Source organism: Peromyscus eremicus, chromosome 16_21 (genome assembly GCF_949786415.1).
Source record: "Peromyscus eremicus chromosome 16_21, PerEre_H2_v1, whole genome shotgun sequence".
Taxonomy (NCBI): Eukaryota; Metazoa; Chordata; class Mammalia; order Rodentia; family Cricetidae; genus Peromyscus; species Peromyscus eremicus.
In genome coordinates this window covers 67,635,824-67,905,499 of record NC_081432.1, presented here as the reverse complement: position 1 = coordinate 67,905,499, position 269,676 = coordinate 67,635,824, and the positions used below count along the sequence as shown (strand labels likewise).

The 269,676-nt window shown below is 40.8% G+C and overlaps 1 protein-coding gene across 1 annotated transcript; it reads left to right on the top strand.

Annotated features, from left to right (window-relative positions):
- Positions 1-45,959: 45,959 nt before the first annotated feature.
- LOC131926169 (glutathione S-transferase Mu 4-like) lies at positions 45,960-266,184 on the top strand. The gene is made up of 7 exons (XM_059281446.1): positions 45,960-46,044; positions 46,849-46,892; positions 47,166-47,278; positions 47,418-47,511; positions 264,388-264,483; positions 264,562-264,672; positions 266,101-266,184. The coding sequence occupies exons 1-7, from the start codon at positions 45,960-45,962 to the stop codon at positions 266,182-266,184; spliced, it is 627 nt and encodes a 208-aa protein (XP_059137429.1).
- The last annotated feature ends 3,492 nt before the right edge of the window (positions 266,185-269,676 follow it).

Here is a 269,676-nt window from a genome sequence, read left to right as displayed (position 1 = left end):
GATACATAAGTTTGGAATCAGCTTTCCTGTTATAATTTGTTGGGAATTTTCAGTGGATTGTATTGAATTTTATGCTCCAAATTAAACATAGCCAACATCTTTTTGTTGTTGTTGTGGAAAATACATCATTTTAATGGTGGTGTTTGCAGAAGTACAAAAGGGTAAAAGCTATTGCTCTACATAATGATTTGTTTAGCAAACTACAGTAAATGTGTGAAACTGAAACTGGTTTGAAATAATGTATAAAAAGAGGAGTGCAGAATAATTTAGTGACAGAGTACATTATTATATTTACATAAAAGATATCCCACTAAGTATGATTTAATTGAGAAAACAAAAAGAAGGAAAATAAAACATGCTCCAGAAAATAATGAATCTGAATTTGATGTGGGATTGTTCAGTAGCATACAAAATAATCTCTGATAAGCAGTATGTTGGGATTTTCCACATATATCAATTAAAATTACTTAAAATCATGTTATTTAATGTATGTATTCTTATGCATTTGGACATATTATCTACATCCAAGCAACCTCATTACTACAAACAAAACAGTAAACTCTATTCTCCAGACATTCTTTTTCTATCCATGTGCCCACGTGTGTCTATAGTATACAGTGTTCTCATAAAATGACAGAATTGCTGTGGATCCCAGCACTCTTCTCAGTATATTTTCCATACAACTGTAATTAGATTTAAGAAGTATCAGAATTCTCATGCTCATGGCAGTTATATTCATGGTGGCCTAAAGATGAAAATAACCTAAATGTTTACTTGTTAAGGACAAGTTTGGTACCTCAGGAGGACATTGTGCTAAATGAATGAAGACAATAACAATGGTTAAAAAGTATACATTTATAAAGGACTCTCATAGTCAGTGGTGTATCCGTCATGAAACAGCATATAGTTACAACTTAGGCCATGTCAACAGACCCAGATCATTTTCTTGTGTTATCTTTTATTAGTTTGGATTATGGAATTACAGAGGTTACTGCTCATCTAATTCCAAAAGCATACTCTTGCTTTTCTTTAAGGAAACTCAGGTTTGAATAACTATTTAAATAATGTAAATTTATTTTATTATATTAATTATTTATTAATATAATTAAATAAATTGCTCTTTCTAGCAATAGAAAATAAAGGGCAGAAAGAACACAGAATCTGGTGAAAGCAATTACCTTCAAAGGGTTTTTCTTTTTTTTTGCCCCCTCCCCTCAAAGTGTTTTTCTAATGTTCATTTAGTTCATGGAGAAAAACAATTAAACATCAAGCTTTTTGTAGCAAGAGTTGTTATAGAGATGAGATGCAAATGTGCTATTATAATATACTGTAAAAATGCAGAAAATTACTTTATTTGAATGATGTAAGAGCTTCCTCCATACTACATGAAAAAGTAAAAAAAAAAATGCAGGCTTACTTGTTTTGTCTTTATTTAAACAATGACAATAAATCATAGTTTAACAAAAATGTAACAGCCTTAGACATGTGACTCATCTCTTTCTTTTCTTTTTATCAAACAACCCACCTTAGATTTTAACTTTCACTTTTGCTTTAGAGAATGTGTTTAAACATTTAACATTTTAATATATCAGTTTGTATATATTTAATGTATTATATAATTAATGCAGCAATACTTTATAACATCACATATGTATTTGCATGATTTAAATAGTTATTCAGACATGAGTTTCCTTAAAGAAAAGCAAGAGTATGCTTTTGGAATTAGATGAGCAGTAACCTCTGTAATTCCATAATCCAAACTAATAAAAGATAACACAAGAAAATGATCTGGGTCTGTTTCCTGCATGATCTATCTTTCATATTTCTGAGAACAAATCTTTTGATTTCACAGATCTAGACAGGATGCAAGAATGAGCTTGAAATAAACTCCTGTATGATATTCATCCTCTATACATGCAGAATGAGTATATGTCTTTCCCTGTCTTCACTACTCCACTTCTCTTTTTTCATTATTGCTTCCCTTCTTTGCATTTTCATTTAGGAAAATTTTAATTATATTTTAATTGAAAATAGATTCTTCTAGAGAATTCTCAAGAGAAGAATCTCAAATGGCCAAAAGTCATTTAAGGAAGTGTTCATCATCCTTAGCCATGAGGGAAATGCAAATCAAAATGACTCTGAGATATCATCTCATACCAGTCAGAATGGCTAAGATCAAAAACACTGATGACAGTTTATGTTGAAGAGGATGTAGAGAAAGGAGAACACTCCTCCACTGCTGGTGGGAGTGCAGTCTTCTACAGCCACACTGGAAATCATTATGGAGGTGTGGGAGCCCGTTCTCGAGTTCCTCGTGGCTTTACCCAGCAGGTCCGCATAGAGGATGATTAGACCACAGGCCTAAGTGCAGGTGTCTGGGATGGTCTGCACTTGGCTGTGCTGGGGGAGGAGGTCTTTTGCTCCACCCCTTGGCGTCTCTATAAAAACCCTGGGGCAGAGACAGTCGGGGCCCATTGGAATAGGTTCCAGGCCCTCTCGAGGCTATCCTTTATTTTCTATCTGTTTATCTCCGTGAGATTCTCTGCAATAAATCCTTCTATCTAATATTCCCTGCTGCTCACACTCAAGAAAACTCTGGGGAACTGTGGGGGTGGTTGGGTAAACGCCCCACAGAATGGTGCCCGAACAGGGACTAAAGAAAAAAGAAAAAAAAAGGGACTAAAGAAAAAAAGGGGGGAATAAAAAAAGGGGGGACTAAAGACAAATGAACAGGGACTAAAGACAAAGTAATAGGGACTAAAGATAAAGGAAAATAATAGTTTTATTACAGAGTTTTTGGCGAAAGTGCTGAGTTCAGCCCTGCCAGTGGATAAGGCATGCCGGTGTTATGGAAAATATATATATTTTTATATATAGAGAGGCAGGGGTTTTATCCTCGAGAGAAAAGGAAAGTGGACTGGAAGGATGTCCGATGCTGCAGCGAAATTCTCTTCTGTCAAAATTTTCTATCTTCTATCCCTTTCTCAATTTCTATCTGTGAAAAATAAGTTTAAGGTATAGCATAGTAATATAGTTTAGGAAAAACTTAGAAGTGTAAGATTGTGTAGGAAAAAATAAGTAAGGCAACTAGACAGAAAAACTTCAATTTTCTAACTTTGGGGGCTATAAATGCCAACTGGGGAAAAAAATCTTTTTTTGGGTTTTTCGGGTAGTAAAAAAGCTCCTCTCTGAGCTTATGGGGAAGAAAGTTTCCTATGGAAGCTTTTGTCCTGGGACAGCTGAAATGCTAAGTCCAAGCAGCAGGAGAAAGTGTTTTCTCCCTGAGGCAAAAATGGGGGTGTAAAAAGCCAAAAAGTTTAAAGTTGGGAAGTTTTGGGAAAAGTTGGTCTTTCTCTTGAGGGAAAAAAACTTTCTCTTAAACTAAAAGCTTTTCTTGGAAAATTTTGGGGAAAAATATCTCTAAAAAGCCTTAATCTTTCTCAAAAGCTCTTAAACTTAAAAACTAAAGCCTTTAACTTTCTCAAAAGGGCAAAAATTAGAATCACCTGAAGATTTTAGTATGGGGACCACCTGTGATTAGCTCAAAGGGAAAACAACAAACCTGTTAAGACAGCAAAACCTCTCTAAGTTCTTTCAAGCTTTAAAAATCCTCCCTGCACTGCAGGAGGCAGGGACAAGTTCCTAAAAACCTCTTCTAAGCTCTGTCTCTTCAAGCTAGTAAAAGACAGCGGGTCAGAGTACCCTGAGGGAAACGCTTGGGAGAGTGTGGGTAAAGAGCTACAGAGAGCCCAAAAGGGCAGGAAATTTTACCTGAGAAAAGCAAAAGAAGCCAAGCTTTTCAGTTACAGTGGAGCTGAGGCATCAAGGGTTTTGAGTGTTTCAGAATGAAAAGGTGCTCCTAATCGTCCTAATGCAAAGATCCCCTGAAGCATGCAAACTGTTAGCATTGTATCCTCACTTCTGAGCAAAAACCCAGAGGCGACTGGCCAGCGTCTCTGAGTTGGAGTGCATTTCGAGGATACTAGGGTTCTGGCAGTTGTAAACTTCCTGGAGCACAGAGCTGAGGCAGGAAGGTGCAGGACCCAGGGAAAAACTGCTAATGAACAAACAAAGCCAAAACCAGTGGGAACAGCACAGTTGTGCGCTTTCCTACAAGTCCCAGGTTGATAGGTCCACAGCTGCAAAAAGAAATCTGAGAAAAAGCTTTCCTATCAGAGTAAGGACCTTCCTGGGAAAACAGTAAAGCTGAACTGTGTCTGAAGCAGTTGTGCTGCTGAGTCAGAATGCTGTCTGGGGAAAGAGCCCAGCCAGGGCAGAACAGAACTATCCAGGAGTAAAGCTTTCTTTTCTATCGGAGAAAGCACCTCTTTGAGAAAAGCTTTGTTTCAACTGACTCCCATGAGATGAGGGAGTGTAGCCCTGAGGGGTGATTGCCTCTGGCATAAGTTCTGTCCTTGAGCCCCCAGACAAACACAACCCACTGGGGGACTGGGCCAGGTGAAGGCCTGATGAGGCAAAAAAACCTGTCCTAATGGGAGTTTAGAAATGGCAAAAACCTCCCTTGTTAGATTTTCAGTCTGTACGCAAACCACACAGACCGGGAAAACAGGCAAAAAGCCCTACCTTCAGTAGCAGGGAAAGCCTCCACTGTAGTGTCGGAGGAAACTGTTTCTGGGTAGAGGGGATAAACTGAGACCAAACTGGGAACTGTCTGGGAGAAAGACTCTGAAGAAACAGAAAAGGGACATAATCCTCTCCAGAAAAATATGACCTGAAAAAGCTGCTAAAATTTCAGGCAGATTCGGGGGGAGAAAAAAAGCCCCTACCTCCAAAAGCAGCTAGCAGAGGTACAGAGCCGCAGACAGATACCTGAAGCGCTGCATCTGGGGAGGAAGGAACAAGCAAAATGAGAATAAAATCAGTGGGAGAAAAATCTCTTCTGAAGGAGCTATGGAAAAGCTGTTGTAAATGATCTTGTTTTTCACTGACTGGCTAAGGCAAACACAAGCCCCAAGGAAAGTTGCTATCAGAAATTGTCCACCTCAATGCGTGCTAACGAGGCAGGTGCAGTTCTGATTTGGGGGCCAGAGTCAAATGAAGGAGAGACACCTGTTGAAGCCAGCTAAGGAGAGACCAGAACCCTCCCAATGTCCCATAATTGAAAATGTAAAATGCTGTTTAAATCTCCCGTTGCAAAAGCCAAGAACTTTGTTCAAACCTCCCGGGCAAGAATTTGTAAGCAAGTCTGGTAAAAGAACTTAGAAGTTGACTCTCAGACCCAAAAAGAACTATGGGAAATGACTGATATAAGGGACTGATATTACTATGGACTGATATAAGGGAAATGCATTCTGGGAAAGGTAGTTTTTCCACTAAAGATGGCGACGTTGCCCTAAAATACTTTTGTCAGCTCTAAAATACGTTCATGGTAAACTTAAAATACAGCTTTTAAAAGAATAAGGAGGAAAATCATCTAAGAGTTTAAGTGTCAGTTCCAATTAAAAATTGAAAGGATACGGAACTAGGTCCTTCGCGGTTTGGGGCTCCTTTGGCAAAATGCTTTATTTACCCTAATAGCTGTGCAAAGTTTTTACGGTATTTGGATGACAGAAAGCTACCTATAAGAGCAAACAAGCCACTTTAAAATCCTTAAAACAAGGGAAAGCAGTTTATACACTGAACGTTGTCTTAGATTCAGTAGAACAAACCAAAAGTACTGCTGTAATAGAAACGTTTGTCTGAATTGAAGCACTTAGGGGAGCTATTATGAATTTGGGTGAATGGACAGCCTCTAGTTTAAAAACAGTTTACCGCTGACAGTGCATCTCTGCCAGTTCGGAACTGCTGAGAGAACTGGCAACTTTGGAGTGTGGCGTCATTCCAGGAAGGTTACAGTCCCCTAGCAACAACTATCACAATTCTATAACAACACTCACTAAATCCCAGTGCTTTATAACAAAGCTGACTATAAACTCTAAAATTTAGAAATGATGTACGTAATTCCTGTCTAGTTAAGAGAATCTTTCTAATAGAGATAGTGATAATAATTAAGAGTAAGAAATAGAAAAAGGTGAAAATAAGATATGTGAGTTTGTAAAAATTCTCTTCTTAGATCTGTGTTAAGAAATCTTTAGATGTTTGCTAAGTTAAATATATGCTAATGGTAGCCCTGTATAAGTTTGTAAAATAGATCTATAGAGTTCCTTCAAGAATATAAGCTTGCAAGAAGTACCTAAGGTAGTCTTAAGACATGTAGTAATAAGCTTGTAAGAAGTAAAGATGCTAGTTGTAAATGTAAGTTTAAATAAGAATAAGATGGAATGAATAAGTAATAAGAAATATATTTGCTAAAGTAGTTCAATAGTTTCCTTAAGGAGTATAAATAAATAGATGTTAATGTGTTATATGTGAGTTTGTAAAAACACGTAAATGTTAAAAGTGAGTCTAAATGCAAAAAATGTTATATGTGAGTTTGTAAAGTGTAAATGTTAAGTGTGAGTCTATTCTTAATGTATATGGTTGAAAGAACCTGAGACATGGAAGGAAGTGTCCTAGTAGACTGCAAAGTAGTCAGTCTGAGCAGTTTTCAAAAGCTCCAGAAGCCGCTAAAAAGCTAAGAATGGCGGACGCAAGAACCAGCACAAGGCATCCGCAGCTGAGATCCGTGGAAAATCAACATAACACAGAAAAACCTGAGCTAACATCAAAAAACGGTGTGGTTTAGAATACTACTGTACCTAAAAAGGTCGGTCTGTGAACAAAAGTTGTAGAGACACTTGTTTGAACTAAAATTGTTAACTGCAAAAAGTTTTGGTTGAAAAACGTCTCTTCACATTTGGAAGTGAAAGCCTGATACCAGAATTTATTTCTTGTTTGAACTTTTTGAACTTAAAATGAGATAAAACTACAAAAAGATTTTGGTTATGGATTTCTTCATATTTGGAAGGCTCGTACCAGAATTTATCATGTGAATTTTGGGACTTAAGAAATGAAATGAACAATAGAGATTTCATGCAATGGGACAATTTTGAGTTTACTTATAGTAATGACCTAGGAACTGTTTTCTGGAATTGGGTAAAAAATGGAACTATTTAAATGAAGAAATTTATTTCTACCTAGAATCAAGATACAGTTTTGTGTATGCATATATGCTTTATTAACTGGTGATTCATGAGTTGTTTTGTGGAACTGTTTATGTAAAAATGGAATTACTTATGGAACTGGTTTTGTGTTACAAATGGAACTGTTTAAACAGAAGTTTGGGTTTTATAACTAGGCCTGAGATTTTGCTTAAAAAATTATAAAAGGAAGAGTTAATATTCCTTAGTCTAATTTCAAAAGTTGTTTGAGTGGATTAATGTCATGTTTTGTTAGTAAGAAATGCAAATGGGGTATATTAAGAGACTACTTCTAAAGTGTAAAGAGTTTTATTAAGAAACTGCTTTTGGATGTTTTGCTAAAAGTTTTCAAAGTGTTCATGGTTAGATTGAAAATATTGCTTTTCAATATGGGTTTGTAGGAATTGTATAACTTTGGGTTCCTCTAACTAGGTTTGAGATTTTGTTTAAAAAATTATAAAGAAAAGGAGGAGTTATGAGATTGAATTATGTTTGCAGAAATTTATTTACCCTATTGATATTAATGCACCCTGGTTTTGTGGAGTTAAGGAAATATTTAAGTTTGATGTGAATACATTGAAGTTTTTCCTATGTTCTGTTAGCAAGAAAATTCAATGATTGAGTTAAAGTTGTAAGACAGAGAAAATTAACTATATTTAGCACCATATATGCTAATTCAAATGGTTCTGTTATGAGTTTGCTTTGAGTTGTAAGATTGAGAGAATTGTGACTATGTATAGCAATATTTATGTTAACCTGTTAATGGTAATGATGAAGCTAAGGGATTCTTTAAGTTTGTAGTTGCCTTAAGAGTTTTTGGCTTAGAAAGGGCTTGAGGCAGCTAAGACTGCTGTAGTCACCTTGGACCTAATTCAAAAGAGAAATGCCATCTATATCATCCTCTACTCCCATACTGGGAGGTGTAACAGCTATGGAGATTGCTGTAAGCCATTAATAGTTATTTTTTTATATATATTAAGAAAGGGGGACCTGTGGGAGCCCGTTCTCGAGTTCCTCGTGGCTTTACCCAGCAGGTCCGCATAGAGGATGATTAGACCACAGGCCTAAGTGCAGGTGTCTGGGATGGTCTGCACTTGGCTGTGCTGGGGGAGGAGGTCTTTTGCTCCACCCCTTGGCGTCTCTATAAAAACCTTGGGGCAGAGACAGTCGGGGCCCATTGGAATAGGTTCCAGGCCCTCTCGAGGCTATCCTTTATTTTCTGTCTGTTTATCTCCGCGAGATTCTCCGCAATAAATCCTTCTATCTAGTATTTCCTGCTGCTCACACTCAAGAAAACTCTGGGGAACTGTGGGGGTGGTTGGGTAAATGCCCCACATGGAGGTATCTCAGAAAACTGGGAATCAACCTACCTTAAGACCCAGAAATACCACTCTTGAGCATATACTCAAAAGATGCTCAACCACGCCACAAGCACCTTTGCTCAACTATGTTCATAGCAGTACTATTCATAATAGCCAGAACCTGGAAACAACCTAGATGCCTCTCAACTGAAGAATGGATAAAAAAAAAATGTGATACATTTACACAATGGAGTATTACAAAGTGGTAAAAAGCAATGCCATCATGAAATTTGTAGGCAAATGGATAGAACTAGAAAAAAATCATTCTGAATGAGGTAACCCAGACCCAGAAAGACAAACACAAACCTACATCTAGTGACTGATGGAAGCTGATGCAGAGACCCACAGTCAAGCACTTGGCCAAGCTCCTGGAGTCATTGAAGAGAGGGGGAAAGGATTATAGAAGCAAGAGGAATCAAGATTATGATGGGAAAAGCCACAGAGACCAAGCTAGTGGGAGCCCATGGTCACTGGACTGGCAGCTGGAGAGCCTGCATGGGACTGCACTAGGCCCTCTGAATGATGGTGACAGTTATGCAGTTTAATGTGTTTGTGTGTCCCCTAGCAATGGAACCAGGACTCATCCTGAGTGCATGAACTAGCATTTTTAGAGCCCATTCCCTATGGTGCCATGCCTACTCAGCCTTGATGCAGCAGGGAGGGGCTTGGGCCTGCCCCAACTTGGTAAGCCAGTCTGTGTTGAATACCTAAGGGAGGCCTTACCCATTATGAAGAGTGGGTGGGGGTGGGATAAAGAGAGGTGGGGAAGAGTGGGAGGAGAGGGAGAGGGAACAGTGAGCAGTATGTAAAAGGAAAAAAATTTCAAATAAGTAAACCTTAAAAAAATAAAGAGAATAGATTCTTCTTTTATACAATACATACTAATCAGAGTGTCCCCTCCCTCCACTCCTAGGCCCCATCCACCTCCCCGCTTCCTCAGATCCACTTCCCCTCCTTTGTTTCCTCTTCAGAAAAGAGCAGGCCTCCAAAAAAGAATAGCCAAACAAGACCAAACTAGACACACACAAAAAAAAAAAAAGAAAAAAAAAAGGCAAAACCCTCATACTGAATCTGGACAAGGTAACCCAATAGAAGGAAAAGAGTCTCAAGAGTAAGCAAAAGAATCAGAAGTATACCTGCTACTACTGTTAGGATTTCCACAAAACAAAAACAGCCATAATATATATGCAGAGGACCTGGTGCAGACCCATGCAGACCCCATGTTTGCCATTTAAGTTTCTGTGAGGTTCATGGCCACCCGGGCAGTGTAAGGCATGGGTTCCCTCTCATGGTTAAACCAAACATTGGTTGGGCACTCCCATATGTTCTGTGTCACCATGCTCTAGCACATCTTGCAAGCAGAACAGAGTGTATGTGGAGGGTTTTGTGGCTGGATTGGTGTCCAGGTTTCTTTTTCTGTAGCCTGTAGTATACCTCCTTGTGACAAGGAGACTAGAAAATAAGTGTGAACGCTCCAAGACTTTGCCCATGCTACCTCTCTGCGTTCATTGAACTGTGTGAAAGCTGTCCTGAGAAATGGGGCCCTGCTGTCAGTTTTCAGAGAACAACCGTCTGTCCTAGCATCAGTGTGAGTAATTTAGGGATCTCCAGAGGACCTTCTTGGAAAACAACTCCACTGAATATAATCCAGTCCCACCACTTCAAGACACACCTGTCTACAAAAGATGGCCAATTCAGACTCTATCCTCCACTACTAGGAGTCCTCACTAGGGTCACCCTCACAGATTCAAGGAAGTTGCCAGTGCACTAGGTTTCCACATTAACCTCCAAATGCCTCCTAATTCAGGTGTTTCTCCCTGCACTCTTTCCCTCCAGACCCATACCTGATGCCTCCTGCTCCTGTCCTTCACTTACCCCAATCCCACCCACAGAATCTATTCTACTTACTGTTTCCAGAACCCATGCTTCACCCCTACAGCTATCTTCTTCACGCAACTGTTCTGGGTCTATGGGTTGTAGCTTGATTGCCATTTACCTAATAGCTAATATCCACTTATCAATGAATACATATGGGATTTGTCTTTCCAGTTCTGGATTAGGCTACCTCAGCATGAATTTGTTCTAGTTTCATTCATTTGCCTATAAATTTCATGATGTCCTTTTTAAACAGCTAACTAATACTACATTGTGTAAATGTACCACATTTTCTTTATCCATTTGTCAGTTAAGGGTCATCTTGCTTGTTGTTGTTTTTTTTCAACTTCTGGCTATTATTTAAAAAAGCCACAATGAACACAGTTGAGCAAGAGTTCCTATGGTAAAGTTGAACATCTTATGAAGATATGCCCAAAAATGGTATAGCTAGGTCTTGAGGTAGACTGAGTCCCAATTTTCTGAGGAACCACCATATTGATTTCCAAAGTGGTTGTACAAGTTTGCACTCCCACCAACAATGGAGTGTCCTCCCTGCTCCACATCCTCAGCAGCATGCACTGTCATTTGTGTTATTAATGTTAGCTATTCTGACAGGTCTAAGATGGAATCTCAGAGTTGTTTTGATTTACATTGCCCTGATGACTAAGGATGCTGAACATTTCTTTAAGTGTTTCTCAGCCATTTGAGATTCTTCTGCTGAGAATCTCTATTTAGATCTGTACTCCATTTTTAACTGGATTATTTGGGGTTTTTTTTTTTTAACTAGTTTCTTGAATTCATTATATATTTTGTATATAAGGCCTCTATTGGATATGAGGTTGGTAAAATATTTTCCCACTCCTTAGGCTACCATTTTGTCCTACTAATGATGTCCTTTGACTTACAGAAGATTTTCTGTTTCATGAAGTCACATTTATTAATTGTTGATCTTAGTGCCTGCACTATTGGTATTCTGTTCAGAAAGTTGTCTCCTGTGTCAGTGCACTCAAGGTTGTTTCCCATTTTCTCTTCTATCATTTTCATTGTGTCTGGTTTTATGTTGATGTCTTTTGTTCACTTTGACTTGAGTTTGTTGCACAGTCATAAATATGTATCTATTTGCATTCTTCTACCTACAGATAACCAATTTGACCAGCACTATTTGTTAAAGATGATTTCTTTTTTACTTTATGATTTCTTGCTTCTTTATCAAAAATTAGATTTCCATAGCTGTGTGGATTTATTTCTGTGTCTTCTATTTGATTCTCTTGATCAATGTGTGTATTTTATGCTGATACCATGTAGTTTTTATTACTATAGCTTTGCAGTACAGCTTGAAATCAGAGATGGTCATACTTCTGAAAGTTCTTTTATTGTCCTGGATTGTTTTAGTTATCCTGGGTTTTTTGTTTTTCCATATGAAACTGTCTATTGTCCTTTCAAGGTCTATAGAGCATTGTGTTGGAATTTTGATAGGGATTTTGTTAAATCTGTAGATTACTTTTGATAAGGTGGCTGTTTATATTATGTTATTCTATAGATCCATGAGCATGGGAGATCTTTGCATCTTCTAATATCTTTAATTTCTTTCTTCAAACACTTGAAGTTTTTGTCACACAAGTCTTTCATTTGCTTTTTTCAAGTTACTCCAACATATTTTATATTATATGAGGCTATTGTGAAAAATGTTTTGCTCTGATTTCTTCCTCACTCCATAGTTGGGTTACTGATTTTTTTTAAAGTTAATTTTGTGGGGGTATCTTTGTGGATTTCTGTGGGCCTCTCTAGCACTTTGCTTCTTCCTATTCTCATGTGGTCTTCATTTACCATGGTCTCCTATTCCTTGTTCTCCCTCTCTGTTCTTGATCCAGCTGGGATCTCCCACTCCCCCAAGCTCTCTTTCCCTCGACCCTTGCCCTTCATTACCCCCATGCATGTCCAGGCTGTTCATGTAGATCTCATCCATTTCTCCATCATTGGGAGATCCCCGTGAACTGCTGGCAATGGTTGAGAGACAGCCTGAACTGACCTACTCTGGTGATGAGATGGCCAAATACCCTAATTGTCATGCTAGAAACCCCATCCAATGACTGAGGGATCTGGATGCAGAGACCCATGGCTAGGCCCCAGGTGGAGCTTCAGGAGTCCAATTAGTGAGAAAGAGGAGGGTTCATATGAGCGAGAATTGTTGAGACCAAGGTTGGATAAAGCACGGGGACAAATAGCCAAATGAATGAAAACACATGAACTATGAACCAATGGCTGAGGGGCCCCCAACTGGATCAGGCCCTCTGAATGGGTGAGAAAGTTAATTGGCTTGATCTGTTTGGGAGGCATCCAGGCAATGGGACTGGGTTCTGTGCTCATTACATGAGTTGGCTGTTTGAAACCTGGGGCTTATGCAGAATCGCTTGGCTCGGCCTGGGAGGAGGGGACTGGACCTGCCTGGACTGAATCTACCAGATTGATCTCAGTCCTCGAGGGAGGCTTTCCCCTTGAGGAGGTGGGCATAGGAGGTGAGCTAGGGGGAAGGGGAGGGGCGCGGGAGGGGAGAGAACAAGGGAATCCGTGGCTGATATGTAGAACTGAATTGTATTGTAAAATAAAAGAAAAGAAAAGGGAAGGGAAAAACGAAATAAATAAAGTTAATTTTGTATGTAGCCACTTTGCTGAAAGTGTTTATCAGCTTTGGGAGTTTGGAGGTGGAATTTTTCAAATCATTTATGAATACTAGCATATCATTTTCAAATAATGGTATTTTGACTTTTTCCTTTTCTAATTGTATCCCCTTGATTTCCTTTATTTGTCTTGTTACTTTCACTAGACCTTTAAATACATATTGAATAGATATGGAGGGAGTGGACAATCTTTTCTTGTTCCTGACTTTAGTAGCATTGGTTTGAGCTTCTCTCCATTTAATTTAATGTTGAGTATAGGCTTTCTATAAATTGCCTTTATTATGTTTAGTATATCCCCTGTATCACTAATCTTTCTAATTATGGATGTTGAAGTTTGTCAAAGGCTTTTTGGCATCTAATGAGATTGTCATGTTTGGGGTTTTTTTTCTTTCAGTTTATTTATATGGTGAATTACATTTACTAACATTTATATGATAAACCATCCCTGCATCTCTGGGATGAAATCTACTTGATCATGGTGGATGATTTTTTTGATGTGTTCTTAGATTCTGTTTGCAATTATTTTATTTAGTTTTTTTATATCTATGTTCATAAGGGAAATTGGTCTGTAATTCTCTTTCTTTATTGAGTCTTTATGTGCTTTGGTATTCAGGGTAACTGTGGCTTCATAAAATGAATTGGTTAATGTTCCTTCTGTTTGTATATTGTAAAATCCTTTGAAGAGTATTAGTGTTAACTCTTCTTTGAAAGTCTAGTCAATATGGGACTGAGGCCTTCATTTTCTTAATTAGCTAAGGGACTACTCTCTCTTTACATGTGGCTTCCCGCATCTTCAAATCTAGAAGTGACACCTTAAGTTCTTGTCCCACTTAAGCTGTTCTAATTTCTGATGCCACCCACAAGAGAAAATTCTTTTATGTATATATAAGATTCACAACACAAACTCTTCAGCCTACAACATAACACAGTTGCAAAGTGTGCTGTTCCATCATATTCTCTTCCAGGAACCAGTATAGAAAACTATGGGGACAACTTTTGGAGTCCTCCTGCCTGCAGCCCTACCCCCAACAGTTTTCACCCTCTGAAAAGCTTCTCTGTCTCTTCCAGCACCCTGGGGTGACACTAGTTCTGTGAAGTATCCCCATGCCATTTCTCCTATGTGTTCTGTCCTCCCTCCTTCCTCAAGAAAGTCCCCAAGATGGTCCACAGCCATGACACATAGCTGAACATACTGCAGGACAATACCATTCTCAATCTCTATATCATGTCCCCTCCCTGAACTGTGCTCTCTAAACCTCAGAGACTGCAGACAATTGCTCTTCTTACTTTTCAAGGTGATGCCACATCTATCTCCCACAACTCAGGATGAGACATCTCCTATGCCCTGTAGCATAGAGAGTATGGATGCCAATGAGAAATGGAAGCTATTGCTGTGAGTACAGGGAGAGCACTAATTTCTGCAGGAAGCATAAAGATACCTGCACAGTTCCACACCAGCTTTGCTAGACCTTGGAGATCTTGGGAGCATGGTTTGTTTTCAAGGAAATAACCAGGAGAATGGAACCTGTAAGGGGAGAGGACAGGAACAGAGCAAGTAACACACATGTGTAGTGCAGGATAGGTATTCCCAAGCTGTCAGATGGTGAGTGACTTTCAAGGAATTATACAGCCCTAGCTACTGACATGCCTCGGGAACCCTGTGAACCCTGAGATAGAGACAATGGGTGCATACTAAGGATGAGTCATCATGTAAATTGTGGCCAGAGAGCAGGTAATATTAGTCACACTCTCTTCTGTGGCTTCTTAGTTTGTGGTCATTTTATTATCCAAGGTTCCCTGTTCTGTAACTGTAGACAGCAAGATGTGGTTTTGTGTGCTCTTCCTATTCACACAAATACTCTGAGCAAATTCAATTGAATGGAAAGCTGCACCCAGAAATGTTTCCTGGTGTAGAAAACTTGTCAGCAAACAGTCTTGTAAGTCATAAGATGGTTCTTCCAAGATGACACCCCAAAATTAAAAAGTTTTGAGGACAAAAAAATGTCAAATTTTGAGTTGGAACCTTCTGGTCCTGGGCTTTTTTTTCTGGCAGACTTGTAATGACTTCTCTTTCACTAGTGGTTATAAGTCTATTTAAATTTTTTATCTGATTTTGATTTACCTATGGAGAAAATTATCCATTTCTTTTAGAATTTCCAGTTCAGTGGAGTATAGGTTTTGAAAGTATATCCTTATCATTCTCTGGTTTTCTTCATTATCTCTTATTATGTACCCCTTTTCTTATTTTTATTAATTTAGATATTCTCCATGTCTTTTAGTTAGTTTGGATAAGGATTTGTCTATTTTCTTGATTTTTTTCTCAAAGAACCAACTCTTTCTTTCATTGCTTCTTTGTGTTATTCTCTTTCTTTCTGTTTTATTGTTTTAAGTCCTCAATTTGATAATTTCTTTCTGTCTACTCATCTTAGGTGTGCTTACTACTTCTTTTTGTTCTAGACCTTTCAGGTGTGCTGTTAAGTTGCTAGTATGAGATCGCTCCAATTTTTCGTGTGTGCATTTTGTACTTATACTTTCTTCTTAGCATCATGGTCATTCTTCATTGTGTTCCATAAGTTTGAGTATGTTGTGTATTCATTTACACTGACTTCTAGAATGTCTTCAATTTTTTTCTTATTTTTGTTTTGACCCATTTTTCATTCAGTAGAGAGTTGTTCAGTTTCCATGGGTTTGTATGCTTTTTTGTTGTTTCTGTTATTTTTGATACCCAGCTTTAATCCAGAGTAGTCTGATAGGATATAGAGGATTTCAATTTTCTTGTATCTATTGAGACTTGCATTGTTTCCAAGCATTTGCTCAATTTTGGAGAAAATTTCATGAGGTGCTGAGAAGAAGGTATAGTCTATTGTGTTTGGATGGAATGTTCTGTAAATATCAGTTAGGTTCATTTGGTTTATAACATCAGTTAGCTCCAGCATTCCCCCCACACACACACCTTTTTTTGAGGTCCTGTCCATTGGTAAGAGTGAGATATTGACATCTGTCACTATCTGTGTATGAGGGTCAATATATGATTTAAGTTGCAGAAGTGGTTTGTTTGTTTGTTTGTTTGTTTTACAAAGGTGGGTGACCTTATGTTTGGGGAATAGATGTTAATGATTAAAATGTTATCTTGGTGGATTTTTCCTTTGATGAATATGCAGTGTTCTTCCCTATCTCTTTAAACTAATTTTGTTGGAAGTCTATTTGGTTAGATATTAAAATGCTGCACCAGCTTCCTTCTTGGGTCCATGTGCTTGGAATATCTTTTTCCAGCCTTGGGGTAATGTCTATCCCTGATATTCAGGTATTTTCTTGTATGAAGGAGGATGGATTCTGCTTTTGTATCCATTCTGTTGATCTGTGTCTTTTTATTTGGGAATCGAAGACATTGATATTGAGAGATATCAATGAACAATGACTGTTAATTCCTGTTATTTTGTTGTTGCTGCTGCTAATGGTGATGGTGGTGTGTGTATATGAGTGTGTGTGTGTGCTTCCCTTTTTTTTGTTTTTCTGATAATTATTTATTTCCTGTATTTTCATGTGTGTAGTTAACTTCCTTGGGTTGGAGTTTTCCTCCTAGCCCTTTCTGTAGTGCTGAATTTGTGGATGGATAAGGTTTAAATTTGACTTTAACATAGATATCTCATTTTTTCCATTTATGTTGATAGAAAGTTTTGCTGGCTAGTAATCTGGGCTGGCATCTGTGGTTTCTTAGAGTCTGCAGCACCTGTGTCCAAGCCCTTCGGGCTTTTAGAGCCTCCATTGAGAATTCAGGTGTAATTCTAATAGGTCTGCCTTTATATGTTACTTGGTCTTTTTCCTTGTAGCCTTTAATATTCGTTCTTGATTTTGTATCTTTAGTGTTTTGGTTATTATGTAGTGAGAGGACTTTCATTTCTGGTCCAATCTATTTAGTGTTTTGTATGCTTCTTGTACTTTGATAGGCTTCTGCTTCAGGTTAGGAAAATTTTCTTCTCTGATTTTTTGAAAATATTTCCTATGCCTTTGAACTGGTATTCTTCTCCTTCTTCTATTTCTATTATTCCTAGGTTTGGTCTTTGCATAATGCCCCAGATTTCCTGGATGTTTTGTGTCAGAAAATTTCAGATTTAATATTTTATTGACCAGTGTATCCATTATTTCTATTGTATTTTTGATGCCTGAAATTCTCTCTTCTATCTCTTGTGTTTTATTCGTGAAGCTTGCCTCTATAGTTCCTGTTTATAGTCCTGAAATTTTTCATTTCCAGGATTCCCCCAGTGTGGTTTTTTTTTTTCATTGTTTCTGTTTCCATTTTCAGCTCTTGAACAGTTTTATTTATTTATTTCAACTATTTGTGGTTTTCTGGTAGGGAGGGGACTTTATTTAAGTGATTTATTGGGTTCTTCCAATTGTTTATTTGTTTTCCTAGATTTCATTAAGGAATATCTTCAGTTCCTCTTTAAGAACCTCTATCATCTTCATATAGTTAGTTTTAAAGTCTTTTTCTTATGCTTCATCTATGTCAGAACATTCAGGACCTGCAGTGCTAAGATGGCTGGGCTCTGGTGGTGACTTATTGCCCTGGCTGTTATTATGTTCCTGTACTGGCATCTAGGAATCTGCATTTGGGACGATTATAGGTCTAGGTGCTGATTTCTTCATTTGTATTGGTTGGGTGGGAGTAGTGGCAGGCATGTGACTTCAGGGGACAAGATCTGAGAATAACATGAACAAATTCTCCTTATGGCAAGGCTCTAGAGACCCTGACCAACTTTGGCAAAGCCTATGGACTGTTCGCTGCATAATTCTGGGCATGACCCCAGGAGTATATGTGCCACCTACTCTGCTTGCTTTCGCTATACAAGCCATATTGCTGGCTGCCTCTAGTTTCACTTTCTCTGAGCTACAGATAAAATAGCTATCACAAACAGATCAAGCCAATCAACTGTCTAACCTGGGGCCTATGCAGGGTTGCTTGGCTCGGCCTGGGAGGAGGGGACTGGACCTGCCTGGATAGAGTCTACCAGGTTGATCTCAGTCTGAGGGGGGAGGCTTTGCCCTGGAGGAGGTGGGAATGGAGGGTGGGCTGGGGGGAAGGTGAGGGGGGAAAGAGGGGGGAGAACAAGGGAATCCGTGGCTGATATGTAGAACTGGATTGTATTGCAAAATTATAAACACACACAAAAAATAGCTATCACAAAAGGAAATCTTCCCCCGATGACTCTCCTCTGGGTGAGCCAGAGGGAATGTTGTTAAAAATATACAGTGGATCTGCTTCAGCCCCTAAAGCCTTTGATGTTCCTTTGACTGAGAATTCAGGCTTCTTAAGAACAGGATGTTGCCTCTCCAATGTACCTTGTGACTAATCTGAAAGAGTCACAGTAGTTCATGGCAATATTACAAATTTGCATAACTGTTCCAGAGAGAATGATTTTAACCATAAAAGTCTGGGAGAAATGCAGATAAGATGATACCAGGAGTTAATGGGAACAGTCTAGGAACAAGGAATGAAGCAGAACCATAGAAACCCACAAAGCCCTCACTTCTAATAGCTGTGCCAATACTGTAGGAAGTTGAGAGAACAGATGTAGCCAGAAGTTTTCTATGTCCTGCAGAAAGACCATCCCACAGCAAAAGGAGACATGAGAACAAGAGATAAGCAGCGCCAAATATTAAGAGTAAGCTTTTAAGTTATGTTGCTTACAGGATGATAGGAAAAAACCTGGTATACCCACATAGGAGGTAGAATAGTACAGAATGAAAAATGAGTTGATCCAGCTTTGGCTGGTGAGATGATTGTGAGAACTTAGACCTTACCAGAAGTAAATGTGAACTGCTAAAGGCAAAACTGTCTTTCACTTTGCCTGATGCTGTAACCACAAATGCTGCCAACTGGGCACATTATTCTACCTGGAGGTGTGCCTAATTAGAAAACTTCCTTTGTCACTTGTATCACTGCTTATATTTCTAACATTAGAGCTATGAATCAAGTAGGTAATGGTTACCAGTGACAAAGTTGGGGGACAGAAGGGAAATGGAGTAAAGGAAAAGCTTACAATTATGTGAGCATTTTTAGAAACTTAAGGAAATAAATTTGATTGTAAAACTGTTCATGAAAGCCATTGAAAAATAAAAACAGCCTAGGCTATTCAGGGCTACTTGTTTGAAGCAGGTAGTCACAGTTTTTTCATTGTGATGACTTCATGAATCAGTCCCAGGTCATTGGACCCATTTTGAGCAAGGCTCCCAGCATCAGAGCTTTGTTTCTGTGTTTCTGTTCTGTTCCTTCTGTGGGAAGGTTCTTCCACTGAGGGTGACAATATCCCTAAGCAAGTTGGACTTTGCTGTGTAAAAGAGCTAGCTGAGCATGACAGTGACAAAGCAAGTGAGAAAGTCAGGAAACCATGTTTCCATGTGGTTTTGTCTTCAGTTATTAGCTTGGGTTTATATCCTAAGCTCCCACAGTGATGGACTATGACTTGGCCGGGGGTGGGGTGGGTTCAAACAAATAAACCTATTCATTACCTGAGTTGCTTTTTTTTTTTTTTGGTGTTTTGGTTTTTCGAGACAGGGTTTCTCTGTGTAGCTTTGCACCTTTCCTAGGACTCACTTGGTAGCCCAGGCTAGCCTCAAACTCACAGAGATCCACCTGGCTCTGCCTCCCTAGTGCTGGGATTAAAGGCGTGTGCCACCACTGCCCGGCCTGAGTTGCTTTTGATTAGAGAATTTAGTCACCAGAACAGAGAAACAAGTTAGAATAAAAAATGGTACCTCAAGACTGATTTTGTTGCTGCAAAGGACCTGGGGATGTTGCCTTTTGGAAGAACATGGATGATATTAGGACTTTAAATGGCAAAAGCCATTGAAAGTTGTACATGGAGCTTAATTGGCTATTCCTGTAGTACCTGGAAGATGGAAGGGTCGATAGTAATGTGTACAAGGTCATAGGATTTCATTGGGAAAATAGTCTCCAAGAAAAATTAAGCTAGAGGTCATTTGTGTGATAATTTGCTCCAAAATCTTTCTTATTCTGCACATGTCCTGCAAAATTGAATGAGGCAGAGTTTAAAAGCAATAGGTCAATTTCTTAGACAAAATATTGATTCTATTGGATGGTTAGTATTGATGAACCAATCATCCAGGTTAATAGTGAAAAAAGTGGGATAAAAGAAAATGCAAAGTCTGTGGTTTGTAGAGGAAAAACATCACTCAGTAGTTTCAGATTCCAGAAAAGTACTGAAACAAAAGCAGGAATTTTCAAGATTATCACCACTAAAGAGAAGGCCCTTGCTCTACAGTGGAAGCCTAGGAAGGTGCCCTATAAGTGTAACACTCCATCATGTTAAGTCTTCAATTAATGGAAGCAGTAGGCAAAGTGATTTCTATTCCCAGGAAGCAACTTCGTACAGATCCTCCTGTAACTGTGGTCCAAGTTCCTCCCAATTTAGAAGCCAATTTTTATACCCACACTGTACTGGTTCAGAAAACAATGAAAAACATGGATTCTTAGTCTGTGGTTTCAGTTCAGTACTGTTTTATTCATCTATGTTTGACAGAATCAGAGCCCTGATGAGGAGAATGGGAGAGTTCACTGCATGAAGTTGTGAGAATTAAGCCTGGGTTGCCTTTTGCAACCACAACATGTTGAGGCACCTAAGCTATGAGATATCTGCCATGGAGAAATGCATATAGAGAGTAGAAGTAACCAAAGAGAGCAATGTATGAAAAGTTGCAAGAATAGAACCATCTAAGCCCTTTGAAACTGAAGTCCCATGTGTCTGAAACAGAGCTACAAGATTTGGTATTTGCTCCGCTGGGTTTCAGTCCTTCCTTGGTCTAATTATTCTTCACTATGTATAGTCTTCAACCATTCATTCACATAAAAAGCTTAATCAGTTCAGTAAGTACAGCAGTAGCAACAAAACAAATTGATTATAATTTAAGATAATTATAAATATAATTCATAAGCAGATAAAAATTATTAAATATGCATAATTAGCATATAATCAATGATACTAAGCAACATGTCATGTTATATAAAGCTTCAAAACCATGCAAACTTGTAGATGAAGAAAAATAATTTTATGAAGTCCTTTCTCAAGGACAAGGAATTGAAGTGACATTAAAATTTGATGGGGCAATTTATTTACAAAAGACTGTGAAATAATTTCTCCTATGTGTAAGACCTTAGTCTTGTGATTTTCCCACTACTTTCTCTGAAGAATGGGGTTGATTTCCCTTTTTCCTGTGTGCTAGGTTTCTATGTGGCATATATATGACAAGGGAATATGATAAAAATCTTAATTGACAAAAGCACAAATGACCACACACAAATAAGTAAAAACTGTGTGGGAGCTTGCTGGTGTGCTATTGTCCACTATATGGAAAATTCCAGTTTATCCCATGAAGGACAAAAGACCTTCAGGAGACAGAACAGGGGTTACAGACATGCCGGTTGTGTAGGCAGAGTCAGAGATGTGTGATTGAGTTCATGGTAAATCATTCAGGTCCTCACAAGGTTAACACAGACTAAAGGGACCTCTTAGTGAATCTACAGACTTTTAAGAAAGAGTAAGTCCAGTAGGTTTGTATGTTACATTTTAGGCAAATTATTGAATGGTAAACAGATAACTAATACCCTCTGTAGTAGAAGTCATTGTGTTATTGACTAAAGGCTATTCCGTCCTCAAACCTCATGCTTTCAATGCCTGTTCCCATAACTGCTTTGGGAGGCTATAAAACCTAACTTCATACTATAAAGTGAACAGCTCTCTTTTCCCATATACTCTGACAGCAGGATGTTCTGCCCAAGTGCACTGGGCCAAGTAACTACGGTATAAGCCCTCTAAAACCATGAACCAAAATATGTTTTTGTTCCTTTTATATTGTTCCACTGATATAATTTTTACATAGGTAAGAAATCTAATAAATAATGCCACAATATCATGGAAGTAAGCAGAGAAAAATATGAAAAATACTCATTTGAATTAATACCAAGGGACAATAAAATTTGACAATTAAGAAAAATCTAAGTTACTCCACCATTCCTAGCAAGTCACTTATACATATTTAAGCTTTTTTTTTTTTTTTTTTTTTTTTTTCGAGACAGGGTTTCTCCATGTAGCTTTGCGCCTTTCCTAGAACTCACTTGGTAGACCAGGCTGGCCTCGAACTCACAGAGATCCGCCTGGCTCTGCCTCCTGAGTGCTGGGATTAAAGGCGTGCGCCACCACCGCCCGGCTCATATTTAAGCTTTTAATGAGATAGAGTGAGACATACTGTAGTCTTAAGTGAGCTGTGACAAGATTGGCAACTTTTGAAAATCAGTTTGGAGGGAGTAGTGACAGACTAAGAGACAAGGAGGAGCAATGTAGCCTAGCTGTGGTGAAGAAGGACTTAGGTAGTGATGTAAACATGTCTAAGGCCAGTGTAGGCTACCTTTACAGTGGTAAAGTCTGAAAACCTGAGTTTGATATCCATGATGAAATAAGAAAACCAAGTCCTACAGGATATCTTTTAACTATATATTCCCTCATAATAAGTAAATTGTAAAAAATAGAACTAATGCCTACAGGTTGTCCTCTGACATATATGTGTAAACTCGTGTGTGTGCGTGTGCATGTGCATGCGTGTGTGCGTGTGTGCGTGTGTGCGTGTGTGTGTGTGTGTGTGTGTGTGTGTGTGTGACGCACACACCTGTAAAAATAACTTAAAACCACACACTAGGATTTTTGAGACCCCCATCTCACAATAAAACAAAGAACAGCAATAAAACATCGTGGCCCCAATCTGGAAACAACCTAGATATTCTTCAGCAGATGTCAGATGAGACAGTCTGGGATGTATCCACTTGCATATCATATAGCAAGGAAAGAATGAAATTACTGATAAACATACTTTGATGAATGACTGGGAGTGGTGCTGGATGGGAAAGTGAGTCCTGAAGGTCACATTGCACCATGCATTCATGATGAGACTTTAAGACAGAGAACACATCTGTGTTGCCAGAAGTGGAAAAGGAAAGGATCTCTGTCACTGCAAAGGGCAAGGAGGGATTTGGATGATAAAAATTTAGTTTTTTCAATTTTTTTAACTAAGTTTTATGTGTGTGGATGATTTGCCTACATGCATGTCTGTGCACCACATACATGCCTGGTGTCTGAGGAGACCAGAGGAAAGTGTGTGTCCACTGATACTTGGAAAGCAGAAGGCACTGAGTGCTGAGAAGCAAACCCAGGTCCTTTGGAAGAGCATCCAGTGCTCTAAATACTGAGCCATCTGTCTCCTATAGTAGAGGCAGGATTAAAGTTCATAGGTATCTGACACTAGCCTTGAAATTTTCATCCTCATTTTTCTATGAGGAATGCTGGGGTGACAGGTGACGACTACCACACCCAGCAAACTTTGTGGTGTGACTGACTGTCAGTGTCAACATCCTGCTTGTGAATTGTGCTTTGCTATTGAAAGACATGAGCAATGAGGTACCTAGGTATCAGGTACACACACACACACACACACACACACACACACACACACACACACACACACGCAAATCTCAATTGCATTTTACAACTTACTGTTAATCTATAATTAAAGCTTAAATTAAAAAGAGAAGGCAGGTGTGGTAGTACACACTTATAGTCTCAGCAACCACAGTAAGATAATGAGTTCAAAGCTGGCCTTAGCACCACAGAGAGACCTTATATCAACCACACCAATAATACCAAAGACCAAAAAACAAAACAAAACAAAAACAAAATACCAGAAGGAAGTTAATTAGAAACTAATTGTTGGTTGTAAAGATTCTAAGCAACATCAGCCTCTTCCTCAGTAATGTGACCTGTCTCAAAATACACTCAGAATTGCCCATTAAAGCTTGACATAGTGACACATGCCTGTAATCCCAGCACTTGGAAGGCAGAGGCATGAGGCTTGCCCATGAGTTTAAAGCCAGCCTGAGCTACATATTGAGACCTTATTGTGTCCTTACCAGCCCTCAAAAGAGAATTGCTTACCTCCCTGCTGCTTGCAGATTGCACACCAGTTGCTTTTAGGTCACATCATCTAGGGTTAGGTTTGACAGCATTTATTTTCCTCTTTATGATGCTGGAGGTCAAACCCAGGGTCTCAAAATTGCAAGACAATCACCCTATCACTTACCTAACCCCAGCCCAACAATCTACATTTGACCTAATATTTCCAGTTAACTTAATCACTAATAATGCACTATTCTAATATTCAGTGATGCTCAAATTGGCCAAGGTGAAAAATCAGTCCCTTTAAAATCGCATTTTGTTTATTTAGTGTTGTGCATATGTGGGTCAGGGAGGCATGCATCACTATGCATGTGGGAGACCAGAACACAACTTGCATGAGTCGGTTCTTTTCTTTTAACTGGGTCCCAGGTATCAAACACAGGTCATTGGTCTTAGAGAAGGCTCCTTTCCCTGCTGAGCCATTGCACTTGCCCAGTCTAGTCCTTTTTGATTAAGCCTACTGCTTTTGACCTCAAGTGATTTACATAGACTTAAATCAGAGTTTCTCTCAACCAGAAACCTAAAGGCTGAGTTGTCAGGTGTAATGAAATGAGTCCAGCTAATGGAATTTGGCTTTTCCTTCTGCTTTTTGCCCTCTGCAGAAGTTAAGTGCTTCCCACACACTCCAAACACACATTAGACTGTACTCTGGTGAAAAGCCCTTCAAGCGCCCTTCAAGTGTGCCCTTCAAGCCTTTTACATACCAAGCTGCTCCTAATGGACATGAACATAAACAGACCTCACACAAGGCCACTGGTGGCTCCAGAAATACTTGTGGTAAATGATTCCTGAATCAAGAAGCCTTTTGTGCCCACATGAAGTTTCACAAATCCTGCTAGCTCTCTGAATGCAGAGCCAGGAGGAAACTAAGGATCCTGACTCCTAAGTCCTGGTCTGCCTGCATCACATGAACAGATGATTAGTCGTGGCGTTCAGCAAGAATCTAGAGAATGAAGTGGTTTGAAACTCCGAAACCTGAAGTACATTGTGGAGGTCCTTGCAGCTCAGGCCTGGGAATAAGATCCTGGATTCTTGTGATAACAGAAAAGAAGCCCCCCCCCCCCCCCGACTCTCCTGTTTGCCTTGAACTCCAGTTATACAATGTCTTTAACTGTTAACTTTTTTTTTCAGAGCAACAACAAAAATGTTTTGTTTCAAAGATTTAACTTTATGTCTATGAGTGTTTTGCCTCACATATGTGTATGTGTTACATGCCCTGTTAACATGGAGGCCAGAGGAAGGCGTCCTCTGGAACTATATTTATTGATGGGTGTAAATCACCATGTGGGTGCTGGAAATTGAAACCAGGTCTTAGAAAGAGCAGTCAGTGTTTTTAAATGCTGAGTCATTGCTCCAGCCTCTGTTTTGTTTTGTTGTTATTCTTTTGTTTTATTTTGAGACAGCCCAGACTGCTTTTGAACTTGTGATATAGCTGATGATGACTTTGAACTCTTGATTTTCCTTTCTTTACCTCCCAAGTGCTGGAATTATAGGAGTGATTTACTGCACCCAAGAAAGTTCACCCTAGCTAGAGATTTAATGTGTTATAAGCAAATCTTCTGGCATATATTAATGTTCCTAAAAAGTTTGAATCCCCCAGTAGTAACACCTCTGTCCATGTAATAATTAGTAACCAGGCCAAATTAGTAAATCCAGGTTTAATCTGAGCAGAGCATTCCTGTGGTCCCAGGGAAAGAGAAGCCATAAAGGGGAACCATGAGGGGATGTTTGAGGCTAGACCTTAGATACCCTCTGGTGATGGGGCCACTGTGTGTCAGGCTTTCTCAGTGGCAGGGTTTAAAGAGAGTGGCTGAGGGTGGGATTTGGAGAGAGTAGCTCCAGGAGATATCCTCCAACAGTTCCATCTTCATTTGGATTCATTTCTTGCTTTACTGACCATGCAACAAATGTCAAGTAATACATCTAGTACCAGACAAAATTACTTCTAGGTCACAAAGGTTGAAAAGTCTTATTGACTTCTAATCTTTACAAATTGGAAAATTAAAATTATATCCAAATGAAGAAAGGCTGGAAAATAAATACTTATGTTACTCTTGTTTTTAAATCAGATTTGTTCATTTTCTCTCTTTTTTTCTTTATCTTTCTTTAATCAATAAAAGTATTTCCCCCCACTCTTTCTAATTGAGGAGTGTCTTTTCCCTGTCTAGTTGAATCCATGGACTGGCTTATATGAAAAGATTTTACTATGTATACTCAATCATAGGATACTAATCCACCCTGGTTCCCTGACTGGGAGAAGGAGCAGCTGTTGCTAAGGCAATTGGGATGGGTCAGGATGCACTGTGCAGGGCCCCCCTCCCTTTCAACCTGTGTTCCTTCTGTAAATCATTCAGCCTCTGTGTGTGCATTTGTGTGTATTCTCCAGAGGGGCCTTTTTAGCACTGCAAATTTGTCCTCCTTTTCTCTTTCTAATACTGCTCTTTAGAACTGGCTTAAGGTTATAGCAACTCCCAGGGCTTTGTCATATCCCCAGTGTCCATGAGAACTCTCTTCCCTGTCATTCATATACACTCCTATTCTGCCTCTCCATGCCACCAAGCTGGTCTGAATTCCAAGTAATAGATGGTCTATGCTTCCCTACAGGAAGAGGAGGGGAGTGGAAATTGAGGGAAACTCCTGCTCTCACCCAGACTCCAGATTAGACACAAACCACACACAAATATCTGTTTTCAGAGCAAAATCCTTTATTAATCAGGGAAGAAAAGTTAAAATGGCTGCTTTCTGATTCTGGCAGAAAAAAACAGCAGCAAATGACCTTGCAGGTGTAATTTTTTAAGAGCAGAAAAAGAGAAATGGAGGTAGAGGAGATAGAGGACAAGGGAGAAAACGAAGGGAACAAGGGAGCGGGGGTAGGGATAATTGTCCTGGAAGATAATGTACTGTCTCTGGGTAGAGAAGAGACAAACATGTCACATAGGCAAATGGCAGTTTATAAAGATAATATGGGAAACCCTGTGTTAGGATGAGGTGTTTAATATTAATTGGACATGTTAATTGGGTGAACCAAAGGGAGCTTCTGATTGCTGGATTTCAATATTTTAATAGATGGACCTTGGTAGTCAGCCTCAGGGGGAAGAAATGGCCAGATAAGGGAATAGGCCTTGGTGGCTAGCTTTAGGAATGTAATTTAACAGTTTTTAGCAAGGCAGAGGGAAAGGGAGAGAAGGGCAAGCCTGCTAGAGCAATGCTCACCATGCTTGAGCTGTCCAGATCCCTTCAGAAATGCCTGAATGAGACAATACAGGGATGGTGGTCAAATTCAAATGCTTTAAAGAACAGGGACAAGGGGCTAGAGACCTACATCAGTGGTTCAGAGCCCTTGCTCTTGCAGAGGTCCTGGGTTGAGATCCCAGCACCCACATGGCAGCTCATAATTGCCTTTAACTCTAGTTCTAGAAAACCTTATGCCCTCTTATGGCCTCTGGAAGCACCAGGTACATATGGGGTACACAGAAATACTTACAGCCCCTCACATACACATATATCTAAAAAAATATACTATTGGGCTAGAAAGTAGTCAAGATTGTCTATTGAATTTGGGTTCTAGCACCCATGTTTAGCAGCACAAGACTATCTGGCACAAGACTGAAACTCCAACTCTTGAAGAAAATATGCCAGTGGCATATGCCCACTCATTGTGTATATGTGCACACACACAATTAAAATCTTTTTTTTTTTTTGAGGCAAGGTCTCACTATGCCACCTTACCTAGCCTGCAATTTGCTATGTAGACTGAGCTGGCCTTGAACTCAAAGTGCTCTACCAGCCCCTGCCTCCTGGGTATTGGAATTAAAGGCATGCACCAGCATACTTCACTGAAATAAAAAAAATTAGTATTGTGTGAATATATGATGCATCTGTATAGAGATGTACAGATATTAGTCCAGGCTCGCTTCAGATTCTCAGAGATCTATCTGCCTCTGCTTCCCTACTGCTGGCATTTAAGTTCTTTCTGGCCTAGCCTCATCTTGGGATGGGCCTGTCCCTGTGGGAAGTTCTCTGCTTTTGGTGAAGCTCCATCAGCAGGCTCCTCTGACAAAACCACACCTTATAGCAATGACATTTCAGGTGTGGAGATCTACTTTTAGGATGATTTTGCAGTTGTTTATTTGGCTGAGGCTGGCCTTGAGCTTGTAATAAAGCTGAGGTTGGGCTTGGGCTCATGGTCCTCCTACTTCTACCTCCTGAGTGCTGGGATCACAAGCATGTGCCACCATGCCTGGTTGATTCTGCTTTGAAAAGTTTTGAAGAAATGATGTATATGTGTGTGCTGTGAGTGCAGGTATTCATGGGGGCCAGAGGAGGGTCATAAATCCTCTGGAGCTGGTGTTGCAGGCACTAAGGAGCTACCTAAAGTGGATACTGCAACTGAACTCAGGGCCTTTGGAAGAACAGCACACTCAACCCCCAAACCATTTCTCTATCTCCCTAAATCTGCTATTAGATGAAAATAGAGAAAGCATGTTGATGATCCTGGGAATTCAAAGATTTCTTAAATGGAACACAAAATATACTGTGAAGAAAAAAACTGTTATTATATTAAGAATTCTGCTCATGAAAAGCAACAGAATGGGATTATGTAAAAGAACTACATCCAGAACAGATTTTCAAAACTCTTATAGATTAATAAGAAAAATATAAAAGTAGACAATTTTATATTATCCCTAAATATAGAAAATAAAGGCTGTGATGGCTAATGCTAGTTGTCAACTTCACTACATGTACAACTAAAACCTAAGCAGCTAGGCACTCCTGTGGGGAACTTTCTTGATTATATTGTTTGGACTGGGAAGATTTACCCTAAATCTGGGCCATAATTTCTGCTTGCAGACCACACAAAGGGACATCGAGAAGGAAGCTTTTCCCTTTGTACCTTCTTGCTGTCCCACTCACTGGTGAGTTCACTGCTCCTGCTGCTGAGGCGTTCCTAATCTTTGGGATTTCAACATAGACTGAAGACCAGCAACCCTCTGGGAATCTCCCAGGACTGTAGTACCGGATGTGACTGCAGAGCCACGCAGTCTTGTGGGTGAATAACTACTGGATTTCTGGCTTTTCCCATAAAAAGACAAGCATTGTTGAACTACTCTGACCACATCTTGTAAGCCACTCTAATAACTCCACTTTTAATATTCATATATCTATGTCTATATTCATTCTATTATCAGCTCTGTTCCTTTAGAGAACACTGACTAATACAGAGGCCTTGGTTAGGAATTTCACAGAAGAGGATATCTAAATGATAAGTAAAGCTGGGAGAGATGTGAAGAGCAAACCTAACTAGACTTATCAATAAAAACCAGGAGTCAAATATTGGGATAATAACCTGAAAGATCAGAGAAGCAAAGGAGAAATCACTAGTAACTTCTTACCTCTATGAATCTTCAGACCAAATGGGGACTGAGATCCTATCTCCACCTGCCTTTCATTCCTGTCTCTACCTCCCTTGTGCTGAGATTAAAGGTGTACACCACCACCACCCAGCTCTGCTTCTCTTTTAGACTGGTTGAATCTCATATAGCCCAGGGTGGCCTTGAACTCCTGATTTTCCTGCTTCCTCTTCCCAAGTGCTGGGATTAAAGGTATGTGCCACCACTGTCTGGCCTCCATGGTTAACTACTGGCTAGCTCTGCTTTCTGATTTCCAGGCAAGCTTTTTTTGTCAAAACACAAACAAAATATCATACAACATTTGCCCCTTTTTGTCTAAACAAAAAGCAAAAGTTTTAACTAACATAGAAAAACTATATACAATAAGTACAATGACTATATACAAATATATACAGGCAATAATTACATTAACAATGTCTAGTCCATTAGCATTTGACAAAATTAGAGAAAATACTCCATTGTCTATCCTACCTTGGTGAGTCCAAAGTGTTGTACCTAATTCACTTTCTATCTTAACTTGCATTTCCAACCCCAAACTGTCTTTTTTATGTCTCTCAACCTTATATACTTTACAACTCTTTTGTTGGTGTTTTTTCTAAATTGGTTAAAAAGGAAAACTATAACTATAAAGTCTTCAAGTCCATCAGAGACCTGAGAAGGATATAATATTACCTGAGTAAACAAGAAGTGTAGAGTAAATCATTTCCAAAAATAAGAAATGAAAGAAACAGCTGCTGCCTGGACAGTCACCCAAGGTTCCTCTGCAAATTTGGGGCATCCATTTTCAGCCTAAAAGCTTAGAATATCTGAAGGACTTATCTGTGAAGCAAAATTTTTGAAGGACTGTTCCACCTTGTCTTGGCAAAGTTCTGCAGTCACTTTCTTTTGTGTCCTGCTTGTCCAATTTGGACAGCATACTGACAAGCAGTCAAGGCAAGGGCACTTTCTCACCCAGTGGCCAACTTTTGCCACAAATAAAGTAAACACCATATGGAGTGTCTTTGATGCCCATCATCTTCTCTGAAGTAGATTGGTGCTGCTAGGAGCAGACATGACTCACTGTCATAAAAAAGAACATTATGTTATTAGAGCATCTTAAAGGTCATTTTTTGTAGATCTTTGAAATGTTGGAAGACCACCTGTCTATCTAAAATATGTTTCTATTTGACCTTGAAAACATACCTAACATGACTATAAGTTTGATTATAATAGGTGACTACTAACCTGCCCTTCCTAAATAGTTTGTAATAACTTTCAAGGATCAGAAATTTACATTACTTTGTTAAATGAGCTGTATAGTTACAATACCTTGAACAAGAGTAGAAATGTATGTACAGTATGTTCTAACCAAAATAACCTCAAATTTGTATCAATATACAAAAATCCATGACCATGTAAAATACATAAAAATACTAGGTGCTTTTTTTGGTTTAAAAGTAGATTCAGTAATCTACATTTTTATCCTATCATTTCTATAACATATATACAGTATAACAAAAATAACCTCAAGTTTGTATCAATATACAAGAATCTAAGTCAATGTAAAATATTTTAAACTAGTAGTTGTTTTTTTGGTCTAAAAGTGGATTCAATAATCTACCGTTTTATTCTATTTCTATATTCTTCTTTTTTCTTTTCAGAACAAGATCCCTGATTCTAATCTCCTTTGTTCAGCTTCTCTCCTGACCATTACCAATAACAACTTTCAACCAACCATCCTAAACAATGAAAAATATCCATAACTCACTAAATGAACAAAAACCATCCAACCCACCTCTTGGGAATGTGCGTGTTGAGTTCTTAAAATTACTTCCTGCTGTCTGGGGGCAACAGTATCTTTAGGTGACCCTGAAAAAAATTGGGATAATTATCAAGTGCTGGGAGAGCTAACTGTATCACTTGTTGTCCAGTGTCTGTGTAATGGGAAAGTGCTGGGCTTGTCTCAAGTCCTGGCTAGAGTAGTCTGTGAGGCTGGATCATCTCAGCTAGCCACCTTGAAATTGTCCTGAGCAGTTTGTAGTCTAAAGCTAATCTTTAGGCAGTGTTTTTCAGCTTAGTGGCATTACCATAGTCCAGGTGGAATCATTATTATGGGGCTCCATCCTCCTTTTGGAGACTTCATAAGTAACTGTTAGGCGTGGTCATGGTTTGCTGAAGAAAACTTAAACATTTTAAATGTTATATGCTGCAGATCTTAAAGAAGTTAAAGAACCATAATTTGTTATATATATATTGAGAGTACAAAAACTAATTCCTAGTTACCTGATAGAGACTCAAACTCAAAATCATGTACAGGAAGCTTAATGAAGCCTTTTGCTAGAATTAGTATGCTATATGACCATTAATATCATGACAAAAAGTTTAAAATATATATATATTAATCTAATAAATTTTGATATAATATTCATACCTTAAGAAACTTTTAAAGAGTCAAAACAAAATCAAAGAATCATGAAATTAGTACCAATAGAGTGGTCCCTTAATTTTGGTTTTTCTTCTGTCCCTTATCAGGTAGTTCTCCTGACATAAGACAGAGATTTTGGATTTTCCTTTTAACAAGCATGCTTGGGTTTAGAGAAAAAGAGAACCATGCTCCAATTCCAAAGCCAGCTTTAATTTTTAACTGAACTGGGACTATGAGAGACCATTTGCATTAATTCTGTAGTTAACAGCAAAAACAAACATTTGGGAAATTTTATGAAATTTTATCCTATTGAGAATATGATATACGAATAGGCCAATTTACTCCTTTTCTTAGGACATTTTCTCTTGGTGATTGATTCTTTTTCTTCAGATATTTCATTTGTACAGTGGTCTTCAGATCCCTAAACTGGATGCCTTCATTCACCTGGGAAGACAAAAACAAAAACCTGACCCAACCCTAACTTAGGGAGATTCCCTTTTGGAAGATTTCATCTGATCAAATGAAAAGCATAAATTAACTTTATAAATTAGTTTAGATTGAATTGTCCATTAATTTCTGTTAATTGATGAAATCTTAATTTTCCTTTTAGAATCAACTCAGAAATTTTTTCCACATGTCATTAATTTTTTACTTAGTTTGTGTGATAAAAATATCCATTGCCCTGCCTGCAGGGCTTCAACGGGTTCTCGACCACCCTAAGGATGGAATGATAGGGACAGGAGATACAAGGAAACACACCAAGTCTGGATTCGGATCAAGGTGCAACTTTATTTTTCTCCAAGAGGGTTTATATAGTTTCTGCAGGGTGGGGGGAGCAAGAAGCTGTCATCTGCATAAGGTGGGGCAAGCTAAGGATGTTTGTATAGGACGTTTACAGGGTGAAAGGGTCAAGGGCTCTGCCTCAATGTCCTGTTGCTAGGCAACCTGACTGTAAGATGATCTAGTTCCCTGTCTTATGGGGGTCTGTATTTTTCCACTAACTAGAGATTCTATCCTTGTCCCTGACATCTCCCCCTTTTTAGTAATAAATCTAAGGGCCAACATAAACCAGGTTCGAATGGTCTAAAAGGAGGACTCTGAAAGAGGCTTTGCATGGAGGATTACAGAGGCCCTATCCCTCTAAAGGTTGTGAAAAAAGGTCCGAGAGGGAATGTCTCTCCAGACTCAAGCACCACAGGCGTCCCCATAGTGCAGGAATCAATGGACCGTGCAGTTTTTTGAGGGAGTGGAAATGGGTAAGCGCAAGGCTGTTACTGCACAACCGCTATGCAACAGGGCATATCATCCAGGCTCTCGGGATTTTGGGGTACCATGGTCCCCAGCCTGTGCAGTCCCAGCTGCACTCCAATCATGCCTTGAGTGAGCCTTTTTCCCACACATAGGTGCAGTCTCCCCCGAGTGAAGGGGTCTGTGTGGGGCATCTCTCATCAGGGGAAATTTCACCCCTGGAGTCCTGCATATCAAAACAATGGTAATGAACCTGGATCTGCCTGGCTGGCAGGTCTGTTATTTGGCTTCGGATGTGAGCCAGGAAAGTGCCCATGGCCCAAAGGCAAGGACCAGGAGCAGGCCTACAACAGGTCCTAGGAGGGAGGGAAAAAGGGTTATTAGCTAAGGGAAGTTGGAAAACCAATTCTAGAACCACCCAAGCTCTTATTCTCCTTTTCTCTCTCTCTCTCTCTCTCTCTCTCTCTCTCTCTCTCTCTCTCTCTCTCTCTCTTTTTTCTAGTCCTTTTCTAACCTTCCATACTGTCCCTGACTATCTTGGTGTGGTCTGTAAAGAAGCAACATTCCTCTTTGAGCCCAGTACAAAGACCACCCTGTTGTAGAAAGAGGAGATCCAGGCCTCTCCTGTTCTGTAAAACTACCTCAGCTAGGGAGGAAAGGGATGACTGGAGGGCTGAAATTCCCTGTTCAAATTGAGCAATATCCTCGTCTATGGACAGTCAAAGCTTAGATTAATGTTGGTTGGACAGGACCAGAGAGGCAATTCCTGTGCCTGTTCCCGTTGCTCCAACCCCCAGAAGAACTGCTAAGGTGATAGCAGTAACAGGCTCCCATCAAGGCAGTCGTCTCAACACGGCTTCTCTTCCTAGAGATCTAGGAATTGATCTGAGGAATAAAAGGTTAGTCTAGGTGGAAGGGACCTAAGTGCCCTGAGTGGCATCTCTGGTACTACCCTGTTTGCTGTGCTACCTGCCAGCCATAGGCTGTGTCAAGCTGGCTCAACATGGCTATGACCACCTGTGACACCAAGGCCAGCAGGTCCGACAAGTCTTTCTGACACCTTGGATGAAAATTCAGCACTGCCCTTGGAAACATGACCCCTGCTGTCAGACTGGATTTGTGACAAGCAGTGTCACAGCCCAGAACATGATTGACTATGGGACTTGTATACTGTGTGAAAGGTCTCAAACACAGTTTGCTGTAAAGTTCCCACTGTCCCCCCACAGGAACTCTGAGCAGAGTGATAACAGAGCTAAAGGGCTGGTGGGGGTTGCTGTGGGTGAGGACAATAGCCTGGAGGGCTTGCTGGAGGGACAGCATCTAAAACAGAAGAAGTTTCCTCAGGAGAGGGGCTATCTCTCCTGGGCAGATCAGGTATATTTACAGCTCTAACCAGGCATTCTGGTAACCATCTGGGAGCAGAGTGTATCTGGTCAAGAATGCAGGCCGAACCTCATCCCCAAATAAGGACCAGGTCGGGGCCCTTCCAACGCCCCATGAGGGGATCTCGCCACATGGCTAGTGGCCAGGTGGCATCTGGAGAAGGGTGCCAGTGCCTGTCAGCAGCAGAATGCCCTGCAGCATCTAAGGTGAGACTAATTAAAGGATTATTAGACTGCCCGATTCCTTTTAAATCGGTGAAGGATGGAACCAGTGGCCAAGCAGACGGCCAGTGAGACTGTGAAATGACTGTGGTGTCTGTCCCTGTATCCAAGATACCCTGAAACTTCTTTCCCTCTATAGTAAGGGTGAGAGTAGGGCGATCCTGAGTAACAGGCTGGACCCAGTAGGTGTCTGAGGAGCCCAATCCAGCTGACCCCCGAGGGGTGTTTGTAATTGAGGGATTATCACAGACAGAGGAGGGTAGAGGAACTAGCTGTGCCAGGCGCGTACCTTGAGGAATCGTGACCATGCCGTTTACAGCAGAGGCCAGAATCTTAATTTCACCTGTGAAATCACTATCTATTATGCCAGGGTAGACCTGGACCCCTCGGAGGGCCGCAGAAGCACGGCCAAGGACAAGCGCACAAACATTAGGAGGTAGGGGCCCTGTCACCCCTGTAGGGATGACCTGAGCCCCTTCAAGGGAGTTTAATACTGTTTCGGCGGCACACAAGTCCAATCCGGCATTGCCTGGAGTTGCTCTCCGGAGGGAGGAGAATGGAACTGGGGCTGGAGAATTTGTTGAGGCTGGGGAGTTAGGGGGTGAGCGGACCTCAAGGCCCCAGGGTGCGCTCTTGGAGGCATTGGGGCCAGGGGCTGGTCCCTTTGGAAGTTTCCCAGCACCCTCGGAGGAAGGGGCTGACCGAGATAATTGACTTTTGACCTGCATTCTGTAGCCCAATGACGGCCCTTGTTGCAGCAAGGGCAGAGAGTGGAAGGCAGGGCCCTCATAGAGGCGGCCTCCTGAGCCGGCTGGGCTAAGGGCGGGAGGCTGTAACCTTTCTGGGGACATTCCCTAGCGAAATGTCCGGGTTGTTTACAGAAGTAACAGGTGCGGGCTCCAGGCTGTTGTGAAGCCCTGAGGGCAGCATCTATAGCTGATCCCATGGCATGGGTGGCGCCAACACCTGAACAGAGTCTCACATATTCAGAGAGGTCCGCTCTGTTTTTATGAGGGTGGAGGACTTCCTGGCAGGCAGGGTTTGCATTTTCAAAGGCCAAGTGTTTAACAAAGGTGCTTTCGTGTTTGTTCGGCCCAAAAAGTCTCTCAGCTGCATCATTTAAGCGAGAGACAAAATCGCTAAAAGGTTCATCAGGGCCCTGACGAATCTTTGCTAATGAGGTGGTAGCCGAGCCCTTTTGGGGAAGGCATTTCCAGGCCTGGACCCCCGCATTTTGAATCTGGGCCAGGAGGCCAGGAGGGAATTTTGCCTGTGCTGCATTTGTATCGTAAGGGGGGTTGCTGAGGAGTTTCTTTAATGTCCAAGTTTTTGAGGATGGCTGTTCAGTATTTTTTTGAGCAACTTCTCGACAATTTTCTGTAAATTCTGTTTTCCAGAAGACAAAGTCACCCCCAGAAAGAGCCGCACGGGCAAGAAAATACCAGTCATTAGGGGTCAACCAATGTTCGCTCTGGTTTTCCACCAAGGCTAATGTAAAAGGAGCTGTAGGACCATACTGAGCACAGGCAGATTTCAGCTTTTCAACTAGGCGGAAATTTAATTTGTGATAAGTCTGTCCTGGCGGGGGGTCCTCTGGTGATGGCTCTTCCTCCTCCTCCCCCTCCTCCCCCTCCTCAGTTTGATCTTCCAAATCCCCTAAGGGGCCGCTCTGGGCGGCTGCCTCGGATGAGTCCCCAGAGGTCTGGCTCCTGGTAACAGGAAATGCCAGGACAGGCTGAGGCTTACTCTTTGATATACTAGATTTTTGAGATGGTTTTAGCGGACCGGGAGACACCATTTCAGGGGCAAGATCTTTAAGTTCTTTGTCAAGAGTTTTCAATTCCCTTAAAAGCTCAACATGTTCCCTGCGAGCCTGGAGGGCCTGTCTCAGTGAGCCGAGATCTGGGACAGGGGGAGCCAACTCATCAAGAATAGGCCCCCAAAAATGGGAAGACGGAGAAATATATGGAGGGAGCATTGCGGAAGGGGGAACTGCCAGAGATTTTTGAGGTGGTATAAAAGGGCCCAAGGACTCCTGTGTTAAGGGGAGTTTTTTTTTTTTTTTTTTTGGTTTTTTGAGACAGGGTTTCTCTGTGTAGCTTTGCGCCTTTCCTGGGACTCACTTGGTAGCTCAGGCTGGCCTCAAACTCACAGAGATCTGCCTGGCTCTGCCTCCCGAGTGCTGGGATTAAAGGTGTGCACCACCACCGCCCGGCAAGGGGAGATTTTTGCAGGGGGGCCAGTCTGGATTATGGTAACGGGCCACCCCTTTCTCTAGGGAAGCCTCCTCGGTGGGATCTAGAGGGGAGTTAGAGGTCAAATTATTAACAGAGGCATGAGGATGGGCAAAAGCGGACTCCTGGGGATTCCTAGGTTTAAAAGTTGTAAGCATCCCCTCTTCCATAGAGCGCAGGTCGTGAACCGAGGGACAGACTGAAGGCGGACCAGAAAGCGCTCGGGGGGTCTTAGGGCAGGTAGAGGGGGAGCAAAAGGCTTCTTTGAAGATTTTTTTCTCCTATATTAATAACCTCTTGTATGTCAGGGGAATATTTATAGACCCTAAGAATGTCATAAATAAGCTTCCAATAAGAAAATGTGGTGACGGGAACCTTCTCTAGTCCAAAAGTCCTGTAGTAATCATCTAAACAGTCCCCGAGACGTGCCCAACTTTTTTCATCTATGGTTCCTTCTTGGGGGAACCAAGGACATGTGTCTATAATATAATCAAAAAAGGCTTTAAGATCTTTTTTCTTTACCCTAGTTCCTCGTATCTTGAGGGCCTCTTTTAGGCCAGAAATAAATAAATCCTGTGACGATGTTGCCTGTCCCATGGCTCGTCACTTTCTTACCTGCGTTGTCTCCGCCCTCCTCCGGGATTGCATCCTGAACCAGGCGATTTCAGGGGGATCCAACAACTTCACCAAGGCCTTGGTCTTCCTCCGGGAGACGACTTTCCGAATCCTCAAGAGGTGGTTTCATCCACGTTGGGTGCCAGTTTGCCCCACCTGCAGGGCTTCAATGGGTTCTCGACCACCCTAAGGATGGAATGATAGGGACAGGAGATACAAGGAAACACACCAAGTCTGGATTCTGATCAAGGTGCAACTTTATTTTTCTCCAAGAGGGTTTATATAGTTTCTGCAGGGTGGGGGGAGCAAGAAGCTGTCATCTGCATAAGGTGGGGCAAGCTAAGGATGTTTGTATAGGACGTTTACAGGGTGAAAGGGTCAAGGGCTCTGCCTCAATGTCCTGTTGCTAGGCAACCTGACTGTAAGATGATCTAGTTCCCTGTCTTATGGGGGTCTGTATTTTTCCAATAACTAGAGATTCTATCCTTGTCCCTGACAATCCATTCTGAGATAATATCTTCCCTCTGCATTAAATGCCTGTAGTGGAATGCATAGAGTGTAAAATAATCAGGATGCAGTCAAGTTCCAGATCCAAATGACCCACATGTGCATCCTGTAATTTCTTTTCCACCAAAGACAATTTTCTCTCAACTTCTGCTGATAATTTTCTGGGACTATTTAAGTCCATTTAACCTTTTAAGGTTTGAAACAAATTACTCAGTTCTTGAGTTGTTACTCCAATAGTAGGTCTAGATTGGCAATGTCTCCCAGCAATTTTTGAAAGTGATTAAGAGTCCTCAATTGATCTCTCCTGATTTGTACCTTTTGGGGTTGAATTTTTGGTAGACCTAATTTATATCCTAAGTAATTAATAGAATCTCCTCTTTGTATTTTTCAGGAGCAATTTGTAATCCTCAGCAATTTTCTTTACTTCTTCAAACATTTTCTCTAAAGTATCTACATTTGAATCTTCTAGTAAGATGTCATCCATATGATGGCAAACTATAGATTGAGGAAACTGTACATGAATCATTTCCAAAGGCTGTTGTGCAAAATATTGGAATAGGGTAGGGCTGTTTAGCATGCCTTGTAGAAGAATCATTGATTGGCATTTCTTTTTCTTAATTTTTTATTAATAAATTTTTTATTCATTTTAAATACCAACCACAGATTGCCCTCTCTTCCCTCCTCCCAACTGCCGCAGCCTCCCCCCCCCAACCCACTGTCATTCCCTCCTCTGAAAAGGTAAAGCCTTCCATGGGGAGCCAGGAGAGCCTGGTACATTCATTTGAGGCAGGTCCAAACCCCTTGGAGGTACCCTGCACCAAGGCTGTGCAAAATATCCCACCATAGGAAGTGGGTTCCACAAAGCCAGCTCATGACCAGAGATGGATCTTGATCCTACTGCCAGGGAGCCCCTTAAGCAGACCAAGATACACAATTGTATTGCTTATGCAGAGGGCCTAGCCCAGTCCCATGGAGGCTCCACAGCTGTTGGTCTAAATCTCATGAGTTCCTACTAGCTTGGTTTGGTTGTCTCTATAGGTTTCCCCATCATGATCTTGATGTTTCTTGCTCATAGAATCCCTCTTCTCTCTCTCTTCAACTGGACTCTTGGAGCTCGGCCTTGTGCTTGGCTGTGGATCTCTACATCTGCTTTCATCAGTTACTGGATGAAGGCTCTACGATGGCTGTTATGGTATCCACTGATATGATTACCGGGGTAAGCCAACTTAGGCACTCTCTCCACAATTGATAGTAGTCTAAGCTGGGGTCATCCTTGTGGATTCCTGATAACTTTCCTAGCACCTAGTTTCTCCCTATCCCCATCATGTCTCCCTCTATCAAGGTATCTCTTTCATTGCTCTCCCACTCTGTCCCTGTTTCAGCTTAACCATCCTGTTCCCTTATGTTCACATCCCCCACCACTACCCTCTATTGCCCCTACACCTCCAGTTTATTTATGGAGATCTCATCTATTTCTCTTTCTCAGGATGATTCATGTGTCCCTCTTAGGGTCCTCCTTGTTAGGTAGCTTCTCTGGAGCTGATTATTTTTTGCTTTATATCTAGTATCTACTTATGAGTGAGTACATATCATGTTTGTCTTTCTGAGTCTGGGTTACCAAACTCAGGATGATATTTTCTAGTTACATGCGTTTCCCTGCTAATTTCATGATGTCATTGTTTTTTACTGCTGAGTAGTACTCTGTTGTATATATGAATCACATTTTCTTTATTCATTCTTCAATTGAGGATCATCTAGGTTGTTTCCAGGTTCTGGCTATCATGAATAATGCTGCTATGAACATAGTTAAGCAAGTGTCCTTGTGGTATGATTGAGCATTCCTTGGGTATATGCCCAAGAGTGGTATCATTGGGTCTTGAGATAGGTTGATTCCCAATTTTTTGAGAAACTACCATATTGATTTCCAAAGTGGCTGTACAAGTGTGCACTGCCACCAACAATGGAGGAATGTTCTCCTTGTTCTACATCCTCTCCAACATAAGCTGTCATCAGTGTTTTTGATCTGCCATTCTGACAGGTATAAGATAGTATGACAATGTCACTTTGATTTGCATTTCCCTGATGACTAAGGATGTTGAGCAATTTCGTAAATGTCTTTCAGCCATTTGAGATTCTTTCATTGTGAATTCTCTGTTCAGCTCAGTAGCCCATGTTTTAATTGGATTGTTTGGTATTTTACTGTCTAGTTTCTTGAGTTCTTTATATATTTTGGAGATCAGCCCTCTGTCAGATGTGAGGTTCGTGAAGATCTTTTTCCATTCTGTAGGCTGTAGTTTTGTCTTATTGACCATGTCTTTTGCCCTACAAAAGCTTCTCAGTTTCAGGAGTTCCCATTTATTAATTGTTTCTCTCAGTGTCTTTGCTACTGGTGTTATATTTAGGAAGTGATCTCTTGTGCCAATGTATTCAAGGCTACTTCCTACTTTCTCTTCTATCAAGTTCAGTGTAACTGGATTTATGTTGAGGTCTTTGATATACTTGGATTTGAGTTTTGTGCATAGTGATAGATATGGTTCTATTTGCAATTTCCTATATGTTGACATCCAGTTATACCAGCACTTTGTTGAAGATGCTTTTTTAGATCCATGGTATAGTTTTGGTTTCTTTGTCAAAAATCAGGTGTTCGTAGGTGTGCGAATTAATTTCAGGGTCTTCAATTTGATTCCATTGGTCCACATGCCAGTTTTTAATGCCAATACCAAGCTGTTTTTATTACTATAGCTCTATAGATCAGGAATGGTGATGCCTTCAGAAGTTGTTTGTTGTACAGAAATTTTTTAGTTATTCCGGGTTTTTTGTTTTTCCATATGAAGTTGAATATTGTTCTTGCCAGGTCTGTGAAGAATTGTGTTAGGGATTTTGATGGGGATTGCGTTGAATCTGTAGATTGCCTTTGGCAAGATTGCCATTTTTACTGTGTTAATCCTTCCTATCCATGAGAATGGGAGATCTTTCCATTTTCTGACATCTTCTTCAATTTCTTTTTTCAGAGACTTGAAGTTCTTGTCATTTAGATCTTTCACTTGCTTAGTTAGAGTTACCCCAAGGGATTTTGTATTATTTGTGACTATTGTAAGGGGTGATATTTCTCTGATTTTTTTCTCAGCCCATTTATCATTTGTGTATAGGAGAGTTGAAGGTGTTTATCAGCTGTAGAAGTTCCCTGATAGATTTTTTGGGGTCACTTATGTGTACTATCATATTGTCTGCAAATAGTGAAAGTTTGACTTTTTCCTTTCCAATTTCTATTTCTTTCATCTCCTTTTGTTGTCTTATTGCTCTAGCTAGAACTTCAAGTCCTATATTGAATAAATATGGAGAGAGTAGACAGCCTTGTCTTGTTCCTATTATTAGTGGAATAACTTTGAGTTTCTCTCCATTTAATTTGATGTTGGTTGTCAGCTTGCTGAAAATTGCCTTCATCATGTTTAGGTATGTTCCTTGTATTCCTGATCTCTCCAAGACATTTATCATGAAAGAGGTGTTGAATTTTGTCAAAGGCTTTTTTAGCATCTAATGAGATGATCATGTGGGTTTTTTTTTCAGTTTGTTTATATGATGGATTACATTGACAGATTTTCATATGTTGAACCATCCTTGCATCCCTGGGATGAAGCCTGTCTGGCAGACCTGCCCATTGGTGAGAGTGGTATGTTGAAATTTCCCACTATTAATGTGTTTGGTTTGATGTGCAATTTAAGCTTTAGTATTGTTTCTCTTACATATGTGCGTGCCCTTGTATTTGGGGCATAAATATACAGAATTGAGACTTCATCTTGGTGGATTTTTCCTGTGATGAATATGTAATGCACTTCCAGGTCTCTTTTGATTGATTTTAGTTTGATGTCTATTTTGTTACATATTGGGATAGCTATACCAGCTTGCTTCTTGAGTCCATTTGATTGGAAAGTCTTTTCCCAGTCTTTTACTCTGAGGTAATATCTGTCTTTGAAGTTGAAGTGTGTTTCTTGCATGCAGCAGAGGATTGGATCCTGTTTTCATATCCATTCCATTACCCTGTGTCTTTTTAAAGGTAAGTTAAGTCTATTGATATTAAGGGATGTTAATGACCAGTGATCGTTAATTCCTGTTATCTCTTGGTGGTAATGCATGTGTATTTTCCTTCTTTGGGATTTGCTGCTGTGGTGTTATTGCCTATGTTCTTGTGGGTGCATCTAACTTCCTTAGGTTGGATTTTTCCTTCTAGTACTTTCTGTAAGGCTAGATTGTGGATAGGTACTGTTTAAATCTGGTTTTGTCTTGTAATATCTTTTTTACTCTGTCTATGATGATTGAAAATTTTGCTGGGTATAGTAGTCTGGGCTGGCATCCCTGGTCTCTTAGTGTCTTCATTCTGTCTGTCCATGACCTTCTGGCTTTCAAAGTCTCCATTGAGATGTCGGGTGTTATTCTGAAGGGTCTGCCTTTATAAATCACTTGGCCTTTTTCTTTTGCTGCTCTTAATATTCTTTCTTTATGCTGTATGTTTAGTGGTTCAATTATTATGTGGCAAGGGACTTTTTCAGGCGGTCTAATCTATTTGGTATTTTGTCAGCTTCTTGTACCTTCATAGATGTTTCTTTCTTTAAGTTGGGAATATTTTCTTCTATGACTTTGTTGAGTATATTTTCTGTGTCTTTGAGTTGATATTCTTCTCCTTCTATCCCTATTATTCTTAGGTTTGGCCTTTTCATGATGTCCCAGATTTCTTGGATGTTTTGTATTATGATTTTTTTGGCTTAAGTGTTTTCTTTGACTGACAAATGTATTTCCTCTATTGTATCCTCCATGCCAAAGATTCTCTCTTCCATTTATTGTATTCTGTTAGTTATACTTGCATTTAAGGTTGTGTTTGTTTACTCAGCTTTTCTATTTCTAGCATTCTCTTGGTTTGTGTCTTCTTCACTGTTTCTATTTCAATTTTCAGGTGTTGAACTGTTTTCTTCACCTGTTTAATTGTTTTTTCTTAGTTTTCTTGGCTTTCTTCAAGGTATTTATTGATTTCTTCCAATTGTCAGTTTGTCTTTTCCTCAATTTCTTTAAGGGAGTTTTTCATTTCCTCTTTGATGGCCTCTATCATCTGTGTAAAGTTTTTTTTAAGGTCACTTTCTTCTGCTTCTTCTATGTTGTGATGTTGCTGTTTTAGAACCTCTAGGTTCTGGTGGTGTCATATTGCTCTGTATGTTGTTGTATGTATTTTTGCACTGGCATCTACCCATCTCTTCCTCCAATAGGTGCAAGAGGTGTCTGTGTCTGAGGGAGCTGCTCTTGGTGCAACCTTTGCTTGCTGTATCTGTGTCTCAGGGGGCTACACTTGGTCCAGTTGGACTTCTTGGTCTAGTTGGAGCTGGCAGGTTCTGTGTCTCAGGGAGCTGCTGAGGTGGCAGGGAGGTGAGTGGGTTTGGGGTAGGGAGTGGATCTTGTAGATTACAAGGTCCAATGAGAGGTTTTGGTGGGGAGGGCTGCCTGCAGCAGTCTTCACTGCTGGCCTGCAACTGGGGCAGCTATGGGTGGGGGTTGTGGGAGTCATGAATTGTGCCCTAGAGCCTAGGTCCTCGAGGCAGGACTCTCTGGGTGGGAGAAGAGTCACTCACCTGTTTGTCCAATTGGAGCTGGTGGATTCTGTGTCTCAGAAAGCCACTGAGGTTGCAGGAGAATGGGTAGGTTTGGGCCAGGGAGTGAGTCTTGTAGTTTGCAGGGTCCATTGGGGGGTGTTGGTGTGGAGGCCTGCCTGCAAGGGTCTTCCCTGCTGGCCTGCAACTAGGGCAGCTATGGGTGGGGGGTGAGGAGGGCATAGGTTATGTCTTAGGGCCTAGGTCCTAGATATAGGACTCTCGGGGTGGGAGAAAAGTCATGATCCAATCACAGCTTGCAGTTCTGTGTCTCAGGGAGCCACTGAGGTCACAGGGGGATGGGTGGGTTTGGGGTAGGGAGTGGGTCTTATAGATTGCCAGGTCCAATGAGGGGTGTTGGTGTGGAGGCCTGCTCTCAGGTGTTTTCCCTGCTGGCCTGCAACTGGGGCAGCGAGGGGCAGGGGCATAGGTTGTACCCCAGGGCCCAGATCCTACAAACCCATTGATATTCCTTAACAGGTTGAGAATTATTATAAGTAGGCTCCATTAAGGCAAATTTTTCTCTACCCTTTTCTTGTAAAGGTATAGTGAAGAAAGTCTCTTAAATCAATAACTATAATAGACCATTGTTTAGGTAATAGAGATGAAGGGGAATTCCAGGCTGTAAAGGGTCCATTGCCTGAATCACGCTATTAATAACCCTCTTAAGTCTATTACTATTCTACACTTTTCCAGATTTCTTTTTAATAACAAATACAGGAGAATTCCAAGGACTGGTTAATTCCTCAATATGTTGAGCATTTAGCTGCTCCTGTATCTACTGTTTTAAGGCCTATAATTTCTCTGTTGTCAAAGGCCATTGTTCCACCCAGACAGGTTTGTCAGTTAACTATTTTAAAGGTAGAGCTGTTGGTACCTTTGAAAGATCAACATCTGTTATGCCCTGTTTTTGTACAGCCTGAATGGTTGGTGACTGTTCTCTATAATATACCTTTTAATATTTTTCCCAGATACACATGTTAGCTTATGGTTTGTTCCTGAGATTGGAGGAATGTTAATCTGGGTATTCCATTGCTGTAAATTTATTGCTGTATTAGCCACATATGGCTTTAATTTTCCTCTCTGTCTTTCTGGCCCTATACATTTGACCCACCTTGCACTTTGTTTTACCTCCCTAGTACTGGGATTAAAGGCATGCACCACCACTGCCCAGCTCTGTTTCTCTTTTAGACTGGCTCAATCTCATGTAACCCAGGGTGGTCTTGAACTCCTGATCTTCCTGCTTTTTCCTCCCAAGTTCTGGGATTAAAGGTGTGAGATACAACCATCCAACTTCTATGGTGGCTAGCTCTGCCCTCTGATCTCTAGACAAGCTTTATTTGTAAGAACACAAACAAAATATCATACAACAGAGATGCTAATCTTCTAATGGTTAATATTACATTTAAAGTTTAGACTTTAATAGTTGCTTGGGAGATCAAAAAGCAAAAAGTCTCTAACATGGAAGCCCCTAGCTTGTATAGGCTGTACTCTATCTAGAAGCCTACTTCCCTCTTTTCCCAGATGTGGAAGACTATTCTTAAATTGATCTTGTAAAATTTGCTGTTCTTGCAAGATAATAGGTCATAAAACTAACTACTATTTCTGCTCTTGTAATCAAATTTGCTTACTCTACTCAATGAGTAGGACAGCTGCAAGGCATGAATGTTAAAATTAGACCATGCCTACTTTCAGACAGAATACATGTATCTTGTGGTTTTTTTTACTTTATAAGCCTTGGGCTGATATGGCTAGGGCTCCATCTTGGGAGTACTTCAGGTGTAGACCTGGCCCTATCAGTCTGGGTGCCAGTAGCTAAATAAAAAGCCTCTTCTTATTAAAATTTATTTATGGCCATGGTGAATCTTTGATCAACCCCAGACCCATACCACAACAACCTTTGTGTTTTAAGTTTTTTGAGGCAAGGTTTAGCTACAGAGCCCTGGCTGTTCTGGAATACAATGTGTAGTGCAGAATGGCTTTGAAATCATAGAGATCTGCTTGCCACTGACTCCCTAATCCTGGTTCTAAAGGTATGTGCCATTGAGCCCAGTGAGATATTCATCTTGATAGGATATCAGGGATATGCAAATAAAGCCTAAGAGAGATACTGCACACCGCTAAAGCAAAGCTTGTTCTGGTGAGAATGCGGAGCAGAATTCTCAGGGGTCTCTACTATGGAAGATGATTTCATAGTGTCTGCTAAAGTAAAACACAAGTACCCTTGATGACCTGCAACTCCCACACCTAGCTCAACACACAGGACAATTGTAGAAGGACGTGATAGTCATGCAAATTAGTACCCTTCTACAACTCACATCTCCAACAATTGTTCCCCATCTGGTAGCACTGATTGGGAGGTGGGATCACATTGGTAGAAGTGACTCACTAGGAGTGGAGCATGGAAAGTTACATACTGGCTATGCATTCTACTGTCCTCTCTCCATCTTGGTCTGTTATGATGTGAGGAGCCTCTGCCACATACTCTTGCTGCCATAAATATCACCATGCCTTACCCATCATGGTGGACTGAAATTGATTGATTGATCTAGATTCATTCTTCCCTCCCCTACCTGTGATCAAGTACATCCAGTGTAGTTTGTTCAAACAGACTTATTTAAGAGAGTGAAAACATGTAGCTTGTTATTTTCCAAGAACTATAGCTCCCAGCATTCCAGGAAGCTATCCTATTTTGGGCAAGTGGGGCTTACAAGTTAACTTTGGTCCATATATTATGAGGAGAAGAGATACACCATGGGGACAGTAATGACATCATTCTGGTCAGATTTCTTCCCTATCCCTGCCCATTGGTGCCTATCAACCTATGTCTGACCCTCTTACACTACAAGGCTCCTCCAGGTGAGCATAGAATATGCCTCTTCCAGAAACTTCCTGAGGGTTGGGCTTGGTCTTTCAAAACAGAATCCTGGAGTTTGTGGGATGGATCCTCTCACTCCTGTTGATATTAGACTACATTCCTCATGAACACTTGCCAAAAACTTTTGTAAGTCTTACAGATGTAGGGGCCACAGTTCCAAGCACTCTTCACCCCTCAAGACTTGCATTGTGAGACTCAGTATGGGAGGCTGCAGATCCCCTGCCTTAGGAAGTTGAGTCCCTGGAGTAGGAGTGTTGGACACTAGGCTGATTTCTTTTTACGTAATCTCATCAACCAAAGCTCCTGATTATGACAGAACCCAGTGGCTGAGTGAGAAATTCAAGGTGGTCCTGAATGGTCCCAATGTAGATAGAGGAAAAGGAGAGGTCTGGGGAAGCCATAATGTCCCCACCTCATCTTCTTGCCTGGCTAAGGGGTTTGGAATCAGTTGTTTTGCTCTCATGCTCTCATTTCTGGTGGTTGCACAGTATTTCTGTGATGGGCTGTGCCCTAGCTCTTCCATTCATTGTGCAATGTGTTCATGGGGTGTCTCCCATGTTAGCAGCAGGGAGTGCCAGGCCACATATCTGTCCTAACCCAGGGAAGTGAGACTGGAGCTTCATATCCTATCTGATTATCCCTGCTTGCCATACTTAATTGATGGGTCAAACAAGTTCATCCAGAGTGATTCCATCCTACCCTACCTTGCCTGTAAGCACAACCTGTGTGGGTGGGGCTGGCTGCAAGGTGGAGCATGAGGAATAACCTCCTTGGATTGGCTGAGGTGAGATGTTGAGGATGAGTCTGCGCTGTACGTACTGCAGGTGAGGAGACAGAAAAGAAGTTTGGTGTGATCATTTTGGAGATAGAAGAAAAGAGAAAGTTAGTGTTGTGGATATTTTGGAGAACCAGGGTATGGATGTCTCCAATCAGCTGGTTAGAGTTGACTACAGCCCAGACTTTGTGAGTCTCATCCAACTCCCACGCTGGGTTGGAGTAGGCAGTGTTTGGGTCAGGAATCAGTTCTTTCAGTTTCACATCTGCACAAATCTTATTCCCATTTGAATTCTTAGCCACTTAGCCTCCTGGATGTGTCCTGTGTTGTCACCAGGTGTCCTCATAACACTAAACTATCAAATGAACACTGATTTTAGCCCAACCTATCTTATGGTACAGTAAAGACTTCCCAGAGTGAACATTAAGTTCTTAGAATAAAGAAGTCATGTTTTCCAAATGTTCTCCACCTATGCCTTCTGCCATACGTCCTCTACCAGGAAGTTCACATGTAAAGTGGTTCCCGCCACACCCCATGAATCAGCTTATTTTCCTATAGGTAGCTCAGGAACAGCCTGAAGGACTTTCTCTCCTCTCCATTTACTCTCAAATACTCCTCAATTGATGAGAAAAACTCAAATATATTTTATTCTTCTGGAACCTATTATGTGGAACTCTCATCTTCTCCAAGTACTTTTAGTTCTCTCTTCTTTGATGCTGACTGTCTTCATTATCTGCCAGGTGCTCAGGACATTCATAGGTCTAGGCTTCAGGAATGATGGTATCCTATTGTGGGTGGTTTCTTATTCTTCTCTGGATTTCCATTGCGTTAGAAGGGTGAAGTGAGCTACCACAGAATCTAATAAGTGCTCATATGTTATATCAAAGCCTGGACAGTGATTTGATCTCTATCTTAGTGGAGATAATGACTACCCCTGGCCATTTAAGGCCATAAATAACACTGATGAACATGGTCACTCTGTCAGGAAACTCATGGTGACAGCTATTTTTGCTTCAGGAGAAACTGAAGGCATAATACTTGGAGCAGCTCCCTGGAATGATGAAGTCCTTCACAGTTCCCAGGGAAGCAGATATGGTTTGTTGGTGAAAAGGTCAAAGGTAAGAAATTGAGAGTTGTTATTCTTTCTAGGGGACAGAATTTCATGCCCCTTCATTCTTGACTTTTTGTAGACTACTTTTGTGGATTTCCTTGCTTATGATATCCTGGACCTGCACTATGTATTTGAACTTCATTTCCTGGATGCATTCCCAAATCTGAAGGATTTTGTTACCCACTTTGACATGATGCCCCTAGTCCTCTTTCTTTTTTACTATCAACTTTTCCTTGATGTGTTTTTGGGCTTAGAGCATGAATTGAGTGCTTGTTTTCTGCCAGAATCTGTGCTGAGCATCTTATAATTAATGATCAAGTTTATCAGTACAGCATTCCTCCAGGGAGGATGGAATTAGTCCCATTGCTCAAATAAGAAAATGTGAAACTACAGAGGGTTAGTCACTTGCTCAAAGTTTCAGCACTAGCAGAGCTGTACTGGGGTCCCTGTTGACTTCCTGCTCCTCAGGGCAACAGTTAGTGGAGGCAGCCTAGGTTAGCAGTAAGTCAAAGGAAGATGTTGTAAAGTACCAGAGTGTAGAAAGTAATTGTACTTGATATGTTGATTGCTTTGCCAAGACTTGTGTGGAGCTTCTGTTGGAGAGTTTTATCTTGAAACATGTGTCATGGGTGTTAGGATTCTGCCCTCGTTCTTCCGGGTTCTGATGGCTTACATCATCAGTGGGCACCAGCAACTGTGTACCTGCCGTGTGGTCACGCCATCCCTGCCTTAAAAAGCCAGACACAGACCCCCATACTCTCCTTTCTGTGTTTCCTCTCTGTTCTCTCTCTCTCTCTCTCTCTCTCTCTCTCTCTCTCTCTCTCTCTCTCCTCCCTTTCTCTCCTGGCCTGGCTTCTTTCTAGTAAAGCTCTTTCTAACTCTGGTAGTCGTGGTCGTGACCCATGACTTTTCTGCCAGTAACTCACGCCGTATACCTATCAATGGGCTTTCTTCCCTCACTTCTTTTCTGTTTTCTTTTGAGTGTCCTCATGTTCTTTCTGTAAGATGGTGTCATATACTTGTTTTTACTTGTATTTTCTGATCTCCGAATGAGGCACATGTCATGACCAGTAGGAAAGAAAATGGTGGTCCTTATTCTCACCTTGAGATTGCACATATAGGATAGCATCAGGTACCAGACTGGGAGATGTATGTGGTACCACTTGGGTGCCAGGAAGCCCAGATTCACAGAGACTGATTATTTGACACCTACACTACTTAGCTGAATAGAAATTTGGACATTAGAGACATTAATCCAATAGCCTTTTCAGTCTGGAAACCATTTTCCTTCAGCATTCCTACCAATTGATGTGCTTTCTTAGCTGATTTTCATCATCTTGTCCAATTTGAGTGCCTTTGGGAAAGAAGAGGCTGTGGAGAGCTGAAGGGTGCAGCTTCAGGTGAAATGTGAAATTGGTCTCTTGGATACAGGCAGTTCTGGACTTCATTGATCCCTTTAGAAATATTCTGAGGACTAAACCTCCTAGTAGAGGACTGACAGCACATGAGTTGGGTCCCTGTATCAAGGCTGGAAACAGGACATGTTAGGGCTTAGTGCTAGGTGCAGAAGTTTGATTTTCTCTCTAGCGAAAGTGAGCTGACTTTTTCTTTCTGGTCTACTTATATCTACAAGCTTTCACCCATGTTTTGCAGAGTCACTGGATGAGATAGGAATTATCTTCCAACATGCCCTTTTGTCCTGCCAGATTCCTACTCAGTGTATAAATGCAGGCAATATGGAGTTTATGTGAGCCAAAGGAACATATCTGTATAAACAGGGAGTGACAAGGCCTCTTGTGGAGGGCAGGAAGTGGTGCCCAGAGAAAGCACAAAATTGGAGAGATGGAGGCCAGGCTCATCACAGAGATGTTCCACTTATTAGCAGCCTAAGAAAAAAGTGAATTAACCTCTCTGGACCTCAGCAAACCCAAGAAGTTTGTTTTTTTTTCCTACATAAAGACCAGCTGCTTCCTCCAAATACCTCTAAATACAGGGTGGCCATGTGGAGCAATATGTTGAGCCTTTAAAAGGTAGGAGGTGGAAATAAAGAAGGCAGCTACAACTGCCACTTCACTAAACCAGCACAATCCCTAAGTACATTTTAAATGTTGGTGCTTATAACCACAGATAAATGTTGATGTCACTCCTCATCAAGAAACTTCTCTTTGCAGTAGATGGAGATCATTGCAGAAAATGATAACCAACTACATGTTGAGTTGTGGAGCCTAGTCCCAACTGCTACCATCTACATCGAAACTCCTAAATCTAAGGCTCAGGGATCACCGCAGAAGATGAGGTGGAAAGATCGTAAGAAGCAGAGGAACAGGGGCTGATTATGAGATTATATCTCCTAGGAATGTCAGAAGCTACCATGATAAAGTCTCACCAACATGACTGCCTAAACAGGAGCTGAACAAGGTCAACACCAGGAGATGCATTAAATTAGGAAATGGAAAAGCTCATGAGGCTTCAAACCTAAACAAAGAACTATAGGCAACTATGGAATGCTGAGAGTAGGAGAAATCATCTTCCCTAGGGAAGAGCACACTAACTGGTTATTCAATAACAAATGGTCAGCCCTGAAAACAAATACATACAGACTGAGAAGTTTGTATCTATGTATTGATAGAGAGAGAGAGACAGAGACAGAGACAGAGACAGAGATAGAGAGAGAGACAGAGAGAATACTTATATGCAACAATTAATAAACAAGAGACTATGGAACTTAAAAGAGAGCAAGGAAGCATGTATGGAAGGGTTTGGAGGGGGAAAGGGAAGGGGGAAGCGATGTAATTATGTTATCTGAAAAAAATAAAAGAAATTATTTTTTTAACTTAAAAAGAAAGATGCTTTCAACATTTCTCCAAGCTTTACCTGTCTTTTGGAAGACAGTGGCATTCTGACCCTCCTATCAAAACATCAAGGGGTCAGAGGCAGGTGTATGTTCAACTCAAGTAGATATTATAGTACTATCAAAGCACAAAAAGATAAGTATTGTTAGTCAAATAAGATTTGGTTCAAAAACTATAGTCAAAAATTGCTGTAAGCCACAGGAAAATGTAATGGAATTCAGCTACTATCACAAAAGCTGCTATTTGGAAAAGTCAAGGACTTCTCCAAAGGTCAAGCCATGGCTTAAGAAGTCTTGGTGATGTTTTAGCTTATATATATATATATATATATATATATATATATATATATATATATATATATATATATATATATATATATAGCTGGTTCCTACAGTGATTTTCTTGTAATGATATGCATGCTTCCAAGAACGCCTAACAGTGTATTTATCTAAAATACCTATCAAGCATCCAAGGCCAAACAAAACAACACCTGTCTCCTAGGTCAGGAGGATAACTTTATTTCGTGTGCAATTAAGGTTGAGATCCTCCTTCCTTACAGCCTTATTAATAGACTCCTAATTTCTTACCTAACTACTTCCAGGAATGTAGACTGAGCACATATATCCCCTTCTTGATATACTAAGTGATCATTAGCTCTCTATTGACCTCCTCCTTTACTATTCCCCTTTTGGGTTGTAAAAGAAAGCCTGGTGGTCACTGCCTGAGGAAATTCTTACCTTCCCTTATGATCCCTTAAGAATTCTTTCTCTGCCAGAGGATTGCTATTGCTTTGGTTTATAACTGGATTCCTGAGAGACTTAGAGAGAACAGAGAGAATAAGAAGATAGAGAGGAGGAGAGAGAAAAGAAAAAAGAGAATGGAAGAACTAGATGGGTAAGAACTGGAGAGGAATGAACTAAGATGGGGAGGAACTAGATTGATGGGCTAAAAGAGAGTACTAGAGGAACAAGATGGAAGATGAGGAAGAGCCAGATGAGGAAAAACAAGATGAGGAAGAACAAGATAAGAAAGGAGGAGATGGGAGAGGAGCTAAGATGGGAAGGAACTAGATGGATGAGAACCTAGATGGGGCAGAACTAATATGAGAGAATTAAGATAGAACTCAGAGGAGACAGCAGATAAATGTAGAAAGAAATCAGGCAAGAAAGGAGCTAGGTGTGAGAGCAGAATAGAAGCTGTGTAGAGAGTGAACTGACACAGAACAGTTCTCTGTGAATGGGCTAAGGAGTTTCATGTACATAGATTCATTTCTTATCCTCAAAGATTAAATTATCAGCTGGTTGTAGATTCTTCCTGGACCCTGGGAGGGGACCATCAAGGGGCTGGACCCCCTTAGTCTCCATTAAGAAATACATCTCCAAAAATGACTGAAGACTTACAGAGCTATTTCCCCAAAGTGGACAACTGAACAGTCACTTAGCTGATGAAACCATGACAAACACCATTAGTTAGTACAACAGTTGGCTAAACCCTGGAGGTCCCAGCATATTCCCACCAGAATAGTTCACATCCAATGAGTGACGTAGTTGGTGAATTTTTGGAATAATTGGAACTTGTGTCAAATTCATTACTCACCAGTCCTTCATCTGTTCTCCAGAAGTGATTTAAAATCACACCTAGAATGAACATCAGGAGATTCCAAGGTTTCTAACAGCTCAATGAGTCCTCTCAATGGCACCAAAATGAGTACTTAAGTCTGCAGGCAGGTGTTTTACTCTCTACAGACTCATTTGGTTTTTTTAAATGCCTACTTCTTGTGCCGATGAGATTGATAGAGTCTTAGTACACTCTGTCTACTCATCTTCATGCTGTTAGGTGTGTGGGTTTCATTGACTTAACCATTTCTAGTCAGCATCATGATCATCTCTTAACACTTTGTTGCCCCTGGCTTTTGCCATTCTATTTGGATAAATCACCAAGTAGATACTTCAAGGTAAAAGGTCAAATTAGTTTAGTGTTGTATAAGGTTTACCTGCTGCTCTTCAGATGGAATAATTTAAGTTTTGGCAGCAAGAGTGAACCACATGCACCTCTTTCTCAACTACATAGGCACCTGACAGCCAGCAAATTCATCTCATACTTTTATCATTTTATAATGCTTTGGAATTGTTTGCCTGGACCTTTTGTAAATTATTTCTCCATCTGAGTAATGAATATCTGAATCTTCCTGAATGAAACTGATTATTCATTTCCTACCTGTTGCTTAGTCATTTCCTGGAGAAAGTTAAAAGATAGACCTGAGACAGTCTAAACCTGTGTCCTTAGGGTTATCATAACTGTGATTCTGTTCTAGGTTACCTATCACATCCTGTAATAGTTAATTTTATGTAGATTCCACATACACCCCAAGATATCACTCCTTATTATGTCTATCATGGTGTTTCCAGAAAAGCTAAATATTTGATTTAGTACAGAAGATGCTGCTCACCACTGGAAGGTGACACCAGTGACCCACTTCAGGCCTGGACAATTCTAACACAGATGGGTGAATTACTCCCTCCATTTTGACCAGCCCATTCCATTTTCTCCTGTCTTGGAACATCCAGGCTATAGTGTCTCTACCCTCAAACTGACTAGAGACTTACAGCACTTCCCTCCACTCATCTGTCCCTTCAACTTGATCAAGTTATAGCACTGACTTATTTAAACTGTAGAGATCATGAAACTTCCCAACTCTACAAGCTTTTATTCCAATTTGAAGCATTAGTTCCTTATACCTAATGCATTGATATCTATTTACTGTGTTTCTGTGGAGAAACTTATTATTATATATAGTAGACAAACACAAAAATTATAATAAGGAAAAATAAGTTTATAAAATTAAAGAAAACACAAAAAATAGTTTCTATTTCATGGAGGCATTTTTCCACATGGAAGTTTAGAGGTAAGACATTTTTCTGTCCAGTAATTCTCTCAGTTTATCATCAGTAGTGTGTGTGTGTGTGTGTGTGTGTGTGTGTGTGTGTGTGTGTGTGTGTGTGGTGTGTACAGGAGTCCACAGGGAATATCATCTATCTGCCTGCACATTTTTCCCAGCTCATTGGTAAGAGAATATCTGAAGGACTTACAAGGGTGGACAGGCATTATAGGAGCTGCTGCTACAGAGATCCCATCATTGCTGTCCTGGGCCCATGGTAGTCATGATGGGCTTATGTATTTAACTCTTGGCCTTACCTATGTGATATGGTTTCTTTTCTTTCTTCTTTTCAAGATTTATTTATTTTTTTATTTTATGTATATGAATTCTTTGCCTGCATGTATTATGTGTACCACATGAGTGCAGAAGCCTTCAGAGGTCAGAAGTGGGCATCAGATTCCCTGGAATGGTAATTGCAACTGGTTATGAACTGCCATCTGGGTTCTGGGAACTGAACTCCTGTCCTCTGCAAGAGCAGAAAGTTGCTCTTAACTGCTGAGCTATCTCTCCATCCACAGATTTCTTGGGAGTTGTAAACAAAATGTTTATTACTTATAAACAGGGAAAAGACTGGCTGACCTAAGAAAGATCCTCCAAGTCTGTAGCTAGAGTTTTCCTGCCTGGCCCACGGTCAGGGCAAATCTCTCTCACCCACCAGTCCCACAGCCACTCAGACCCAACTAATTAAACACAGAGACTTATATTGATTACTAACTGTATGGCCGTGGGAGGCTTCTTGCTAACTGTTCTTACAGCTTAAATTAATCCATTTCTATTAATCTATACCTTGCCACATGGCTCGTGGCTTACCGGCAGTCTGTATGTCAAATGTGTTGCTGATTGGTCAATAAATCACTGATTGGCCAGTGGCCAGGCAGGAAGTATAGGCGGGACTAACAGAGAGGAGAACTGAGAGAACAGGAAGCTGGGTAAGAGACACTGCCAGCTGCCATGATGACAAGCTGCATGTGAAGATGCCGGTAAGCCACGAGCCATGTGGCAAGGTATAGATTAATAAAAATGGATTAATTTAAGCAGTAAGAACAGTTAGCAAGAAGCCTGCCACGGCCATACAGTTTGTAAGCAATATAAGTCTCTGTGTTTACTTGGTTGGGTCTGAGTGGCTGTGGGACTGGCAGGTGAGAGAGATTTGTCCTGACTGTTGGCCAGGCAAGAAAACTCAAGCTACACAAGTCTATCATGGTGAATAAATGAGTTCTCTGGTGTAGCCACCAGCCATTGCAAGAGATGTTGGTTTTCACTATGGCTAAGAGCAGCAAAAATCTATAGGCATGGCCACACATGTTTAGAGGATAATTTGATGGACCCATCATATTGGTCTAATGAAACAATAGCAGTAGCTTTCTCTCTCAGGCCTCTGATTTCACCAACTACATGTTTTCTCCTAGCTTACAGGACAATATATGGGTTCTATTCTGTGGCATGAAACTTAAATGCAATCAGTCAGAAAGTAGTTGGTTATACCCATAACACTCATGCCACTGTTGCTTCAGTGAGCACATCTTGCCTGATATGCTGATAGCATAACACCTGAAGTCCATAGCTGAATAGGACTGTTTTTGATAACTCTACCTCACCAGCCTGCAAAACATCTTAGTTTCTCAGGGTTGTACAGCTTGGTCAGTGGCATCTCTGGTATGCCTCACCATCTTTGACCCAAGTACCACTCATTTTCCTCTGATACCAGATTCCTACATGTATGAGAATTCCTATGTGCCTGGGTTTGAAGACTCAGAGGTAGTGAGTGCCCATAAGGAAGGTGTGGATGGGAGAGATGTGATGATACCTCCCTCTTCAACCCTTCCCTCAAATCCAGACTTTGAAAAACGCCTTGGTGTTGGGGCAGGGAACATACATGGGAGCTCACTAAGAAAGTGGAAAGATGGATTTTCATGGCCAGGTCTCCCAGGTACGCAGGTGTATACAGCAAAAGATACTGGAGGTGGCAGTCTCAATTAGGTGCACCCAAAGTTAAGGACAGGAGGGACAGAAGAAGGAAGAACAGAAGATCCTGACACCAATGTTTTAGAGGGAACATTTGGTGTCCAAATTCTGGATTTATGGGGTCTGAATCCAACAGGAGAAGCTGATCTCCAGAGAAGAAACTTGGGACATGTGCCTCAAATAAATGACAAATTAGGTGAGCTGGGAGAACATTAGAGAGTTGGGAACCAGCCTCAAAAAAAGAGGAATTCTAGAACTTGAGATTCATTATTCCTCTCTGCCGGCCGACTTCGTGCATGGCCTGGACTCCTCACTCTGCCTCTAGTCCAGCTTCTTCAAAAGGTCACCAACCACATGAGTTCACCATTAGAGTGAATTCTATTCATCCACCGAGGCACCTGCTGATGTTTCCTCTGAGCTCCTGCACAGCATGGAGGGCCTGAAAGTGAGGCCAAGGGAGCTCAGGATATGGAGATGGAAATGAAAGTCTTTGCTCAGAGAACCAGGCAACCAATAAATATTTAATTCTCTTCTTTGATTTTTATCTGTTGATCCACTGACAAATTAGCTTGTTAGCCAGTGATTCTAGAGCTCAGAAAGCAAAAAGAGTGCCTCCAGACATCTGCACTTAAGAAGAAAATGACTGAGAAAAGATTCACTTTTCTCTAACCCATAATTTCCTTAGACATGTTGCGTTTCAGAAAAGTAGTGAGGTTAGAAAAAAATAAGTCTATAGATCTCTGAATTGTGTGTTCAATATTAGTTCCTCTTGGAGTAGATAACTGAAGAGATTTCAAGTTCAGGAGTTAAGTTTCTTCAGTGTGCTAGATATTCCTCCTAATTTTTCTAAATTTAGAAAATATTTTGATAATTGTGAAAAGTAAATTATTATCATTCATGTACATGTTTTAACAGTTGCAATTTACTTAGTAATTCTTAAAGTTTCCAATTTCAACAATGATGTCCAAATGACAACAGGAAAAAGTAACAAAGACAAAGTTAGGGGTAGAAGAATGATTTGGATCATAGATGTAGGGATGGAGGTGCTGGGCAGAGTGGGAAGACAGAGTAGTGTTATGTCTTAGTGACCCAGTCAGATTCAACACCACAGCATATATGAGTGGAGCTTCTCAAGAGCTGTTGACTCTAGTTGGCCTACTGATTGGTAAATGAGAAATCTGTCAGTTCCAAACCTCATTGTGTTACCTGACCTTGTATTGCATTGAAATCTAGACAGGCTCAGACTTGGACTTTCCTAATTGCCATCAAGAGAGATTCTTCTGACTGAATGGTATCATTTGGAAAAATTCTCATCCCTGTAATTTATTTAAAAGATTGTTCACTATATTGTAGTCCCACAATTTCTGCCATAGAACTGTACTGCAAAATTGATTTTAGATTGCACATCTTTTATCATACAAGATGTGATGAAGACCAGTTTCTGTCATCTAATAAGCTCTCAGGTAAAGGGAATGAGTTGCAGGGCATATCAGAAAATTCCTAAAACCAAGTAATTCTTAGAGTCTCCTGAAGAACACATTTTAACTTCTTCTGTGTTTCTACTTTATCCTTGTAGAAAATGCTGCAATGACTCATGTTCTGCTCTGGTCGTGCCTTGCTATTATTACAGAATATTAAAATAATATATAATTTCTTTGATGATCATATAAAAAACTAAATGGGAAACTGAGAGAAGGGGTTTATCCATTAAATTAGGAATGAACTTGAATCTCCTCCATGTGGAAAATGGAAGTTATACATTATATACATTCAGTTTCATAGCTTAGAAGATCTTATGAACATGAGCATCATTGGTAAACAGTTTTAATTCCCAGAAACATGGGAAATGTGGCCATTTTCTTTGCCCATTAAAGTCTCTCAGCTGAGAGGAGTTGATGACTATAGAGTGTCCATTGATATCAGAGCAGAGGCTCTTTATGATTGAGTGAGGGAACAGAAAATGGGAAATTTGCTCTACCATCAGGGTGAATCTGAATAGGGTAAAAGCAATCTTTTAAATCCAAAACTATTAAAGGCCAATCTTTGAGAGTATGTAAACCAGGCTGTAATTCTCCCATTGGCCACATGGTGGCAGGGCATTAGCATTTCATAAGTCAGCCAACAATTTCCATTTACCACATTTCTTCTTAATTACAACAGGAGAATTCCAGAGAGGAAAGAAGGGGGGGGCGGTTCTTTGTGCCCGTTCTCCAACTGTTCTGTAACTGATGAAGAGTCTATAATTTCTTTAGGTGTCCAGACAGGCTCACTAGATTTCCATGTCCTAGTCATTTTTCTTTTTGATACCCTATTCTTTTCATTAGCCTTGCACTTATGAAGGATAGGCAGCATTGGAGGTGGGAATATAGATAGCTGTATTAGTTTGTTCTAGAAAGTCTCCTTCCCAAAGATGAATGGAACCTGAGTGACATGAGGCTGTAGGACTGTCATTATGCCAATGGACCTGTGCATTGCAACTTGTAGCACTTTGTTTAATCCTATCAGGGTTAAATTTAACTCCATAACAAGTCATTCAGGGGCTGTTCTCCTATAATAGAGACATCAGCTCCAGAATCACTGAATCCTGTAAAAGTTTTTCCTTTATTTTTAAATCCAATAATGGTTTATCATTTTCCTTCAATGAGGTGCTCAAAGCTATAGGTTGATCTTCACTACCATATACTCCATCATGAAGCATGTTTTTTTTTTCATGAAGGTATTATATTACCACATAAGGCAATAATAATAACTGTGCACTTTTTCTCCTGCTTTAAATTGCCAGTCAGTGGGCACTGAGATCATGATTACAATTTCCCCTGCATAATCTTCATCAATGACTCCTGTATAAGCAATTCATCAATGAATCGTGATTTCCTTCATGGATAAACTACTGCAGCCCAATAACAGTCCAACGGTTCTAGGCAACATAAGTCACGGGATCCTGTATTATTTATAACTTAAAAATAAATTTAAATAACAACATTGTAGAGGGAAAATGATAATACCTTTAGCCCAAGGAATTTAAATAATAGCACTTCCTTGAGTAGTAGCTTGTAACAAAGGAATCGATTGATTACAACCTGAAGCTGGCACAACTATTATTGTTTTTGGAGTTAAACTCTCTAATTTTGTGGGGCCTGAGGGAGGGCCTTCAATACATTTCCCTGTTGTTGGATGGTATTATTATTGTTGCTAGGCAATGTATTGCTGTCCTTATCATATTTAGATCAGGTTACCTAAATTTTCTTTTCTTGCATTTAGGAGATAATCCAGGAGCTCCTTGATTCTGACCATTCATTTGTTGTAAGGGCAATTTATAGTGTTCCTTTAAGAGGCCATGTCTGCCACAATTGAAACACTTTGCCAATATCTGTTTTTGAACAGCACAGGTTTCTGAAACAGCCAATTTTGCTCTATGTTTATAGGTCCCCACATTTCTACATGACTTCTGAAAGTCTATAACATTTCCTGTCTCTCTCTGAATTCTGATGAATCTTTAAAAATCTTCACTGACATTATCAAAAGCCAGCTGTTTTAATAATAACTCTTAAAATTTTTTCCCCATTTCCTTGTTTTTCAATAGCATCTTTGCTCCCTATGAAATCAGCATAAGGCCCAGACAGACCTTGTATAATCTTCATATAACTAAACCCAAAGTCAGATCCTATATCAGTTTTCATCTAGGTGCCCACAGCTATGTTTCCAACATGTGGGAGAACTGCAGGAAGTATAGTATGTAACTGATAATCTGTTGAGACCCATCTACCAGTCCTGTCAGCATTTCATATGAGACATTTCCAGGATTACCCCTCAGTCCTAGTTGTTGAACTTGTTCATGGGTTTCATCAACAAGCCACATTGGTCACTGAAGAAACTGGGAAGGGCTAAGAACCATTTTAACAATTATGTGTAAATAAAATGGCAACCATTGTGCGTTATTGCTCTAACCAAAAAGATATTCATAACAATACAAAGTAGTGGATCCATAGGAAGCACAATTCTTTTAAAAATCTTTCATTATATCTATGTCAGATCTCTGATAAAAATTTTGATTTCATTAAAATTGCAGTGGAAATACCAAGTGCCACTCATGAGGCTAGGGAAGAATTTGTAAACAAATTCCTTTTCCCTGTCAGGGCATAGCTTGTCTAGATTATAAAGTTAACTTTTTCATGGGCTCTTCTAAGTTCTCATCAAGAAGTAGAGAAAATTCAAGATTAGATTGATTAATAAATTTCTCACCCACACTCCAGGATCATCTTCAGGCAATGGAAGATACACATGGATACACATCTAAAGGAGAATCCAGCAAGGGAACAGAGGGAGCCATCACTGGCATCATTGTCAGTGGTGCTGGTTTTACTTTTGATTTTGCCTGCATGGGGAAAATCTCTTTTGACTCTTTTGCCTGTCCCTCTTCTTTGAGACAGGATTTTTCTGCTGGCTGTCCTGGAACTCACCTTGAACTCAGAGACTTGCCTGCCTCTGCCTCCCAAGTGCTGGGATTAAAGGTGTGTGCCACCACACTCAGCTTGTTTTATACTACTTTTAAGGTTTGGTCATTCAGTTTATATTCAAGTAAAAATAAACCATCTTTTTCTCATGATTAACAACCACCTTATATTCCTTATGTACTTTTTTCAAATTTTATGTGCATTGGTGTTTTGCCTGCATGTATGTCTGTGTGAGGGTGTCAGGTCCCCTGGAACTGGAGTTACAGACAGTTATGAACTACCATGTGGGTGTTGGGAATTGAACCTGGGTCCTCTGGAGAGCAGTCAGTGCTCTTAACCACTGAGCCATCTCTCCAGCCCCTCCTTATGTATTTTGATAGCAGTCAGGATTAATGCCCAAGTGACCCAAAATTGAACAAGGATCTTTCCACCTTGTTTATATGCCTTTTCAATATTCTTTCAGACTCTGTCCCATACTTCTTCATCTAAAGGGTCTTCTTCTGGAAACCAGGGATTATAATCATAAACAATTTGCAAGTAATCTAAGCATTGTGGTTTTGATAATTGTGCTCCTCCATCTTTAAAAAGATGACACACAAGTTCAACATGAGGCAGATCCTTCCCTGGCTTCTGCCACATTATTCTCACACATTTCCTTCTGGGAGAGTGCCCACTCTCTTATCTCAGCTTATTTTAGGTCCCTTTTCAGGCATAACTTGTCACCACTCCACAGTCAGTGGGACCTGGGAGGATGGAGCCAATGGAGGCAGACTAAAGTCTGATGTAATAGCCAACTGTATTCAGAGCATCAGACAATTTGTACTCTGAAGGTTAAGAAAGGTCGAATGAGTCAAGTTCATGTGAGTTCAAGCTGTACACAATCACAAAGTAAAGCTGTGCATGGAAAAAATTTGAGCATAAGCCTGCTTAAGATCATTTAGAGTCTTAAATGAAATGTGTATTTAATTTTTAACTTGCTGCCATTAGGTTATTAAGATTGGGTGTTTTACTCACTGGAAAAAGAGGAAATCTTTTCATGTCCTCTTTCATCTCTCAGGCTCAGTAGAGAGTCTCTTCCATGGCAGATGTGTATGTGACTCAAAAGGAATAAATTCTCTTATTGGGAGAAGGTGAGGAAACCTCCCTAACAACCTCAGGAAGAGATGAAATAAAGCAGTGAAAAAAGTTCCCAGGTTATTAGAAACTGCACTTGAGGGAAGGGATAGGAGTTAAGAGAGGAGGACATTGGAGAGAGAGAGAGAGAGAGAGAGAGAGAGAGAGAGAGAGAGAGAGAGAGAGAGTGCAAAACCAGCACAAGGAGGAGGAAGACAGTCAACTTCATCACAAACAGAGACACTTGATAATATATCTTCAAGTTCTAATTTTTCTTCTATTCCCAGTGTTAGTTCCACATTTTCCTGATCATTTTCATTTTTCATTTTCATTGTGTCATTTTTGTCTGTTATTGTTTTTCTTTCTTTCCAAAGCTGAAAAGCTTCACTAGGAATTTCCTCTTATCCCCTGGCATCTTATTCTCTCTCAATTGCTTTTCTTAACTGGGACTAAGTTCTGAAATCCAGAGAAAGGAAAGAAGGCTGAAGTTTGCTAATTTGTTCTCCAGGAATTTCATCAACTGATGGTGTTCTGCTTTAACTCTTTCCTCTAGCAACAAAGTTCACAGAACTTCTGCAAACAAATGCTGCTCCTTCAACCCTGTCTTTCTCATTATTTTTTAATTCAAATTAGTGTCCTGCCTTATTATATTTGTTCATGCACACAAACCCAGGAGTTCTTCACTTTTAACCCTTTTAAACCTTGACTTTCCCTTTTTTATTTTTCTTAAATTTCCATATTTCAGGTCCCTGTTCCAGATGCCGTCTGTAAGTAAGCCAAAGCTTACTTACCAAGCCAGGGTTACCTGATTATAGCCAGTGAGAAATGTCATCTTAACCAGGCATGGGATGTAGGGGACACAGCAAGACTAAGGCTGTGACAAGTTTATTGAAAGCAATAAAACTTTTTATACCCTTATCAGAAACAGAATATAATGGTAATTGTAGGGATAAATGCAGTGGTAGTTGCCAGGATATAATGACATTTGCAAGCTGTAAAGGGTACACAAGATTAATGCCTAAGACCAATTATCTTGTCAAGCTTTTACATGCTACATTGACCTTTAGGGAACACAGATAATCACAAGGCAGCCCGAATGCCTGGGGGAGTACCTCAATTTCTCAGGAACTAAAAGCCACAGTGCCACAGAAGCCACAGACTGAAAAACCTTTGACACAGGCCTCTCAAGGCATCTAGATCAGACCAACTCCACGACTCTATAACTGCCTTTACAGCAAGCATATCAAAATCTGCCTTCACATGGGGACACCACTCAGGTTTTCTAAAAAATATTCAGGGCACTAGCTTGTCATATTGGGATATGCCTTTAATTTCAGTACTTGAGAGACAAAAGCAAGCAGATCTCTGAGTCTGAGGACACCTTAGTCTACAAAGTGAGTTCCAGGATAGACAGAACTACTCAGAGAAATAGTGTGTTAAAATAGAAAAAGAAAAAGAAAGGAAGGAAGAAAAGAGGGATGGAGGGAGGGAAGGGGAAAGGATGGAGGGAGGGAGAGAGGGAAGATAGGAGGGAGGGAGGGAAGGAAGGAGGGAGGGAAAGAAAGGGAGGAAGGGAAGGAAGGAAGGAAGGAAGGAAGGAAGGAAGGAAGGAAAAAAAGCAACAGAAAGACAGACAGACTGACAGACAGACAGGGTAGGCCCTTCAGAACATTTTACTGAATTTCTTGATCACTATATGAAAGCATTAAGAAAGCAGATGGTCCTTGATCAGCAAATAGATCTTAATCCAACAATTGGCTTTTGAAAACAGTAATGCACACTCTAAGAAGGGAAGCAGGGAAGCTAACTGTAGATCTTGACCTCAACCTCCATTCCTCCAAATCACACCCCAAGTCTCATACCAGCTATGCTACAGAACACCTGATGCAGCCTCCCCCTTGTTCCCCATCTCTAGTGGATCCCACTGATCTTCCCCTCCTAAACTCCCTCCCCCAACTCTTGCTCTGTCCCATATCCCAACACCAGCAGGCACTCCCTGGGAACCCACATGCCACTCTGGCCAGGGAAGCAGGTAGGCTAACTGCAGATCTTCACTTCTAACCTTTGCTCCTGCAAATCCAATCCCCTGGTCTCATCTCCAGGTCTGTAGCAGAAAGCCTACTGCAGCCTCCCTTTCCCCATCTGGATCACACAGATCTTCCCCTTCAAACTTCCTTCCCCCCACCCATTGCTTTCTCCCAGGTGCCAACTCCATCAGGCACACCATGGGAACTACAGACTACTCAGACCAGAGAAATAAGTAGGTTAACTGCAGATCTTAATTGCTCCCTCATTCCACAAAGTCCAATCAACCAGTCTCATCCTCAGTTCTACATCAGACCTTCTGCTGTGGCCTCTCCCCTCTCTATGCCTGCATTCTTCTTAGGGGACTAACTAAGCAGATTCTGGTATAACACCCTTTTTAATGCCTCTTGTGAACACCCTCAGCTCTTCACCCCAGCCCATTCCCATTTCTAAGTGTCAGTTACCAATAGCCAGAAACACATTTTACCTGGAGCCCCCTATGGCCACACTCCACAAGGATTTCCTACCAGGCAACAGACAGCCACCATACTCTCCTAAGAACAAGAGAGGAAACAGAAACCAAGGAACAAAACACCCAGCCAACAAAAGGCAAAACCAGATAGAATTACATTCTTCCTGATCGCAGATGCCTACACACCAGCATAAAAACACAACCAACAGCCAAGACAATATGTCTCTGCTAAAGCCCAGCAATATTATCACTGTAGGTCCTGAATGTTCCAACATGGCTGAAGCACAAGAAAAATACCTTAAAACAGCCTTTATAATATGATAGGGGTCCTTAAGGATTAAATAAATAAATCTCTTAGAGAAATCAATGAAAATACAAACAAACTGTGAAAGGAAATTAATAAAACATAGTTCAGTACCTAAAAGTGAAAACAGAATCAATAAAGAAAATTCACACTGAGGAAAATCTGGAAACAAAAAATGTAGGAACTCAAATAGGAACCTCATAGGCAAACCTCACCAACAGAATACAATAGATGAAATAGAGAATGACAAGTGTTGAAGATACAATAGAAGAAATAGATACATCGGTCAAAGAAAAAAAGTCAAATAAAAAAATTTAGGAACAAAACATCCAGGAAATCTAGGACTTTATGAAAAGAACAAATATGAGAATAATAATAAATAATAGAAGAAGAAACTCAGGACAAAGGCACAAATATATTTTCAATAAAATTGTAGAAGAAAATGTACCTAACTTAAAGAAGGAGAAGCCTATCAAAGTATAAGAAGCATGCAGAATAACAGATAGACTGTACCAGAAAAGAAAGTCCTCTCAGTACAAAATAATCAAAATACTAAATATGCAGAACAAAGAAAATATATTAAAAGCTATAAGGGAAAAATGCCAAGTAACAAGGCAGACCTATTAGAATTACACATTAGTTCTCAGCAGAGATTCTAAAAGCAGAAGGGCTTGGGCAGATGTGCTGCAGACTCTAAGAGACCACAGATACAAGCCCAGATTACTAAAGCCAGTAAAACTTTCAATCAACATAGATGGAGAAAATAAAGCATTCCATAATAAAATAAAATTTAAGCAGTGTATGTCTACAAGTCCAACCCTACATAAGGTGCTAGGAGGAAACCTACAACCCAAAGAGGTTAACTACAACTATGAAAGCCAGGGAATAAATAATCCCAGACCAGCAAAGTCAAAAAAAGGGAAGCACACACACAACAACAATAATAAAAACAAAATAACAGGTGTTAGCAATCATAGTTCATTGATAAGTCTCAACATCAATGGTCTCAATTACCAAAGAAAAAGACACAGACTAACAGAATGGATGTGAAAACAGGGAAATAGGAAAAGCCACAAGCTAACCTCACCTCACTGACAACTCAGTCTCCAAGAAGACCTACTTCCTGTATATCCACTCCTATATGCCTTTCTGTTCTGCTATCTCATTTGTTCTCCCTCTCCAGCTGCATCACTTCCTCTTCCTGCCCAGCTCTGTCACTTCCTGTTTGTCTGTACAGAACTCCAAACCTTCATGGTTAACTAGTGTTGAATTTTAAGGCATGTGCCACTATGCCTGGCTCTGTGCCCAGTGTGGCCTTGAACTCACAGAGATCCAGACAGATCCCTACATCCCAAATGATAGGATTAAAGGTGTGTGCTACCATTGCCTGACTTCTATGTTTAATATAGTGGCTGGCTTTTTCCTTTGATCCTCAGGTAAATTTTGTTGGGAGACACAGATAAAATACCACATGTCCCCTTTTTGTCTAATAAAAAATAATAAAAAGCTATAACTATGTAGCATGAATCTTAAAAGGTCTTATTAATAAAACAAACCCAGATCCAGATATTGTGTTGAATGCTGAAAGATCAGAGAACCACAAAAAGCCACATCCAACCTCACCTTGCCAATTCCTCAGCTGATCTTGTTTCCTCAAACTGAAAGCCTCTGAGTCCTCATCTGAATGGATTTCAGATGAACTGCTTCTAAAAGCTAAAAGATTAAAAAGGCTCTAGTTCCTGGTCCTCATGCCTTATATACCTTTCTGCTTCCTGCCATCACTTCCTGGGATTAAAGGCGTGTGTCACCATGCCTGGCTGTTTCCAGTGTGGCTTTGAAATCACAGAGATCCAGATGGATCTTTGCCTCTGGAATGCTAGGATTAAAGGCATGTGCTACCACTGCCTAACCTCTATGTTTAATATAGTGGCTATTCTGTTATCTGACCCCCAGATAAATTTATTGGGGTGCACAATATATCAACCATATAACTAATATGAGAAAAACTATACACAATAAGTACAACTATACACAATGTATACAAGCAATAAATACATCAACAATGTCTAGTCCATTTGCATTTGATAAATTCAGAGAAAATATTCCATCATCTATCCTATTTTGGTAAGTCCTAAATGTACCTATTTCACTTTCTATACTATTTTGTATTTCCAACAGAAAACTATCTTATTTCTTTCAAATTTATACACTTTACACCTCTTAGTGAGTTTCTTTTCTGAAATTGTTAACAAGGAAAACTGTAACTACAACTATCTAATCTTCAACTCCCTCAGAGACCCAGGAAGGAAATAATATTACCTAGTAAAACAGGAAGTGCAAACAAGCAACTTCCAAAAAAATGTGAGTTATGACAGAAACAGCCAGCTGTCAGGACAGTGACCCAAGATTTCCCTGCAACGTTGGGGCATCATCTTCAGCCTACAGGCTTAGTGTTTCTGACAGACTCAATTGTGAAGCAGGATGTATGCAAGGTCTACAGCTGACCCCACATTCGGAGCTAGTATTTGATGTATCAGATAAACTTGAATTCCTCCAGTGTCCTGTCATGATTCAGGATTTTAAATTCTGGAAATTGCTGGTATTTTTGGAATTCAGCTTCTCATTCTTCTTGGCTTGTGGGTGGCTTCATCTCCTTTATTAAATGCCAGTCTACCATTGAGAGGTCAGACTCCATCAGCCTAGTTACTCCTCCAAGAACAATTGTTCTAGCTACTGTTCCACTGCACACCAGAAATCATCGGCCCGCTGCCTGTTCAGCTGCCTTCAAAGGAAGGGGCACTGTACCTTTTCTGAATTGCAAAGCCATTTCAGCAATGGTGCCATATTGTCCTGGTCTCAGAGGATGCCTGTTGCCAAAGCTGCAACCACACTTGTTTTGGCAAGGATTAGCAGTTCTTTTCTTTTATTTTATTTTATTGTCCTGCTTGTCCATTTTGGATAGCATACTGTCAGCAGTCGATTTGAGGACACTTTCTTGCCCAGGGACTAACTTTTGCCACAATGAAAGTTGACTCCATACACAGTTTCTTCAGTGCTCGTACCTTCGCTGAAGTAGATTGGTGCTGCCAGAAGCAGACATGTCTCATAGTCATAAAAAAAAGAAAAAATCTATATTATTAAAACATTTTAAATTCCATATTCTATAGATCTCTGAAGGGTTTGAAAATAACCTGTCTATCTAAAATATATCTCAGCTTGACTTTGAAAACATGCCTAATATGACTACAAGTTCAATTGTAATGACTAACTACTAACTTTCATTTCTTTATATCCTAATAGCTGGTAATAATAACACTCAAGAACTAGCAAATTGCATTACATTGTTAAATGAACTGTATAGGTACAATATCTTGAACAAGATTAGAAATATATGTACAGCATTTTCTAACAAAATCAATATAAAATTTGTATCAATATACATAATTTGTATACAATATACAAAAATCTAATCCAATATAAAATATTTAAAACTAGTAGTTACTTTCTAAAAGTAGATTCAATAATCTAACTTTTTGTCTATATCATATCTATATCTTCTCTTTTTTCTTTTCAGAGTATATTCGATAATCTATCTTTCATTTTATCATTTCTATACCTTTTTTGTCAGAGTAGGTTCAATAATCTCTTATCAATATCCTCTTACTTTTCAAACAAGAACCTTAAATCTAATCACCTTTGTTTAGCCTTTTTCCTGACCATTAACAATACCAACTTGTAACTAACCATCCTAAACAGTGCTAATCATCCAGAACCCATTGAAAGACCAAAACCACTCACCCCACTTCTTGGGAATGTGAGTGCCGTGTTCTTAAAATTGCTTCTTGCTGTTTGGGGTTCCTGAAAAGAAAAAATTTAGTTAACTGTCAAGTCATGGGAGTAATAGTTTTATCATTTGTTGTCCAGTCTCTGTATAATGTAAAAAGTGCAGGGCTTATCTCAAGTCCTTGCTTGAGTGATCTATGAGGCTGGATCAACTCAGCTAGCCATCTCAAAATAGTCCTGAGCAGTTTGTAGTCCAAAGTTGGTCTTTGGGTGATGTTTGTCAGCTTAGTGGTATAATTGTCCATGTGGAATCATCATTGTGGGGGGACATCATATTTTTGGAGACTTCAAATTTGCTGTTAGGCATAGTCATCATTCCCTGCTGAAAACTAATAGAGACTAAAACACAAAAACATGTACAGGCAGCTAGATGAAGCCTTTTTTCTAGAATAAGTTAGTACTCTTTATGACCATTAATATCATGACAAAAGTTTAAAAATATATACATATAAATCTTATAAATTTTGATATAAAATTCATACCTTACAAAAAGTTAAAGAATCAAAATAGAACCAAATAATTATGAGATTAGTGGCAAAAGAAGAGTCCCTTAATTTTGGTTTTCTTCTGTCCCGTATCAGATGGCTCTTCTGACATACAGAGATTTTGCATTTTCTTTTTAACAACATTTTTGGGTTCAGAGAGAGAGCCATTCTCCAACTCCAAAGCCAGCTTTAATTTTTAATTGAACTAGGACTACATAAAGAAAATTTATGTTAAGTATCTGAAGAGCAGAAATAAACATTTAGGAAGACATGAAACTTTATATATGATATACCAATGGGCCAATTTACTATTTTTCTTTGGACTTTTTTCCTGGATGATTTGTCCTTTTTGTTCAGATGTCTCATTTGTCCAGTGTTCTTCAGATTCCTTAGCCTTTATTCTCCTGAAAGACAAAAAAAAAAAAAACCCTTCCCCAAGCCTGACTTTGGGGAGGTTCCTTTTTGGCAAGTTATTTCTGATTAAGTGAAAAGCATTTGTTCGTGGTATAAGTTAATTTTAAATTGGATGGTCATGCTGGTTAATGAATTATCACCTCTTCTAATTAAGAGGTCTCTCTTGTTCAAATTGAACCTTTATCAATTTTGATGGTATCGATAGCTTTTCTTCTCCTGTAGAAACAAAAGCAAAACCTCGTCCCCAACATAACACATATCCTGGTTTCCATTCTGAGGTCAGCACATCCTCAAAGTATACAGGCTGATTTAATTCCATAGATTTTTTTTTATTATCCAATGTCTCCCCACAGGTGTCGTTCCTTTCTCATTAGCACTGAGAAAATTCAAAGTTAATAGATCATTATGTAATCTATTTCTGGGTTTTTTTTGTTAACCCTTTCTGTTTATTTAGCATATACTTTAGAGTTCAATTTAAACTTTCTATGACTGCTTGGCCTGTAGGATTATGTGGTATGCCTGTATATTTATATTGTAATAAGCAAAAAACTGCTTCATTTTACCAGAGACATATGCTTGAGCATTATCAGTTATAATTTGTTCAGGTATATCCATGATGGCCATAACTTCTAGCAAATGTATGATTACAGAATCAGCTTTTTCAGAATTCAGAGCAGTTGCCTATTGAAATTCTGAATAGGTACCAATGGTGTGGTGTACATATTTCAGTTTTCCAAATTCTGCAAAGTGAAACACATCCATCTGCCAGATTTCATTCCTCTGAGTACCCTTTGGATTACATCTTGCTGGTAGTGGAGACTGATTGTAAAAAGAACAAGTAGGACATATCCTTATAATTTCCTTGGCTTCTTGCCAAGTTATAGAAAAATCCATTTTTTAAACCCTCACTATTGACATGATGTTTTTTTGTGAAATTCTGAGGCCTCCAGCACATTTTCTATCAATAGTTTATCAGTCTTATCATTACCTTATGCTAGAGAGCCTGGCAGACTCATAGGGAATTGGATGTGAGTTATATATAAAGATGCTTCCTATTCCTGATTATATCTTGTAACTGAATAAATAACAAAGTTAATTCTGACTCATTAGAGATAAATTCTGCAGTCTCAATATGGTCAATATGTAAGACCACTCTTTCAGCATATTGGGAGTCAGTAACTATGTTGAGAGGTTCAGAAAAATCCATTCATACCAACAGAATAGCATATAATTCTGATTTTTGAACTGAAAAATAAGGACTTTGAACCACTTTACTTAAATTTTCTGATTTGTAACCTGCCTTTCCTTGTTTGTTTGCATCTGTATAAAATGTATGGGCTCTAGATATGTGTGTTTCCCATACAGTTCGAGGCAGAATCCAATCAGCTCTCTTTATAAGTTGAATTCTATTGCTTTTGGTTTTTTGCTGTTAATCTCTCCCAAAAAATTACTGCAAGCTCTTTGTCAAGGTTCACTTTCTGTCCACAATTTGTCAGTTTCATCCTTAGTTAAAGGTACTACAATTTCTGCTGGGTCTATTCTTGATAATTAATGAAGTCTCAATTTTACTTTTAAAATCAAGTCAGAGATCTTTTCCACATCAGTTTTTAATTTTTTACTCTGTTTATTTAGTAAAAAATCCATTCCAATATAATATCTTCCCTATGCATTAAAATTCCTGTAGGAGAATGCTTAGAGGGTAAAATAACCAAAATGCAATCGAGCTTTGGATCCACACAATCCACATGTACTTCCTGTACTTTGATTTCTACCAAGGCCAATTCTCTCTCAGCTTCAGCTGATAATTCTCTTGGACTATTTAAGTCCTTGTCACCTTCTAAGATTTTGAACAAATTACTCAGTTCATCATTTTTTACTCCAACAACAGTTTGTAGATGGGAAATGTCTCCAAATACTCTTTGAAAGTCATTAAGAGTTCATAATAGATCTCTCCTAATTTGCACCTTTGGGAGTCTAATTTTTTGTAGGCCTATTTTATATCCTAAATAATTAATAGAATCTTCTCTTTGTACCTTTTCAGGAGCAACTTGCAATCCCCAACAAGGCAAAATTTACTTCACTTCTTCAAACACTCTAAGGTGTCTGCATTTTGAATCAGCTAGTAAAATATCATCCATGTAATGATAAATTATACATTTAGGAAATTGTTTACATATTACTTCTAATAGCAGTCATACAAAATATTGGCACAGGGTTGGGCAATTTAACAGTCCCTGTGGGAGAACCCTTCATTGGTATCTCTTAACCAGCTGAGAATTATTATAAGTAGGCACTATGAAGGCAAATCTTTCTCTGTCTTTTTCTTGTAAGGGTATTGAGAAGAAACAGTCTTTTAAATCGATAATTATAAGAGGCTGTCCTTTAGGTAACAGAGTAGGCAAAAGAATTCCAGATTGTAGCAAGCTCATTGGCTGAATTATTTTGTTAATTGCTCTTAGGTTTGTTACCATTCTCTATTTAGTAGATTTCTTTTTAATAACAAATACAGGAGAATTCCAAGGGCTGGTTGGTTCTTCAATATGCTGAGCATTTAACTGCTCTTGTGCCAGCTCTTCTAAAGCCTGCAGTTTCTCTGTTGTTAAACACCATTGCTGAACCCATAGATGCTTGTCTGTTAACCATTTTAAAGGTAGAGCTGTTGGTGTTGCTCATAAATGATATGGCTGTGAATAATTGTACTGTGATAAGACATCACTTATGAACATTCTCACAAAAGCAATGTAGACTATGTTCCTGTCCATCTCTCACCTCAAGCTGGAAAGAAACTGAGTTCCTTCTGTGCCTTCTCCAGTGGTCAACCCCACCTAGGTTCAGCTGAAATGAAGCATCAGAGAGAACATGCCAAGGATCAGCAATGTGTCCTTGGAGAGTATCTGATAAAGAGAGTGAGACTGGGCCACTTTCACTCAAACTAGGAGAAAAGGAGCCAAGAGAAACAAAATTGGATCAGGGTGAGGAAGAGCATTGACATAACTCATACTTGAAATATGTTAAGCCAGAGCTAGAGTGGTTGGTGATACTTTTACCCCATGTTTTGAATAATCTCATTCCCTGTGAACATTTTTTTAGGAAACATCTTTCCCCTCACTTCTTCTCTATTATAGAAAAATATGTGAGTAACCCACTAAGAGACTGTGAATCCCTGAGATTATACACTGTGAGAAGTGCATGAATCCAGTCTCTCCAATCAGCCTCTTCAGGCAACTGAGGATAGATCTAGAGGAGCATTGATTTAGCTCTCCTCTTCCCACCCTCCTGACCTGTGGAAATTTACAGAGTTCCAGCATTTTTCCAGTCTGTCCAGTATTGTCCACATTGTTCCTGTGCACACTGTTAATGACTTTATATCTCTCCTGTGGGTACAGAGATCTTGTCCTATGAGCAAAATGAGGGAATTCTCTAAGAGAGTTCCTCACTGCTTATTCTGCTGAACACTATGGATGTCATATCCTAGAGTTATGCTGGGTGAAATGTGAGGATCCCTATTGATCTCTCCAGTGGCAAATGTCAAGGGCAGTACATACTGATAATTTTGGGGCTTGACCTGCACTGAGAGCACAGAGTACATTCAGTAATGCACCTTCCAGTCCCTGTGAAGAAATTAATGTTGGCCACAGACAACAACATAAATGCATGGATGGTATGTAATACATTTGTTCATGAATAAAGGGAGAACTACTTTGATGTGGATTCTTTCTGCCCCTCTATTTCAATACCCTACTTTCCATACCTGTAGGAGAACAGTATTCAAGAAGACAAAACTGACTACTAAAGTTATATGTGCAACAATATAGTCTCACAAAGAAATGCTATTGATTAAATGTTGTCCTTTTTTAAATTGTTGCTGCTTTTTTAAGCCACAGCTGTCTGAATCAGCAACTGCAATTCTACTGCTACCAGCATTGGTTAGGCTGCAAGGGCCTGTAGCCAGAGGCCAGAGGGAATTCTGTTCCCTCTGGCTCCAACTCTTGCAAAGTTATGAAGGGACCTTAACTAAACCTCATTCTCTCTAAAGAACTCAAGATTCAAAGGTTAAGGTGGAATTCTGCTCTTCAGAGAGGCTGAATAGCAAATAGTTCACCTCCTCTCCTTGCTCACATCCTCCAAAAAGCCCTTGTGCTTCTACTCACTCCTCCTTATAAACCCTTTTTCACTAGCTCCTCCCTACCACTTCCTGTCACCTAGTTGAAGACTCAGCCTTCTGACCACAGGTGAATTTTATTTAATCAAACACATCTTTGTATCACTAAACAAATGTTCCAGAGCATAAACAAAAGTAACACACCTTGAAATAATATTCTACAGCCTTTCCCCCTTTTTGTCTAAACAAAAAATGAAAGGTTTTAACTTTAACATAATAAGACTGTACACAATAAGAATAATTATCGGGGGCTGGAGAGATGGCTCAGAGGTTAAGAGCACTGACTGCTCTTCCAGAGGTCCTGAGTTCAATTCCCAGCAACCACATGGTGGCTCACAACCATCTGTAATGAGATCTGGTGCCCTCTTCTGGCTTGCAGGGATACATGCTGTATACATAATAAATAAATAAATCTTAAAAAAATCTTTTTAAAAAAAGAATAATTATCAAGTAAAGATTACATTCACAATGTAATGAATCCCAATTTATTTATGTTTGGCAACTTAAAAGAAAATAATCCATTATCTATCTTATCTTAGTGAATCTAAAGTTTTATACCTAATTTACTCTCTATCATAACTAAGGAAAACTGCAACTATAACTATCTAGTCTTCAACTCCATCAAAGACCCCAGAAGGATATTATTTGAGTAAACAAAAAGTGCATTACAAACAACTTCCAAAACTCTAGCAATGACAGAGACATCTGGCCACCTGGACAGTCACCCAAAGTTCCTTCTGCAACATTGGGGAATCCATCTTCAGCCTACAGGCCCATAATATCTGGCAGACTTCTCAGTGAAGCAGAAAATTTGAAAGACTGTCCTGCCTTGTATTGACAAAGTTCATCAGTTGCTTTTCTCTGTGTCCTGCAGAATATCTGTTGGACTCTTCTGTGAAGCAGGAATTTTGAAGGACTGTCCTGCCTTGTTTTGGCAAAATTCAACAGCCTTTTTCCTGTGTGGCCTGCATGTCCAGTCTGCATAGTACATTGTCAGCAGTCAAAGGCAAAAACAATTTCTTTGCCCAGTGGCTAACCTTGCCACAATGAAAGCAAACTCCATAAGGACTTTCTCCAATGCCCATCATCTTCTCTGAAGTAAATTGGTGCTGCCAGGAGTAGATGTGTCTCACTGTCATGAAAAATCCTATTTAAATGCCATATTCTGTATGTCTTTGAAAGGTTTGAAGACCATCTATCTAAAATATATCTATATGATCTGGAAAGTGTACCTAACATATCTACAAATTTGACTGTTATAAATGACTAACCACTAACCTGTTTCCTGATTATCCTACATAGTTCATAATAACAGCTTTCAAAAACAAGAATTTTACCTTACATTTTTAAATAAACTGCATAGGTACAATACCTTAAACAAGAATAGAAACATATATACAATATGTTGTAACAAAAATAATTTTATTTTTAATTTTTAAATTTTTACCAATATATAAAAATCCTTTAAACAAGAGTAAATATATATATATATACAGTGTAACAAAATTAACTTTAAATTTGTATCAATATTCTGGCTTTTATGGGGTATCAGCACTTTTGTTTCATTGGGGGAAGGTGTGAGGAAAGTACCAAACAGCAGCAGACTTTTAAATTTTAAATAGACAGGTTTGATAGCCTAAGCCCTCCATTTCTTTGACTTCAGCCTCCAAGGAGCCTCACCACTTTGGCACTATGGGTTCACTTTCATCAAGGGAAAAAGAGGCTGAGAGTGGAACCCAAGTGAAAGCTTTGTGGAGACCAGTTGCTCCTCCTGCCATTTTAGCCTCTTGAGCTCAGCTCATGCTCCCTGCAGCCTTCTGGCTTTGTGGTCCAGACCTCTGCCCACAAAGAGGGAGGAGAGACCAGGTTCACTGTCTGTTGGTCAAAGAACAAGCAATTGACTTAAAGTTGACAGCCTAACGTCTCTCCTTCACGCTGACCTTTCTCACCCTAACTCACCAGGTGCAGCCCCTGGGAAGGGCTTCTGAACACCTAGGGAGTCCTGATGCTGGTAAATGCACTTATAACACTCATGGAAACTCTTGAAATTCTCTAAGAATGAGGCAGGAAAGAAGAAGGAGGGGCAAAGAAGACCCTTCAAGAAACCATGGAACAGCTTCTGATGTGTGCTGAGACAAATCAGTTCAAGATTGGAAAATTCAAACCTTGATTCCAAGCAGAGATCTACTCTTCATACCCCTGGGCAATGCTTGCTGGGCACTTCTGGCAGAGCCTTTGGACAGGCACTCCCCTGCTGGCAGTGTGCAGAGGCAAGCTTCCCTTCCCTCCCCATGCTGGGTTTCTGGTGGGAAGAGCAGAATAGAGATCTAAAAACCTATCAGGCTATGTTTGGAGGTGGGTTTAATTTCCTTTGTTCCCCAATCAAAGTATTAGTGACTGAAAAGTGGTGAATCTTACCAATCCAAAAGATCACTTGGCAACCTTCAATGGCCAGTAATGTGGCATGAGGAAGCTTAATGTTATTTTTTTTTAAGAGAGTTGCTGAAAATAAAAGCCTGTAGAATAAAATATGCTAATGAGGAAAAAACGTTGTATCAATATTCTATATTTCCCTAAATGGTTACAAACATCCATAACCTACCAAATAACAAAAAAACTGCCCATACCCCACACACAGCTCTTGGAAATGTGGGCATAGTTTTCTACATATTCCTTCCTGCTGTCTGTGGACGAAGTATTTTTAGAGAAAAATTTTGAGATAATGACCAAGTCCTGAGAAGATCAGCAGTAATCTTTGCTGACAGATATCACCTGTCAAGTTTCAAGAGGTCTCACATGATCAAACCTGATCCATTTTAACCCTGAAAGAATCCACAGTCTCTCATCTCCTGTGGGAAGAAAACTCCAAAGCATTTTTGATTTCCATTTGACAAATATATTTTTTGACTTTTTGAAAGTTAAGGCACTCCTAAAGTATATAGGCTGATTTATTTCAACAGCCCCTCTTTCAATTCCAGGTCTCTTTGCATCTATCCTTTGCTTTTCAACAATCAAAAAATTCAAAATCAACACAATAACATACAGGATGCAGACTCCCTGTGTATCTCCCATCTTACTCTCTCTTTAAAGACTTTATTTTAAAACGATACATTTTTTTCTATGACGATACCCTTTTCCTTTTCTTAAGCCTAAACACATTGTTAAACACACTGTAACCTGTTTAGAGGTTTTCCCATCTGGACCACTTTTACTGTGAATCTTTAGTTCTTTTTGACCATATGAGCAAACTTTTAAACTGCTAACCTGCACCTGGATTCTCTACACATGGCTCTCAGCTGGCTCTGCCCAATTCTCATGTTGGAATGCCAATCCTAAAGCTCATGACCCTGGTCAGAAGTTGGTGACTGAAAACTACATTCAGCCATCCTAGCTATGGAAGCCAGTACCTGTGTTGCTACAGGTGGTTTTTACTTAGCTTGTGGTTTTTATTTAGTGCTGCCAGCTGAACAGCAGCACCTCTTAAAGGAGTCACATCATTTTTGTTTGTTTGTTTCCAGCTTTCTCAGGCCCTATGGAAATATGAGACCCACATTGGGCACCAAATTGTTATTATTTTTGCTCATATGAAGGCCCTGCCACCCAGCTCCCAAATAAATCTCACACAGAGGCTTATCCTTAATTATAAACACCTGGCCTTAGATTGACTTAGTTTCTAGCCTGCTTTCCTTAATTTAAATAATCCCATCTACCTTTTGCCTCTGGGCTCTTCCTGTTCTCTTACTTCTGTAAATCTTACTCTTACTCCTTGGCTTGCAGTGTAGCTGGGTGGCTCACCCCTGGAGTCTTCCTTCTTCTCTGGCTCCTAGCTCCTTTCTTCACTCATCTATCTCTTTTCTTCTTCTCTATATATACTCTATGTCTGCCAGACCCACCTATCCTTTCTCATGCCGTGCTATTGGCTGTTCAGTTCTTCATTAGACCATCAGGTGTTTTAGACAAGCACAGTAACACAGCTTCACAGAGTTAAACAAATGCAACATAAACAAAAGTGACACACCTTAAAATAATATTCTACAACAATTAAAATGCAAAAAAGCAAAGATAAGCAGAATCTCTTGTTTCTTTTAAAATAAAATATCTAAGTATGGTGACACAGGCCTTTAATCTCAGAACTCATGAGGCAGGGGCAGGTGGATCTCCGTGAGTCTGAGTCCAGTCTGGTTTATATAGTGAGTTCCAGCAGATAGAGTTGCACAATGAAACTTAGTTTCAAAACAAAACAATGAAAGTAAATATCTGTACATGAATCATATGCATCATTGACTATAATTACATTGTGATTACATAAATGTAAAATTGTATTTAATTAATTACATTGCCTTATATTTTTATAATTGTCTACATATAAATATCAATCAATCCTTATACTTCAAATTCATTGAACACATTTTAAAATTTCTATTTTATGTATATGGGTGTTTTGCCTGTATGAATGTCTGCACCACCTGAATGCCTGATGCCTGCAGAAGTCAAAAGAGAGTGTCAGATCCCTTGGAACCAAAAACAGATGGTTGTGAGCTGCTATGTGAGTGCTGGAAATCAAACTCAAGGCCAGCCAGTGCTCTTAACCACTGAGCCATCTCTCCATCCTCCATAGAATACATTTTATAAAAATGGGATTTTGTCCTTCTGCAGCACACAATTTCTATATTATAATCACTGGCTGAAATTACCATATGAAGAGATCTTTCTTTAGACACACCATTCTGACTAATTGGTAATCAAAAGGCAGATATTAAATGCAGTGCATCTGAATTGGTGGCAAATACCTTTTGTTTTTACTTTATTTAATTAACACTTTTTTTATTTATTTTACATACCAACCACAGTTTCCCCTCCCTCCTCTTCTTCTACCTCCCATCTACCCCCTCCCCATCCACTCTTTCTCCTCCTCCATTCAGAAAGGGGGAGGCCTCCCATGGGCTTGAACAAAGCACAGCACATCAAGTTGAGGCAGGACAGAGCTCCTCCCCCTGCATCAAGGCTGGGCAAAGTAATCCAGCATGAAGAACGGGTTCCCAAAAGCCAGCTAAGCACCAGGGATAAGTCCTGATCTCACTGCTAGAAGCCTTACAAATAGACCAGGCTACACAACTGTCACATGTACAGGGTCTAGGTCGGTCCCATGCAGACTCCCTAAGTGTTGGCCCAGAGTCAATGAGCTCCTATGAGCTCAAGTCAGCTGTCTCTATGGGTTCCCCTATCATGACCTTGACCTCCCTGGCTCATGCAGGTGGCAAATATCTTTAACTACAGCATTTGGTTGAAATCAGAAGAATCAGGAGCTTAAGGTCATGTTCAACCACTTAGTGGGTTTGAGGCCATGTGGTGACATATGGTGTACCCTAATAAAATTTGCCTCAAGATCAGAGAACAGAACAAACCACTAGATTGAACATAGACACCAGGCAGTGGTGGCACACACCTTTAATCTCAACACTTGAGACCTCATGTGTAGATTCAGATAAAACAAGACTTTAAATGCTTTACAATGTGTGCAAAAATGTATGTAGACTTTGTGTGTATATATATACATACATATATACACACACACACACACACACAGTTATATAAACAAATAGTTTTTTAAAAATAAAGTCTTTAAAAAAACAGTAAAGGTAATATAAAAATAATAAGCCACATAAAGATGGATATCACACAGAAAATCTAGATTGTATTGTCTTTGAGATTTTTAACTTAAAAAAACCATTTGATTGTAAAAGCTGTTAAGTTAAACCAATATGTATTTTTTAAAGATACCTTAACTTCAAAATTTGGATCTAAGGATATGTTGCTTTGGAAAGGAGGCTTTGCTTTGTTTCCACAAAAAACAAGAGGCTATGGATTTGTTCCAGATTAGGATACATCAGGTTTGACCAGCCAAGACCCCCTGAAAGGTCTCCAATGAAACTATGGCCCAGATGATCCAACATCCAAAACAGTTTCAAGACAACTGGCTCAGATGAAACACCCTCATGGACTACTCCATAATCCTAAAATTTTCTTTGTGTCCCCATAAGATACAGCACCCCCCTCCAACAAAAAGTAGTAAGAAAAGCTATGTCCAAATTCCCAAATATACCAAACTGGCTTTAGAGAAGAAATTGGCTCACTCCTTCTCTAAACCCAAACATATTCCTAAAACAAAAGGTTGAGAGATTCTTGTGTCCCGTACCAAAAGACCCCTCTGGTGTGTGACAAAAAAAATATTTTTATTTAAAACAGGTTGATTATAAATACAATCTCTTTCTAAAACAAAATGTAGATTTGATAAGATAAATAGTAACAACTTGTTTAAAATATTTTACATTGCTATAGATTTTAGTTTATTGATACAAGTTTAAACTTAATTTTGTTATACTATATATATATTTCTATTCTTGTTTGAGGTATTATGTTTATGTAATTCATTAAAATTGTAATAGACAATTAAAAAATAGATTAATAATTAGTCATCTATGATAATCATACTCGTAGCCATGTTAGTTAAGTTTTCTAGGTATACGTAGATATAATTCAGTTAGGTAAGTACTCTTCAAACACTTCAAAGACCTACAAAATATGACATTTAAAATGTTTTAAAAATTTAGACTTTCTAGACAGTGAAACATGTCTGCTCCTGGCAGCACCAATTTACTTCAGAGAGGGGGATGGACATCAAAGACACTCTATATGGAGTTTATCTTCACCTTAACAAAAATAGCCATTTGGACAAGAAACTATTCTTGCCTGGACTGCTTGATCAACTGGACATACAGGACCCATAAGAAGGTGACCAGTAAACTTTGCTTGGCAAAATGATCCTTCAGGTTCCTGCTTCACAGAGAAAACTGCCAAACATTCTACAGAACACACAAAAAAATATAACTAAAAGACTCTAGTCTTGTGGGCTAAAGACAGATGCCCCAACTTTACAAAGAAACAGGTGACTGTCCAGGCTGCCAGCTGTCTCTGCCTACCTTACAAGACTCCCAAAAGTTGCTTACATCCTTCTCCCATTTCTCAGGTAATATTATATCCTTTTGAGGTCTTTAATGTAGTTAGAGACTAGATAGTTATAATTTTCTTTAGTTATGATAAAAGATAAGTTAGATATAAAACCTTAAATTCACAAATATAAGATAAATAGGATATCTTCTTTAATTTTGCCAAATACAAATAGACTAGTTATTATAAATAAACTAGATATTCTAACTGTAATTCCAGCTTGATAATTGTTTTGTTATCTGTAATTTTACTATATAAAAGTTAAAACCTTCCTTTTAAAAAAAAAGGAAAAGTACTGTAAGATATTCTGTATGTTAAATGTGTTGCTCTGATAGGTTAATAAATAAAACACTGATTGGCCAGTATAGCCAGACAAAAAGTATAGGTGGGACAAAAACATATTCTAAAAAATAAAAGGCTAAAACAAAAAGACGCTGCCAGCCGCCACCATAAAAAGATGTTAAGATACCGGTAAGCCACAAGCCACATGACAACTTATAAATTAATAAAAATGGGTTAATTTAAAATATAAAAACTAAATAACAAAAAGCCTGCTGTGGCCATACAGTTTGTAAACAATATAAGTCTCTGTGTGTTTACTCTATTGGGTCTGAGCAACTGGGGGACTGGCGGGTGAGAGAGATTTGTCCTGACCGTGGGCCAGGCAGGACGAGGAAAACTCTAGCTACACTCATGCCTTTGCTACCAAGAGTATTTGGGAAGCACACATGCCTTTAATCCCAGCACTAAGAAGGAAGTGATGGCTGGGTGGAGAAAGGTATATAAAGTGTGAGGAGACAGGAACTGAAGGCTTTTTCAGCTGGACCCCTTTTCAGGCTGAGGAGTCCTAGAGGTAAGACATGGCAGTGGCTTGTTCTTTCGCCTCTCTGATCTTTCAGCAAATTTTATTAGGGTACACAATATATCGCCACAAGGCCAGCCTGGGCTATATGTGATCTTCACCCAAATAATAAAAAAAATCTAGTTTATTAAATCTAGCACATATGTACGTAAATCTTCATTAATTACCTATCATACAAAAGTAAAACAATGTCTAAATCTATAACACTCTAGTGTTATAATTTAGATCATGGGGAAAAAAATCAAAACAATATTTAGAAAACCATAGCCAGGAGACCTGAGTAAAGAGGAGAAAAGATGAGTAGAAGGATCTGCTCTGGTAGAAAATGTGTATTGCTGCATTCCTTGAAAGGAAATAAAAATGAACACATTTGCATATGGTGTGACTCTTTACCTCAACTAGTGAAGAGAAAACACATGATCATATAGAAATAGAGACTAGAGGGGCTGAAATGATATCTCAGTGGTTAAGAGGACCCGGGTTCAATTCCCAGCACCCACACGGCTGCTAATAACTGTAACTCCAAGATCTGACACCCTTACACAGACATACATGTAGGTAAAACACCAATACACATAAAATAAAGATAAATAAATTTAAAAAAAAGAAATAGAGACTAGAAATTACAGTAAGAATGAAAAAAAATCTCCTAAAATTCCAAAGATATTCAGCTTATCTGATCCTGCCCAGGATCCACAAAACGTCAGGGAAGAGGTTATTCTGTAGGGGAAATAAACACTATAACATGAACTTAGAGCAAGACAAAGATAAAATGAAGAAAAAAAATCACGTTCAAGGTAAAACTAGGATGTTGCTTAAAGAAATGTTGTCAGCTGCTAGTATATGTGGAAAGTGAGCACAGGCCCTCCACCCAGGATGTGTACTATCTCCACGCTTCAACCAACATGACCACCAACATAAACACTTGCTGCACTGGGAGCTTCATGCATTGAGGATGGAAATCCTCACAGAAACACGACTGTTCCTGTGATGGCTGTTTTTGGCTGTCAACTTGACTGACTACATCTGGAATTAACTAAAGCCCAAGCAGTTGGACATGCCTCTGAGGGATTTTTCTTAATTGAATCATTTGCAGTGGGAAAACCAAACTTTAATCTGAATCTTTTAAGGTGGGAAGATCCACCTTTAATCTGGGTCACACCTCTTGGTGGCACCCTATATATAGGACATGGAAAGAAGCTTCATTCTTTTCCTGCTTGCCGTCACTCCTGCTAGTAAGTCCATTCCTTCACTGGCATTAGAACCTACTTCTTCAGGATTCCAGCATATACTGAAGACCAGCTGAGATAGTCATCATCACAGACTGAACAACTATTAGATTCTTGGACTGTTGGCTAACAGCCATTGTTGAACTACCTAGACCACAGCCTATGAGCCACTCTAATAAATCCCATAAAAAGATAGATGATAGATAGATAGATAGATGATAGATAGATAGATAGATAGATAGATAGATAGATAGATACATACATACATACATACATACATACATACACACATGCATATAATATGTGATTGATAGATAGATAGATAGATAGATAGATAGATAGATAGATAGATAGATGATGGATAGATAGATAAATGACAGATACATACATACATACATGCATATATACATAGATGATAGATACATAAATACATGATTGATAGATAGATGATAGATAGATAGATAGATAGATAGATAGATAGATAGATGATAGATAGATAGATGATGATAGATAGATAGATAGATATAGATAGACAGATAGATAGATAGACGATAGATAGATAGATAGATAGATAGATAGATAGATAGATAATGATGATGATAGATAGATAGATAGATAGATAGATAGATAGATAGATAGATAGACAGGTAGATAGATAGATATAGATAGACAGATAGATAGATAGATGATAGATGACAGATAGAAGATAGATAGATAGATAGATAGATAGATAGATAGATAGATAGATAGATAGATAGATAGATAGACGGAGACTCATTCTATCAGTTCTGTCCCTCTAAAGCAAGTATATGAATGAGCATGACCATATTAAGGACAGAAATGGCTCAGACCCATGGGAATGGTAAGGTTTTCCTCCAGTCAAGGTTAGAGGATTAGCAAGGCCTTACCCTGCTCCAAGGACAGATGCTGACAGTATTGCAGAAAGTATGCTACCAGTGAATGTAGCCTGAGACTGCTCCCCTACAGAGACTCTTGCAAAGATTAGCTAACCTGACTCTTCATTCAGCTGTATATAATAAACCCACTGAGTCTCCAGGCTGATGGTGTACCTTTATCAGAGCACATCCCCACCTGATCCCAGCTTTTCTGTACATGTGTCTATCACACTCCATATCACCTCAGCCATGTCACTCTCAAAGCTGTGCAGGTTGCAGCAGAAGTTTTGATATCTGAAATTGTGTTCAAATACACGATTCAGCAAGAGAAAATAAATACTTATATGGAGAAAGTGAGATGGCTCCATAAACAGGTGAAGGACCTTGCCACCTAGTCTAATAACCTAAGTTTTATCACCAAAACCAGCATGGTGGAAAGAGAGAACCAACAGTAATCCTCTGACCTCTACATACATGCTGTAGCATTAGCATATCCTCCCAAATAATTTTACAAGAAGAAAAGAACAAATATCAGCTTAATATGTATGCAAATTATTTTGTATATGTGCATGGATGTGTGTTGCTGAGGACAATTTTAAGAGCCATGCCATATTGCCTGCCTGAGTTAAGTTTCTGTTATCCAATATTGAGCCACTAACCAGCAACTTTTGACATGCCTGGACAAGGCCTGAGTTATTAAAAAATAACTTAACATTTCCTTATCTTTCTGCTACACTGACCATTAGTAACAATGTTTTGTGGTTAGGTTGCTTGGTTGGGTTGCTTGGCAACTCAACAGTCCCCTGATCTTTTCCAAAAGAAAGTTTTCTGGTCTGCTTACTATAAAACCCATCTGAGAAAAATAAAATTTTGCAGCTTGATCAGAATACTGTCTTGCTGTCAATTCTTTGTGTCTCTTGTCCCTTTCATTTGCCATTCTCCCTTCTAGGGCCTCTGCTGAAGATCCCGCTGGTCAGGACAGTGTGTGGTGATATTTTGTGTATGCTCCAACAAATAAAGCTTGCCTGAAGATCAGAGGGCAAAGCCAGCCACTAGTTAGCCATAGGAGCCAGGCAGTGGTGGCACACACCTTTAATCCCAGCACTAGGGAGGTTGAGACAGGAAGTGATATGGCTGGGCAGAAAAAGGAATGCAAGGCGGGAGGAGACAGGAGCTCAGTCATTTCCACTGAGGAGTTGTTGAGGTAAGAAGTGACTGTGGCTTGTTCCTTTGTCTCTCTGATCTTTCAGCATTTACCCTGGGATCTGACTCTGGGTTTTTATTATTAAGACCAATTAGGATTCATGCTACAGATGTGTATGTTCATGTTGAGTATGTGTACAGGTACACATAGACAACCTTAGGTCTCAGCCTCAGGAATTAGGCTAGCTGCCTAGGAAGCTATCGGGATCCACCTGCCTCCGTCTCCCTGGCCCTGAAAGCTCATACTACCATGCTCAGTTATTTTTTGTTTGTTTATTGTTTTGGTTTTCGTTTTATGTGTATGAGTTTTTGCCTGCATGTATGTATGTGCATGGTGCATGAAAAGGCCAGAAGAGGGCACTGGATCCTATGGAACTAGAGTCACAGATGGCTATGAGCCACCATGTGGGTGCTGGGAACTGAACCTGAGCCCTCTGCAAGAGCAAGTATTCTTAATCTCTGAGCCATCCCTCCAGCCCCATAGCCATTTTTAATGAGGATTATAGGGATCACACTCTGTTATATAAAAGCCTTTTCCTGGAGAGAGACAACATATGTGTCCACTTACTCCAGAAAGGGAACTTAGGATAGGCCAAAGGAAAGATTACACTAAAGTCCAACTTGATGAATCAGTGAGTTTATGTCAGAATTACTAATAGGAGTATAGATGAGCGATCACTTATAGAAGCAGGGATGTACATATTAGATCCCAGCAATTGGGAGACAGAGGCAGATGGATCTCTATGGATTTGAGGCCAGACTGGTCTACATAGTGAGTTCCAGGACAGCCATGGCTACATAGACCCTATCTCAAAAAAAATTGAAAAAGGGAAGAAAGAAAAAGAAAAGTCTACAAGATAGGGCTGGTGATTTGGAGCTCTCTGCACTTCAGTGTAGCTCCACAGGTCTAAGACATCTCTCTGCTCCTGGGCTGGTTAGTCTTCTCACCCAGCAGCTGTGACATTTGTTTACTTTCTGAGTCTCATGAGCCTCCCCTCCCTCAGGAAGAACATGTCAATCCTGAGGAAACTGCTATACCAACAGTCCTCCAGCTCTTTTTCCAGTTCTGACAGACTTTCCCACCCCCTCTTCAGCAGAGCTCTGTTAGTAAATTGATGGCTGAAACTGCAAGGAGACAGTTCAACCCTAGAGGGTGAGGTATCTCGAACACCTCATAGCTACTTAGTACAAGAGCTCTGTCCTGAAGGTGTCCCAGACACCTGGAGCTGTTTAGCATAGCAGTGGTGGCAGAACTGGAGACAGTTCAGCCCTAGAGGGCGAAGTATCCGGACACCTCAGAGCTACTCAGAACAAGAGCTCTGCCCTAAAGGTGTCCCGGACACCTGGAGCTGTTTAGCACAGTTCTGATGGCTGAGACTGCAAAGAAACAGACCAACCTTGGAAAGGAAGGTTTTCTGACTTCTCGGGAGAGTCAGGCCTGGAACTACCTCAGCAAGGAAGGGTATCCTGACTCTTTGGGAAGGTCAGGATATACCTGGTATGATGGTATGATGGGGGATGGTCTCCCCACAGGACACAGCAATCCTGCTCCTCTCCTGGAGAGCCACAGTCTCTGGCTCAGTGTTATCAGCTCTTTCTCGCTCAGTCCACTATGGGGTGTCCCAGCAAGGTTCTTCTGTTCAGCTCCTCCTTGCTAAGTCCACTATGGGAAGTCCCAGCAAGGTTCTTCTGTTCAGCTGTCAATGAAGGTCTTCACCCAATACTCTTTTGAGAAAGAGGTTTATCCAGGAGAGTAGCTGCCTCTACCAGGGTGGAGAGAACAGCTCACAACTGACCGGGCAGGGCGGTTTATAGAGGATGTCTAGGGGACAGAGTCAACTGTGACTGGTTAGTTTATTTTCTGCCCAGGGATTGGCCAGTTTTGTGAGCAAGGGGCAGAGATGGCCCTGATTTCAGGGCCAAACTGTGTTTCTTTCACTGGCCTTTATTGGCTTTTTGACACTACCTCTAAGGCCAGGGCACATTTCTTTCACTGACTCTGATTCTAGGGGCCAAGAGTGAGTGTTATTTTGGTACTAGTCTCAGAGTCAGGGCATATTTCCTGGGTTCTGGGTTTGGGGATAAAGTGTTCACTTCTCTGGCTCAGGTCCCAAACACAGGCTGTGTTTCTTTCCCTGGTCCTGGGCCCTAGGGCCGGGATTCTACTGTCCTGCTCTGTGATTGGTTGTTTTCACAAGTCAGTTGGACAGGGGCAGAGATGGCTCTGATCTGAGCTAAACTGTGTTTCTCTCACTGGCCTTACTTAGCTGACACTACCTCTAAGGCCAGGGCACATTTCATTCACTGACTCTGATTCTAGGGGCCATGAGTTTTTCTTTGGTACTGGTTTCAGAGTCAGGGCATGTTTCCTTGGTTCATTTCTCTGGCCCAGGTCCAAACACAGGCTGTGTTTCTTTCCCTGGTCCTGGGCCCTAGGGCCAGGATTTTACTGTCCTGCTCTGTGATTGGTTGTTTTCACAAGTCAGTTGGACAGGGGCAGAGATGGCTCTGATCTGAGCTAAACTGTGTTTCTCTCACTGGCTTTATCTGAGCCATCCTTCCCTAATTCTGGGCTCCAGGGTCAGGGTGGGTTTCTCTAGCCAGATCCTTTTCCCTACAGAGCTCCCTGAGCCTTAGGGGGTGATAGAGATGTCTGTCTGCAGCTAAGCATGGGGACACTTGTTCTCAGGAGCTTCGTTAACAGTTATGAGTTTTACTGTACACCATCCACTGCAAAAGGAGTTTCCTTCCATGACTGAGGCTGATGCAATAGTGATCTATGGGCAAAAGCTCAAATGTTTAGAAGGCAGTTTAACAAACACATGATAAAAGAGCAGTGTCTTCACCCTCTAGGCCCTATGACTTTCTCTGTCATGTATTTTGTCCTGATGTGGGCTCCCTCCTGTATAGTAAGCATTAAATACAATTGAAAAGCTGTTGGTTGTAGCTACATTGATGCCACTATTGCACAAGTAAGCACATCCTGCCTGACATGATGGCACTGTATCACACAAAGTCTAGCCGGACTGCTGGTGACAAGTGTACTTCATCAGCCGAGATAGCATCTCCAGGCTTTGCTAGGAGACTTGGTTTTTCTGAGAAATGGAAACCTGAAGTGTTTCTTAGAAAGTCCCTAACAGGTGGCAGAGCACTCCTGATAGCAGCAGTCATGGCTGAACAGTCCAGGCACACTGCACTTAGGACCAGAATGCTTCTAACCACAACAGAAGTGTCTCCCGGGTCCCCACGGTAACCCACCGGGCTATTCTAGCATGTGCACCAATCCTGTCCCCTACCTTTCTGCTACCATATAACCCAAAAAACTTCCCCAGCTGGGCTGTTGTCCTCTATTATCCAGGGTGTCCTGGCAGCTTTTCATTAAAGCTGCTATTTTTCATCGAGTTTGATTGTATTCTGTGGTTTCTTGTTGTGCCTACTTATATTCATGTCCTGCAACTAAAGTATGTGGTGTCTTCATCAACCAGTAGGATCATACTGCCTAGATCTGGTATTTAACCAACAGCAGTGGCAATAATGATTTGTGACAATAATTCATAGGGAAGTAGTCTCTGGCTCTAAGATTTTTATTTTACAACCTTATGACTGACCTCTGGGGGTTTCCTTTTCCACTGCCACAGGTTGCCTCCTATTCTAAAGGTCTTCAACTGCTTTTTAACGATCTCTAGATGCTTCTCTACATCTGAAAAACACTCAGCTTAGCATTAAAACACCCAGGTGAATAAACCTTTCACAGAGGAAAGCTCTCCAAAGGCCAGCTGTAGTCCATCCCAAGTCAGCTGATCTCAGAAGTCAGAAGCTGAAGAAGCTTAAGTAAAATGTTTAGCAAGGTCCATTATAGCCTGAAAAGATTCCATCATTTATGTTTCCTTAAAAGAGCGATGTGAACAGAGTTGTAAGGTGACATACACCACCTCAACTATTCTACTAACTTACCTGCCTCCTGAGCTATCCTGAATTTTAATCTTGGGGTGCTTCTATGTGGCCATCATGCATCTCACTCACTCCTGATTTATGCTGGTTTATTAAGGCTGGCAAAAATTGCTTGGCCTGACCCAGGTTTATGGGTAAGCAGTGCCATGTTTCCACTTGTGATTTGAGTTGACTAGTCGGGTCTCATAGGACGTAGGCTGTAGACAATGTCCATGACTCTTTCTCAGCCATTTCTGACTGCTGTGAGATCCCTGAGAGCCTGACAGGCTCTAGAAGGACACTGCAGATGTAACCACTCTCATGGCCTCTTCCTTAAGTTGTATATTGCTGCTGTGAGAGTCTAAACAATTCCACCCCCAGCACACTTTCCTGCTGGAGAGAAATGTATAACTTACTTTTGACATGACTGCCTGGCCCTGGGACCACCTGAGTCTTTATTTGTACTATTTAATCATTTGTGCCTTCTAGGAACTGTTAAAGCTCAGGCTTTAACCTTTCAGAAGCTCACTAGCACAACATTTGGCTTCCTCTCAACTTTCTCCTTAGGAACTCTAATGTAACACAAATTTCACCACATTTGCCTGCCAGTGGCCAGGACAGATTTAAGACATTTGAATACTTGGTCCCCAATTGGTGACACTGTTTGGGGAGATTTAGGAGGTGAGGCCTTGCTGCAGGAAGTACATGACTAGGAGTGGGATCTGAGATTAAGAGACATGTCATATTTTAGTTTCACTGTCTGCTTTGCACTTGTGATTCAAGATGTGAGCTTCCACCTTCCTGCTCCTGCCACCATGCCTGTCATTTGCTGCCATCCTTCCCCACCATGGTGGAGTCTTATCTCTCTGGGATTGTAAACCCAAATAAACTCTCCCCGCTATAGATGGCCTTGATCATTGCATTTTATCATAGCAACAGAAATTACTTTGTCCTTTTATCTCCTCTAGGTTGGCTTGCCACTTTACAACATCAATGCAAATACCAGTCTAGGATTTTCTGGTCTACCAAAGCTTCTTCCACTTCATAAAGATCAACATGGGATTCAACAAACACATTAGAGCTCCATGTCAGTCTTGAAGTCCATGTTGAGTTTTCCTCTTTTAAAAAAACCCACTTCCCAGACTGGTAGTGGGGTGCATGCTGTTAGGGTCCTGGAGAAGTCCCACAAAAGATCACCACCCATGTATGCAATCAACAAGAGTGTTTATTATTCCAGCATGCTGGGGTATGCCATCCCACATAAAGGTAAGATGGTGAAGACTCAAGAGGGATGTGTGAGCTCCTTTGAAGCCTAACTATGGAGAGTGTCCAAGGAACTTAGCTCATCTTAGATATGATTAACTTATGCAAGTGGCAATCATGTTAGTAACTTTTAATTGGCTAGGGTTAGTTAGAGGATGGTCAAGGTACAGCTTCCATTTTTGGGAAGGCCTGGATAAGTCCCTGGCTTTGTCCCAGAGCTGCTGTGGAGGCTGGATGGTCTAGTATGCACTGACTGTGGAGGCTGACTCAGTGGCCCAGGCTTGGTGCATCCTATCTCCCTTGTCCTTGTGGTCAGGCCACCAGTGGTTGATTGTCCTTTGTGGCTCTTCCTCAGAAACTGCTTGTTCAATCTCAGAAAACTGAAATTGAGGCCTGATCTCTAAAAGAAGACCAAGAACCCTGTTATGGCATCTGCTCAGTCCTCTCACACACCTTTAAGCCCAGCTCTCATGAGGCAGAGGTAGGAGGATCTCTGTGAGTTTGGGGCCAACCTGATCTACAGAGCAAGTTCCAGGACAGCCAGGGCTACACAGAGAAACTATGTTGAGGGGAGGTGGGGAAGAAACTTCCCAGTGAACAGTCTGATAAGGTCTAGAAAACTGAAATCAGTATCCTGCAAGCCCAGTACCCTCATCAAAACCTATGTTTTATTGTGTGCTACTCCCTGATACCCACTGGAAGCTCAGATGGTGTCCTTAATGGATCAAAGAACCCAACCTATGAGAGGATGATTTTCCTCATACTGCCTCAGGCTATGCAGCCTATGCCTTCACAGCAGTCAGACGCCTCTCATCTTCCCCCATGTCCTACAGCCTCATGAACCAGTCTGTGGCAGCCTCTTGCTTGTTTAAAAGTCTTCACCAATGGGGCTAGAGAGATGGACTTGTTGCCCTTGTAGTAGACCTAGGTTCTACTCCCAAAATCCACATGGTGGCTCACAACCATCCATACCTCCAGTTCTAAAAAATCTGGTGCCCTTTTCTAGCCTCCATGGGCACCAAGCAAGCAGGCATAATCCTCTGAATTGTAACATTCCCTCGAAATGGAAACATTTGCCCGAGGAAGGAGGGGGAGGTAATAAATAAGAGATTAAAAGGTCACATGTCTGGGAAGAAAATGAAATTGAAAGTATCCTGAAGTCTGTACCAACATCACAGGAGACAGCAAATAGTTGTTGGTGTGAAGACTGACCAGCCAAGCTGCAGAAAAGATCTTCAGACAGTGGAACTGCCTGCAAGCTGTGGCAAGAATTCCAGAGAGTGGTCTCCCATACACATGTGGAATTTCTGGTGATGCAACTGTTTTTGAGTTTTCCCTGCTCTTTATAAGCAACCCCTAACCCATGTCTCTGTTAGTAATCCCAATAAAAAAAAATTCATTGGTTAACAAATTGGAAATTGGTGCAGTCATTACTTTGGTTGGTCATGGAATCCTTTCCTGGAATAAATAGACATGTATGTGTTGCATCTCCTCAAGAAATACATCTCATAATAGTGCACATACATATCCATGCAAGAAAAAAATTCATACACATAAAATAAATAAATGGAAAAAATTTGAGTAGTCAAGGTGCTGAGTATCCCCTCATTATAGTTTCTTGTACCAGAATTTTTAGTTAGTGCTTCTGGCTTGCCCCTGCATAAGCTGGAAAACCCTATCTGTCCTACTTCCCCCAACCTGCCTGCACTGAAAACACTCTGAACAAAGGAATGGCACTCAAGTACCTGCCCAGGGACCTATCTTTTGACCATATTGAGGCACAGTCCCAACTCCTGGTTGGCATGTCATCAACTCTGTACCTAAGGTCTATAATATCTCCCTGCCTTGGCTTGGGAGCTCAACTTCTCTGGCCTTGCACTCTGAGACAAGTGAACCTGCCCTGAGGGTTGCTTTGTTCTTAATAGGCCTTTTGTTCTACTTGTAATTTGGCTTGATCCCACTTACTGCATCAGCAGGGAAACATTATCTGGGAAAAAACATATCACAGACCATTGTTAAGGCTGTATGTTGAATCAGACTTTCTCTTCTTCTGTATTAATGATCAGACCTGAAGGACATCCTCTATCACTTTCACCATGTTCTTTTCTTCCTCACCCTCCAATTCTTTCTCTGGGTTCCAAGTTCTCAGACCCCAGAAAGAACTTTATAGAACATACCTAACTTGTGTTCTTTTCCTTTCAACCCTGAACCATAAGAAATTATAAGCCAACACCTCCAAATCACAGGCTAACAGCTAGCATGGAGGATTCTAGCCACATCGTTCCTTATCATAGTTCCTCCTTTATACAAGAAACTTTGCCTCAAATGTACATCTTATTACACATAATAGCAGCTAGGCAACCCCTATGGCCACATTCCTATGTTCTCAGTCATTACATGCTACTCTCAAAAGATTTCAAAATTTGCTCTAAACCTTCAACCATTTTAAGGGCATCTTCATGCTCACATGGTGGACCTCACTCATCAGGCAGTGCCATGCCATACCACTTGGAGGAAGACTACCATCCAGGGATTTGCCCCATAGACACTCCAAATCCTGATGGTTCATCCTGAGTTACTACTCAAAGCCAAAAATCATTCAACCACTGCCATAGTGAGAAGACACTACCACATACTACATGGGAAAGGTTAGTTGTATGAGAATTTACACTGTGAATGCTCCACCTTCAGATGGTTCAGCCTTAGTTATTTGTCTTGCTTCCCGCAGCCAGGACCATGCAGTCATTCCTTCCAAACTCATCTATGGTTCAGTCAGGTCCCTATTCAGGCACTAAGTGTTGTGTGAGAGATTTTCTGGGGACACACAAGACACACACATCTGCTCACCTCAGAAAGTGAACCCATGATCGATCAAAGTGATGATTCACCAAAATCCAACTTGATTGTGAAAGGACTCTAGCCAGCCCAAGCATGGCAAAAATGACTGGCAAGCCTTGCCCTTCTTACTCATTCCCTCTGCCTTGCTAAAAACTATTAAGATTACATTCCTAAAGCTAACCACAAAGGTCTATTCTCTTAGCCACTTCCTCTTCCTGAGGCTGACTACTAAGGTCCAGCTACCAAAGTATTGAAGTCCAGCAATTAAAAGCTCCCTTTTGCTCACCTAATTAACATGCCCAATCAAAATTAAACAACTAATCCTAACATGGGGTTTCTCCTTTTACCTTTATGTGGTAGTGTGTCTTCTCACTATGGCAATAGTTGAATGATTCTTGGCTTTGAGTAGTGTGTAACTCAGGCTGAGCCACCAGGATTTAGAGTGTCTATGGGGCAAATCCCTAGATGGTGGTCTTCATCTCAATGATAGAACTACCATTTTCCTATAGGCCACATCTGTCTCCTTTCTATGCAGAAACAGTCCTTTGTCCCATTGCCCTCCTTTATTCTTCTGCCCTTTTCCTTCATCCTCTATCTCCTGTCTTTGTCTCTTATTCCCTGCCTTTTGTCCCTCTGGGGCAAATAAATCTTCTTTGTGCTAAGGGCTTTGTCTTGGGAAGTCCTAAGCTGATATTGGGCCTTTCAGATTGAACCAATGACTTCTTAAATATAGTTAATATTTTACCTTTAAATTTTTCTATATATGTGCCTGAGTGTATATATGTGATTTTTGTGCATGAATTAATTCACAGAGATCAAGAAAGTGTGTTGGATTCCCTGCTACTGTGCTGGAAACCAAACCCAGGCCCTCTATAGGAACAGTAAGTGCTCTTAACCACTAAGCCACCTCTTCAGTTCCTTCATTTATTTTAAGATTTGTTTTGTGTTGGGGTGGGAATGTATCATATCTGTGCAGGTAATCATGAAGGTCAGAAGGTGGCATTGAATGCCCAGGAGCTGGAGTTACAAGTGGTTGGGAGCTGCTAGATGTGGTTGCTGGGAACCAAACTTGGATCCTTTAATAAGAGTTATACATGCTCTTACTTAGTGAGCCATCTCTTGACCCTAACCAATGAGTTTTTATGATGGTTACTAATTATAACAAGTCTTTCTGTCCCACCAGCCAGCTCCCAAATAATGACATGCATGGAGACTTATTAAATATGAAAGCTCAGCCTGTAGCTTAAGCTTGTTCCTAACTAGCTCTTATAACTTAAATTAACCCACTTATATTAATCTATGTTCTATCATGTGGCATTTCTTCTCTGTGTCTCCTGGCTTCTCCTGCATGCCTAGATTCCTCCTCCTCTTCCTTTCTCTCCCCAGAAATCCCACCTATATCTCCTGTCTGGCTATTGACAATTCAGCTTTCTATTACAACAATCACAGCAATACACCTTCACACAGTGTAAAATATCCTACATTTCTCCCTTTTGTCTAAATAAAAAAGAAAGGTTTTAACTCTAACATAGTAAAACTATATACAATAAAAATAACTATCAAGTAATAATTATATTCACAAAGTTTGGTCTATTTTTATTTGGCAAATTCATTGAAAGTACTGTATCATCTATCTTATCTTAGTGAGTCCAAAGTTTTATACCTGAACCATTTTCTATCATAACTTGTATTACCATCCTAAAAATGTCTTTTTAAACCTAAAAATATCTTCTTAGATAAACAACTTAAGTTTTTGTTCCTCAATCTTGTAAATTTTGTATCTCTGATGGTTTTTTTCTGAATTTGATAACAAGAAAAATTGTATACTATCTAGTCTATAATACTCATCACAGACTCAAGAAGGATATATTACCTGAGTGAACAGGAAGTGCAGAGCAAGCAACTTCCAAAACTATAGAAGCGGCAGAGGCATCTGGCTGTCTGAACAGTCACTCAAGGTTCCTCTGCAATGCTGGGCATTCATCTTCAGCTTAAAGACCTAGATAATCTGACAGACTTTTCTGTGAAAAAGGCATTTTGAAGGACTATCCTGCCTTGTCTTGGCAAAGTTCAGCAGTTGTCTTTTTTTGGTGTGTGTCCTGCTTGTCTAGTTTGGACAGCATACTGTCAGCAGTCAAGGCAAGGGTAGCTTCTTTGCCCAGTGGCCAACTTTGCCACAATAAAATCAAACTCCACGTGGAGGTTCTCTGTGCTTTTTTTTGAAGTAAATTGGTGCTGCCAGGAGCAGACATGTCTCACTACATATAAAAAGCCTTATGTTGTTGAAACATTTTAAATGTCATATTCTGTGAGTCTTTGAAATGTTTGAAGACCATCTATCTGTTTAACCTTGAAAACATACCTAACAATACTATAAATTTGATTGCTACAGATGACTAACTACTAACCTGTCTTTCTTTATTATCCTAAATAGCTTTCAAGGACTAAAATTTTACATTACATTTTTTAAATGAACTGCATATGTACAATATCTTAAACATGAGTAGAAACATATATATATATATATATATTATATATACATATAATAACAAAAATAACTTTAAATTTGTATCAATATACAAAAATTCATGCCAATGTAAAGTATTTGAGACTAGTGGTTATTCAAAAGTAGACTCAACAATCTACCCTTTTATTCCATCATTTCTATACTATATCTCCCTTTCCCTTCGAAAGAGACTGTTGAATCTAATCACCTTTGTTTTGTTTTGTTTTGTTACCATTATCAATAATAACTTGTAACCAACCACCTAAACAATGATAAATACCCATAAACCACTGAATGACCAAAAACCATCCACCCCATCTCTTGGGAAATGTGGGTGTTGTGTTTTTTGGACTGTTTTCTATTGTCTGGGGCAATGGCATCTTTAGGGAACCCTAAGAAAATTGAGATAATGGTCAAATTCTGGGAAAGCTAGCTGTATTATTTTTTATTTAGTCTCTGCATGATGAAAAAGTATAGGGTGGAGGCAGAGCCTGCCAGTGCTGATTGGACTAAGAGTTGAGTCTTTGTTCTCATATCTTAATACCCCAGCCTCTAGGCTTTGGGCCCAGGGGCAAAACCCTGTGCCTTCACACCACCACCTATTGCAGTCCCAGTTTCAAGCCAGCAAAAAGATCTCCTGAAGACAGGTTGAAATACCAGCCCCCACCAGACCCAGGAGCCCAAAAACCCAACCTCCCCCAATCCCACCCACCCTCCAAGACTGCAACTGTTCCTGAGACAGAGCCCACCAACACCAAATAGACTTAGAGATGAGTCTTTGTTCTCATAGCCTAACCCCCAGTCTCTAGGGGCACAGGGTTGTGCCTCCACACCACCACCCATTGCAGTCCCAGTTTCAGACCAGCAGGCAGTTATTCTGTAGGCAGGTCAGACTACCACCACCCCACACCAGACACTGTACCCTACAAGCCACACCACTCCCAAATCCACCCCATGAGATTACAGCTGCTCCCTGAGACAAAGCTTGCCAGTATTGACTGGACTATGAGCTGCTCCCTGAGACACAGAGCACATCAGCACTGATTGGAACAAGAGTCCCAATTAGACCAAGAGCTCCCACTAGAATAAGAGTATTGTTGGGACCAAGAGAGGCTCCCTCAGACACAGACACTGCTTGCACTGAGTGGAGAAAGATATGGGTAGATGCCAGTGCAAAAATACAGTCAACAACATAAAAACCAATATGGCACCATCAGAACCTAGTGGTTCTACATCAGCAAGACCTGAACATCCCAATACAGAAGAAGCAGGAGAAATCGACCTTAAAAATGACTTTAAGAAGATGATAGAGGTCTTTAAAGAGGAAATGAAAATTTCCCTTAAAGAAATCAAGGAAAAGACAAACAAAAAAGTAGAAGAAATAAATAAATCCCTTTAAAAAAGCCAAGAAAAAGCTATTAAACAGGTCCAAGATTTTAAAACTGAACTAGAGACAATAAAGAAGACAAAAACTGAGGGAATGCTGGAAATGGAAATTATGAGTAAACAGGAACTACAGATGCAAGCATAACCAACAGACTTCAAGAGATGGAAGAAAGAATCTCTGTCAATGAAGATACCATAGAAGAAATAGATTGGTCAGTCAAAGAAAACACTAAGGCCAACAAAGTCATAAAACAAAAAGTCCAAGAAATTTGGTGTTGGGCCCTGACCCCCATTCCTTGTGTGACTGTTGCCTTGCTTGCTGACCTTGATTAGATGTACTCCCTAGGCTAATTCCCTGATTTCCTTCCTCCTAAACAGCTTATTGGAGGTTCCTTGTTTGTGTATCCTGCATATTGGTGTAAACAGCTGGGATGCAAGAATGTAAAACATCTGTAGCAAACTTCTGCCCTTCGGGGTTCTCCCACTATGCTGTAAGCCTGTATTTAAGGCCTCCTCCCTCCTTTAATAAACAGCATTCTACTGAGACAAATGACCTGCTGTCTTGTCTCTGCTTTAATCCTTGGCCCCTTGCTCGGACATGATGAACAGGTAGTAGCATGGGCGCTACAAGTGAGGTTCCAGTGAGATATAAGAAAGAAGGGATGCACTGAAGGACACCCAAAGAAAGGCTGGCCAGTATTTTAAAAGAAGGTAAGAGTGGGTGAATTGTTATGGATGCAGCTAGTTCTCAGTTGCTCCTGGAGGAACAGTTAATTGGACTGCTGAAGCAACAGGACACCACCATTAAGAGCAGGATGGCTAAAGATTTCATTCAGATCCTCCAGAATGTTAGTCCCTGGTTTCTGATCTCTGGGGGATTTAATATACCAGATTGGGAACAGGTTAAGAAAGATTTACAAAAATGCTTGCATAAAGAAGGGCCTGATTCCATACCCTTAGCTACTTTCTCTTTGTGGCTCTTGGTTAAAGATGTGTTGCTTAATGATAATGTCAAAGTTCAAGAAAAATTAACTGAAGCTAAAGCTGTATTGGAAGAGGCTCAAGTAGAGGAGGCTGTCAGATCCCTTCAAACTTCCAATGTTTCTGACTCTGCAGAGTCATCTTCAGAGGGTGATGATGTAGAAGTCAGATTTAAAAAGGATACTAGATGCTTAAGAGGGAGATTACAGAAGATTTCTTACAAGGATAGACCTCCAGCCTGTAACCCTGACTTTTGCAGCACAGAAGTCCTTCCATCCGCACCCATAGAGGGGTTAATGGGGGGAGTTGCTTACCCAGTTATAGAGACTCAAAATGCTCAAGGTCAGAGGCAAAGGGAACATAATCCCCTAGATTTTAAAAGCATCAAACAGCTTGAGGAAGCTGTAATGTCATATGGGCCCCATGCTCCTTTTACCACAGTTATACGTGAATCTTATTCTGCCTTAAATTGTATCCCTAGTGATTGGATGCAGTTGTGTCACACTGCTCTCTCTGGTGGGGGGGGATTATTTAATTTGGAGGAGTGAAACTACAGTTAATAGAAATGCTGCTGCGGGCTTTCCAGCTTGCAGTCTTGAGATGCTCATGGGTACAGGACAGTATGCCACTTTACAAGCGCAGATTTTGTATGATCCCACAGTTTATGCACAGATTAGCGTAGCTGCTACCAGAGCATGGAAAGGGCTGCCTAACAACTATCTAAAGTCATTCATGGGCCATCAGAACCATTTGCAGAATTTGTAGATCATCTGCTTCAATTAGCAGGTAGAGTATTTAGGATGTTGATCAAGCCATGCCTATAGTAAAGCAACTGGCCTTTGAAAATGCCAAAAAATATTGCAAGGAGGCCATTAGGCCCCATAAAAATAGGAGCTTAAATGATTATCTTAAGCTATACAGAGATATAGATGGGCATCACATCATGTGACAGGTAATGGCTTCAGCCATGAGGGGGAAATATTCTGGAGGAGCCCGCCAAAAAAACCTGCTTTGGATGGGTCCAGCAAGGTCATTTTAAGAAAAATTGTCCTCAAGCCCAAGCAGTGGCAAAGACACTGGGACTTTGCCCCCGATGTCAAAAGGGCCATCACTGGAGTAACGAGTGCCGATCTAAGGTTGAAGCTCAGGAAAATCTGTTACCACCTTTGGGAAATGGGCAGCGGGGTCAACTCTGGAATCCCCACAGCCAGGTGTATGGAGCCCTAGATACACCCATCCCAACCCGTTTCCCACCATCCTATCCAGTTCATTCCTCACAGAAATCCCTTTCTGTCCAAGAACTTATCAGAGGCACCCCTGGAAGTGCAGGATTGGACCTCTGCACCTCCGCCAGAGCAGCATTAACACCTCAGATGGGCCCCCAGGCTCTAGTGCTGGAGTCATGGGTCCACTACCTGCAGGATCTTTAGGACTGATTCTGGGCAGGAGCAGTGCTCTTATGCACAGTATTAGAGTAATTCCAGGAGTGATAGATGAAGACTTTGAAGGAAAAATAAGAATCATGGTTGAGGCTGGTAAGGGGGTGACAGCTATTCCCCAGGGTGCTTGCATAGCACAATTGCTTTTAATGCCTCACTTTCAAAGTAATAATCCTTTTCTTAAATCACATAGAGGTGAGGGTAGATTTGGCTCTACAGGCCTTCTAGCCTGCTGGGTTTCCACCTTAGAACAGAGACCCATGCTAAATTTAAAAGTTAATGATCACAATTTTCAGGGTCTTTTAGATACTGGTGCTGACACTTCAGTTATCTCTATAAAACATTGGCCCAAAGTATGGCCCCTTAAAAATTTCACCTCTAACCTACAGGGTATCGGCACAGCTCAGAAGCCATTATAGTGCAGGCTACTCTTAAATTAGAAAGATAAGGAAGGTCATGCAGGAATTTTTCAACCCTTTGTGCTACCTAACATTCCAGTGAACTTATGGGGTGGGATGTGTTAAACTGTATGGGAGCAGTGCTTACTACACAGCCTGTATAACAGATGCTGAAGAGTCAGGGATCCTGCCTGGGCAGAGGCTTAGGGAAAATGCTGCAAGGAGATCCATTACCTGTGGCAAACAAAAGCTGTGTTGCTAGATGTTCTGGGGATACTAGAGGATTAGGGTTTTTTTTCATAGGGGTCACTACACAGCAGCCTTCAATAATACAACCGATAAAAATCACTTGAAAAAGTGATGACCCTGTATGGGCGGAACAATGGCCTCTTACTAAAAAAAAAAATTGGAGGCTGTGAACACATTAGTTAAGGAACAGTTAGATGCTGGACATATCATTCCTTCCACTTCACCCTGGAACACACCTATATTTGTTACTAAAAAGAAGTCAGGAAAATGGAGGCTATTACAAGATCTTAGAGCTGTAAATAAAATCATGCTTCTTATGGGAGCAACACAGCCTGGTTTGCCTGCCCCTGTGGCAATGACTAAACATTGGCATTCCATTGTGATTGACTTGAGGTATTGTTTCTTCACCATTCCTTTACATCCCGAGGACAGTCCTCGCTTTGCTTTTAGTGTTCCATCAGAAAATCTCAAAGAACCTTATCAAAGATATCAGTGGGCAGTCTTGCCTCAAGGAATGGCCAATAGCCCTACTTAATGTCAAATTTATGTGTCTTTGGCCATAGCTCCAGTTCAAAAAGCTTTTCCAGATGTTTATATAATTCACTACATGGACAATATTTTATTGGCTGCTGAAGGCAAAAAACTTGTTTTTGATGTCTTTTCTAAATTACAAGAGGTTCTTAGCCTGGCTAATTTACAAATAGCCTCAGAAAAGGTACAGGTATCCCTTCCCTATCATTATTTAGGTCATGAATTGTTACACACAGGCATACGTCCACAAAAGATTACTCTGCATACAGATCAGCTATGTATGCTTAATGATTTCCAAACCTTTCTGGGAGATATTCAATGGCTTCAGCCTACTTTAAAGATTCCAACAGGTCAACTTCATTCTTTGTATGCTGTCTTAAGGGGCGACCCTGATCCTTTATCTCCCAGCTACAATTTGGGACATCATGAAAAGACCAAACATAAGAATAATAGCTATAAAAGGAGAAGAATACCAACTCAAAGGCACAGAAAATATATTCAACAAAATCATAAAAGAAAACTTTCCCAACCTAAAGAAGGAAATGCCTATGAAAATACAAGAAGCTTACAGAACACCAAATAGACTGGATTCAAAAAAAAAGTCCCCTCACAACATAATAATCATACCACTAAACATACAGAATAAAGAAAAAATATTAAGAGCTGCAAAGGAAAAAGGCCAAGTAACATATAAAGGCAGACCCATCAGAATAACACCTGACTTCTCAATGGAGACTCTGAAAGCCAGAGGGTCCTGGACAGACATTATGCAGACACTAAGAGACCATGGATGCCAACTCAGACTATTACACCCAGCAAAACTCTCAATCACCATAGACGGAGTAAACAAAATATTCCATGATAAAACCAGATTTTAACAATACCTATCTGCAAATCCAGCCCTTCAGAACGCCCTAGAAGGAAAAATCCAACATACCATGAAAACACAGGCAATAAATAATCCCACACCAACAAATACCAAAGAAAGAAAACATACACTACCAACAAAAAATAACAGGAATTAACAAAAACTCATTTATTAATTATTATTAATATCAATGGTCTCAATTCGCCTATAAAAAGACACAGACTAACAGAATGGATAAAAAAACAGGATTCATCCTTCTGCTGCAAATAAGAAACACACCTCAACTTCAAAGACAGACACTACTTCAGAGTAAAAGTTGAGAAAAGACTTTCCAATCAAATGGACTTAAAAACCAAGCTGGTGTAGCTATCCTAATATCTAATAAAATAGACTTCAAATTGAAAGAGATTGGAAAGGACATTACATATTCATCCCAGGGAAAGCCCACCAAGATGAAGTCTCAATTCTGAACATTTATGCCCCAAATACAAGGGCACCCACATTTGTAAAAGAAACACTACTAAAGCTTAAATCACATCAAACCCCAGACATCAACACCCCACTCTCACGAAAGCACAGATCTGCCAGACAGAAACTTAACAGAGAAATAAGGGAGCTAACAGGCATTATGACTCAAATGGACTTAATAGGTATCTACAGAACATTCCACCCTAACACAAGAGAATATACCTTTTTCTCAGCATCCCATGGACCTTCTGTAAAATCGACCACATGCCCTGTCACAAAGCAAATCTCAACAGATACAAAAAATTGAAATACCCTCCTGTATTTTATTGGACCACCATGGCTTAAAGTTAGATTTCAACAACAAAAATTATAGAAAGCCTACAATCTTATAAAAAATGAATAATGCTAAACTGAATCACCAATGGGTCAAGAAAGAAATAAAGAAATTAAAGATTTCCTAGAATTCAATGAAAACAAATGTACAACATATCCAAACTTATGGGACACTATGAAAGCAGTGCCAAGAGGAAAATTCATAGCTCTAAATGCACACATAAAGACTTAACAGCACACCCAAAAGCTCTAGAACATAAAGAAGCAAACTCACCCAGGAGGAATACATGCCAGGAAACAATCAGATTGAAGGCTGAAATCAATAAAATAGAAATGGGGAGAACAATACAAAAAAAATCAATGAAATCGGTTCTTTGAGAAAATCAACAAGACAGACAAGCCCTTGTCCAAATTAACCAAAAGGCAGAGAGAAAGCATCCAAACTAACAAAATCAGAAATGAAAAGACATAACAACAGACAGCAAGGAAATCCAGAGAATCATCAGGCCATACTTCAAAAACCTGTTCTCAAGCAGGGTGGCAGTGGAACATACCTTTAATCCCAGCACTTGGGAGGCAGATCCAGGTAGATCCAGGTGGATCTCTGTGAGTACAAGGCCAGCCTGGTCTACAGAGCGAGATCTAGGACAGGAACCAAAACTACATGGAAAAACTCTGTCTTGAAAAACCAGAAAAAAAAAACTGTACTCCACAAAATTGGAAAGTCTGAAGGAAATAAATTTTCTGGGTAGGTACCACATGCCAAAGTTAAATCAAGACCAGATAAACTATTAAATTGACCAATAACCCCTAAGGAAATAGAAACAGTCATTAAAAGTCTCTCTACAAAACAAAACAAAAAAAAAAAAAAAAAAAAAACAGAACCAGGGGCTTTCTGCACAGAATTCTACCAGATTTTCAAAAAAGAGTTAATACTAATACTCTCCAATTATTCCACACAATAGAAACAGATGAAACACTGTCAAACTCTTTACATGAGGCTACAGTTACCCTGATACCCAAACCACACAAAGATATGACCAAGAAAGAGAATTACAGACCAATCTCCCTCATGAACATTGATGCAAAAATATTTAATAAAATACTGGCCAACTGAATCCAAGAACATATCAAAAAAAATTATCCATGATGATCAAGTAGGCTTCATCCCAGGGATGCAAGGATGGTTCAACATATGAAAATCTGTCAGTGTAATACACCATATAAACAAACTGAAAGAAAGAAACCACATGATCATCTCATTAGATGCTGAAAAAGCTTTTGACAAATCCAACACCCCTTCACGATAAAGGTCTTGGAGAGATCAGGAATGTAATGAACATACCTAAACATAATAAAGGCAATTTATAGCAAGCCCACAGCCAACATCAAATTAAATGGAAAGAAACTCAAAGCAATTCCACTAAAATCAGAAACAAGACAAGGCTGACCACTCTCCTCATATTTACTCAATATAGTACTCAAAGTTCTAGCTAGAGCAATAACAAAAGGAGATCAAGGGGGTAGAAATTGGAAAGGAAGAAAGCAAACTTTCACTATTTGCAGACGATATGACAGTATGAGTAAGTGACCTTAAAAATTCTACCAGAGAACTCCTACAGCTGATAAACTCCTTCAGTAATGTGGCAGGATACAAGATTAACTAAAAAAAAATCAGTAGCCCTCCTATATACAAATGATAAAAGGGCTGAGAAATAAATCAGAGAAACATCACCCTTTACAATAGCCACAAATAATATAAAATACCTTGGGACAAGTGAAAGACCTGTGTGTTAAGAATTTTTAGTCTTTGAAGAAAGAAATCAAAGAAGATATCAGAAAATGGAAAGATCTCTCATGCTCATGGATAGGTAAGATTAATATAGTAAACACAGCAGTCTTACCAAAAGCAATCTACAGATTCAATGCAATCCCCATTAAAATCCCCACACAATTCTTCACAGACCAGGAAAGAACAATACTCAACTTCATATGGAAAAACACAGGATAGCTAAAAGAATCTTATACAATAAAGCAACTTCTGGAGGCATCACAATCCCTGACCTCAAGCTCTACTATAGAGCTATAGTTTAAAAAAAAAGGCTTGGTATTGGCATAAAAACCAACACGTGGACCAATGGAATCGAACTGAAGATCCTGACACTAACCCACACACCTATGAACAAAGAAGCCAAAACTGTACCACGGAAAAAAGAAAGCACCTTCAACAAATGGTGCTAGCATAACTGGATGTCAACATGCAGAAGATTGCAAATAGATCCATATCTGTCACCATGCACTAAACTCAAGTCCCAGTGAATCAAAGATCTCAACATAAATCCAGTTACTCTGAACTTGAAAGAAGAGAAAGTAGGAAGCAGACTTGAACACATTGGCACAGGAGACCACTTCCTATATATAACATCAGTAGCACAGACACTGAGAGCAACAATTAATAAATGGGACCTCTTGAAACTGAGAAGCTTCTGTAGGGCAAAGGACATGGTTAATAAGACAAAATGACAGCCTACAGAATGGGAAAAGATCTTCACCAACCCCACATCTGACAGAGGGCTGATCTCCAAAATATATAAAGAACTCAAGAAACTAGACATCAAAATACTGAACAATCCAATTAAAAAATGGGCTACAGAGCTAAACAGAGAATTCTCAACTGAAGAATCTCAAATGGCTGAAAGACATTTAAGGAATTGCTCAACAACATCCTTAGTCATCAGGGAAATGCAAATCAAAAATGACTTGAGATACCATCTTACACCTGTCAAAATGGCTAAGATCAAAAGCACTAATGACAGTTTATGTTGGAGAGGATGCAGATCAAGGGGAACACTCCTCAACTGTAAGTGGGAATGCAAACTTGTACAGCCACTTTGGAAATCAGTATGGTGGTTTCTCAGAAAATTGGGAATCAATCTACCTCAAGACCCGGCTATACCACTCTTGGGCATATACCCAAGGAATGCTCAATCATACCACAAGAACACATGCTCAACTATGCTCATAGCAGCATTTTTCATAATAGCCAGAACCTGGAAACAATCTAGATGCCCCTCAACCAAAAAATGGATTTAAAAAAATGTGGCACATATACACAATGGAGTACTACTCAGCAGAGAAAAATAGTGACATCATGAAAATTGCAGGCAAATGGATGGAAATAGAAAATATCATCCTGGGTGAGGTAACCCAGACTCAGAAGGACAAACATGGTATGTACTCACTCATGAGTGGATATCAGATGTAAAGCAAAGGATAACCAGACTACAACCCACAGTTCCAGAGAAGCTAGCTAACAAGGAAAACCCTAAGAGGGACGGATAGAAAAATATGAGATCCACATGAACAAACTGGGGGTGAGGGAGGCAAGGGATGGGGAATGAGAACATAAGGGAACAGGAAGTTCGAGCTGGAATGGGGACAGAGTGGAAGAGCAAGGAAAGATACCGTGATATATGAAGACATCATAGGAACAGGGAGAAATAGGGTGCTAGGGAAGTTCCCAGGAATCTGCAAGGATGACCCCATCTTAGACTACTAGCAATAATAGAGAGGGTGCTAGAACTGGCCTACTCCAGTAATCAGATTAGTGAATACCCTGTCATCATAGAGCCTTCATCCAGTAACTGATGGAAGCAGATGTAGAGATCCATGGCCAGGACCCAGGCTGAGCTCCAGAAGTCCAATCGATGAGAGAGAGGAAGGATTCTATGAGTAAGGGACATTGAGATCATGATGGGAAAAACGTACAAAGATGGCCAGCCAAATGTGGAAACACATGAACTGTGGGCCAATAGCTGTGGAGCCCCCATGGGACTGGACTAGGCCCTCTGGATAGGCAAGACAGTTGTTCAGCTTGAACTGTTTAGGGAGTCCCCAGGCAGTGGGATCAGGATTCATTCTTGATGCATGAGTGGGCTTTTTGGAGCCCAGTACCTATGGTGGGACATCTTGTGCAGCTTTGGTGCAGGGGGGAGGGTCTTGGATGGACCTGCCTCAACTGAATATACCAGGATCTGCTGATTCCCCAAGGGAGACCTTGCCTTGGAGGAGGTGGGAATGGGAGGTGGGTTCAGGAGGAAGGCTGGGGGGCAGGAGGAGGGAGGAGTGGGGCATCATCGGTGGTTGGTATATAAAATGAATTGAAAATTTCTTAATAAAAATTTAAAAAGCAAAGCAGAAACTACAGATAATGTATAGCCTATACATATATAATGCATACACTATAAAGTATTCCCACAAATAATTCCTGTTTTTCATATTGACTATGACTTGAGTATTTCTACTACAATTGGTATTCTTTAAAATCCTCAGTAATAATATTTGAATGAGATTTCATGTTCTGGAGGTTATTTTGTACTTCACTCACCCATTTTGATTTATATAATAATATTTCTGACTCACTCACTTTTATTTATGTTTATTAAAAAACATATAAAGGTAATATTTATTCAAAAAAGATAAGAATAATTTGCTATTTTGAAAATCCTCTTATGTCATAACTTTCTAGAGAATTAGCATATGTACCAGTACTGTGTTTTCACCTCCTTTTGTAAATTTAATTTCTCTATCTTTAACAATATAAAAATACTTAAGGCTTCACTTAATAAAAACAACTACCAGTGGCTGGGGGAAAAAAAGAAAGAAAAAGAAAAAGTGTAGGGCTTATTTGAAGATCTGGCTGCTTAGTCTGTGAGGTTGGACCATCTTAGCTAGCAGCTTTGAAGTTCTGGATGTAGAATTTGAGGAAACTGCCAAAAGAGATACTCTAAGAGGCTGTATCATCTGGACTATTTTTATTGGTGTCTGGTCCTTTTTAAAAAAAAAAAACACACAAACTTTTAATGGTGACATATATATCTGCATTAACATAAGTATGGAATGCACAATATGCACAAGTCAGCTAAAGATGATTTTTTGTTTTATGTTTGAGCAGGTAATAAAAGACATCTGTCAATTTTATGTTTGTTTGGGCTATATAACCAAACTGTAATATAAATCTCTATCCATCCATATGAAAGGATAATGACAACAAAGATTTATCGCATCTCATCCTGTCTCAGTGCTGTTTCCATGTAGATGGATCAGCATACACGTAACCTGTCTTCCTGTCTTGTAGTCTTTTTTGTCTGTCTTCCTTGTGACTGCAGTCAAGATCCTCAGGAGGTTCCCCTCCCCCATCAAGTTGGTTCTCTATTAACTTTGAAGGAATCCATAGCTTTCTGTTCCTGTGAAAACAAAGGCATAACCTCCTCAAACACAACATATTTCTTGACTTCCATTCTGAAACCAAGACATCTCTAAAGAATATAGGCTGGTTTAATTTAGCAGTCCCTTTCATAATCCAATATCTCTCATCAGCTGTCATTCACTCATCAGCATTTAAAAAATTCAAAGTCAACAAAGCACTATACAGTATTCAGATACCCTGTATATTTCCCATCCTTACATGGCTTGCTTTTTGTTTTTGCTTTTGTTTTTGTTTTTGTTTTTGTTTTTACTACTTTATTTTTTAAGACTTTATTATTTTCAAACTTTTTTTCTGACTTTCTATACCCATTTTATTTTTTTTCTTTCCTTACTTTTTTTATTTAAGCACATTTTTAAGCATTCTGTACCTATTTAGAGGTTTGGTCAGCCTAGAACTAGCTTTACTAAGCACCCAGTGTTCTCCGTCCCCATGAGCAAAGCTTAAACTGTTAGGCGGCAGCTAGGCCCTCTGCCACTTGGCTCTAGTGGCTGACTTCACCCCCCTCAGTTCCCTGAAAGCCTAGCTTCATGCCAGCAGGTGGGAGGCACGTTTACCACCCTAGCTCTGGAAACTTGTTGAGCCCACTTTCCAGAGTCCCATGAGCAGCAGCCAACTGTTTTGAGTGCTCACGGAGAGACCCACAGGGTAACAGTGGCAGTGCCAGCTAGTGTGACTTCTCTATCCTTGTGGTCATAGCCCATGTTGAGTGCCATATTTAATGAGTTTTTTTCTGTCCTGTCAGCCAGCTCCCAAATAATGACATGGAGACTTTATTTCCTCTCTGTATCTCCTGGCTTCTCCTGCACACCTAGATTCCAACTCCTCTCCCTTTCTATCCCCAGAAGTACCATCTATACTTCCTGCTTAGTTATTGGCCATTAAGCTTTTTATTACACCAATTACAGCCAATACACCTTCACATAGTGCACAACAACTAACACCATATTGAGCAAGGGTGCAGGGTGACTTAAAGGATCATGGATGAGATAAAGCAGCTGCATCACCAAAAAGCTCAGCTCAGCTCAGACCCTGGAGCTCTTTGTGCAACCTACAGGCAGCAACAGGTCCCAGAAATCTCTCTTCAGCCTATACTCCAAAATGTTGTTTACTGTATCTATAAAGTTGCATAAGGGCCTACAAAGAATCTTGAAATTTCATCTTTTGAGGACATGTGACATTTACCTCCTGAGTCTATTGAGCCTCTCCCCCTCCTGGAGGGGATGTTTCAATTAGGAGGAAACTACTATATGCAAGCCTTCATACTTGCATAGAAGGAATGACAAAGAATATGCTAGTTCTCAAACCCTAGACCATCATCAACAAACATGATTAACAAAATGCATTTGATAATTACAATTCTTCCTTCTATCAGGGATCACTCAACCACACACAGTAATTATAACTATTTCCTTCTCTATCCACACTGTATTCCTTTGAAACTCATCTTAGTTCATTTCTGAAGGGATGACCCACACATTTACTTCTGAAAGGACTGGGACATTTATCACCCTGCCTTGCCAGGGGTTTGTACTTTCTGATTGATGTTAATCAGAGGACATACCAACACTTAAGAGAAACCTTCAAGGATCTCCTGAGCCATAGTCTTATTCTTCCTTACTTGAATTACAGAGTACTATCAAATTTCTCCCTGCTCATCTAGACCAGTCACCCTTGGTAACATTGGAATTCTTTTTAAGTCTGGTGACTCAGGAGTGCAAGAACCCAGTGGTGCAAGCAGTTGTTAATGAAATGTTTATTGGACTTCCTGACAGAAACAATCCTTGTTCTGGAAACCAGTCTTCTATCATACAGTCACAAATCATACACAAATCATACCAGCACAAATCATACAGTCCTGGGGGGAACATCAGCTTTGCCAGTGAGACGTTAGCGATGGTGAGTGGTGCCATGCCCCTTCTGCCTTTGAATCCTGGACCCTTTACTCCTGTTTATGGGAGAAACCATTACCATACCATACACTGGACACTGACTTGGGAGAGTATAATGCCATCTAGACACCTGAATCCAGACATCAGGTTATTGTCACATAGTTGGAACTCCATGTCTATAAGAGGCCATTCTACTGTCCTATAATGCCAGCTGCTACAAGATGGTAAAGAACATTGAAACATAATTAAATTCCACAAAACAAACACACTGCTACATTTCTTTGATTGTAAAGAGAGTTAATTAGTTATGAGTGATGCTTTGTGGAAAGTCATGATGAAGGATAAGGCATTCTATAGCTGCTTGGATGGTAGTTTTGGTGGAAGCATTATGTGCAGGAAAGGCAAATCCTAAGTGTCTATTTCAGTGAGACAACTCTGCACCTTCTATGACAGAAGTGGTCCAATATAGGTAACTTGCCATAAGACACCATGGTGAATGGAGCCATACTGGAGACTCATTGCCTTCTACTGTTGGTATACTGTTGGAACACAGTCAAAAGAATGTCATATGGAAAAAAATATATATAAAATATTTTAAAAAAGTCACATGGTAAACAATGCCTTGGGGAACTATGAGAGAGGCTCCAGGGAAAAAGGAAGAGGGCCTTTTATCTCAGGTGCATTTTGTTCCCTGGAGTGTTCTTGGATGTGATTTCATGCCTCTTATGACATTTACACTTACATTCAATTATAAGACATGTTTATTCTCGTTAGATATCAGAACATAGATATATAACCCAATCTGGTCAATGTACCCTGAATCTGGATTTGTCCTTCTGCTTTGCTTTCATGATTTCCCAGATATAATCTGTAGTATGTGCCCAGCAATTGTGTTTAAAGTGGTTTCAGAAACATCTGGGAAAAGGCTGCTCTGTCAATATTTAGTATGTGCTTACTGGCATTTATTTACATGTTTTTCTGAATTCAAACAATCTTCCATTGATCATTGTTACATTTGTGTATAAAAGTACACTAAAACTGAAATAATGTTGTCTATATCATTAGACTGTAGTCTGCCCCATTCTTTCAGGTCCTCAGATCCCAGGTCTCTGACAAAAATCTGTGTAAGCCAGTGAAAAGTCAACAGTATACACAACACTGTAGAGCACCGTAGCCAGGTCAGCCACAGTGAGTGTAAGACCATGTTGTTGAGCACACCCATAAACTCCAATTCTGCTACCATGGCAAGGCTGTGCACATACTCATTGGGATGTCCAGTGAAGGAGACTATTATCCTCAGAAGACATTATTCGATCTCCTTAATCACTGAAGTTCATTTCTACTGAAAGAACCATTCATGTTTACATCCAATGAACACTTCCACAAATGTCTTACTAATTTTCCAAACAAAGTTCATGACCATCCAGCCAAAGTAATAGTTATAGGTAAGTCAGTACATGATCTCACCTTTGGCTCATTTTCTAAATATAATGTACAACCATGTATACTGCCTGAAGTTCTGCTCACTGTGAAGATTTCTCTTCAGTACATTCCTTCAGAGTTGTACAAGAAAGACACTGTATTGCTGCAGCTGTCTACTTCTGAGTGATGCTTGTATATTTGCAGAACCATCTACAAATCAAGACCTAGTCTTCTTCCCAACCAACCAATCATAAAGAACAGACACACATACACACACACACACATACACACACACACACACACACACACACACACACACACACGAGGCCATTAGTGCATGCTTGGGAAGAAAAATCAATGTAGCAAGAGTAGGGACCATATGCATACTGGCTACTTCTTCATGAAACATGTCTTCAGAACCAGCTCAGGCACACATGCATACCACACCCGTTACATTATTACAAGTTTACAATGATCAACTCTCATTCTTCAAGATCCACCCCAATTTTGCATAGGTCAGATAATATAATTAGAGGGAGGTATGGAGCACACCTACATTTTCCAAGTCTTTGATGGTGTCAATGATATGCAATATGTATCGAATAAAGGGTCCAGCATTCAAAGGAAGAAGGGGCATGGCACCACTCACCATCACTAAGATCTCACTAGCAAGGCTGTTGTTCCCTATACCTCCCAATAATAAGGCACATTGTTTTTCATTCACTATTTTCCCTAGAAATCACAGCTCTAATAGCTTCCATATAGCCATTTCCAACCATCATAACCCTCATCCTACAAATCAGGGAAAACATGGAGATTGTGCCAATACCCAAGTATAATTATCCCAATTACAAATTCTGTGCTTGGAAAAATAACTGCAGAATGACTTCTTGGACTCAGTATGAATTGCATATTGGCTGAAATTACAGGGATCGCCTGCCTCCCACGTGACATAAACATTTACTTTAATAGGAGGGCCACACACTATTTGGGATCACCCATAATGACCAAATCCAGCCCATATGGCAATGGGAGCCCAAGAGTGACTTTCCTTATCAGAAGAAGAACTCGTGCTCATAGGACCAGAAACTGTATGTGATTCAACTTGCTTTATGAATGGGAAACAAACACTAGCTTGCCTTACAAGAAACACACTCTGCTTTTGAGAAAAGAGCACTCTTCTACTCTACTGTGATTCCAAAAGGGCCAGAAGAGTGAGCTTGCTCAGAACAAAAGAACTGTGCTTCCTACACACACGGGCCATATCTAGTTCAACACTGCTTAGAAAACTGACAAGACCAGTAGCTTCTCTTCAGTCCAATACACTGTACTTGCTGGGAACAGACGCGAGTGCTATTTGCTCTCTGTATGGTAATGGGAGCACAATAGTGACTTTCCTTACCTGAAAACAACTCTTGGTCTTAGGGCCAGAAACTGCATGGGATTCAACTTTGTTTAGGAATGAGAAACAAACACTAGCTCGTATTACAAGAAACACACTCTGCTTTTGAGAAAAGAGCACTCTTCTACTCTACTGTGTTTACTATAGGGCCAAAAGAGTGAGCTTGCTCAGAAAAAAAAAACTGTGCTTCCTACACACACAAGCCATATCTAGTTCAACTCTGCTTAGGAAACTGACAAGAACAGTAGCTTCTCTTCAGTCCAATACACTGTACTTGCTGGGAACAGACGCGAGTGCTATTTGCACTGTGTATAGCAATAGGAGCACAATAGTGACTTTCCTCTCCAGAAAACAACTCTTGCTCGAAGGACCAGAAACTGCATGTGATTCAACTCCATTTATGAATGGGAAACAAACAATGGCTCGCCTAACATAAAACACATTCTGCTTTTGAGAAAAGATCACTCTTCTACTCTACTGTGTTTCCTAAAGGGCCAATACAGTGAGATTGCACAGAACAAAGAACTGTGCTTCCTACACACACAGGCCATATCTAGTTCAACTCTGTGTAGGAAACTGACAAGAACAGTAGCTTCTCTTCAGTCCAATACACCGTAAGTGCTGGGAACAGAAGCAAGTGCTATTTGCACTGTGTATGGCAATGGGAGCTCAATAGTGACTTTCCTTTCTAGAAAACAACTCTTTCTTGAAGGAACAGAAAGTGCATGTGATTCAATTCCTTTTATGAATGGGAAAAAAACACTAGCTCGCCTTACAAGAAACACACTCTGCTTTTGAGAAAAGAGCACTCTTCTATTCTACTGTGTTTCCAGTACGGCCAGAACAGTGAGCTTGCTCAGAACAAAAGAACTGTGCTTCCTATACACACGGACCATATATACTTAAACATTGCTTAGAAAACTGACAGGAACAGTAGGTTCTCTTCAGTAAAATAGAATGTACATGCTGGGAACAGATGCGAGTGCTATTTGCACTGTGTTTGGCAATGGAAGCCCAATAGTGACTTTCCTTACTGGCAAAAAAATCTTGCTCGTAGGTACAGAAACTACATGTGATACAACTCCTTTTATGAATGGGAAACAAACACTAGCTCGCCTTACAAGAAACACACTCTGCTTATGAGAAAAGTGCACTCTTCTACTCTACTGTGTTTCCTACACGGCCAGAAAAGTGAGCTTGTTCAGAACAAAAGAACTGTACTTCCTACACACATGGGCCATATCTAGTTCCACTCTGCTTAGGAAACTGACAAGAACAGAAGATTCTCTTCAGTCAAATACACGTACTTGCTGGGAGCAGACGCGAGTGCTATTTGCACGGTGTATGGAAATAGGAGCACAATAGTGACTTTCCTTACCAGAAAACAACTTTTGCTCGTAGGATTAGAAACTGCATGTGATTCAACTCCATTTTTGAATGGGAAACAAACACTAGCTCGCCTTACAAGAAACACACTCTGCTTTTGAGAAAAGAGCAATCTTGTACTCTACTGTGTTTCCTATAGGGCCAGAACAATGAGCTTGCTCAAAACAGAAGAACTGTGCTTCATACACACACAGGCCATATCTAGTTCAACTATGCTTAGGAAACTGACAAGAACAGTAGCTTATCTTCAGTCCAATACACTGTACTTGGTGGGAACAGACACAAGGGCAATTTTTACTGTGCTTGGGAATGGGAGCGCAACAGTGTCATTCCTTACCAGAAAACAACTCTTGCTGGTAGGACCAGAAACTACATGTGATTCAACTGCATTATGAATGAGAAACAAACAGTAGCTCGCTGTACAAGAAACACATCCTGCTTTTGAGAAAAGAGCACTCTTCTACTCTACTGTGTTTCTTTTAGGGCCAGAACAGTGAGCTTTCTCAGAACAAAAGAACTGGGCTTTCTACACACACGGGCCATATCTACTTCAACTCTGTTTAGGAAACTGACAAGAACAGTAGCTTCTCTTTAGTCCAATAAACTATACTTGCTGAGAACAGACACGAGTGCTATTTGCACTGTGTATGGCAATGGGAGCCCAATAGTGACTTTACTTACCAGAAAACAACTCTTACTCATAGGACCAGACCCTGCATGTGATTCAAATTTGTTTATGAATGAGAAACAAACACTAGCTCGCCTTACAAGAAACACACTCTGTTTTTGAGAAAAGAGCACCCTTCTAGTCTACTGTGTTTCCAGTACGGCCAGAACAGTGAGCTTGCTCAGAACAAAAGAACTGAAACTTACAAGAACAGTAGCCTCTCTTCAGTACAATTCAAAGTACATGCTGGGAACACACGCAAGAGCTATTTGCACGTGTTTGGCAATGGGAGCCCAATAGTGACTTTACTTACCGGCAAAAAACTCTTGCTCATAGGTCCAGAAACTGCATGTGATACAACTCCTTTTATGAATGGGAAACAAAAACTAGCTAGCCTTACAAGAAACACACTCGGTTTATGAGAAAAGTACACTTTTCTACTCTACTATTTCCTACAGGGCCAGAACAGTGAGCTTGTTCAGAACAAAAAAACTGTACTTCCTACACACATGGGCCATATCTAGTTCCACTCTGCTTAGCAAACTGACAAGAACAGAAGCTTGTTTTTAGTCAAATACACTGTACATGCTGGGAAGAGACGCGAGTGCTATTTGCACTGTTTATGACAATGGGAGTGCAATAGTGACTTTCATTACCAGAAAACAACTCTTGCTCATAGGACCAGAAACTGCATGTGATTAAACTCCATTTATGAATAGAAAACAAACACTAGCTCACTTTACAACAAACACACTCTGCTTTTGAGAAAAGACTACTCATCTTCTCTGCTGTGTTTCCTATAGGGCCAGAACACGGAGCTTGCTCAAAAAAGAACTGTGTTTCCTACACACAGAGGCCATATCTAGTTCAACTCTTCTCAGGAAACTGTCAAGAAAAGAAGCTTCTCTTCATTCCAATACACTGTACTTGATGGGAACAGACGGAAGTGCTATTTGCACTGTGTATGGCATTGGGAGCCCAATAGTAACTTTCCATATCAGAAAAAAACTCTTGCTAGTACGACCAGAAACTGCATGTGATTCAACTCAGTTTAGGAATTGGAAACAAGCAGCAGCTTGCCTTACAAGAAACACACTCTGCTTTTGAGTAAGAGCACTAATATACTCTACTGTGTTTCCTACAGGGCCATAACAGTGAGCATGCTCAGAACAAAAAACTGTGCTTCCTACACACACGGGACATATCTAGTTCAACTATGCTTAGGAAACTGACAAGAACAGTAGCTTCTCTTCAGTCTAATACACTGTACTTGCTGGGAACAGACGCGAGTGCTATTTGCACTGTGTATGGCAATGGGAGCGCAATAGTAACTTTCTTTTCCAGAAAACAACTCTTGCTCGAAGGACCAGAAACTGCATGTGATTCAACTCTGTTTTTGAATGGGAAACAAACAATAGCTCGCCTTACAAGAAACACACTCTGCTTTTGAGAAAAAAGCAATCTTGTACTCTACTGTGTTTCCTATAGGGCCAGAACTGTGAGCTTGCTCAGAACAGAAGAATTGTGCTTCATACACACACGGGCCATATCTAGTTCAACTATGCTTAGGAAACTGACAAGAACAGTAGCTTATCTTCAGTCCAATACACTGTACTTGGTTCGAACAGACACATGGGCAATTTTTACTGTGCTTGGGAATGGGAGCGCAACAGTGACATTCCTTACCAGAAACAACTCTTGCTGGTAGGACCAGAAACTGTATGTGATTCAACTGTCTTTATGAATGAGAAACACACAGTAGCTCGCTGTACAAGAAACACATTCTGCTTTTGCAAAACAGCACTCTTCTACTATACTGTGTTTCCTTTAGGGCCAGAAAAGTGAGCTTTCTCAGAACAAAATAACTGTGCTTTCTACACACACAGGCCATATCTAGTTCAACTCTGTTTAGGAAACTGACAAGAACAGTAGCTTCTCTTTAGTCCAATACACTATACTTGCTGAGAACAGACAGGAGGGCTATTTTCACTGTGTATGGCAATGGGAGCGCAATAGTGACTTCTCTTACCAGAAAACAACTCTTGCTCCTAGGATCAGAAACTGCATGTGATTCAATTCCATTTCTGACTGGGAAACAAACACTAGCTCGCCTTACAAGAAACACACTCTGCTTTTGAGAAAAGAGAACTCTTCTACTCTACTGTGTTTCCTATAGGGCCAGAAGAGTGAGCTTGCTCAGAACAAAAGAACTGTGCTTCCTACACACATGGGCCATATCTAGTTCAACTCTGCTTAGGAAACTGACGAGAACAGTAACTTCACTTCAGTACAATACACTGTACTTGCTGGGAACAGAAGCGAGTGCCATTTTTACTGTGCATTGGAATAGGAGCACAATAGTGACTTTCCGTACCAGAAAACAACTTTTGCTAATAGGACCAGAAAGTGTATGTGATTCAACTCCGTTTATGAATTGGAAATAAACACAACCTCGCCTTAGAAGAAACACACTCTGCTTTTGAGAAAAGAGTACTCTTCTACTCTGCTGTGTTTCCTATTGGGCCAGAACATTGAGATTGCTCAAAAAAGAACTGTGCTTCCTACACACAGAGGCAATATCTAGTTCAATTCTTCTCAGGAAACTGACAAGAACAGAAGCTTTTCTTCACTCCAATACACTGTACTTGATGGGAATAGACGCGAGTGCTATTTGCACTGTATATGGCAATAAGAACCCAATAGTAACTTTCCTTACCAGAAAAAAAATTCTTGCTCATACGACCAGAAACTGCATTAAATCAACTCAGTTTATGAATGGGAAACAAGAAGTAGCTCGCCTTACAAGAAACACACTCTGTTTTTGAGTAAAGAGCACTCTTCTACTCTACTGTGTTTCCGAGAGGGCCAGAGAAGTGAGCTTGCCCAGAACAAAAGAACTGTTTTTCCTACACACGGGCCATATCTAGTTCAACTCTGCTTAGGAAACTGACAAAAACAGTAGCTTCTCTTCAGTCTAATACACTGTACTTGTTGGGAACAGACGAGAGTGCTATTTGCACTGTGTATGGCAATGGGAGCCCAAAAGTGACTTTCCTTACCAGAAAACAACTCTTGCTCATAGGAGCAGAAATTGCATGTGATTCAACTCCATTTATGAATGGGAAACAAACACTAGCTCGCCTTACAAAAATCACACTCTGTGTTTAAGGAAAGAGCACTCTTCTAGTCTACTGTGTTTCCTATATGGCCAGAACAGTGAGCTTGCTCAGAACAAAAGAACTGTGTTTCCTACACACACGGGACATATCTAGTTCACTCTACTTAGGAAACTGACAAGGACAGTAGCTTCTCTTCAGTCCAATACACTGTACTTGCTGGGAAAAGATGCGAGTACGATTTGCACTGTGTACCGCAATTCGAGGCCAAGAGTGACTTTCTTCATCAGAAAAAAAATGTCTAGCTCATAGGACCAGAAACTGCATGTGATTTAACTCCTTTTATGAAAGGGAAACAAACACTAGCTTGCCTTAAAAAAAAACACACTCTACTTTTATGAAAAGAGCACTCTTCTACTCTACTGTGTTTCCTATAAAGCCAGAATATTGAGCTTCCTCAAAAAAGAACTGTGCTTCCTACACACAAGGGCCATATCTAGTTCAACTCTGCTCCAGACACTGACAAGAACAGTAGCTTTTCTTCAGTCCAATACACTGTACTTGCTGGTAACAGACTCGAGTGCCATTTGTATGTGTAGCATTGGGAGCACAAAAGTGACTTTCCTTACCAGAAAACAACTATTGCTGGTAGGACCAGAAACTGCATGTGATTCAACTCCGTTTATGAATGGGAAATAAACACTAGCTTGCTTTACAAGACACACACTCTGCTTTTGAGAAAAGATCACTCTTCTACTCTACTGTTTTTGCTTTAGGGCCAGAAGAGTGAGCTTGCTCAGAACAAAAGAACTGTGCTTCCTAAACACGGGTCAAATCTAGTTCAACTCTGCTTAGGATACAGATAAGAAGAGTAGCTTCTCTTCAATCCAATACACTGTACTTACTGGGAACAGACGCTAGTGCTATTTGCACTGTGTATGGCAATGGGAGCTCAATAGTGACATTCCTTACAAGAAAACAACTCTTGCTCGTAGGACCAGAAACTGCATGTGATTCAAGTCCGTTTATGAATGGGAAACAAACATAAGCTTGCCTTACAAGAAACACACTCTGCTTTTGAGAAAAGAGCACTCTTTGACACTACTGTGTTTCCTATAGGGCCAGAACAGTGAGCTTGCTCAGAACAAAAGAACTTTGCTTCCTAGACACACCGGCCATACCTAGTTCAACTCTGATTAGGAAACTGAAAAGAAAATACTCTTCTTTTCAGTCCAATACACTGTACTTGCTGAGAACAGATGTGAGTGCTATTTGTACTGTGTATGGCAATGGGAGCGCAATAATGGCTTTATATACCAGAAAAACACTCTTGATCGTTAGAACAGAAACTGCATGTGATTCAACTCCGTTTATGAATGGGAAAAACATACTAACTCACCTTCCAAGAAACACACTCTGCTTTTGAGAAGAGAGTACTCTTTTACTCTTCTGTATTTCCTATAGGGCCAGAACAGTGAGCTTGCGCCAAAAAAAAGAACTGTGCTTCCTACACACCTGGGCCATATCTACTTCAACTCTGCTTAGGAAACTGACAAGAACAGTAGCTCTCTTCAGTCCAATGCACTGTACTTGCTGGGAACAGACACGAATGCTTTTTGCATTGTTTATGGCAATGGGAGCACAATAATGACTTTCCTTACCAGAAAACAACTCTTGCTCGTAGGAGTAGAAACTGCATGTGATTCAACTGCGTTTATAAAAGGGATACAAACACTAGCTTGCCTTACAAGAAACACACTCTGCTTTTAAGAAAAGAGCGCTCTTCTACTCTACTGTGTTTCCTATAGGGCCTGAACAGTGAGCTTGCTCAGAAGAAAAGAACTGTGCATCCTACACACATGGGACATATCTAGTTCAACTCTGCTTGGGAAACTGACAAGAATGGTAGTTTCTCTTCAGTCCAATACAATGCACTTGCTGGAAATAGACGTGAGTGCTATTTGCACAGTGCATGGCAATGGGAGCACAATAATGTCTTTCCTTTCCAGAAAAAAACTCTTGCTCGTAGGAGCAGAAACTGCATGTGATTCAACTTCGTTTATGAATGTTAAAAAAACACTAGCTCGCCTGACAAGAAACACACTTTGCTTTTTAGAAAAGAACACTCATCTACTCTACGTTGTTTACTATAGGGCCTGAACACTAAGCTTGCTAAGAACAAAAGAACTGAGCTTCCTACACACACGGGCTATATCTAGTTCAACTTTAGTGAAGCAATTGACAAGAATAAAATCTTCTCTTCAGTACAATACAGTGTAATTGCTGGGAACAGACGCTAGGGCTATTAGTAATGTGTATGGCAATGGGAGCACAACATTAACTCTCCTTACAAAAACACACTCTGCTTTTGAGAAAAGAGCACTCTGTTACTCTTCTCTTTTTTCTATATGGCCAGAACAGTTAGCTTGCTCAGAAAAAAAGAAGGACCAGAAACTGCATGTGTTTCAACTCCGTTTATGAATGGGAAACAAACACCTGCTCGACTAAAAGAAACACACTCTGCTTTTGAGAAAAGAGCACTCATCTACTCAACTGTGTTTCCTATAGGGCCAGAACAGTGAGCTTGTTGACAACAAAAGAACTGTGCTTCCTACACACACGGGCCTTATCTAGTTCAACTCTGCTTAGGAAACTGACAAGAACAGTAGCTTCTCTTCAGTCCAATACACTGTTCTTGCTGGGAACAGACGTGAGTGCTGTTTGCACAGTGTATTGCAATGGGAGCACAATAGTGACTTTCCTTACCAGAAACCAACTCTTGCTCATAGGAGAAGAAACTGCATGTGATTCAACTCCGTTTTATAAATGGGAAACAAACATTCACTCGCCTTACAAGAAACACTCTCTGCTTTTGAGAAAAAAAGCTCTCTTCTACTCTACTGTGTTTCCTATAGGGCCAGAACAGTGAGCTTTCTCAGAACAGAAGAACTGTGCTTCCTACACACACGTGCCATATGTACTTCAACTCTGCTTAGGAAACTGACAAGAACAGAAACTTCTCATCAGTCCAATACACTGTACTTGCTGGGAACAGACGTGAGTGCTATTTGCACTGTGTATGGCAATGGGAGCACAATACTGACTTTCCTTACCAGAAAAGAACTCTTGCTCATAGGACCAGAAACTGTATGTGATTCAACTCCGTTTATGAATGGAAAACAAAAGCTAGCTCGTCTTACATGAAACACACTCTGTTTTGAGAAAACAGCACTCTTCTACTCTAATGTGTTTCCCATAATGCCAGAACAGTGAGCTTGCTCAGAATGAAAGAAGTGTGTTTCCTACATACATGGGCCATATCTACTTCAACTCTGCTTAGGAAACTGACAAGAACAGTAGCTTCTCTTTAGTCCAATACACTGTACTTGCTGGTAAAAAGACACGAGTGCTATTTGCACTGTGTATGGCAAAGGGAGCACAATAGTGACTTTCCTTACCAGAAAACAACTCTGGCTGGTAGGACCAGAAACTGCATGTGATTCAACTCTGTTTATGAATGGGAAACAAACACTAGCTCGCCTTACAAGAAACACACTCTGCTTTTGAGAAAAGAACACTCATCTTCTCTATGTTGTTTCCTATAGGGCCCGAACAGTCAGCTTCTAAGAACAAAAGAACTGAGCTTCCTACACACACGGGCCAAACCTAGTTCAACTCTGCTTAGGAAATTGACGAGAATAATAGCTTCTCTTCAGTCCAATAAACTGTAAATGCTGGGAACAGACACAAGTGGTACATGCACTGTGTATGGCAATGGGAGCACAATAATGGCTTTATTTACCGGAAAAAAACTCTTGCTCTTAGGACCAGAAACTGCATGTGATTCAACTCCGTTTATGAATGTGAAATATACACTAACTCGCCTTAAAATAAACACACTCTGCTTTTGAGAAAAGAGCACTCTTCTACTCTACTTTGTTTCACTTAGGGCCAGAAGTGTGAGCTTGCTCAGAACAAAAGATCTGTGCTTCCTACACACACGGGCCATATCTAGTTCAACTCTGCTTAGGAAACTGACAAGAACAGTAGCTTCTCTTCAGTCCAATACACTATACTGTTGGGACAGACGCGAGTGCTATTTGCACGGTCTATGGCAATGAGATCACAATAGTGACTTTCCTTACCAGAAAACAACTCTTGCTCGTAGGACCACAAACTGCATGTGATTCAACTCCGTTTATGAATGGGAAACAAACACTAGCTCGCCTTACAAGAAACACACTCTGCTTTTGAGAAAAGAACACTCATCTTCTCTATGTTGTTTCCTATAGGGCCCGAACAGTCAGCTTCTAAGAACAAAAGAACTGAGCTTCCTACACACACGGGCCAAACCTAGTTCAACTCTGCTTAGGAAATTGACGAGAATAATAGCTTCTCTTCAGTCCAATAAACTGCAATTGCTGGGAACAGACACAAGTGGTACATGCACTGTGTATGGCAATGGGAGCACAATAATGGCTTTATTTACCGGAAAAAAACTCTTGCTCTTAGGACCGGAAACTGCATGTGATTCAACTCCATTTATGAATGTGAAATAAACACTAACTCGCCTTAAAATAAACACACTCTGCTTTTGAGAAAAGAGCACTCTTCTACTCTACTTTGTTTCACTTAGGGCCAGAAGTGTGAGCTTGCTCAGAACAAATGATCTGTGTTTTCTACACACACGGGCCATATCTAGTTCAACTCTGCTTAGGAAACTGACAAGAACAGTAGCTTCGCTTCAGTACAGTATGCTGTGCTTGCTGGAAGCAGACACGAGGGCTATTTGCACTGTGTATGGAAATTGGAGCACAATAGTGACTTTCCTTACCAGAAAAAAACTCTTGCTGGTAGGACCAGAAACTGCATGTGATTGAATTCCGTTTAATAATGGGAAACAAACGCTAGCTGGCCTTACAAGGATCACCCTGTGCTTTTGAGAAAAGACCACTCATCTACTTTACCTTGTTTTCTATAGCGCCAGAACAGTGAGCTTTCTCAGAACAAAAGAACTGTGTATCCTACACACACGGGCCATATCTAGATCAACTCTACTTAGGAAACTGACAAGAACAGTAGCTTCTCTTCAGTCCAATACACTGTAATTGCTGGGAACAGACCAGAGTGCTATTTGCATGGTGTATTCCAATGGGAGCACAACAGTGACTTTCCTTACCAGAAAACAACTCTTGCTCATAGGAGAACAAACTGCATGTGATTCAACTCCTTTTGTGAATAGGAAACAAATACTCATTCGCCTTACAAGAAACACTCTCTGCTTTTGAGAAAAGAGTACTCTTCTGCTCTAATGTGTTTCCTATAATGCCAGCACAGTGAGCTTGCTCAGAACAAAAGAAGTGTGCTTCCTACACACACGGGCCATATCTAGTTCAACTCTGATTAGGAAACTGACAAGAAACGTAGCTTCTCTTCAGTCCAATACACTGTACTTGCTGGAAAAAGACGCCAGTGCTATTTGCCCTGTGTATGGTAAAGAGAGCGCAATAATGACTTTCCTTTCCAGAAAACAACTCTTACTGGTAGGACCAGACACAGCGTGTGATGCATCTCCGTTTATGAATGGGAAACAAACACTAGCTCGCCTTACAAGAAACACACTCACTTTTGAGAAAAGAGCACTCTTCTATTCTACTGTGTTTCCTTTAGGGCCAGAACAGTGAGCTTGCTCAGAACAAAAGAACTGTGCTTTTTACACACACTGGCCATATCTATTTCACTCTGTTTAGAAAACTGACAAGAACAGTAGCTAATCTTCAGTACAGTACATTACTTGCTGGGAACATATGCGAGTGCTATTTGTACTGTGTATGGCAATGGGAGCACAATAGATTCTTTCCTTACCAGAAAACATCTCTTGCAAGTATGACCAGAAACTGCATGTGATTCAACACTGTATACAAATGGGAAACAAACACTAGCTCGCCTTACAAGAAACAAAAAATGCTTTTGAGAAAAGAGCACTCTTCTACTCTACTGTGTTTCCTATAGGGCCGGAACAGTGAGCTTGCTCAGAACAAAAGAACTGTGCTTCCTAAACACACGGGCCATATCTAGTTCAACTCTGCTCTAGGAAACTGACAAGAACAGTAGCTTCTCTTGAGTCCAATACACTGTACTTCCTGGGAACAGACACGAGTGCTATTTGCAATGTGTATGTCAATGGGAGCTCAACAGTGACTTTCCTTACCAGAAAACAACTCTTGCTCATAGGACCAGAAACTGCATATGATTCAACTCCATTTGCAAAAGGGAAACAAACACTCACTCACCTTACAAGAAACACACTTTGCTTTTCAGAAAAGAGCACTCATCTACTCTACTCTGTTTCCTACAGGGCCAGAACAGTGACCTTTCTCAAAACAAAAGAACTGTGCTTCCTACACACACAGGCTATATGTAGTTCAACTCTGCATAGGAAACTGACAAAAACAGAAGTTTCTCTTCAGTACAGTACAATGTACTTGCTGGGAACAGACGGGAGTGCTATTTGCACTGTGTATGGCAATGGGAGCACAATAGTGACTTTCCTTACCAGAAAAAAACTCATGCTCATAGGACCAGAAACTGTATGTGATTAAACTCTGTTTATGACTGGGAAACAAACACTAGCTCGTCTTACAAGAAACACACTCTTCTTTTGAGAAAACAGCAATCTTCTACTCTACTGTGTTTTCCATAATGCCAGAAGGGTGAGCTTTCTCAGAACAAAAGAAGTGTGTCTCCTACACACACGGGCCATATCTAGTTCAACTCTGCTTAGGAAACTGAAAAGAACAGAAGCTTCTCTTCAGTCCAATATACTGCACTTGCTGGGAACAGACACGAGTGCTATTCGCACTGTGTATGGCAATGGGAATGCAATAGTGACTTTCCTTACCAGAAAACAATCATGCTCGTAGGACAAGAAACTGCATGTGATTCAACTCCGTTTATGAATGGGAAACAAACACTAGCTCGTCTTACCAGAAACACACACTGCTTTTGAGAAAAGAGCTCTCTTCTACTCTACTTTGTTTCCCATAGGGCCAAAAGTGTGAGCTTGCTCAGAACAAAAGAACTGTGCTTCCTACACTCAAGTGCCATGTCTATTTCAACTCTGCTAAAGAAAATGACAAGAATAGTAGCTTCTCTTCAGTCCAAAACACTGTACTTGGTGGGAAGAGACGCGAGTGCTATTTGCCTTGTGTATGGCAATGGGATCGCAATAGTGAATTTCCTTACCAGAAACCAACTCTTGCTCAAAAGAGTAGAACCTGCCCAACAGTCCAATTAAGAAATGGGCTATAGAACTAAACAGAGAATTCTCAACAGAAGAAACTCAAATGGCTGAAAGACATTAAAGGAATTGCTCAACATCCCTAATCATCAGGGAAATGCAAATCAAAACAACTCTGAGATACCACCTTACGCCTGTCAGAATGGCTAAGATCAAAAACACTGAAGACACTTTATGCTGGAGAGGATGTGGAGCTAGGGGAACTCTCCTCCACTGCTGGTGGGAATGCAAGCTTGTACAACCACTTTGGAAATCAATATGGCAATTTCTTAGAAAATTGGGAATCCATCTCCCCCAAGATCCAGCTATACCACTCTTGGGCATATACCCAAGGAATGCTCAACCACACCACAAGAGCACTTGTTCAGCTATGTTCATATCAGCATTGTTTGTAATAGCCAGAACGTGGAAACAACCTAGATGCCCTTCAACTGAAGAATGGATAAACAAAATGTGGTACATATACACAATAGAATACTACTCAGCGGAGAAAAACAATGACATCATGAGGTTTGCAGACAAATGGATGGATCTAGAAAAAATCATCCTGAGTGAGGTATCCCAGACTCAGAAAGACAAACATGGTATGTACTCACTCATAACAGGATACTAGATGTGGAACAAGGATGACTGGACTGCTACTCACATCTCCAGGCACGCTACCTGGAAAACAGGACCCCAAGAAAGACACAGGGATCGCCCAATGACAGAGAAATGGAATGAGATCTACATGAACAGCCTGTACATGAGTGGGGGTAGTGAAGGGCGAGGGTCGAGGGAAAGAGAGGTTGGGTGAGTGGGAGATCCCAGCTGGATCAACAACAAAGAGGGAGAACAAGGAATAGGAGACCATGGTAAATGAAGACCACATGAGAATAGGAAGAAACAAAGTGCTAGAGAGGCCCACAGAAATCCACAAAGATACCCCCACAACAGACTGCTGGCAATGGTCGAGAGACAGTCCGAATTGACCTACTCTGGTGATGGGATGGCCAACCACCCTAATTGTCGTGCTAGAAACCTCATCTAACTACTGAGGGATCTGGATGCAGAGATTCATGACTAGGCCCCAGGTAGATCTCTGGGAGTCCAATTAGCGAGAATGAGGAGGGTTTATATGAGAGAAAATTGTTGAGACCAAGGTCGGATAAAGCACAGAGACAAATAGCCAAACAAACGGAAACACATGAAATATGAACCAATGGCTGAGGGGTCACCAACTGGATCAGGCCCTCTGAGTGGGTGAGACAGTTGATTGCCCTGATCTGTTTGGGAGGCATCCAGGCAGTGGCACCGGGTCCTGTGCTCATTGCATGAGTCGGCTGTTTGAAACCTGGGACCTATGCAGGGTCCCTTGGCTCGGCCTGGGAGGAGGGGACTGGACCTACCTGGACTGAGTCCACCAGGTTGATCTCAGTCTGTGGGGAAGGCTTTGCCCTGGAGGAGATTGGAATGGGGGGCGGGCTGGGGGGAAGGTGAGGGGGTGAGAGGGGGGAGAACAAGGGAATCTGTGGCTGATATGTAGAACTTAATTGTATTGCAAAATAAAAATTTAAAAAAAAAAAAGAGTAGAACCTGCATGTGATTCAACTCCGTTTATGAATGGGAAAAAAAACACAAGCTCGCCTTACAAGAAACACACTCTACTTTTGAGAAAAGAGCACTCTTCTACTCTACTGTGTTTCCTGTAGGGCCAGAACAGTGAGTTTGCTCAGAACAAAAAACTGGGCTTCCTACACACACGGGCCATATCTAGTTCAACTCTGCTAAGGAAAATGACATGAATAGTAGCTTCTATTCAGTCCAATACACTGTTCTTGGTGGGAATAGATGCGAGTGCTATTTGCCTTGTATATGGCAATGGGATCTCAATAGTGATTTTCCTTACCAGAAACCAACTCTTTCTCGTAGGAGTAGAACCTGCATGTGATTCAACTCCATTTATGAATGGGAAAGAAACACGAGCTCGCCTTACAAGGAACACACTCTGCTTTTGAGAAAAGAGCACTCTTCTAGTCTTCTGTGTTTCCTGTAATGCCAGAACAGTGAGCATGCTCAGAACGAAAGAACTGTGCTTCCTACACACACGGGCCATATCTAGTTCAATACTGCTTAGGAAACTGACAAGAACAGTAGCTTCTCTTCAGTCCAATACACTGTACTGTTGGGACAGACGCGAGTGCTATTTGTACTGTGTATGGCAGTGGGAGCACAATAATGACTTTCCTTACCAGAAAACCACTCTTGCTCACAGGAACAGAAACTGCATGTCATTCAACTCTTTTTATGAATGGGAAATAAACACTAACTCGCCTTATAAGAAAAACAATCTGCTTTTGAGAAAAGAGCACTCTCTTACTGTACTCTGTTTCCTATATGGCCAGAAGAGTTAGCTTGCTCAGAAGAAAAGAACTGTGCTTCTACACACATGGGCCATATCTAGTTCAACTCTGCTTAGGAAACTGAAAAGAACAGAAGCTACCCTTCAGTCCAATACACTGTACTTGCTGGGAACAGACGCGAGTGTTATTTCTAATATGTATGGAAATGGGAGCTCTATAGTGACTTTTCTTACCAGAAAACAACTCTTGATAGAAGGACCAGAAACTGCATGTGAATCAACTCTGTTTATGAATGAGAAACAAACACTAGCTCGCCTTACAAGAAACAGACTCTGCTTTTGAGAAAAGTGCACTCTTCTACTCTTCTGTGTTTCCTATAGGGCCAGAACAGTGAGCTTGCTCAAAACAAAAGAACTGTGCTTCCTACACACATGGGCCATTACTAGTTAAACTCTGCTCTAGGAATCTGACAAGAACAGAAGCTTCTCTTCAGTACAATACACTGTACTTGCTGGGAAGATGCATGAGAGCTATTTGCACTGTGTATGGCAATGGGAGCACAATAATGACTTTCCTTACCAGAAAACCACTCTTGCTCGTAGGACCAGAAACTGCATGTGATTCAACTCCATTTAGGACTGGGAAACAACAGTAGCTCGCTTACAAGGAACACACTCTGCTTTTGAGAAAAGAGCACTCTTCTAGTCTACTGTTTTTCCTAAAGTGCAAGAACAGTTAGCTCTCTCAGAACAAAGAACTGTACTTCCTACACCCAGGGGCCATATCTAGTTCACTCTGCTTACAAAACTGACAATAATAGTAGCTTCTCTTCAGTCAAATACACTGTACTTGCTGGGAACAGAAATGAGTGCTATTTGCACTGTGTCTGGCAATGGGAGAACAATAGTCACTTTCCTTACCAGAAAACAACTCTTGCTCGTAGGACCAGAAACTGCATGTGATTCAACTCCGTTTATGAATGGGAAACAAACACTAGCTCACCTTACAAGAAACACACTCTGCTTTTGAGAAAAGATCACTCTTCTACTCTACTGTGTTTACCATAGGGCCAGAACAGTGAGCTTGGTCAGAACAATGAACTGCTTCCTACACACACGGCCATATCTAGTTCAACTCTGCAAGGAAAAACTGACAAGTACAGTAGTTTCTTATCAGTACAGTACACTGTACTTGCTGGGAAAAGATGCGAGTGCTATTTGCACTGTGTATGGCAATGGGAGCACAATAGTGACTTTCCTTAACAGAAATCACCTCTTGATCGTAAGACCAGAAACTGCATGTGATTCAACTCCATTTATGAATGGGAAACATACACTACTTGCCTTACAAAAAACACACTCTGCTTTTGAGAAAAGAGCACTCATCTACTCTGCTGTGTTCACTGTAAGATCAGAAGAGCAGCTGAAACAGTTATTCTTAAAGTGTAACTAAGCTCATGCCTCTCAATAGTAGACTGGCATTTGATAGAGAGATGTGGAGAAGAACGGGATGCTGAGATGAAGCCATATGTACACAGCCAAGAAGAATGTAGAGCTGAATTAAAAAACCATCAACATTTTCCAGAATTTAAAATCCTGAATCATGACATGACATTAGTGGAATTCAGGTGTTTCTGGTGCATGGACTGCTCTCACCCAATGTGAGGTTGAACTGTTGACCTTGTGTACATCCTACTTCTGTCAGATATGCTAAGCCTATATAGGCTGAAGATGATGCCCCAGCATTGCGGAGAAACCTCAGGTGACTGTCCAGGCAGTTGGCTGTTTCTGTCAACTCACAAATTTTTTGGAAGTTGCTTGCATGCACTTTGTTTTTATTTTTGTTAGCTAGTATTATTTCCTTCTTGGGTCTCTGAGGGAGTTGAAAATTAGTTAGTTATAGTTGAAGGTTAGTTAGTTATAGTTGAAGATTAATTAGGATAGAAAGTGAATTAGATACATTTTCGACTTAACAAAATAGGACAATGAAATTATTAACTCTGAATTTGTCAAATACAAATGGACTAGACATTGTTTAGACATTTATTATTTGTATATATTGTATATAGTTATTGTACTTTTGTATATAGTTTTTCTTTTGTTAGTTATAACCTTTTTCTTTTTTTTCCTTTTTATTAAAGTAGAAAAGGGGAAATGTGGTGGTATTTTACTTGTACTGAAACGTGATTTTAATTGTATGTTAATAAATAAAGTTGCCTGGGGGTCAGAGTTTTAGAGCCATAGCAAGTGCGTGGCGGTGGTGGCGCACGCCTTTAAGGACCTGGAGGGCAGTACATACAGGCAGTGACAAGGCAGTCACGTGTTTAGTTTACAACCAATGAGAAGGCAGGACATCCAGACTGTATAAAGACATACACACAGAAAGAGGCCCCTTTTTTTCGAAGAGCTCTCTTGGCTGAAGCAGGATAGCTGAAGCAGGAAGGGTAAGGCTCTTAGTTCTGACCTCTTGGCTTTCTTCTCTGAATCAGCTCTGTGTTTCTTATTTAATAAGATGGATGGTTACATCTACAGTGAGCTTGCTCAGAACAAAAGAAGTGTGCCTCCTACACACACGGGCCATATCTAGTTCAACTCTGATTAGGAAATTGACAAGAAGAGTAACTTTTCTTCAGTCCAATACACTGTACTTGCTGGGAACAGACGCTAGTTCTATTTGTATGGCAATGGAAGTGCAATAGTGACTTTCCAGACCAGAAAACAACTCTTGTTCGTAGGAAAAGAAACTGCATGTGATTCAAGTCTGTTAATGAATTGGAAACAAACATTAGCTCCGCTTACTTGAAACATACTCTGCTTGTGAGAAAAGAGCACTGTTCTACTCTACTATGTTTCCTATAGGGCCAGAAAATGAGCATGCACAGAACATAAGAACTGTGCTTCCTACACACTATGGCCATATCTAGTTCAACTCTGCTTAGGAAACTGACAAGAACAGTAGCTTCTCTTCAGTCCAATACACTGTACTTGCTGGGAACAGACGCGAGTGCTATTTGCACTGTGTATGGCAATTGAAGAACAATAGTGAATTTCCTTACCAGAAAACAGTTCTTGTTCGCAGGAACAAAAACTGCATGTGTTTCAACTCCGTTTATTAATGGGAAAAAAACACAAGCTCGACTTACTAGAAACATACTCTGCCTTAGAGAAAAGAAAACTCTTCTTTTCTCCTCTGTTTCCTTTAGGGCCAGAACAGTGAGCTCGCTCAGAACGAAAGAACTGTGCTTCCTACACAAATGGTCCATATCTTATTCAACTCTTCTTAGGAAACTGACAAGAAAAGTAGCTTCTCTTCAGTCCAATACACTGTACTTGCTGTTAACAGATGCGAGTGCTATTTGTATGGCAATGGGGGCGCAATAGTGATTTTCCTCACCAGAAAATATATCTTGTTCCGAGGACCAGAAACTGCATGTGATTCAACTCCGTTTATGTATTGAAAACAAGCACTAACTCACCTTACTAGGAACACACTCTGCTTTTGAGAAAAGAGCACTCTTCTACACTGCTGTGATTCCAATAGGGCCACAACAGTGAGCTTGCTCAGAACAAAAGAACTGTGCTTCCTACACACATGGGCCATATTTAGTTCAGCTCTGCTTAGGAAACTGACAAGAACAGTAACTTCCCTTCTGTCCAATAAACTGTACTTCCTAAGAACAGACGCAAGGGCTGTTTGCACTGTGTATTCAATGGGAGCGCAATTGTGACTTTTCTTACGAGAAAACAACTCTTGTTCATAGTATCAGAAACTGAATGTGATTGAACTCTGTTTATCAATGGGAAACAAACACTAACTCGCCTTACTAGAAACACACTCTGATTTTGTGAAAAGAGCACTCTTCTAATCTACTCTGTTTCCTATAGGGCCAGAAGAGTGAGCTTGCTCAGAACAATGAACTGAGCTTCCTTCACCCACTGGCCATATGCCATATGTAGTTCAACTCTGCTTAGGGAACTGACAAGAACAGTAGCTTCTCTTTAGTCCAATACACTGAACTTGCTGGGAACAGATGTGAATGTTATTTGCACTATGTATGGCATTTGGAGCACAATAGTGACTTTCCTTACCAGAAAACAACTCTTGTTCGTAGGACCAGAAACTGCATGTGATTCAATTCCGTTTATGAATGAGAAACAAACATTAGCTCGCCTTACTAGAAACAAACTGTGCTTTTGAGTAAATAGAGCTCTTCTACTCCACTGTGTTTCCTATAGAGCATGAACAGTGACCTTGCTCAGAGCAAAAGAACTGTGCTTCCTACACACACTGGCCATATATAGTTCAACTCTGCTAAGGAAACTGACAAGAACAGTAGCTTCTCTTCCGTCCAATACACTGTACTTGCTGGGAACAGACACGAGGGCTATTTGCACTGTGTATGGCAATGGGAGAGCAATAGTGACTTTCCTTAGCAGAAAACAACTCTTGTTTGTAGGACCAGAAACTGCATGTGATTCATCTCCGTTTATGAATGGGAAACAAACACTAGCTCACCTTACTAGAAACACCCTCTGCTTTTGAGAAAAGAGTACTCTTCTACACTACTCAGATTCATATAGTGCCAGAACAGTGAGCTTGCTCAGAACAAAAGAACTGTGCTTCCTACACACATGGGACATATCTAGTTCAGTTCTGCTTAGAAAACTACAAGAACAGTAGCTTCTCTTCTATCCAATACACTGTAATGGCTGGGAACAGACGCGGGTGCTATTTGCACTGTGTATGGCAATGAGAGCATAATAGTGACTTTCATTACCAGAAAACAACTCAGGCTCATAGGACCAGAAACTGCAAGTGATTCACCTCCATGCATGAATTGGAAACAAACACTAACTCCCCTTTATAAAACACTCTCAGCCTTTGAGACTACAACACTCTTTTACTCTACTGTGTTTCCTATAGAGCATGAACATTGAGCTTGCTCAGAACAAAAGAACTGTGCTTCCTAAACACACGGGCCATATCTAGTTCAACTCTGCTTAGGAAACTGACAAGAACAGTCGCTTCTCTTCAGTCCATTACACTGTAATTGCTGGGTACAGACCCGAGTGCTATTTGTACTGTGTATAGAAATGGGAGCACAATAGTGACTTTCCTACAAGAAAACAACTCTTGTTCAAAGAACCACAAACTGCATGTGATTCATCTCCGTTTCTGAATGGGAAACATACACTAGCTCACCTTACTAGAAACATACTCTGATTTTCTGAAAAGAGCACTGTTCTAATCTTCTCTGTTAGCTTGCTCAGAACAATGAACTGTACTTCCTACACACACGGGCCATATATGTATTTCAACTCTGCTTAGGAAACTGAAAGAACAGTAGCTTCTCTTTACTCCAATACACTGTCCTTGCTGGGAAGAGACGCGAGTGCTATTTGCACTGTGTATGGCAATGGGAGCGCAATAGTGACTTTCCTTACCAGAAAACAACTCTTGCTCATAGGACCAGACTGCATATGGTTCATTCTGTTAATGAATGGGAAAAAAAAACTGGCTCGCCTTACTAGAAACACACTCTATCTTTGAGAAATTAGCTCTCTTCTACTCTACTCTGTTTCCTATAGGGCCAGAAGAGTGAGCTTGCTCAGAACAAAGAACTGTGCTTTCTAAACCCACTGGCCACATGTAGTTCAACTCTGCTTAGGAAACTGACAAGAACAGTAGCTTCTCTTCAGTCCAATACACCGTACTTGCTGGGAATAGATGTGAATGTTATTGGCACTGTGTATGGCAATTGGAGCACAATAGTGCCTTTCCTTATCAGAAAGCAACTCTTGCTCATAGGACCAGAAACTGCATGTGATTGATGTCCGTTTATGAATCGGAAACAAACACTAGCTCGTCTTACTAAAAACACACTCTACTTTTGAGAAAAGTGCTCTCTTCTACTCTGCTCTGTTTTATTGTTCCAGAACACTGCGCTTGCTCAGAACAAAAGAACTGTGCTTCCTATACACACGGGCCATATCTAGTTCAACTCTGTTTAGGAAACTGACAAGAACAGTAGCTTCTCTTCAGTCCAATACACTGTACTTGCTGGGAACAGACGCGATTGCTATTTGCACTGTGTATGGTAATGGGAGCACAATAGTGACTTTCCTTACTTGAAAACTACTCTTGCTCATAGGACGAGAAACTGCATGTGATTCAACTCCGTGTATGAATTGGAAACAAACACTAGCTCGCCTTACAGAAACATACTTTGCTTAGGAGAAAAGAGCACTCTTCTACTCTACAGTGTTTCCTATAGGGCCAGTGCAGTGAGCTAGCTCAGAACAAAGGAACTGTGCTTCCTACACACACGGGCCATATCTAGTTCAAATCTGTTTAGGAAACTGACAAGAATAGTAGCTTCTCTTCATTCCAATACAGTGTCCTTGCTGAGAACAGACGCGAGTGCCATTTTCACTGTGTATGGCAATGGGAGGGCAATAGTGACTTTCCTTACCAGAAAACACCTCTTGTTCATAGGAATAGAAACTGCAAGTGATTCAACTCTATTTATGAATGGGAAACAAACACCAGTTCCACTTACGAGAAGCACACTCTACTATTGAAAAAAGAGCACTCTTCTACTCTACTCTGTTTCCTATAGGGCCAGAACAGTGAGCTTGCTCAGAACAGAAGAACTCTGCTTCCTAAACACACTGCACATATATAGTTCAATTCTGCTTACTAAACTGACAAAAACAGTAACTTCTCTTCATTCCAATACACTTTACATGCTGGGAAGATAAACGAGTGCTCTTTGCACTGTGTATGGCAACGGTAGCACAGCAGTGACTTAACTTACAAGAAAACAACTCTTGCAAAAAGGACCAGAAACTGCATGTGATTCAACTCCATTTATGAATGGAAAACAAACACTATCACTCCTTACAAGAAACACACTCTGCTTTTGAGAAAAGAGCATCTTCTGCCCTACTGTGTTTCCTATAGTGCCAGAAAAGTGAGTTTGCTCAGAACAAAAGAACTCTGTTTCCTACACACACTGCCCATATATAGTTCAACTCTGCTTAGGAAACTGACAAGAACAGTAGGTTCTCTCAGTCCACTACACTGTATTTGCTGGGAAAAGATGTGAATGTTATTTGCAATGTATATGGCAATTGGAGCACAATAGTGACTTTCCTTACCTGAAAACAACTCTTGCTCAGAAAAACAGAAACTGCATGTGATTCAACTTCGTTTATGAATGGGAAACAAACACTAGATTGCCTTACTAGAAACATACACTACTTTTGAAAACAGAGCACACTTATACACTATTGTGTTTCCTATAGGGCCAGAAGAGTGAACTTGTTCAGAACAAAAGAAATGTGCTTCCTACACACACAGGCAATATCTAGTTCAACTCTGCTTAAGAAACTGACAAGAACAGTAGCTTCTCTTCAGTCCAATACACTGTACTTGCTGGGAACAGACGCCAGTGCTATTTGCACTGTGTATGGCAATGGGAGCACAGTAGTGACTTTCCTTAACTGAAAACAACTCTTACTCGTAGGACCAGAAACTGCATGTGATTCAACTCTGTTTATGAATGGGAAACAAACACTAGCTCGCCTTATAAGAAACACACTCTGCTTTTGAGAAAAGAGCTCTCTTCTACTCTACTGTGTTTCATAAGGGCCAGAAAAGTTAGCTTGCTCAGAACAAAAGAACTGTGCTTCCTACACACATGGGCCATATCTTGTTCAACTGCTTAGGAAACTGACAAGAACAGTAGGTTCTCTTTAGTCCAATGCACTGTACTTGCTGGAAGGAGATGCGAGTGCTTCCCAGGTAGTACATGAAACACACTCTGCTTTTGAGAAAAGTGCACTCTTCTCCTCTACTCTGTTTCCTTTAGGCTTAGAAAACTGATGAAAACAGTAGCTTCTCTTCAGTCCAATTCACTGTACTTGCTGGGAACAGAAGCGACTGCCATTTGCACTGTGTATAACAATGAGAGCGCAATAGTTACTTTCCTTACCAGAAATCAATTCTTGCTCGTAGGACCAGAAAATGCATGTGATTCAACCTCCTTTATGAATGAGAAACAAACACTAGCTTGCCTTACAAGAAACACACTCTGCTTTTGAAAAAAGAGCACTCTTCTACTCTAGTGTGTTTCCTACAGGGCCAGAACAGTGAGCTTGCTCAGAACATATGAACTGTGCTTCCTACACACACGGGCCATATCTAGTTCAACTCTGCTTAGGAAACTGACAAGAACAGTAGCTTCTCTTCAGTCCAATACACTGTACTTGCTGGGAACAGACGCGAGTGCTATTTGCACTGTGTATGGCAAAGGGAACACAATAGTGACTTTCCTTAAAAGAAAACAACTCTTGCTGGTAGGACGAGAAACTTCATGTGATTCAACTCCATTTTTGAATGGGAAACAAACACTAGCTCGCCTAACTAGAAACACACTCTGCTTTTGAGAAAAGAGCACTCTTCTACTCTACTGTGTTTCCTATAGGGCCAGAGGCGTGAACATGCTCAGAACAAAAGAACAGTGCGTCCTACACACGCGGGCCATATCTAGTTCAACTCTGCTTAGGAAACTGACAAGAACAGTAGCTTCTCTTCAGTCCAATACACTGTACTTGCCGGGAAGAGGCGCGAGTGGTATTTGCACTGTATATGGCAATGGGAGCACAATAGTGACTTTCTTTACCAGAGAACAACTCTTGCTCGTAGGACCAGAAACTGCATGTGATTCAACTCCGTTTATGAATGGAAACAAACACTAGCTCGCCTTACTAGAAACACACTCTACTTTTGAGAAAAGAGCACTCTTCTACACTAAAAGATTCATATAGTGCCAGAACAGTGAGCTTGCTTAGAACAAAAGAACTGTGCTTCCTACACACATGGGACATACCTAGTTCAGCTCTGTTTAGAAAACTACAAAACAGTAGCTTTCCTTCCATCCAATACACTGTAATTGCTGGGAACAGACACGAGTGCTATTTGCACTGTGTATGGCAATGGGAGCACAATAGTTACTTTCCTTACGAGAAAACAACTCTTGCTCATAGAACTAGAAACTTCATGTGATTCAACTCCGTTTATGAATGGGAAACAAGCAATAGCTCATCTTATAAGAAACATACTCTGCTTTCAGAAAAGAGCACTCTTCTACTCTACTCTGTTTCGTATAGGTCCAGAATACAGAGCTTGCTCAGAACAAAGAACTGTTCTTCATACCCACACAGCAATATCTAGTTCAACTCTGCTTAGGAAACTGTCAAGAACAGTAGCTTCTCTTCAGTCCAATACACTGTACTTGCTGGGAACAGACGCGAGTGCTATTTTCACTGTGTACAGCAATGGAAGCACATTAGTGACTTTCTTTACAAGAAAACAACTCTTGCCCGTAGGAAGAGAAACTGCATGTGATTCAACTCCCTTTATGAATGGGAAAAAAAACTAGCTCACCTTACAAGAAACACACTCTGCTTTTGAGAAAAGAGCACTCTTTTACTCTTCTGTGTTTCCTACAGGGCCAAACTGTGAGCTTGCTCAGAAAAAAAATTGTGCTTCCTACATACATGGGCCATATTTATTTCAACTCAGCTGAGGACACTGACAAGAGCAGTAGCTTCTCTTCAGTCCAATACACTGCACTTGCTGGGAACAGATGCGAGTGCTCTTTGCACTGTGTGTGGCAATGGGAATACAATAGTGACGTTCCTTAACAGATACAACTCTTGATCATAGAACCAAAAACTGCATGTGATTCAAATTCGTTTGGGAATGGGAAACAAACAGTAGCTTGCCTTACAAGAAACACAATCTGCTTTTGAGAAAAGAGCACTCTTCTACTCTACAGTGTTTCCTATAGAGCCAGAACAGTGAGCTTGCTCAGAACAAAGAAACTGTGCTTCCATCACGCACAGGACATATCTACTTCAACTCTGCTTAGGAAATTGACAAGAACAGTAGCCACTTTTCAGTACAGTACACTGTACTTGGTGGGAACAGACGCGAGTGTTTTTTGCACTGTGTTTGAAAATGGGAGTGCAATAGTGACTTTCCCTTCCCGAACACAACTCTTGTTCGTAGGAAAAGAAATTGCATGTGATTCAACCTCGTTTATGTTTGGGAATGAAATACTAGCTCACCTTTCAAGAAACACACTCTGCTTTTGAGAAAAGAGCACTGTAGCTGGAGTTTTCCTGCCTGGCCCACAGTCAGGATATATCTCTTTCACCTGCCAGTCCCACAGCCTCTCAGACCCGACCAAGTAAACACAGAGACTTATGTTGCTTTCAAACTGTATGGCCGTGGCAGGCTTCTTGCTAACTGTTCTTATAGCTTAAATTAATCCATTTCCTTTAATCTATACCTTGCCACATGGCTCGTGGCTTACCGGCATCTTCACAAGCTGTTTCTCATCGTGGCGGCTGGCAGTGTCTCTCTGACTCAGCCTTCCACTTCCCAGCTTTATTCTCCTCCTTGCCCCGCCTATACTTCCTGCCTAGCCAACGGCCAATAAGTGTTTTATTGATTAATTAGCAACACATTTGCCATACATCCCACAGCAGAGCACTCTTCTACTCTACTCTGTTTCCTATAGGCCCAGAACTGTGAGCTTGCTCAGTACAAAAGAACTGTGCTTCCTATACCCACGGGCCATATCTAGTTCAACTCTGCTTAGGAAACTGACAAGAACAGTAGCTTCTCTTCAGTACAGTACACTGTACTTGCTGGGAACAGAAGCAAGTGCTATTTGTACTGTGTATGGCAATGGGAGCCCAATAGAGACTTTCCTTTCCAGAAAACAATTCATACTCTTAGGACCAAAAACTGCATGTGATTCAAATCTGTTAATGAATGGGAAACAGACACTAGCTCGCCTTACAAGTAACACACTCTGCTTTTGAGAAAGAGCACTCTTCTAGTCTTCTGTGATTCCTAAAGTGCGAGAACAGAGAGCTTGCTCAGAACAAAGAACTGTGCTTACTACACACACGCGCCATGTCTAGTTCAACTCTTCTTAGGAAACTGACAAGAACAGTAGCTTCTTTCAGTACAATACACAGAACTTGCTGGGAACAGACGCGAGTGCTATTAGCACTATGTATGGCAATGGGAGCTCAATAGCGACTTTTCTTACCAGAAAACAACTCTTGCTCATAGGGCCAGTACCTGCATGTGATTCAACTCCGTTTATTAATGGGAAACAAACACTATCTTGCCTTACAAGAAACACACTCTCCTTTTGAGAAAAGAGCACTCTTCTACTCTACTGTGTTTCCTATAGGGCCAAAAGAGTGAGCTTTCTCAGAACAAAAGAACTGTGCTTCCTACACACACGGACCATATCTAATTAAACTCTGCTTAAGAAACTGACAAGAACAGTAGCTTCTCTGCAGCCCAATCCACTGTACTTGCTGGGAACAGACTCGAGGGCAATTTGTACACTGTATGGAAATAGAGCACAATAGTGACTTTCCTTACAAGAAAACAACTCTTGCTCGTACGACCAGAAACTGCATGTGATTCAACTCCATTTATGAATGGGAAACAAACACTATCTTGCCTTACAAGAAACACACTCTCTTTTTGAGAAAAGAGCACTCTTCTACTCTACTGTGTTTTCTATAGGTCCAAAACAGTGAGCTTGCTCAGAACAAAGAACTGTAATTCCTACACACACGGGCCATATCTAGGTAAACTCTGCTTAAGAAACTGACAAGAACAGTAGCTTCTCTTCAGCCCAATACACTGTAATTGCTCAGAACAGACGCGAGTGTTATTTGGACTGTGTATGGCAATGGGAGCCCAATAGTGACTTTGGTTACCAGAAAAAAACTCTTGCTCATGGGACCAGAAAATGGATGTGACTCAACTCCGTTTATGAATGGTAAAAAAACACTAGCTCGCCTTAAAAGCAACACACTCTGCTTTTGGGAAAAGAGCACTCTTATACTCTACTCTTTTTCTTATTTTGCCAGAACAGTGAGCTTGCTCGGGACAAAAGAACTGTGCTTCCTATACACACGGGCCATATCTAGTTCAACTCTGCTTAGGAAACTGACAAGAATAGTAGCTACTCTTCAGTCCAATACACTGTAATTGCTGAGAACAGACGTAAGTGCTATATGCACTGTGTATGGCAATGGGAGCGCAATAATAACATTCCCTATCAGAAAACCACTCTTGCTCATAGGACCAGAAACTGCATGTGATTCAACTCCGTTTATGAATGAGAAACAAACAGTAGCTTTCCTTACAAGAAACACACTCTGCTTTTGAAAAAAAGAGCATTCTTCTACTCTACTGTGTTTCCTATAGGGCCAGAAGAGTGAGCTTGCTCAGAACAAAAGAACTGTGCTTCCTACACACACGGGACATATCTATATAACTCTGCTTAGGAAATTGAGAAGAACAGTAGCTACTCTTCAGTCCAATACACTGTACTTGCTGGGAACCGACGCGAGTGCTATTTGCACTGTGTATGGCAATCGGAGCACAATAGTGACTTTTTTTCCAGAAAAAAACTCCTGCTTGTAGAACAAGAAACTTCAGGTGAATCAACTCCGTTTTAAATGGGAAACAAACACTAGCTCACCTTAAAAGAAACACTCTCTGCTTATGAGAAAAGAGAACTCTTCTACTGTACTCTGTTTCCTATAGGGCCAGAACAGTGAGCTTGCTCAGAACAAAAGAACTGTGCTTCCTACACACACGGGCCATATCTAGTTCAACTCTGTTTATAAAAACTGACAAGAACAGTAGCTTCTCTTCAGTCCAATAAAGTGTACTTGCTGGGCACAGACTTGAGTGCTTTTTGCACTGTGTATGACAATAGGAGCCCAATGGTGACTTTCCTTACCAGGAAACAACTCTTGCTTGTAGGACCAGAAACTGCATGTGATTCAACTCCGTTTATTCATGGGAAACAAACAATAGCTCGCCTTACAAGAGACACACTCTGCTTTTGAGAATAGAGCACTCATCTACTCTACTCTGTTTCCTATAGGGCCAGAAGAGTGAGCTTGCTCAGAACAAAAGAACTGTGCTTCCTACACACACGGGCCATATCTAGTTCAACTCTGCTTAGGAAACTGACAAGAACAGTAGGTTCTCTGCAGCCCAATCCACTGTACTTGCTGGGAACAGACGCGAGGACCATTTGCACAATGTATGGCAATGGGAGAGCAATAGTGACTTTCATTAACAGAAAATAACTCATGCTCGTACAACCAGAAACTGCATGTGATTCAACTCTGTTTATGAATGAGAAACAAACACTAGCTCGCCTTACAAGAAACACACTCTGCTTTTAAGAAAAGTGCACTCTTCTACTCTACTGTTTTTCCTATATGGCCAGAACAGTGTGTTTACTCAAAACAAAAGAACTGTGCTTCCTACACACAGGGGTCATATCTAGTTCAACTCTGCTCTAGGAATCTGACAAGAACAGTAGCTTCTCTTCAGTCCAATACACTGTATTTGCTGGAAAGAGACACGAGAGCTATGTGCACTGTGTATGGCAAAGGGAGCTCAGTAGTGAATTTCCTTACCAGAAAAAAACTCTTGCTCATAGGACCAGAACCAGCATGTGATTCAACTCAGTTTATGAATGGGAAACAAATACTAGCTCGACTTACAAGAAACACACTCTGCTTTTGAGAAAAGAGCACTCATCTACTCTACTTTGTTTCCTATAATCGCAGAACAGTGAGCTTGCTCAGAACAAAAGAACTGTGCTTCCTACACAATGGGCCACATATAGTTCAACTCTGCTTAGAAAACTGACAAGAACAGTAGCTTCTCTGCAGTCCAATACACTGTACTTACTCGGAACAGATGCAAGTGCTATTTACAAAGTGAAAGGCAATGGGAGCACAACAGTGACTTTTCTTAGCAGAAAAAAACTCTTACTCATAGGAGCAGAAACAGCATGTGATTCAACTCCATTTATGAATGGGAAAAACACTAGCTCACCTTACAAGAAACACATACTGCTTTTGAGAAAAGAGCACTCTTCTACTCTACTGTGTTTCCTATAGCGCTAGAACAGTAAGCTTGCTCAGAACAAAAGAACTGTGCTTCCTACACACACGGGACATATCTAGTTCATCTCTGCTTTGGAAACTGACAAAAACAGTAGCTTCTCTTCAGTCCAAAACACTGTACTTACTGGGAACAGTCTCGAGTGCTATTTGCACTGTATGGCAAAGGGAGCACAATAGTGACTTTCCTTACCAGAAAACATCTTTTGCGCGTAGGACAAGAAACTGCATGTGATTCAACTCTGTTTATGAATGGGAAACAAACACTAGCTCGCCTTTCAAGAAACACACTCTGCTTTTGAGAAAGAGCACTCTTCTACTCTACTGTGTTTTCTATTGGGCCAGAACAGTGAGCTTGCTCAGAACAAAAGAATTGTGTTTCCTACACAAACGGGCCATATATACTTCAGCTCTGCTTTGGAAACTGACAAGAACATTAGGTTCTATTCAGTCCAAAACACTGTACTTGCTGGGAACAGACTTGAGTACTATTTGTACTGTGTATGGCAAAGGGAGCAGAATAGTGAGAAAACACCTCTTGCTCGTAGGACCAGAAACTGCATATGATTCAACCTCATTTATGAATGGGAAACAAACACACTCTGCTTTTGAGAAAGAGCACTCTTCTACTCTGCTGTGTTTCCTATAGGCCAGAACAGTGAGCTTGTTCGGAACAAAAGAACTGTGCCTCCTACACACACGGGCCATATCTATTTCAACTCTGCTTAGGAATGTGACAAGAATAGAAGCTTCTCTTCAGTCCAATACACTGTATTTGCTGGGAACAGATGCGAGTGCTATTTGCACTCTGTGTGGCAATGGGAGCACAATAGTGTCTTTCCTAACCAGAAAACCACTCTTACTGGTAGGACCAGAAACTGCATGTGATTCAACACCATTTATGAATGCGAAACAAGCATTAGCTCAACACTTCCTTGCCTTACAGGAAACACACTTTGCTTTTGAGAAAAAAAAGCACTCTTCTACTCAACTGTGTTTGCTCTATTCCCAGAACAGTGAGCTTGCTCAGAACAAAAGAACTGTGCATCCTAACACATGGGCCATATCTAGTTTATCTCTGCTTATGAGACTGAAAAGAAGGGTAGCTTCTCTTCAGTCCAATACACTGTACTTTGTGGGAACAGAAGCGAGGGCTATTTGCACAGTGTATGGCAATGGGTCACAACAGTGACTTTCCTTAACAGAAAATAACTCTTGCATGTAGGACCAGAAAGTACATGGAATTAAACTCCGTTTACGAATGGGACACAAACACTAGCTCGCCTTACAAGAAACACACTCTGCTTTTGAGAAAAGAGCACTCTTCTACTCTACTGTGTTTCCTAAAGGGCCAGAACAGTGAGCTTTCTTAGACAAAAAGAACTGTGCTTCCTACACACATGGGCTATATCTAGTTTAACTCTAATTAGGAAACTGACAAGAACAGTAGTTTCTCTTCAGTCCAAAACACTGTACTTGCTGGGAACAGACTCGAGTGCTATTTGCACTTTGTATGGCAAAGGGAGCACAATAGTGACTTTCTTACCAGAAAACAACTCTTACTCGTAGGAGCTGACAGCATGTGATTCAACTTTGTTTATGAATGGGAAAAACACTAGCTTGCCTTACAAGAAACCCACTCTGCTTTTGAGAAAAGAACACTCTTCTACTCTACTCTGTTTCCTATTGGGCCAGAACCATGAGTTTGCTCAGAAAAAAAGAACGGTACGTCCTAAACACAGGGGCCATATCTAATTCAACTCTCCTTATGAAACTGACAAGAACAGTTGCTTCTCTTCAGGCCAATACACGGTACTTGCTGGGAACAGATGTGTGTGCTATTTGCACTATGTATGGCAATGAGAGCTCAATAGTGACTTTCCTTACCATAAAAAAACTCTTGTTCATAGGAGCAAAAACTTCATGTGATTCAACTCTGTTTATGAATGGGAAATGAACACTACTTCCCCTTACTAGAAACACACTCTGCTTTTGAGAATAGAGTACTTTTCTACTGTGCTATGTTTAATATAGGCCCAGAAAAGTGAGCTTGCACAGAACAAAGAACTGGGCTTCCTACACACGGGACATATCTAGTTCAACTCTGCATAGGAAACTCACAAAAACAGTAGCTTCTCTTCAGTCCAATACAGTATAATTGCTGGAAACAGACGCGAGTGCTATTTGCACTGTGTATGGCAAGGGGAGCTCAATAGTGACATTCCTTACCAGAAAACAACTCTTGCTCGTAAGACAAGAACTTGCATGTGATTCAATTCCGTTTATGAATGGGAAACAAACACTAGCTCGTCTTACAAGAAACACAATCTACTTTTTAGAAAAGAGCACTCTTCTGGTCTTCTGTGTTTCCTAAAGTGCCAGAACAATGAGCTTCCTCAGAACAAACAACTGTACTTCCTACACACACGGGCCATATCTAGTTCAACTCTGCTTAGGAAACTGACAAGAACAGTAGCTTCTCTTCAGTCCAATACACGGTACTTGCTGGGAACAGACACTAGTGCTATTTGCACTATGTATGGCAAAGCAAGCTCAACAGTGACTTTCCTTACCAGAAAACAACTCTTGCTGGGAGGACCAGAAACTGCATGGGATTCAAATCCGTTTATGAATGGGAAACAAACACTAGCTCGCTTTACAAGAAACACCCTCTGCTTTTGAGAAAAGAGCCCTCTACTACTCTACTGTGTTTCCTATAGTGTCAGAACAGTGAGCTTGCTCAGAACAAAAGAACTGTGCTTCCTACACACACAGGCAATATCTAGTTCAACTCTGCTAGGAAACTGACAAGAACAGTAGCTTCTCTTCAGTCCAATACACTGTACTTGCTGGGAACAGACACGAGTGCTATTTGTATGGCGATGGGAGCGCAATATTGACTTTCCTTACCAGAAAACAACTCTTGCTGCTAGGACCAGAAACTGCATGTGATTCAACTCCGTTTATGAATGGGAAACAAACACTAGCTCGCTTTACAAGAAACACACTCTGCTTTTGAGAAAAGAGCACTCTTCTCCTCTACTTTGTTTCTGATAGGGCCAGAACACTGAGCTTGCTCAGAACAAAGAACTGTGCTTCATACACACGAGCAATATCTAGTTCATCTCTGCTTAAGATTCTGACAAGAACAGTAGCTTCTCTTCAGTCCAATACACTGTACTTGCTAGGAAAAGATGCGAGGGATATTTGCATTGTTCATGGCAATGGGAGCGCAATAGTGACTTTACTTATCAGAAAACAACTCTTGCTTGTAGGTCCAGAAACGGCATGTGATGTAACTCCTTTTATGAATGGGAAACAAACACTAGCTCGCCTTACAAGAAACACACTCTGCTTTTGAGAAAAGAGCACTCTTCTACTCTACTCTGTTTCCTATAAGAGTAGCTTGCTCAGATCAAAATTGTGCTTCTTACACACATTGGCTATATCTAGTTAAACTCTGCTTCTGAAATTAACAAGAACAGTAGCTTTTCTTCAGTCCAATACACTGTACTTGCTGAGAACAGACGCGAGTGCTTTTTGCACTGTGTATGGCTATGGAAGTGCAACAGTGACTTTCCTCACCAGAAAACAACTCTTGCTGGTAGGACCAGCAACTGCATTTGATTCAACTCTGTATATAAAATGGAAACAAACACTCGCTCGCCTTACAAGAAACACACTCTTCTTTTGAGAAAAGAGCACTCTTCTACTTTAGAGTGTTTCCTAAAGGGCAAGAAGAGTGAGCTTGCTCAGAACAAAAGAACTGTGCTTCCTACACACAGGGGCCATATCTAGTTCAATTCTGATGAGGAAACTGACAAGAACAGTAGCTTCTCTTCGGTCCAATACACTGTACTTGCTGAGAACAGACGTGTGTGCTATTTGCACTGTGTATGGCAATGGGATCACAATAGTGACTTTCCTTACCAGAAAACAACTCTTGCTGGTAGGACCAAAAACTGCATGTGATTCAACTCTGTTTATTAATGGGAAACAAACGCTAGCTTGCCTTACAAGAAACACACTCTGCTTTTGAGAAAAGAGCACTCTTCTACTCTACTTTGTTTCCAATAGGGCCAGAACAGTGAGCTTGCTCAGAACAAAGAACTCTGCTTAATACACATGGGCAATATCTAGTTCATCTCTGCTTAAGATTCTGACAAGAACAGTAGCTTCCCTTCAGTCCAATACACTGTACCTGCTGGGAAAAGACTCGAGGGATATTTGCATTGTTTATGGCAATGGGAATGCAACAGTGACTTTCCTTACCAGAAAACAACTCTTGCTGGAAGTACCAGCAACTGCATTTGATTCAACTCCTTTTATGAATGGGAAACAAACACTAGCTCGCTTACAAGAAACACACTCTGCTTTTGAGAAAAGAGCACTCTACTACTCTACTCTGTTTCCTACATGGGTAGAAGAGAGAGATTGCTCAGAACAAAAGAACTGTGTTTCTTACACACACGGGCTATATCTAGTTCAACTCTGTTTAGGAAACTGACATGAACAGTACCATATCTTCAGTCAAATACACTGTACTTTCTGGGAACATACACAAGAGCGATTTGCACTGTGTATGGCAATGGGAGCGAAATAGCGACTTTCCTTACCTGAAAACAACTCTTGCTGGTAGGACCAGAAACTGCATGTGATTCAACTTCGTTTATGAATAGGAAACAAACACTAGCTCGACTTACAAGAAACACACTCTGCTTTTGAGAAAAGAACCCTCTTCTACTCTACTGTGTTTCCTGTAGTGCCAGAACAGTGAGATTGCTCAGAACGAAAGAACTGTGCTTCCTACACACACAGGCCATATCTAGTTCAACTCTGCTTAGGAAACTGACAAGAACAGTTGCTTCTCTTCAGTCCAATACACGGTACTTGCAGGGAACAGACTCGAGTGCAATTTGCACTATGTATGGCAATGGGAGCTCAATAGTGACTTTCCTTACCAGAAAACAACTCTTGTTCATAGGAACAAAAACTGTCTGTGATTCAACTCCGTTTATGAATGGGAAACAAACACTAGCTCCTCTCTCTAGAAACACACTCTGCTTTTTTGAATAGAGCACTCTTCTACTGTACTATATTTACTATAGGCACAGAAAAGTGAGTTTGCTCAGAACAAAAGAACTGTGCTTTATGCACACAGGACATATCTATTTCATCTCTTCATAGGAAACTGACAAGAACAGTAGCTTCTCTTCAGTCCAATACACTGCACTTGCTGGGAACAGACGTGAGTGCTATTTGTACTGTGTATGCATTAGGAGCTCAATTGTGACTTTCCATACCAGAAAAAAATCTTGTTCATAAGACCAGAACCTGCAAGTGATTCAACTCCGTTTATGAATGGGAAAAAAACAATAGCTCACCTTACAAGAAACACACTCTGATTTTGAGAAAAGAGCACTCTTCTACTCTACTATGTTTCTTATAAGGCCAGAACATTGAGCTTGCAAAGACAAAAAGAAATGTACTTCCTACACACACGGGCCATATCTACTTCAACACTGCTTAGGAAACTTTCAAGAACAGTAGCTTCTCTTCAGTCCAATACACTGTACTTGCTGGGAACAGACGTGAGTGCAATTTGCACAGTGTATGGCAATGGGAGCACAATCGTGACTCTTCTTACCAGAAAACAACTCTTGCTCTTAGGACCAGAAACTGCATGGGATTCAACTCCATTTATGACTGGGAAACAAACACTAGCTCATCTTACAAGAAACACACTCTGCTTTTGATAAAAGTGCTCTCTTCTACTTTACTGTGTTTCCTCTTGGGCCAGAAAAGTGAGCTTGCTCAGTACAAAAAAAAAAAAAAAAAAAAAAAAAAAACTGGACTTCCTACACACACGGGCCAAATCTAGTTAAACTCTTCTTAGTAAACTGACAAGAACAGTAGCTTCTTTTCAGTCCAATAAACTAATTGCTAGAAGAGACGCGAGTGCTATTTGCACTGTGTATAGGAATGAAGTCCAATAGTGACTTTTCTTACCAGAAAACAACTTTTGCTCGTAGAACCAGAAACTGCATGTGGTTCAACTCCGTTTATGAATGGGAAACAAACACTACGAGAAACACACTCTGCATTTGAGAAAAGAAAACTCTTTTAATCTACTGTGTTTCCTATAGGGCCAGAACACTGAGCTTGCTCAGAACAAGAGAACTTTACTTCCTACACACACGGGCCATATCTAATTCAACTCGGCTTAGGAAATTGAGAATTACAGTAGCTTTTCTTCAGTCCAATACACTGTGCTTGCTGGGAACAGACGCGAGTGCTATTTGCACTGTGTATGGCAAAGGGAGCGCAAAAGTGACTTTCCTTACCAGAAAACAACTTCTTCTTGTAGGACCAGAAACTGCATGGGATTCAACTCTGTTTATGAATGGGAAACAATCACTACCTCACTTTACAAGAAACACACTCTGCTTTTGAGAAAAGTGCACTCTTCTGCTCTACTGTGTTTCTTGTTCGTCCAGAACAGTTAGCTTGCTCAGAACAAAAGAACTGTGTTTAATGCACACGGGCCATATCTAATTCAACTCTGCTTAGGAAACTGACAAGAACAGTAGATTCTCTTGAGTCCAATACACTGTACTTGCTGGGAACACATCTGAGTGCTATTTGTACAGTGTATGGCAATGGGAGCACAACAGTGACTTTCCTTACCAGAAAACAACTCTTGCTCATAGGAACAGAAACTGCATGTGATTCAACTCCATTTATGAATGGGAACAACCACTACCTCACCTTACAAGAAACACACTCTGCTTTTGATAAAAGTCCACTCTTCTACTTTACTGTGTTTTCTCTTTGGCCAGAAAAGTGAGCTTGCTCAGCACACACAAAAAAAAAACTGTGCTTCCTACACACACGGGGCATATCTAGTTCAACTCTGCTTAAAAAACTGACAAGAACAGTAGCTTCTCTTCAGTCCAATGCACTGTACTTGCTGGGAACAGACGCAAGTGCTATTTGCACTGTGTATGGCAGTAGTGACTTTCCTTACCAGAAAACAACTCTTGCTCATAGAGCCAGAAAGTGCATGTGATTCAACTCCATTTATGAATGGAAAACAAACACTAGCTTGTCTTACAAGAAACACACTCTGCTTTTGAGAAAAGAGCACCCTTCTACTCTACTGTGTTTCTTGTAGGTCCAGAACATTGAGGTTGCTCAGAAAAATAGAACTATGCTTCCGACACACACGGGCCCTATCTAGTTCAACTCTGCCTAGGAAACTGACAAGAAGAGTAGCTTCTCTTCCGTGAAATACACTGTACTTGCTGGGATCAGACGCGAGTGCTATTTGCACTGTGTATGGCAATGGGAGAACAATAGTGACTTTCCTTTCCAGAAATGAACTCTTGCTAGAAGCACCAGAAACTGCATGTGATGGAATTCCATTTATGAATGGGATACAAACAATAGCTCGCCTAACAAGAAACACACTCTGCTTTTGAAAAAAGAGCACACATCTACTCTACTCTGTTTCCCATAGGGCCAGAACAGTGAGCTTGCTCAGAATACAAGAACTGTAATTCCTACAAACACAGGCCATATCAGTTCAACAGTGCTTAGGAAACTGACAAGAACAGTAACTTCTATTCAGTCCAATACTCAGTACTTGCTGGGAACAGACACGAGTGCTATTTGCACTGTGTATGGCAATGAGAGCTCAACAGTGACTTTCCTTACCAGAAAACAACTCTGGCTAGTAGGACCAGACTGCATGTTATTCAACTCTGTTCATGAATGGGAAACAAACACTAGCTCTCCTTACAAGAAACACACAATGCTTTTGAAAAAGGAGCACTCTTCTACTCCACTGTCTTTCCTATAGGGCCAGAACAGTGAGCTTTCTCAGAACAAAAGAACTGTTCTTCCTATACACATGGGCGATATCTAGTTCAACTCTGCTTAGGAACTGTCAACAACAGTAGATTCTCTTCAGTCCAATACACTGTACTTGCTGGAAACAGACATGAGGACTATTTTCACTGTGTATAACAATGGGAGCTCAATAGTGACTTTCCTTACCAGAAAACAACTCTTGCTCACAGGACCAGAAACTGAATGTGATTCAACTCTGGTTATGAATGGGAAACAAACACTAGCTCGCCTAACAAGAAACACACTCTGCTTTTGAGAAAAGAGCACACTTCTACACTAGTCTAGTGTGTTTCCGATCGGGACAGAACGGTGAGCTTGCTCAGAACAAAAGAACTGTGCACACGGGGCATATCTAGTTCAACACTGCTTAGGAAACTGACAAGAACAGTAACTTCTATTCAGTTCAATACTCAGTACATGCTGGGAACAGACAGGAGTGCTATTTGCACTGTGTATGGCAATCTGAGCTCAACAGCAACTTTCCTTACCAGAAAACAACTCTGGCTAGTAGGACCAGACTGCATGTTATTCAACCCTGTTCATGAATGGGAAACAAACACTAGCTCTCCTTACAAGAAACACACAATGCTTTTGAAAAAGGAGCACTCTTCTACTCTACTGTGTTTCCTATAGGGCCAGAACAGTGAGCTTTCTCAGAACAAAAGAACTGTTCTTCCTATACACACAGGCCATATCAAGTTCAACTCTGCTTAAGAAACTGTCAACAAGAGTAACTTCTATTCAGTCCAATAAACTGTACTTGCTGGGAACATACGCGAGTGCTATTTGCACTGTGTATGGCAAATGGAGCACAATAGTGACTCTTCTTACCAGAAAAAAAACTCTTGCTCATAGGACCAGAAACTGCATGTGATTCAACTCCAGTTATGAATGGGAAACAAACACTAGCTCGCCTTACAAGAAACACACTCTGCTTTTGGGAAAAGAGCACACTTCTACACTAGTGTCTTTCCCATAGGGACAGAACAGTGAGCTTGCTCAGAACAAAAGAACTGTGCTTCCTACACACACGGGGCATATCTAGTTCAACACTGCTTAGGAAACTGACAAGAACAGTAACTTATTTTCAGTCCAATACACTGTACTTGCTGGTAACAGACACGAGTGCTATTTGCACTGTGTATGGCAATGGGAGCGCAATAGTGACTTTCCTTACCAGAAAACATCTCTTGCTCATAGGGCCAGAAACTGCTGGTGATTCAATACCTTTTAGGAATGGGAAAAAAGCACTAGCTCGCCTAACAAGAAATACGCTCTGCTTTTGTGAAAAGAGCACTCTTTTTCTCTACTGTGTTTGCTATAGGGCCGGAACAGTGACCTTGCTCAGAACAAAAAAATTGTGTTTCCTACACACACAGGACATATCTAGTTAAACTATTCTTGGGAAACTGACAAGAAGAGTAGCTTCCTTTCAGTCCAATACACTGTACTTGCTAGGAACAGACGTAGGTGCTATTTGCTCTGTGTATGGCAATGGGAGCCCAATAGTGACTTTCCTTACCAGAAAACAACTCTTGATCGAAGGTCCACAAACTGCATGTGATTCAACTCCGTTTATGAATGGGAAACAAACACTAGCTCACCTAACAAGAAACAGACTCTGCTTTTGAGAAAAGAGCACTCTTCTACTCTACTGTGTTTCCTATTGGGCCAGATCAGTGAGCTTGCTCAAAACAAAAAAACTGTGCTTCCTAAACACCAGCCATATCTAGTTCCACTTTTCTTAGGAAACTGACAAGAACAGTAGCTTCTCTTCAGTCCAATATACTGTACTTGGTGGGAACAGAAGCGAGTGTGATGTGCACTGTGTATGGCAATGTGAGCACAATAGTGACTTTCCTTACCAGAAAACTACTCTTGATGGTAGGACAATAAACTGCATGGGATTCAACTCTGTGAATGGGAAACAAGCACTAGCTCGCCTTACAAGAAACACACTCTGTCTTTGAGATAAGAGCAGTCTACAACTGTACTCTGTTTCCTATATGGCCAGAACAATGAGCTTTCTCAGAACAAAAGAACTGTGCTTCCTATACACACGGGCCATATCTAGTTCACCTCTGCTTAGGAAACTGGCAACAACAGTAGCTTCTCTTCACTCCAATACAATGTAATTGCTGGGAACAGACGCGAGGGCTGTTTGTACTGTGTATGGAAATTGGAGCTCAAAAGTGACTTTCCTTACCAGAAAACAACTCTTGCTCGTAGGACCAGAAACTGCATGTGATTCAACTCCGGTTATGAATGGGAAACAAACACTAGCTCGCCTTACAAGAAACAAACTCTGCTTTTGAGAAAAGAGCACTCTTCTGCTCTAGTGTTTTTTCCAATAGGGCCAGAACAGTGAGCTTGCTCAGAACAAAGAAACTCTGCTTCCTACACACTCGGGCCATATCTAGTTCAACACTGCTTAGGAAACTGACAAGAACAGCAGGTTCTCTTCTGTCCAATACACTATACTTGCTGGGAAAAGACACGAGTGCTATTTGTACGGTGTATCACAATGGGAGAGCAATAATGAATTTCCTTACCAGAAAACAGCCCTGGCTAGTAGGACCAGAAACTGCATGTTATTAAACTCTGTTCATTAATGGGAAACAAACACCAGCTCACCTTACAAGAAACACACTCTACATTTGAGAAAAGAGCACTCTTCTACTCTACTGTGTTTCCTATAGGGTAGAAGAGTGAGGTTGCACAGAACAAAAGAACTGTGCATCCTACACATACGAGCCATGTCTAGTTCAACTCTGCTTAGGAAACTGACAACAACAGTAGCTTCTATTCAGTCCAATATACTGTAATTGCTGGGAACAGAAGCGAGAACTATTTGCACTGTCTACGGCAATGGGAGCGCAGTAGTGACTTTCCTTACCAGAAAACAATTCTTGCTTGTAGGACTAGAAACTGCATGTGATTCAACTCCGTTTATGAATGAGAAACAAACACTATCTCGCCTTACAAGAAACACACTCTGCTTTTGAGATAAGAGCATTCATCAACTCTACTCTGTTTCTTATAGGGCCAGAACAGTGAGCTTGATCAGAACAAAAGAATTGTACTTCCTACACACATGCTCCATATCTAGTTCAACTCTACTTAGGAAATTGATAAGAACAGGAGCTTCTCTTCTGGCCAATACACTGTACTTGTTGGGAACAGACACGAGTGCTATTTGTACTATGTATCGCAATGGGAGAGCAATAATGACATTCCTTACCAGAAAACAACCCTGGCTAGTAGGACCAGAAACTACATGTTATTAAACTCTGATTATGAATAGGAAACAAACACCAGCTCACCTTATGAGAACCACACTCTGCATTTGAGAAAAGAGCACTCTTCTACTCTACTGTGTTTCCTATAGGGCCAGAAGAATGAGCCTTCTCAGAACAAAAGCACTGTGCTTTTTCACACATGAGACATATCTAGTTCAACTCTGCTTAGGAAACTGACAACAACAGTAGCTTCTCTTCAGTCCAATACACTGTACTTGCTGGGAACAGACGCGAGTGCTTTTTGCACTGTGTATGGCAATAGGAGCTCAATAGTGACTTTCCTTACCAGAAAAAAACTCTTGCTCATTCGAAAAGAAACAGCATGTGATTCACTACATTTATGAATGGGATACAAACACTAGTTGGCCTTACAAGAAACACACTCTGCTTTTGAGAAAATAGCACTCTTCTACTCCACTGTGTTTCCTGTATGGTCAGAACAATGAGCTTGCTCAGAGCTAAAGAACTGTGTTTCCTACGCACACGGGCCATATCTAGTTCAACTTTGCTTAAGAAACTGACAAGAACAGTAGCTTCTCTTCAGTCCAATACACTGCACTTGCTGGGAACAGACGCGAGTGCTATTTGCACTATGTACGGCAATGGAACCACAATAGTGACTTTCCTTACCAGAAAACAACTATTGCTTGTAGGACCAGAAACTGCATGTCATTCAAGTCCATTTATGACTGGGAAACAAACACTAATTCGCCTTACAAGAAACACACACTGCTTTTGAGAAAGAGCACTCTTCGACTCTAATGTGTTTCCTATAGGGCCAGAACAGTGAGCTTTCTCAGAACAAAAGAACTGTGCTTCCTACACACAGAGACCATATCTAGTTCAACTCTGCTTATTAACCTGACAAGAACAGTAGCTTCTCTTCAGTCCAATACACTGCACTTGCTGGGAACAGACGCGAGTGCTCTTTGCACTGTATATGGCAATGGGAGCGCAATAGTGACTTCTGTTACCAGAAAAAAAATCTTGCCCGTAGGACCAGAAATTGAATATGATTCAACTCCGTTTATGAAGGGGAAACCAACACTAGCTCGCATTACCAGAAACACACTCAGCTTTTGAGAAGAGAGCACTCTTTTACTCAACTAGTTTTCTATAGGGAAAGAACAGTGAGCTTGCTCATAACAAAAGAACTGTGCTTCCTACAAACACAGGAAATATCTAGTTCAACTCTGCTTAGGAAACTGACAAGAACAGTACCTTTTCTTCAATCCAATACACTGTACTTGCTGGGAACAGACGCCAGTGCTATTTGCACTGTGTATGGCAATGGGAGCACAACAGTGACTTTCCTTACCAGAAAACAACTATTGCCCGTAGGACCAGAAAATGCATGTGATTCAACTGTGTTTATGAATGCGAAACAAACACTTGTGCGCCTTACAAGAAACACACACTGCTTTTGGGAAAGGAGCCCTCTTCTATTCTACTGTGTTTCCTATAGGGCCAGAACAGTGAGCTTTCTCAGAACAAAAGAAATGTGCTTCCTACACAAACGGGAAATATCTAGTTCAACTCTGCTTAGGAAACTGACAACAACAGTAGCTTCTCTTCAGTCTAATACATTGCCCTTGCGGGGACAGACGCGATTGATATTTGCACTGTATATGACATTGGAAGCATAATAGTGAATTTCCTTATCAGAAAACAACTCTTGTTCCTACACCAAATATGCATGTGATTCAACTCCATTTATGAATGGAAAAAGAACACAAGCTCGTCTTACTAGAAACACATTCTGCCTTTGAGAAGATAGCACTCTTTTACTCAAATGTTTTTCTATAGGGAAAGAACAGTGAGCTTGCTCATAACAAAAGAACTGTGCTTCCTACACACACGGGTCATATCTAGTTCAATTCTGCTTAGAAAACTGACAAGAACAGTAGTATCTCTTCAGTCCAATACACTGTACTTGCTGGAAACAGACGTGAGTGGTATTAGCACTCTATATGGCATTGGAAGCACAATAGTGAATTTCCTTACCAGAAAACAACTCTTGTTCCTAGACCAAAAATGCATGTGATTCAACCCGTTTATTAATGGAAAAAAAAAAAACAAGCTCACCTTACTAGAAACACACTCTGCCTTTGAGAAAACAGCATGCTTCCTTTCTACTATGTTTCCGACAGGGTCAGAACAGTGAGCTGGCTCGGAACAAAAAAGCTTTGCTTCCTACACACATGGACCCTATCTAGTTAAACTCTTCTTAGGAAACTCACAAGAACAGTAGCTTCCCTTCTATCCAATACACTGTACTTGCTGGGAACAGATGTGAGGGCTATTTGCACTGTGCATGGCAATGGGAGAACAATAGTGACTCTTCTTACAAGAAAACAACTCTTGCTCGTAGGACCAGAAAATGCATGTGATTCAACTCCATTTCTGACTGGGAAACAAACACTAGCTAGCCTTACAAGAAACACACTCTGCTTTTGAGAAAAGAGCACTCTTCTACTCTACTGTGTTTCCTATAGTGACAGAAAAGTGACCTTGCTCAGAAAAAAGAAATGTGCTTCCTACACACAGGCCATATCTAGTTCAACTCTACTTAGGAAACTACAAAAACAATAGTTTCTCTTCAGTCAAATACACTGTACTTGATGGAAACAGACGCGAGAGCTATTTGCACTTTGTACGACAATGGGAGCGCAATACTGTCTTTCCTTACCAGAAAACAATTCTTGCTCCTATACCTGAAACTGCATGTGATTCAACTCCGTTTAAGAATGAAAAACAAACACAAGCTAGCCTTACTAGAAACACACTCTACTTTTGAGAAAAGAGTTCTGTTCTACTCTCCTCTGTTTCCTATAGGGCAAGAACAGTGGGCTTAATAAAAACAAAAAAACTGTGCTTCCTGCACACAGGGGCCATATCTTGTTCAACTCTGCTTAGGAAACTGACAAGAATGGTAGGTTTTCTTCAGTCAAATACACTGTACTTGCTAGGAACAGACGCGTGTGCTATTTGCACTGTGTATGGCAATGGGAGCACAATAGTGACTCTTCTTACCAGAAAACAACTCTTGCTCATAGGACCAGAAATTGCATGTGATTCAACTCTGTTTATGAATGGGAAACAAACACTAGCTCGCCTTACAAAAAATACACTCTCTTTGGAGAAAAGAGCATACTTCTACTCTACTATGTTTCCTGTAGGGCCAGAAGAGTGAGTTTGCTCAGAAATAAAGAGCTGTGCTTCGTACACACAAGGGCCATATCTAGTTCAACTCGGCTTAGGAAACTGACAAGAATATTAGCTTCTCTTCAGTCCTATACACTGTACTTGCTGGGAACAGATGCAAATATTATTTGCACTGTGTATGGCAATTGGAGTGCAATATTGACTTTCCTTACCAGAAAACAATTCTTTATGGAGGACCTGAAGCTTCATGTGATTCAACTCTGTTTATGAATAGGAAACAAGCAATAGCTCAGAATAATACAAACACACTCTACTTTTGAGAAAAGAGTACTCTTTTACTCTTCTCTGTTTCCTATAGGACCAGAACAGTGAGCTTGCTCAGAACAAAAGAACTGTACTTCCTACACACACAGGCCATATATAGTTCAACTCTGCTTAAGAAACTGACAAGAACAGTAGCTTCTCTTCAGTCCAATATGCTGTACTTGCTGGGAAGAGACATGAGTGCTATTTGTATGGAAATGCGAGCGAAATAGTGACTTTGTTTTTACCAGAAAACAACTCTTGTTCATAGGACCAGAAACTGCATGTGATTCAACTCCGATTATGAATGGGAAACAAACACTAGCTCGCCTTCCTAGAAACACACTCTACTTTAGAGAAAAGAACACTCTTCTACTCTACTCTGTTTCCTATAGGGCCAGAACAGTGAGATTGCTCAGGACAAAGGAACTGTGCTTCCTACACTCACTGGCCATATATACTTCAACTCTGCTTAGGAAACTGACAACAACAGTAGCTTCTCTTCAGTCCAATAAACTGTACTTGCTGGGAACAGATGTGATTGTTATTTACACTGTGTATGGCAATTGAAGCATAATAGTGACTTTCCTTACCAGAAAACTACTCTTGTTCAGGGGACCAGAAACTGCATGTGATTCAACTCTGTTTATGAATGGGAAACAAAAACTAGCTCACCTTACAAGAAACACACTCTGCTTTTGAGAAAAGAGCACTCTTCTACACTACTGTGTTTCCTATCAGGTCAGAACAGTGAGCTTGCTCAAACAAAAGAACTGTGCTTCCTACACACACGGGCCATATCTAGTTCAGCTCTGCTTAGGAAACGGACAGAACAGTAGCTTCTCTTCAGTCCATTACACTGTCATTGCTTGGAACAGATGAGAGTGCTATTTGCGCTGTGTTTTGCATAGGGAGTGCAATAGTGACTTCCCTTACAAGAAAACAACTCTTGCTCATAGGACAAGAAAATGCATGTGATTCAACTCCGTTTATGAATGGGAAACAAACACTAGCTCGCCTTACAAGAAACACACTCTGCTTTTGAGAAAAGATCACTCTTCTACACTACTCTGTTTCCTATATGGCCAGAATAATGAGCTTGCTCAAACAAAAGAAGTATGCTTCCTACACACACTGGCCATATTTAGTTCAACTCTGCCTAGGAAACTGACAAGAACAGTAGATTCTCTTCAGTCCAATACGCTGTACTTGCTAAGAACAGACATGAGTGCTATTTGTATGGAAATGCGAGCAAAATAGTGACTTTCCTTACCAGAAATCAACTCTTGTTTGTAGGACCAGAAACTGTATGTGATTCAACTCTGTTTGTGAATGAGAAACAAACACTAGCTCGCCTTCCTAGAAACACACTCTACTTTTGAGAAAAGAACACTCTTCTACTCTACTCTGTTTCCTATAGGGCCAGAACAGTGAGATTGCTCAGAACAAAAGAATTGTGCTTCCTACACACACTGGCCGTATATACTTCAACTTTGATTAGGAAATTGACAAGAACAGTAGCTTCTCTTCAGTCCAATAAACTGTACTTGCAGGGAACAGATGCGATTGTTATTTACACTGTGTATGGCAATTGAAGCATAATATTGAATTTCCTTACCAGAAAACAACTCTTGCTCGTAGGACCAGAAACTGCATGTGATTCAACTCCGTTTATGAATGGGAAACAAAAACTAGCTCACCTTACAAGAAACACACTCTGCTTTTGAGAAAAGAGCACTCTTCCACTCTACTGTGTTTCCTATTGGGCGAGAACAGTGAGCTTGCTCAGAACAAAAGAACTGTGCTTCCTACACACACAGGACATATCTAGTTCAACTCTGCTTAGGAAAGTAACCAGAACAGTAGGTTCTCTTCAGTCTCATACACTATACTTGCTGGGAAGAGACGCGAGTGCTATTTGCACTGTGAATGGCAATGGGACCGCAATAGTGACTTTCCTTACCAGAAAACAACTCTTGCTCGTAGGACAAGAAACTGCATGTGATTCAAGTCTGTTTAAGAATAGGAAACATACACTAGATCGCCTTCCTAGAAACACATTCTAATTTTGAGAAAAGAGAACTTTTCTACTCTACTGTATTTCTGTGGGGCCAGAACTGTGAGCTTGCTCAGAACAAAGGAATTGTGCTTCCTACACACACTGGCCATAAATAGTTCAACTCTTCTTAGGAAACTATCAAGAACAGTAGCTTCTCTTCAGTCCAATACACTGTACTTGCTGGGAACAGATGCGATGTTTTTGTACTGTGTATGGAAATTGGAGCACAATAGTGACTTTTCTTACCGGGAAACAACTCTTGCTTGGGGAACCAGAAACTCCATGTGATTCAACTCCGTTTATGAATGGGAAACAAACACTACCTCGTCTTACTAGAAACAGGCTCTACTTTTGAGAAAAGAGCACTCTTCTACTCTACACTGTTTCCTATGGGGTCAGAACAGTGAGTTTGCTCAGAACAAAAGAACTGTGCTTCCTACAAACACTGGCCATGTACAGTTCAACTCTGCTTAGAATACTGACAAGAACAGTAGCTTCTCTTCAGTCCAATACACTGAACTTCTGGGAACAGATGCGAATGTTGTTTGCACTGTGTATGGCAATTGGAGCGCAATAGTGACTTTCCTTACCAGAAAGCAACTCTTTCTCCGAGGACCAGAAACTGCATGTGATTCAACTCTGTTTATGAATGAAAAACAAACACTAACTCGCCTTACTAGAAACACACTCTGCTTTTGAGAAAAGAGCACTCTTCTACACTACTGTGTTTCCTATAGGGCCAGAACAGTGATCTTGCTCATAACAAAAGATTTGTGCTTCCTAACACATGGGCCTTATCTCGTTCAGCTCCACTTAGGCAATTGACAAGAACAGTAGCTTCTCTTCAGTCCAATACACTGTACTTTACGGGAACAGATGGGAGTGCTATTTGCACTGTGAAAGGCATTGGGAGCACAATAGTGACTTTCCTTACAAGGAAAAAGCTCTTGCTCAAAGGACAGAAATTGCATGTGATTCAACTCCATTTATGAATGGGAATCAAACAATAGCTCGCCTTACGAGAAACACACTCTACTTTGGAGAAAAGAGCACTCTTCTCCTCTACTCTGTTTCCTAAGGGGCCAGAACAGTGAGCTTGCTCAGAACAAAGGAACTGTGCTTCCTACACACAATGGCCACATATACTTCAACTCTGCTTTGGAAACTGACAAGAACAGTAGCTTCTCCTCAGTCCAATACACAGTACTTGCTGGAAATGGACGCGAGTACTATTTGCACTGTGTATGGCAATGGGAGCACAATAGTTACTTTCCTTACCAAAAACAACTCTTGCTCATAGGACCAGAAACTGCATGTGATTCAACTGCATTTAGGAATGGAAACCAAACACTATCTCTCCTTACTAGAAACGTACTATGCTTTTGAGAAAAGAGCACTCTTCTGCACTACTGTGTTTCCTATAGGGCCAGAACAGTGAGCTTGCTCAGAACAAAAGAACTGTGCTTCCTACACACATGGGCCATATCTAGTTCAGCTCTGCTTAGGAAATTCATGAGAACAGTAGCTTCTTTTCAGTCCAATACACTTTACTTGCTGGGAACAGATGCCAATGTTATTTGCACTGTGTATGGCAATTGGAGCGCAATAGTGACTGTCCTTAGCAGAAAACAACTCTTGCTTGGAGGACAAGAAACTGCATGTGATTCAACTCCGTTTATGAATAGAAAACAAACACTAGCTCGCCTTACTAGAAACACACGCTACTTTTGAGAAAAGAGTACTCTTCTACTCTACTGTGTTTCCTACAGGACCAGAAGAGTGAGCTTGCTCAAAACAAAAGAAGTGTGCTTCCTACATACACGGGCCATATCAAGTTCAGCTCCACTTAGGAAACTGACATGAACAGTAGCTTCTCTTCAGTCCAAAACATTGTACTTGCTTGGAACAGATGAGAGTGCAATTTGCTCTGTGTATGACATAGGGAGTGAAATAGTCACTTTCCTTTCAAGAAAACAACTCTTGCTCATAGGACAAGATACTGCATGCGATTCAACTCCGTTTATGAATGGGAAACAAACACTAGCTCGCATCACTAGAAACACACTCTACTTTTGAGAAAAGAGCACTCTTCTTCTCTACTCTGTTTCCCTTGGGGCCAGAACAGTGAGCTTGCTCAGAACAAAAGAACTGTGCTTCCTACACACACTGGCCATATCTAGTTCAACTCTGCTTAGATATCTGACAAGAACAGTTGCTTCACTTTAGTCCAATACACTGTACTTGCTGGGAAGAGATGCGAATGTTATTTGCACTGTGTATAGAAATGTGAGCAAAATAGTGACTTTCCTTACCAGAAAACAACTCTTGTTCATAGGACCAGAAACTGCATGTGATTCAACTCGGTTTATGAATGGGAAACAAACACGAGCTCGCCTTACTAGAAACACACTCTGCTTTTGAGAAAAGCGTACTCTTCTACTCTACTGTGTTTCCTATTGGGCCAGAACAGTGAGCTTGCTCAGAACAAAAGAACTGTGCTTCCTACACACACTGACCATATACAGTACAACTCTGCTTAGTATACTGACAAGAACAGTAGCTTCCCTTCAGTCCAATATACTGTACTTCTGGGAACAGATGCGAATGTTATTTGCACTGTGTATGGCAATTGGAGCGCAATAGTGACTGTCCTTACCAGAAAACAACTCTTTCTCGGAGGACCAGAAACTGCTTGTGATTCAACTCTGTTTATAAATGGAAAACAAACACTAGCTCTCCTTACTAGAAACACACACTGCTTTTGAGAAACGAGCACTCTTCTACACTACTGTGTTTCTTATAGGGCCACAACAGTAAGCTTGCTCAGAACAAAATATCTGTGCTTCCTACACACATGGGCCTTATCTAGTTCAGCTCCACTTATGCAATTGACAAGAACAGTAGCTTCTCTTCAGTCCAATACACTGTACTTTCTGGAAACAGACACCAGTGCTATTTGCACTGTGTATGGCATTGGGAGCACATAAGTGACTTTCCTTACATGAAAAAAACTCTTGCTCATAGGACAGAAACTGCATGTGATTCAACTCTGTTTATGAATGGGAATCAAACACTAGCTTGCCTTACTAGAAACACACTCTGTTTTGAGGAAAGAGCACTCTTTTCCTCTACTCTGTTTCCTATGGGGCCATAACAGTGAACTTGCTCAGAACAAAAGAACTGGGCTTCCTATACAGACTGGCCATATATATTTCAACTCGGCTTAGGAAACTGACATGAAGAGTAGGCTTCTCTTCAGTCCAATACATTATATTTACTGGGAACAGACGTGAGTGCTATTTGCACTGTGTAACACAATGGGAGCACAATAGTTACTTTCCTTACCAAAAACAAATCTTGCTCATAGGACCAGAAACTGCATGTGATTCAACTCCGTTTATGAATGGAAAACAAACACTAGCTCTACTTACTAGAAACACACTCTGCTTTTGAGAAAAGAGCACTGTTCTTTACAAATGTTTTTACTATAGGGCCAGAATAGTGAGCTTACTCAGAACAAAAGAATTGTGCTTCCTACACACATGGGCCATATCTAGTTCAGCTCTGCTTAGAAAATTGACAAGAACAGTAGCTTCTCTTCAGTCCAATACACTTTACTTGCTAGGAACAGACGCGAATGTTATTTAAACTATGTATGGCAATTGGAGCGCAATAGTGACTTTTCTTACCAGAAAACACCTCTTGCTCGGAGGACAGGAAACTGCATGTGATTCAACTCCGTTTATGAATAGAAAACAAACACTAGCTCGCCTTATTAGAAACACACTCTACTTTTGAGAAAAGAGTACTCTTCTACTCTACTGTGTTTCCTATAGGAACAGAAGAGTGACCTTGCTCAAAACAAAAGAAGTGTGCTTCCTACACACACGGGCCATATCGAGCTCAGCTCCGCTTAAAAAACTGACAAGAACAGTAGCTTCTCTTCAGTCCAAAACACTGTACTTGCTTGGAACAGATGAGAGTGCTATTTGCGCTGTGTATGACATAGGGAGTGAGATAGTGACTTTCCTTACAAGAAAACAACTCTTGCTCATAGGACAAGACACTGCATGTGATTCAACTCCGTTTATGAATGGGAAACAAACACTAGCTCGCATCACTAGAAACACACTCTACTTTTGAGAAAAGAGCACTCTTCTTCTCTACTCTGTTTCCCTTGGGGCCAAAACAGTGAGCTTGCTCAGAACAAAAGAACTGTGCTTCCTACACACACTGGCCATATCTAGTTCAACTCTGCTTAGGAATCTCACAAGAACAGTTGCTTCATTTTATTCCAATACACTGTACTTGCTGGGAACAGATGTGAATGTTATTTGCACTATGGATGGAAATTGGAGTGCAATATTGACTTTACTTAGCAGAAAACAACTCTTGCACAGAGGACCTGAAACTGCATGTGATTCAACTGCGTTTATGAATGGGAAAAAAACGCTACTTCGGCATAATAGAAACATACTCTACTTTTGAGAAAAGAGCACTCTTCTGCACTGCTGTGTTTTCCATAAGGCCAGAACAGTGAGTTTGCTCAGAACAAAAGAACTGTGCCTCCTACACACATCGGCCATATCTAGTTCAGCTCCGCTTAAGAAACTGACAATAACAGTAGCTTCTCTTCAGTCCAATACACTGTATTTACTGGGAACAGACGCGAGTGCTATTTGTACTGCGTAAGGCAATGGGAGCACAATAGTGTCTTTCCTTACCAGAAGACAACTCTTGATCTGAGGACCAGAAACTCCATGTGTTTCAACAGTTTATGACTGGAAATCAAACACTATCTCACCTTATTAGAAACACACTCTATTTTGAGAAAAGAGCACTCTTCGAATCTACTCTGTGTCCTATGGGGCTAAAACAGTGAGCTTGCTCAGAACAAAAGAACTGTGCTTCCTACACACAGTGGCCATATGTAGTTCAACTCTGCTTAGGAATCTGACAAGAACAGTTGCTTCATTTTAGTCCAATACATTGTACTTGCTAGGAACAGATGCAAATGTTATTTGCACTGTGTATGGCAATGGGAGTGCAATAGTGACTATCCTTACCAGAAAACAACTTGTGTTCGTAGGACCAGAAACTGCATGTGATTCAACTCAGTTCATGAATGGGAAACATACACTAGCTCACCTTTCCTAGAAACACACTCTACTTTTAGGAAAGCAGCACTCTTTTACTCTACTCTGTTTCCTTTAGTGCCAGAACAATGACTTGCTCATAACAAAAGAACTGTGCTTCCTACACACACTGGCCATATATACTTCAACTCTGGCTAAAAATCTGACAAGGACAGTAGCTTCTCTTCAGTCCAATAAAATATACTTGCTGGGAAAAGATGCGAATGTTATTTACACTGTGTATGTCAATTGGAGCGCATACAGTCTTACCTTAGGAGAAAACAACTCTTGTTCAGAGGACCAGAAACTGCATGTGATTCAACTCCATTTATGAATGGGAAACAAACACTAGCTCGCCTAATGAGAAACACACTCTACTTTTGAGAAAAGAGTACTCTTCTACTCCATTGTGTTTCCTATTGGGCCAGAAGAGTGAGCTTGCTCAGAACAAAAGAACTGTGCTACCTATACACAGTGGCCATATATCGTTCAACTCTGCTTAGTAACAGACAAGAACATTAGCTTCTCTTCAGTCCAATACACTGTACTTCCTGGGAACAGATGTGAATGTTATTTGTACTGTGTATGGCAATTGGAGCGCAATAGTGACTTTCCTTACCTGAAAACAACTCTTGCTTGTTGGAACAGAAACTACATGTGATTCAACTCCGTTTATGAATGGAAAACAAACACTAGCTCTCCTTACTAGAAACACACTCTGCTTTTGAAAAAAGAGCACTCTTATGCACTGCTGTGTTTTCTATTTGGCCAGAACAGTGAGCTTGCTCAGAACAAAAGAACTCTGCTTCCTACACACATGGGCCATACCTAGTTCATCTTCTCTTAGGAAACTGACAAGAACAATAGCTTCTCTTCAGTCCAATATACTGTAATTTCTGAGAACAGACGCGAGTGTTATTTGCACTGTGTAAGGCAATGGGAGCACAATAGTGACTTTCCTTACCAGAAAAAGTCTCTTGCTCAGAAGACCAGAAACTGCATGTGATTCAATACCGTTTATGACTGGAAAACAAACACTAGCTCGCCTTACTAGAAACACACTCTACTTTTGAGAAAAGAACACTCTTCTACTCTACTCTGTTTCCTATATGGCCAGAACAGTGAGCTTGCTCAGAACAAATGAACTGTGCTTCCTACACACAAGGGCAATATCTAGTTCAGCTCTCCTTAGAAAACTGACAAGAATAGTTTTTTCACTTCAGTCCAATACACTGTACTTGCTGGGAACAGAAGTGAGTGCTATTTGCACTGTGTATGGCAATGGGAACACAATAGTGACTTTCCATACCAGAAAACAACTCTTGTTTGTAGCACCAGAAACTGCATTTGATTCAACTCTGTTTATGAATGGGAAAAAACACTAGCTTGCTTTACTAGAAACACACTCTGATTTTGAGAAAAGAACACTCTTCTACTCTACTGTGTTTCCTATTGTACCAGAACTGTGACCTTGCTCAGAAGAAAAGAACTGTGCTTACTACACACACTGCCATTTATAGTTCATCTCTGCTTAGGAAACTGACAAGTACAGTAGTTTCTCTTCAGTCCAATACACTGTACTTGCTGGGAACAGACGTGAGTGCTGTTTCAATGGAAATGGGATTGCAATAGTGACTTTCCTTACCAGAAAACAACTCTTGCTCAGAGGACCAGAAACTGCATGTGATTCAACTCCGTTTATGAATGAGAAACAAACCCTAGCTTGCCTTACTAGAAACACACTCTGCTTTCGAGAAAAGAGCACTCTTCTACTCTACTCTGTGTCCTATGCGGCCAGAACAGTAAGCTTGCTCAGAACTAAAGATCTGTGCTTCTTACACACACGTGCCATATCTAGTTCCACTCTGCTTAGGAAATTGACAAGAACAGTAGCTTCTCTTCAGTCCAAAACACTATACTTGCTGGGAACAGACACGAGTGCTATTTGCACTATGTATGTCATTGGGAGCACAATAGTGACTTTCCTTACAAAAAACAACTCTTGCTCATAGGACAAGAAACTGCATGTGATTCAACTCCGTTTATGAATGGGAAACAAACACTAGCTCACCTTACAAGAAACACACTCTGCTTTTGAGAAAAGAGAACTCTTCTACTCTACTCTGTTTCCTATGGGGCCAGAACAGTGAGCTTGCTCAGAAAAAAGAACTGTGCTTCCTAAACACGCTGGCCATATACAGTTCAACTCTGGTTAGGAAACTGACAAGAACAGTAGCTTTTCTTCAGTCCAATACACTGTACTTGCTGAGGAACAGATGCAAATGTTTTTTGCACTGTGTATGGCAATGGGGGCGCAATAGTGACTTTCCTTAGCAGAAAACAACTCTTGCACAGAGGACCAGAAACTGCATGGGATTCAACTCAGTTTATGAATGGAAAACAAACACTACCTCTCCTTAGTAAAAACACACTCTGCTTTTGAAAAACGAGCACTCTTCTACACTACTGTGTTTCCTATAGGGCCAGAACAGTGAGCTTGCTCAGAACAAAAGAAATGTGCTTCCTACACACACGGGCCATATCTAGTTCAACTCTACTTAGGTAACTGAGAAGAACATTAGCTTCTCTTCAGTCCAATACACTGTACTTTCTGGGAACAGACGTGAGTGCTATGTACACTGTATATGGCAATGTGAGTGCAATAGTAACTTTCCTTACCAGAAAACAACTCTGGTTCATAGCACCGGAAACTGCATGTGATTCAACTCGGTTTATGAATGAGAAACAAACACCAGCTCGCCTTACTAGAAACACACTCTGCTTTTGAAAAAAGAGCACTCTTCTACTCTACTGTGTTTCCTATATGGACAGAACAGTGAGCTTGCTCAGAACAAAAGAACTGTGCTTCCTACACACATGGGCCATATCTAGTTCAGCTCCACTTAGAAAATTGAGAAGAATAGTAGCTTTTCTTCAGTCCAATACACTGTACTTGCCAGGAACAGACGCAAGAGCTATTTGATCTGTGTCTGGCAATTGGAGCACAATAGTGACTTTCCTTACCAGAAAACAACTCTTGTTCATAGGACCATAAACTGCATGTGATTGAACACTGTCTACGAATCAGAAAAAAAAAAAAAAACACTAGTTCGCCTTACTAGAAACACACTCTACTTTTGAAAAAAGAGCACTCTTCTACTCTATTGTGTTTCCTATTGTGCCAAAACAGTGACCTTGCTCAGAACAAAAGAACTGTGCTTCCTAAAAACACTGGCCATATCTATTCAACTCTGCTTAGGAAACTGACAGGAACAGTAAGTTCTCTTCAGTCCAATATACTGTACTTGCTGGGAACAGATGTGAATGTTATTTGCACTGTGTATGGCAATTGGAGCGCAATAGTGACTATCCTTACTACAAAAAAATCTTGATCGGAGGACCAGAAAATGCATGTGATACAACTCTGTTCATGAACGGAAAACAAACACTAGCGCACCTTACTGGAATCACCCTCTGCTTTTGATAAAAGAGCACTCTTATACACCACTGTGTTTCCTATAGGGCCAGAACAGTGAGCTTGCTCAGAACAAAAGAACTGTGCTTCTAACACACATGGGCCATATTTAGTTCAGCTCTGCTTAGGAAATTGACAAGAACAGTAGCTTCTCTTCAGTGCAATACACTGTACTTGCTGGGAAAAGACGCGAGTGCTATGTGCACTGTGTATGGCAATGGGAACGCAATAGTGTCTTTCTTTTCCAGAAAACACCTCTTGTTTCTAGGATGAGAAACTGCATGTGATTCAAATCCATTTATGAATGGGAAACAAACAGTTGCTCGCCTTAAGAGAAACATACTGTGCTTTTGAGAAAAGAGCATTCTTCTACTCTACTCTGTTTCCCATAGGGCCAGATCAGTGAGCTTGCTCAGAACAAAAAAACTGTGCTTCCTACACACATGGGCCATATTTAGTTCAACTCTGCTTAAGAAACTGACAGTAACAGTAGCTTCTCTTCAGTTCCACACACTGTACTTGCTGGGAAAAACTGCAAATGTCATTTGTAATTTGTATGGCTATTGCCGCAAAATAGTGGCTTTCCATACCAGAAAACAACTCTTGCTCTGAGGACCAGAAACTGCATGTGATTCAACTCAGTTTATGAAAGAGAAACAAACACTAGCTCACCTTACTAGAAACACACACTGCTTTTGAGATAAGTACCCTCTTCTACTTCTACTATGTTTCCTATAGCGCCATAACAGTGACCTCGCTCAGAACAAAAGAACAGTACTTCCAACACACATGGGCCATATCTAGTTCGGCTCTGCTTAGGAACTGAAAAGAACAGTAGCTTCTCTTCAGTCCAATACACTGTATTGCTTGGAACAGACGCAGGTTGTATTTGCACTGTGTATCGCAAAGGGAGCGCAATAGTGACTTTAATTAACAGAAAAAAACTCTTATTCATAACACCAGAAACTGCATGTGATTCAAATCCATTTATGAATGGGAAACAAACACTAGCTCGCATTACAAGAAAAACACTCTGCTTTTGAGAAAAGAGCAATCTTCTACTCTACTCTTTTTCCTAAATAGCCAGAACAGTGAGTTTGCTCACCACAGAAGAACTGTGCTTCCTACACACATGGGCCGTATCTAGATCAACTCTGCTTAGTAAAAGGACAAGAACAGTAGCTTCTCTTCAATCCAATAAACTGTACTTGCTGGAAAAAAAAAGTGAGTGTTATTTGCACTGTATATAGCAATGGGAGAACAATAGTAACTTTCCTTACCAGAAAACAACTCTTGCTCATAGGACAAGGAATTGCAAGTGATTCAACTCCGTTTATGGATGGGAAACAAACATCAGCTCACCTTACAATAAACACACTCTGCTTTTGACAAAAGAGCACTCTTATCCTCTACTGTTTCCTGTAGGGCCAGAATAGTGAGTTTGCTCAGAACAAAAGAACTGTGGTTCCTACACACATGGGCCATATCTAGTTCAGCTCTGCTTAGGAAACTGACAAGACCAGTAGCTTCTGTTCCGTCCAATACACTGCAACTGGTGGTAACAGACGCGAGTGCTATTTCACTGAATACAGAAAGGGGAGCACAGTAGTGTCTTTTCTTACCAGAAAACAACTCTTGCTTGTAGGAACAGATTCTGCATGTGATTCAACTCCGTTTATGAACGTGAAACAAACCCTGGCTCGCCTTACTACAAACACACTCTGCTTTTGAGAAAAGAGGACTCTTCTACTCTACTCTGTTTCCTAAAGCACCAGAACAGTGAGTTTGCTCAGAACAAAAGAACTGTGCTTCCTACACACATGGGCCATATCTATTCAACTATGCTTAGGAAACTGACAAGAACAGTAGCTTTTCTTCAGTCCAATACACTGTACTTGCTGGGAGTAGACCCGAGTGCTATTTTCACTGTGTATCCCAATGGGAGCTCAACAGAGACTTTCCTTACCAGAAAACAACTCTTGCTCATAGGACCAGAACCTGCATGTGATTCAAATCCGTTTATAAATGGGAAACAAACGCTATCTCGCCATACTAGAAACACCCTCTGCTTTTGAGAAAAGAGCACTCTTCTACTCTAGTCTGTTTCCTATAGGGCCAGAAGAGTGAGCTTGCTCAGAACAAATGATGTATGCTTCCAACATACTTGGGCCATATCTAGTTCAATTCTGCTTAGGAAACTGACAATTACAGTAGTTTCTCTTCAGTCCAATACACTGTACTTGCTGGGAACAAACGTGAGTGCTATATGTACTGTATATGGTGATGGGAGCACAATAGTGACATTCCTTACCAAAAAACAACTCTTGTTCTTAAAACCAGAAACTGCATGTGATTCATCTCCGTTTAGGAATGGGAAACAAACACTAGCTCGCCTTACAAGAAACACACTCTGATATTGAAAAAGAGCACTCTTCTACTCTACTGTGTTTTGTATAGGACCAGAACAGTGAGCTTGCTCAGAACAAAAGAACTGTGCTTTCTGCACACATGGGCCATATCTAGTTCAACTCTGCTTAAGAAAATGACAGGAACAGTAGCTTCTCTTCAGTCTAATAGACTATACTTGCTGGGAACAGAAGAGAGTGCTATTTGCACTGTGTTTGGCAATAGAAGCACAATAGTGACTATCCACATCAGAAAACAACACTTGTTCATAGGACCAAAAACTATATGCGATTCAACTCCACTTATAAATTGGAAACAAACACTAATCACTTACTAGAAGCGTACTCTGCTTTTGAGAAAAGATTATTCTTCTACTCTACTGTGTTTCCTACAGGGCCAGAACAGTGAGCTTGCTCAGAACAAAAGAACTGTGCTTCCTACACACACGGGCGCTATCTAGTTCCACTCTGCTTAGGAAACTGACAAAATCAGTAGTTTCTCTTCAATCCAATACACTGGACTTGCTGGGAACAGATGCGAGTGCTATTTGCACTGTGTATGGCAATGGGAACAAAATAGTGACTTTCCTTACCAGAAAACAGCTCTTGTTCGTAGGAAAAGAAACTGCATGTGATTCAACTCCAATTTCTGAAAGGGAAAAAAAAATAGCTCGCCTTGCAGGAAACGTACTCTTCTTTTGAGAAAAGAGCACACTTCTACTTTAATGTGTTTCCTAAAGGGCCAGAACACTGAGCTTGCTCAGAACAAAAGAACTGTGGTTCCTACACACATGGGCCATATCTAGTTCAACTCTGCTTAGGAAAGTGACAAGAACTGTAGTTTCTCTGCAGTTCCATACACTTTAATTGGTATAAAGAGTCGCGAGTGCTATTTGCACTGTGTATGGCAATGGGTGTGCAATAGTGACTTTCCTTACCAGAAAGCAACTCTTGTTCGTAGAAGCAGAAACTACATGTGATTCAATTCCGTTTAGGAATGGAAACAAACACTAGCTCGCCTTACACAAAACACACTGTGCTTTTGAGAAAAGAGCACTTTTCTACTCTACTCTGTTTCCTATATGGCCAGAACAGTAAGCTAGCTCAGAACAAAAGAACTGTGCTTCCTACACACACGGGCCATATCTAGTTCAATTCTGATTAGGAAACTGACAAAAACAGTATCTTCTTTTTGGTAAAATACACTGTACTTTTTGGGAACAGACGCGAGTGCTCTTTATACTGTGTATGGCAATGTGAGCACAATAGTGACTTTCCTTCCGAGAAAAAAACACTTGTTCATAGGACAAGAAACTGCATGTGATTCAAATCTGTTTAGGAATGGGAAAGAAACACTACCTCGCCTTATTATAAAAACACTCTGCTTTAGAGAAAAGAGCACTCTTCTACTCTACTTTGTACCTACAGGGCCAGAACAGTGAGCTTGCTCAGAACAAAAGAACTCTGCTTCCTACACAAATGGGCCATATCTAGTTCAACTCCCCTTAGGAAACTGACAAGAACAGTAGCTTCTCTTCAGTCCAATACACTGTACTTTCTGGGAACAGACACGAGTGCTATTTGCACTGTGTATGGAAATGGGAGCACAACAGTGACTTTCCTTAACAGAAAACAACTCTTGTTTTTAGGGCCAGATACTGCATGTGATTCAACTCCCTACATGAACGGAAAACAAACACTAGCTCGCCTTAGAAGAAACACACTCTGCTTTTAAGAAAAGAGCACTAATCTACTCTACTCTCTTTCCTACATGGCCAGAACAGTGAGCTTGCTCAGAACAAAAGAACTGTGCTTCCTACACACATAGGCTATATCTAGTTCAGCTCTGCTTAGGAAACTGACAAGAACAGTAGCTTCTCTTCATTCCAATACACTGTACTTGCTGGGAACAGACGCAAGTGCTGTTTGCACTGTGTAGGGCAATGGGTGCACAATAGTGACTTTCCTTATCAGAAAACCACTCTTGTTCATTGACCAGAAACTGTATGTGATTGAACTCCGTTTATGAATGGAAAAAAAAAACACTAGCTAACCTTAGAGAAAAACACACTGTTTTTCAGACAAGAACACCCATCTACTCTACTGTGTTTTCTCTAGGTCCAGAAGACTGAGCTTGCTCAGAACAAAATAAATTTATATCCTAAACACATGAGCCATATCTAGTCCAATGCTGTTTAGGAAACTGACAAGAACAGTAGCTTCTCTTTAGTCCAATACACCGTACTTGCTGGGAACAGATTCGAATGTTATTTGCATTGTGTATGGCAATGGGAGCTCGATACTGACTTTCCTTACCAGAAAACAACTCTTGCTCAGAGGACCAGAAACTGCATGTGATTCACCTCCGTTTATGAAGGGGAAACAAAAAACAGCTAGCCTAACTAGAAACACACTCTGCTTTAGAAAAAAAGAGCACTCTTATACTCTACTGTGATTCCTATAGGTCTAGAACAGTGAGCTTGCTCAGAACAAAAGAAATGTGCTTCCTACACACACGGGCCATATCTAGTTCAACTCTACTTAGGTAACTGAGAAGAACATTAGCTTCTCTTCAGTCCAATACACTGTACTTTCTGGGAACAGACGTGAGTGCTATGTACACTGTATATGGCAATGTGAGTGCAATAGTAACTTTCCTTACCAGAAAACAACTCTGGTTCATAGCACCGGAAACTGCATGTGATTCAACTCGGTTTATGAATGAGAAACAAACACTAGCTCGCCTTACTAGAAACACACTCTGCTTTTGAAAAAAGAGCACTCTTCTACTCTACTGTGTTTCCTATATGGACAGAACAGTGAGCTTGCTCAGAACAAAAGAACTGTGCTTCCTACACACATGGGCCATATCTAGTTCCACTCTGCTTAGAAACTGACAAGAACAGTAGCTTCTCTTCAGTACAATACACTGTATTTGCTGGTAACAGACGTGAGTGCTATTTGCACTGTGTAAGGCAATGGGAGGGCAATAGTGACTTTCCTTACCAGAAGACAACTCTTGCTCGTAGGACCAGAATCGGCATGTGATTCAACTCCGTTTATGAATGGGAAACAAACACTAGCTCGCCTAACTAGAAACACACTCTGCTTTTGAGAAAAGAGCACTCTTCTACTCTACTGTGTTTCCTATAGGGCCAGAACAGTGAGCTTACTCAGAACAAATGAACTGTACTTTCTACACACAAAGGCCATATCTAGATCAACTCTGGTGAGGAAACTGATAAAAACAGTAGCCTTTCTTCCATCCAATACACTGTACTTGCTGAGAGCAGACGTGATTGCTATTTAACCAGTTTATATAAATGGGTGTACAATAGTGACTTTCCTTACCAGAAAATAACTGTTGTTTGTAGGACCACAAACTGCATGTGATTCAACTCCTTATATGAAGGGGAAACCAACACTAGCTTCTCTTACAAGAAACACACTCTGCTTTTACAAAAAGAGCACTTTTCTACTCCATAGTGTTTCCTTTAGAGCCAGAACAGTGAGTTTGCTCAGAAAAAATAACTGTGCTTCTTACACAATGGTTATGACTAGTTCAACTCTGCTTAGGAAACTGACAAGAACAGTAGCTTCTCTTCCGACCAATACACTGTACTTGCTGGGAACAGACATGCAATCTATTTACACTGTGTATGGCAATGGGAGCGCAATAGTGACTTTCGTACCAGAAAAGAACTGTTGTTCGTAGGACCAGAAACTGCATGGGATTCAACTCCATTTAGGACTGGGAAACAAACACTAGCTCACCGTCCAAGAAACACACTCTGCTTTTGAGAAAAGAGCACTCTTCTACTCTACTGTGTTTCCTTTAAGGCCAGAACAGTGAGCTTCCACAGAACAAAGGAATTGTGCTTCCTACACACAGGAGCCGTATCTAGTTCAACTCTGTTAGGAAACTGACAAGAGCAGTGCATTCTCTTCTGTCCAAAACACTGAAGTTTCTGGGAACAGACGCCAGTGCTATTTGCACTGTGTTTGGCAATGAGAGCACACTATGGGTTTTCCTTACTAGAAAACAACTCTTGCTCTCATGACCGGAAAATGCATGTGATTCAACTACGTTTATGAAGGGGAAACCAATACTATACCCCTTACAAAAAGCAGAGTCTGCTTTTGAGAGAGGAGCACTCTTCTACTCTTCTGTGTTTCCTATAGAGACAGAACACTGAGCTTGCTCACAAAAAAAAAAAACCTGTGCTTTCTACACACTGGGGCCATATCTAGTGCAACTGTGTTAGGAAACTGACAAGAACAGCAGCATCGCTTCTGTCCAATACACTGTACATGCTGGGAACAGACATGAGTACTATTTGCACTGTATATGGCAAAGGGAGTGCAATAGTGAATTTCCTTACCAGAAACCAACTCTTGCTTCAGCACCAGAAACCACATGTGATACAACTGCATTTATGAAGTGGAAACCAACACTAGCTCGCCACACAAAAAACACTCTCTATGGTGAGAAAGGAGCACTCTTCTACTCTACAGTGTTTCCTATAGGGCCAGAAGAGTGAGCTTGCTCAGAAAAAAATAACTGTGCTCCCTACACACACGACCCATATCTAATTCATCTCAGACAAGGAAACTGACAAGAACAGTAGCTTCACTTTTGAACAATACACTGGCTTCCTGGGAACAGACATGAGTGCTATTTGCACTTTATATGGCAATGGGAGCACAATAGTGAATTTCCTTACCAGAAACCAACTATTGCTCATAGGACAAGAAACTACATGTGATGCAACCTCATTTATGAAGTGGAAACTAACACTAGCTTGCCTTACAAGAAACACATGCTGCTTTTGAGAAAGGAGCACTCTTCTGCTCTACTGTGTTTCCAATAGGGCCAGAACAGTGAGCTTGCTCAGAACAAAAGAAATGTGCTTCCTACACACATGGATCATATCTAGTTCAACTCTGCTTAGGAACCTGACAAGAACAGTAGCTTCTCTTCAGTCCAATACACTGTACATGCTGGGAACAGACCCTAGTGCTATTTGCACTGTGTATGGCAATGGGAGCACAATAGTGACTTTCCTTACCAGAAAACAACTCTTGCTCATGGGAACAGAATCTTCATGTGATTCCACTCCATTTATGAAGTGGAAACCAACAGTAGCTCGACTTACAAGAAACACACTCTGCTTTTGAGAAAAGAGCACTCTTCTAGTCTACTGTGTTTCCTACAGGGCCAGAACTGTGAACTTGCTCAGAACAAAAGAACTGTGCTTCCTACACACACGGCCATATCTAGTTCTACTCTGCTTAGGAAACTGACAAGAACAGTAGCTTCTCTTCAGTCCAATACACTGTACTTGCTGGGAACAGACGTGAGTGCTATTTGCACTGTATATGGCAATGGGAACAAAATAGTGACTTTCCTTACCAGAAAACAACTCTTGTTTGTAGGAACAGAAACTGCATGTGATTCAACTCTGATTTCTGAAAGGGAAAAAAACACTAGCTCGCATTACAGGAAATATACTCTGCTTTTGAGAAAAGAGCACTCTTCTACTCTAATGTGTTTCCTAAAGGGCCAGAACACTGAACTTGCTCAGAACAAAAGAATTGTGGTTCCTACACACATGGGCCATATCTAGTTCAGCTCCGCTTAGGAAACTGACAAGAACAGTAGCTTCATGCAGTCCAATACACTTTGCTTGCTGTAAAGGGACGCGAGTGCTATTTGCACTGTGTATGGCAATGGGAGTGCAATAGTGACTTTCCTTAACAGAAAGCAACTCTTGTTCATAGAAGCAGAAACTGCATGTGATTCAATTCCGTTTAAAAATGGGAAACAAACACTAGCTCGCCTTACAAGAAACACACTCTGCTTTTGAGAAAAGAGCACTATCCTACTCTACTCTGTTCCCTATATGGCCAGAACAGTAAGCTAGCTCAGAACAAAAAAACTGCTCTTCCTACACACTGGCCATATCTAGTTCAACTCTGATTAGGAAACTGACAAAAACATTATCTTCTCTTCAGTACAATACACTGTACTTTTTGGGAACAGACAGGAGTGCTTTTACACTGTGTATGGCAAAGTGAGCACAATAGTGACTTTCCTTACCAGAAAAAAAACTCTTCTTCATAGGACCAGAAACTGCACGTGATTCAACTCCACTTATAAATGGGAAACAAACACTAGCTCTCCTTACAGGAAACACACTCTGCTTTTGGGTAAAGAGCACTCTTCTACTCTCCTGTGTTTCCTATAGGGCCAGAAGAGTGAGCTTGCTCAGAACAAAAGAACTGTGCTTCCTACAAACACGGGCCATATCTAGTTCAGCTCTGCTCAAGAAACTGACAAGAATAGTAGCTTCTCTTCATCCAATACACTCTACTTGCTGGGAACAGACGTGAGTGCTATTTGCACTGTGTATGGCAATGGGAATGCAATAGTGACTTTCCTTAACAGAAAACAACTCTTGATCGTAGGAACAGAAACTGCACATGATTCAACTCCATATATGAAAAGAAAACAAACACTAGCTCATCTTAGAATAAACACACTCTGCTTTTCAGAAAAGAGCACTATTCTACTCTACACTGTTTCGTATATGGCTACTCAGAAAAAAAGAACTGTGCTTCCTACACACACGGGCCATGTATAGATCAACTCTGCTTAGGAAACTGACAAGAACAGTAGCTTCTCTTCAGTCCAGTACACTGTACTTGCTGGGAACAGACACGAGTGCTGTTTGCATTGTGTAGGGCAATGGGATCACAATAGTGACTTTCCTTACCAGAAAACCACTCTTGTTAGTTGACCAGAAACTGCATGTGATTGAACTCCATTTATGAATGGGAAAAAACACTACCTTGCCTAAGAGAAAAACACACTGCTTTTGAGACAAGAGCACTCATCTACTCTACTGTGTTTTCTCTAGGTCCATAAGACTGAGCTTGCTCAGAACAAAGGAAATTTACTTCCTAAACACATGAGCCATATCTAGTCCAATGCTGCTTAGGAAACTGACAAGAACAGGAGCTTCTCTTTAGTCCAATACACTGTACTTTCTGGGAACAGACATGAGCGCTATTTACACTGTGCATGGCAATAAGAGCCCAATATTGCCTTTCCTTACCAGAAAACAACTCTTGTTCATAGGACCAGAAACTGCATGTGATTCAACTCCATTTATGAATGGGAAACAAAAATGAGCTAGCCTAACTAGAAACACACTCTACTTTAGAGAAAAGAGCACTATTCTACTCTACTGTGTTTCCTATAGGGCTAGAACAGTGAGCTTGCTCAGAACAAAAGAACTGTGTTTCCTACACACACGGGCCATAAAAAGATCAACTCTGCTTAGGAAACTGACAAGAACAGTAGCTTCTCTTCAGTCCAATACACTGTACTTGCTGGGAACAGACGCGAGTGCTCTTTGCACTCTGTAGGGCAATGGGATCACAATAGTGACTTTCCTTACCAGAAAAAAAACTTTTGTTCATAGGACCAGAAACAGCATGTGATTCAACTCCGTTATTGAATGGGAAACAAACACTAGCTCGCTTACGAGAAACAGACTCTGCTTTTGAGAAAAGAGCACTCTTCTACTCTACTCTGTTTCCAAAAGGGACAGAACAGTGAGCTTGCTCTGAACAAAAGAACTGTTCTTCCTACACACACGGGCCATATCTAGTTCAACTCTGATAAGGTAACTGACAAGAACAGTAGTTTCTCTTCAGTCCAACACACGGTACTTGTTGGAACAGAATTGAGTGCTATTTACACTCTGTATGGCAATGGGAGTGCAATAGTGACTTTCCTTACCAGAAAACAACTCTTGTTCGTTGAACAGAAACTGCATGTGATTCAACTCCATTTATTAATGGGAAACAATCAATAGCTGGACTAACTAGAAACACACTCTGCTTTTGAGAAAAGACTACTCTTCTACACTACTGTGTTTCCAATAGGGCCAGAACAGTGAGCTTGCTCAGAACAAAAGAACTGTGCTTCCTAAACACATGGGCCATATCTAGTTCAACTTTGCTTAAGTAATGACAAGAACAGTAGCTTCTCTTTAGTCCAATACACTGTACTTTCTGGGAACAGACATGAGCACTATTTACACTGTGTATGGCAATAAGAGCCCAATATTGCCTTTCCTTACCAGAAAACAACTCTTGTTCATAGGACCAGAAACTGCATGTGATTCAACTCCATTTATGAATGGGAAACAAAAATTAGCTAGCCTAACTAGAAACACGCTCTACTTTAGAGAAAAGAGCACTATTCTACTCTACTGTGTTTCCTATAGGGCTAGAACAGTGAGTTTGCTCAGAACAAAAGAACTGTGCTTCCTACACTACGGGCCATATCTAGTTCAACTCCACTTAGGTAACTGAGAAGAACATTAGCTTCTCTTCAGTCCAATACACTGTACTTTCTGGGAACAGATGCGAGTGCTATGTACACTGTGTATGGCAATGGGAGTGCAATAGTGACTTTCCTTACCAGAAAACAACTCTTGTTTGTTGAACAGAAACTGCATGTGATTCAACTCCATTTATTAATGGGAAACAATCAATAGCTGGACTAACTAGAAACACACTCTGCTTTTGAGAAAAGAGCACTCTTCTACACTACTGTGTTTCCAATAGGGCCAGAACTGTGAGCTTGCTCAGAACAAAAGAACTGTGCTTCCTAAACACATGGGCCATATCTAGTTCAACTTTGCTTAGGAAACTGACAAGAAGAGTAGCTTCTCTTCAGTCCAATACACTGTAATTGCTGGGAACAATCACGAGTGCTATTTGTACTGTGTATGGCAATGGGAGCACAATAGTGACTTTCCTTACCAGAAATCTACTCTTGTTCGTAGGAGCAGAAACTGCATGTGATTCAACTCTGTTTATGAATGGAAACAAACACTAGCTCGCCTAATTAGAAACACACTTTTTCTTTTGAAAAAAGAGCACTCTTCTACTCTACTGTGTTTCCTATAAGGCCAGATCAGTGAGCTCTCTCAGAACAAATGAACTGTGCTTCCAACACACATGGGTCATATCTAGTTCAATTTGCTTAAGTAACTGACAAGAACAGTAGCTTCTCTTTAGTCCAATACACTGTACTTTCTGGGAACAGACATGAGTGCTATTTACACTGTGTATGGCAATAAGAGCCCAATATTGCCTTTCCTTACCAGAAAACAACTCTTGTTCATAGGACCAGAAACTGCATGTGATTCAACTCCATTTATGAATGGGAAACAAAAATGAGCTAGCCTAACTAGAAACACACTCTACTTTAGAGAAAAGAGCACTATTCTACTCTACTGTGTTTCCTATAGGGCTAGAACAGTGAGCTTGCTCAGAACAAAAGAACTGTGTTTCCTACACACACGGGCCATAAAAAGATCAACTCTGCTTAGGAAACTGACAAGAACAGTAGCTTCTCTTCAGTCCAATACACTGTACTTGCTGGGAACAGACGCGAGTGCTCTTTGCACTCTGTAGGGCAATGGGATCAAAATAGTGACTTTCCTTACCAGAAAAAAAACTTTTGTTCATAGGACCAGAAACAGCATGTGATTCAACTCCGTTATTGAATGGGAAACAAACACTAGCTCGCTTATGAGAAACAGACTCTGCTTTTGAGAAAAGAGCACTCTTCTACTCTACTCTGTTTCCAAAAGGGACAGAACAGTGAGCTTGCTCTGAACAAAAGAACTGTTCTTCCTACACACACGGGCCATATCTAGTTCAACTCTGATAAGGTAACTGACAAGAACAGTAGCTTCTCTTCAGTCCAACACACTGTACTTGTTGGAACAGAATTGAGTGCTATTTACACTCTGTATGGCAATGGGAGCACAATAGTGACTTTCCTTACCAGAAAACATCCCTTGTTCCTAGGACCAGAAACTGCATGGGATTTAACTCAGTTTATGGATGGGAAACAAACACTAGGTCACCTTACAAGAAACACACTCTGCTTTTGATAAAAGAGCACTCTTCTACTCTTCTGTTTCCTATTGGGCCCGAACAGTGAGCTTGCTCAGAACAAAAAAACTGTGCTTCCTACACTCATGGGCCATATCTAGTTCAACTCTGCTTATGAAACTGAAAGAACAGTAGCTTCTCTTCAGTCCAATACACTTTACTTGCTAGGAACAGACGTGAGTGCTATTCGCACTGTGTATGGCAAAGGGAGCACAATATTGCCTTTCCTTACCAGAAAACAACTCTTGTCATAGGACCAGAAACTGCGTGTTATTCAACTCTGTTTATGAATGGGAAACGAACACCAGCCCCTTACACTCTCTTTTTGAGAAAAGAGCACTCTTCTACTCTACGGTGTTTCCTATTGGGCCAGAAGAGTGAGCGTGCTCAGAACAAAAGAACTTTGCTCCTTACACACATGAGCCATATCTAGTACAACTCTGCTTTGGAAACTGACAAGAACAGTAGTTTCTTGTCACTCCAATACATTGTACTTTCTGGGAACAGAAGCGAGTGCTATTTGTACTGTGTATGACAATGAGAGCTAAATAGTGACTTTCCTTATCAGAAATCTACTCTTGTTCGTAGGACCTTCAATTCCCTGTAATTCAACTCCATTTTGGAATGGGAAACAAACACTAGCTCGCCTTACAAGAAACACACTCTGCTTTTGAGAAGAGAGAACTCTTCTACTCTACACTGATTACTATATGGCCAGAACAGTGAGCTTGCTCAGAACAAAAGAACTGTGCTTCCTACACACGGGCCATATCTAGTTCAACTCCTCTTAGGTAACTGACAAGAACAGTAGCTTCTCTTCAGTCCAATACACTGTACTTGCTGGGAACAGACGTGAGTGCTATTTGGACTGTGTATGGCAATAAGAGTACAATAGTGACTTTCCTTACCAGAAAACAATTCTTGTTCATAGGACCAGAAAATGCATATGATTCAACTCGCTTTATGAATGGGAAACAAACACTAGCTCACCTTACTAGAAAAACACTCTGCTTTAGATAAAAGAGCACTCTTATACTCTACTGTGTTTCCAGTAGGGCCAGAACAGAAAGCTTGCTCAGAACAAAAGAACTGTGCTTCCTAAACACACGGAACATATCTAGTTCAACTCCTCTAATGTAACTGACAAGAACAGTAGCTTCTCTTCAGTCCAATACACTGTACTTTCTGGGAACAGACGCGAGTGCTATTTGCACTGTATACGGCAATGGGAATGCAATAGTGACTTTTTTTAACAGAAAACAACTCTTGTTCGTAGGACCAGAAACTGCATGTGATTCAATTCCGTATATAAATAGAAAACAACCACTAGCTCACCTTAGAAGAAACACACTTTGCTTTTCAGAAAAGAGCACTATTCTACTCTACACTGTTTCCTATATGGCCAGAACAGTGAGCTTGCTCAGAAAAAAAGAACTGTGCTTCCTGCACACATGAGCCATATCTACATCAACTCTGCTTAGTAAACTGACAAGAACAGTAGCTTCTCTTCAGTCCAATACACTGTACTTGCTGGGAACAGACATGAGTGCTATTTGCACTCTGTAGGGCAATGGGATCACAATAGTGACTTTCCTTACCAGAAAACAACTCTTGTTTGTAGGACCAGAAACTGCATCTCATTCAACTCCATTAGTGAATGGGAAACAAACAGTCGCTCGCCTTATGAGACACACCCTCTGCTTTTGAGAAAAGAGCACTCTTCTACTCCACTGTGTTTCCAAAAGGGCCAGAACAGTGAGTTTGCTCAGAACAAAAGAACTGTGCTTCCTACACACACGGGACATATCTAGTTCAACTCTGATAAGGTAACTGACAAGAACAGTAGCTTCTCTTCAGTCCAACACACTGTACTTGTTGGAACAGAATCGAGTGCTATTTATACTGTGTATGGCAATGGGAGCACAATAGTGACTTTCCTTACCAGAAAACAACTCTTGTTCATTGACCAGAAAATGCATGTGATTCAACACTGTTTAATAATGGGAATCTAACAGTAGCTAGATTAACTACAAACACACTCTCCTTTTGAGAAAAGAGCACTCTTCTACTCTACTGTGTTTCCGATAGGGCTATAAAAGTGAGCTTGCTCAGAACAAAGAACTGTGCTTTCTAAACACATGGGCCATATCTAGTTCAACTCTACTTAGGAAACTGACAAGAAGAGTAGCTTCTCTTCAGTCCAATACACAGTAATTACTAGGAAAAATTGCGAGTGCTACTTCTACTGTGTATGGCAATAGGAGCACAATAGTGACTTTCCTTACCAGAAAACAACTCTTGTTCATAGGACCAGAAACTGCATGTGATTCAACTCCCTTTATGAATGAGAAACAAACACTAGCTCACCTTACTAGAAAAACACTCTGCTTTAGAGAAAAGAGCACTCTTCTACTCTACTGTGATACCAGTAGGGCCAGAACAGTGAGCTTGCTCAGAACAAAAGAACTGTGCTTCCTTCACACACGGGCCATATCTAGTTTAACTCCTCTTAGGTAACTGAGAAGAACAGTACCTTCTCTTCCGACCAATACACTGTATTTGCTGGGAACCGACGCGAGTGCCATTTGCACCGTGTATGGCAAAGGGAGCTCAATAGTGACCCTCCTTTCCAGAAACCAACTCTTGCTTGTAAAACCAGAAACTGCATGTGATTCAACTCCGTTTATGAAGTGGATACCAACACTAGCTCGCCTTACAAGAAACACACTCTGTTGCGACCACCTCGACCAGCAAGGAAGACACAACACCGAGCTCTTCTTTCTGGCTTTTATTCAGGAACCTTGAACCATCCTCTGACCCTGGGGAAAGCCAGCCCATGCCCTTTATAGGCACTGGGCAACCAACCCCGTAGTGCCACGTGAACAATGCCTATAGGGTCAGACATACGCAAGCAAGCCTGATTCTATGCCCAAGCCAAATTAGGAGTTGTTTATCCCACAGAACACCTGCCATCGTGAAGGCGGAAGCCGGTCCCCGGTGCCATTTTTGAGGCGCGGCCATGCACGGCTCTCTACAATTTCCCCTTTTTTGTTTTAAGCAGCAGGCAAGAGCAGAGGTCTTATCTCTGCCAAAATACAACTTGGATATTGTACTGGTGTTAGTCTAGGTGTCATCCACCCAGAGAACACTTGACCCGTCTAATACCCTTTTTTGCAGAGGTGGGAATTAGGGTATCAACCCACATGCAATTAGACTTGCTCTTCTTGGGTTTTGCAATACAGCTAGACCCAAGTGCAGTGCACTAGCCCTGCATCCTACGCGATCAAGCTTTTAATGCGGCCAGCCAGGCCTTTGGAGACTGTCCATCCTCTGTGGCTGTAAAGGCTTGGATAATCATGGCTGCATTGCGCTGCTGAGAAACCCTTAAACGAACAATGCATCACAATCACATCAGGGAGACAAGTACCAGTAGGCCTGCCAGAGCACCTAATCCCACCCACTCTTTTTAAAAGGTGATAGAATTCCGCAGCCAAGACATCATTTCCGCAGTGGAGGCCAGGTGCACACGGGTGGAGTTGACCGCAATGATCTCATTGCGCAGGAACTGGGTCAGGCTCCTGCAGCACGTCAACTCAAAAATAAAAAGCAATACACTAGAATGTGATGTTATGGGTAAAGGGTATGGCCAGGCTTTTATAAGAGCCCAGAGTAGTCAATCCTCAGCTGCTCCTGCTGGCACGCTTGTCAGAATCAGGGCTATCAGGATCAGGCACATCAGCTTCTGGAGTGTCATCACGTCTCACTGTCTGAGGGGTCCATCGCACCAATCGTTGAGGTACTCAGACAGGGTCTAGCCAGTCCTGTGGGAAAACAGAAACAAAACCTTGTGCCCATGTCAGCACGGGATCAGGGCCATGCCAGCTACCCATGAGTATATCTTTCCACTTCACCATGCCCTTCATAGGGCTGTGTGGATTATGATGTCTATCTGCTGATGAACTTCCCGAGGCATCTCAATTCAAAAAATTTAAGGTGAATAATGCCAGAGAGATTCTTTCTCTTGGAGTTCGGTCACAGCCTATTCTCCCTTTTTGTTTTTGAAGAATTTCTTTGAGGGACCGATGCGCACGCTCCACAATGCCTTGGCCTTGAGGATTATAAGGGAGACTGTGTGTTAACTGCACATCCATGAGCTGACAGACGAAATTAAATTTCTGTCCTGTATACGCCGGCCCATTATCAGTCTTTAATTGCTGAGGTTTTCCCCATGCTGCTCAGGCTTCCAGACAGTGGGAAATGACATTCAATTCTTTCTCCCCAGTCATAGGTGAGGCATGTATAATCCTTGAACAAGTATCCACAGAGACATGCACGTATTTGAGGCGCCCAAAGTCAGGGATATGTATAACATCCATTTGCCAAACTTTTAAGGCATGTAAACCACGGGGGTTGATTCCCAAACTAGGGGGATGATAAAAAATAACACATTGAGGACAATCCATGACTACTTGGCACGCATTCGCATGGGAAAGGGAAAATTTAGCCTGCAACGTGTGTGCATTCACGTGGAATTCTTTATGAAAATCAGAAGCTTGCTGTATAGCTGAAGCCATAAACATCCACACTTGTTGGGTACACTGATCTACTATGTCATTGCCTTTAGCTAAAGGACCAGGCAATCTTGTATGAGCACATACGTGCTGAACAAAGAATGGATGTTTATGTAGCCAAATCAAACTTTGTAATTGCTGAAATAAGGAGCTCACAGAAGTAGAGGGTTTAATCAGTCCTGCACATTCAAGATATTTCAAAGCATTAACAACATAGCAGGAATCTGATATCAAATTAAAAGGAAAAGGGCAAGCTTTAAAAACTTCTGAAACAATTTGCAGCTCCACCTGTTGTGGTGTCCCTGGGGAAAATTGATGTATGACCAGTGTCCCATTATCCACCATATATGCTCCAGCACCAGTTTTAGAACCATCTGTAAAAATAATGCTTGCTCCCACAATGGGTTGAGCAGCAGTCACTTTGGGAAACACCACCGGATGTTCCTTGAAAAAGGTTAACAAGGGATGTTTAGGGAAATGACAATCAATGGACCCTGAAAATGAACAATGCAATATGGCCCATGCATCTATTGTGGCAGTTAATATTCTAATTTGATTGCTATCATATGATGTAATGAGTTCTTTGGGTGACACTCCAAAATATTGCACAGGTGTATTCCAAGGGGACACAGAGGGTCGTTCTTTTTCTAGCTCTTCTGCCGCTGATAACATTTCAGAGGAAAGTGGCCACTGAGGTACCCATACCAGATCCTCTGTCTTCCATGAAATGAGAATTCCTTCCTCAGTGGCCCCTATGAAAAACCCAATCCCTGCCTAGGTGGTCTACTCTGCGCCTGAACTGGATCTTTTCTGCCTTGGAGGAACTTCCCCAAACCAAACCTAGGATGACATCCCATCTTCATCATAATTTCCTGAGACTCCTTAAAATATTCGTTACTCAATTTGAATTCCATAGATTGCATAAGATCCCTTCCCCAAAGGACACTGGAAGCTCGAGGACGTAGGGTTGCATAACACCCGAATGGTCCTCTTCATCCTGCCACTGTAATTGTCCTGCACTAATATCTGGTGAATTGGTATATCCTAGCCCTTGTAGAGTTTGAGAGGAGACTTGCACTGGCCACCCACGGGGCCAGTCTTTACGGGCAATGATGCTCTGATCTGCACCAGTGTTCAGGAGTCCCGTTATCTTGGTACCATTAATAGTTAATTGCAAGGGGGGTCTTTGATCTAAATCAAGGGGCAGAAAAGTTAAATCTGTCCCTGTGGATCCGAAGCCTTTATTTCCTCTGTTTCAATCAACGGCTGGATAGGACTCATGTAAACTGTGTAATAAAACTAGTTGTGCAATCCTATCACCTGGTGAAATGGCAGTAATTCCTTTTGAAGACTCAACCATAATTTTCACAATCCTAGTATAATCAGGATCAATCACTCCTGGGTGTACTTTAAGACCTCTTATGGTGGTGGAGGATCTTCCTATCAATAAACCCACTGTGCCCGGCTTCAAAAGGCCTTTAAAATCAGACTCCACTAATTGTACTCCCATCTGTGGAGTCAGTACGAGTCTGGTGGTGGCATGGAGGTCCAATCCTGCCGAGCCTGTAGTGGCTGTTCGTGGTTCCTCTGATGACGGAGGGTTGGCCACTGCTCCAGGGTCCCACCTTGCTCCTGATTCTCCACTGCCCCATATATTTGCAGGCCCTGAGGCCAAGGGCCCCACTGTGTGTTTTTTGAAAGATTGCCCATTGTTACAGGCTGACCATTTATGTCCTTGACTGACCTACACTCATTCACCCAATGCTTCCCCTTTTTACACCTAGGACAAAGTCTAGGCTGTTTAGGGCATTGGGTCCTCCCTATTCCTTGGTTACCTCCTCCTTGAGGGCAGTTACGTTTGAGATGGCCCATTTTTCCACACCAAAAACATGCCCCAGTGTTCCCTCCTTTCTTGTTACTAAGTTGCATAACTGCAGCCGCAAGGCCTGCGTTAGTTAGAGGTCACCCTAATTGTCTGCACACTTACATCCATACTTCTAGACCTTTGTGCTTATAAGGGGTGATCGCAGCCTTGCATTCTTTGGTACATTGTTCATAAACTAGCTGCTTTATAAGCGGCATCGCGGCATCTGGGTCCCCAAAGATTCTGCCTGCAGCCTCGACCATGTGGGCCACAAAATCTGAAAAAGATTCCATAGGTCCCTGAAGGATCTTAGTAAGGTTGCCACTCACTTCCCCTTTATTAGGTAGGGACTTACATGCCCTTGTTGCTAGTTGATTTATCTGGTCATAAACCTGCTGTGGATATCCATTTTGTTGATTGGCAAATCGGCCTTGTCCCAGCAGCATGTCTACATCCAAAGCTGCTTGATCTCCACCTGCAGCCCTGTTAATCGCAGCTTGTTCACTGGCAAATTCTATCAAAAATGCCTTCCAGTCTAAATACTGCCCTGCGCTGAGACATGCTCGAGCAAGATTCATCCAATCGGATGGAGTCATGCAAAATCTGTGCAGAGCCTCCACTTGAGCAACAGTATATGAGGCTGTGATGCCATAAGTCCAGACAGATTCCACTAGAGACTTGATGACCTTAAAATCCGAAGGTTCATAATATCTCTGTTGAGTCTGGGCATTGAGAAACACTGGGCAAGCTAGCTACATTTCAGTTCTAACCTGTCTCCAAACCTCCAGGTTAAAAGAATTCTGCATAGAGACAACTCTAGACATGGAAGCAGATTCCAGATACGGTGGAGGAGCTGAGGGAGCGGCTCCACACTCAGACTCACATCCTTTAATTCTTTCTCTTTCTCCTTTATTTCTACAAATTTTCTTTCTTATTCTCACGCTCTGCAAGGTTTCACATAATGACTCTACATCATCAGAATCAGGGGAAGAGATAGGGGACTCGGAACGCTCTAAGTCCGAAAGGTTAGGATTTAACCTTGTTTTTTCTTGCCCCTTTTTTGTTTTACTTCTGGTAGACACTGCTTTAGCAGACATGGCCTTTTCTGATCTTTCCTCCCGCAACATTTCTAAGGCTGCCTGCCCATTCTCTACTGCATCACTGCAGCACTGGCCTTAGAGACACCCTCTCACTAATTTCCAAACGGGTCTACCCCATGTTTAAGCGTCCCTTGTTCTGCAGCAAAGTCTAGATCACGGCCCAACCCAGCAAGCTACCGTGAGGTTTCCAGAAACTGCGAACCAGGGTGCCACGACATCACATTCCTCTAGAAATCTTTCTAAAATACTCTTCTTAATCTTTAATTTCTTTGAAAGGAGCAGCTCATTAAGAGCTAGAAAAATTGGGTGCAAAAAAGTTGTGCCCATGATACTAGCAGCACTTTTTCCTTCACTTACTTTCACTTTCTTTAATTTTCCCATCCCCTTTTGTCACAGCTCTACGTTTTCTTGCGAGAGCGAAATCTGCTTTTATCGCAGTTCCCCAAATTACCTGAGAACTTACTGGTATACCACCCTGACAGCAAAAAGTTCTGAGCTCCATGAAGGGGCTGAGGATTCTCGTACGGGCCACCACTTGTTGCGACCACCTCGAACAGCAAAGAAGACAAACACTGAGTTCTTCTTTCTGCCGTTTATTCAGGAACCTTGAACAATCTTCTGACCCCAGGGAAAGCCAGCCCATACCCTTTATAGCCACTGGGCAACCAACCCATAGTGCCACGTGGACAATGCCTATAGGGTCAGATATAAACAAGCAAGCCAGATTCTAAGCCCAAGACAAATAAGGAGTTGTTTATCCTAGAGAACACCCGCCAGCGGGAAGGTGGAAGCCGAATGCTGTCGCCATCTTTGAGGCACGGCCATGCATGACTCTCTACAACACTCTCCTTTTGAAAAAGAGCACTCTTCTACTCTACTGTGTTTCCTGTAGGAACATAATAGTGAGCTTGATCAGAACAAAACAACTGTGCTTACAACAAACATGGGCCATATCTCGTTCAACTCAGATTACGAAACTGACAAGAAAAGTAGCTTCTCTTCTGTCCAATACACTGTATTTGCTGGGAACAGATGCGAGTGCTTTTTGCCCTGTGAATGTCAATGGGAGCTCAATACCGACTTTCCTAACCAGAAAAGAACTGTTTTCCATAGGACCAGAAACTGCATGTGATTCAACTCCGTATATGAAGGGGAAACAAACACTAGCTTGCCTTACAAGAAACACAATCCGCTTTTGAGAAAGGAGCACTCATTTACACTACAGTGTTTCCTATTGGGCCAGAACAGTGAGCTTGCTCAGAACAAAAGAACTGTGCTTTCTACACACACGGGGCATATCTAGTTCAACTCTGCTTCAGAAACTGACAAGAACTGTAGATACTCTTCCATTCAATACACTGTAATTGATGGGAACAGATGCAAGTGCTATTTGCACTGTGTATGGCAATGGGAGCGCACTAGTGACTTTACTTACCAGAAAACAACTCTTGATCGTAAGACCAAAAACTGCATGTGATTCAACTACACTTATGAAGTGGAAACCAACACTAGCTCCCATTACAAGAAACACTCTGCTTTTGAGAAAGGAGCACTCTTCTACTCTACGGTTTTTCCTATAGACACAGAACAGTGAGCTTGCTCACAACAAAAGAACTGTGCTAGCTAAACACACGGGCCATATCTAGTTGAAATCTGCTTGGGAAATGACAAAAACAGTAGCTTCTCTTCTGTCCAATACCCTGTACTTGCTGGGAACAGACACAAGTGGTATTTGTACTGTGTATGGCAATGGGAGTACAATAGTGACTAATGTATAAGAAGAGAATTATTGTTTGTATGATCAGAAACTGCATGTGATTCAACTCCGTTTATGAAGGGGAAACCAACACTAGCTTGCCTTACAAGAAACACACTCTGATTTTGAAAAAGAAGCATTCTTCTACTCTACTGTGTTTCCTATAGGGCCAGAAGAGTGAGCTTGCTCAGAACAAAAGAACTGTGCTTCCAACACACAGGAGCCATATATCGTTCAACTCTGCTTAGGAAACTAACAAGAACAGTAGATTCTCTTTCATCCAATAAACTGTACTTGCTGGGAACAGACGCGAGTGCTATTTGCACAGTATATGGCAATGGGAGAACACTAGTGTCTTTCTTTATCAGAAAACAATTCTTGCTCTTAGGACCAAAAACTACATGTGATTCTACTCCGTTTATGAAGAGGAAACCAACACTAGCTCAACTTACAAGTAGCACACTCTGTTTTTGAGAAAGGAGCACTCGTAAAGTCTAATCTGTTTCCTATAGGGCCAGAACACTGAGCTTGCTCAGAACAAAAGAACTGTGCTTCCTACACACACGGGCCTTATCTAGTTCAACTCTGCTTAGGAACCTGACAAGAACAGTAGCTTTTGTTCGGTCAAACACACTATACTTGCTGGGAACAGAGGCGCGTGTATTTGTACTGTGTATAGCAATGGGAGAACGACAGTGACTTTTCTTACCAGAAAACAACTCTTGCACATAGGAACAAAACTGCATGTGATTCAACTCCATTTATGAAGGGGAAACCAACACTAGCTCACCTTACAAGAAACACACTCTGCTTTAGAGAAGGAGCACTGTTCTACTCTACTGTTTTTCTTATAAGGCAAGAACAGAGAGCTTGCTAGGAAAAAATAACTGTGCTTCATACACACAGGGGCCATATCTAGTTCAACTCTGCTTAGGAACTTGACAAGAACAGTAGCTTCTCTTCTGCCCAATACACTATAATTGCTGAAAAGAGACGCAAGTGCTATTTGCACTGTGTATGGCAATGGAAGCACACTAGTGGCTTTCCTTACCATTAAACAACTCTTGCTCGTATGACCAGAAACTGCATGTGATTCAAATCCATTTATGAAATGGAAACCAACACTAGCTCACCTTACAAGAAACACACTCTGCTTTTGAGAAAGAAGCACTTTTCTACTATACTGTGTTTCCTATAGGGACAGAACAGTGAGCTTGCTCACAACAAAAGAACTGTGCTTCGAACACATATGGGCCATATATCGTTCAACTCTGCTTAGGAAACTGACAAGAACAGTAGCTTCCCTTATGTTCAATACACTGTACTTGCTGAGAACAGACGCGAGTGCTTTTTGTACAGTATATGACAATGGGAGTGGAATAGTGACTTCTTACCAGAAAAGAACTGTTGTTTGTATGACCAGAAACTGCATGTGATTCAACTCAGTTTATGAAGTGGAAACGAACGCTAGCTCGCCTTACAAGAAACACACTCTGCTTTTGAGAAAAGAGCACTCTTCTTCCCTACTGTGTTTCCTATAAGGCCAGAGTAGTGAGCTTGGGCAGAAGAAAAGAATTGTGCTTCCTGAACACAGAGGCCATATCTAGTTCAACTCTGATACGAAACTGTCAAGAGCAGTAGCTTCTCTTCTGTCTAATACACTGTAATTGCTGGGAACAGACACGAGTGCTATTTGCACTGTGTATAGCAATGGGAGCGCAATAGTTACTTTCCTTACCAGAAAACAACTCTTGCTCTTACCAGAAATTGATTGAGCTTCAAGTTCATTTATGAAGTGTAAACCAAAACCAGCTCGCCTTACAAGAAACACACTCTGCTTTTGAGAAAGGAGCACTCTTCTACTCTACTGTGTTTCCTATGGGGCCAGAACAGTGAGCTTGCTCAGGAAAAAAGAACTATGCTTCCTACATACACGGGCCATATCTAGTTCAACTCTGCTTAGGAAACTGACAAGAACAGTAGCTTCTCTTTTGTCCAATAAACTGTATTTGCTGGGAACAGATGCGAGTGCTATTTATACAGTGTATGGCAAAGGGAGCACACTAGTGTCTTTCTTTACCAGAAAACAATTCTTGCTCTTAGGACCAAAAACTACATGTGATTCTACTCCGTTTATGAACAGGAAACCAACACTAGATCAACTTACAAGTAGCACACTCTGCTTTTGAGAAAGGAGCACTCTTTAACTCTACTTTGTTTCCTATAGGGCCAGAACAGTGAGCTTGCTCAGAACAAAAGAACTGTGCTGTAGCTGGAGTTTTCCTGACTGGCCCACAGTCAGGGCAAATCTCTCTCACCTGTCAGTCCCACAGCCACTCAGACACGACCAAGTAAACACAGAGACTTATATTGGTTACAAACTGTATGGCCATGGCAGGCTTCTTGTTATCTACTTCTTCTATCACGAATTAACCCATTTCCATTAATCTATACCTTGCCACATGACTCCTGGCTTACCAGGATCTTCACATGCAGCTTGTCATGGTGGCAGCTGGCAATGTCTCTCTCTCTCTCCGTTTATGAATTGGAAACAAACACTAGCTCGCCTTACAAGAAACATACTCTGCTTAGGAGAAAAGAGCACTCTTCTACTCTACTGTGTTTCCTATAGGGCCAGAACAGTGTGCTTACTCAAAACAAAACAACTCTTGCTCATAGGAACAAAACTGCATGTGATTCAACTCCGTTTATGAAGGGGAAAAAAACACTAGATTACCTTACAAGAAACACAATCTGCTTTAGAGAAAGGAGCACTTTTTTACACTACTGTTTTTCTTATAGGGCCAGAACAGTGAGCTAGCTCAGAAAAAAATTACTGTACTTCCTACACACAGGGGCCATATCTAGTTCAACTCTGCTTAGGAACCTGACAAGAACAGTAGCTTCTCTTCCATCCAATACACTGTACTTGCTGGGAACAGACGCAAGTGCTTTCTTTATGTTGTATGCCAATGAGAGCGTAATGTTGACTTTACTTACCAGAAAAGAATTGTTGTTTGTAGGACCAGAAACTGCATGTGATTCAACTCCGTTTATGAAGAAGAAACCAATACTAGCTTGCCTTACAAAAAACATACTCTGCTTTAGAGAAAGGAGCACTTATCTACTCTACTGTGTTTCCCATAGAGCAAAAAGAGTGAGATTGCTTATAACAAAATTAGTAGCACAATCTGCTTTATAGAAAGCAGCACTCTTTAACTCTAATCTGTTTCCTATAGGGCCAGAACAGTGAGCTTGCTCAGAACAAAAGAACTGTGCTTCCTACACACACGGGCCATATCTAGTTCAACTCTGCCTAGGAAACTGACAAAAACAGTAGCTCCTCTTTGGGCCAATACACTGTACATGCTGGGAACAAACTCGAGTGCTATTTGCACTGTGTGTGGCAATGGGAGCTCAATAGTGACTTTCCTTACCAGAAAACAACTCTTGCTCGTAGGACCAGAAACTGCATGTGATTCAACTCTGTTTATTAAGTGGAAATCAACACTAGCTTACCTTACAAGAGACATACTCTGCTTTAGAGAAAGGAGCACTCTTCTACTCTACTGTGTTTCCTGTAGGGTCAGAACAGTAAGCTTGCTAAGAACAAAAGAACTGTGCTTCCAACACACATGGGCCATATATCGTTCAACTCTGCTTAGAAAACTGACAAGAACAGTAGCTTCTCTTCTGTCCAATACACTGTCCTTGCTGGGAAAAAATGCGAGTGCTATTTGACCAGTGAATGGCAATGAGAGCACAATAGTGACTTCCCTTACCAGAAAAGAACTGTTGTTCATAGGACCAGAAACTGCATGTGATTCAACTCCGTAAATGAAGAGGAAACCAACACTAGCTTGCCTTACAGGAAACACACTCTGCTTCTGAGAAAGGAGCACTATTCTACTCTACTGTGTTTCCTATAAGACCAGAAGAGTGAGCTTGCGCAGAAGGAAAGAACTGTGTTTCCTACACACAGGGGCCATATCTAGATCAACTCTTTAAGAAACTGAGAAGAACAGTAGCATCTCTTCCATCTAATACACTGTACTTGCTGGGAACAGACGTGAGTACTATTTGCACAGTGTATGGCAATGGGAGCACACTACTGTCTTTCCTTACCAGAAAATATTTCTGGCTCTCAGGACCAGAAACTACAGGTGATTCTACTCCGTTTATGAAGGGGAAATGAACACTAGCTCCCCTTACAAGTAGCACACTCTGCTTTAGAGAAAGCAGAACTCTTTAAATCTAATCTGTTTCCTGTAGAGCCAGACCAGTGAGCTTGCTCAGAACAAAAGAACTGTGCTTCCTACACAAACGGGCCATATCTAGTTAAACTCTGTTTAGGAAACTGACAAGAACAGTAACTTCTCTTCCGTCCAATACACTATAATGGCTGGAAAGAGACGCGAGTTCTATTTGCACTGTGTATGGCAATGGGAGCACACTGATGGCTTTCCTTACCATAAAACAACTCTTGCTCATGTGACCAGAAACTGCATGTGATTCAACTCCGTATATGAGAGGAAACCAACACTAGCTAGCCTTAAAGAAACACACTCTACTTTTGAGAAAGGAGCACCCTTCTACTCAACTGTGTTTTTCTTAGGGACAGAACAGTGAGCTTGTTCTGAACAAAAGAACTGTGCTTTCTACACACACGGGCCATATCTAGTTCAACTATACCTAGGAAACTAACAAAAACAGTAGCTTCGCTTCCATCCAATACACTGTACTTGCTGGGAATAGAGGAGAGTGCTATATGTATTGTGTATGACAATGGAAGCACAAGAGTAACTTTTGTACCAGAAATGAACTGTTGTTCGTATGACCATAAACTGCATGTGATTCAACTCCATTTATGAAGTGGAAACCAACACTAGCTTGCCTTACAAGAAACACGGTCTGCTTTTGAAAAAGGAGCACTCTTCTTCTTTACTGTGTTTCCTATAAGGCCAGAACAGTGAGCTTGCGCAGAACAAATGAACTGTGCTTCCTACACACACGGGCCATATCTAGTTCAACTCTGCTTAGGAAACTGACAAGAACAGTAGCTTCTCTTCAGTCCAATACACTGTACTTGCTGGGAACAGACGCAAGTGCTATTTGCACTGTGTATGGCAATGGGAGCACAATAGTGACTCTTCTTACCAGAAAACAATTCTTGCTCCTAGGACCATAAACTGCATGTGATTCAATTCCATTTATGAAGTGGAAACCAACACTAGCTTGACTTAAAAAACACACTCTTCTTTTGAGAAAGGAGCACTCTTCTTCCCTACTATGTATCCTATAAGATCAGAACAGTGAGCTTTTGCAGAAAAAAAGAATTGTGCTTCATGCACACAGACTCCATAACTAGTTCAACTCTGTTAGGAAACTGACAAGAACAGTAGCTTCTCTTCTGTCCAATACACTGTACTTGCAGGGAACAGACGCGAGTGCTATTTGTACTGTTTAAGGCGATGGGAGCACAATAGTGACTTTTGTACCATAAAAGAACTGTTATACATATGACCAGAAACTACATGTGATTCAACTCCATTTATGAAGGGGAAACCAACAATAGCTTCCCCTACAAGAAACGCACTCTGCTTTTGAGAAAGGAGCACTCTTCTACTTTACTCTGTTTCCTAAAGGGCCAGAACAGTGAGCTTGCTCAAAACAAATGAACTGTGTTTCCTACACGCAGGGGCCATATCTAGTTCAAGTCTGCTTAAGAAACTGACAAGAACAGTATGTTCTCTTCCGTCAAATACACTGTACTTGCTGGGAACAGACGCGAGTGCTATTTGCACAGTGTATGGCAACGGGAGCGCAATAGTGACTTTTGTACCACAAAAGAACTGTTGTTCCTATGACCAGAAATTGCATACGATTCACTCCTTTCATAAAGGGGAAACCAACACTAGCTAGCCTTACAAGAAATACACTCTGCTTTTGAGAAAGGAGCACTCTTCTACTCTACTATGATTCCTAAAAGGTCAGAACAGTGAGGTTGTGCAGAACAAAACAACTGTGATTCCTACACACAGGGGCCATATTTCATTCAACTCAGTTAGGAAACTGACAAGAACAGTAGCTTCTCTTCTGTCCAATACACTGTACTTGCTGTGAACAGGCGTGAGTGCTATTTGCACTGTGTATGGCAATGGGAGTGCAATAATGACATTCCTTAGGAGAAAACAACTCTTGGTCATAGAAACAGAAACTGCATGTGATTCAACTCTCTTTATGAATGAGAAACTACACTAGCTCGCCTTAAAAGAAACAACTCTGCTTTAGAGAAAGGAGCATTCTTTTACTCTACTGTGTTTCCTATAGGGCCAGAACAGTGAGCTTGCTCAGAACAAATGAACTGTGCTTCCTACACACAGGGGCCATATATAGTACAACTCTGCTTAGGAAACTGACAAGAACAGTACCTTCTCTTTCGTCGAATACACTGTACTTGCTGGGAACAGAGACGACTACTATTTGCACTGTGTTTAGCACCTGGAGCGCTATAGTGACTTTTCTTTACCAGAAAACAACTCTTGCTTGTAGGAACAAAACTGCATGTGATTCAACTCGGTTTATGAGGGGGAAACCAACACTAGCTTGCCTTACAAGAAACACACTCTGCTTTTGAGAAAGGAACACTCTTCTACTCTACTGGATTTCCTATAAGATCAGAAGAGTGAGCTTGCGCAGAAAAAAAGAAATGTGCTTCCTACACACACGGGCCATTTCTAATTCAAATCTGTTAAGAAACTGACAAGAACAGTATGTTCTCTTCCGTCCAATACACTGTACTTGCTGGGAACAGACATGAGTGCTATTTGCACTGTGTATTGCAATGGGCACACAATAGTGACACTACTTTCCAGAAAGCAACTCTTCCTCTTAGTACCAGAAAGTGCATGTGATTCAACTCCATTTATGAAGTGGAAACAAACACTATCTCCCCTTACAAGAAACACACTCTGCTTTTGAGAAAGAACCACTCTTCTACTGTACTGTGTTTCCTATAGGGCCAGAACAGTGAGCTTACTCAGAACAAAAGAACTGTGGTTCCTACACACACCACCCATATCTACTTCAACTCTGCTTAGGAAAATGAAAAGAACAATAGCTTCCCTCATCCAATAGACTGTACTTGCTGTGAACCAATGCTAGTTCTATTTGTACTGTGTATGGCAATGGGAGCGCAATGGTGACTTTTGTACCCAAAAAGAGCTGTTGTTTGTATGACTACAAACTACATGTGATTCAACACCGTTTATGAAGGGGAAACCAACACTAGCTCACCTTACAAGAAACAAACTCTGATCCTGAGAAAGGAGCACTCTTCTAGTCTACTGTGTTTCCTAAAGGGCCAGAACAGTGAGCTTGCTATGAACAAATGAATTATGCTTCCTAAACACAGGGGCCATATCTAGTTCAACTCTTCTTAGGAAACTGACAAGAAAAGTAGCTTCTCTTCAGTCCAATACACTGTACTTGCTGGAAACAGACGTGAGTGCTATTTGCAGTGTGTATGGCAATGGGAGCTCAATAGTGACTTTCCTTACCAGAAAACAATTCTTGCTGGTAGGACCAAAAACTACATGTGATTCTATTCTGTTTATGAAGGGGAAACCAACACTAGCTCTCCTTAAAAGTAGCACACTCTACTTTAGAGAAAGCAGAACTCTTTAACTCTAATCTGTTTCCTATGGGGCCAGAACAGTGAGCTTGCTCAGAACAAAAAAAAAAACTGTGCTTCCTACACGCACGGACCACATCTAGTTTAACTCTCCTTAGGAAACTGACAGGAACTGTAGGTTCTCTTCCATCCATTACAATGCACTTGCTGGAAAAAGATGCCAGTGCTATTTGTACTGTGTATGGCAATGGGAGAGCTACAGTGACTTTGCTTACCAGAAGAGAACTCTTGTTCATAGGACCAGAAACTGAATGTGATTAAACTTCATTTGTGAAGGGGAATTTAACACTAGCTTGCTTTACAAGAAAGATACTCTGCTTTTGAGAAAGGGGCACTCTTCTGCTCTATTGTGTTTCCTATAGGGCCAGAACAATGAGCTTGCTCAGAACAAAAAAACTGTGCTTCCTACACACACGGGCCATATCTAGTTCAACTCTGCTTAGGAAACTGTCAAGAATAGTAGCTTCTCTGCAGTCCAATACATTATAATTGCTGGGAAGTGATGCGAGTGCTATTTGCACTGTGTATGGCAATGGGAGCACACTAGTGGCTTTCCTTACCATAAAACAACTCTTGATCGTATGACCAGAAACTGCATGTGATTCAACTCCTTTTATGAAGTGGAACCAACACTAGCTTGCCTTACAAGAAACACACTCTGCTTTTGAGAAAGGAGCACTCTTCTACTCTACTGTGTTTCCTATAGGGCCAGAACAGTGAGCTTGCTCAGAACAAAAGATATGTGCTTCCAAAACACATGGGCCATATCTCGTTCAACTCCATTTAGGAAACTGACAAGAACAGTATCATCTCTTCCGTCCAATATACTGTACTTGCTGGGAACAGACGCGAGTGCTTTTTGTACTGTGTATGAAAATGGGAGTGGAATAGTGACTATCCTCACCTGAAAACAACTCTTGCACTTAGGACCTGAAACTACATGTGATTCAACTCCGTATATGAAGAGGAAACCATCACTAGCTCGCCTTACAAGAAACACACTCTGCTTTTGAGAAAGGAGCAATCTTCTACTGCACTGTGTTTCCAATAGGGTCAGAACAGTGAGCTTGCTCAGAACAAAAGATATGTGCTTCCTACACACACGGGCCATACCTATTTCAACTCTGCCTTGGAAACTGACACGAACAGTAGCTTCTCTTCAGTCCAATACACTGTACTTACTGGGAACAGACGTGAGTGCTGTTTGCACAGTGCATGACAATGGGAGCACACTACTGGCTTTCCTTACCAAAAAACAATTCTTGCTCTCAGGACCAGAAACTACATATGACTCTACTCCGTTTATGAAGGGGAAACCAACACTAGCTGGCCTTACATGTAGCACACTCTGTTTTAGAGAAAGCAGCACTCTTAAACTCTAATCTGTTTCCTATAGGACCAGAACAGTGAACTTGCTCAGAACAAAAAAAAAACTGTGCTTCTTACACACACGGGCCATATCTAGTTCAACTCTGATTAGGAACCTAACAAGAACAGTAGCTTGTCTTCCATCAAATACACTATCCTTGCTGGGAACAGAGGCGAGTGTAATTGCACTAAGTATGGCAATGGGAGGGCTATAGTGACTTTTCTTACCAGAAAACAACACTTCCTCGTAGGAACAAAACTGCATGTGATTCACCTCCTTTTATGAAGGGGAAACCAACACTAGCTTGCCTTACAAGGAACACACTCTGCTTTAGATAAAGGAGCACTCTTCTACTCTACTGTTTTTCCTGTACGGCCAGAAGAATTAGCTAGCTCAAAACAAAATAACTGTGCTTCCTACACACTGGGCCCATATCTAGTTCAACTCTGCTTAGGATCCTGAAAAGAACAGTATCTTCTCTTCTGTCCTATACACTATAATTTCTGGGAAAAGACGCTAGTACTATTTGCACTGTGTATGGCAGTGGGAGCACACTAGTGGCTTTCCTTACCAGAAAACAACTCTTGCACGTAGGACCAGAAACTGCATGTGATTCAACTCCTTTTGTGAATGAGAAACAAACACTAGCTTGCCACAAGAAACACACTATGCTTTTGAGAAAGGAGCACTCTTCTACTCTACTGTGTTTCCAATAGGGCCAGAAGAGTGAGCTTGCTCAGAACAAAAGAACTGTGCTTCCTACACACACGTGCCATATCCAGTTCAACTCTGCCTAGGAAACTGACAAAAACAGTAGTTTCTCTTCGGGCCAATACACTGTACATGCTGGGAACCTACTTGAGTGCTATTTGCACTGTGTGTGGCAATGGGAGCTCAATAGTGACTTTCCTTACAAGAAAACAACTCTTGCTCCTAGGACCAGAACCTACATGTGATTCAACTCTGTTTATGAAGTGGAAATCAACACTAGCTTGCCATACAAGAAACACACTCTGCTTTTGAGAAAGGAGCACTCTTCTACTTTACTGTTTTTCTTGTAGGGGCAGAACAGTGAGCTTGCTCAGAACAAATGAACTGGCTTCCAACACACATGGGCCATATATCATTCAACTCTGCTTAGAAAACTGACAAGAACAGTAGCTTCTCTTCAGTCCAATACACTGTAATTGCTGGGAAGAGATTCGAGTGCTATTTGACCAGTGAATGGCAATGGGAGCACAATAGTGACTTCCCTTACCAGAAAAAAACTGTTGCTCTTGGGACCAGAAACAGCATGTGATTCAACTCCGTAAATGAAGAGGAAACCAACACTAGCTTGCCTTACAAGAAACACACTCTGCTTCTGAGAAAGGAGCATTCTTCTACTCTACTGTGTTTCCTAAAAGGCCAGAAAAGTGAGCTTGCGCAGAACGAAAGAACTGTTCTTCCTTAACACAGGGGCCATATCTAGTTCAACTCTATTAGTAAACTGAGAAGAACTCTTCCGTCAAATACACTGCATTTGCTGGGAACAGACGTGAGTGCTGTTTGCACAGTGTATGGCAATGAGAGCACACTACCGGCTTTCCTTTCCAGAAAACAACTCTTGCTCATAGGAACAAAACTGCATGTGATTCAACTCGGTTTATGAAGGGGAAACCAACACTAGCTCGCCTCACAATAAACACACTCTGCTTTTGAGAAAGGAACAATCTTCTACACTACTGTGTTTCCAATAAGATCAGAACAGTGAGCTTGTGTGAACAAAAGTACTGTGCTTCCAACACACATGAGCCATATATCGTTAAACTCTGCTTAGGAAACTGAAAAGAACAGAAGCTTCCCTTCTATCCAACACACTGTACTTGCTGGGAACAGACACGAGTGCTTTTTGTACTGTGTATGTCAATGGGAGTGCAATAGTGACTTTCCTCACCTGAAAACAACTCTTGCACATAGGACCTGAAACTGCATGTGATTTAAACTCCATATATGAAGGGGAAACCATCACTAGCTCGCCTTACAAGAAACACACTCTGCTTTTGAGAAAGGAACACTCTTCTACTCTACTGTGTTTCCAATAGGTTCTAAACAGTGAGCTTGCTAAGAACAAAAGAACTGTGCTTCCTACACACACGTGTCATACTTAGTTCAACTCTGCCTAGGAAACTGACAAGAACAGTAGCTTCTTTTCTGTCCAAAACACTGTACTTGCTGGGAACAGATGTGAGTGCTATTTGCACAGTGTATGGCAATGGGAGCTCAATAATGACTTTCCTTACTAGAAAACAACTCTTGCTCCTAGGAACAGAAACTGCATGTGATTCAACTCCAATTATGAAGTTGAAACCAACACTAGCTAGCCTTAAAAGAAACACACTGGGCTTTTGAGAAAGGAGCACTCTTCTACTCTACAGTGATTCCTGTAGAGGCAGAACAGTGAGCTTGCTAAGAACAAAGGAACTGCACTTCCAACACACATGGGCCATATCTAGTTCAACTCTGCTTAGGAAACTAACAAGAACAGTAGCTTCTCTTCCGGCTAATACACTGTCTTGCTTGGAACAGACGCGAGAGCTATTTGCACTGTGTATGGCAATGGGAGCTCAATAGTGACTTTCCTTACCAGAAACCAACTCTTGTTTGTAGGTACAGAAACTGCATGTGATTCAACTCCGTTTATGAAGGGGAATTGAACACAAGCTCGCCTTACAAGAAACACAATCTGCTTTTGTGAAAGGAGCACTCTTCTACTCTACTGTGTTTCCTATAGGGCCAGAACAGTGAGCTTGATCACAAGAAAATATCTGTGCTTCCTAAACACACGGGCCATATCTAGTTCAACTCTGCTTAGGATGCTGATAAGAACAGTAGCTTCTCTTCTGTCCAATACACTGTATTTGCTGGGAACAGACTCGAATGCTATTTACACAGTGTATAGCAATTTGAACACAACAGTGACTTTCCTAACCAGAAAAGAACTCTTGTTCATAGTACCAGAAAGTGCATGTGTTTCAATGCTGTTTATGAAGAGGAAACCAACACAAGCCCGCCTTACAAGAAAAACACTCTGCTTTTGAGAAAGGAGTACTTTGCTACTTTACTGGGTTTCCTATAGGCTCAGAACAGTGAGCTTCATCAGAACAAAATCACTGTGCTTCCTGCACACAGGGGCCATATCTAGTTCAACTCTACTTAGGAACCTGACAAGAACAGTAGTTTTCTTCTATCCAATACACTGCACTTGCTAGGAACAGATGTGAGTGCTATTTGCACTGTGTATGGCAAAGTGAGCACAATAGTGACTTTCCTTACCCGAAAAGAACTGTTGCTCCTAGCACCAGAAACAGCATGTGATTCAACTGCATTTATGAAGGAGAAACCAACACTAGCTCACCTTATGAGAAACTCACTCTGCTTTTGAGAAAGGAACACTCTTCTTCTCTCCTGTGTTTCCTAGAGAGCCAAAACAGTGAGCTTGCTCAGAACAAAAGAACTGTGCTTCCTACAAACACGGGTCATATCTAGTTCAAATATGCTTATGAACTGATAAGAATTGTAGATTTTCTTCTGTCCACACACTGCTCTTACTGAATAGAGATGTTAGTGCTATTTGCAATGTGAATGGCAAAGGGAACACAATAGTGACTATCCTTAGCGAAAAGAACTTTTTCTCCTAGCACTGTAAAATGCATGTGATTCAACTCCGTTTATGAAGGAGAAACCAACACTAGCTCACCTTAAGAGAAATTCACTCTGCTTTTGAGAAAGTAGCACTATTCTACTCTCCTGTGTTTCCTATAGTGCCATAACAGTGAGCTTGCTCAAAACAAAAGAACTGAGCTTCCTATAAACATGGGACATATCTAGTTCAACTCTGCTTAGGAAACTGACAAGAATTGTAGCTTCTATTCCGTCCAACACACTGTACATGTTTGGAAAAGACTCAAGTGCTATTTGCAAGGTGCATGGCAATGGGAGCGCAGTAGTTACTTTCCTTAACAAAAAGAACTGTTGGTCCTAGCACCAGAAACTGCATGTGATTCAACTCCATTTATGAAGGGGAAAATAGCACTAGCTCGCCTTAGGAGAAACACACTCTGCTTTTGAGAAAAGAGCAGAGTCATCTACTGTCCTGTGTTTCCTATAGAGCTAGAACAGAGTGCTTGCTCAGAACAAAAGAACTGTGCTTCCTACACACACGGGCTATATCTAGTTCAACTCTTCTTAAGAAACTGACAAGAATTGTAGCTTCTCTTCTGCCCAACATGTTTCATTTAGTGGGAACAGACGCGAGTACTACTTGCACTGTGTATGTCAATGGGAGCGCAATATTGACTTTCTTTACCCAAAAAGAACTGTTGCTCCTAGCACCAGAAACCGCATTTGATTCAATTCCGTTTATGGAGGTGAAAACGGCACTAGCTCGCTTTAGGAGAAACACACTCTGCTTTTGAAAAAAGAGCAGTCTTCTACTGTCCTTTGTTTCCTATACAGCCAGAACAGTGAGCTTGCTCAGAACAAAAGAACTGTGCTTCCTACACATGGGCAATATCTAGTTGAACTCTGGTTATGAAATAGAAAAGAATTGTATATTCTCTTCCTTCCAATGCACTGCACTTGCTGGGAAGAGACGTGAATGCTATTTGCACTATGTTTGGCAATGGGAGCGCAATAGGGACTTTTCGTACCCGAAAAGAACTGTTCCTCCTAGCACAAGAAACTGCATGTGATTCAACTCCATTTAAGAAGTAGAAAACAGCACTAGCTCCCCCTAGGAGAAACACACTCTGCTTTTGAGAAAGTAGCACTCTTCTACTTTCTGGTGTTTGCAATAGAGCCAGAACAGTGAGCTTGCTCAGAATAACAGAACTGTGCTTATTACACACACGGGCCATATCTAGTTCAACTCTCCTTAGAAAACTGACAAAAATTGTACGTTCTCTTCCATCCAACACACTGCATTTGCTGGGAACAGTGCGAGGGCTATTTGCACTGTGTACGGCAATGGGAGCACAATAGTGACTTTGCTTACCCGGAAAGAACTGTTCCTCCTAGCACCAGAAACTGCAAGTTATTCAACTCAGTTTATGAAAGGGAAAATGGCAATAGCTCACCTTAGGAGAAAAACACCCTGTTTTTGAGAAAGGAGCACTCATCTACACTCCTGTCTTTCCTATAGAGCCAGAACAGTGAGCTTGCTCAGAACAAAAAAAAAAAAACTGTGCTTCCTACACACACGGGCCATATCTAGTTCAACTCTGCTTAAAAAACTGACAAGAATTGTAGATTTAATTCTGTCCATACACTGCACTTGCTGAAAACAGACGCTAGTGATATTAGCAATGTCTATGGCAAAGGGAGCACAATAGTGTCTTTCCTTAACCGAAAGAAATGTTGCTCCTAGGACCAGAAACTGCATGTGATTCAACTCCGTTTAAGAAGCAGAAAATGGCACTAGCTCGCCTTAGGAGAAACACACTCTGTTTTTGAGAAAAAAGCAATATTCTACTCTCCTGTGTTTCCCATAAAGCCAGACCAGTGAGCTTGCTCAGAACAAAAGAACTGTGCTTCCTACACACGGGCCATATCTAGTTCAACTCTGCTTATGAAACTGACAAGAATTGTAGATTTTCTTATGTCCACACACTGTACTTGCTGAAAACAGATACTAGTGCTATTTGCAATGTGTATGGCAAAGGGTGCACAATAGTGACTTTCCTTACCCAAAAGAACTGTTCCTCCTAGCACCAGAAACTGCATGTGATTCAAACCCGTTTATGAAGGGGAACACAGCTGCAGCTCGCCTAACAAGAAAAACACTCTTATTTTGAGAAAGGAGCACTCTTCTACTCTCCTGTGTTTTCTATATAGGAGGAACAGTGAGCTTGCTCAAAAAAACATAACTGTGCATCCTACACACACGGGCCATATCTAGAACAACTCTGCTTAGGGAACTGACAAGAATTGTTGCTTCTCTTCCCTCCAACACACTGCACTTGCTGTGAACAGACGTGAGTTCTATTTGCACTGTGTATGACAATGGGAGTGCAGTAGTGACTTTCCTTACCCAAAAAGAAATGTTGCTCCTAGCACAGGAACCTGCATGTTATTCAACTCCATTTGAAGGGGAAACCAACACTAGCTCACCTTTGGAGAAACTCACTCTGCTTTTGATAAAGGAGCACTCTTCTGGTCTCCTGTGTTTCCTATAGATCCAGAACCGTGAGCTTGCTCAAAACAAAATAACTGTGCTTCCTACACACACAGGCCATATCTAGTTCAACTTTGTTTATGAAACTGACAGGAACTGTATCTTCTATTCCGTCCTATACTTTGCACTTGATGAGAACAGATGCGAGTGTTATTTGCACTGTGTATGTCAATGGGAGCGCAATAGTGACTTTCCATAGCCAAAAAGAACTGTTGCTCCTAGCACCAGAAACTGCATGTGATTCACCTCCATTTATGAAGAGGTAAACAGCACTAGCTCGCCTTAGGAGAAACACACTCTGTTTTTGAGAAAGGAGCACTCATCTACTTTCCTGTGTTTCCTATAGAGCCAGAACAGTGATCTTGCTCAGAACAAAAAAACTATGCTTTCTACACACACAGGCCATATCTAGTTCAACACTGCTTATGAAACTGACATGAATTGTAGATTTTCTTCTGTCCACACACTGCACTTGCTGAAAACAGGCGCTAGTGCTATTTGCAATGTGTATGGCAATGGGAGCAGAATAATGACTTTCAATACCCAAAAAGAATTGTTTCTCCTAGGACCAGAAACTGCATGTGATTCAACTACTTTTATGAAGGGAAAAAGAGCACTAGCTCGCCTAATGAGAAACACACTCTGCTTTTGAGAAAGGAGCACTCCTTTACTCTACTGTGTTTCCTATAGAGCCAGAACAGTTTGCTTGCTCAGAACAAAAGAACTGTCCTTCCTACACTCTTGGGCCATATTTATTTCAAACCTATTAGGAAACTGACAAGAACAGGAGCTTCTCTTCGTTCCAATAAACACTACTTGTTGGGAACAGACGTGAGTGCTATTTGCACTGTGTATGGCACAAGGAGCACAATAGTGACTTTCCTTACCAAAAAAACAACTCTTGCTCATAGGACCGGAAACTGCATGTGATTCACTCTGTTTATGAAGGAGAAACCAACACTAGCTCGCTTTACAAGAAACACACTCTGCTTTTAAAAAGGAGCACTCTTTTACTCTACTGTTTTACCCTTAGAGCCAGTACAGTTTGCTTGCTCAGAACAAAAGAACTGTGCTTCCTACACACACAGGCCATATCTAGTCCAAATCTGCTTAGGAAACTGACAAGAACAGTACCTTCTCATCCATCCATACACGGCATTTGTTCAGAAGAGATGCGAGCACTCTTTGCACTGTGTATGGCAATGGGAACACAATAGTGACTTTCCTTTCCAGAATAAAACTCTTGATCATAGGACCAGAAACTACATGTATTTCAACTCTGTTTATGAAGGGGAACCCAACCCTAGCTAGCCTTATAAGAAATACACTCTGCTTTTGGGAAAGGAGCACTCTTCTACTCTATTGTGTTTCCGATACAGCCAGAAGACTGAGCTTGCTGAGAACAAAAGAACTGTGCTTCCTACACACACGGGCCATATCTAGTTCAACTATGTTTAGGAAACTGACAAGAACAGTAGCGTCTCTTCTGTCCATTCACTGCACTTGCTGGGAAGAGGCGCGAGTGCTATTTGAACTATGTATGGCAATGGCAGTGCAATAGTGACTTTGCTCACGAGAAAACAATTCTTGCTCATAGTAACAGAAACTGCATGTGTTTCAACTCTGTTAATGAAGAGGAAACCAACACTAGCTCACCTTATTAGAAACACACTCTGCTTTTGAATGGAGCACACATCTATTCTACTGTGTTTCCTATATAGCCAGAATAGTGAGCTTGCTCAGAACAAAAAAAACTGTGCTTCTTACACACACAGGCCCTATCTAGTTCAATTCTGCTTAGGATCCTGACAAGAACAATAGCTTCTCTTCCATCCAATAAACTCTACTTCCTGGGAACAGACGTGAGTGCTATTTTCACTATGTATTGCACTGGGAGGGCAATAGTGACTTTCTTTACCAGAAAGCAACTCTTACTCATAGGACCGGAAACTGCATGTGATTCAACTCCGTTTATGAGAGGGAAACCAACACTAGCACGCCTTACAAGAAACACACTCTGCTTTTGAGAAAAGAGCACACTTCTACTCTACTGTGTTTCCTATACAACCAGAACATTGAGCTTGCTCAGAAAAAAAAAAAAACAGTGCTTTCTTAGCACATGGGCCATATCTAGTTCAACTCTGCTTAGGAAACTGACAAGAACAGTAGCTTCTGTTCTGTCCAATACACTGTACTTGCTGGGAGCAGACACGAGAGCTATTGGCACTGTGTATGGCAATGGGAGTGCAATGGTGACTTTTCATACCAGAAAAAAACTCTTGCTCTTGGGACCAGAAACTGCATGTGATTCAACTCTGTTTATGAAGTTGGTAACCAACACTACCTCGTATTACAAGAAACACACTCTACTTTTTTAGAAAGGAGCACTCTTCTACTCTACTGTGTTTCCTATAGAGCCATAACAGTGAGCTTGCTCAGAACAAAAGAACTGTGCTTCCTACACACATGGGCCATACCATGTTCAAATCTGCTTAGGAAATTGACAAAAAAAAGTAGCTTCTATTATGTCCAATGCACTGTAGTTGCTGGGAACACACAAGAGTGCTATTTGCACTGTGTTTGCTAAAGGGAGCACAATAGTGACTCAGAAACACTGTGTGATTCAACTCCGTTTATGAAGAGGATTTAAGCACTAGCCTGCCTTAGGAGAAACACACTCTGCTTTAGAGAAAGGAGCACTCTTCTACTCTACTGTGTTTCCTGTAGTTCCAGAACAGTGAGCTTGCTCAGAACAAAAGAACTGTGCTTCCTGCACATGAGCCGTATCTAGTTCAACTCTGCTTAGGAAACTGACAACAACAGTAGCTTCACTTCCGTCCAATACACTCTACTTGCTGGGAACTGACCCGAGTGCTAATTCGACTGTGTTTGGTAAAGGGAGCACAACAGTGACTTTCCTTACCAAAAGAAAACTCCTGCTTGGAGGACCAGAAACTTCATGAGATTCATCCCCGTGTATGGAGGGAAAACCAACACTAGCACACCTTACAAGAAATACACTGTGCTTTTGAGAAAGGAGCACTCTTCTACTCTACTGTGTTTCCTATAAATTCAGAACAGTGAGCTTGCTCAGAATAAAAGAAGTCTGCCTCGTACACACAGGGGCTATATCTAGTTCAACTATGCTTAAGAAACTGACAAGAACAGTAGCTTCCATTCTTTTAAATACACTGTACTTGCTGGGAACAGACACGAGTGCTATTTGTTCTGTGTATAGCAATGGGAGCACGATAGTGACTTTCTTTACCAGAAAACAACTCTTGCTCCTAGGACCAGAAACTTCATGTGATTTTACTCTGTTTATGAAGATGAAACCAACAATAACTCGCCTGACTCGAAACACACTCTGCTTTTGAGAAAGGAGCAATCTTCTTCTCTAGTGTTTTTCCTATAAAGCCAGAATAGTGAGCTTGCTCAGAACTAAAGAACTGTGCTGACTACACACATGGGCCATATCTAGTTCAACTCTGCTTAGAAAACTGACAAGAACAGTAGCTTCCCTCCGTAAAATACACTGAACTTGCTGGCAACTGACTCGAGTGCTATTTGCACTCTGTATGGCAATGGGAGCACAAGAGTGACTTTCCTTACTAAAAAAGAACTGTTGTTTGTCAAACTTGCAACTCCATGTGATTCAACTCCATTTATGAAGGGGAATGCAGCACTGGCCGGCCTTATGAGAAACACACTCTGCTTTTGATAAAAAAGCACTCTACATTGTTTCCTGTAGAGGCAGAACAATGAGCTTGCTCAGAACAAAAGAACTGTGCTTCCTACACACACGGGCTATATCTAGTTCAACTCTACTTATGAAACGGACAAGAAGAACAACTTCTCTTCCATCCAATATACTGCACTTGCTGGGAACAAACGAGTGCTATTATCACTGTGTATGTCAATGAAAGCAGAATATTGACATTCCTTGGATGAAAAGAACTGTTGATCATAGCACAAAAAACTGCATGGGATTCAGCTCCTTTTGTGAAAGGGAATTCAGCACTAGCTCATCTTATGAGAAACACACTCTGCTTTGGAGAAAGGAGCACTCTTCTACTCTACAGTGTTTCCAATAGAGCCAGAACCGTGAGCTTGCTCAGAACAAAGAACTGTGCTTCCCACACACACAGGCCACTTCAGGTTCAATTCTGCTTATGAAACAGGAAGAACATTAGTGTCTCTTCCATCCAATACACTGCAATTGCTGGGAATAGACACAAATGATATTTTCACTGTGTATAGCAATGGAAGCTCAATAGTGACTTTCCTTACCAGTAAATAACTGTTGAAAATAGGACAAGAAACTGCTTGTGATACAACTCCGTTTATGAAGGGGAATTCAGCACTAGCTCACTTACAAGAAACATACTTTGCTTTAGAGGAAGGAGTACTCTTCTACTCTACGATGTTTCCTATAGAGACAGTACAGTGAGCTTGCTCAGAACAAAAGAACTGTACATCCTAAACACACGGGCCATATCTAGTTCAACTCTGCTTAGAAAACTGACATCAACAGTAACTCCTCATCAGTAAAATACACTACACTTGATCGAAAAGACGCTAGAGCTATTTGCACTGTGTATGGCAATGGGTGCACAATTAGTGACTTTCCTTACCAGAAAAGAACTGTTGCTCAAAGGACAAGAAACTGCATGGCATTCAACTCTTTGTTTGAAGGGGAATTCATTACTATCTCACCTTACAAGAAACACACTGTGCTTTTGAGAAAGGAGCACTCTTCTACTCTACTGTGTTTCCTATAGGGCAAGAAGAGTAAGTTTGCTCAAACAAAAGAATTGTGCTTCCTACACACAAGGGCCATATCGAGTTCAACTCTGCTTAGGAAACTGACAAGAAAAGTAGTTTCTCTTCCGTCCAATACACTACACTTGCTGGCATCAGACGTGTGTATTATTTACAATGTGTATGGCAATTGGAGCACAATAATAACTTTCCATACAAGAAAAGAACTGTTGCTTGTAGGATCAGCAACTGCATGGAATTCAACTCCGTTTATGAAGAGGAATTCAGCACTAACTTGCCTCATGAGAAACACACTCTGCTTTTGAGAAAGGAGCACTCTTCTACTCTATCTGCTATCCCTAGAGCCAGGTGAGTAGCTTGCTCAGTTCAAAAGCACTCTGCTTCCTGCACACAAGGGCCCATATCTAGATCATCTCTGCTTATGAAACTGACAAGAAGAGTACTTTTTCTTCTGTCCAATACACTGCAATTTCTGGGAACAGACACAGGTACTATTTGCAATGGTTGTGGATATGAGAGCATAATAGTGACTTTCATTACGACAAAGGAATGTTGCTCATAGGACCAGAAGCTGCATGTGATTCAACTCCGTTTTTGAAGGGGAATTCAACAATAGCTCGCCTTATGAGAAACACACTCTGCTTTTGAAAACACTAAAATTTTCTTATAGAGCCAGAACAGTGAGCTTGCTCGCTGTAAAATAACTGTGCTTTTACACACACGGGCCATATCTAGTTCAAATCTTCTAAGGAAACTGACAAGAACAGTAGCTTCACTTCAGTCCTATACACTGCACTCCCATGGAACAGATCGAGTGATATTTGCACTGTGAAAGGCAATTGGAATGCAGTAGTGACACGCCTTACCAGAAAAAAAATGTTGGTTATAGGACAAGAAACTGCATGTGATTCAACTCCATTTATGAAGAGGAATTCAGCACTAGCTCTATTTATGCAATCACACTCTGTTTTTGGAAAGGAGCACTCATCTACTCTACTGTATTTCCTATACCACCAGAACAGTGAGCTTGCTCAGAACAAAAAACTGTGCTTCCTACACACAGCCATAACTATTTCAACTCTTTTTAGGAAACTGACAGGAACAGTAACTTCTCATCAGTTCTTGTTCGTTTCCTAAGCAGAGTTAAACTAGATATGGCCTGTGTGTGTAGGAAGCACAGTTCTTTTGTTCTGAGCAAGCTCACGGTTCTGGCTCTATAGGAAACACAGAAGAGTAGAAGAGTGCTCCTTTCTCTAAAGATGAGGGTGTTTCTCCTAAGACAAGCTGGAGCTGAATTCTACTTCATAAACAGGGTTGAATCACATGCAGTTTCTGGTCCAAGGAGCAACAGTTCTTTTCGGGTAAGGAAAATCACTCTTGTGCTCTCCTTGCCATACACAGTGCAGTAGCACTTGCATCTGTTCCCAGCAAGTGCAGTGTACTGGACGGAAGAGAAGCTACTGTTCTTGTCAGTTTCCTAAGGAGACTTGAAAAAATATGGCCCGTGTGTGTAGAAGGACAGTTCTTTGTTCTGAGCAAGCTCACTGTTCTGGCTCCGTAAAACACAGGAGCGTAGAAGAGTGCTCAATTCTCAAAAGCAGAGTGTGTTTCTCGAACGGTCAGCTAGTGCTGAATTCCCCTTCATAAATGGAGTTGAATCACATGCAGTTTCTGGTCCTATGAGCAACAGTTCTTTTCTGGTAAGGGAAGTCACTATTGTGCTCCTATTGACATACACAGTGATAATAGCCCTCGCATCTGTTCCCAGCAAGTGCAGTGTATTGGACGGAAGAGAAGCTACTGTTCTCGTCAGTTTCCTAAGAAGAGTTGAACTAGATATTTAAACACATGCAGTTTCTGGTCGTACAAGCAACAGTTCTTTTCTGGTCAGGAAGTCACTATTGCGGTCACATTGCAATACACAGTGCAAATAGCACTCGCGTTTGTTCCAAGCAAGTGTAGTGTATTGTATAGAATAGAAGCTACTCTTCCTGTCAGTTTCCTAAGCAGAGTTGAATTAGATATGGCCCATGTGTGTAGGAAGCACAGTTCTTTTGTTCTGAACAAGTTCATTGTTCTTGCTCTATTTGGGAACACAGGAGAGTAGAAGAGTACCGCTTTCTCAAACGCAGAGTGTGTTTCTCTTAAGTCGAGCTAGTGCTGAAATCCTCTTCATAAATGGAGTTGAATCACATGCAGTTTTTGTTCCTAGGAGCAACAGTTCTTTTCGGGGAACGGAAGACACTCTTATCCTCTCCTTGCCATACACAGTGAAAATAGCATTCGTGTCTGTTCCAGCAAGTGCAGTGTATTGGACGGAAGAGAAGCTGCTATTCTTGTCAGTTTCCTAAGCAAAATTGAACTAGATATGGCCCGTGTGTAGGAAGCACAGTTCCAGTTCTTTTGTTCTGAGAAAGATCACTGATGGCTCTATAGGAAACACAGGAGAGTAGAAGTGTGCTCCTTTCTCAAAAGCAGAGTGTGTTTCTCATAAGCCGAGCTAGAGCTGAAATCCCATTCAATAACAGAGTCAGATCACATGCACTTTTTGTTCCTAGGAGCAACAGTTCTTTTTGGGTAAAGAAAGTCACTCTTGTGCTCTCCTTGCCATACACAGTGCAAATACCACTCGTGTTTGTTCCCAGCATGTGCAGTCGATTGGAGGGAAGAGAAACTACTGTTTTTCTCAGTTTCCTAAGCAGAGTTGAACTAGATATGGCCCATGTGTGTAGGAAGCAAAGTTCTATTGTTCTAAGAAAGCTCACTGTTCTGGCTCTATAGGAAACACAGGAGAGTAGAAGAGTGCTCCATTCTGAAAAGCAGTGCGTATTTCTCATAAGGCCAGTTAGTGCTGAATTCTCCTTCATAAAAAAGTGGAATCACACGCAGTTTCTGGTCCTCAGAGCTACAGTTCGTTTCAGGTAAGAAAGTCACTCTACAGCCTGCATTGCCTAACACAGTGCGAACAGAACTTACGGCTATTCCCAGTAAATGCAGTGTATTGGACAGAGGAGAAGCTACTCTTCTTGTCAGTTTCCTAAGCATAGTTCAACTAGATATGGCCCGTCTGTGTAGGAAGCCCAGTTCTTTTGTTCTGAGCAAGTTCACGGTTCTGGCTCTATAGAAAGCACACGAAAGGAGAAGGGTCCTCCTTTCTCAAAAGCAGAGTATGTTTCTTCTAAGGCGAGCTAGTACCCAATTCCCCTTTGTAAATGGAGTTGAATCACATACAGTTTCTGGATTTAGGAGTAACACTTCTTTTAGAATAAGGAAAGTAACTATTGTGCTCCCAATGCCATACACAGTGCAAATAGCACTTGCATCTCATCCCAGAAAGTGCAGTTTATTGGAAGGAAGAGAAGCTATTGTTCTTGTCAGTTTCCTAAGCAGAGTTGAACTGGATATAGCCCGTGTTTGTTGGAAGCACACTTCTTTTTTTCTGAGTAAGCTCACTGTTCTGGCTCTATAAGAAACACAGGATTGTAGAAGAGTGCTAATTTATCAAAATCAGAGTGTGTTTCTCCTAAGGCCAGCTAGTGCTGAATTCCATTTCATAAAGGGAGTGGAAACACGCAGTGTCTGGTCCTAGGAGCAACATTTCTTTTCGCGTAAAGAAAGTCACTCTTGCACACCCATTGCCATACACAGTGCAAATAGCACTCGCATCTGTTCTCAGCATTTACAGTGTATTGGACAGAATAGAAGCTACTGTTATTGTCAGTTTCCTAAGCAGAGTTGAACAAGATGTGATCTGTGTGTGTAGGAAGAACAGTTCTTTTGTTTTGAGCAAGCTCAAAATTCTGGCTATATAGGAAACACAGGAGACTAGAATAGTGCTCCTTTCTCAAAAGCAGAGTGTGTTTCTCCTAAGGTCAGCTGGTGCTGAATTCCCCTTCATAAACAAAGTTGAATCACATGCAGTTTCTGGTGCTAAAAGCAATAGTCTTTTCGGGTAAGGAAAGTCACTTTTGCGCTCCCATTGCCATACACAGTGCAAATAGCACTCGCGTCTGTTCCCAACAAGTGTGTGTATTGGACGGAAGAGAAGCTACTGTTCTTGTCAGTTTCTTAAGCAGAGTAAAACTAGATATGGCCCGTGTGTGGAGGAAGAACATTTGATTTGTTATGAGCAAGCTCACTGTTCTGGATCTATAGGAAACACAGAACAGTAGAAGAGTGCTCCTTTCTCAAAAGCAGTGTGTGTTTCTCCAAAGGCCAGCCACTGCTGAAATCCTCTTTATAAATCAAGTTGAATCACATGCAGATTTTGGTCCTAGGAGCTTCAGTTCTTTTCCAGTACGAAAGTCACTCTTCAGCCCCCATTACCATACACAGGGCAAATAGAACTTGCGGCTGTTCCCAGTAAGAGCAGTGTATTGGACAGAAGAGAAGCTACACTTCTTGTCAGTTTTCTAAGCAGAGTTGAACTAGATATGGACCGTGTGTGTAGGAAGCACAGTTCTTTTGTTCTGAGCAAGCTCACTCTTCTGGCTCTATAGGAATCACAGGAGAGTAGAAGTGTGCTCCTTTCTCAAAAGCATAGTGTGTTTCTCATAAAGCCAGCTAGTGCTAAATTCCCCTTCATAACCAGAGTTGAAACACATGAAGTTTCTGGTACTAGGAGCATCAAATCTTTTTAGGTAAAAAAAAAGTTTCTCTTGTGCTCCCATTGCCATACATAGTGCAAATAGTACTCGCATGTGTTCCCAGCAAGTGCAGTGTATTGCACTACATATGGCCCGTGAGTATAGGAAGCACAGTTCTTTTGTTTTGAGCAAACTCACTGTTCTGGCTCTATAGAAAACACAGGAGAGTAGAAGAGTGCTCCTTTCTCAAAAGCAGAGTGTGTTTCTCATAAGGCCAGCTAGTGCTGAATTCTTCGTAAACGAGTTGAAACACATGCAGTTTCTGGTCCTAGGAACAACACTTCTTTTTTTAAGTAAAGTCACTCCTGAGCTCCCATTGCCATACACTATGCAAATAGCACTATTGTCTGTTCCCAGCAAGTGCAGTGTATTGGACAGAAGACAAGCTACTGTTCTTGTGAGTAAACTAAGCATAGTTGAACTAGATATGGCCCGTGTGTGTAGGAAGCACAGTGTTTTTGTTCTGAGCAAGCTCACTGTTCTGGCTCTATAGGAAACACAGTAGAGTAGAAGAGTGCTCCTTTCTCAAAAGCAGAGTGTGTTTCTCGTAAGGTGTCTAGTGCTGAAATCCCCTTATAAATGGAGATGTATCACATGCAGTTTCTGGTCCTAGGAGCAACAATTCTTTTTGGGTAATGAAAATCACTATTGTGTTCCCATTGCCATGCACAGTGCAAATAGCACTTGAGTCTGTTCTCAGCAAGTGCAGTGTATTGGATTGAAGAGAAGCTACTGTTTTTGTCAGTTTCCTAAGCAGAGTTGAACTAGGTATGGCCAGTGTGTGTAGAAAGTTCAGTTCTTTTGTTCTGAGCAAGCTTACTGTTCTGCCTATATAGGAAACGCAGTAGAGAAGAAGAGTGCTCCTTTCTCAAAAGCAGAGCGTGTTTCTTGTAAGGCAAGCTAGTGTTGGTTTCCTCTTCAGAAACGGAGTTGAATCACACGCAGTTTCGGGTCCTACAAGTAAGAGTTATTTTCTGCTAAGGGAAGTCCCTATTTCCCTCCCATTGCCGTACACAGTGCAAAAAGCACTCGCATCTGATCCCAGCAAGTGCAGTATATTGGACCAAAGAGAAGCTACTTTTCTTGTCAGTTTCCTAAGCAGAGTCTAACTAGATATGGCCCGTGTGTGTTGGACCACAGTTCTTTTGTTCTGAGCAAGCACATTGTTCTGGCTCTATAGGAAACATCGGAGAGTAGAAGAGTGCTCCTTTCTCAAAAGGAGAGTGTGTTTCTTGAAAGGCCAGCTACTGCTAAAATCCCCGTCATAAACGGAGTTGAATCATATGTAGTTTTTATTCCTAGGAACGACAGATCTTTTCAGGTAAGGAAAGTCACTCTGGTGCTCTCATTGACAAACACTGTACAAATAGCACTAGTGTTGTTCCGAACAAGTGCAGTGTGTGAAACATAAGAGAAGCTACTGTTCTTGTCAGTTTCCTAAGCATAGTTGAACTAAATATGGCCTGTGAGTGTAGGAAGCACAGTTCTTTTGTTCTGAGAAAGCACACTGCTCTTGCTCTTTAGGAAACACAGGAGAGTAGAATAGTGCTCCTTTATCAAAAGCAGAGTGTGTTTCTAATAAGGCGAGCTAGTGCTGAAATCCCCTTCATAAACAGAGTTGAATCACATGCTGTTTCTGGATCCAACAGCAACATTTCTTTTCAGGTTAAAAAAGTCATTCTTGTGCTCCCAATGACATAAATAGTGCAAATATCACTCGTGTCTCTTCCCAGCAATTGCAGTGTATTGGATGGAAGAGAAGCTTCTGTTCTTCTCAGTTTTTTAGGCAGAGTAGAACTAGATATGGACCGTGTGTGTAGGAAGCACAGTTCTTTTGTTCTGAGCAAGCACACTTTTCTGGCTCAATAGGAAACACAGGAGAGTAGAAGAGTGCTCCTTTCTCAAAAGTAGAGTGTGTTTCTCATAAGGCCACCCAGTGCTGAAATTCCTTTCATAAATGGAGTTGAACCACATGCAGTTTCTGTTCCTAGAAACAACAGTTCTTTTCGGGTAAGGAAAGTAACTCTTCTGTTCCCATTGCCACACACAGTGCAAATAGCACTTGTGTCTGTTCCCAGCAAGTGCAGTGTATTGGACAGAAGAGACGCTACTGTTCAGGTCAGTTTCTTAAGCAGAGTTGAACTAGATATGGCCTGTGTGTGTAAGCAAGCTCACTGTTCTGCCTCTATAGGAAACACAGGAGAATAGAAGAGTGCTCCTTTCTCAAAAGCAGAGTGTGTTTCTCCTAAGGCAAGCAAGTGCTGAAATCACCTTTATAAAGAGAGTTGAATCACACTCAGTTTCTGGTCCTAGGAGCAACAGTTTTTTTTGGGTAAGGATATTCACTCTTGTGCTCCCATTGTGATACACAGTGCAAATAGCACTTGTGTCAGTCCCAGCAAGTGCAGTGTGGTACAGAAGAGATGCTACTATTCTCGTCAGTTTCCTAAGCAGAGTTGAACTAGATATGGCCCGAGTGTGTAGGAAGCACAGTTCTTTTGTTCTGAGCAAGCTCACTGTTCTGGCACTATAGGAAACACATGAGAGTAAAAGTGTGCCTTTTTCTGAAAAGCAGAGTGTGTTTCTCGTAAGGCGAGCTAGGGTTCAATTCCTGTTCATAAGCGGAGTTGAATCGCATGCATTTTCTGGTCCTAGGAGCAAAAATTCTTTCCTTGTCAATATTCTGCTACCATTGTCAACACAGTACAAATAACACTCGCATCTGTTTTCAGCAAATGCAATGTGTTGGATGGAAGAGAATCTACTGTTCATGTCAGTTTCCTCAGCAGAGTTGAACTAGCTGTGGCCTGTATGTGTAGAAAGCACAGTTCATTTGTTCTCAGCAAGCTCACTGTTCTGGCATTATAGGAAACACAGTAAAGTAGAAGAGTGCTCCTTTCTCAAAAGCAGAGTGTCTTTCTTGTAAGGCGAGCTAGTTTTGAAATCCCCTTCATAAACGGAGTTGAATCACATACAGTTTCTGATCCTATGAGCAAGAGTTTTTTTTTCTGGTCATGCCAGTCACTATTGCGCTCCCATTGCCATACACAGCACAAATAGCACTCGCGTCTGTTCCCAGCAAGTACCGTGTGCTGGACGAAATAGAAGCTACTGTTCTTGTCAGTTTCCTAGGCAGAGTTGAACTAGATATGGCTCGTGTGTGTAGGAAGCACAGTTCTTTTCTTCTGAGCAAGCTCACTATTCTGATCCTGTAGGACACAGTACATTAGAAGAGTGCTTCTTTCACAAAAGCAGAGTGTGTTTCTTCTAAGGCGAGCTAGTAAGGAATTTCCCTTCATGAACGCAGTTGAATCGCATGCAATTTCTGGTCCTAGGACCAAGAGTTCCTTTCTGGTCTGGAAAGTCACTACTGTGCTCTCATTGACTACACAGTGCAAATAACACTAGCATCTGTTCCCAGCAATTGCAGTGTGTTCGAAGGAAAAGAATCTACTGTTCTTGTCAGTTTCCTAAGGAGAGTTGAACTAGCTATGGTCCATGTGTGTACGAAGCACAGTTCTTTTGTTCTGAGCAAGCTCACTGTTCTGGTCCTATAAGAAACACAGTAGAATAGAAGAGTACTCCTTTCTCAAAAGTAGAATATCTTTCTCCTAAGGCGAGCTAGTGTTGAATTCCACTTAAAAACGGAGTTGAAACCCATACAGTATCTTGTCCTAGGAGCAAGAGTTCTTTTCTGGTAAGGAAAGTCACTATTGCACTCGAAATTACATACACAGTGCAAATACCCCTCGCATCTCTTCCCAGCAAACACAGTGTGTTGGATGGAAGAGAAAGTACTGTTCCTAAGCAAAGCTGAACTAGATATGGCCCGTGTGTGTACGAAGCACCATTCTTTTGTTCTGAGCAAGATAATTGTACTAGCCCTATAGGAAACACAGTAGAGTAGAAGAGTACTCCTTTCTCAAAAGCAGACTGTGTTTCTTGTAAGGCGAGCTAGTGTAAAATTCCTGTTCATAAACAGAGTTGAATTGCGTGCATTTTTGGTCCTAGGAGCAAAAATTCTTTCCTGGTCACTATTGTGCTCCCATTAACAACACAGTGCAAATAAAACTCGTGTCTGTTTTCAGCAATTGCAATGTGTTGGATGGAAGAGCATCTACTGTTCTTGTCAGTTTCCTAAGCAGAGTTGAACTAGCTATGGCCCATGTGTGTATGAAGCACAGTTGTGTTGTTCAGAGCAAGCACACTGGCTCTATAGGAAACAGAGAAGTAGAAGAATGCTCCTTTCCCAACATCAGAGTGTGTTTCTCGTAAGGCAAGCTAGTGTTGAATTCCCCTTGGTAAACGGAGTTGAATTACATGCAGTTTCTGGTCCTACAAGCAAGATTCCTTTCTGGTAAGGAAAGTCACTATTGTGCTCCCATGGACATGCACAGTGCAAATAGCCGTCGCGTCTGTTCCCAGCAAGTGCAGTGTGTTGGACAGAAGAGAAGCTACTGTTCTTGTCAGTTTCCTAAGCAGATTTGAACTAGATATGGCCCGTGTGTGTAGGATGCACAGTTCTTTTGTTGTGAGGAAGCACAGTGTTCTGGGCCTATAGGAAACACGGTAGCATAGAAGACTACTCCTTTCTCAAAAGCAGAGTGTGTTTCTCGTAAGGCAAGCTAGTGTTGAATTCCCCTTCATGAACGGAGTTCAATCCCATGCAGTTTGTGGTCCCAAGAGCAAGAGTACTTTTATGGTCATTACAGTCAATGTTGAGCTTCCATTTCCATAAACAGTGCAAATAACACTAGCGTCCATTCCCAGCAAGTGCAGTGTGTTGGATGGAAGAGAAGCTACTGTTCTTGTCAGGTTCCTAGGCAGAGTTGAACTAGATATGGACCGTGTGTGTATGAAGCACAGTTCTTTTGTTTTGAACAAGCTCACTCTTCTGGCCCTGTAGGAAACACAGTAGAGTAGAAGAGTGCTCTTTTCTCAAAAGCAGAGTGTGTTTCTTGTAAGGTGAGCTAGTGTTTGTTTCCCATTCATAAGCGGAGTTGAATCACATGCCCTTTCTGGTCCTATGAACAAGAGTTGTTTTCTGGTAAGAAAATTCACTATTGCGCTCCCATTGCCATACACAGTGCAAATAGCACTCGCGTCTGTTCCCAGCTAGTACAGTGTATTGGACTGAAGAGGAGCTACTGTTCTTGTCAGTTTCCTAAGCAGAGTTGAACTAGATATGGCCCGTGTTAGTAGGAAGCACAGTTCTTTTGTTCTGAGCACGCTTACTCTTCTGGCCCTATAGGAATCACAGTAGAGTAGAAGAGTGCTCCTTTCTCAAAAGCAGAGTCTGTTTCTTCTAAGGCAATCTAGTGTTGAATTCGCCTTCATAAATAGAATTGAATCACATGCAGTTTCTGGTCCTAGCAGTAAGAGTTCCTTTCTGGTCAGGAAACTCACTACTGCGCTCTGATTGGCGACAAAGTTCAAATAACACGAGCGTCTGTTCCCAGCAATTGCAGTGTGTTGGAAAGAAAAGAATCTACTGTTCTTGTCAGTTTCCTAAGGACAGTTGAACAAGCTATGGTCCGTGTGTAGGAAGCACAGTTTTTTTATTCTGAGCAGGCTCACTGTTCTGGCCCTATAGGAAACACAGTAGAGTAGAAGAATGCTCCTTTCTATAAAGCAGTGTCTTTCTTGTAAGGCGTGCTAGTGTTGAATTCCCCTTCATAAACAGAGTTCAATAAAATGTAGTTTCTGGTCCTATGAGAAAGATTTCTTTTCTGGTCAGGAGAGTCATTATTGTGCTCCCATTTACAACAGAGTGCATACAACTCTCGTGTCTGTTTTAAGCAAATGAAATGTGTTGGACAGAAGAGAAGCTACTGTTCATGTCAATTTTCTAAGCAGAGTTGAACTAGATATGGCCCGTGTGTGTAGGAAGCAAAATATTTTTGTTCTGAGCAAGTGCCCTGTTTTGGTCCTATAGGAAACACAGTAGAGTAGAAGAGTGTTCCTTTCTCAAAAGCAGAGTGTCTTTCTCCTAAGGCGAGCTAGTGTTAAATTCCCCTTCATGAAAGGAGTTGAGTCACATGCATTTTCTGGTCCTAGGAGCAAGAGTTCTTTTCTGGTAAGGAAAGTCACTATTGCACTCCCATTGACATATACATTGCAATAACCATCGCAACTGTTCCCTGCAAGTGTTGAATGGAAGAGAAGGTACTGTTCTTGTCAGTTTCCTAAGAAGAGTTGAACTAAATATGCCCCATGTGTACAAAGCAAAATTCTTTTGTTCTGAGCAAGTTCATTGTACTGGCCCTAGAGGAAACACAGTAGGGAAGAAGAGTGCTCCTTTCTCAAAAGCAGAGTGTGTTTCTCGTAAGACGAGCTAATGTTCACATCCTGTTCATAAACGGAGTTGAATCACATGCATTTTCTGGTCCTAGGAGCAAAAATTCTTTCCTGGTCACTATTGTGCTCCCATTGTCAACACAGTGCAAATAACACTCGCATCTGTTTTCAGCAAATGCAATGTGTGGGACAGAAGAGAATCTCCTATTCTTGTCAGTTTCCTAAGCAGAGTTAAACTAGCTATGAACATGTGTGTAGGAAGCTCAGTTCTTTTGTTCTGAGCAAGCTCACTGTTCTGGCTCTATAAGATACACAGTAGGGTAGATGAGTGTTCCTTTCTCAAAAGCAGAGTGTCTTTCTTGAAAAGCGAGCTAGTGTTGAATTCCCCTTCATAAACGGACTTGAATATCATGCAGTTTCTGGTTTTATGAGCCAGAGATATTTTCTGGTAAGGAAAGTCACTAATGCGCTCCCATTGCCATACTCAGTGCAAATAGAACTCGTGTCTGTTCAAAGCAAGTGCAGTGTGTTGGACAGAAGAGAAGCTACTGTTCTTGTCAGTTTCCCAAGCAGAGTTGAACTAGATATGGCCCGTGTGTGTAGGAAGCACAGTTCTTTTGTTATGAGCAAGCACACTGTTTGGCCCTGTAGGAAACACAGTAGAGTAGAAAAGTGCTCCTTTCTCAAAAGCAGAGTGTGGTTCTTCTAAGGCGAGCTACTGTTGAATTCCCCTTCATAAACGCAGTTGAATCACATGCAGTTTCTGGTCCTAGGAGGAAGAGTTCTTTTCTGGCCAGGAAACTCATTACTGTGCTCTGCTTTACAACACAGTGCAAATAACACTAGTGTCTGTTCCCAGCAATTGCATTGTATTGGAAAGAAAAGAATATACTATTCTTGTCAGTTTCCTAAGCAGAGTTGAACTAGATATGGCCCATGTGTCTATGGAAGCACAGTTCTTTTATTCTCAGCAAGCTCACTGTTCTGGCCATATAGGAAACACAGTAGAGTAGAAAGTTCTCCTTTCTCAAAAGCAGAGTGTGTTTCTTGTAAGCCGAGCTCGCATTGAAATCCCCTTCATAAATGGAGTTGAATCACATGCAGTTTGTGGTCCTACAAGCAAGAGTTCTTTTCTGGTCAGGAAAGTCACTATTCTGCTCTATATGACAACACAGTGCAAAAAACACTAGCGATAATTCCCAGCAATTGCAGTGTGTTGGACGGAAGAGAAGCTACTGTTCTTGTCAGCTTCCTAAGCAGAGAATTCCCCTTCATGAACGGAGTTGAATCACATTCAGTTTCTGGTACTACCAGCAAGAATTCTTTTCTTGCCAGGAAAGTCACTATTGTGTTCCATTGGACATACACAGTGCAAATAGCACTGGCGTCTGTTCCCAGCAAGTCCAGTTTATTGGACAAAAGAGAAGCTATTGTTCTTGTCAGTTTCCTAAGCAGAGTTGAACTAGATATGGCCCGTGTGTGTAGGAAGCACAGTTCTTTTCTTCTGAGCAAGCTCATTGTTCTGGCCCTATAGGAAACACAATAGAGTAGAAAGTGCTCCTTTTCAAAAGCAGAGTGTGTTTCTCCTAGGGTGAAATAGTGTTGAATTCCCCTTCATAAACGGAGTTGAATCACATGCAGTTTCTAATCCTAATATCAAGAGTTCTTTTCTGGTCAGGAAAGTCACTATTGCGCTGTGATTGACCACACAGTGCAAAGAACACTAGCGTCTGTTCCCAGCAATTGCAGTGTGTTGGACAGAAGAGAAGCTACTATTCTTCTCAGTTTCCTAAACAGAGTTGAACTAGATATGGCCCGTGTGTGTAGGAAGCACAGTTCTTTTCTTCTGAGCAAGCTCACTCTTCTGGCCCTATAGGAAACACAGTGGAGTAGAAGAGTGCTTCTTTCTTAAAATCAGAGTGTGTTCCATAAGGGGAGCTTGTGTTGAATTCCCCTTCATAAATGGACTGGAATCACACATGCAGTTTCTGGTCCTATGAGCAACAGTTCTTTTTTGGTAAGGAAAGTCACTATTGCACTCCCATTGACATACACAGTGCAAATAGCACTTGCTTCTGTTCCCAGCAATGCAGTGTAGTGTACAGAAGAGAAGCTACTGTTCTTGTCATTTTCCTAAGCAGAGTTGAATAGATATGGCCTGTGTGTGTAGGAAGCACACTTCTTTTGTACTCAGCAAGCTCAATGTCCTTTCTCTTGAAAACAGCACAGTAGAAGTGTGCTCCTTTCTCAAAAGCAGAGTATGTTCCTCATTGAGCAAGCTAGTGTTGAATTACCTTCATAAACGGAGTTGAATCCCATGCAGTTTCTGTTCCCAAGAGCAAGAGTACTTTTCTGGTCAGTAAGGTCACTATTGCTCTCCAAATTCCATACAGAATGCAAACAGCACTCGTGTCTGTTCCCAGCAAATGCAGTGTATTGAATGGAAGAGAAGCTACTGTTCTTGTCTGTAGATGTAACCAACTGTCTTATTAAATAAGAAACACAGAGCCGATTTGCTGTGGGATGTTCTGCATGGCAAATGTGTTGCTGATTAGTCAATAAATAAAACACTGATTGGCCATTGGCTAGGCAGGAAGTGTAGGTGGGACAAGGAGGAGAATAAAGCTGGGAAGTGGAAGGCTGAGTGAGAGAGACACTGCCAGCCACCATGGTGAAAAACAGCATGTGAAGATGCCAGTAATCACGAGCCATGTGGCAAGGTATAGATTAATGAAAATGGATTAATTTAAGCTGTAAGAACTGTTAGCAAGAAGCCTGCCACGGCCATACAGTTTGTACCCAATATAAATCTCTGTGTTTACTTGGTCGGGTCTGAGCGGCTGTGGGACTGGCAGGTGAGAGAGATTTGTCCTGACTGTGGGCCTGGCAGGAAAACTCTAGCAACACCGATACAGAGAAAACAGCCAAGAGGTCAGAGCTAACAGCCTCACCATTTGTGCTTCAGTGATCCTCATCAGCCAAGAGAGCTCTTTGAAAAAAACCTACTTCCTGTGTGTATGTCTTTATATATCCTAGCTGTTCTGCCTTTTCATTGGTTGTAAAGCCAAACACATGACTGCCTCGGTAGACACTTCCAGGTCTTCTATGGTTGGCATTGAGATTATGGTTGGTATTGAGATTAAAGGTGTGTATCTCCCATGCTGATTGAGTCCTTTTACACACAGAGATCTATGCAGCTCTGCCTACCAAGTGCTGGGATTAAAGGTGCATGCCACAACCGCAACACTCTTACAATGGCTCTAATAGCTCTGACCCCCGGGCAACATAATTTATTAACATACAATTAAAATCACATTTCAGTACAAGTAAAATACCACCACACTTCTCAGTTTCCTAAGCAGAATTGAACTATATATGTCCCGTGTGTGAAGGAAGCACAGTTCTTTTGTTCTACGCAAGCTCACTGTTCTGGCAATAGAATTCACAGTAGAGTAGAATAGTGCTCCTTTCTCAAAAGCAGAGTGTGTTTCTCATAAGACAAGCTAGTGTTGAATTGCCCATCATAAATGGAGTTGAATCACATGCAGTTTCTAGTACCAGGAACAACAGGTTTTTTTTTCTGGTAAGGAAAGTCAATATTGCGCTCCCATTTCCATACAGTGCAAAGAGCACTTGTGTCTGTTCGCAGCAAGTGCAGAGTTTGGACAGAAGAGAAACTATTGTTCTTCTCAATTTCCTAAGCAGTGTTCAACTGGATATGGCCCGTGTGTTTGGGAAGCACAGTTCTTTTGTTCTGAGCAAGCACACTGTTCTGACTCTATAGGAAACACAGTAGTGTAGAAGAGTGCTCCTTTCTAAAAAGCAGAGTGGGTTTCTCATTAGAAGAGCTAGTGTTGAATTCCACTTCATAAACAGAGTTGAATCACATGCAATTTCTGGTCCTACGAGCAATATTTCCTTTCTGGTAAGGAAAGACACTATTGCGCTCCCATTGCCACACACAGTTCAAATAGCACCCGCATCTGTTCCTAGCAAGTGCAGTGTATTGGACAGAAGAGAAGCTCCTGTTCTTTTCAAATTCCTAAGCAGAGTTCAAGTAGATATGGCCAGTGTGTAGGAAGCACAGTTCTTTTGTTCTGAGCAAGCTCACTCTTCTGGCCCTATAGGAAACACAGTAGAGCAGAAGAGTTCTCCTTTTTCAAAAGCAGAGTGTTTCTAGTAAGGCGAGCTAGGGTTGAATTCCCATTCATAAACGGAATTGAGTCACATGCAGTTTCTGGTCCAGTGTGCACTAGTTCTTTTCTAATAAGTAAAGTCACTATTGTGCTCCTACTGCCATACAGAATGCAAATAGCACTCACGTGTGTTCCAGGCAATGCAGTTTATTGGACAGAAGAGAAGCTCCTGTTCTTGTCACTTTCCTAAGCAGAGTTGAACTAGATATGGCCCATGTGTGGAGGAAGCAAAATTCTTTTGTTCTAAGAAAGACCACTCTTCTGGCCTAATTGGAAACACCTATAGTGAAGAAGAGTGCTTCTTTCTTAAAAGCAGAGTGTGTTTCTACTAAGGAAAGCTAGTGTTGAATTGCCCTTCATAGATGGAGTTGAATCACATGCAGTTTCTTGTTCTAAGAGCAACAGTTCTTTTCTGATAAGGAAAGTCACTATTGCGCTCCCATTGCCATACACTGTGCAAATAGCACTCGCGTCTTTTCCCGGCTAATACAGTTTATTGGACGGAAGAGAAGCTTCTGTTCTTGTCAGTTTCCTAAACAGAGTTGAACTAGATATGGCCCGTGTGTGTAGGAAGCACAGTTCTTTTGTTCTGAGCAAGCTCACTATTCTGGCCCTACAGGAAACACAGTAGAGTAGAAGAGTGCTGCTTTCACAAAAGCAGAGTGTGTTTCTCATAAGGCAAGGTAGATTTGATGTTCCCTTCATAAAGGGAGTTGAATCACATTCAGATTCTTGTCCTATGAGCAACAGATCTTTTCTGGTAAGTAAAGTAACTAATTAGCTCCTGTTGCCATGCACAGTGCAAAGAGCACTCGCATCTGTTCCCAGCAAGTCCAGTTTATTGGACAAAAGAGAAGCTACTGTTCTTGTCAGTTTCCTAAGCAGAGTTGAACTAGATATAGTCCATGAGTGTAGGAAGCACAGTTCTTTTGTTCTGCGCAAGCTCACTGTTCTGGATCTAGAAATCACAGAAGAGTAGAAGAATGCTCCCTTCTCAAAAGCTGAGTGTGTTTCTCATAAGGCAAGCTAGTTTTGGTTTCCTCTTCATAAACGGTGTTGAATCTCATGTAATTTCTGGTACTACAAGCAACAGTAATTTTCTGGAAAGGAAAGTCACTATTGTGATCCCATTTCTATATGCGGTGCAAATAGCACTCGCGTCAGTTCCCAGCAAGTGCAGTGTATTGGACGGAAGAGAAGCTACTGTTCTTGTCAGTTTCCTAAGCAGAGTTGATCTAGATATGGCCTGTGAGTGTGGAAAGCACAGTTTTTTTGTTCTGAGCAAGCTCACTGCTCTGGCTTTATAGGATACACAGTAGAATAAAAGAGTGCCTCTTTCTCATAGCACAGTGTGTTTCTCAAAATGCGAGCTTGTGTTGAATACCACTTCATAAATGGAGTTGAATCACGTGGAGTTTCTGGTCCTAGGAGCAATAGTTTTCTGATAAGGAAAGTCACTATTGTGCTCCCATTGCCATTCACAGTATAAATAGCACTCGCATCTGTTCACAGCAAGTGCAGTGTATTGAACAGAAGATAAGCTACTGTTCTTGTCAGGTTCCTAAGTAGAGTTGAACTACATATGACCCATGTGTGTAGGAAGCAGAGTTCTTTGGTTCTGAGCAAGCTCACTGTTCTGGCAATAGAAATCACAGTAGAGTTCAAGAGTGCTTTTTTCTCAAAAGCAGAGTGTGTTTCTCGTAAAGCAAGCTAGGGTTGAATTCTCCTTCATAAAAGGGTTTGAATCACATGCACTTTCTGGTCCTATGATCCACAGTTGTTTTCTGGTAAGAAAAATCAGTATTATGCTCTCCTTTACATACACAGTGGTAATACCATTCGCGTCTGTTCCCAACAAGTCCAGCATATTGGTTGGAAGAGAAGCTACTATTCTTGCCAGTTTCCTAAGCAGAGTTGATCTAGATATGGCCTGTGTGTGTAGGAAGCACAGTTCTTTTGTTCTGAGCAAGCTCACTGTTCTGGCTCTATAGGAAACACAGTAGAGTAGAAGAGTGCTCCTTTCACAGAAACAGAGTGTGTTTCTCAAAAGGCAAGCTATGTTGAAGTTCCCTTCATAAAGAGAGTTAAATCACTTTCAGTTTCTTGTCCTATGAGCAACAGTTCTTTTCTGGTAAGTAAAGTCACTAATTTGCTCCTGTTCCCATACACAGTGCAAATAGCACTTGCATCTGTTCCCAACAATTGCAGTGTATTGGACAGAAGAGAAGCTACTGTTCTTGTAAGTTTCCTAAGCAGGGTTGAACTAGATATGGCTGTGTGTGTAGGAGGCACAGTTCTTTTGTTCTGTGCAAGCTCACTGTTCTGGCAATAGAATTCACAGTAGAGTAGAATAGTGCTCCTTTCTCAAAAGCAGAGTGTGTTTCCTGTAAGACAAGCTAGTGTTGAATTGCCCTTCATAAAAGGAGTTGAATCACATGCAGTTTCTAGTACTAGGAACAACAGTTTTTTTTCTGGTAAGGAAAGTCAATATTGCGTTCCCATTTCCATACAGTGCGAATAGCACCTGTGTCTGTTCGCAGCAAGTGCAGAGTTTGGACAGAAGAGAAACTATTGTTCTTCTCAATTTCCTAAGCAGAGTTCAACTGGATATGGCCCGTGTGTTTGGGAAGCACAGTTCTTTTGTTCTGAGCAAGCACACTGTTCTGACTCTATAGGAAACACAGTAGAGTAGAAGAGTGTTCCTTTCTAAAAAGCAGAGTGTGTTCCTCATTGAGCAAGCTAGTGTTGAATCCCCTTCATAAACGGAGTTGAAACACATGCATTTTTTGGTCCTAGGAACAACAGTTCTTTTCTGGTAAGTAAAGACACTATTGCACTCCCATTGCCATACACAGTACAAATAGCACTTGCTTCTGTTCCCAGCAAGTGCAGTGTACTGAATCTAAGCGAAGCTACTGTTCTTGTCAGTTTCCTAAGCGGTGTTGAACTAGATATGGCTCGTGTGTGTGTAGGAAGCACAGTTCTTTTGTTCAGAGCAAGCTCACTCTTCTGGCCTATGGGAAACACAGCAGAGTAGAAGAGTGCTCTTTTCTCAAAAGCAGAGTGTGTTTCCCATAAGACAAGCTAGTGTTGAATTGCCCTTCATAAAAGGAGTTGAATCACATGCAGTTTCTAGTACCAGGAACAACAGGTTTTTTTTTCTGGTAAGGAAAGTCAATATTGCGCTCCCATTTCCATACAGTGCAAATAGCACTTGTGTCTGTTTGCAGCAAGTGCAGAGTTTGGACAGAAGAGAAACTATTGTTCTTCTCAATTTCCTAAGCAGTGTTCAACTGGATATGGCCCGTGTGTTTGGGAAGCACAATTCTTTTGTTCTGAGCAAGCACACTGTTCTGACTCTATAGGAAACACAGTAGAGTAGAAGAGTGCTCCTTTCTAAAAAGCAGAGTGGGTTTCTCATTAGAAGAGCTAGTGTTGAATTCCACTTCATAAACAGAGTTGAATCACATGCAATTTCTGGTCCTACGAGCAATATTTCCTTTCTGGTAAGGAAAGACACTATTGCGCTCCCATTGCCATACACAGTTCAAATAGCACCCGCGTATGTTCCTAGCAAGTGCAGTGTATTGGACAGAAGAGAAGCTCCTGTTCTTTTCAAATTCCTAAGCAGAGTTCAAGTAGATATGGCCAGTGTGTAGGAAGCACATTTCTTTTGTTCAGAGCAAGCTCACTCTTCTCACTCTATAGGAAACACAGTAGAGTCGAAGAGTGCTCCTTTCTCAAAAGCAGAGTGTGTTTTTCGTAAGTCAAACTACTATTGAATTCCACTTCATAAACGAAGTTGAATCCCATGAAGTTTCTGGTCCTACGAGCAACAGTTCTTTTCTGGAAAGAAAAGTCACTATTGTGTTCCCATTGCCATATACAGTGCAAACAGCACTCGCATCTGTTCCCAGCAAATGCTGTGTATTGTTCAGAAGAGAAGCTAGTTTCCTGTTAGTTTCCTAAGCAGAGTTGAACTACATATGGCCCTATTGTGTAGGTAGCAGAGTTCTTTGTTCTGAGCAAGTTCAGTGACTGTTCTGGCCCAAGAGGAAACACAGCTGAGTAGAAGAGTACTCCTTTCTCAAAAGTTAAGTGTATTTCTCATAAGGGGAGCTAGTGTTGAATTCCTCTTCATAAACGGAGTTCAATCTCATGGAGTTTCTTGTCCTTGGAGCAACAGTTCTTTATTTGTAAGGAAAGTCACTATTGCACTCCCATTGCCATACAGAGTGCAAATAGCACAACCCTTATGTTCCCAGCTAGTGCAGTATATTTGACGGAAGAGAAGCTACCGTTCTTGTCAGTTTCCTAAGGAGAGTTGAACAAGATATGGTCCGTGTGTATAGGAAGCACAGTTCTTTTGTTCTGAGCAAGCTCAATGTTTTGACTCTATTGGAAACACAGTGGAGGAGTGCTCCTTTCTCAAAAGCAGATTGAATATCTCATAATGCAAGCTAGTGTTCAATTGCCCTTCATAAACAGAGTTGAATCACTTGCAGTTTCTTGTCCTATGAGCAACAGTTCTTTTCTGGTAAGGAGAGATACTATTGTGCTCCCATTGCCATACACAGTGCAAATAGCACTCGTGTCTCTTCCCAGCAAGTGCAGTGTATTGGACGTAAGAGAAGCTACTGTTCTTGTCTGTTTCCTAAGCAGAGTTGAACTAGTTATGGCCCGTGTGTGCAGAAGCACAGTTCTTTTGTTCTGAGGAAGCAAACTGTTCTGGCTCTATAGGAATCACAGTAGAGTAGAAGACTGCTCCTTTCTCAAAAGCAGAGTGTGCTTCTTGTAAGGCAAGCTAGTGTTGAATTCCCTTTCATAAATGGAGTCAAATCACATTCAGTTTCTTTTCCTATGAGGAACAGTTCTTTTTTGATAAGGAAAGTCACTTGCGTTCACATTGCCATTCACAGTGCAAATAGCACTCGGGTATAGTCCAGCAATTGCAGTGTATTGAAGGCAGGAGAAGGTACTGTTCTTGTCAGGTTTCTAAGCAGAGTTGAACTATATATGGCCCATGTGTGTAGGAAGCACAGTTCTCTTGTTCTGATCAAGATCACTGTTGTGGCTGTAGGAAACAAAGGAGAGAAGAAGAGTGCTCCTTTCTCAAAAGAGGAGTGTGTTTCTCCTCAGGAGAGCTACAGCTGAATTTCCTCTCATAAACGGAAGTGAATCACATGCAGTTTTTGGTCCTATAAGCAACAGTACTTTTCTGGTAAGGAAAGTCACTATTGTGTTCCCATTGCCATACACAGGGCGAGTAGCACTCGTGTCTGTTCCTAGCAAGTGCAGTATATTGCACGGAAGAGAAGCTATTGTTCTTGTCAGTTTCCTAAGCAGAGTTGAACTAGATATGGCCCGTGTGTGTAGGAAGCACAGTTCTTTGGTTGTGAGCAAGCTCACTGTTCTGGCTGTATAGGAAACACAGTAAAGTAGAAGCATGCTCCTTTCTCAAAAGCAGAATGTGTTTCTCATAATGCAACCTAGTGCTGAATTCCTTTTCATAAACGGAGTTGAGCCACATGCAGTTTCTGGTCTTACAAGCAACAGTTCTTTGCTCGTAAGGAGAGACACTATTGTGCTCCCATTGCCATGCACAGTGCAAATAGCCCTCGTGTCACTCCCAGCAAGTGCAGTGTATTGGATGGAAGAGAAGCTACCGTTCTTGTCAATTTCCTAAGCAGAGTTGAACTAGATATAGCTCATCTGTGTAGCAAGCACAGTTCTTTTGTTCTAAGGAAGCAAACTGTTCTGGCTCTATAGGAATCACAGTAGAAGAGAAGAGTGCTCCTTTCTCAAAAGAAGAATGTGTTTCTTGTAAAAAGAGATAGTGCTGAATTCCCCTTCATAAATGGAGTTGAATCACATGCAGTTTCTGGATCCTATGAGAAAGAGTTGTTTTCTGGTAAAGAAAGTCACTATTGTGCTCCCATTGCCATACAGATTTCAAATAGCACTCGCTTCTGTTTTCAGCAAGTGCAGTGTATTGGATGGAAAAGAAGCTACTGTTCTTGTCAGTTTCCTAAGCAGAGTTGTACTACATGTGGCCTTTGTGTGTAGGAAGCTCAGTTCTTTTTTTTTTTTTTTTTTTTTTTTGGTTTTTTCGAGACAGGGTTTCTCTGTGTAGCTTTGCGCCTTTCCTGGAACTCGCTTTGGAGACCAGGCTGGCCTCGAACTCACAGGGATCCGCCTGCCTCTGCCTCCCGAGTGCTGGGATTAAAGGTGTGTGCCACCACCGCCCGGCAGCTCAGTTCTTTTGTTGTGAGCAAGCTGGATGTTCTGGCTCTATCAGAAACACAGTAGAGAGGAAGAGTGCTTCTTTCTCAAAAGCAGATTGTGTTTCTTGTAAGGTGAGCTAGTGCTGAATTCCCCTTCATAAACGGAGTTGAATCACATGCAGTTTCTGGTCCTATGAGCAAGAGTTGTTTTCTGGTTAGGAAAGTCACTATTGTGCTTCCATTGCCATACACAGTACAAATAGCACTCTCGTCTGTTCCAGCAAGTGCACTGTATTGGATGGAAGAGAAGCTACTGTTCTTGTCAGTTTCCTAAGCAGAGTTGAACAAGATATGTCCCGTGTGTGTAGGAAGCACAGTTGTTTTGTTCTGAGCAAGCTCTCTGTTCTGGCTCTATAAAAAACACATTAGAATAGAGGAGTGCTCCTTTCTCAAAAGCAGAGTGAGTTTCTCATAAGGCAAGCTAGTGTTGAATTCCCCTTCATAACCAGAGTTGAATCAGCTGCAGTTTCTTGTCCTGTGAGCAACAGTTCTTTTCTGGTAGGAGCGACACTATTGTGCTACCATTGCCATGCACAGTGCAAAGAGCACTCGCGTCTGTTCCCACCAAATGCAGTGTATTGGACTGAAGAGAAGTTACCTTTCTTTTTAGTTTCCTAAGAAACAGTTGAACTAGATATGGCCCGAGTGTGTAGGAAGCACACTTCTTTTGTTCTAGGAACACAATACTGATTTCCTTCCCATAAAAAAAATTGTTGCTCGAAGGACCAAAAACTGCATGTGATTCAACTCCGTTCATGAAGAGGAATTCTACTGTGTTTCCTAAAGAGCCAGAACAGTGAGCTTGCTCAGAATAAACCCACTGTGCTTCCTACACACACGAGACATATCTAGTTCAACTCTGCTTAGGAAACTGACAAGAACAGTAGCTTCTCTTCCGTCCAATACACTACACTTGCTGGGAACAGATGCGAGTGCTGTTTGCAAGGTATGGCATTGGGAGCACAATTGTGACTTTCCTTACCAGAAAAGGACTGTTGCTCATAGGACCAGAAACTGCATGTTATTCAATTCCGTTCATGAAGGGGAATTCAGCACTAGCTCGCCTTAAAAGAAACACACTCTGCTTTTGAGAAAGGAGCAGTCTTCTACTCTTCCGTGTTTCCTATAGAGCCAGAACTGTGAGCATGTTCAGAACAAAAGAACTGGGCTACCTATACACACGGGTCACATCCAGTTCAACTCTGCTTAGGAAACTGACAAGAACAGTAGCTTCTCTTCTGTCCAATACACTGCACTTGCTGGGAACCGACACGAGTGCTATTTGCATTGTGTATGGCAATGGGAGCACAACAGTGACTTTCCTTAACAGAAAAGAATTGATGCTTGCAGGATAAGAAACTGCATGAGATTCATCTCCGTTTATGAAGGGGAATCCAGCACTAGCTCGCCTTAGGAGAAACACACTCTGCTTTTGAAAAAGGAGCACGCTTCTACTCTACTGTGTTTTCTCAGAGCCCGCATTGTGAGCTAGCTCAGAACAAAAGAACTGTGATTCCTACACACACTGGCCATATCTAGTTCAACTCTGCTTAGGAAACTGACTAGAACAGTAGATTCTCTTCCGTCCAATAAACTGTACTTGCTCGGAACAGACACAAGTGCTGTTTGCAAGGTATGGCATAGGAAGCTCAATAGTGACTTTCCTTACCAGAAAAGATCTGTTGCTTGTAGAACAAGAAACTGCATGTGATTCACCTCCATTTATGACGAGGAATTCAGCACTAGCTCGCCTTAGGAGAAACACACTCTGCTTTTGAGAAAGCAGCACTCTTCTACTCTCCTCTTTTTCTTATAGAGCCAGAACAGTAAACTTGCTCACAACAAAAGAACTGTGCTTCCTGATCACACGGGCCATATCTAGTTCAACTCAGCTTAGTAAACTAAAAAGAACAGTTGCTACTCTTCTGTCCAATACACTGCACTTGCCTGGAGCAGACGCGAGTGCTATTTGCATTGTGTATGGCAATGGGAGCACAACAGTGACTTTCATTACCAGAAAAGTACTGTTACTCATAGGATAAGAAACTGCATGAGATTCATCTCCGTTTATGAAGGGGAATCCAGCACTAGCTCGCCTTAGGAGAAAAACACGGTGCTTGTGAGAAAGAAGGATGCTTCTACTCTACTGTGTTTTCTCAGAGCCCGAATTATGAGCTTGCTCAGAACAAAAGAACTGTACTTCCTACACACACGGGCCATATCTAGTTCAACTCTGCTTAGGAAACTGACAAGAACAGTAGCTTCTCTTCCATCCAGTAAATGGCACTTGCTCAGAACAGACACGTGTGGTGTTTGCACTTTGTATGGCAATGGGAGCGCAATAGTGGCTTTCCTTACCGGAAAAGAACTGTTGCTGGTAGGACTATAAACTGTATGGGATTCAACTCCGTTTATTAAGGAGAGTTCAGCCCTAGATAGCCTTACGAGAAACACACTCTGCTTTTGAGAAAGGAGCACTCTTCTACTCTACTCTGTTTCCTACACAGCCGGAACAGTGAGCTTGCTTAGAACAAAAGAACTGTGCTTCCTACACATGGTACAAATCTCTTTCAACTCTGCTTTGGAAACTAAAAAGAACCATACTTTCTCTTACATCCATTGCAGTGTACTTGCTAGGAACTGACGCAAGTGCTATTTGCACTGTGTATCTGAAGGGGAGCCCAATAGTGAATTTCCTTACATGAAAAGAACTGTTGCTTGTAAGACAAGAGACAGCATGTGATTCAACCCAGTTTATGAAGGGAAAATTAATATTGAGTTGCCTTACAAGAAACACACTCGGCTTTTGAGAAAGGAGCAGTGTTCTATTCTACCTGGTTTCCTAAAATCCAGAAGAGTGAGCTTGCTCAGAACAAAAAAACTTAGCTTCCTACACACACTGACCATATCTATTTCAACTTTGCTTAAGAAACTGAGAAGAACTGTAGCTTCTCTTACATCCAATGCACTGTATTTGCTGGGAACAGTCGCGGGGGCTACTTTCACTGTGAATCTCAATAGGAGCCCAATATTGACTTTCCTTACTTGAATAAAACTGTTGCTCATAGGACAAGAGACAGCGTGTGATTCAACTCTGTTTATGAAGAGGAAGTTAACACTGAGTTGCCTTACATGAAACACATTCTGCTTTTGAGAAAGGAGCATTCTTCTTATCTACTGTGTTTCCTATAGAGCCAAAACAGTGAGCTTGCTCAGAACAAAAGAATTGTGCTTCCTACACACATGGGCCCTACCTAGTTAAACTCTGGTGAGGAAACTGAGAAGAACCGTAGCCTCTCTTACATCCAATGCACTGTATTTGCTGGGAACAGATGGGTTAGCTATTTGCATTGTATATCAGAGTGGGAGCCCAGTAGTGACTTTCCTTACCTGAAAAGAATTACTGCTCATTGGAGAAGAGACAGCATGGGATTGAACTCCATTTATGAACTGGAAATTAACCCTGAATTGCCTTACAAAAAAACCCACACTCTGCTTTTGAGGCAGCAGCACTCTTCTGATCTACTGTTTTTCCTATAAAGCCAGAACAGTGAGCTTGTTCAGAACTGAAGAACTGTGCTTCCTACACACACCGGTAATATCTAGTTCCACTCTGCTTAGGAAACTGAGAAAAACCAGAACTTCTGTTACATACAATGCCCTGTACTTGCTGGGAACAGACGCGTGTGCTATTTCCACTGTGTATCTCTATGGTAGTCCAATAGTGTCCTTATTTACCTGAAAAGCTATGTTGCTTGTAGGACAAGAGACAAAATGTGATTCAACTCTGTTTGTGAAGAGAAAATTAACACCTAGTTGCCTTACAAGAAACATACTCTGCTTTTGAGAAAGGAGCACACTTCTACTCTACTGTGTTACCTGTAGAGCCAGAAAAGTTAGCTTGCTCAGAAAAAAAGAACTGTGCTTCCTACATACTCAGGCCATATTTAGTTCAACTTTGCTAAGGAAACTCAGAAGAACTGTAGCTTCTCTCACATCCAATGCACTGTAGTTACTGGGAACAGACGCGGGTGCTATTTCCACTGAGTATCTCAATGGGAGCCCAATAGTTCTTTCCTTGCCCGAAAAGAACTGTTGCTTGTAGGACAAGAGACAGCATGGGATTCAACTCCGTTTATGAAGAGGAAGTTAACAGTGAGTTGCCTTACAAGAAACACACTCTGTTTTTCAGAAAAAGCACTCTTCTACTCTACTGTGTTTTCTATAGAGCCAGAACAGTGAGCTTGCTCAGAACAAAGGAACACTGCCTCCTACACACAGGGGACATATCTAGTTCAACTCTCCTTAGGAAACTGAGAAGAACCGGAGCTTGTCTTGTATCCATTGCACTGTAGTTGCTGCAGAGAGATGCGGGTGCTATTTGCACTGTGTATCTCAATGTGAGCCCAATAGTGTCTTTCCTTACCCAAAAAGAACTTTTGCTTGTAGAACTAGAGACAGCATCTGATTCAACTCTGTTTATGAAGGGGAAATTAACACTGAGTTTCCTTACAAGAAATGCACTCTGCTTTTGAAAAAGGAGCACTCTTCTTCTCTTGTGTGTTTTTTATAGAGCCAGAACAGTGAGCTTACTCAGAACAAAAGAACTGTGCTTCCTACACATGGGCCAAATCTAGTTCAACTCTGCCTAGGAAAATGAAAAGAACCATAGCTTTTCTTACATCCAATGCACTGTACTTGCTGGGAACTGATGCGAGTGCTCTTTGCACTGGATATCTGAGCCCAATAGTGAATTTCCTTACATGAAAAGATCTGTTGCTTGTAGGACAAGAGACAGCATGTGATTCAACCCCGTTTATTAAAGGGAAATTAATACTGAGTTGCCTTACAAGAAACACACTCTGCTTTTGAGAAAGGAGCACTCTTCTAATCTACTGTGCTTCATATAGTGCCAGAACATTGAGTTCACTCAAAACAAAAGAACTGTGCTTCCTATACACACTGGTCATATCTAGTTGAACTCTGCTTAGGAAACTGAGAAAAACCGTAACTTCTGTTACATCCAATGCCCTGTACTTGCTGGCAACAGACAAGGGTGCTATTTCCACTGTGTATCTCTATGGTAGCCCAATAGTGTCTTTACCCGAAAAGAATTGTTGCCTATAGAACAAAGACAACATGTAATTCAACTCAGTTTTGAAGGGCAATTTAATACCTAGTGCCTTACAAAAGACACTCTGCTTTTGAGAGAGGAACACTCTCTACTGTACTGTTTCCTACCCAGCCAGAACAGTGAGCTTGCTCAGAACAAAACAACTGTGCTTCCTACACACATGGGCCACATCTAGTTCAACTCTGCTTAAGAAACTGAGAAGAACCATAGCTTCTCTTACATCCAATTCACTGTACTTGCTGGGAACAGACACGGGTGCTATTTGTATTGTGTATCTCATGGGAGCCCAATAGTGAAATTCCCGACCCAAAAAGCACTTTTGCTGGTAGGACATGAGTCAGTATGTGATTCAACTCCATTTATGAAGGGGAAATTAACACTGAGTTGCCTTACATTAAACACACTCTGCTTTTGAGAAAGGAGCACTCATCTACTCTACTGTGTTTTCTATAGAGCCAGAACAGTGAGCTTGCTCAGAACAAAAGAACTGTGCTTCCTACACACTTAGGCTATGTCTAATTCAACTCTACCTAAGAAATTGAGAAGAACACTAGCTTCTCCTCCATCCAATGTTGTGTAATTGCTGAGAAGAAAGGTGAGTGGTGTTTCCTCTGTGCATGTCTTTTGGAGTCCTATAGTGACTCTGCTTAACAGAAAAGAACTGTTTTTTTTTTTTTCAGGAAAATCGACAGCATGTGGTTAAACTCACTTTAATAATAGGAATTAACACCAAGTTCTCATAACCGATACACCCTCTTTTTGCGAGAAAGAAGCAATCTTCTCTTTACTGTGTTTCCAATGTTGCCTGAACAGTAACCTTGCTCTGAACAAAGAACTGTGATTCCTCTGTACACAGGCAATTTCTCATTCAACTTTACTTAGAAAATTGATAAGAATAGTATCTTCTCTTACATACAATGCACTGTATTTGCTGGGAAGAGCACTGAGTCGTTTTTCTACTGTGTATGTCAAATGGAGCCCAATAATGACTTTGCTTACCACAAAACAACTGTTCTATAAAAAAAGAGAGCATGTGTTTAAACTCACTTTATGAAGAGGAATTAACATTGAGTTCCCTAAGAAGAAACACTGTCTGTTTTCATGCAACAAGCACTCTTCTCTTTACTGTGTTTCCAATGTGTCCTGAACAGTGTGTTGCTCAGAACAAAAGAACTGTGCTTGCTATACACACAGATGATATCTCTTTCAACTCTACTTAGGAAACTGATAAGAAAAGTAGCTTCTCTTACATCCAATGCACTGTACATGCTGGGAACAGACATGAGTGATATTTCTACTGTTTATGTCAATGGAAGCCCAAAGGAAATTTTGCTTATCAAAAAAGGACTCTTGTTCTTGTTTGTGAGAAGTGTGGAATTGAAACATCTGTCTTTCTAATCATACATTATTATTAATAGCATTATCTCCTAGGCAATCTATTTTCACAGTATCATTTATTTGATTTTCAGCTAAGAACTTATGGTTTATCATTTTTTATATTTTATGTAGCTTTTTGTATGACTTCATGATAAGAATGCCACACTTGTCTCTACTTTTACACTGTGGCCATCTTCAGAATTGGGCTTGTTGACTGAGCATGCTTAGGAATCTCTCTTTGCTTGTTATAGGTACAAAAAATCTTTCTCATCTCTTCTGTATTGGCTCTTACGGTGGGTATTCTTGGTTGACAACTCAACTAAATCTGGAATTAACTAAAACCCATGTACTTGTGAGGGTTTTATCTTAATTAAATCATGTGAAATGGTAAATCCCACTATTTATCTGGTTCTTTTGTGGCAGGAAGAACTGTCTTTAATCTGTACTATACATATTGGTAGCCTATATACAGAACATGGATGAAGGAAGCATTTGTTCTTTGTTTACCCTAACTCTCTCTAGCAAGTTCATTCATTTAGTGGTGTTAGAGCCCACTTCTCAGAATTATTCCTGTTTATACTGTTGAGCAGCTGAGACATCAGCCTTGTGGAATGAACAGCTACTGGATTCTTGCTTAAGTGAGGGAAGACAAGCATGGTCAGGTTTTAGAGGCCAGGCATGGATATTGCTGAATTGAAAAACTCTACAGAACTTGAACTGGTCTATGTGTGGGGTGGAAGCCAGGGTAGGTAACCACTGTACTGTGTCCTTCAGCATGTCAGGTGCTGCTTTCCAAAGATATTGTGGAGCTGCCAGCTTAGTTGTTGGAGCATGTGTGCTGGATCCTCCCCAGAACTGGGTGTGGAACTAGAGTCCAGGGAGGGTATCCAGTAGGTAACTGAGTGGCCCTTGCAACTCCCTGGGCCAGGGCACTGGCCTCTGAGTGACTTCATTCTGAATACTGAGCAGTTTAGAGCATGAGGAGCAGAGCCTGTGCATAAAAACATCCTTCTTGTACACGATCACTGTGCAACGTGCTTTGAATATAGCTCTGTAAGGCAGGCTACCAAACTCAGAGGTGTAGTTTTTCTATTTATCTTCTAGAAGTTCTACACTTAAATTCAACAATAAAGTTTAGTATCTGTAGATGTAACCAACCGTCTTATTAAATAAGAAACACAGAGCCAATTCAGAGAGGAAAGCCAAGAGGTCAGAACTAAGAGCCTTACCCTTCCTGCTTCAGCCAAGAGAGCTCTCCAAAAGGAACCTACTTCCTGTGTGTTTGTCTTTATATAGTCTTTCTGTTCTGCCTTCTCATTGGTTGTAAACCCAAACACATGACTGCCTCGTCACTGCCTGTCGGTAGAGACTTCCAGGTCTTCTATGGTTGGTATTGAGATTAAAAGCATGTGTCTCCAATGCTGGCTGTATCCTTTTACACACAGAGATCTACCTAGCTCTGTCTACAAAGTGCTGGGATTAAAGGCATGCACCACGACCGCCATGCTCTTGCTATGGCTCTAATAGCTCTGACCCCTGGGCAACTTTATTTATTAACATACAATTAAAATCACATTTCAGTACAAATAAAATCTTGCTATGGATCTAATAGCTCTGACCCCCAGGCAAGTTTATTTATTAACATACAATTAAAATCACATTTCAGTACAAACAAAATACCACCATAAGTATCCATTAAGAGATAATTTTGTTGAGACACAGTCTGGACCCTCCCTGGCTAGACTTGGTATGACCAACACCCACAATCAGTGTAGGTGTATCTGCAAATGGAAGCAGACAACCTGAAAACTTAGTAACCCCTCTGACCCTATAAAGAGATCAAATTGTAGAAAAATGCAATTATCTGAGTTATTTTTTCTTACAAGGGGCACCCATTACCCCACAGTTTATATTCAAGCTAAGCCTGGATACCGAAAACTATTGATACTTTGTTCTTAAGGACTCAAGATGGAAGAGATCTCAAAGGGTAAAAATACAGTGAGGGGAGCCTTCACTGACATCTACCTATCTTTAAAAAATATGAAAGTAACCTGGAATGTCTTCTGATCTTCTTTGTTGGCCTTTGCAGAGCATCCTCTGTAGAGTTCTTAGCTCCTATTTCTTTTCTCATGGTTATAATGGTGGTTTGAATAGGAATATCCCCCCATAGACTCATGTGTGTGAATACTTGGCCTATAAAAAGTGGCATGATCATGCTGGCCTTGTTGGTGTAGGTGTGGCCTTGGGGGAAGTGTGCCACTAAGGTGGGCTTTGATGTGGTGATCTATTTGTAATCTAAGAAATAAACCTTGCCTGAAGATCAGAAGAGAGTCAGCCATAGAAGTCAAGCAGTGGTACCACACACCTTTAATCTTAGCACTCAGGAGGCAGAGGGAGAGATCCATCTGGATTTCTGTGAGTTCAAGGCCACAGTGGGCTACAAGAGATTAATCCAGTCAAAAGAGAAACAGAGCCAAGATTTGGTGTCATACACTTTTAATTCCAATCCATGGGAACACACATCTTTAATCCCAGCACTAGGAAGGTTGAAACAGGAAGTGATATGGCTAGGCAGAGAAAGGAATATAAAGTGGGATGAGACAGGAACTCTGGCTCTTGCAGACTGAGGAGTTGGTGAGGTAAGAGGTGGTAGCTGTGGCTTGTTATGCTTCTCTGATCTTCCAGCTTTCACCCTGATATCTGGCTTCAGGTTTTTATCAAGATCAATTAGGATTTTTGTAACACTTTGAGGTCTTGTATGTTCAAGCTAGACCTAATGTGGCATTCTCCTGCTGCCTGTAGATCAAGATGTACAGCTCTCAGCTCCTTCTCCAGCAGCATGTCTGCCTGCATGCCAGCATGGTTTCTTCCATGATAATAATGAACTAAACACCTAAAACTGTAAGCCAACACCAATTGCATGTTTTCCTTTATAAGAGTTGCTGTGGTCGTGGTGTCTCTTCACAGCAATTAAACACTAAGACAGAATGAAACAGAAACACCTCTCATATTAGCTGCTTTACTGATATTGAACTGGATGCCTGTATTCTCCTCTTGGTCATTAGTGAACCAGAACACAGGGTCCGTGTGAATTATCCACTCCAAGACACTTGACTCAGGATTACCTGTGACCTTACTGAATCCTCCTTTAATTTTTCTCTGTCTGATTTTAGCCTGGCTGTGATATATTCTCATCCAGCAAAACTTCTGGAATGTATATATTGAAACTCACATGTCAAAGAAATCAGCAAATGTTTAACGACAATTGGTTAAGGAGAATTTTGGCTCTCTTATGGGATAAACTTTCAATATTTCCTTTAAATATCCCCTTAACCCTTTTCTCTAAATTTATAATCTTTTAATCCCTGTTATATTTCTCACTCTAGATAAGAGTCAAGCATGATGTCACTCAACATAAATTCCACTTTTTAAGATGGCTTTCTCTAAGTCAGGCTGCCTGGGTTAGAAAAAGAATAGTAAAATTTACCATATGCAATCTCAGATTAAGTACCCATAGGTCAGAGAGTATAAGACACAGAAAGCATAAAACATAAAATAGTGGAGAAAGAGATATTTGAATGTTCTAATTCCATAGCATGTTTATGTCATACAATTAGAAAATGAAAACAAAAACATGAGTTTGAGGGGCATGCTGGGGCAGACACAAAAGTTGACAACAAACCTGGACAAAAGGAGTCACAAATATCTTAGAGAAAAAGAGGCTTGGAGATTTGATGTAGAGGGTGGGGCTGGGACAGCACATTGAAATTCAGCAGAGCCTGCATATGTATCTTTCAGCTGTCACAGCTACCAGTGGTAGTAGCTTGTCTGACACCCAGCCTTCCATTCATTTGGATCCCTTGGGATGTATGCTTTCCCAAGACCAGCTCTAGGCTGATGAAAATTCTCATGTGCCTTCCATATCTAAACACTTCAAAGTGTCAGTTTCCTTTGATAGTTAGTGTTTGAGGCACATGGGTAAGAAAATTCTTCAGTCCATGTGCAAGGCAGAAAGTGCATTATATAAAGCAATATGTAAAAAATAAAGCAAACACACACCATGGAAATCTGGTGTCACCTCCTTAGTTTATAAATGGAGTAATATTCTGAAGGCTCAGTGGTACCAAAAAATTTATGAGTGTCGCCATTTTCATTTATGTCAAGTGGTTATAGTAACCAAGAATTCACAGACAATTGCCAAGTCACATGGCCATTTCCATTATGATGAGCTTGCAAATAAAAATGGCAGCAAACCACATGGCAGCCTTCTGCTCAAGGTTAACCCAGCTCCCTGCTAAGGTGAGCCCATCTGTCATCAGGCACTGTCCCTGTGGGATCCAGATGTCTCAGAGTTTAAATGTCCACTGTTACACCTTTTCTTTGAAAAAGCACTTTAGTTAGGTTAGTAAGAATTAGTTAGATTAGAATGACATTCTCTTGACTGGGGTGTCTGTAAAATGAATTAACCAATTGTATCATTCTAACATGCAACAGCACAGAATATACATCCCTTTCCAAAGGAGGGGACAGGTGACACAGTGAGGACAGATTGGACCAAAGCAAACCTGAAAGACAGCAGGGCAAAAAACAAACCCCTTAGCTCTGTTTCAGACACTGGGCCTTCAGTTTCAAAAGGCTTAAAATAAGTCTATCTCTGCAACTTCTCACACATCTCTTTCTCTCTTACTTTGGCTACTTCCACTTGCTATATCTAGTTCTCTGCTGTGGGATGTTCTGTATGGCAAATGTGTTGCTCTGATTGGTCAATAAATAAAGCACTGATTGGCCAGTGGCTAGGCAGGAAGTATAGGTGGGACAAGGAGGAGAATAAAGCTGGGAAGTGGAAGGCTGAGTCAGAGACACTGCCAGCCACCACGATGACAAACAGCATGTGAAGATGCCGGTAAGCCATGAGCCAAGTGGCAAGGTATAGATTTATAGAAATGGGTTAATTTAAGCTGTAAGAACAGTTAGCAAGAAGCCTGCCACAGCCATACAGTTTGTAAGCAATATAAGTCTCTGTGTTTACTTGGTTGGGTCTGAGCGGCTTGTGGGACTGGCAGGTGAGAGAGATTTATCCCGACCGTGGGCCAGGGCGGAAAACTCTAGCTACAGTTCTCCATGGCAAATATTTCATAATTTGATATTTCAACATCTCATGCTCTCAAAATGCAACCCAGGCTTCATCGTCACAGCTTCATGCAATGAACTCTCAGGTCTTCTCAATGGGGCTCTAACTCTTAAACATAGATGCCTGCAGCAGTGCTAAACTGAAACCTCAGAAGAGGAATGTATGACCTTTAAATTGTGCCTCTTTCTTGTTTCCATAATAAGTAGCATTCAGATGATACCACCATATGGAGATCTGGCTACAAATAAACTCTGCCCCACTTGGAACAAAGTAGCAATATGTTCTGTATGAAGTTGCTTTCTGTGTATAGGAACTGGTTTAGCTGACCGGGGTCTTATACTTAGGGCACCTTTCCTATGCTTACAATTAAGGGCAGGTGTCTTTTCTTAATGTCACTAACCTCCTTGGAAATTACTGCCTCTGTTTCAGTATGAGACTGCCAACTAAAGTGACCTAAGTTCTGGATTAAAGGCATGAGCCACAATACCCATCTTGTCCTCATTTTCTCATTCCTTCTAAAATCACGTGTTTTTCTCTCCAAACTACATGTTTTATTTCTTTATGGCCTACTTCTTTTGCCCTACTTTTCACTATGACCTGAATGAATCATAAGTACTAACTATGTAACTGACTCAATGTTTTGTCAAAGAAGTCATTACCGTTTAATTCTGCCTCAGTTTCTCAGACATGGGCAGAATACAAACAGATTTCTTTGCCAAAATATTACACAAATATTTTTTGTGTCTGTCTAAACTAATGCTTTACTGCTGTGAAGGGACAATTGTCAAATCAACTCTTACAATAGAAGGCTTTTAACTGGAGGCATGCTTACACTTTTCAGAAGATTAGTCCAGTATCATCATGACAGGAAAGATGGCAGTAGGCAAGCATGGAGCTGAGAGTTTACACACTGATCTGCAGCAGGCAGGAAGGGAGATCCCATTTCCAGTAACACACCCCCTCCAACCATACCTAATGTTTCTCCTAATGTCTCCCAATTAGTTCCATGAATTCAGGAGCAAGCACTCAAGTATATGAGGACCATTCTCATTCAAACTACCATATGACCTCTAGCCTAAATTTCATGGAGTTTATTTCCTGTTGAATCCTCAAGACCTTGACTGAATTATTCTTGGCACTGTCATCTTTCAGTTCTTCCTTGAATGGCTTATTGAGATCTGCGTAGAGCTTACAATGACTTTTGATATCCAGAGTCCTCTGATCTTCTGCATTCCTCCAAAATACAACATTCTCAGATTATTACAGCAATGATCTCATTTTAAGGCTTCCAATTTTTGTTCTAAATTGCTTCTCTATTACTGTTATTAAATCCTTTTACCAAAATCAACTGATATGATAAACAGGTTTTTTTGGCTGACACTGCCAGGCTACATTCAATCATTGAAGGAGCTCAAGAAAAAAAACTCGGGTTAGCAACTGAAGGTGAAAACTACGGTGGAATATTGTTTGCTGGCACTTTCTCTTACCTGGTCACTGTCTCATGCTCAACTAGCTCACTTACCCAGTCTGGACCACTTGCTTAGAGATATCACCATCCTCAGTGACTGGACCCTCCCACTCAATCAACAATTAAGGCAATCTCATGCATAACCACAGATTCTGATCTCGACCAATTGGTACTCCTCAGATCATGCTCTGCTATGTAACAGTGGTAGTTGAAGCTAACAAAAAATAAAGTGTAAGAATATTTAACAGTTCATAATTCAAGGTATTAACCATATCAATCATTTAAATAACAAAAAACTACAAGTAAGCATAGGAACAAACAGAAAACACAGACATACTAAAAAATGGGAACAGAGAAGGCACTGATATTGAGAGGAGAAAAATAATACTATTTCTTTACAAAATGTCCCCCCAAACAACAAATTTCTAGGAAGTAATAAGATATGGTAGCCAATTTTCAAAATATAAAATTACATAAAAGTCCACCATTTTTTGAAAAAAAGAATAATGAATACTTAAATCTATAATTGATAAAAGAATGCAACATAAAATCACTGATGAAAGACAAAAACACAAACATACAAATATAACACAGTATTTTAGACAAGAACTACAAGAGTCTAATAAAATTAATGGTCAAAGAAATGATGGGCCAGCACTCATACTGTGTGCACTCTAGTATTCTGCTTTGCAAGTAATAGAAAATGGATTGTTTGCAGGATTATTCTTCCAAACTTGGAGAGATTTGCTTGAGTACTCTGATGTTTCAACTTCAGAAATAACAGTTTTAACCAATAAAAAGTATTCCATTCTTTCATAAAAAAGAAATTGGTGACTTTTATGATCAGTTAGAAACTAGTTTATGTTTCCTGTGATTGGTGACTGGATGTAAGTCTGTACCACAGTGAGGTACAATACAAAAGCAAAATAACATTTTTAAAGAAAATTTGTATGATTTCTATTATACATATAAAGCAATATATTTTTGATCTATTTCCTTTACAAGCTATAAATGTTTTGGGCAAAATAAAATATTCTCATTTTTATACATGTTTGTGTGTGAGAAAATGTCTTCCGTGTGTATGTAAGTGACACTTCAGAGAAGAGTGTGTCAGATTCCCTGGATCTAGAGTTGCAGGTAGTTATGAGCCTCCTCACTTGGGCACTGGGATCTGATCACAGGTCTTCCCCAAGAAGAGTATGTACTAAGCCACCTGTATAGCCCGAAAGTAATTTTTATCCAATATACTAAATCTTTCACATGTTATCAAAACATAAAAAACTAAATAAATGGAGAGATATTCAATAATACTTGTAAACAAGATGAATCAATATGATTTGGAGCATGTTTAATTTACAGCATAAATTCAACACACTCAAGGAAAACTAAAAATTTATAAAAGAAAAGCTTATTCTAAAGCTATATGGAAAGCAGAAAAACTCAGAATGCTCAATAGGATTGTGAAGAAATACTACACACATTGGCACAATCTGTCCTCTACATTAAGCACAAAACTACAACAATCAAGAAGGAGTTATATATTTATGAAAAAATAAACTGATAGAAAAGTCAAAAAAAAAGAATACCTTAAGAAAAGTTTTAAAGAGTCAAATTAGAACTAAAGAATTATTAGATTGGTGGCAATAGAACAATAGTCCCTTAATTTTTGGGTTTTCTTCTGTCTCATATCAGATGGCTCTTCTGACATGATACAGAGATTTTGCATTTTCCTTTTAACAAGTATGCTTGGGTTAAGAGAAGGAGAGGACCATTCTACAACTCCAAAGCCAGTTTTAATTTTTAATTGAACTGGGACTATATAAACACCATTTGCATTATGCATCTGCAGATAACAGCAGAAACAAACATTTAGTAAGACTTATGAAGCTTTACCTTTTAGATATGTGAAATACCAATAGGCCAATTTACTCTTTTTCTTGGGACACTTTTTTCTAGATGATTTTTCCCTTTTTTTCATTTGTCTCATTTGTCCAGTGTTCTTCAGATTCTTTAACCTTCAGTGTCCTGAGAGACAAAAACAAACACCCTTCCACAACCCTAAATGTGGGGAGGCTCTCTTTTGGCAAGTTATATCTGATTAAATGAAAAGCATTTGTTAATGGTATAAGTTAGTTTAAATTGAATGGTCATGCTGGGTGATGAACTATGACCTCTTCTAATTAAGAGGTCTCTCTTGTTCAAATAAAACCTTTATCAATTTTGATGGTATCCATAGCTTTTCTTCTCTTATAGAAACAAAAGCAAAACCTCATCCCCAACATAATATATATCCTGGTTTCCATTCTGAGGTCAGCATATCTTTAAAGTAATGGCTAATTTAATTCTGCAGATATTTCTATTATCCAATATCTCTCTGCAGCTGTTGTTCCTTTCTCATTAGTATTGAGAAAATTCCAAGTTAATAAAACATTATGCAATCTATTTCTGGGGGATTTTGTTACCCTTTCCATTTATTTAGCATCCTTTAGAGTTTGATTTGATCTTTCTATGACTGCTTGGCCTGTAGGACTAGGTGGTATACCTGAAATATGCTTTATTTTGTAATAAGCAAAAAACCGTTTCATTTTAACAGAGACATTTGCTAGAGTATTGTCAGTTTTAATTTGTACAGGTATACCCAAGATGTCCATAACTTCTAGCAAATGTGTGATTATAGAATCAGCTTTTTCAGAACTCAGAGCAGTTGCCCATTGAAATCATGAATAGCTGTCAATGGTATGGTGTATATATTTCAATTTTCCAAATTCTATAAAATGAAACATATCCATCTGCCAGATTTCATTCCTCTGAGTACCATTTGGGTTACATCCTGCAGATAGTAGAGTTTAATTGTAAAAAGAACAAGCAGGACATTTTCTGATAATTTCCTTGGCTTATTGCCAGGTTATGGAAAAGTCTTTTTTTAAACCCTTACTATTGACATGATGTTTTTTATGAAATGCTGAGGCCTCCAACACATTTCCTATCAATATTTTATCTATCTCATCATTACCTTGTGCCAGAAGTCCTAGCAGAACCGTATGGGATAAGATGTGAGTTATATATAAGGGATGCTTCCTATTCCTGATTATATCTTGTAACTGAATAAATAAAAAGTTAATTCTGACTCATCAGGGATAAATTCTGCAGTCTCAATATGTAATACCACTCTTTCAGCATACTGAAAGTCAGTAACTATGTTGAGAGGTTCCAAAAAATCCATTAATACCATTAGAAGGGCATATAATTCTGATTTTTGGACCGAATTATAAGGAATTTGAACCACTTTATTTAAATTTTCTGATTTGTTGCCTGCCTTTCCTTATTTGTTTGCATCTATATAAAATGTAGGGGCTCCAGATATTGGTGTTTCCCATACAATATGAGGCAGGATCCAATTAGCTCTCTTTATAAGTTCAATTCTACAACTTTGGGATATTTGTTGTTAATCTCTCCAAAACAATTACTGCAAGCTCTTTGCCAACCTTTACTTTATACCCATAATTTTTCAATGTCATCCTTAGTTAAAGGTACTACAATTTCTGCTGGGTCTATTCCTGCTAATTGACAAAGTCTCGACTTTCCTTTTAAAATCAAGGCAGAAATCTTTTCCACATAAGATTTTAATTTTTACTGTGTTTATTAGTAGAAATATCCATTCCAATATAATATATTCTTTCTGAATTAAAATTCCTGTAGGAAAATGCTTAGAGGGTAAAATAACCAAAATTCAATCAAGCTTTGGATCTACACTGTAATCCACACGTGCATCCTGTATTTTCTTTTCCACCAAAGCCAATTCCCTCTCAGCTTCAGGTGATAATTCTCTTGGACTATTTAAGTCCTTGTCACACTCTAAGGTTCTGAACAAATTCCTCAGTTCATCGTTTTTTACCCCAGCAATAGTTTGTAGATGGAAAATGTCTCCAAATAATCTTTAAAAGTCATTAAGAGTCCATAATCAATCTTTCCTAATTTGCACCTTTTGTGGTCTAATTTCTTATAGACATATTTTATATCCTAAATAATTAATAGAGTCTCCTCTTTGTATCTTGTAAGGAGAAATTTGTAATCCCAACAAGGCAAAATTTTCTTTACTTCTTTACTTCTTCAAACATTCTTTCTAAAGAATCTGCATTTGAATCAGCTAGTAAAGTATCATTTGTGTAATAAAAATTATAGATTTAGGAAATTGTTTACATATTACTTCCAATAGCTGTCATACAAAATATTGACACAGGGTAGGACTATTCAACATTCCCTGTGGGAACACTCTCCATTGAAATCTCTTAACCAGCTAAGAGTTATTATCAATAGGCACCATGAAGGCAAATATTTCTCTGTCTTTCTCTTGTAAGAGTATTGAGAAGAAACAGTCTTTTAAATCAATAACTATAAGAGGCCATCCTTTAGGTAACAGAATAGGCAAAGGAATTCCAGATTGTAGAGAGCCCATTGGCTGAATTACCTTGTTAATTTCTCTTAAGTCTGTTACCATTCTCCATTTACCAGATTTCTTTTTAATAACAAATACAGGAGATTCCAATGGCTGGTTGATTCTTCAATATGTTGAGCATTTAATTGCTCTTGTATCAGCTGTTCTAGGGCCTATAGTTTCTCTGTTGTTAAAAGCCATTACTGAACCCATACAGGCTTGTCTATTAACCATTTTAAAGGTAGAGCTGTTGGTGTCTTTGAAAGATCAGCAGCTGTTGTACCCTGTTCTTGTACAATCTGCATGGCCAGTGACTGTTCTTTATAATACATCCTAATATTTCTCTGAGAAATATGTGTTAGTTTATGGTTTGTTTCTGATGTTGGAGGAATGTTAATCTAGGTATTCCATTATGGTAATAGATGATGGCCCCATAAAGTCATAGCTATATTAGCCCCATATGGCTTTAATTTTACTCTCTGTCCTTCTGGCCCTATACATTCGACCCATCTTGTGCTCTGTTTCACTTGAGATAATGTTCCAATCCCTGAACATTTTCCTCCTGAAGGGACCGATTTGTATGCCAAATTTCTGGTACAATTATTGTTACATCCACACCTATGTCTACAAGACCTCCAATGAGAATATCATTTATTCATATTTTTAGTTTTGGTCTTTGTTCATTTATAGAAGTTTGCCAAAAATTCACTTTATGGTTTCTCCTGCTATAGCTGTTCTATCACTCTAAGCAGTATGGTATTTTACAACAGGCATTTGGTTATTTAATTGCTCTGGGAAGGGGTTTCTTCTATGATAGCAGGAAAGGACTGAACCAAATTTGCCATAGGGGCCTGTGTGAGGTCCCTGAGGGAGCTTCCCAATGGCAAAAGCAAAGGATTACCTTGCCTCTCTCTTGTTGATCTACATTTGTTAGTCCAATGTTTGCCTTTACCGTACTTTCTGCATAATCCAGAAGGCAGGGGCATTCTGTTGCCATTGTTCCTTGAAAAAAACATTGCTTCTAGGAATGCCCTGTTTACAATCTCTTTTTAGTAACTTTGTTTATTGAAATTAAAGCATCTGATATTATTATTATTTTTCTCCAAACCTCTGGAAATCACCTTTCCTATCCAAGTATCATCATGGTCATGAGATTCAATATTAATTATATCTCAGATCCATTCCACCAAGGGTGCTGATCTTGCCTTTAATGGCCTAATTAACCTTTTGCATTGTGCATTAGCACTTTCAAAAGCCAGAGATTCAATTATTATCTGTCTAGCTTCTGAATTTGGTATTATTCTATTTACAGCTGAAGAAAACCTTTGTAAGAAATCTGTGAAGTTTTCTTTTGGGCTCTGTATAACTTTTGTAAATTTCTCAATTTTTTTCCTACTACTTCTATTCTGTCCCAAGCATTCAAGGCTGCCATGCAGCATAGAATTAAGTTGTGGTCATCGTATAAAGATTGTCTTTGTATATCAGCATAATCCTTCTCTAAGAAGTTGATCTTGGAAAATTTCCATACCTCTAGCCCTATATCATTGTTCTACAGTCTTAGCCTCCTCTTTCCATGAAGTTCTCCATTGTAACTGTGGACCAACCTCTGGGACAGCTGTAACCAAATCTATCCAGTCTTGAGGTGTCGCGTCCGCCTCGACCAGCAAGGATGACGTGACGCCAGACTCTTCTCTAAGCAGTTTATTCAGGAACCTTGAACAATCTTCTGACCTCAGGGAAAGTCATTTTCTTCTTCTCTCTCACTCTCACTCTCTCTCTCTCACTCTCCTCTCTCACTCTCCTCTCTCACTCTCACAGTCACCCCCACAGTCACTCTCCCAGTCACTCTCACAATCACCCACTGGGAAAGTCAGCCCACGCCCTTTATAGCCACTGGGCAATCAACCCCGTGGTGCCACGTGGACAATGCCGCTAGGGTCAGACATATGCAAGCAAGCCAGATTAGGTCCAGGTGTGCAGAAGCAAGCCAGATCCTAGCCTTAGCCAAATAAGGAGCACCTGTCATCGGGAAGGCAGAAGCCAGACGCTGCGCCATCTTTGAGGCACGGCCGTGCACGGCTCTCTACATTGAGGGATAATTCTATTACAAGTTGACTACAAGTTTAATATCTGCTTTAAAATGGAGAATGCATACCATTTGAGACTATAACATCTTTAAATTTCCTCAAACCTTACATTTCCACAGGAGTCCAGTTAGCTCGTACACAGTGTTAAGCATTAACAGTTCCTGTAAGGTTAGTGGATAGATTAAGGTTGGCTGTTTGAAAACCTTAGGATGTTTCTCTGTAACTATATAAGTCAATGTTGAGATCAGTTCACTTTTTTTAATTTTTTTGTCTGGGTCTGAATTTCTCTATTTTAACATGTTTTTCTAAAACTTTTATCTTGGCACTCAAATTAACCAACCTTTTTAATGATAAAACAAAAATGATCAAACAAATAATATTCATAATTGACATTATATAAATCCCATCAACATTAAATATCCTCTTATTTATTTGTTCCATTTTCAGACAGCCTAATGTGTTATCAAATTCCCTCCATTGTAAAAATGTTTTAAAAAATTCTCTTTTAACTAATTTCTTCCTTTAAGAAATCTGACTTAACTCACCAAATTTGCCAACAATGATGATTCAGATGTGAGGCTGACTCCTCTGTATAGAACAATAGAAGCCCAAGCATGTTTCAAGACAGCTACTTAGTGTGGTAGCAGCCCGAGATGGGGATCCAGAGAGAGCACCAGGAGAGAAGAAGTGAAAGATTCAGCCATCCGGATTCAGCGGATTAGGGGTTCCAGCCCATATGGGGTGGAGACTCCAGCCACATGGTGCTCAGGCTTGAGGCAGGGCCTGTATGGCCACAGGCAAGTGGCTTTTTGTGAATTCGTGCCATAAACATTGGGATGCTAGATATAAGATGAATTGCTAAATGGTCTTATTAATAAAAAAAAAACCTGGAGCCAGATATTGGGGTCAAAGCTGAAAGATCAGAGAAACAGAAAGAAGCTATCCATGTTCTTACCTCTAGGAAATCCTTAGCCCAAGAGAGAGCTACTTCCTGCATATTCATGCCTATATACCTTTCTGTGTCCGGCCATCTTACTTCCTCTCTCTGCCAAGCTGCACCACTTCCTCTTTCTGCTCAGCTCTATCACTTCCTGTCTGTCTGTATGGATAGTCAGACATCTATGGTTAGCTAGCACTGAGATTAAAAGTATGTGCCACCATGCCTGGCTCTTTTCCCAGTGTGGCCTTGAACTCACAGAGATCTAGGTGAATCTCTGCCTCCCAATGCTAGGATTAAAGGAATGTGCTACCATTGCCTGAACTCTATGTTTAATATAGTGGCTTGCTTTTTCCTCTGATCCACAGATAAGCTTTATTGGGGTGCACAAATAAAATATCTCCACATTATCACTATGCATGTGGGAAATCAGAGAATAACTTCAGAGTGTCAGTTTTTTCCTTTTAATGCATGGGTTCCAGGGCTCAAACATAGATCTTCAGGCTTAGTGGCAGGCTCCTTTACCTGCTGAGCCATTTTAAATGCCCAGTCCATTCCTTTTTTATTAAGCCTACTGCTTTTGACCAGAAATGATTTATGTAGACTTAAATCAGAGTTTCTTTTAACCAGAAAACTAAAGGCTAAATTGTCAGTTGTAATAAAATGAGCCCCCTTACTGAATTGTCCAGCTTGTGGAAGTAGGCTTCTCCTTCTGCTTTCTGCCCTCTGCACTCTGAAGAAGTTCAATGCCTCTCACATACTCCAAACACATATTAGACTGTACTCTGATGAGAAGCCTTTCAAGTGCCATTCAAGTGTGGTTTGCCTATTGCACACCAAGCTGCCCTTAATGGACATGAACATAAACAGACCTCACACAAGGCCATTGGTGGCTGTAGAAATGATTCCTGAATCAAAAAGCATTCTGTGCCCACATGAAATTTCAATGCCTGCTAGCTCTCTTAGTGTAGAATCAGGTGAAAACCAAGGCCTCTGACTCCTGGTCTGCCTACATTACATAAACAGATGGTCATGGTGTTCAATGAGAACCTGGAGAATGGAGTGATTTAAAACTCCAAAACCTGAAGTGTTCTGTGGAAGTTCACACAGCTCACAACTGGGAACAAGGTCCTGGATCTTGTGATAGAAGGAAAGAAGGCCCTTCCTCTCCTGTTAGCCTTGAACTCTTGTTATACAATGTCTGTAGCTATTAACTATTCTCTTTGGAGCAACAACAAACATGTTTTGTTTCCAAGATTTAATGTTATTTTATGTTTATGAGTGTTTTGACTGATGTATGTAGCTAGAGAGTTTTCTCTCCAGGCCCTGCCAAGCCCCAGCAGTCCAACAGCCCACTTATAAAGTAAACACACAGATTCTTATATTATTTAAACTGTTTGGCCTAATGGCTCAGGCTTCTTGTTAACTGTTCTTATATCTTAAATTAACCCATTTCTATTAATCTATACTTTGCCACATGGCTCGTGGCTTACCGGTACCTTAAATCTTTCTTTTCATGGTGGCAGCTGGCAATGTCTCTCCCCTCTGCCTTCCTGTTCTCTCAATTTTCCTCTCTGTTAGTCCCACCTATACTTCCTGCCTGGCTACTGGCCAATCAGTATTTTATTTATTAACCAATCAGAGCAACATATTTGTCATACAGAACATCCCACAGCACTTCCCCTTTTCGTTTTTTTAAAAAGGAAGGCTTTAACTTTTACATAGTAAAATTACAAATAACAAAACAATTATCAAGAATTACAGTTATAATATCTAGTCTATTTATAATAACTAGTCTATTTGGCAAAATTAAAGAAGATATCCTAACTATCTTATATTTGTGAGTCTAAAGTTTCCTATCTAACTTATCTTTTATCATAACTAAGGAAAATTATAACTATCTCTAGTCTTCAACTACATCAAAGAACTCAGAAGGATATACTATTACCTGAGAAATGGGAAAAGGATGCAAGCAACTTTCAGGAGTCTTGCAAGAGTAGACAGAGACAGCTGGCAGCCTGGATAGTCACCTAATGTTTCTTTGTAAAGTGGGGGCATCTGTCTTCAGCCCACAGACCTAGAGTCTCTCAGTCATTTCTCTCTGTGTCCTGTAGAATGACTGGCAGTTTCCTCTGTGAAGCAGGAACCTGAAGGACCATTTTGCCAAGCATAATTCAGTGGTCACCTTTCTACGTGTCCTGCATGTCCAGTTGATCAAGCAGTCCAGGCAAGAACAGTTTCTTGACCAAATGGCTATTTTTGCCAAGGTGAAGATAAAATCCATGTAGAGTATCTTTGATGCCCATCCTCCTCTCTGAAGTAAATTGGTGCTGCCAGGAGCAGACATGTCTCCCTGTCCAGAAAGTCTAAATTTTTAAAAATATTTTAAATGCCATATTCTGTAGGTCTTTGAAGTGTTTGAAAATTACGTGTCTATCTAAAATATATGTATACCTAGAAAACTTAACATGATTATAAGTTTGACTATCAAAGAAGACTAATTGATCTGTATTTCTTAATTATCCATTCCAATCTAAATGAGTTACATAAACATAATACCTCAAATGAGAGTAGAAATATTTATACAGTATAACAAAATTAAGTTTAAACTTGTATCAATAAACTAAAACCTATACCAATATAAAACATTTCAAACAAGTTGTTGCTCTTTAAAAGTAGGTTCATTAATCTACCCTTTCATCTTATCATATCGAAACTATCTCCTTTTCTTCTTTAGAAAGATATTGTATTTATATTCAACCTGTTTTACATAAAAATATTGGTTTTTCTCTGTCCCACACCAGAGGGCTCTTCTGATTTGGGACACAAGAATCCCTTAACCATTTTTTAAGCAATATACCTGGGTTTAGAGAAGGAGTGAGCCATTTCCATCACCAAAGCCAGCTTGGTATATTTGGGAATTTGGGCATAGCTTCTCTTACTACTTCCTGCTGGAGGGGGGCACTGTATCTTATGGGGACACAAAGAAAATTTTAGGATTATGGAGTACTCCATGAGGGTGTATTGTCTGAGCCAGTTGCCTTGAAACTGTTCTGGATGTTGGATCATCTGAACCATGGTGTCATCGAAGACCTTTCAGGGGGTCTTGGCTGGTCAAACCTGATGTATCTTAATCTAGAACAAATCCATAGCCTCTGGCTTTCTGTGGAAACAAAAGCAGTGCCTCCTTTCCAAAGCAACATATCCTTACATCCAAATTTTTAAGTCAAGGTGCCTTTAAAATATACATATTTGTTTACCTTAACAGCTTTTACAATCAAATGTTTTTCTGCAGTTAAAATCCCACAGACAACACAATCCAGATTTTCTGTGTGATATCCATCTTTAATGTGGCTTATTTTTTATACTACCTTTACTGTCTCTTTAAAGACTTTATTTTTTTAAACTATGTATTTCTTTATATAACTATGTATCACTTTTTTTTCTTTCAAGGCAAGGTATATTTTACACACATTGTAAACTATTCCATCTGAATCTGTCTTATTGTGATCTATTGTTTCAAACTGCAGCATTTCTAAGAGTGAAATGGCCACTGTGGCTGCAGGCTCTGCCCACCTCAGCTTCCCAACATGGCGGTGGTACAGTTTACTGCCAGCTCTGGGTCTGAAGCCATGTGTACCATCAACTCTCAGAAGCAGTTCTATCAAAGCAGCATGTAGCCTAGAAACTGCTTTTTTTTGTTCTAGCAAAGGCTAAATCCACCATGCAGCATAATGTGCCACTTGCAGATGCCTCCTTTCCGCCATACTGCAGGTCGAGCAAGCATGCCAGGAACCTGCCATAGTAGCTCAAACACGCAGGCTGCTGCTAACTTGAGAGAGACAACTAGGAAGTTGTTTTCAGCTCTGTTTTAGAGTCTTTTTTCTCAGGTTTTAGGTGGAAACTCTTGCCCCACATTGGGCCCCAAATGTAGATAAACAGTATAATTAAAAAAGAAACACAGAGCCAATTGCAGAGTTAAAAGACCAAGTGGTCAGAGCAGTAGCGGAAAGCTGAGCTTACCCTTCTCTGCCGCTGCTGTCCTTCCTCTCAGCAAGAGACCTACTTCCTGTGTGTTTGTCCTTTTTATTGACTTTCTGTTCTGCCTTCTCATTGGTTGTAAACCCAACCACATGACCTCCTTGTCACTGCCTGTCTATACAGACCTCCAGGTCTTCTGTGGTTGATATTGAGATTAAAGGCGTGTGTCTCCATGCTGGCTGTATTCTTGAACACACAGAGATCCACCTAGTTCTGCCTCCCAAGTGCTGGGATTTAAAGATGTACACCACCACCGCCCAGCTTCTGCTATGGCTTGCTATTAGCTCTGAGCCCCAGGAAACTTTATTTATTAACATACAAATAAAATCACATTTCAGTACAAATAAAATATCACCATAGATATATGTGTGTGTGCTGCTTACCTAGTTAACATGGAGGCCAGAGGAAGGTATTGGATTCTCTGTAACTGTATTTATGGATTGTTGTGAATCATCATGTGGGTTCTGGGAATTGAAAGCCAAGTCCTCTGCAAGAGCAGCCAATGCTCTTAAAAACAGTCATCTCTCCAGCCCCTGGTTTTGTTGTTGTTGTTGCAGCACAAGCTACATTTGAACTTGTGATATAGCTAATGATGACCTTGAGCTTCTAATTTTTCTTTCTTTACCTCCCAAGTGCTGATATTAGAGGAGTAATTTACCACACCCAAGCAAGTTCACCATAGCTAGAGATTTAATAGGTTATAACTAAGTCTTCTGGCATATGTTAATGTTCTATCTTCACTTGGGTTCCTTTCTCTCCTCACTGCTCATGTCAGGTAATACATCTAGTACCAGACAAAAGCATTTCCAGGTCACAAAGGTTGGAATTTCTTATTGACATCTAATCTTTGCCAATATGGAAAGAAAAATTATATCCAAATGTAGAAAAGCTGAAATATAAACACTTATTTTGCTCTGGTTTTAAACCTGATTTTCTCTTTCATTGCTCCTGCTGCTGAAGCATTCCTTTGCTGCTATTAGAACCTACTTCTTTGAGATTCCAACATAGGCTGAAGATTGGCAGCCCTCTAAGAATCTCTCAGACTGTAGTACCAGGCTGGGACTGCTGAGCCATCTAGTCTTGTAGATGAACAACTACTGGATTCCCTGCTTTTTCTATCAGGAGACAAGTGTTGCAGACCACAGTCTGCAAGCCACTCTAATAACTCTCCTTTAATATCTGTAGATCTATATCTATATTCATTATATTATCAGTTCTGTTTCTTAGAGAATACTGACTAATACAAATGCCTTGGTAAGGCATTTCACAGAAGATGTCTAAATGATCAGTATAGATAGGAGAGACACTCATTTTGTGATAGTTGACACTACATTTAATGTTTAAACTTAATATTCTTGGGAGATCAAAAGCAAAAAAAGCTTATAACATGGAAGACCCTAGCTTGTACAGGCTGTACTCAAGCAGGCCACTTCACTTTGTTCCCAGATGTTGAAGACTATTCTTAAATTGACTGATCTTGTAAAATCTGCTGTTCTTGCAAGGTAATAGGTCATAAAATTAACTACTATTTCTGTTTTTGTAATAAAATTTGCTTACTCTGCTCAATGACTAGGACAACCGCAAGAGATATGTGCAAAAATTAGGTCTGACTACACTACATGCAGACAGAATACATGTAATCTTGTGTTTTTTGACTACCTTATGGGTAGGGGCTGCATCTTTGGATTGCTCTCAGTTGTGGACCTGGTCCCAATCAGTTTGGGTGCCAGTACCTAAATAAAAAGCCTCTTTTTAATAAAATTTATTTATGGTCATGGTGAATCTCTGATCTACCCATGACCCATTACACCCACCCACCCACCCCATTTTAAAAATTTTTTGTCACAGGGTCTCTATACATAACCCTGGCTTTTCTAGAATGCAATATACAGAGCACGGTAGCCTTGAACACATAGATGTCTGTTTGCCACTGCCTCCCTAATCCTGGTTTTAAAAGTGTATGCCGATTGGGAGCACCGCCGCAGGGCGCACAGTCTCAGGACAGGACTTGGAACAACTTTTTTTTTTTTTAAAGAACATAACATTTTTATTATAGTTTTTGAAACACTATTTGTACCACCTAGGAAAACCTGATTTCACTGAACAACTACCCCTCACTGCCTGCAGACCTTCATCTTTCACACTGGGCACAGCACAGAGCTGGTCACAGGAACATCTGCCTGTGCCCTCAGCATCCAACCACGAAAACACCTGAGTTTTCATCTTGTGTGGCTGGAGGAGCTGACTCAGAAGGTGGCTGACGTGCTTGTCCATGCTCTCTGCTCAGCTCCCTGCAGCAGCACTCACAGCACAGCACACAAAACTACAGGCTCCTGCTCCTCTTCAAAGTCAAGCCTGAAGCCAGCTGCTGGAAGGACCCTGCACCACTTCTGACTGCATTTACCCTGATATCTGGCTCCGGGTTTTAATTATTAAGACCAATTAGGATTCGCACTACACAAGGGTCTCTACCTCAGTGAAATTCTTAGGAGTCCAGTGGTTCGGGGCATGCAGAGAGATTCCTTGTAAGGTGAAAGATTTGCATTTTCTGAATGGATTGCTTCTACCAAGACTACCATCATGGACTTACAGAATGTCTTCTCCACTGATACTGTATAACACACAATATTGCTTCTGACCAGGGAACTCCCTTCACAGGCAGAGGAGTGCAACAGTGGGCCCATGACCATGAAATCCACTGCTCTCACCATGTCCCCACCAGTCTGGAGCAGCTGATAGAAAGATGGATGGCCTTTTGGAGATACAGTTACAATGCCAATTAGGTGACAGCAGCCTGGAGGGCTTGGGCAGGGGTCTCCAGAAGGTAGTATATGCTTTGAATCAGCATCTAATGTATGGCATGGTTTCTCCCATAGCCAGGGTCTATGGGTCCAGGAAGCAAGGAGTGAAAAAGGGGATAGTTCCACTCATTATCACCCCTAGTGACCCACTAGAAAAGCTTTTTCTTCCTGTTCTCACAACCTTAAGTTCTGCTGGTCTGGAAGTATTGGCTCCAGAGAGGGGAGTGTTCCTGCCAGGAGCCACAACAAGTATCCCATTGAACTGGAAGCTCAGACATCCCTGGTCACTTTTGTTTTCTTTCTTTCTTTCTTTCTTTCTTTCTTTCTTTCTTTCTTTCTTTCTTTCTTTCTTTTTTTCCGAGACAGGGTTTTTCTGTGTAGCTTTGTGCCTTTCCTGGAACTCCACTCTGTAGCCCAGGTTGGCCTCGAACTCACAGAGATCTGCCTGCCTCTGCCTCCTGAGTGCTGGGATTAAAGACGTGCGCCGCCACCGCCCAGCCACTTTGGTCTTCTACTGCCTTTAAACCAACAGGCTAAGAAAGGAATAACAGTGTTAGGAGGGTGATTGATCCAGATTACCACGAGGAAATTGGATTGCCTCTTCACAATGGAGGTAAGAAGGATTATGTATGGAGTGCAGGAGACACTTTAGGGTGTCTCTCGGTGCTACCACGTCCTGTGATTAAAGTCCGTGGGGAACTACAACAGTCTCATCCAGGCAAGGTGACAGGGGACACAGACCTATCAGGAAAGAAGGCATGAGTCACTCCTCCAGGAAAAGAGCCAAGATCAGCTGAGGTTCTTGCTGAGGGTGGGGGAAATACAGAATGGTATGTGACCAGTTGCAGAAAAGATGATTAGAATTGGCATGAGTGTTTCTGTCATATTTTGTTAAGAATGTGTTTACAGTGTCACAGTGTAGGTGTGTGCGTTCAGGCAGATCCGTTGAATGAAAACTCAGAGGCACCTTAAGAATGAATCTAGCCTTTCACAGCTACAAGGGAATCCAGCCTCTAAGGACTGAAGCACTTTCCTTTCACCCAGGGCATTTTTATTTTTCTCAATATTTACACTTTAGCCAGTTGATTTCCGTATGCTCAAAACAACCTGAAAGAAGCTCCCAAAAAATACAATGCCAAGTGTAAATTCCTCGATTCATTGGGTACCATGGTTTTCCAGGTTTCCTGAACCAAGTTTTTGCATAGGCCTTTGCATCTTTGGGAGACTCTCAGACAAGATTCACACAGAGGGCAACAAGAGAAACAAAAGGTAACAGAGAAACAGAAGATGGATTAAGATTACTTGCTAGAACTCTGGAGCTAGGCTAAGTGTAGCCCAGTGGGAATTCTCCCACAGTACAGATATTTGTGTTTTCTTTCCTCAATTTCTTTATCATGAGATGTAATATCAATTAAGAGAATATCAATGGTTATCATATTTTAAATTTGAGTTACTAAAAGAATGTCCCTCAAGGATCATTACCACCTATTCTAAATTTATAATGCACTTGTAGTGGTACAAGGGATAGTTATATCATGTCAGGTGTAATTATTGCCTGGTTAAATATGTAATGCATTTGCAATTGTTTGGGGGGTAGTTATATTATGTTTAGGCACTCTTACTACCTGGCTATTATTTTCATTTGGAAATTAATCATGACATAAGGAGATATGATAGTGTGTTAAGTTAACAAGGGGCTGACTTGTGATGTCTATTCTTGGTTGTCAACTTGACTACATCTGGAGTTAATTAAAAACACAAAAATAGCGGGCACATCTGTGAGGAATTTCTGCTTAATTTGAAGTGGGAAGATCTACTTCTAATCTGGATCTTTGAGGTGGGAAGACACCTCTAATCAATATCTTTAATCCAGATTGAATTTGGGCCACATCTCTACTGGAAGCCTATATAAGGACATAGAAAAAGGAAGCTTTTGTTCTTTGCCTACTTGCTCTCACTTGCAAGCACGTCCATTCCTTCACTGGCATTAGAGCGTGCTTCTTCGGGATTCCAGCATAACCTGAAGACCAGCTGAGACATCCAGCCTCATGGACTGAGCAACTAAACCACTGGATTCTTGGACTTTCTATTCACAGCCAGGCATTGTTGGATTAGCTGAACTGCAGCTTGTTAAGTCATTCCAATATATATTATATGTAATATATATTCATCCTATAATTCTCTTACTCTGGAGAACCCTTAGTATATGATGATTCCTACCACAGGCCCATGAAAAATCATGATGAAACTACTAATAAAAATTCACTGGAAAAGTAAAAAAAAAAGTGTATGCCATTGAGCTCAGTAAGATATTCATTTTCATTGGTCATTGAGGATATGCAAGTAAGACCTAAGACTGATACTGCACACCACTAAAACAAAGCTTGTGCTGGCGAGGATGTGGAGCAGAATTCTCAGGGGTCTCAACTATGGAAGATTATTTCATATTGTCTGCCAAAGTAAAATGCAGGCACCCCTGATGACCTGCAAATCTCATACCTACCACAACACACAGAGGGTAACTGTAGAAGGATGTGATACAGTTGTGCAATTTAGTACCCTTCTACAGCTCACATCTCAAACCCAGCTGATAACACTGTTTGGGTGATGAGGCCTCATTGGTGAAAGTGGCTCACTAGGAGTGGGACATGAAAATTTACAGACTGGCTATGGGTTCCACTGTTCTCTCTGCATCTCGGTCTCTTGTGATATGAGAATCCTCTGCCACATGCTCTTACTGCCATAAATATTGTCATGCTTTCCACATCATGGTGGACTGAAATATCCTGAAACCATGATCTAGAGTCAATATTACCTCCCCTACCTGTGATCAAGCACATCCAGTGTAGTTGATTTAAAAAAAAGACTTGTTTAGGAGAGTGAAAACATGTAGCTTGTTATTTTCTAAGAACTATAGCTGCCAGCATTCCAAGAAGTTATCTTATTTTGAGCAAGTGGGGCTTACAGGTTAAATTTGGCTTTTACATTATGAGAAGAGATGCACCATGAGGAACAATAATGACATTATTCTAGTCAGATTTTTCCCTACCCCTGCCCATCAGTGCCTATCAACTGATATCTGACCCTTCTGCATTACAGGGCTCTTCCAGATGTACTTGGAATATTCCTCTTCCAGAAACCTCCTGAGGTTTGGGCTGGTCTTTCAAAACAGAACCCTGGAGTTGGTGGTATGGGTCCACCCACTCCTAGTAAAATTAGACCACATTCCTTATGAAGACTTAAGGCTTTTATAAGTCTTAAAGATATAGGTAGGGCCCACAGTCCCAAGCATGCTTCATCTCTCAGGCTTTGGCTTGTTAGATTCAGTATATGAGATTGCTGGCTTGTTCTATTCCTCTGACCTTTCAGCTTCCGCCCCAATATCTGGTTTTGGGTTTTTTTCTATTAATAAGACCTTTTAAGATTTGTGTTAGAGGGACCATTAGAAAGTGGATGAGATTTCAGGAGGGTAGGGATAATATCATCAACAAAAACAAAGTCTATATGTAAAACCTATAATGAAACCCATCATTTTATATACTAATTTAAAACTCATTCAAATAAATAAAGGGTAAAATAATAAATTAAAAGCTGTTTTGTGCCTTATTTATGGGTCTCATTTCTCCTTCAAAATTCTACCATGTGAGGACATGCCTTGGTTCAGGTGTCTTACTCAGACACCTAAGTGTGATGGCACTTTGATCTTGGATTTCTAAGTGCCCAAAATTGTGATTAAAAATATATCAATTTTGCTCATCATATATTCCCCAGTGTCAAATATTTTTGTAGCAGCACAAATGGGCTGAGATATCTGGTTTTTACTTTTAGGGACTGCCCAATTCTCTCAGCCCATCAGTCAGAGGTGTGCTGATAGATTTTAGGTCAGGTGTGTCCCAGGCACAGACCCTCTGGTGGCTTCTCACCTTGTACAGGGTAAAAGCAGGGAATGTGTAATAACAGGAGTGCCACACAATCTGCCCCACACTTACCTTCTTGGTCTATTTGACCTAATGAACTCATCTTTCTCTGTTTAAATAACAGAGAAGCATTTCCTTAGGCCTTTGCAATTGCTTTTCATTTGGCCTGTGATACTTTAACAGCTTTCTTTGATCTCAACTCCAGCATTGCCTTTCTCAGTGGGTCTTTTAAATCTCATATCTACTTTCAAATTCCCATTTCTTTATTTACTTATTTTTTTCTCTTTTGTCTTAGTTTGGATTATTTCTGTGAAGAGACACCATGACCATGCAAACTCTTATAAAGAAAATATTTAATTGAGGGTGGCTCACTTACAGTTTCAGAGGTTTAGTCCATTATGATCATGAAGGGGAGCATGGAGGTATGAAGGCAGTAATACATCTTGCAGGCAAAAGGAAGCCAACTGATTGTCACACTTATGGAAGCTTGAGGAACGTAGTGCTCAAAGCCCACCCCCACAGTGACATACTTCCTCCAACAAGTCCACACCTCCTAATAGTGCCACTCCCCTTGGGGGCCATTTTCTTTCAAAGTACCATATCCCACTTTCTTACCCTCCAAAGGCTTATAGCCATATCATAATGCAAAAAAAAATGCATTTAGTTCAAATTCGAAAGTCCCCATAGTCTATCACAGTCTCAATAATATTTAAAAATCCAAACTCTCTTCTGAGACATATAGCAATCTCTTAACTGTAATCCCCCTGTAAAAATCAAAATCAAAAAGTATATCGCATACTTCCAACATATAATGGCACAAGATATACATTACCATTCAAAAACTCAGAGAATGGAGCACAGTGAGGAAATACTGAACCAAAACAGGACTGAAAACCAGCTGGGCCTGTAGCTACATGCCTGGTGTTAAAATGCTCCCCACATCTCCAGTTCCATTCCATTTTGTTGACTACAACACACTTTTTTCCCTTGGGCTGGTTCCACTCCCTGTTAGCAGCTCTCCTTGCCAGGTATCCTACAACTGTGGCATCTCTAACATCTTGGTTTCTCCAAGGCAATCCAGAATGCAACTTCACAGCTTCACACAATGGCCTCTCTGCTAGGCCTCCATTCAAGGACACCCTTGACACATGCCTGGCCTCAGTGGCTGTCCTTAGGCATGGAGGCAACTTCTATAACCCTTTTCTTCTATCCTTAACTCTAAGCCAGAACCACACAGCTGAAGCTGCCAAGTTCTGTTACTTACTGGGGCTGGAAAATGCCCCCCTTATTTAATTGCATTGTCACCAGCTTTCTATTTTTCTTTATTGCCTAAGCTTGGCTGTCCTGAAACTTGCTCTGTGGACAAGGCTCGTCTCAAACTCACAAATCCTCCAGCCTCTACCTTCTCATTGCTGAGATTAAAGGTATACACCACCATACCCAGCTCTAAAATTTTCTTTAATTCCTTTCCACAATTTGGAAGTTTAACTGAGTGGGATCTTGCTCTGAGGTCACACCTCCCTTTATTACATTTCTTAACCTGTTTATCTCCTTGAACAAAGAACATAAGTTCATTCCACTTTCTGGTATTCTTTTTCTCCTCAAAATATACTTTTTGTAGATTACCATGCTCAGCTTGCTACTTTTCATTATAAATCTTCATTAGAGTTACCACTAATATCCACATGTCAGAGTCTCTACTAGGCTATTATGAGATTTCTTCTGCTGATGGAATTAATCCAAAATTCTTCACGTTAGCCTCAGGCATACTTTTCAGACAAGGGCAACAACCACTCCTTTCACCAAAATATTACAAGACCAGTCTCTAGGCCACATGCTAACATTCTTCTCTGAAACATCTTGAGCTAGCTCCCAACATTTCAAATCATTATCAACACCATTGTCTTCCATGCTCCTTCTAGTATGGCTCATAAAACAGTACTTAAAACATTCCTCTGCCTTCATAACCCAAAGTATCGAAGTCCAAATTCCTCCAAACAAACACATGGTCTGGTCTATCAGAGCAATACCCCAGTCCCTAGTACCAACTTCTGCCTTAGTTTGAGCTTTCATTGCTGTGAAGAGACACCATGACCACAGCATATAAAGAAAATATTTAATTGAGGGTGGTTCACTTACAGTTTCAGAGGTTCAATTTATTATGATTATGAAGGGGAACAAGGCAGTGTGAAGGCAGACATGGTGCTATAGCTGAGAGTGCTACATCTTACAGGCAACAGAAAGTCAACTGACTGTCACCTCAAAGTCCACCCCCACAGTGACATACTTCCTCCAACAAGACCACACCTCCTAATAATACCACTCCCTTTGGGGGCCATTTTCCTTCAAACCACCTTAACCTATCATGTCACCTTTTTTACAAGTTTAACTTTTTATTGATTCTTTGTGGATTTCACATCATGTATCTCAATCCCACTCATCTCCTAGTCCCTTTCCATTCACCTTCTACCCTTACAACCCCTCTTCCAAGGATAAAACAAGATAAAATTTAAAGACAAGAGAAAGAAAGGGAAAGAAAAGAAAAATCTCATTGTAGAAGCTGTAGTGTCACACAGTCCTTTGGTCCATATATTGTTACTTGCAAATATTCGTTGCATTGGGTTGTTGTTCTCGTTTGAGGTCTCTGGGTTTTGCTACATCAATACTGGGACTTCACTGGAGTTTCTCTTAGGTATCCTGTTGTCATGTTGTGTCATAGATATCCTGTAACTTTGGGTCTGCAGGACCAGCCTCTTCACATGCTCCAGAAGATCATAGATGGAGTGGATGATTGAATGGGCCAACTAATAGCTCTGATTCTGGGTCTGGGTGGTTGCTAGGTTGGTCAGCCTGCCAGCTCTCCTTCATCCTCAATGACAATACTGTTCCAGTTATCTCACTCTATATAGTAAGCATCAAGAGGCAGAGCCAATTCTCCTACTAGAGTTGGCTACTGCCAGATGATGTGAGTCTCCACAACTTTCACATTGGGTTGTACCAGGCAGTGTTTTGAGTCAGGAGTCAGCCCTCTCAGATTCCCATCTGGACAAGTTTTATTCTCCTTTTGAATTCTTATCCACATATCCTCCTGAATGTTTTCTGTATTATCACCAGGTGTCCCCATAATACTAAATTATTAAATAAACACTCTTTTAGGTCCAACCTATCTTAGAGTACAGTCCAGACTTCCCAGGGTGGACGTTAAGTTCCTAGATAGTGAAGTCATGTTGTCCAAGTGTTCTTTACTTGTGTTTCTGCTGTCGGCCCTCTATTAGGAAGTCCTCGTGATTGCTGTTCATAAAATATGTGAATACTCAATGTATTAGAAAAAGAAATCCGAGGACTTTCACAGAATCCTTTCTAACTTCTCTTCAAAGTGGCTCCCTCCACATCCCATGAGCTAGCTTATTTTTCTATAGATAGCTTAGGAACAGCCTGAAGGACTTTCTACTCTTTTCTTTCAGTCGCAAATACATTTCAGTTTATGAAGAAAACTTAGGTATATTTCATTCCTCTAGAACTTACTATGTGGAACTGTCACCTTTCCTCTGAGTACTTTTAGTTCTCACTTCTTTAATATTGCCTGGCATCAGTACCGGGTAGGTGCTCAGGACACTCATGGGTTTAGGCATCAGGAATAATGATGTGTCATTGTGGAGAGTGTCTTATTTTTCTCTGCTTTCTGTTACATTAGAAGCTACCTCAGAATCTAATTAGTAAGTGCTCATATGCTAAATCAATGCCTGGGCAGTGATTTTTTTCTCTACCTTAGTAGAGATGGCTGTTCACTTCTGGCCATTTAGGGCCACATATAGTATTGATGAAACTGGTCACTCTGCCAGGAAACTTACATGATGATGGTTGTTTTTGCTTCAGAAGAAACTGAAGGCAAAATGCTTGGAGCTTCTCCCTAGAATGATAAAGCTCTTCTTATGGTTCCTGGGGAAACAGACATGGTTTGTTGGTGAAAAGGTAAAAGGTAAGAAATTGGAAGTTGTCATTCTTTCCAGGGGACAGAATTTTATACCCTTTCATTTTGGCCTTTTGAAGATTACTTTTGTGGATTTCTTTGCTTATGATATCCTGAATCAGCATTTTATATTCAAATTCAAATGCCTGGATGCATTCCCAAACCTGAAGGATTTTGTGGCCCATTTTGAGGTGATACTCCTGGCCCTCCTTACTTTGGGGTTTTCTTGGGCTTGGAGCTGAAATGAAGACGTAGCATGAATTGAGCCCTTGCTTTCTGCCAGAATCTGTGCTGAGCATCTTATATCTATTGATCAAGTTTATTATTACATCATCACTCCACAGTGAATGAAATTAGTCCCATCACTCAGATAAGGAAATGTGAAACTGTAGATGATTAGTCACTTGCTCAAGGTTTCAGTACCTACAGAGCTGTCCTAGGGTCCATGTTGACTTCCTGCTCCTCAAGGCAGCAGGTAACACCTGGGTTAGGAGGGTAAGTCAAAGAAAGATGTTGTAAAGAACCAGGATGCAGAAAGTAATTGTACTTGATCTGTTGACTCCTTTGCTGAGACTTGTGTGGGACTCCTGTTGAAGAATTTTATTCTGATATGTGTCATGGGCTTTCTCCCCTCACTCCTTTTCTTTTTTCTTTTGAGTGTCCTAGTGTTCCTTCTGTGAGATGACATCATATACTTATTTTTACTTGTATTTTCTGATCTCTATATGACACACTTGTCATGCCTGGTAGAAAAGAAAGAGGCGGTCTTTTTTCCCACCTTGGTACCACATGTATTAGACAGAAGCAGACATACTTGACTGGAAGGTGTATTTGGTACCACCTGGGTGCCAGGAAGCCCAGATTCACCAAAGACTGCTTGTTTGAAGCCTACACCACTTAGTTAATTAAAAATTTGGGGGTTGGAGACCTTAATCCAATGGGCTTTTTAGTCTGGAACTCATTTTCCTTCAGCATGTACTTTCTTAACTAGTTCTCATCATTTGGTCCAAACAGTGCCTTTGGGAAGGAAGGGGCTACGGTGAATTTAAGGCTGCAGCTTAAGCTAACTGCGAACTTGGTCTCTTGGATACAGGCAGTTTTGGACTTCATTGATTCCCTTAGAAATATTCTGGGGGCTTACCCTCCTAAGAGAAGACTGTCATTGATCCTGGTCCCTGTATCAAGGCTGGAAACAGGACTGGTTGGGGCCCAGTACCAGGTGCAGAAGTTTTGATTTTATCTGTAGGGAATGATTAGAGCAAATCTTACTTTTCTTTTCTGCTCTACTTATATCTATAAACTTTCACTCATGTTTTGTTGAGTCACTGGATGAGAAAGGGTTATCTTCCAACATACCCATTTGTCCTGCCAGATTCCTACTCAGTGTGTAAACCTAGGAAATATGAAGTTTATGTGGGCAAAAGGAACATGTCTGTGTAGACAGGGACTGACAGGGCCTCTTGAGTAGAGAACAGAATGAGTGCCCAGAGAGAGAACAAAATTGGAGAGAGAGAGGCCAGGCTCATCATAGATGTGTCCCACTTACTAACTGTGAAAGAAAGAACCTCTTTGGACCTCAGCAAACCTGGGCACTTGACTTTTGTTTACCCAACTCACAGGGACTGAAGACAATCTCTGCCTACATGAAGACCAGTGCTTCCTCCAAATACTTCTGTATACAAGGATGTCCATGTGAACAATAAGTTCTAGGTCTTGAAGGAGTAAGAGGTAGGAATGAAGAACCTGGGGCCTTGGAGGACAGTTGCACATATAGCTGATACACTTTACTATACCAGCATAATCCCTAAGGATCACTGTAGAAAATGAGGGACAAATGGGTATGTTGGAAGATAACCCTTTCTCATCCAGTGACTCAACAAAACATGAGTGAAAGTTTATAGATATAAGTAGAGCAGAAAAGAAAAGTAAGATTTGCTCTAATCATTCCCTACAGATAAAATCAAAAGGCAAAGGAACAGGGCATTCACTGTGAGATTATGTCTTCTAAGAATGCCAGGTTGTGTTTATATATTTAGAATGTGTGTGTGTATGTATACACATATGTGCAACAATAAATGGAAAAAGAAGCTATGGAACTTGAAAGAGATGAAGGAAAGGTATATGGAAGGGTTTGGAGGGAGGAAAGGGAAGGGGAAATGTTGTAATTACGTTATAATCTGAAAAAATAAAATAAGTAATTTTTGAAACTTAAAAAACAAAACTGCTTTCAACATTTTCCTGAAAGCCTTACCTGTCTTTTGGAAGACAACAGCATTCTGACCCTTCTAACATCAGTAGGTCAGAGTCAAGTATATATTTAACTCTGTGGATATTGCAGTACTCTAAAGTGGTTGTTCCATCAAAGCACAAAAAGATAGCACTGTTAGTCAAAAACATTTGGTTCAAAAACTATAGTCAGAAATACATCTCACAAATGACTGAAGACTTATAGAGGCATTTACCCAAAGTGGACAACTAAACAGTCATTTAGCTGATGAAACATAACAATCAACCTTTAGTTAGCACAAAACTGGCTAAACCCTGGAGATCTTAGTGTATTCCTTCCAGAATACATCCAGTGGGTGACAATAGTTGGTGAATTTTTGGAATAATTGGAACTTGTGACAGAATCATTACTCACCAGTCCTTCATCTGCATGGTGTTCCCCTGAAGTGATTTAAAAACACACATAAAATGATCTTCAGGAGATTCCGAGATTTCTAACAGCTCAGTGAGTCCCCTTGATGGCACCAAAATATGTAATTAAGTCTGCGGGAAGGCATTTTACTCTCTACAGACTCATTGGGCTTTTATTGATGCCTTTGTGCATGAGATTGATATAGTCTTAGTACACTTAGTATACTGTCTACTCATCTTCATGCTATTAGATGTGTAGATATTGCTGGCTTAAAAAGTTTTAGTAAGCATCAGTTTTTCAGCTATTTGTTCCCCATGGCTTTAGTCATTTTATTTGGATAAATCACCAAGTAGATACTTCAAGGTAAAAGGCCAAATTAGTTTAGTGCTTTATAAAAGATTTACTTGATGCTCTTCAGATGGAATAATTTAACTGTTGGTGGCAACAGTAAATCATGTGCACCTCTTTGCCAACTACATAGGCACCTGGCAGCCAGCAACCTCATCTCATATTTTCACTGTTTCCTAATGCCTTGGGATTATTTGCCTGTACCTTTTATAAATTATTTCTCCATCTGAGGAATGAAAGTCTATGAACCTCCCCAAATGAAATTGATTACTCATTTCTTACCTGTTGCTTAATTATTTCCTGGAGAAAGTTGAAAGATGGACCTGAGGCAATCCAGGCCTCTGTTTCCTTAGGGATGTCATAACTGTGATTCCATTCTAGGTTACCTAGTGTAATAGTTAATTTTATGTAGATCCCACATACATCCCAAGGCCTCACTCCTTGTTATGTCTGCCACAGTGTTTCAAAAAAAAAAGTATTTGATTTCATACAGGAGATACCGCTCACCACTGGGCGGTGGCACTAGTTACTAACTTAGGGCCTGGACAGTTCTAACACAGAAGAGTGATTACTCCCTCATTTTGACCAGGAGATTCCTTTTCCTCCTGTCTAGAGAAATCTAGGATACAGAGTCTCTACTCTAAAGCTTACCAGAGACATACACCATTCCTCTCCACCCATCTGTCCCTTCAACTTGATTGAGTTATACCACTGACTACCATGCTTCTTTGAATTGTGGAGATCATGAAACTTCCCCACTCTAGAATCTTTTGATCCAATTCCAATTGTAAGTTCCTCATACCTAATGTGCTGATATCTATTTGCTGTGCTTCTGTGCAGTATCTTGATTATTATATCTAGCAGACAAACACAAAAATTAATTATGACAAAAGATAAATTTATAATATAAAATATAACACAAAACAGCACTTCTTGGAGGCTTTTTGTAGTGGGTAGCCATTCCAGCTTTGACCTCAAAGCATTGCCACTAGTATGGCAACAAGTAACTGCCACACCTGCCTATGGCCTGCCCCTGGGGTGTGGCTGAGACAAGACCCCTTAAGACCTGAGATGTGTATGTGTTGGCTTTCTTGGCTCCTCCTAGTCCTGGAGGTTGGATTGCAGACCAAGTCAGAGTTCTCCAGAGAATTATGCTGGAATGCACCTCATCTCTCCCAGTTCCTGTAATCGAACTCTTATTGATTGTAAGTTACCCCTGAAATAAACATTTGTTAATTGCCAGATAAACTATGTGGAATTGCCTTGTTAATTACCGAAATATCTGGAACCCACATGAGGCAAATTCTTGCCCCTCCTGGGGACCCAGTGTTTCACAAACACACAGGTACTACTCCTTCCCCCACCCCAACTCATTGGCAACAGCTATAGCACTGCTACTGGGTTTACCTAGTGAGTGCCTAGTGAGAGAAGACCCATCCAGGCCCCAGCCCACTGCTGGAGCAGGAGGTGCAGACGCCAAGCGAGCTTTCCTACAGCTGCTCACAGATGCTGAGAGGGGCTCTAGTCCTTGACTGCTGCTGGGCTCAGCCCACTTGCTGGCCCAGGCCATCTGCCCACCCCAGCCACCACCACCACCACATCCCCTTCCCTGTGGCTCACACCACTGTGTCCCATGGTGTTCAGCTTCCCCCAGTGGCTCATGCCACTGGGTCCTGTGGTTCTCAGCTACTCATGGGCTCCTGCCAAGCATGACTGTGCCTGAGTATTTCCAGCTCATTGGTGTATTGCCTTATTGTTGTATACAATCTGTTGTGGTCCCAGCAACCCTACCTAGTACTCATGAGTTGCCTGGGTGAGCACTTAAATTCACAGGACCTAAGTCAGCTTGCACCAGACCTGCTTTAGCTTCACATTAGCGACACCTGCTGGGCAAACTGCACTACTACACCAAAAAAAAAACATCACAAGGGTGGAAACACAAGCAGGTAAGAGTATTTGATACTTTTACACCTTTAAAACTGATTAATAAATAAGCAAATCAATAAAATTTTCTTTAAAAATTTGAATATTTCTCAAAATATGGTGGAAAATATTACTTCACAAGGATTGAAGAACCTGTTTGCTTGTATGATGGATGAAATTTTAAGGGAAAAATACAATCTTCCTGGGGCATATTTAGCAAACACCATTCTGTCATTTACCATAATAATTCACATAATAAATAAAAACTGGTTTAATAATAATAACA

Excerpts from the sequence above, each read along its gene's own strand:
- LOC131926169 (XM_059281446.1), top strand. The coding sequence starts at position 45,960 with ATGCAAATTAGTACCCTTCTACAACTCACATCTCCAACAATTGTTCCC. Across the intron at positions 46,045-46,848 it reads TGGGAGGTGGGATCACATTG|CTCCTGATTATGACAGAACC; the intron begins GTAGAAGTGACT and ends CATCAACCAAAG. Across the intron at positions 47,279-47,417 it reads TGTAAGCACAACCTGTGTGG|AAGAAAAGAGAAAGTTAGTG; the intron begins GTGGGGCTGGCT and ends TTTTGGAGATAG.